Source organism: Tiliqua scincoides, chromosome 2, assembly GCF_035046505.1.
Source record: "Tiliqua scincoides isolate rTilSci1 chromosome 2, rTilSci1.hap2, whole genome shotgun sequence".
Classification (NCBI taxonomy): Eukaryota; Metazoa; Chordata; class Lepidosauria; order Squamata; family Scincidae; genus Tiliqua; species Tiliqua scincoides.
Genome location: NC_089822.1, coordinates 67539698 through 67804354, shown reverse-complemented (window position 1 = coordinate 67804354; position 264657 = coordinate 67539698). Strand labels below are relative to the sequence as shown.

The 264657-nt window shown below is 42.0% G+C and overlaps 2 protein-coding genes and 1 pseudogene across 6 annotated transcripts; 2 read left to right on the top strand and 1 right to left on the bottom strand.

Moving 5' to 3' along the window:
* Window positions 1-21755: 21755 nt before the first annotated feature.
* Window positions 21756-217022, top strand: VPS13A (vacuolar protein sorting 13 homolog A). 3 transcript variants are annotated; one of them, XM_066617808.1, is made up of 72 exons: window positions 21756-21967; window positions 39223-39266; window positions 41727-41769; window positions 46157-46252; window positions 47411-47512; window positions 51962-52068; window positions 53260-53319; window positions 54210-54269; window positions 55891-55971; window positions 60615-60672; window positions 63403-63530; window positions 69136-69242; window positions 70497-70668; window positions 72608-72670; window positions 73247-73376; window positions 76748-76842; window positions 79379-79521; window positions 88106-88307; window positions 88390-88504; window positions 89784-89920; window positions 91048-91180; window positions 95521-95638; window positions 98891-99023; window positions 100538-100622; window positions 107545-107717; window positions 108730-108886; window positions 112087-112166; window positions 114108-114167; window positions 114248-114401; window positions 115853-115969; window positions 116062-116165; window positions 117856-118023; window positions 122969-123276; window positions 124486-124633; window positions 126500-126650; window positions 129137-129264; window positions 131209-131378; window positions 136949-137172; window positions 139198-139430; window positions 140497-140589; window positions 140939-141295; window positions 143276-143377; window positions 146491-146631; window positions 146737-146998; window positions 148254-148414; window positions 149754-149857; window positions 151505-151802; window positions 157069-157464; window positions 157823-157927; window positions 158383-158529; window positions 163680-163808; window positions 164023-164156; window positions 167541-167670; window positions 171106-171338; window positions 173204-173357; window positions 176543-176689; window positions 177717-177798; window positions 180048-180117; window positions 183506-183614; window positions 184955-185068; window positions 187250-187392; window positions 187482-187563; window positions 191117-191230; window positions 194900-194975; window positions 195066-195229; window positions 195550-195595; window positions 195798-195921; window positions 196883-196997; window positions 209586-209671; window positions 211104-211227; window positions 213892-213966; window positions 215297-217022. In XM_066617808.1, the coding sequence occupies exons 1-72, from the start codon at window positions 21868-21870 to the stop codon at window positions 215342-215344; spliced, it is 9552 nt and encodes a 3183-aa protein (XP_066473905.1). In that variant the 5' UTR covers window positions 21756-21867; the 3' UTR covers window positions 215345-217022. The 3 variants fall into 3 exon arrangements, with proteins under 3 accessions (XP_066473905.1, XP_066473904.1, XP_066473906.1); XM_066617807.1 differs by having other exon boundaries at window positions 146479-146631; XM_066617809.1 differs by lacking the exons at window positions 21756-21967; window positions 39223-39266; window positions 41727-41769; ... (3 more) ...; window positions 53260-53319; window positions 54210-54269 and adding an exon at window positions 56683-56703 and having other exon boundaries at window positions 55948-55971; window positions 146479-146631.
* On the top strand, window positions 96601-96717 carry LOC136643448 (5S ribosomal RNA; annotated as a pseudogene).
* Window positions 217023-218879: 1857 nt separating the features above from the next.
* Window positions 218880-254792, bottom strand: LOC136641978 (guanine nucleotide-binding protein subunit alpha-14). Of its 3 annotated transcripts, none has more exons than XM_066618124.1 (7): window positions 254684-254792; window positions 232491-232675; window positions 226540-226694; window positions 224486-224614; window positions 220630-220759; window positions 219401-219554; window positions 218880-219070 (listed from the first exon to the last, which is right to left on the bottom strand). In XM_066618124.1, exons 2-7 carry the CDS (start codon window positions 232635-232637, stop codon window positions 218880-218882), a joined length of 906 nt encoding a protein of 301 aa, XP_066474221.1. In that variant the 5' UTR covers window positions 232638-232675; window positions 254684-254792. The 3 variants fall into 3 exon arrangements, with proteins under 3 accessions (XP_066474221.1, XP_066474223.1, XP_066474224.1); XM_066618126.1 differs by lacking the exon at window positions 254684-254792 and adding an exon at window positions 236830-236863; XM_066618127.1 differs by lacking the exon at window positions 254684-254792 and adding an exon at window positions 233643-233667 and having other exon boundaries at window positions 232491-232684.
* Between the last annotated feature and the right edge of the window lie 9865 nt (window positions 254793-264657).

Genomic DNA, 264657 nt, shown 5'->3' with positions numbered 1-264657 from the left:
AGGCCCCATCTGTAATTAATTTCCTAAAAAAAGATGCTTTTGTAAAAAAAGATACAGAATATTTTGTAAACCAATAGTTTATTTAGAACAAATATTTAGTCAAAAAGTTTAGTTTCAAAACTAAAATGAAACAGATTTTTGGACCAGCACACATTACAGACCCCAAATCTAAGCAAAATTTCTTGGTGTTATCCAGTGCTGCATTGTGAACAAAAGGTGAAGTGTTTGTTCATATGCAGTGGCTGTCCATGTAGATGCAGACCTTTTCTCCTCTAACCCTGTGCAGTGAGCCATTGTATACAAATAAAAATCCATCAAGTGTAGTAAATTAAAGTTGCCTCCATCTACTTTTCTGTGGACTTCTACTGGGAAGGAATAACTAATCAATCATAATTACAAATTTACAATGTGTATCTGTGGCCTTATATTATTCAGAATTATGTCATGCAACAGTACATTATTTACTTGATTTATCAACCATGTCAATATCTTCTGTCAGTTTTTTTACATGGATGAATATGCTTAACTTTGATTAGCCTTCCACTTTGCCATGTAAGTAAGACAGTTTTAGTGCAAAACAGAAACTTCTCTCTCTCTCTCTCTTTAATCGCTTGCAATATTCAAACAAATACTTGCATTACAAAAGTGTAGTCATTTGCTCTGACAATGTGAAATATTGCTCAATAGTTACTGCCATCTCCTGGCCTTTAAAAACATTAACATGCTTCCCTTCCCCCCTTTAAGGCCTAGTGAGAGGAAAAAGAGGTTTTGCTCGAAATATATTATAAAACCACCTGCTTAACTAATAAAAACCCCACTGCAAGCTCACATAGAGCAGAAAAGTTCAAACTTTCTTCAGTTAATTTAATTGAATGGCAGATCATATTAATGCAACTAACAGGACTTTTAAAAAACTACAATTTCTAGTAGTATTGTGACACTTTTTGGAGCAGGCAGTAACAGGAAATACATGGTAATCACAGGAATTGCTACAATGCATAATAGTATTACAATACATAACAGTATTGCATAATAGTATTCAAGAGTATTACCTTCCATTTGGTTTTAGATTTATGCTTATAAGTGCAACATCTCCACTTGTTTCCTTTATTTCTGGGTCAAATTCAAAGTTTTAGTCCTTAAAACTGTGCACAATCAGTCCAGGCTGTTGGAAGAAAAGAAAGGAGTAACAACCATGCCCAAACATCCTGTACCTAAAAGGGGGCAATACTCCGCAGATACTCGCCTATAAGTTGATCTCACAGATAAGCCGAGGGCAGGTTTTGAGGCAAGAATCATAGAATTTTCTATGACCCTCAGATATATCGGGGTCATAAACTTGGGGGGGGGGGTGCCTGATTATAGTTTTGTCTGATTTTACCCTAGGCCAGATCCTGAAAAATAACCTACCAGTAATTGTTACCTGAGAACTGACAGTCTCTAATTTATTAAAAATATAGTAAAATATCATAAAATTCATTTTTATTCATAAACTTTTAAATTCTGGTCTTCACCATCTTTTTGTAAACACTATCAAAGAGTAACTGCACTGTAAACAACATACTAATAGAACAGTGGTTCCCACCCTGGGGTTCATGTACCCCCAGAGGCACTCAACAGGACCTTTAGGGGTACTTGAAAAAGAATGGAATAATGGCAGAAAAAGGCAGGTCATGCTCCAGAATGCCTTGCAGGGCCAGTAAGGTAGGAAAGGATGTAGCTAGTTGACTGTGAAAGCCCCACCAATAGCTAATTTTTGGTGATCAATTCATATACGAACCAGTGATTGAAGACCAGCACAGGAAAAAAAACTAAAACATAAAAAAGTGATCTATCACTCAGAATTTCTCAGGACATTTCTGGTGCAAAACAGTGCAAAGGCAGAGTCTTCTGCTCTTAAGCCAGAAGCTCTACATATAACATACAACTTAGAACACAACTGGGAGTGTGCAATTCAATTCACAGAAGAGACAAGCAACAGCGAATGGCTGTGACCAAGTGCAGCTGCACATAGCTGAAACCTTATTTACTCAGAATCAGACCCATTGTTTTCCCTGGGTGTTATTCCTAAGTAATGGTGCTCTGAACTGTAGTTTGTGGGACATTTGATGGGAGTGTTTCCACTTTCAGGGAAGGTGCATCCTGCAGCTGCAACAAGCCCACCCTCACCTGGCCTGAGGGCTATTTCCTTCTCCTGATTTACAGCAGGATCAGGGCTGTCAGGGGTGTTTCACTCTGAAAGAGGTGGGGTGATTCTGGGGAGCGGTTCAGCTCTGCTCTCTGTCTTGGGGGGATGTGCCAATGGAAACTGCTGTCTGCTGCTCTAATCAGTTTCCTGGTCAGTTTCCCTGATTGCATAGCTTGTAAACAGGGGGCAGAGAAAGAGGGACAGTGGGGAAGGGAGAAGAGAGGCACAGCAAATGAGGAGATGGGGGAGAAAACAGTACAACAGAGTGAAGGCTGGTGGAGGGAAGAGAAGGGCTGGGATTAAAGGGCAGAGAGAAGCAGGCAGTACAGGGGTGGGTGAGTGGGAGGCTGTGTGTGTGTTCCCCTCCCCCTCCCCCAGAAGAAGCAGATGCAGAGTTGTAGACTCTGCATGAAGAAGCAGCCCTGCCATCTCTCTCCCCATTTTCAAGCTAAGATCTTTTCCTGGGAGTAAGCCCCATTGACAATGGAATTTACTTTGGAGTAGGCATGCACAGGCTTGGGCTCAAAGGCTGCCGTCCTAGGCGCACTTTCCTGGGAGTAAGCCCCATTGACAACATGCATGGGATGCGCTCCAGGCTTCTGCTCCCCTTTCCTGTCCTTTTGAGGACTAGCAGGGGCGGAGAAGGAGGAGGAAGTCAGAGCCGAGAAGACAATGCCCAGGAGCAGCGAGGAGGAGGGAGCAGCAGGCGAGCAGAGCAGCTCCCTGCTCCAGGTGGGAAGCATGAGGTGGGGGAGCGGGTGTCGCCTCACCTCCCCAGCAGCACCACTGCTGCTCCGCAGTGTGCCTGAAACAGCCCTGGCCCCCTAGCGGCCCCGCAGATAAGGCAAAGGGTTGATTCAGGAGCGATCTGTTGGGACAAATTTATTGCCCTATAGTATCTACGGTAGTTAGTTGGAGGGACCATGAGGGGTTTCCTATATTGTTCTTTTCTTTCCAGTAAGATAGCTATTCTCAGGCTGACTTCCTTTTACATCTCTCGTTCTCTCTGCCTCTGCTCAAGGTAGATTTTCTGCCTCTCATTCCTGGAATTATTCTCCTATCCAGTTATGTAGTTCCCTCAATACTTCTTTATAACTGCAAGCCTGGCAATGATCTTCTTAACAGAGGTCTCCTAAAATATATTGTGTAAACCAGATTATGACAACACCCACAACATTTAAAGTGCAAAAAGACACTTGAAAATGTGTCTTTACTGCCAGTAATCCACTGTTTCTCCCCCTTCTAGCCCCTTTGATATAAGCACCTTTATTTGCAATTCTCTCATAGATTCAGTAGAGCGAATTAACAAGTAAATCAATTTAAAATTGCATCCTGAACACCTTCATATGTTTAAATATCCTATGAACATTGACAAAAGATATTTTAGAAATCTCTTTATAGTGATTTGTGCAAGTCACACCAAAAGCTTAGCATCATGTTCAGATTCAGAGATTAATAATCAAACAGATCATGCATGAGCTTGTAGGAATTGAAATAAGTCAAACATTAAATCCTTTTATTCCACTGAGAGAAATTAGTTCATTGTTAAGAATAATTATTGTAGCTGGACTAGTATAACTATTACTGTGTTTGCAGGGCGCTGGTGGTTTTAAAAATAAAATTCAGTGACAAAGGATAATGATCAAACAAACAGTACATCTAATCCTTCCACCTTGTAAGTGGGTGAACCTCTGTTATTCCATTTTTCTTCACTATTTTCCCCTTATGGTTCTTATATCTTATTATTATATCCTTTTATCTTATTGAGAACCAGGGTGGTGGTATAGTGGTTTGGGAATTGGACTTAGATCTGGAAGATTCAGGTTCAAATCTCCACCAAGCCATGGAGTTTCCTTGGGGGCCTTGGGCCTGTCACTCTATCTCAACCTAACCTAACTCACAGGGTTGTTGTGAGGACAAAAGGAGGGAAGAAACTGCGTATTTATTTCATCTCAGCATCAAGCCCCTCTGGTATTTAAAGCTACTCTCCTCCATTTCCTTTCTAAAAACAAAACCCCTCTCTTTGCTGCTGTCCTCAGAGAGAATGAGTTTGTAAGATTACCTGGAAAAATCATTTTAAGACAAGGTGAGTGCTTTGCCATGTGGGTTTTAATTACAGAGATCTATCACTTTATTGTATGAGGAAGAGAAACAATTGCCCATCTGCTCCACTCCTGTGAAAGATTGGCCAGGGAAATAAATTAATGCAAAGACTCCATTATAATTGCACATAATAATCCTCAAACCACTTATCCCAAAGTTGTTCCAATGACCTCTAGAGTAATTGATTTGAGAAGTAATGATCAAAGCCATAGAATCCATAAGATCAGATATTTTTTATACTGGAATGCGGAAATACGTTACTATAAATAGTAGCATAGCTGGGTCATTTGACACCCGGAGCCAATAAATGTTTGACACACACCATACATCAAAATTACAGTATTTATTTGATTAATGAATTTATATTGTTCACATTTTTATATCACCCTTCCTCTAAGGCGCTCAGGGTGGTGTGCGTGGTTCCTCCCCTATTTTTGTCCTCACAACAACCCTATGAGGTAGGTGAGGCTGAGACATAGTAATAGATTTGATGTGACATGAATAATAATAATAATGGCCAGAAAATAAATGCAATGATATTTCTCCACAAGCAATGGATGAATGTCAGTGTCCTCCCCAACTATTGCTCCCCTGCACATAATACTCAGTTACATACTGCCCGTGTATCTGGAGGTTCAATGTAGCCATTGTGGTTAATAACCACTGAGAGAATACAGTCCACCATGAATGTTTACAATCCACTTTAGAACTCATCTAAGGGTACAATCCTAACCCCTTATGTCAGTGCTTTCTAGCACCGGCATAGCGGTGCCAATGGGAAATGTGCTGCATCCTGCAATTGCGTGTCACTCAGGGAGGCCTCCTCAAAGTAAGGGAATGTTTGTTCCCTTACCTCAGAGCTGCATTGCCCTTATGTCAGTGCTGGAAAGCACTAAGGGGTTAGGATTGCACCTTAAACCAGTGACCAACCACACCCAACCTTTCCACCAGGGGCATCACTAGGGTTGGTGTCATTCGGTTTATTTACAGAGATGGCACTTGCTGTTTGTTGTAGTTTTTTTGACTTTTGCTTTTATTGCATTTGTTCTTAATGTCTGTTCTTGTGCAGCCGTTATTAGACCCTCTGTTTCTTTCTTCAGCTTGCCTTTTTTGAGCCACTGCCAGGTCTGGTGATGTTTGCTTTTCCAATTATAGCTTGCAAATATTGTCCACGCAGTGGCTTATTTTCCCACTTTTCTTCTTGGATCTTTACTTGTTCTTTCCTGTAAGCCTTTTTTGTTTCAGTGCTATTGTTGCTGTTGTTAATATTATTATTATGAATATTTATATACTGCTTTTCACACACACAGCCACCCACCCACCAGCAACACTCACAGGAAAAGATGCCATGCTGGGGTGAAGAAGGACCGTTGCTCTCCCCCTGTTATATATAAGAAGGCACTAACACAATATTAATTCTTTCTTAATAGATAAAAACATACAAATGTTCTTAAAGCATAATTTTGTTCCTCCAGGACTGACCTGAATGTCTTCAGGAATCAGCATTAATCACCAAGAGATTATTCTATGTGCTATATGTTCTTATATTCATTTTGCAGGAAAGATCATCTATGAGAATTATAGAAATTGCTATTGATTATATAGAATAATAGCATTTATATAATGTTTCTGTGTGCTTGAAGTTTTTTACTCACTGATATGTATAATATTATTATGATTATTATGCTCAGCCTGCCAGATATTAGTGGCTGGATTGGCATGCTGAATATCACTGCTTCAGTTCTTGCATGGGGTAGAGGTTTCAACTACCTGACTTCCACCCTAGCATGTGGCATAGCCAGCAGACAGCTGGGGGAGCCAGGAGGTGACCCTGGGTTCAGAGCCAGGGTGGTTTGCCAAAGGGCAGGCTCCGACAGGCTGCCTCCTCCCAAGTAGAGACCAGAACTATGGAGAGGTGGAATTTGTATAACAGAGGCGTAACTAGGTCATTTGACACCCAGGGCCCAGAAATTTTTGTCACCCCATACAACATAATTATTAATTATATTATTGATTTAATTATTTATTAGTTAATTAATTGATTAATTCAGATTTTTATACCAGCCTTCCTCTAAGCAGCTCAGGGCAGTGTACATGGTTCCTCCCTTATTTTGTCCTCACAACAACCCTGTGAGGTAGGTGAGACTGAAAGATAGTAATAGATATGACATGAAATTAATAATAATAATGGCCAGAAAATAAATACAGTGAATATTTCCCCACAAGCAATGGATCAAATTCTGCATCAAATGGTATATAACATGATGGTATTACTCCTAAAACCCACGATTTCCAGAATTTGGTCACTAGGGTGTCTCCCCCCCCCCCACCAGGATGTCTCATTGACCTGTTTTGAGTTAAGGCAGTGGTTCTCAAACTTTTAACACTAGGACCCACTTTTTAGAATGACAATCTCTCCAGGAGCCACCAGAAGTGATGTCATGGCTGGAAGTGACATCGTCAAGCAAAATAAAATAATTATAATTAAATTAAAGAAAAATAGATAATTAAATAAGAGAAGCTAACCCTGTTTCACCAAGTGAATTTTCTCTGCAACCTGCCTGCAATAACACCCCCCTCCAAAAAAAAAAAATCAATGAGATTTTCAGTCCTCTCCAGTGACCACCTCACCAGCTCAAGCCTCTGTTTTATTCTTGGGGGGAGGGGGTGAGGTGGGTGCTGACTTCTGGAGCAGTTGTTGAGCTCCACTTTCATCAGATTGGGACCATGCAGCCAGCTTTGCATTCCCCTTTGCCTGACTTGACCAGCAGCCAAGGCACGTTTGCTTCCTCGTGACTTGACCATGTGGCTTACTCTCGCTTTCCATAGGACTTAATACATTTGCCTGCTGGAGGGAGGGACTTCCTTCTTGGGTGTTTTTGGGGGGCAGCTTTCATTGGATAGGAACCATTCTGGTGTAATTAGATTCCTCTCAGCCTGCCCTTTCCAATGGACTAAGGTGTGTTCGCCTTCTCATGAGTAAAAGTGCGATATGGCTCGGTTTCACTTTCCATAGGGTTCCATGCATTTTTTTGTTTCAATATGAAAATTGCACAAAATTTTCACTCGTTTTCAATAACTTGTTCAGCTTTGTGGCCACAACAATTTTTAGACACTGGAATATTATACTTTTGCAGAGGCTCCAATACACCATTACTGCAATGTTATGTCTTTTCCAATAAGTCTATTTGCGAGATCATCTTATAGTCACATATCAGGTGCTCCACTGTTTCCTATGCTTCTTTGCACAATTGACAATCTTTGTCAATCTTTGACAATCATTCTTTGATTTTTCAAGTCAGGTCTTGACTGCATTTATACGAAGTGCCTGTTCTTGCACTGCGAAAACCAGGTCTTCCATTTCTTTCCTCAGTATTCCTTTCTTTAACCACTGCTTGATTGCACCTTTAATTTTTTTAGGTATTGACCACAATACTGCTGCTGCTAGTGCTACTACTACTACCACCCACTTTTTTCTCCCTATGTTAAGGTGCTCAAAGCAGCTTACAACATATTAAAATATATATCAAACAACTAGAACAAGCAATAAGCAGAGAATGTCTCCCCTGCCCCACCCCACTGCTGTCTAAATAGCCTGACTGGTACAGGTGCAATAATAAAGCGTGGTTGCATATCCCAACAATATTAACCTAGGGAAACTACATATCCTTGTCTACTACTGTATCCCAGTCTACTAACAGACCTGGTATTATAAAACTGGTTGTACTTCGATCAAGTGAAAAATTAAAATTGATTTTCAGCAACTTTGCAGCTGCAGCAACTTCTGTGATCCCCCATCTCTAAATTCTATCATGAAAGTTTCAGCAACTGAAATTTTGACCCACTGTCTCCTAGCCCTATCCTGAGCTGCCTGATGCACAGGGCTGCAGTGGTTTGCAGGTTGAAAATGGCTGCTGCTGCATCCAGCACGACCCAGGCAGCCGGCACCACCATGAAAGTCCCCTTCCCCCAGGTAAGACGAGTAGCCCCGCAATGGGGGTACTCAATTCTACGACAACCCAAAGGTCGGCATAGAAGAGCCTTCATGTTGGGCGGTTGGCCCAACACAGAGGCTCAGGATTCGGTGGAGTAAAGCTCCACTGGTCCTGCCTCCCTCCCGCCCCTGGCACGCCTCCTCCCCTCCCTCTCCCCATCCTCCCCCTGCCTCCCCCTGCCTCGGAACACCTCCTTCCCTCCTTCCTCCACACCCCCACCTACCTCTCCACTGCCTGGTGGTCCGTGCAACCCATCAGCTCTAGCCCAGCACCAGCCAATGCTGGGCTAGCACCGGTGCTCCACCAGCACTAGAAGCTGCAAACATGCCTTATGGCATGTTTGTGACAGTGCACGCCGCACACCTTGAGAATTATGTCCTCAAACATTACATTGCTCTTATAAAAAATACATACTCATGAATAAAAATAATGCAGAAATTGTTTTGTTCTGTTGAAATCATGACATTTGCACACTAGATGGTGCTGTTTCAAACTAACACAAAAGTTTTTCACCTCAGATAAAATTGATTCAGTTGATTCCAAAGAATCTCTGAAAACACACTGGCATCTGTTTACCAAGCTTGTAGTTGAAAGGGAAAAAATTCACTTCCATATGTCAAATTCTGGAATAAAATATGTGTTTTACTGTGTATGTTTATCTGAAAAGTAGCATGCAGAAAGTACTGAAGATGTGTTTTGTGGGTACAGATTTCCTGTTTTTCAGGAGTCTTTACTCCAGAACCAACAGCCTGGTAAATAAAACAGAGCAAGATGAGTGGGAAAGTAACACGAGCAGGTGATTAAAGGGAATAAATAAGATGAGCACAATTGTTTCTCCTTGTTCCTATGTCAAGCATAAAAGTAACTTGCAGACAGCACAAGAAATTGACTTAAGAACATAAGAACAGCCCTGCTGTTCCATGCTGGTCCATGTGGACTCAGGTCACAAAGTGGCCACTACTCTTCTCTCCTCAACACTTTCACTCCATTCCCTTATTCTTTTTAGAATCCAGGGAGTACAAACGGGCAGCATTTGGCACAGAAAAGTGCCACAACGGGGTAAGCAATTGGCAGTGTCTCAGGCACTGGGAGATTATATTTCTCAGTGTTACATCTTACTGCTGTATTACCACCTGTGCTGGGTCTACAAGTTTTCTAGTGACAATTAAATGGGGGAGGAGAAGAATAACAATCAGCTATTTGTAAGTGCTCTGTGGCTTACTGTTATGGGAGGAAAAGGTTTATAAAAAATAGAGATATTCTATACCTATTATTCAATAGATCATTAATTGCAAACATTCAAGCCATGTTATAGTTTACTATACTTACCTGTTTTTAATAATGCAAAATTTTGCTTTGAATAGAATGTTTCAGCTGCATTGCATCTAGGTTTCCTAAAAGTGTGCAGCACTGTAGAACAAAAAACAAAAATAAAATAATATTCCTTCTGCTCCTTTGGAAAGGCTAGAAATGTTAGATAATTTCTACAGAACGTTACTGTAGGGGAGGAATGAAACCATCCTGTAGAACAGTGGTTACCAACATATTTTCACATATGTACCATATGTATTTTCACATATGTATTTTCACATATTTTTTAATTCACAGGAATTAAAAAGCAATTTAATAACTTTTATAAAACAGTCAACAAATTTTCATTGGGATCCTTGAGCTTGTTTTGAGGCACATATTCTTTTTGAAATAAAGTTCAACTGTTGTAAGATACAGTCTTAAATCTGGAACTGCATTCTACATATTTTGGCATTTATTTTTTATGAAGTCAAAAGAAGAGAAAGCCCTCTCCACCAACTCCATAGCCTTTTTGGATAGCTAGTATGTTTTGTCTGAAAATGCCACAAGAGTAAAGAAGGTTTCATGCTACAACACACACCACACACTGTGGCTTTGGACAGTCCTCATCTCCTATATATGAAAACTCATATTTCATGTATTAATTACGGTATTTTCTCTTTTTACCTGTTTGAAGAACTGAAGACTATGCCTTTTCACTGTTTTGCACCAAAGTGTTAACATATGTCCTGAGAAATTCTTAGTCATTGATCATTTTCCACATTATGCTTCAGCTTTTAAAGGTTCCAGTTTTCAACTACCAATCCATGTCTGATAACACATGATTTAGAACAAAAATTAGCAGTTGGTAGGGCTTTCACAGGTCCCAACCCTATCCAGTTTTCCAACGCCAGTGCTGCTGTGCCAATGGGGTATACACTGCTTCCTGTGTTGGGGAGGCTTCCTCAAGGTATGGGAACATTTGTTCCTTTACATTGGGGCTTCATTGCAGCTGCACAAGTACTGGAAAATTGGATAGGACTGGGCCCACAGTCAGTTAATTGACTTTCTTCCTGCCTTGCCAGTCCTGCAAGGCATTCTAAGAACATAAGAAGAACCCTGCTGGATCAGGCCAAAGGCCCATCTAGTCTAGCTTCCTGTATCTCACAGTGGCCCACCAAATGCCCCAGGGAGCACATAAGACAATAGACACCTTCTGCGTCCTGATGCCCTCCCCGGCATCTGGCAATCAGAGGCAGCCTGCCTCTAAAACCAAGAGCTTGAACATACCTACTATGACTTATAACCGTAATGAACTTTTTCTCCAGAAATTTGTCCAATCCTCTCTTAAAGGCATCCAGGCAAGATGCCATCTCTACTTCCTGTGGCAAAGAGTTCCACAAACTAATTACACCCTGGGTAAAGAAATATTTTCTTCTGTCTGTCCTAACTCTCCCAACACTCAACTTTTGTGGATGTCCCCTGGTTCTGGTGTTATGTGAGAGGGAAAAGAGCATCTCTCTATCCACTGTCCATCCCCTGCATGATTTTGTATGTCTCTATCATGTGCCCCCTCAGGCGCCTCTTTTCTAGACTGAAGACGCCCATACGCTGTAGCCTTTCCTCATAGGGAAGGTGCCCCAGCCCAGTAATCATTTTGGTTGGTCTCTTTTGCACCTTTTCCATTTCCACTATATCCATTTTTAGATATGGTGACCAGAACTGGACACAATACTACAGGTGTGGCCCTACCATCGATTTGTACAATGGCATTATAATATTAGCTTTCTTATTCTCAATACCTTTCCTAATGATCCCAAGCATGGAATTAGCCCTCTTCACTGCCACTGCACATTGGGTTGACACTTTCATCGCGCTGTCCACAAGGACCCCAAGATCTCTCTCCTGATCTGTCTCAGACAGCTCAGAACCCATTAGCTAATATGTAAAGTTTTGATTCTTTGCCCCAATGTGCATGACTTTACACTTTTCACTTTCTAATACAGACCAGGCTTTTCCTGCCATAGAAGATTATTGGGAACCTTTTCTGTAGAACAGGGGTCTCCAAACCCCGTCCCAGGGGCCAGATGCGGCCCACAGCAAGCCTCTTTCCAGCCCATGGCCAACCTCTTGTCCCCTTAAAGCCTCTGGCCCACTAAACTGAATATGACCAGAACTGTGCTCTGATTGTGTCTGGAAGATGTCCTGAGGGCCAGAGAGGTTGAATGAATGAGCCCATTCATTCATTTATTCACTCATCTAAGTTACATCTCTAATTTATTTACTTAAATTTTATATTTAAAGTTTTTTTCCGGCCCTCCACACCACACCAGATATTTAATGCGGCCCTCTGGCCAAAAAGTTTGGAGACCCTTGCTGTAGAAGAATATTGCAATATTTCAAAAAAATAAAAATCTAAGAAAGTAATTTACAAAACTATGGCTGAAATCCTATATGCACTTACCTGAAAGTAAGTCCCACTGAACACAGGAGGACTTAATTCTGAGTAAACATGCAGAGGATTGTGCTGTAGGTTATCCTGAATGTCCGTTTATTACATGTATGTTTGCCCCCTAAATTCTGAACTCTGCATATATCTTTATTTATATTTAACCCCTGCTAATTGGGTATAACCCCTGCTAATTGGGTAAGAGGCACTTTTTCAAGTGGGTGCTCCTTTTTTTTTTTTTTTAGCAGGGGGAGAGTAATTGGTCCACCTCACCCCAGCACTGTCTGTTCTAGTGGCTGTCTGCTAGTATTCCTTGGCATCTTTTTAGATTGTGAGCCCTTTTGGGACAGGGAGCCATTTAGTTATTTGATTTTTCTCTGTAAACCGCTTTGTGAACTTTTAGTTGAAAAGCGGTATATAAATACTGTTAATAATAATAATAATAATAATAATAATAATAATAATAATAATAATAATATCTTAACTGAAGTCCTGCGCCAAGGGCTGGCCCAAGGTCTCCTGACACCTAAGGCAGCATGCCAAGTGCTACCCCATCATTACTTGACCTTGTGCTAGCCTCTGCTTCTTCATCTTTTACTTTCAACATATTACAATATGTAATGTACAATATGTAATTACAGCTTAGCCCTTCCTTAATGATTGTGACAGAACTCCTTTCTTTATGCACAGCATGGAAACTTCAGTATACAGTAGGCTCTGCTTATCCGTGGGTTTGGCACCCATGTTGATTTGACTCTATGTGGGTGCAAAGCCCACATCTGGAGGGCCTCAATGTCCTCCTGGATGTTACAGGAAGGCACTTTTAAGGCACGGGGAGGTTGCATGCTGCCGCCCTGTGCCTCAGAAAGCCTCACAGAAGCTTTGGAGAGGCACTTTCGGTTCCCTGTGTGGTTCTCCCCAGGCAGATTTAATAATCTGTGAAATTTGGTATCTGCAGGGGTCTGAGAACAAATCCCCAGCAGATACTCCACTGTACTCTCATTCTAAATACCTAGCTTACTCCATTGTCAAAGTGGAATGTGATTTAAAACTGTAACCAATTGTTACAGGAGACTCAGGCAATACATGTTAAAATTCTAAAACCTGAAATGCTCATCTGGAACCAAAAATTAGGGGTTGTTTTTAGATAATATTAAAGTTCAGAGTCAGGTGCCAGGAGTGATATTGTGACAGCTGTGGTATAATCACCACAGGGATTGCCCAACTGGGACCGCTGCCTGATGCTGCCCTTGACTTGCTGCTGCTGTCTGCCTGGGTGCACATGCTTGTGTATGAACCCTCTCCAAAAAAAGCCCCTTACCTCCTCACTGTGCTCCTTTTGTAAAAACAGGACCACGTGAGAAAGAAGTACTGTACTTCACTACCTCCTCCTCCCCTCATTCTATCGTCATGTGGGGTTTAAAGTTTAACGGGTATGCATCCCTCTATACCAGCCATTTTCAACCACTGTGCCATGGTACACTGGTGTGACACAAATGGTCTGCAGGTGTGCCAAAGAGTTTGGGGGAGGGTCGTTTAATAGTAGGGCCATTGAGGGATGTGAGTCACACACCATGTGAGTCCCCCCATGGTGTGTCTTGTCAATTGTCAAAACACTGATGGTGTGCCTTGGTCATTTTAGTACCGTCAGTGTGCTGTGAGACAAAAAAGATTGAAAATTACTGCTCTACACTTTAAATGCTGTGCACTGAATGGATGCTAGCTCTATCCTGGGTAAAGGGACGCATTCTCTTTAAACTTTAAACCCTGCATGAGGAAGGATTAAAGTAGGGATGAACCAAAGTGGATTATTGTGGCCTGCATCCATGGCAGGCTGGGTGGAGGTGGCAGCAGACTTAGGGTGAAGGGCTGCTTCTGCCTGAATCTGCCATTCACTTTCACCTGTACTTTATCTGAACCACATTATATGCTTCATGGTTTTCCTGGGCTCTTAACTATTTGCTCTTCAACAGCCATCTTGGTCTCCAAACTTAGCCCATGAATGGAACAAAGGCCAGTATAGCATAAGATGAGACACTAGATGCACAGAACTGCTGCATATTGCTTGTATACTTTATAGTTAAATAACATTTAAATAATATAGTTAAACAACATTTAAATAAAATATAGTTAAATAACATTTTATAGCACCAATGTTATGCTGAAACCACACAAATATTTTCTTTTAATTAAAACCTGGGATTCTTTTCTTAGATTAGTTAATGCACATCATCATTCACAAGTTATGCTTTTCCTGATGTACCGTAAGTGCATTTAAAACTGCAATTGTCTTTTATGTGTGCAAACCAACAGTAAAAGAAAGTCTAATTGTGCAATCCAATACCCAAGTAGAACTGGCATCCCCATTATGGCAGCAGAGCATCCAAACAACATTCATCATATCCTAAGCCTGCATCACAAAAGAAGAGAGGGAAACAAGAGCCTGAACAACTCCACAAAGGCACAACCTTCCAATGACTCTGTCAGTGTCCATGGTAACCCCAACATCAGCAGGGCAGCTGCCTGACAGCCCAGGTCAGTCAGATGTTCAAGGACTCAATCACTGCAATCCATCTAGCACTACGGACAGCAACCAGGGAAGTGCCTCCAGGCTAAGCCAATCAGAAAGTAGTGGTAAATGCAGGACCAATGAGTGGCCACCTCCAGGCCAACACTTTCCAGGCAGCCCTTTCCTAGATTAGAAAAGTCAGCAGAAGCAACCACCAATGAGCATCCACTGGTAAACCATCACTCCTCAATGACTCCTGAGAAAGATTAACACCGAGGCAGACACTACAGCCAACTATGAAGAACCACCCCCATACTAGCAGTGGATTCCATACAAAGGATGCCACTATGTGTTCCATTGCAGGTTCTACTATGGCACAGGTAGCAGAGGGACAAAAGAACAGGTTGCTTAGTTGTAATTATAGTTCTTTGAGTGGTCTTTGTGCAGACACATCACAGTGGAGTTCTGCATATATGCAGAACTGTCCTCAAAAGTTCCCTTGGGGAGAAAGGCAGGATAGAAATACAATAAATAAAATAAAAGCTTCCAAAGATTTTTTTTAAGTAGTTGGCATTGTGGCTAGTGGTAAACAGGACAACAAAAGAATGAGTTGTTTACTAGAAAGCTTTGTTGTCTAGGCTTGTCTCCCACTCTGCTAAGGATCATCTGTCAAGTTGTTAGACATCCTGGCTAGACAGATAGCCATAGTAGTGATATGATGCCATAGACAATTGTGCTGCCTACTAGAGTTTGTATTATTTAGTCCTTCGGGAATGATAGGAAGGATTTTAGTGTTTTGAAGATGGCCAGCAGCATTTGCATTGGAAATGCACCAAAGGCCTGAACACTGACAGATACCATTTCTGTAAGCATCTTATGTGTAAATGTGCCAATGCAACAACTGCTGTGGTGGATGCTATGTGGCCTAGGAGCCATTGGATCCAATTTACAGGTTGAGTTGGTGATGTATGTAATTCTATGATGAGGGATATTATGGTCTGAACACTAAAGTCTGGAAAGTGGGCATGACAGTACACAGAATTCAGCAGAACTCTTTTAAACTGGAGCCACTAAGTTGGTTCAAGTTGAGAGTTCTGGTTGACATCATATAGGCCCAGGGATATTAGCAAGGCCAGAATGAAGTCCTGGTACTAACCTGAGTTGTTGTGTGAAATCTGTCACTATAATCCAGTCATCCAGGTTAGGGAAAACCTTTATTCCTCAAGATCGAAGGAGTTGGTAACTCCATTCATACACTTTGTGAAGACCTTTGTTGCTGTACACCAAGCATAGTTACTTTTAATGTTGTGGATGTATCACAGCATGGAATGAGGCATCCTTAAAGTCTATGGCTATGAATCTGACACTTTTAAAAAGAAGTGTCATTATGGAGTTAATATTATGTGGAATTTCTTGGTCCAGATGAAAACATTGACATCTCATAGATCCAGAAAAGGTCACAGGCAATTGTAGGTCTTTGGTACTATGAGGTACCTCAGTAACCTGAGATGTTTTGGGTGAAAATCTCTGAGGTGAACAGTAATATTGAGATGGAGTAAAATGCTCCATTTTCAGAAACAAATTCCTGTGGTGCCAGACTTTTTATTCTTTTTAAAATTGCATTAAATCCATGATTGTCCCAGACTACAAAGTTTTGACACTGTTCATATGCTGAGCAGTAATTCAGGTATGAATAGGCAAAAATGAAATTTTAAAAATTCTGAACATAGGATTCTAAACTGCTACTGGATTAGATGTCATTCCTGATTCTGCTACATCCCTGAAGTATTCGCCTTTACAGCATTTTTTAGTACAAGAACAGCTGCCTAATAATGCCAATATATCATTTAATTTAAGTCCATTATCAAAAGATGTTGGAGAGTATTATAGTAGTATGTTCACTTTTCAGCAAGATACTTACAGTGGAATGTAAACCACATAGCTGGCATCTATACAAACGAATACTTCAAGGAACAAAGTAGTATAAAATAATTGCATTGCTCCTGCCATTAGTAAAATAAATAATATATTCTGCTGATAAAAAGATGGGAAAGAACACAGCTACTCAGAGACATTGAACTTGTATTCATGCCCAAGTAATATCAATAAGACCTTGACTCCATGAGGACATCATTGTCAAAAGCCATTGAGAGGTCCTGTAAGACCAACAGGAATGCATCCCCCCCCAACCAGTCCACAGCACAGGTCATCCACCAAAGCAACCAAGGCTGTTTCTATACCAAAACCCAGCCTGAAACCAAAGTAAAAGAAGTCCAGATAATCTGCTTCATTCAAGACCCTTTGGTGCTGAGATGCAAACACTTGCTTCATCACCTTGTCCAGAAAGTGGAGGTTTGAGACTGGCAGTATCCAACATCCACAACTTTTTCAGGAATCCAGGCATAGTTTTTTCAGGAGGGGGCAAACCATCACACACTTTAATGTAAGTGGTAGCAACCCTCCTGCAGAGATGAATTAACAACTCTCCCAGCACCTCCTGGGCAGACCCAATAAACCATGCTGGGCAAGGGTCAAACAGGCAGGAAACAAGCTCACACTCCAAAGGATCCAGATGGGCTGGTGGCAGTGAATATATTCTATCAAGGCATTAACTCATTCAGCTGCATGTTCAAAAAGGGGGGGAGGGGAGCAGGAAGGGAGTAACCATACAAACTATTAGATACTACTGCCCTGGATCAGCCCACAGTTGCTGACAGCCCCCTGTCTCCACCTTGACAGCCCTCAGGATCCATTAGCTTCTGAGGCTGGACTATACAATGCAGTTCCCTGTCTCTGCAGAGGTAAGAAGTCATGACAAGCCTAAATCTTACCAGGAAATGATCAGACCATAACAGAGTAAATTCAATCTCCTTCACATCCAGATCACCATGTAGTTGCCCAGCTGTATACACCAGGTCCAACACATGTCCTGCCTCATGTGTCAGGCCCGAAATCCTCTGAGGCCCATGGTTGCCATGGCAGCCATGAAATCCTGAGCCACTCCTACACTAGGGGCTGTTGCAAGGTGCAAAAACCAAGATGTTACAAGAGATCCTAGATGTTGCACGGTAATCCCAGGTTCCAAAGCAAACTAGTAGACAGTGGTGATCAAATCCAGGCCTTTATTGTAAATCCATCAGCAAAGGTGGTAAATCCATCCACGTCTCCAAAGGAGACTGCGAGCATCAGAAGCGTGAAGAAGAGAAACGTGTACCTTTCTCTGACAAACCCTGACGTGTACTTTTCTCTGACAAACATGTACAAACCCTTCAGGTGACTTTTATTACAATGTGGGGTTCCCTCCTCGGAACACATACATGCAGACAATTCATTGGTCCGTAACACAACACCAGTTGTTCACTTCGTACATCTCATTCATACATCATACAGATTTGAGCAGGCCGTAGGTGGTACTGCGACCTCTTAGTTCAAAAGCTGACCTCACCCATAACTATCATATGACTTACTTCTGGCCTTCGTTTGTAGCCCGTGAAATGCAACATACTTGCTATTGACATCACGGTGTGTGTGTTCATCTAAAAACTGCTGCAAAATTATTTTCTCTGGGAATCTGACCTGTGAGCCTGGAAATGACTTTGCTGTGTTATCTTAAACCTTTTACTGCTGTTAGACTACTACAACTTATTTAGGCTAACGTTAGTTACATGTGTTAATGCACCAAAACTGGTTTTAAAATGAAAAACTAAATATAAGCTTAAAACTTTAATCCTCTATAATATATCTGGGGGATCTGGTGTTCCAGCGTGTGTGTGTGCAGCCTGTGGCTCCGAAAGTCTTCAAACTGGACGTTTCTGAACTTAAAGCAATGTTAAAACTTCAAACCGAATTTCAAACTGCAGAAATATATTTTTTTCCCTGTGGTTTGAAAACAAAGGACTTATTCATTGTGCTTGCATCTTATCTGTTGTGCCGGGAACATCTGCGGCACACAGCCAAATCCAGCCACCGGCATGACTTTCGTTCCACTCCAAACACTCAGAGAGAGAGACCAAAAACCATGCCGTCCACATCTCAGGCAAGCATCCCCCACCCTGTTACCAGGCCTACCCTCCAACAGGGGCCTTGGCATGGACACTAAAGTCACCAAACATCAACAAGTGGGTTGACTCCAGTGGTACATGCAAAACCAATATAGTCAGCTCTGACAGGGAGCTTTGAAAAGCAGGCTTTGAAACGTGTTGAAAATATGGACTCCTCTTCATCAACTCAGTAGATCAGACCAATGAGTCTGAGTATTCTGAGAGCTACGAGGTGTTGTTATGACACAGCATGAAACCAATAAGATGTTATGAGTCAGTTCCCTTTTCCATGTATCAGAGCTAATACTTGATCAGTTGTGTGTTATCAAGTTGGCCACATTTTTTGTTGGTTGCGTAACCTGTACTGTTCTATACAGGTTCTGTACTTCTCAGAGCGGGTGGCACCAACCCTAGTGATACCACTGGTGGGAAGGTTGGGTGTTGTTGGTCACTGGCTTAGATGAGTGGATTCTAAACATTTGTGGTAGGCTATAGTCTATCAGTGGTAATTAAGCATGATGGTTACATTGAACTGCCAGATGTAGGGGCAGTATGTCACTGAGTACTATATGCAGGAGAGCAATAGTGGGGGGAGGGGCACTGACATTCATCCAGTGCTTGTGCGGAAATATTCATTGCATTTATTTTCTGGCTTTATTATTATTCATTTCATGTCATGACTATCTCTCAGCATCACCTACCTCACAACTGGTTGTTGTGAGAACAAAAGAAGGGGAGGAACCATGTATACCACCCTGAGCTCCTTAGAGGAAGGGTGGTATGAAAATGTGAAAAATATAAATTAATTAATTTTGTTTTATGGTGGGTGTCAAAAATTCATGAGCCTTGGGTGTCAAATGACCTAGCTAAACCACTGCCACCATGCATAGTGGTGTGCATGCTATGATAGTGCATGCCATTGGTAAACCACATTCACTACAAAAAGTTTAAAAAAATCGGTTGCGTGCTGGAATCTCAGGACATTTTGCATTCCACTTATATGGGAAGCCTCAGGCAAAACAGATAGGATTTAAGTAGTTTATGGATCTTATCATATTCAGTGGAGTGGAGCATCTCATAACTTTATCTTGTCAGTAATGCAGCAGCTACAATACAGGTGCAACTTTGTTATTCACGGATTTGATTCAACATGAATGGCCACTGCAAATGAGAAGGAATGTGCTCATCCCTGGAGAAGGGGAAAAATGCAACCCTTTAAAATCAGTTTTAAAAACTGCTTTTCTTACTGTTGTAGAGAGAGTCATGCAAAGGATTGCAGGTATAACCTAATTATCCAGATTCTTCTATTTCAACTTGATGAGATGGACTCTTTAAATTAAAGGAAAATAGTCATTTAACAATAGCCTTGATAATGTGAAACAGGGCAGCTGGCTGATTCTCTCTCCAAGGCAAATCGAACTCTCCCTTCCCCCCAACATGTGAAAGAAAGATCACTTTGCTCTGGGTGAAGGGAAGGGGTCCCTGGCTCTCCTGTAGAGAGACAGATTGATGGATTGTCTGCCTACTGACACTGTCTTAACACCAAAAAGGTCAGCAAAGCTGTTTTAAAATCACCTGAGCAAAGGGGGGGGGGAAGCAAAGCAAAATAAATAAATAAATAAAAACTTCACATATAGGCTGATGGGTTCTGAGCTGTCTGTGACAGATCAGGAGTGAGATCTTGGCGTGGTGGCGGACAGGTCAATGAAAGTGTCGACCCAATGTGCGACGGCAGTGAAGAAGGCCAATTCTATGCTTGGGATCATTAGGAAAGGTATTGAGAACAAAACAGCTAATATTATAATACCGTTGTACAAATAAATGGTAAGGCCACACCTGAAGTATTGTGTCCAGTTCTGGTCGCTGCATCTCAAAAAGGACATAGTGGAAATGGAAAAGGTGCAAAAGAGAGCGACCAAGATGATTACTGGGCTGCGGCACCTTCCTTATAAGGAAAGGCTAAGGTGTTTGGGCCTCTTCAGCCTAGAAAAGAGGCGCCTGAGGGGACATGATTGAGACATGCAGGGGAAGGATAAAGTGGATAGAGAGATAGTCTTTACACTCTCACATAACACCAGAACCAGGGGACATCCACTAAAATTGAGTGTTGGGAGAGTTAGGACAGACAAAAGAAAATATTTCTTTACTCAGCGTGTGGTCGGTCTGTGGAACTCCTTGCCACAGGATGTGGTGACGGCATCTGGCCTAGATTCCTTTAAAAGGGGATTGGACAAGTTTCTGGAGGAAAAATCCATTATGGGTTACAAGCTATGATGTGTGTGTGCAGCGTCCTCATTTTAGAAATGGGCTATGTCAGATGCAGGGAAGGCCACCAGGATGCAGGTCTCTTGTTATCTGGTATGCTACCTGGGGCATTTGGTGGGGCCGCTGTGAGATACAGGAAGCTGGACTAGATGGGCCTATGGCCTGATCCAGTGGGGCTGTTCTTATGACTTGGTTTTTAAAATTGATTTGCTTTAGGATTTTTGCCATCCACACGAGTTCTGGGCATGGAACTCAACCTGTACAACAGGAAAAACTGCACTAACATTGTTTGGGATGCCTGCTTCATACTGTTTTTGAAGACAATGTGCTGGCATGACTGAAAGTGCAATCCTATCCACACTTTCCTGGGAGTAAGCCCCATTGACTGTAATGGGACTTACTTCTGAGTAGACATGCACAGGACTGGGCTATGAGTCTCTCCTCAGGCCTTTGCTGCTACCCTGGAGCATCACTGCCATTCATTGACCTTTGGGGACTGACAGCCCAATCCTAAGCATGTCTACTCAGAAGTAAGTCCCATTACAGTCAATGGGGCTTACTCCCAGGAAAGTGTGGATAGGATTGAGCTGTGAGGCGACAACCTTCTCCACACTTTCCTGGGAGTAAGCCCCATTGACTGTAATGGGACTTACTTCTGAGTAGACGCGCCTAGGCTCGGGCTCAGTGCTGACAGGGACGGTGAAGGGTGGCAGGAAGGACGACGGTTTAACCGACGCGCCAGTCTCGCGCGACGAAGGCGGCCCCCTCAGAGAGCAAGCGCGCGCCCCGCTTAGCGAGTCACCTACTTAGTATAGCGACGGAGGCGGCGTGACGTAGCCGCAGCTTGACAGGGGAGATCAGCTCGCCGCTGGGAAGCCGAGCGGCTGTTGAGCGCATGCGCAGTTCGCAGGGCGAGTCTGGGCGGTCCACGCTGAGGTGGCCGGTCGCCACCCTGTTTGGCGCGGCGGGCTCTCCTCCCTGAGCCGCGGCCAGGGCGAAGCGACGCTCGAAGGAGCGCGGGGGCGAGGATGGTGTTCGAGTCGGTGGTCGTGGACGTCCTGAACCGCTTCCTGGGCGACTACGTGGTGAACCTGGACAGCTCCCAGCTCTCGCTTGGCATCTGGGGAGGTAGGCGCGCCGCCCGCTCGGCCCCGGCCTCTGAGGGGCTCCGCCTCCCGCATGTGTCCCTGTCCCTCCGCGTCTGGCTGCGAGCCGGAGCGGGGAGGGGGAGTGTGAACTGAGGGAGCGGCCCTGTCCGCAGTTTCCTGGGAGGAAGCCCCGTGGACTCTAATGGGACGCACTTCTGAGTGGACCCGCCCAGGCTCGGGTTCTCCATGGACCTGCCTGGCTGCCAGGGGCCCCTCGCGGAGAGGGAGAGACCTCTGGTGACTCCCTGGCAGTGGCGCGTCCTGGTCACATGGACCGCGTTTGGCGTGCCCTGTCTCGGCCTCTCATCTGCTCCAGCTGCGCCCTCTTCGCGAGCGCGTTCTAGAGGCTCGCTGCTGGTGCCTGGGGAAGACGCGGGGAATGGGCTTGTTCCTGAAGGGGGGCAAAGAGCAGAGAGACAGAGAGTTTTAGGGATTTAAAATGTCCTTTTCCTCTCTCCCTTGTTGCATTTGGGCAGAGTTCATGGGTGTGGCAGAAACGGAGTGTGTTTGTGTGTGAGAGACAGAATGTGAGTGTGTGTGACAGAGAGTGTGTTTGTGAGAGAGTGCATGGGTGTGTGAGTGAAAAAGAGAGTGTTCCCCCCTTGCTTCTCAATGAAACTAAAAGAAACTGGCATTTGTATTTCACCATTCCTGTATAATATATACCAGGGGTGTCAAACATTAGGCCCGGGGGCCAGATGCAGTCCCTGGAAGCTTTTTATCCGGCCCTCAGGTTCTCAGCTGCTGGGGTGTTACTACTATAAGGGCAGCCCACATGAAAATTGGGCTTTCCCAAATCTTGAAATATGATCCAGATTTGCGTACTTTCTCTTCTGTCATTTGCAGTTAATGAGTTTCTGTATGAGAACAGGGTCTGATTTCTGGCCATTAGTTGCCTAATGATGTCACTTTCTGCTTATTGACATCACTTCTGGCCCTCAACTGGAGCCCTGAATACTAACTTCGGCCCTCTGTAGGAAACGAGTTTGACACCCCTGTTACATACTATTCCATTTGTTTTGTGGCACTCAACTATAATGTTTTGGGGGAGATGTTTGCTGTGCTGGTTCTCATATGTTTAAAAAGTAGGAGACATTCAGTATTTAAAGTTTATGTGATTGGTCATGCTGTAAATGAGTGCCTTTTTTTAAAGAAAACGCTTTTAATTGGCTCATTGCTGTGCTCCAGTTATGCTTATCTGAAACTGCAGTCTTGCGTGTAGTTTTCTGAGAGTAAGCCCCACTGCATGCAGTGGGACTTGTTTCTGTGTAGGTATGCATGGGATTGCACTGTTAGTGTTCAGTTATTTACCAAAGAAAGCACTTGTTATTATGAGTATAGGATCCAAAAATGACCAAGGCCACTTCACAGATTGAAATTGTAATCTGTGAACTTGTGGCTTTGCTTAAAAAAAAAAAATTAGATGTTCATTACATACAGCAAGCATTTGGCTTTCTACTCCATGTATTCATTGTATACATCATTTAAAGAAATCCACATGGCTGCTGTAGATGTTTCAGTTTTGTTTGACGTGTGCTACAGCTTTGTAATATGCTCTTTCATAAAATGCTGTGTGTAGTATAAAGAATCCCTGTAATGAAAGTAGTCAAACAGGTTTCCCCTGCTGACTATTTATTGCATAGTTTCTTTCTTTGTACTGTATTTAGATTGCTTTGCTTCTATATTTCAGAAAGACTTGTTTTTAAGCAGACAAAAACAGGTGAACCACCACCTGCTTCAATTCCAGCAGTAGAATTGAATTGAATTCACCACCCTCCCTGTCCACTCCATCAGCCCCTCCCAAGCAGATCTAATCAGCTGTGGTGGCCAAGGGTTGAACAGACAAGCATATGGTTTCATACTCGAAGAAATGCCCTTCACTCATGGACAGTTGTCTAAGTGGGGCTGGTGCAGTGCTGGGCTCCGCTTTATCTGGCTCATGTGGTGTGTATTAGGGTTCTCAGATACAGTTGGGGGAAGGTATTTGTGCACCCTCAGTCTTCTTCCCTGGCCTTGGCTCTTTAGCAAGTCACTGGCAGCTGCCCTGCTCAAACTAGTGCGTCCCCGAGTCTCCTCATCGACCTGCATAAGGTGTAAGGCCCCCTTACAGGTCGTGCCTTGTCCTCCCCCCTTCTAAGCCCAAATTGTGTCCTATACCAACCACCTGATTCTCCCCTCCCCCCCCCCATTTTCCCATCCTTGCCATTGGCTCCTGTCTCACTCAGCCCAAGCGAGAGGTCTCTGGTATTCCACTGCCTCAGCTGCCCCCTGGCACAGCACAGCAGCAGGGTTGGAAGCGTCTTTTGGTGGCCCACCCAGATCCATCTGAGGCCGAATGTTGCATCCCAGCAGGCACTGTGTCAGCTGAGCCAGTGGCTAGCCTGGCCTGCTGTGGTTGGGCAGTGGTGTGGCCTGGGCATGCATTCCAGCCTTTGGGTGGAGAGGGAGGCCAGAGAAGGACACCAAGGGATGGTCTTGTGGCACACAACTGAGGTAGGGCCGTCGTTTCCTGGACAACAGCAGTAGTAGAGAAGAAAGCCATCTTGGCAGCCAACATCACTACAGAGTAGGCTCTAAGATGAACTCTAAACCATGTATGGTCAGTCTTGGCATAAGTTTTCCACCACTATCACTCTAGCTGTTTGCCATGCCACTTCACCATCCACAGCTTTTGAGTAAACCAAGGAACTGCTCCCACTCTGTGACTAGGCAGAGAACACTAAGGAGCAATCTGATCCAAATCTCTGGTCATCTCCTCACTCCAGAGGTCAGCCAGGGCACAGGTTGAGTCACAAACTCTGGTAATGGGAAAATCCCCCAGAGCCCTTAGGAATCCCTGCAGATTCATCAGTCTCTGGGGTTGGACTATACCAGGGCTGTCCAAAGTTTTTGGTAGGAGGGCCACATTGTCTCTCTGTGTTGGGGACACTGTGTTGGGGGCCGGGGCTGGGGGGGGAAAGAGTTAATTTACAGTTAAAATTTGAATAAATTTACATAAGTTTACATAAATGAATATATTAAAGATGAACTTATATGAATGAATGAAGGTCTTGCAATAGCTCAACGCCTCTAAAAGGCCTTGCACAAAGCAAGGCTGGCCTTTCCTTTGCTGCTGCTACTGCATCACAGACGTGAAACAACTAGCAGTGGAGGGAGCCTTCATCCCACAGCTAATGTGAGAGGTCAAACAGTTGCCCTCACTCTGAGAGCAGTTGCGTCAGGCCAGTGTGGGCTCCAACGAAGCTCCAGAGGCCCAGAGGCTCATTGGAGACTGGGGGCTCCCTGAGGGCTGCATTGAGAGGCCTTGAGGGCTGCAAGTGGCCCCAGGGCCGTGGTTTGGGCACCCTTGGACTATACAGTGTGGTCCCCCACCACTGCAGAGTGGAAGGACTGCAATAAGCTTATATCCCATCAGAAAGTGATCTGTCTCACAAAGGAGTGATCTTGATCTCCACATCCAGATCAACATCCATCTGCCCAGCAGTAAATAGCAGGTCCAGTGTGTGTTCCACATTACGTATTGGAGCAGATTTATTCTGAGACAGACTGATCATTGGCACGGCAGCCATGAAATCCTGAGCTGCAACTGTCTCCATGGTCGTTAAAGTCCCCCAGCACAGAAGTTCAGTATAGGGCTATAGGCAAGTTCAGTATAGGACTATAGGCAGTCCTATAGTATAAGACTGCAGAGACAGTCCTTAACAATTTCTTCTGTAGTGTGAAGGGCTGAGGAACTGTGCCTTCTCTGAAACTCCACCATGGGACTGAGTAGGAGGCTTGTTTATGATAATCATCTAATTAGCTAGGGATCTTCTCCCTAGAGCAGCTACTTGTTCTTTTGGAGTGTAGATTCTGCAGCTGTTTTATTTGTAGTTCTCAGTGATGTCATGAATTCTTGAAAGTATTCTGGAATCTGAATTTTTCCATAGGAAACTGGGAGAGTTTGTTTCATGACTCTTGGTGATTCTCTGATGGTGCAGTATGTTATGACTGAATATAATAGAGGAAAGCATATTGTGATAGCAAAAATGCTCCTGGTGCCAATGCTAAGGCCTACACTGGCCTACTAGTGCAAAATTCTAGTGGAACACCCAATTAAGCAAGTAAGCTCCTGCCAGGTGGCAGGAGAGTGAGGGGAAGGTGGAATGGAGACAGGGAGGGACTGTAATGGAGTGGGGGTGGAGATGGGTAGGTTGGGCCTGGGAGGGGGTAGGAACAGTGTCTGTATCCTGTACACTTTCCTGGACCCGATTCCTAAGAAAGGGCTGCTCTGACTTGGGGCATTCCATGGATTCAGATGTGGGGTTGAGTGATTTTGCTGGCACATGCCCATGTAGTCCCAGAATCCAGATCAGGAGATGTGAATTATTGAATTCACATTACAGTTCAATTCTAGACTAGTCAGGTCTCATATAGAATATTCTAGTTGTGGGCACCATGTTTTAAGAAGGACAGTGATAAGCTGCAGTGGGTTCAAAGGAGTGCAGCAATTGTTGTGAGGGGGCTGGAAACCAGGTTTTATGAGGAACAGTTCAAAGCATTTGGTATGGTTAGCCTGAAGAAGACTTAGGGGAGATATAACAATTGTTTTCAAGTATTTAAAAGGGAAGGGGAAGGGGAAGTGGTGTTCCTTAGTGGAAGGGGAAGATTAGTCCATTTGGCTTTTGAGAGTAAACCAGAACAAATGGGTTGAAATTAAAGGGAAATTTAGGCTATCATTGAAAGGAAACCTATCTGGAAGTGGAAGTCTTCCTCATGCAGAAGTGGGGTCTCTCCCTCATTGGGAGTGTCAGTGTTTCTCTAGCAGTTGCCTGCACTGAGTTGTCCCTTCCAACTTGAACGTTCTGTGATTACAGTCGACCCAGTGAACCCCCACTTTACAGTAGTAATCAGTTCCATGTATTATGAAAGTATTTAATGTGGACCCAATATTGCATTGTGTTTTTTTTGTAATTTGTTCCAACACCTTAGAACTTGAAATTTTTACCTCAGAACTAACCTATTTTCCTTTCCAAAGGGTGCCTACTCTGGTCTCTAGAGGCCATGGTCATCAATTTACACAGTGTAGTAGTTACAAAACAAAAATTGTAGGGCTATATTGTTCGCTCCATTCACACAGTCACAATTATAAAAATTCAGCTACCGGCTGAGACACTACTTAATAGGCTTGTGTTTATATCTGCGTTCACATCTGCTGTATCCTTTCCTCCATACACACAGCAGTGTTAAAAATGCCACTATTGTCAGATGCTACCAAACGCTTGCATTTGCATTGCTGATTTGCTTATCTGTCATCCATGAGGACCTGTTGACAGCAGTTGTGAGCCCATTGTACATTGAATAACATTGAATAGTGAACCTTTTTTTACTATGGCAAGGCCATTCTGAAGTGATTTGATTGTAAAGTGAACCCGTTGTATTGTGAAAATCCACTGTATAAGAAATTGGTAAGATACCAGTAAAAAAAGAGACCTGGTTGGACATGGCAGGAGGAGTTAGTCTCTCTGAACTCTGTCCTCCAGGTTTTCAGGTGTTGCAGCAGCCAAGATTGCAGGGACGGGGAGGGGGAGTTGCAATGGTCTATCGTGAGTCCATCTCCCTTGCCAGGTGCCCTGTCCAGCAGTTTGCTGGGTTCGAGTGCCTGCATGTTGTGTTGAGAGGACCGGACAGGATTGGGATTCTGTTGGTGTACCGTCCGCCCTGCTGCCCAACAGTCTCCCTGCCTGAGCTGACTGGGGTGATCTCGGGGGTGGCATTGGAGGCCCCCCGCCTATTAGTGCTGGGGGACTTCAATGTGCATGCCGAGGCACCTGCGTCAGGTGCAGCTCAGGATTTCATGGCCGCCATGACAACCATGGGCCTGTCCCAGAAGATCTTGGCCCCAACACATACTGCAGGACACGTGCTGGACCTGGTGTTTACAGCTGGGCATGGGGGCAGTGATCTGGACGTAGAGGAGATCAAGATCACTCCGTTGTCATGGACAGATCACTTCCTGGTAAGGTTTAGGCTTGTTGCGACTTCCTACCTCCGCAGAGGCGGGGGACCGTTTTCTATGGTCCGCCCCCGGAGGCTAATGGATCCTGAAGGTTTCCTGAGGGCTCTGGGGGATTTCCCCACTGCCAAGACTGGCGTCTCATCTGAGGCCCTGGTTGACCTCTGGAATGGGGAAATGACCAGGGCAGTGGATGAGATTGCTCCGGAGCGACCTCTGCCACGTCGCAGACTCGGAGCGGCTCCTTGGTTCACTGAGGAGCTGCGAAGGATGAAGCGGCAGGGCAGGCGTCTAGAGCGACGGTGGCAGAAAACTCGGGATGAATCCGACCGGACACGGAGTAGAGCCCATTACAGAGCCTATTCCGTGGCGGTGGTAGCAGCGAAGAGATCGTTCTTCTCTGCTACCATTGCGTCTGCTGACAACCGTCCGGCAGAGCTGTTCCGTGTGGTGCGGGGCCTCCTCCATCAGGCCCCCCCAGTAGACCAGGAGGAATACACGGTCAGCCGCTGTGACGTGTTTGCGCAACATTTTGCAGATAAAATCGATCGTATTCGTCACAACTTGGATGCCACATTGACAGTGTCTGACGATGTCCCCTTGGCAACTGCTTGTCCTGTGTTGTGGGATTCTTTTCAGCTTGTACAGCCTGAGGATGTGGACAGACTCCTTTGGAGTGTGAGGCCATCTGCCTGCCTGCTCGACCCTTGCCCAGCTTGGTTGATAAGAGCTGCCCGGGGTGGGCTGGCTGAGTGGACAGGGAGGGTGGTCAACTCTTCCTTGATGGAGGGGACGTTACCACTCGCTTTGAAACGGGCGGTGGTTCGCCCCCTCCTGAAGAAGCCCTCCCTGGATTCCACTGTGTTGGATAACTACCGGCCAGTCTCCAACATCCCGTTTCTGGGCAAGGTAATTGAGCGGGTGGTGGCATCCCAACTCCAGAGGGTCTTGGATGAAGCGGATTATCTGGATCCTTTTCAATCTGGCTTCAGGCCGGGCTTTGGGACGGAAACCGCCTTGGTCGCCTTGGTGGATGACCTACGCCGGGGACTGGACAGGGGGAGTGCGTCCCTGTTGGTCCTGCTGGACCTCTCAGCGGCTTTCGATACCATCGACCATGGTATCCTTCTGGGCCGATTGGCCGAGTTGGGAGCTGGAGGCACTGTTTTGCGGTGGTTCCGCTCCTACTTGGAGGGTCGATCCCAGATGGTGGTGCTGGGGGATGCCTGTTCGACACCCTGGCCCTTGAGATGCGGGGTGCCACAGGGCTCAATTCTGTCCCCCATGCTATTTAACATCTACATGAAACCGCTGGGAGAGGTCATCCGGGGGTTTGGAGTGGGGTGCCATCAATATGCTGATGACACCCAACTCTATCTCTCCTTTCCTCCAGACTCCAGGGTGGCGGTTGAGGACCTGGAGCGCTGTCTGGAGGCAGTGAGGATCTGGATGGGGGCTAACAAGCTGAAATTAAATCCGGATAAGACAGAGGCTCTCCTGGTTAGGAAATCCTCGATGCAGGTGCTGGACTATCGGCTTGCCCTGAATGGGGTTGCACTCCCTCTGAAGGAGCAGGTCCGCAGCTTGGGGGTCCACCTGGACTCGCAGCTGCTCCTGGATTCCCAGGTGGCGGCTGTGGCTAGGGGGGCCTTCGCTCAGCTTCGGCTGGTGCGCCAGCTGCGGCCGTACTTGGATCGTGCAGACCTGGCCACGGTGATCCATGCCTCAGTGACATCGAGATTAGATTACTGTAACGCACTCTATGTGGGGCTGCCCTTGAAGACGGTTCGGAAATTGCAACTAGTGCAGAATGCGGCGGCCCGTGTGGTTACTGGAGGTAGGCGGTTCGACCCTGTCAGTCCGCTTCTCCAGCGGCTGCACTGGCTGCCCATTTGTTTCCGGGCCCAATTCAAGGTGCTGGTATTGACCTTTAAAGTCCTATACTGCTCTGGACCAGGGTATCTTAGAGATCGCCTGCTCCCGTACAATCCGGCTCGCCCTCTCAGGTCATCAGAGAAGGCCTTTTTACAAGTGCCGCCGCCTAGGGAGGTACGTGGGGCGGCTGCAAGAAATAGGGCCTTCTCAGTAGTGGCACCAACGCTATGGAACTCCCTTCCCCTTGACTTAAGAATGGCTCCCTCTCTTGAGACCTTTCGGCAAGGCCTGAAGACCCTTCTGTTTAAACAGGCCTTCTGAGTTCTTGGCCTTTTAACATCTTTTTAACATCTTTTAATATTTTTTTACAGGCCTGATTCTTTTATGACTTGCTGCTGCTCTATGCTCTTTTTACCTATTTTTACTCTGACTGCTGTTTTTAGTATGTGTTAATATGTTTTTATTTGCTTTTAAATTGTTTTTAATATGTTGTAAGCCGCCTTGAGTCCCTTCGGGGAGAAAGGCGGGGTAGAAATAAAGTTATTATTATTATTATTAAAAGATGTCATTGGAGCTTTTTAACTGGAGAGGAGAACAAATACATTAAACATTTTAAGATACGAGTAGTTTGCTTGTCAAGCACACTAAGAAATTCTCTGTCTTGCCGTTACTGGTTCAGAGTGAGTTATAGAATGGCTTTAATGGACAGCCTCTCTTCTAGTACACCCTCCATGCTATCATAATGACTGCTATTTCTTTTTTCTCTTAACTGAAAAACAAAACTAGGCTCTTAAACATGAAGTACTATTCTCCATAAATGTATTTTGTACCATGCACAATGGAAGGAAACAATTGTGTTTGTACAGAACCTTGAGTCTGTTGCTTTTTGATCAAAAAGAAAAACAAAGATTTGCAAGCTTATAATGTCACTGCACAGGAGCCCTGGGTAAATAAATAAAAGGGAGGAAATTTTAAGACTTTTTATGGAGCTACTGGTACCAAAATAGGTTGAATCATGTGCATGACTACACTGCTCAAACAATAAAGGGAACACTTAAACAACACATCCGAGATCTGAATGAACGAAATATTCCTATTAAATACTTTGTTCCTGACATAGTTGAATGTGCTGACAACAAAATCACACAACAGTCATCAATGGAAATCACATTTATCAACGCATGGAGGTCTGGGTTTGGTGTCATACTCAAAATTGAAGTGGAAAAACACACTAAAGGCTGATCCAACTTCGATGTAATGTCCATAAAGCAAGTCAAATGAGGCTCAGTAGTGTGTGTGGCCTCTACGTGCCTGTATGACCTCCCTACAACGCCTGGGCATGCTCCTGATGAGGTGGCGGATAGTCTCCTGAGGGATCGCCTCCCAGACCTGGACTAAAGCATTCGCCAACTCCTGGACAGTCTGTGGTGCAACGTGGCGCTGGTAGATGGAGCGAGGCATGATGTCCCAGATGTGCTCAATTGGATTCAGGTCTGGGGAACGGGTGGGCCAGTCTATAGCATCAATGCGTTCATCTTGCAGGAACTGCTGACACACTCCAGCCACATGAGGAATTGTCCTGCATTGGAGGAACCCAGGGCCAACCGCGCCAGCATATGGTCTCACAAGGGGTCTGAGGATCTCATCTCGGTACCTAATGGCAGTCAGGCTACCTCTGGCGAGCACATGGAGGGCTGTGCGGCCCCCCAAAGAAATGCTACCCCACACCATTACTGACCCACTGCCAAACCGGTCATGCTGGAGGATGTTGCAGGCAGCAGAACGTTCTCCCTGCCGTCTCCAGACTCTGTCACGTCTGTCACATGTGCTCAGTGTGAACCTGCTTTCATCTGTGAAGAGCGCAGGGCTCCAGTGGTGAGGTTGCCAATCTTGGTGTTCTCTGGCAAATGCCAAATGTCCTGCATAGTGTCGGGCTGTCAGCACAACCCCCACCTGTGGATGTCGGGCCCTCATACCGCCCTCATGGAGTCTGTTTCTGACTGTTTGAGCAGACACATGCACATTTGTGTACTGCTGGAGGTCATTTTGCAGGGCTCTGGCAATGCTCCTCCTGTTCCTCCTGGCACGAAGGCGGAGGTAGCGGTCCTGATGCTGGGTTGTTGCCCACCTACGGCCTCCTCCACGTCTCCTGGTGTACTGGCCTGTCTCCTGGTAGCACCTCCATGCTCTGGACACTACACTGACAGACACAGCAAACCTTCTTGCCACAGCTTGCATTGATGTGCCATCCTGGATGAGCTGCACTATCTGAGCCACTTGTGTGGGTTGCAGACTCCGCCTCATGCTGCCACTAGAGTGACAGTACCGCCAGCATTCAAAGGTCACCCAAACATCACCCAGAAAGCATAGGGACTGTGAAGTGGTCTGTGGTCACCACCTGCAGAACCACTCCTTTATTGGGGGTGTCTTGTTACTTGCCTATGATTTCCACCTGTTGTTTACTCCATTTGTGCAACAGCATGTGAACTTGATTGTCAATTGGTGTGGCTTCCTAGGTGGACAGTTTGATTTCACAGAAGTGTGATTGACTTGGAGTGACATTGTGTTGTTTAAGTGTTCCCTTTATTGTTTTGAGCAGTGTATTTCAGCAGGTTGTCCTTTCTTATATCTTTGTCTTACCTATGTGGGGATTAATGATCTGTTGTGAGTGTTTGATTCCTATGAAATATTTTTTGGTTATAGTGTGCTCTGTGGAGCTGTTAATTAGAAAAAAAATGCAATATGTGTTTCCCATGAAGTTGTGTCTGGACTAGTTGTGATTTTCTACCAAAGTGAATGTTTTTAGCCCATTCCTATCTTTCTGTCTTGCCATAGAATTCAGCTGTGCCAAAACAGTGTGTGCTGTATGCAGCACAGGGGGCTATTGGGAGGTTTAGGAAAGGTGAGCAAAAACATTTCTCCTTACCCTTCCATAAGCCGCATAATAGTGAGTAACATCAGAACTGTGCTAGCTCTTTAACTGGTGGAGATAAAGGGGTTGTCGACTGGCTTCAGAGGGGATAGCATCTGGCACAGTCACTTGTTCTGGGTACCACCACCTCCAACATGCCCCCAGCCCTCCCCGATCCACTTCAGCCCATCCACCTTACTGACTTATCAATGTAGGCAGGGTTCCTCTTCATCACTACTGTGTGCAGGGTCCTCCCTGTTGTCAGTGGCCTGGAAGTGCACAGGTATGTGCACTTCTGGATTAGAGTTGATGATGCTGTAAAGTACATTCTGTTGCTGATACATTAATTCTGGCAACAGTAGCATCTCATAGGATTGGGCCTTTTATAAGATAAATCTGCAAGCTATGTCCCTGGATTTAAATTTGAGCCTTTCAACATGTAAACAAACCTTTGAGTGGAATGTGCTTACTATATCTTTTTTAAAAATAGGCATTATATAATACTTGTTATAGTGGTAAATAGGCAATACAGATGTTCTCCACAAAAGAAGATAGAAGTGCTGATATGTCTAATGATTCTGCCAGGACATGGGAATTTATTCTTAATTGAAGCTGCACATTATCCAAATACAGGTATATCTGTTCAATCAGAGTTTTAAACATGGTGACAATAGGGTTGTGTTAGATTGCAGAGGTGTCAAATTCATTTCATGCCATGGGTTGAATAGCATTCATGATGCCTGCTGAGGGTTGAAAGTGAAGTAGTTAAGCCATTTCTCCTTAACGTTGCATATATGCAACAGGGACCAAATGTGTGCACCAGTGGGCCAGGCAAAAATTGTTCAAGCCGAAAGTGGTTTTATTAAGGAGGTCGTGATCAGAAATCACTTTTTTCTCACTAGGAACTAATTAGCTGCAAATGACAGAAAAGCAAGTATGCAGATCTTAATAATATTTTCAAGATAGAGGAGAACCCAGTTACCATGCGGACTGCCCTTTCAGCAGTGAAACCTCAGCACAGCTCAGCAGCTGATTATGGTACTGGGAGAGCCCAAGGGCCGGATGAAACTGTTCTGTGTATGAGCTGCATCCTGTCCACTGGCCTTTTGTCACATAATTGGAGAGGTGGTAATAACGTTTTCCTCCCAAGAACCTTAAGAATTGTATTTGGTGTGGATACTGAGGTTCATACCACACATGCAATTATTCTAATGCAGGGGTGCCCAAACCCCGGCCCTGGGGCCCCTTATGGCCCTTGAGGCCTCTCAATGCAGCCCTAAGGGAGCCCCCAGTCTCCAATGAACCTCTGGCCCTCCGGAGATTTGTTGGAGCCTACACTGGCCCGATGCAACTGCTTTCAGTGTGAGGGCGACTGTTTGACCTCTCGCGTGAGCTGTGGGATGAGGGCTCTCTCCACTGCTTGTTGTTTCATGTCTGTGATACAGTAGCAGTAGCAAAGGAAAGGCCAGCCTTGCTTTATGCAAGGCCTTTTATAGGCCTTGAGCTATTATAAGACCTTCATTCATTCATATAAATTCATCTTTAATATATTCATTTATGTAAACTTATGTAAATTTATTCAAATTTTAAATGTAAATTAATTCTTTTTTCCCCTCCCCCCCCCGACAGTGTCAGAGAGAGGATGTGGCTCTCCTGCCAAAAATTTTGGACACCCCTGTTCTAATGCAAAATGCATCTGTCCATGGGAGTCGCCCCATGTAGAATGCTCATTGCAACCTGGGGGTATCTTCATGGCAAAAGCTACTCTAGTCCCTTCTCCTGTGCTGCCAGTCATCTGTCAAACTTCCTGTGTCTGCAGGTATCCCAGCAGCACTTGCTCACTGAAAGGGGTGGGAGTTCCTCCCTGAGGGCTTGCCTCTCTGAGGCAGAAAACCTCCTAGTCCAGATGCTTCACATGGCACACCAGTCCCAACTTTCACAGGGAAGTTTTCCCCCCTCATTCTTAAGTTCTGTCTTTACCCAGGAAGACAGGGTCCCTCAAGCTGGGAACTTCTCTTCAAAAATTGTCTCTCTCCTCCCTGGCTTTGACAGGAGCCTCACCCAACAACAATAACAGTAGTATTTATATACCGATTTTCAACAAAAAGTTCACAAAGCAGTTTACAGAAAAACCGTACAGAGAAATTCACCCCTGAATTTATTGACAGTGCCACTAATTGATTGTGGTCATCAAGGGCTACCAACCAACCCTGGCCAAAGCCAGAAAGGGGAGCCATTTAGTTACATTAAATGAAATCAATCTGAACAACTCATTGAATGGCAGTCAGTCAAGTGCATCACTATGTTTTTAACCCACACTTCAATTTATGGGAACCACAACAAGACCATTTGCAGTAAAGAATGGGAGAGACATGGGCAAAAGAAGGAAAGTGGGGTAGTGGTGAAATGCACACATTGTACATTTGGCAAGTTGTAAAAACACTGCCAAAGGAGAAGGAGTTGTGGGTCACCCTGGCTAGAAACAAGGAAAGGAAGTGGTGGGCTGCTGGATTCATGCGATTTCTGTCCAAAGATCAGGGATGCTCTCTGCAGGTAAAGGAGCCGTGAGAAGCAGGTTCAATCAGCAGCTCAAATGAGGTTCTCTCATGGCCAAGGCTTTCTTTTTAAATAAGTTCACAGCTTTGTTACCTGTTTATAAGCAATTATAAATATGAAATAAAGATTTGGGACTCGTGGACTAAAAAAAAGCTACTTGGATATTCTGTGACAAAAAACTCATGGATGTCTCATGAGTAAGGAAAACACTAAGTAGCTACTCTTGCAAACTGTCTTGCAGCTGTCTTGCAAACTGCAGGAGTTCAGCCCTTTGCAGGGCAGTTAGCAGTATCTGATTTTTGAATAGCCTCAGGGCTTGAGGCAATTTGTTATCTGATCTTTCCCTTCCCTGTAATTTCATTGGAGGCTCTTCAGTACCCACCAGAAATTGGGTCATGACCCACCAAGTGGGTCCTAACCCACAGTTTGATCAATGCTGTCCTAATGTATAGCAAACAGCAAAATGTATGTACTAATGTATAGAAGAAAGTAACTGTGTTGATACATTGCTTAAGAAGCTGAAAAAAGTATGTTCTTTTCTTTTGTGTATTTTACCACATATAGCTTGCTTAAAATTGATCCATAGTGTTCACTGCAGCTTGAACCTCAATTTAGCCCTGTATTCATATATGCTCCTTCCTTGAACAGATCCAAGTCTCTGCCCACATTAATCAACTCTAAGTAGCTGGATTAGAATTATCTGGTAATCTCAATATGTTTATTAACAACCCAATCCTATTGGACTGTCCTGCTGGCAGAACTAGCATTCTAGTTCTGGCATTCTGGCATTCTGCCAGTACTAAGAGGCACTTGAACAACTCAACAACTTGTTGCAATTGGAACCAGGGCTGTGGGGTTGGAAGCAATTTTAGGTGGAGTCAGAGGCGGAGTTGAAGGTTTTGTGTACCATTTCCTCAGATCTGCTAGTTATAATCGTAGGTATACCATTACTGACCATATGATAACCAGAACAGCTGTGAGGTGACTTCACCACACTCAAAGAAGCATAGGTCAACATGAGTTGATGCTGTACCCTAACTGAGACCCTGTCGCCATCCTATCACTTTCTTTACACCAAACAGTAGTTACTGATGATTTGAAATAATCCCAGAGTAAAGCTAATAGATTTCTATTCCTTTTGAGCACTTTTTTTCTTTAGGGCTTGCTTTGCTAGCTACCAGAGTTCATGCGTATTACCAGCGCCACTCCTTCCCCAAGTATGAGGCAGAATGTCGCTATGATCACTTCTGAACTTGGCATGGTTGGGGTTATGCTCAGTCTTAAAACTGTCAGCGTTGGCAATATTTCTGGTCTCTACTTCAAGTAGCAAACGCAGCAGTCTAGTCATGACTAGACTACACTCTAGTCATTACTATCAGTATTGGTTAGTATTGGTTGGTTGAGGCTTGGAGTTGACAAGAATTTAGAAAAGTTCAATATTTAGAGGATGATAATAATCTTGGAAGGAAACATAAAATTGACAACAGGAATTAAATGTTGGGGGCAAAAATATCCTACGTTTTTTTGTAGAGTCCAGAATTTATCTAAATCCTTTTAGAATGCAAAAATAGTTATTTTTGCCAGTTGTGTCAACAAAGTAGTCTCAACAGCTTGCCTGTCTGGAAATGTGGTTTAATCAACATGTCACAATAACCTGATGATGTCAAGTCAAACAGAACCCTTATTAATAAAATACAGATTGAAAGTACAGATTGTACTGTACAGATCTGTACAGAATGTACAGATTGAAAGTACATGCACATGTTGTGTGCATGTGTGTGATTTTTTTATTTTTTTTGGCCACACCTGATTTGAGCCAAGAATTGTTCCTTGTAATGCCTCAGACTCGAGTCAAAAGTGATTTTACAGCAGATCGGAAAGAGTCGCAATGGCTGCTCATTATGAGTTGCAAGTTGACTCAGGTCAGGGGGTTGGAGACTCACGAATCTACTCGGGACTCCGGCACTTTGCTGGTAGATAGTTGTACATTTTTATAATTAGAGTAGCAACTCTGAATTATTATTATTATTAACAGTATTTATATATCGCTTTTCAACGGAAAGTTCACAAAGCGGTTTACAGAGAAAATCAAACAAACAACTAATGGCTCCCTGTCCCAAAAGGGCTCACAATCTAAAAAGATGCAAAAGAACAGCAGCACCAAGACAGCCACGAGAAACGACAGTGCTGGACTGAGGAGGGCCACTTACTCTCCCCCCCCCCCCGCTAAATAAAAGAAGAGCACCCAACTTAAAAAGTGCCTCTTACCCATTTAGCAGGGGTTACTGATTACTTGCAATCAGGTAATTAGGCACTAAATGGGAGTAGAAGATCACCAAGTTGGATCTGCAGATGGTATCTGTACTGGTTTATCAGACTCTGGCCTTTGGTATTAAGCCATAATATTAAAAGAAAATCTAGCAATCAGGGGCTTGGATGGTGTTGGGTTATCAGGAGTATCAGACTATCAGGCGGTACTGTCCTGCCCTTGATGGTCCCCAGATCAACTATCCCAGTTATTACAGTGACGAGGTTCCTGCACACTTTACATTACTATCAAGCTTCTTGGGTTGTTCCTGAGTGGCTTCTGCAACATGTCTTGGTGACTCCATTTGCAAACTAGATGTGACTGTTCCTGAGCAAGGGCTGATGAGGTTGGGAGTGCAGTTGTGAACTGGAAGCACTCCTGGACAGTTTTGATGCCACACTATCCAGTGTGGCTGGTGTACTGAATTCTGGACTATTGAATATTACTGGACATTAACTTTTGTCTGATGACTTGTGAAGACTTTCTTTCCCGCCTTTCTTCTTAAAGAGAACAGCTTTTTGGTAGTTTGTAAGAAGATGATACGTTTATAGTATTTAAGGGATTTTATGTTTTTATCAAGTCAGATTGAATGTAAAACCAGATTATTTTTAAAAAGAGAAACATAGTTAACTAAAACAGTAAACTAAAATCTGGTTTTTAATTTCTTAAAAAATCAACTTTTATCCACTTTGGGTGATACACATTCATTGTCTCAGATTCCCTAAAATGGGTAAATTAATGAGACAGGCAGCCCAATTCTAAGCAGTGCCTGAGCAGCGGGGCTGCTTGGCCCATGCTGTATCCAGCATTGGAAAGGAGCAGGCTGGAGGTCTCCTCAATGTAAGTGGGCATTTGCCCATTACCTCGGATAAAGCCCAAGCCTGTGTAGTGGAGCTTCATGTATCCATGCCAACACAATTACTCATGCAAGTCCTAGAAACCACATGTTGGGTTTTCAAGCTGGGTTGGGGTAACGGGATATGGCATGCACTGCTGCAACTGATTCTGCCCCTCCCAGGCCTGATCCATCTCCTCCCCTCCCTGTTACACTCATCCTTGTCCTGTTCTACCCTCCCACCATCCCTGTGCTGCCCAGTGGGCACTTACCTGCTCTGTTGGGCGCTCCATTTGAGTCTAACACCAGTGGGGCAGTGCAGGCCTTCCTGCTGACACTCATTACTCACAGGGTGTTGTAGAGCATTTTACGTGCTTTTGTGAAACCATAGGCATGTAGCTGCACTGACGTAAATGTTGGTTAGAATTGTGCCGTGAGTCAAGGAAAGGAAATAACATTTTTAAAATCCCATAAGCATACTTTGCCAACTCTGCAAACAACAGTGTTTATTTGGAAAGGTAAAATTATCACATTCCAGAGGGATTGATAAGGAGAAGATGTAACATGTTTCTAGCTCCTAATAACAAAGGTAAGGTTAGTCTGGAAGGTTGTTAGGTTGACCTTTAGGCATACTTATATTCATTATAGCTATATACCCTAATAGACAGTACAGAGAGATTATTCCTGTTTTCAGTGAACTTTGTAAAGCAAGATAGTTTTTTTTAAATTACAATTTTATGTTTTTTTCATAATAGGAGCAGTAGCACTTAAGAATCTTGAAATAAAAGAAAATGCACTGGTAAGTTCAAAAATACAATATTAGCAAAAATGCAGTATAATTTACTATTGTGAAAGTTGATTTTGGATTATTGAAATGAAAATTGTCATCAAGCAAGTAATTATGCACATTGCTCAGCGTTTCTCAAATGTTTTGAGCTTTGCCCCCCCAGGCTTTTTCTACCATCTGTCCCTACTGTCTCAGCAATGACCATCTTTTCCAAAGCAGGAAATAAGTAAACAACACAGTACGTGTGAATAAAATTTTTCCTTGGAGAAAGCCTTTCACAAATTGTGAAAACCTTTCACAATTTTAAAAGCTGAGAAAAAACTCATTTAATATTGGGATCATGGGTTCCCTCCCCCCACACTGCAAGGTTCAGTTGTGTGCTTAAAGTAACATCTAGTTTGGTTTTTAGAACTGCTGTTTCATTGTATGTACATTCTGACCCAGTTCAGCCAACAGGGATATGTTTTGGGCTTGCGCTTTTATTTCTCTTTCCCCTTTCATGATTCAATTTTCTCAGTTTTCTCCCTGATGTTCAGGTTCATGGCAATTCATGGTTTGCCATTTCAGCCAAACTGAGCAAACTATGGATTTTCTGCAAATGAGAAAGTCAAGGAGGAGAGATGAAGTGGAGGAGGCATTGTGCAAGCCTAAGCCTGTTGATGACGGCCAAACCATTTATTATACATATGAGATTTATACAGGCATTCTGGGCAAAAACACCCAATGTGTTTGTTTTTGCCTAAAATACCCTGCATCCCAAAACATTTTGGGATTGGGTTTTACCCTTTGAAGGTAGCCACTAGAATTGAAAAATTCTTTGAGTGAATCAAAATCACTGCTCTTAAGATATTTAAATTTTATTTTTTAAAGACTTGGATCTGGGTTGATTTTGGAACCCTTCTCTTTGACATACAATCCCATTTGGCAAATGGTTTGCAGGTTCCCCAGATGGTAGATTGCTATTCTGCTCAGGCATTTGTGTCAAAGATTTCTGGTAGTAAGCCTTAGCTCTTTCTAACACAATGTGATATGATGTGTGTATGACATTACAACTGTGCATGGTGAATGCTCATAAAGAGCAAAGGAAGAAGTTCCAACATTTTTTATCACGGCGTCTTGGGGTGCCACAGCGCACTTATAGGAGCATTGTGGGATGTCCCTGGTGGCCCCGACTGGCTCCCCTGGGTGCTGCCATTTTGAATTATGCAAAATCTTGCATGATTCAAGATGGCGGTGCCCAAATCATGTAAAATTTGGGTGTCGCCATCTTGGATCAGGCAAGATCTCATGAGATTTGGGCATCACCATCTTGGCTTGCAAGAGATTTTGTACAATCCAAGATGATAGCACCTGGCTAAGCCAGGAAGAAGAGGCTGTGGGGCAGCATGAGCCTGGTAAATTTGGGAACCACTGGGCAAAGGCTCTGTATTCACTGACCCTCGCCCCACACTATCCCCTTCCCCCTCAGCATGATATCTGCACAGAATCTGTTAATCTATGACAGATGTGGGATGCTTGTCAGTTTGTTGCCCCCTCAACTTGCCAATCAGTGCAGGCCAGTTCATCAGCTTTTGGGATGACACTGCTATCCAGTGCACTGTAGATATACAAATATATGTTTATATTTATATACATATATATTTTTGTGTGTGCACACATGCGCACACACACACAAACAAGCACACACAAATATAAATACAGTTCCAGCCTTGTTATACACTGATTTTTTTATACACGAATTTGTCTCAACACAAATGGCCCCCTGCAAACGAGAAGGAATGTGCTGATCCCTGGAGAAGGGAAAAAATGCACCCCTTTAAGATCACAGTTTTAAAAAACTGGTTTTTACTGTTGCAGAGAGACAGTCATGCAAGTGATTACAGGTATAATCTAAGTATCCACAGATTTTTCTATCTCAAAGCTGATGAGAAGGGCCCTTTAAAGGAAAACAGTTGTTTAATAATGCCAGAGAGGGCAACCTGCTGACAATCCACCAATCATTCTCTCTGCAGGCTTCACTCCTCCCTTCCCCCTGAGCAGGTAAAAGAAGGCTAAATGGCAGCAATTATCACCTTCTCCGGTCTTTCCCCCTTGCTGGGGCTCCTGGTGAAGGGAGGGATTGCTGTCTCCTAGTGAAGCCTAAGTTCCTGGAGAAAGACTGATTCTGTGTGCATTACAAAGGTCAGCAAGGCTGTTTTTAAGTCACCAGAACAAAGAGACTTTGTTTTTTAAATTGATTTGCTATAGTGCATTTTTCTGCTATCCACTGAGTTCTTGGAATGGAACCCTCGCAAATAATGAGACTCAACCTGTGTGTGTGTGTACACAAATATTTTTATTTATGCAATATTACAGACTTTGTATTGAGATGCTGAAATTAACAGAAAATGCAGTGAGTGCATGTAAGGTCTTGGGCTGTTAAAATCATTATTCTATTACTGAAATAACATGTGTTTAAACATTTTATTACAGTATCAGTTTGATGTACCATTTAAAGTTAAAGCAGGCCACATTGGTAAGTTTGGATTTTGCTGTCTTATGCTATGATAAACAATTATTATATTTTAAAACTATATTTCTAAAGGCTTGACATTGAATTATTTCTGGTTTGCTCTTGTTTTACTATTACATACATACAAAATAATTCAATGTATTTGTTTACTTTTCTTGGCTGGAATAGGTAGATAATAGTTATAATGTAATACCTAAAGGACTGTCATATGGAAGAAGGGAATAATTTATTCTCAGCTGTCTCTGAAAGTAGAACTAGAACAAATGGGTACAACTGCAAGAGAGGAGATTTCGATTAGACATCAGGAAAAAATTCCTGACCATCAGGGCAGTTCGGCAGTGGAACAGATTGCAGTGAGAGATGTGGTGGACTCTTCCTCACTAGAGATATTCACGCAGAGGCTCGACAAGCACCTGTTGGAGATGTTCTAAGAGGATTTCCTGCCTAAGGCAGGGGTTGTACTAAATGACCTATTAGGCCCCTTCCAACTCTATGATTCTATGTATGCAATACAATTGTAAACATGTTTATTCAAGAATAAATTGGAACTGAAGATTGTAATATGTGTTTAATACAAGCCTGTCATTTTCAATATGGAGTTGATTATTTTCTTACATGATATTAAATTGAAATAAATGATAGCTGACTTCAGGTCAGTGAAAGCCAGCTACTTTATCAAACTCTGGAGTCTCAGAATTTGTTGTCGGCTGTGCTTGAATAGTTGCTAACTTGCCTAATGGACTTTTTTTCTGTGGGTTTTGGTATCTGCAGGTGTCTGAGAACAGATGCATGTGGATACCGAGGTCCAACTGTATGGCTAATAATTACGTCATTTTCATACTGATTTTCTGAACAAAGCTTCTAAACTTTATTTAGAATATTTTTAATCTGTCAGTGTGCTTTTCTGAATATTTGTGCTTCTGGCTATATTTCTACCACTATGAGTCTCTAGACTATGAGAATGTGTGTTTGTTTCAGACAAGGGTTACACCTCAAATGTTAACATCACACATTTATGGCCTGAACAATCTGGGCCTTATGCTGCTGGACCAAGTGTTCCGGTAGTGTAAGGCGCTTTCCACCTGTCACAAAATGTGACCCAGCAGTGCATGCAGCCTGGCCGCCACACAACAAACAGCAAGTTGCCTTCTTTTTGCATCAGCAGACATTGGATACCTGCTAGCACTGGTAGGTTGCTGCAGGTGAGGGGATGGGCAGAACTGGGCAGCAGGGAGGGCAGATTGGGATGGGGGAAGGGGTGGTTTTGGTGCACACTGAAACCTTCCTGACCTCAGTGCCCCAACCCTGGTTCATATAGACTTGAACCAGAGTAGACCTGGTAATTGGCATGGGCTTACCCTGGAACAAGAACAAATGTTCTCCATGTCCCAAGGAGGCCTCTAGAGGCTGAAACTCCCTCTGTGGGGTGCAGTGAGTGCTACGTTGGGGCTGCTGCATTGCCACGTGTGCACTTATGTAGTATTGGACTGTTGCAGATTTATATGAAAAAACAAAGAAAAGTGACTTAGTAGACATCCGTCTTGCCAAGGTTGGTCAGTTCTTTCAGGAGATTTTAAACTCTGAATAAGAGAGCAGAGCAGAGGCTGAAATGAGTTCAGGATATCCAATCATGTCAGAAGTTCCATAAGAATAGTAGGCTGTTAATTTTTCATGCAACACAATCCTATGCATGTCTGCTTGGAAGTAAGCCCCATTGTGTTCAGTGGGATTTACTATCAGAAAAGTGTGTATAGGATTGCTATTTTAGTTAATTAAATATACATTTTAGAAACTTAGCCCTGCAAACTAAACTATCATGAGAGTAATAATAATTTTAAACAAAAATGCTTTAACATTTAATAGTTACACACATGTAAAAATGTCATAAGAAGGCAGAAGAGTGTAGGCTGCCAAGAATGAATAACTGCTTGGCTGATTTGTAGCTGCTCCTGCTGGAAGCTCAGAAAGTATAACAGCAAAATGAATGATAACCTAACATAGTAGCTCAGTCAGTAGAGAAATGGATTGTATCGCCTAACATTTAAGGAATCATTATTATTCTTCAAGCCTGCGAATTGATTATGTATGTGTGTGTCATGTCAATAAAGGTTCTGAAACTGAATAGGAAGATAACCAAACTGTGATGAGATACATCTGGAAATGAACGGTTCTATGAGCTTCTCATACAACAATAATTGTAAAAACTCCATTTGTAAAAAATGAGTTTGGTGATAACCTGTCTATGTGAACCTCCTTGAGTCTGTAAGACTCTCACTCATTATGAGAATCAGTGAGAAAGGCAATATATAAATACTGAAATAATAATAATAGAAATAACAGGCATCAGTAAATGTCAATTTGTGCAAAGATCAATGGAAAAATGGAAGAAGCATTTGATGCTGCTCAGTGGGGATAGGTTGGGTGTTAACATCAGGAGAGGGATTTTTCAAGGTGACTCACTGTTACCACTGTTATTTGTCATCTTGTTAATTCCTCTATCAGCACTGCTAAACAAAACAGATTTGGGTTATTCAACATCTAAAACATCTCCCAAAAGCTTTCCTGCTTTTCCTATGATGATCTAAAGCTATATGGAAAATCACCATCTGAATTAGAATCACTGTTAAACAGTGTCTGAATATATAGCCAAGATATAGCAATGGAGTTTGGATTAGACAAATGCTCAACCCTAACTATCAACAGGGGAACAGTGGTGATAACCGATGTAATTGAAATGCCATATACAAACAACGTCAAGTGTTTGGAAAAAGATCACTACAAGTATTTAGGCATTCTTCAGGCGAAAACAATTAAACATGCAGAAATTAAAAGGAAGATTAGTAATGAATATATCACAAGGGTGAAGAAGATCTTAAAATCCCAACTTAGTGCAGGAAATGCCATCAGAGCAATAAACACATGGGCAATTCCAGTCATAAGATACACAACTGGCATAGTAGACTGGATTCAGGCTGAGTTAGAAGTGTCAGACAGGAAGACAATGAATTATGTCATACATTCATGCAGGGACGTTGATAGACTTTATTTACCCAGAAGCAGAGGTGAGCTTGGGTTGTTACAAATGCACCAAATTTTAAGAGAAAAGGGCATGCAAGAATATGTAAAGGATAGTGGAAAAAAATACATTGAAGCTGATTTGTCAAGAAAACACACTAAATACTAGGGACAGTGATACAGTAACAACAAAACTGGCTTATAAAAAAGATCAAATAAAGATCAGGAAAGAGAAATGGCAGTGCAGAGCCCTCCATGTCCAGTACACAGAAGAAATTTCAGGAAAGTCTGACAACAACAGAGCCTGTAGCTGGCTAAGAACAGATAGATTGAAGCCTACAGAGGAATTAATTTTGGCTGCCCAAGATCAGGCGCTAAGAATGAATGTATATAGAGCCAAAATTGAGAAAACATCTACAGATAGCAAATGCTGCTTGTGTAAAGATGCTGATGAAACTGTGGACCACCTGGTCAGCTGCTTCAAGATTAGGCAGACTGACTACAAAGAAGGACACAACAAAGTTGCAACAATGTGCATGGGATTAGCATAAAAATTATGCACAGGAAGAATAGAGTGGATAGAGAGATGCCATTTTAAAACCTATTTTAAATTCATTATGGGTTACAAGCCATGATGTGTATGTGCAACCTCCTGATTTTAGAAATGGGCTATGTCAGATGCTAGGGAGGGCACCAAGATGCAGGTCTCTTGTTATCTGGTGTGCTCCCTGGGGCATTTGGTGGGCCTCTGTGAGATACAGGAAGCTGGACTAGATGGGCCTATGGCCTGATCTAGTGGGGCTGTTCTTATGTTCTTAATAATTTACTGGAACACGTGTGAAAAGTATAAACTTCCTGCAAGTAACAACTGATGGAACCAGAAAATTGATAAAGAAGTAGAGAATGAAGAAGTCAAAGTGCTCTGAAATTGTAGAATACAAACTGACAAGCATCTGTCACACAGCACGCCAGACATAACCATCATTGACAAGAAGGATAAGAAAGTGGATAGTAGACACTGCAATACCTGATGACAGTAGAATAGGAAATAAAGAAGTGGAGAAAATAGCCAAGTATAAAGACCTGCAAAAAGAGATTGAAAGACTGTGGCACAGGAAAGCAAGAGTAATACCAATTATCATAGGGGCCTTGGATGCTTTCCTGGATCACCTGGGAAAGTGCGTGAACACCACCAGCTTGAGCACATTTATTTCAGTCAATTGCAAAAGGCTGCCTTACTAGTATGTACAGTGTACATACTACAGTGATATTTGTGGTGTCACAACAAAAAAACAACTGCCTATCCTAGGTCCTTGGAAAGAACTTGATAGGTGAATAGGCAAAATAATTCTTTTTTATCCTTTTGTATTTGTAGGCAACCTGAACTTGCAAATTCCATGGAAAAACCTTTATACTCAACCAGTTGAAGCTGTTCTAGATGGTGTTTACTTGCTTATAGTGCCTACAGCCAGTAAGTGTATTAAGAGAGAAGACTGATAAAATTATTTATTGTAATGTTACTCTGCAAAACAAAATCAAATTGTATTTGGTATAATTGCAACAGTTCTGCCCTGCAGTGTGTCAGTATGTTCTATAACAAATATTTAAAGGTTTTGCCTTAATGAGTCTCCCTGGGCCAAGATGACACTATAAGCATATTTTAAAGCGAGTAATGTTCACTGTTGTCCAGAGTTTAGGGTTTTGTGCAGACAACCTTGGGTCATATAGCCACAGAGTTGTCTGCTACTGCCTTCTATCCATGAACCAGGTTTTGTTGTTGCATCTGAGCATTGTTAAGTGCAGTTACAATGAACCTGGGGTTGCTCCTAAGTTCTGTTTAATAATTTGCTTCTGTTTAGTTAACCCAGGATTGTGTTGTATCTACACTGAACTTAGGAAATGAATTACAGAAAAAGATTTAGAACAGGTCTGTTGGGGCTGACAGTGGAAGGCCAGGGAGAGATTCCGAAGTAGCTATATAACTGGTATTTTTCTTCACTGATATCTCACATCGTTGTGAGTACTAGTGGAAGAGGCATGACTCACAGAACAATTCTTTTTTGGGTTGGTATGAAGAATAGCTCAGCATATTACTTCATAACTAAATGCATGCATCATGAATGCATCATGAATGGGAAGAACATGCACTTCTTTGACAGCTTATCTGGAAGTCTTGATTATAGTGTGATTCTGTGAGAATGATTTTATTATTCTTATTATACTCTGCTTTTCCAGGCAGTTCCTCAGGTAATCCAGCCCTAAGCCATAAATCGCCTTTATAAAGCCATCATTCCTAATCATAAATTAATGTCATAATAAATGGGGAAGAAGTTGAAAAGAATAGTTCATTCTTGAAGAATGAGAACAGTAATTTTTCACGTACTACAAGAATGCATGCCCTAAAGCACAAATGTGAAGTAGTATAAAGTGTAGCTACTTGTTCTTATTCTGTAGTTCAGAAGCCATGTCATGTCAGGCTTCTTACTAATACGTGACCATATCTTAGCTCTCATTGCTTTTATAGGATATAAGTCTTTTGGCTTAATTAAGAAATAATTTGTGTATTTCTTCAGTTTGTCTTTACTGTGGTCTTCAAGATGTAATGCATTAAATATATCAATTTTGTCAGGTATTAAATATGATGCTGAGAAAGAAGAAAAACAACAGTTGGAAGCAAAGCAAAAGGAACTGCAAAGAATAGAAGATGCAAAGCAGAAGATTGCTGACAAAGGTATAGTGAAATCTAATATCTCATTTTTATGTATGGGAATGGAAGTCTAAATCTCTGGGTGATAAATATGCAGTGTAAACCTATGTAGATGTATTCGGAATTGTTCCACTGAGTTAGATGGAATTTACTCCCAGATAGAATTGCAGGCTTACAGTGCAGTCCTGTGCATGTCTACTCTGAAATAAGAGCCTAATCTTAAGCCCCAGGGCTGCCACTAGGAGCAGTGACACCGAAATGGTCACTGCCGCATCCTGTGGGCCTGGGGCAGCCACTGGAGTCTCATCAGGGTAAGCAAAATCACTTTTCCTTATCTCTAGTTGAAATCTGTGACTTGCAATGGGTCTGTTCGGATCTGTGTCTGCTATTTAGTAGGTGCAGAACCAGGGAGGCTCGTGTCAGGCTTTCTGGTTCAGGAGGGGGCACAAGATTTGGTGACAGTCTGCCTCTGTCCCCCTCCCCCTCCTGGAACAATCTTTTCTCCGGCCTGCCCTCTGGGGCATACTAGTGGACAGCTTGATGAAAGTGTTGAAATGTGCAGTGGCTGTGAAGAAGGCCAATTCCATGCTCAGGATCATTAAAAAGGGATTGAGAATAAAACAGCCAATATTGTTATGCCATTGTGCAAATCAGTGTTAAAACCACATCTGGAGTATTGTGTACAGTTCTGGTCACTGCATCTCAGAAAGGTTATTGTGCAGGGATATGGGAAGGCAGAGTCTCTCCAGACCAGTAAAAACGTACCTTGCCTTTCCACCTGTGCTTTCTTCTCTAGCACAGTCAGTAAATTAAGCAGTGTGTGAATGTGCACATACACACACAGGGAGGCAGCTAGCAGCCAATTTGCTACAATCATGACTGGCTTCCAATGAAAAATGGTGCCCCTGTGAATGTGCCAAGATGCCCTAAGGCATGCACACTTTTAGAACCCCTGGAATGGGGAGGTGTCTAGGGCTGTACATGAGATTGCTCCTGAATGGCTTCTGCCTTGCTGTAGACAAAAATGGGTCCTTAGTTTCCTGGGGAGTTTTCTGTTTTCTGTGCGAGGAAACAATTGGTTTTCTGTGCGAGGAAACAATTGGGTAGATGCCTAGAATGATGGTAGTGGAAAACTAATAGTGAATTCTACTGATCATAGAGAAGAACCAATTTTAGAGCCTATTCCATGGTGATGATGGAGGTTTCTCTGTCACCATTGCATTGGTGGAGAGCCATCTAGCTGAGCTGTTCCAGGTTGTGTGGACTTGCTTTGTCTTGCTAGACACTTCACTGATAAAATAACTCGCATCTGTCACAACTTGGATGCTGTGTTAGCAGTTCTGTTCAATATTCCCTCAGTATCAGTTAGATTTTTGTCTCCTTGTTCTGTCTGAGAATGTTGAAAGGATTCTGAGGGTTGCATTGCCAGTTACATGTCTGCCTGACCCTTGCCCATTAAGGCTTATTCAATCAGGCTTGGGGGGGGGGGGGAGAACGACGACTGGTTGAGTGAAGTTGGATGGTTCTAAATTCATCATTGTGGGAGGGGGTGGTACCAGTGGCTTTAAAACTGGTTGTTCTCTCCCTATTGAAAATCTTTTCCTGGTTTCTACTGTACTGGAAAATTATCAGCCAATCTCTAAACTCTTGATTTTGGACAAGGTAATTGTGCAGGTAGCTGTGTCCTAACTCCACAGTTTCTGGATGAAACTGATTTCTGCCTCCATTTTAAATGAAGTTCTGGTTTTGGGACAGAGCCAGCTTTGGTTGCCTAGGTGGATGAGTTATGTTGGTGACTAGGCAAGGGGAATCCTTCCCCATCTTGCTGGCCCTGTCAGTGGCCGTTGTCACCATCAACCATGGTATCCTTCTGGGGTGGTTGGCCATGTTGAACCTTGGAGGCGCTGTTCTGTGGTGGTTCCATTTTTTTTGTGGCTGTCAGACCTCAGAAGGTGGTATTGGGGGAATTCATGCTTGGAGCCATGGCCTTTGACCTCTGGAAACTTCAGGGATTGTTCTTGTTCCTTATGTTGTTCAACATCTACATGAATCCTCTGTGGCAGTGGTTCTCAAACCTTGAGGGAGCTTTACTGCTATACTGCTCTGGGCCAGGGTATCTCAGAGATCGCCTACTTCCGTACAATCTGGCTCGTCCTCTTAGGTCATCGGAGAAGGCCTTTTTACAAGTGCCACCGCCTAAGGAGGTACGTGGGGCGGCAGCAAGAAATAGGGCCTTCTCAGTAGTGGCACCAACATTATGGAACTCCCTTCCCCTTGATTTGAGAATGGCTCCCTCTCTTGAGACTTTTCGGCGAGGCCCGAAGACCTTTTTGTTTAAAGAAGCCTTCTGAGTTCATGGCCTTTTTAAACATCTTTTCTATATCTTTTAGTATTTTTACAGGCCTGATTCCTCTATGATTTACTGCGTTTTGCTCTTTTTATCTGACTTTTTATCTGACTACGTTTTTAAAGGGTATTTGTTAATGTGTTTTTAATATGTTTTTATTTGCGGTTAAATTATGTTTTTAATATGTTGTAAGCCGCCCTGGGTCCCTTCGGGGAGAAGGGCGGGATATAAATAAAGTTTATTATTATTATTATTACTCCCTCAGTAAGTCTTTGTGACACTGTGTTATTGGTAATGGGGTTTTATATTTTACTGTATTTTGTATTATTGCGCTGGGCCTTGTTCACTTTGTTTGCAAGGGGAGAGCCAGGATCTGTTTTTTTTTTAAATAAATGAATGTGTGCTCCATATTGTATCTGATGCAGCATAGGGCCAAAACACATTAACAACCCAGTCCTATTAGGCTCATATGCTAGTGCAGTGGTTCTCACACATTTAGCACTGAGACCCACTTTTTAGAATGAGAATCTTGTCAGGACCCACCGGAAGTGATGTCATGACCGGAAGTGACATAATCAAGCAGGAAAATTTTTACCAATCCTAGGCTGCAATCATAACTACACTTACCCAGAAGTAAGCCCCATTAACTATCATGTTAAAGGCATATACATAGTAGCCTGTCAGAAGTACAGATCTCTCCAAATGCAGTCACATCCCATGGTGGCATCAAGTCTAATATATTAAAAATAAAATATTGAAATGAATGGGGACCCAGCTGAAATTGGCTCACGACCCACCTAGTGTGTCCCAACCCACAGTTTGAAAAACAATGCGCTAGTGGAATAAACATTCCGCCAGTGTAGATTGCCTTGTAGCAGTCACAAAAACCTCTCGAACAGTGCACAGAGACATTGACAAAGAGACCAGAGCCTTCCCCCCCCTTCATGGCAACAGATCTGCAAAGACTCGCTGACAGGCCGGGTGGCGAGGAGTGGTGGATCAGAGCAGCAGACTGCAGAACAAAGGTGGGCCATGATGGGGGCAGGAGGAGGGTGGCAGCAGTAGCAGCAAATCCCTTTCTCAGACCCAGTTCTGCAGTGCGGGTCCATGTGGGTAAAACCATTCGTGCCATGGAGGTACAAATATTCCTGCCTGCATCACAGAGGCTTACCCCCAGGTGAAGGAACAAATGTTCCCTTGCTCAGAGGAAACCTTTGAGAGTGCCCCCCCGGTAGCCATTTTGGCATCTTTGCAGTTGTGGGGTGGTGATAGATAGGTTTGGATTGTAAAAGTGTTTGACCCTTAGAGCTGCTTTTAACTCAGTATGTTTCTAAACTTAGATATGTGGATTGTACTGTATAAAGATTCAAAAAAGACCAAATCATGTGTGTGAAGTATTGTCTTCATATTGCTCAGACTTGGCAGCATAGCAAAGAGGTGGGGGGGGGTCCATCCTTAACGTCAGCCATAGGGATTGCCAGCATCATCTCCCTCACCCCTACCAGTGTGTGGCCACGTTGGGTGACAGCAAGTAGTGGTGGTCCTGGAGCCGCCATGGTGGCAGGTGTGACCTGCAAGGCCTCCAGAACACCCAAAGTTGTACTAGAAAGTGTGCTAGAGCCTGGCAATGCTGGAAGCTATGCCAGCACCCCAGAAAAGACATGGCTGGTGGATGTGGTTACTGGCTTCAAAACAAGCCAGCCGGCCACAGAAAAGAGAGGACATGAGTGACTGTGTTTGCAGGCATGGCTGGTGAGTCCTCTGGAGTGCCTGAAGTCATGCTAAAACTGAGTAATCCTGGAAGCTGTGCTGGTAGCCTAGAAGACATGGGACCGGTGGACATGGGTGTCAGGTTCAAAACAAGCCAGGCTGCCTTGGAAGAAAGAGGTAGCAAGTGAGCTGCCATAGAGAGGAGATTGGCAGTTGCAAGTAGGGTGTGTGTTTTATAAATAGAGAAGGGTTTTTTTAAAATATCATCTGCCCTGTGTGTCAACTGCAGTAGCTATGCTACTATGGGTACCACTGCTCAGATTTAGTCAATATATAGCATTAAAGTGCTATACTTCATTGGTTGTTTTTCATCCATTTAGTGTCTGTATGCTGACATTATTTGTACTTTTATTTAGATAAAGCACAAGAGAAGCAAGATACTTTCATAGAAAAGCTAATTACTCAGGTTATCAAAAATCTTCAATTGAAAATTTCCAACATCCATATTCGATATGAAGATGATGTAAGTATTTGTGTTTGAAATAGCTGAGTAAATAGTTATAAGCATAACTGATGTCTTTTCTCAAATTTTTCACTCTACAAGGAAACTGTAAACATTGCTGCTGTAATGATAAGATTGCACATACCTGTTTCTCTTGCTTAAAATTTTTATTAACACTTCTTCCGCTTTGTAACATTTTGGGCAAAAGAAACATGTGTTTGCTCTTTTCCCTATGTTAATTCCAGGGCCAGTGGGATAAGAGCCTTAATAGTATGCATTTGGAGATCATTAAGTTGACATTGTATAAAAATCAGACTAGTTTCAGGCCCTGCCATCAGGCTTGCAATCCAAAAGACTTACAGAGGAAGGGAAGTGAAGGCAAAGTTTAGGAGGGAAATCAGCTCGACAGTGTCTGAATGCAGTGTCATTTGGATCTGGTTTCAGAAAGGCTGATCATCCTTTGCTGGTACGGAGATGGTGAGGTTGTCAAGCAGTGTTTCGTTCTGTGTCTGTGACAAGGATTGGAGTGGTGTTGTCCTTGGCTCTGCAGCGTCAAATTTATTTGCTCAATTTGTAACCCGTTTTTCTCCCCGAAGGGCACCCAATTTGACTTATAAAAACCTCGTGTAAAACAGTAATTTACATTATATACAGTAATTTAGATTAAGAAAAAATTCTCAAACATTAAAACAGCCTTAAAGATGTTACAATAAAGCCAGTAGCAATCAAGAAATGGTAAGCCTATAAAATCTAACCAACCTGGAGAAATTGAAGCAAAGTTCTTTCTCCAAGGGAAAGGAAACCAAGAGGTTTGCAGCTGGTAGTCTTCCAGATGAGACAAGATTGATCTTCCAGTCTTTGCTCATTTGTTTCCTGGAAATAGCTTTTTAAAATGTAAAATTCAGTAGTTTTTTCTCTTGCACTTAATAAGAACTTCACAAATGCCAAACTATTGTGATCAATTTCCTCAAAATAAATACAACGGACCTAGGAAACATCAAATTCAGCCCTCTTAACATTAGGATGTAGTCACATTATTTTCCCTCTTTTTAGAAGGCTAGTCTGCATGCTAATCTATTTTGCAATACAGTTATGTGTCTATAAGTTGCTGTAAGGTGGCTATTATGGGGCTAGCTATAAGTTATTGCAATATGTTGCAAATTGTTGTCTTGTTTATAGTGACCATCTCTACCTTATTTTTTCTGTTTCCAGGTCACAAACAAAAATATTCCATTGTCATTTGGTGTCTCGCTTCAGAATCTTAGTTTACAGGTACTTGAGTTTTAAGTGCCATTACAGTACCCCTGTTTTTAAAGAAAATCATGTTCTGTAAAATGTGGATTTTGCTAGCTGCTGTTTTTTTTTTAAACTTACGTTGGTTGTTTTCAAACAGTGACCCCCATGTTTTCGCTGAGTATATGAGGGGTGTAGGTGGGTGCATTTCAGATACAGACCTCAATGCTAGCACACTTGCTGGTCATATAGGGCTTGTCTGAAAAAGGTAGTGCTCCATATTATGAGAGGGACCCTCTGCCCATGTGTTGAGCACTGCTCTTTTCAAACATACAATCAAAGGGGGAGTGTGGCCAGCAGGTGTATTGACATTGGAGAGTGTTTTATTAGCTGGAGTGTTTCTTTTCTTCCCTTGCTGTCTGAAAATATAGCCTACCCAATCTGATAGATTTAGGCATAGGTAGCAATCATTTGGAAGCCACTGAGGCTGCAATCTTGTATAGTCTTATCTGGGAATAAGTCCTGCAGTTGAATGATGCATAGTGTTGTGCTGTAAAATAGTCAGAAAATAAGCTGTTCCCCCATCCCCCAAAGCTCTTAAAATGTTGGGGATATTGGGGGAGGAGAAGTGTGTTGCTTGCCAGTAGTTTCACCAAAGTAGAATCCAATGGCAACCTGTGACAGTTGTGCAATCATAGTACATGGGATGTTCTAATTATAGAGAATCTGCTTGTTGAAAGGTGGTGTGGAGCAAGGAATCACCTTTCCCAAGAGACACAATGTGGGTTGTTGCTGAGAGGTATCCCAGGCTCAGAGGTGCTTTTGTACAATAAAAATTTATTTTCCTTTATGATGCATTTGAACTAAATGTAAACTCATTGTATAATTCTGTAGTGCTTATTTAGAATAACTTGCTTTTTGTCTTTTAGACTTCAGATCAAAGCTGGAATCCATGTATATATGATGCACCCACTAAATTGTTCTATAAGGTAAAGTTCAATGCTGTCAGTATATGTTCATTGTATAGTGTAAGTTGCAACAAGGACATTAAAACTTTTCAAAAGAAAAATTAGGTGCTTTTGTAATCCACCTCCCCAAATTGCTCAGATGCCACTTCCAACATTGCACCATACCAAAAGGATGGTAAAGTTGAGTTTTGGTTTATCCCAATGATGCTTGCTGTTTTCTTGTCCTTTTAAATTGTGTTGGGTTTATGATTATTAATATTTTTAAATGATAATTGTGAGCCTCTTTGAGGATTGTATTGTAGAAGAAAAAAGGATATAAATTTTTTTAATATGTGCTTTATTTTGGAAGCAGTAAGATTAAGTTTGACGTACTATGAATTGGTGTCATAAAATTTTCTGAATTACTGAGACTAAATGTCTTTCTAAACCCCAGATGTTCCCCATCCCTTTAGCTGAAGTCATATGCTAAGTGACCTTCCTTGGACACTTTCAAGCTCTAAAGTATCTGCTTTGGTCACATCCAGATTCTACCTCTACTATTCTGCACCTGTAAAAATTACTGTCTGACTTCCAAAGGCATCCTTTCACTTTAATGACCCAGTAGTCCTTCTGAACTCCTAGCCTTTGACCAAACCCAGATACTTATGCTACCTCAGTTGTCACATCTGTCACCTTAGATACTGAACCCTGGCATCTAAAAGACACACATGCCCATGTGACCTCCAAAATAGATTAGGGCCCCAAGATTATTAAGGCCTTGCGCTGCTGGAATTAGTGTTCCTACAGTGCAAGATCCTTTACTCCGACACAAAAGCAAAGCTGCTGTTGTGTGCTGCCGGGCTGCTACTGCAAGCAGCAAGAGGCATAGCATGTGTACATGTGGTTCTGGGAGGCTCCACAGGAACTGGTACAGTGGCGCTGGGGTATAGAATTGGGCAGTCGAATTCATGTTTCTGATCTGTGGGAAAGTAGAATTGTTCCTTTTTTTCCTCCTTCTATAATTTGTTATATTTTATTGCAATTAATTTTCTAAGCTTCTGAATAGAAATGTTTAAAAATGGGGCTTAAAAATGGAATGAATCTACTTACATAAATTAGATGTAAGGGATTAGAAATCATAATTTTCAATTTATGTGGCAAGTCACTGAACCACTGTTTTAGACTAGCAGATGATTCCATTGAATTCTCTCTCTAACAGCTGTTTGAGAGGTATTGGTAGTGTTGAATGAGACTGTGCATTCGCCACTAAACTTTTTGGGGTGAAGGAAATTGTACCTTTTCTGCAGATTTCTTAGTTATTTACTTTAGATCAATATTAATATAATGAAGATAATTGTAGTTTTCAGCTTCTTTTTATCCTGTATAGCTAGTGTTGTATGGAATATATGGCCACCAGTGTTGTCATGAGTGCAGGAATATGTACAATTTCCCTATGTGGATGAGACTTTTAACTGCATACTCTTCCCTTCCTCTGCATTTTCCTGTCTTGGGAATATCTCATTCCTCCAACTCAGCTTCCTCAGGCCCAGTAAACCCATTTTAAATGTTAAGTACTAATAGTGCTTGCACATTTAACAGCTAAAGCTACACAGTACTGAAAGATGACAATTCAGTTGATTCTGCTTAAATGTTTTGATTACAGCTTGTTCGACTGGACAACTTTTTTGCATATTGGAATGTGAAGTCAAAAATGTTTCAATATGGTGGTTCTGATGAATCGTTGGTGAGTAACATATTTCGCATTAATATTATAAATTGTTTCAACTTCTGAAGTGTTAGTCATGCTAGTTTCTGAAAAGCAGCAGAGTCCTGTGAATCATAAAGTCTTCCAAAATTGGGTTTATTAAAATAGGATTACATTTCTGCATATTGCATGTGTCACTGAGGGAACTGGATTCAATTTATATGTTGAATGTATTGGTTATACTCAGGGCAAAAAGCATATATTTATTACTTCTGGATTAAGGCTCTAGTTCTGTGCTCACTTGCATGGGAGAAGGCCCCATAAATCTTAATAGAACTGGGGAACTTATTTCCATGTAAACATTTATAGTAAGGTCAGCAACCTACAACCTGTGGGCTGGATCTGGCCTGCCACCCGAAGTCATCCAGTCCATATAGAGTTTGGCTTGGTAGGCATCCTCCCACGCAATTTGCCATGTACCAAATAGGGAACGTAAGAGTCTCCTACCTAGGCTTGTAGAGTTCCTGAACTGCTGGGGCTCAGCCATTCTCTGTCCAGTGTGCAGCAAATTGGGCGGGAGGTTTGCCCCCCAGCCAAGCACTGCACAGCCACTACCAGGACCTTAACAACCCAGAAGTTAAGCAATGAGGTGATGACATAATCACTAAACATCCAGCCCCTGTGCTGAAAAGGTTGCTAATCCCTGATGTACAGGATGCAATAAATATCTCCCTGCTTCTTATGTTCTAGGATAACCAGATTTAGAGCAAGGTAGGGTTCCTGTGCCTTTAACAGGTATATAGACAGTATAATGTTGGTAGATGTAGTTTCTGCCAAGAGAGAGGGAGGGACTTCCCTTTCAGCCTGCCAAGAGAGGGGGAGAGGAAGGTTGAGTGAGCCTATAGCTGCTGAAATCCTTCTACATCACATATTTAAGGTATAGAAGACATATCCTCAAAGGCATTTAATTTAAAACATTACCATTTTATAGATCTTGTTCCAGAGAAATGTCTGAATTCCATGTACAAATCCATTTACTATCTTTTAAAATGACTCTTCTGTCAGCAAGCTGTCTATAGCCTACATCAATAGGAAATCAAGATGGGGAACACAGTTGAACTAAACAGTCAGGCATGTTCTTCAAGGTGTAAGGCAGGAAAGTACAGCTTAATCAGAAGTGAAATTATCCCAATGGTTTATGGCCTGGTTTGGACAGTTTTCTACCACCTGTAGTTGAGGAGCAAGACTGCATCTCTTTCCCCACCACCACTGCAGGGCGGCACTACCTGTCTCACCTCCACAGTCTCTGTATATCCTGTGGTAGATTTAACACTTGAATGTGCTGGCAGTTATACCTTGAAGTTCTGTGTGTCCGTTCCTCCCAAATACCTGCATAGTACTTCCAATTCTACCTTAAATTCCTCCATAATTTCCACCTTTTCAGTGAAACCTTTGCCACCATTCCCAGTTGAAAATAACACCCTATTGAAAAGAATGGCGCAATCCTACTGAGTGACAGGACAAGGGATGCAGGGCTGCTGATGCGCTGGTTGCCGCATCCAGTGGGGAATAGGCCGGGTGGGAAGGGGAAGAACTTTCAGTGTAGTCCTCTGCATGATCGCTGCTGCATGCCAGCTAGTGTAGGTCTGAAAATCCTACTAGAGGCATGTCCAGCCCAGGATGGAGGTTTGGGATTTGATGGCTGCCAGTTCTACTACATCCCACCCCATTCCAACCTCATGCGTCCCAAACACCCCTTGTCAGGAAGAATCCTGTCAGTGACCATTCTGTGCCACACTGTTGGCAGTGTATGACTTTATGGCTGCACTGGTGACCATGCAGGGGCGCCTGTGGAGGGCCTGACACAACAGAGGGGCCCTTGGTGCTCTGGCAGTATGCCATTGCAGTCAGCCCACAAAATCAGACTGTAAGCCTGTGTACTTGAAATAATTGTATACATATTTTTTTTCTGTTTGTTCTGTCTCCCTCTTTTTGTGTCCCCTTTATCTTTGTAGATTGTGGATGGGCACGGACCTGTCCTCTCATGTTATAGCACTACATGCATGGCTGATGCTATATAAATAATACCACTGGAAAAAAATGTACATGTGTAAAATGCAACTTTTGTGGGCTTGAGTAGCATAATCAATGAATCTTATTATTAAACTTGTAGTGTGAGTAGAGGTATACAGTCAGTTTTAGTTATCTGCTAGGGCAGGGGTGCCCAAACCCCGGCCCTGGGGCCACATGCGGCCCTTGAGGCTTCTCAATGCGGCCCTCAGGAAGCCCCCAGTCCCCAGTGAGTCTCTGGCCCTCCAGAGATTTGTTGGAGCCCGTGCTGGCCCGACACAACTGCTCTCAGCGTGAGGGCGACTGTTTGACCTCTCACGTGAGCTGTGGAATGAGGGCTTCCTCCACTGCTTGCTGTTTCATGTCTGTGATGCAGCAGAGGCAGCAAAGGAAAGGCCAGCCTTGCTTTGTGCAAGGCCTTTTGTAGGCCTTGAGCTATTGCAAGACCTTCATTCATTCATATAAGTTCATCTTTAATATATTCATTAATGCAAGCCTATGCAAATTTATTCAAATTTTAAATGTAAATTAATTCTTTTTTCCCTGGCCCCGACACAGTGTCAGGGAGATGATGTGGCCCTCCAGCCAAAAACTGTGGGCACCCCTGTGCTAGGGTTAGGTTCCTGGAAAACCTAGTAGCTACTGAATTAACAGATACTGAATCTTTGAGCCCATGGGGAAAATTGGTTTAGGTTCCAGGGGATCTTCTTCACCATACACTCTGTGAAATGTATGAACCTGAATCTTTATGAACCTGAATCTTATCTTGAAGTTTGTGGGCCTGGGTAATAGTGAGAGCTTGTCAGCATCTCCCATCACCTGTCTTTTCCTCCTCTGTGCTGGCTATCCCTTGACTTGTTGAAGGTTGTGGCAATGGTGATTTCTCCATACTGACTCATTGAAGGTTGCTGGCCCAACAGTGAGGCCTCACAGTTCAGCAGTTCAGCAACCTTTTTTAACCCTTCTTCTTCCACCTGTCTCTTGGCTCCTACCCTAGGCTTGCCCCAGCCCCAGAGCAGCACTCAGGTAGCTCTCCAGAGCCTTCACTCTCATCATCACCAGGGTTGTAAAAGTTCAGCTGGAGTCCCTGAGATGGTGGGGCAAGTCTGGAAGCAGACACAAATGTGTCTGATTCTCCACAGGCCAATGCTTTTTTGATTCGGAAAATTGACCCAATCCAAACAGTTCTCTAAAAAATGAGGTGTATAATTGACTGGACATAATTAGCACAACCCCTTCTCCCGGTGGGCTTATAGAGGTTGAGTCTCATTATTCACGAGGGTTCCGTTCCGTGAACTCACGTGGATGGCAAAAAACGCACTATAGCAAATCAATTTTAAAAACGAATTCTTTTTCCTCCTGTGATTTAAAAACAGCCTTACTGACCTTTATAATGCACACAGAGTCAATCAGGGCGCAATCCTAAGCCCTTATGTCAGTGCTTTCCAGCACTGGCATAGCAGTGCCAGTGGGACATGTGCTGCATCCTGCAGTTGGTTGGCACTCACGGAAGCCTCCTCAAAGTAAGGGAATGTTTGTCCCCTTACCTCAGAGCTGCATTGCTGGAAAGCACTGACATAAGGGGTTAGGATTGCACCCTCAGTCTCTCTCCAGGAGCTTAAGCTTCACTAGGAGTCAGCAATCCCTCCCTTCTTTTTAAATAAAAATCTATATTCCCCCCCCCCCCCCCAAAATCTCTTATTTCCCAGTAAGGGGGAAAGAATGGAGAAGGTGATAATCGCTGTCATTTAGCCTTCTTTCACATGCTCAGGGGGAAGGGAGGAATGAAGCCTGCAAAGAATGATTGGTGGATTGTCAACTGGCTGCCCCCTCTGGCATTATTAAACAACTGTTTTCCTTTAATTTGAAGGGCCCTTCTCATCATCTTTGAGATAGAAAAATCTGTCGATACTTAGGTTATACCTGTAATCACAGAGTATTTCTCTGCAAAAGTAAAAAGCAGTTTTTTAAACTGTGATTTTAAAGGGGTGCATTTTTTCCCTTTTCCAGGAATCAGCACATTCCTTCTCATTTGCAATGGCCATTTGTGTTGAGTCAAATTCGTGTATAAAAAATCCGTGTATAACAAGGCTGAACCTGTACTGTATAGGCATCTCTTCCCCCAGTGCATGGTGCTGGCACTGCCTTCTGCGCATGAGGAGGCCACTGTCTCCTCCTCTCCTCCTACCTCCTACTGCAACCTGCCTGCCTGCTTACAGCTGTGTGAAGCCCCCCTCCCAAGTGCACTGGCACAGTATTAGTAGATAACGAGAATGGAGTAACAGATAATGAGAGGTAGGTGGCAATTCTGCCTCTGGCAGATAAGTGAATTCGCAGATAGTGAATTCACATATAAAGAGAACTGACTGCATTAGATTTTTTAAATATGAACACCCTATTGAAATACTGCACCCACAGTGTATGTCATTTGGCCCACCTCTTCACAACATATGCACATACATAAACTAAGCTTTTTGTAGCTGTTTCTGCATGATCATTTAATTGCAAAACTATCAAAGAAGTATTTTTAAACAATATCTTCTTTTTATATTGTAAATTTTCTGGAAGCAACATATCGTTTTTAAGCTTTTTTTTCTTTTTTTGTTTTAAAGAAAAACTTAAAGCATGGGGTTGCAAGCAATAATGTGATTCCTGAAGGCTACAGTTTTGGTAAGTTCTTGTTGTTCTGCATGAATCTGTGCCTGTGCAGATCTAGTTTTGGGAATATTGAAGAGCTCTTCTCTGGAAGCTGGTGACACTCACCTCTCCCCTTTCTTAAGAAACTTTCTTTTGCTATCTGCACATATTTTGAGAGATTACATTCTTGCTCAGTTCTGACTGCTTCAATAGCAAGTGAATTTTAGCCTTTCTTTCTTTGATAGGGATTTGTTGTGGCTCTTTTAATTTTTATAACAGGATAATGTCTGTGGGGTGTGTTTTAAATGTTTTCTCTTTTCACCTCTTCTGTGTACACCTCTGGCACAACAGGGATTATTAAAAAGTTGTAGTAGCAAGTTTCAATATGCCCAGTAATTGCCTCTTGCTTTAAAAAGCTATCTTTATTCCTGGTTTGTTTATGCATTTAAAAATTAGAATCTAGAAATGTGTGACTCGAAATTAAGACAGATACAGTTTGTCTGAGGAAATGCTAACATAGTTTTATTCTTAAAATTTGGTTACGAATAGTAGAGTATATTCAGCATTTGCTGAATACATGCAGAATTTATTGATCCGGTATGTTCGAATGTTCTGGATTTGTTGCAGAAATAAAATTTGTAGTGCTGATACTCATTCTTGAGAGCAAGCCCCATTGAACAAATAGGATCCACTTCTGAGTAGACCTGGCTAGGACTGTGCTTTATGTGTTATGTATGATAGTATAATGCCGCCCTGGGTCCCTTTGGAGCTGCCCTGGGTCCCTTTGGGGAGAAGGGCGGCATATAAATAAAGTTTAATAATAATAATAATGTTATGTATGATAGTAGTAGATAAATTGAAGGTAGATATATAAAACAACATAAAGTATAACAACATAAAGTAAAAAAATGTAAAAAGTAAAGTAAAAACGTAGATAGCAATTGATGTAAGTGGAGACAAGGTTTTTGAACTGATCCTTACCAAATGATGTGCCAGCAAAACACAGGACTAGGTAAAGTCCAGTGTGAGGGAGGAAGGCAGGGGGAGGGATGGAATGGGGAAAGTGATGGATGGATTGGACCCAGGTGAGGGGGTGAGTTTGGCAGTGCCAGCACACATGATATCCAAACCCCTTTCCCAGTCCTGATCTTCCTCCATGCATCAATGCAGACTTGCTTCAGTGATATTGCTGGTGCAGGTCCAAGTTAACCCATTGCAGCTTCTGGGGCTTATCCTGGGGCAAAGGGACAATGTCCCTTTACCTTGAAGATACCTCCAGCAGCCAAAAATTCGCACAGGTAGCAGTGGAAGCTGCACCGGCACCACTGCATCACCATGCAGGGATTTAAGTTAGGATTGCATTGTTTTCTGTCTGAAACTGAACACTATAGCTTTATTTTAAATCATATAAAATTGTTTTGTTGTGTCTTAACTTTTTGCTGCTCTGATATGCATATCAGTATAATATGCATCCTAGAAAAGCAAAAGGTTAGTGAAAACATCTGATTATTCAATAGCAGTGCAATGAATAACTTATGCTGCAAACCAAAACTTATCTACTAGATTGGTGGTTCTCAAACTGGTGGGTCCCAACCCACCAATTCATGTAAAGGAGGAGGAGGTAGTGACATGATGCCCAGGATCACATTGCTTAGGGGGTGCTTTTACTTACTGTGGGCTTCTGCAAACAGCAGGAGGTGTAGGGAACCATGCGTAGCCCTCCGCAGGGCTCTCCCAAGTGCTAGAATGTTGATAAACATTGCGTGTAAAGCACTTCTGGTTTGCATGAGGTGCTCTGCGTGCTCTGTGTCTCAACATTCAGGGAGCCCTGTGGAGGCTTGCAGAAGTCCACAGCAAGTAAAAGCTCCCCTTAGCAACATGATCCTGGCGATTACGTCCTGGGCATCATGTTGCTGTCCTCACCTCACCCTGCAAAGATTTACTTAGGGAGTAACACTCTCTGAGAACTACTATACTAGACAACAAATCCCATTTAATGCATTGGGACTTACTTCTGAGCCCACATGATTAGAATTGTGCTGTTAATATTTTACAGTCAGAAAATGAGTGTGTCTTAAAATGTGCTTTGCCGTTTTCTTCTGAAAAGAAGACAAGGGCGAATGAGTTTCGCTATCTATTGGCCAGATCAATTAGTATTATCTTGCACATTTTATTTCACTTCTTTCACAGAAAGCAGTGTGGCTTGGGGTTATCCCATTTTATTTTGATATTTCTTGGCAAAGCAGCATCTTTAACTGAAAGATGTTGACTGGCTTGAGACTGCTCAGTGAATTTCTTTGCTGAGAGGAGTTGAATCTACATTTCCCCAGGGTCCATAATCTTACCTGCTGTATTACACTTGCTCTCTCCAATAACAATGAAAGAGGCACCAACACTGCACTAGACCTAAACAACCACACACCCATCTCCATGGTGGAGGGGGCTGTAATAGAATGATTTACTCTTCTACTTGCTAGTCTTCAGCATGTAAGTTATGTTGGCAGGCACATTAAATTGGGCAACTGATCATGGAAACGGAGCTTACTTGTGAGTGGCAAGGGATTCTACCCTTTACTTGCATGGTTGTCAAGAAAGAGAAGATATGTCCACACTGCACCAAAGGAATCATAGCCATGTTTGAAAACCAGACAACTGCAAGATAGTTAGCTAAAGAGTTATTTCTGCTTTTCATCTGTTTCTCATGAAATATTTCCATGTTCTGCTTGTCTCTTGAATAACTTAATCTAAACTTCTGTTTTTTAGTATTACGTCCAATTTCAGCTAAAGCCAAGCTCCTTATGAATCCACGATCTGATGTTGATTTTTCTGCACCGAAATTAGACCTAGATGTAAATCTTCAGGATATAGCCATAGAACTTAATAAGGCACAGGTAACGATTCATATCTATAACTTACAAATATTCTGAAACCTTGCTGCTATAAGGCCTATAAATTTATCTCATTAAAGGTTGGCCGTCCAGTTCTTTTCTTTTGGAGGAGATGCAGCAGCTCACATCTTCCTATGCCTGCATGCTCACATCTGAGTTTCTGCTTTTTTTGCTTCCAAATGGCAACATTTTTCTTCTTCTTGCACCCAATTGTTTTGTTTTTGGTGCAGCACAGAAAAGATAACAACCTACTGCTCTTGTTCTACCCATGGGAGCAACCAACTTTTTTCTCATCTCAACTTGGAGATCACAGTTTGATGGTCTCCAAGCATTTCTGCAGCATTTGACAGTGGGAAACTTATTGAGGGCTTTATTTGTGGATACTCCTGTGGCAGTCCTCCCTTCAAGAGTCCTTAAGAATGTAACAAGCAGACTGATAGCCGATCCTTCATGATGCTACATGGACTTCTCTGCTTTGGCCGTCAGACCACTATATAGTCATAGAGGTGATCTACCAAGACATGTAGCTTAACAAATTGGCAAGGGTTGTTTCATTACCATTGTTTCTTTAGTGCTCTCAGAGCACTGCTTCTGGGATATAAACTAAGTTCCTCAGATTCTATTACCAAGACATTTGCTTTTCCTGAATTCAAATTTCAGAAAAATTTCAAATTTCCTGAATTCAGTACTTCATTATTAGTGATCCCATTTGGGGATACCAAATGTTTATGTTTTATTGTTTGAAAGAGTAAGAATGACATGCCCTTAATCTTAGCCTGTTAACTTTTTATTGTTTGAAAGAGTGTCATGCCCCTAGAAGAACCTAACCACTGAGTTTCTGCATGCATCATGGGTTGGACTTCTTGATTAGCGACTCATTCACAGATGTGTTGGGCTATTGAGAGATGTAGTATCTCTGGAAACGTAGAAGCCACAGGAGGAAAAATGATTTTCTTCTGTATTTTTTTTCTTTTCTAGAAAAAATACAAATTTGGGGAAATTGAAATATGTGCAGTTGTTCTTTTCATATCAAGCATAAACTTATTTTACTGCTTTACGGCCCAATTCTATTTGAACAGCGTGCCAGATGTTGCTGGTGCAACATTCATAATATCCTTCCAGCATGAACGGGGAGAGAGAACAAGAGCCAAGACAATTTCATGTCAGTGCAACTCTCCTAGTAAGGCTACCAGTGTCCATAGAAAACATGAAACTATGATGTCATCAGTCATCAGGTGGCAGTCTGATGTCCTTCTAATGTTGCCCCAACATCAGCTTGACATTCAAGAAGCCAATCACTGCATCTACCCATCCTTAATGCTGTGGTGTTGAGATAAACCCTGCATGGTGAACCAGTCAGGGAGCTCTGCAGGCATAAGTCCAGTGAACAGCCACTTCTGGGATGTGCCAACCTCCAGCCAACAGCCCTTAGGAATGAGTACCACAATGACAGTCACTGCCACCAACCACAGTAAGATTCCACAATGACATGGTACAAACATAAATGATACAAGGATGCCATAGTATCTCCAGCCCCAACAAGAGCTGTGGCACAGAGAGCAAGGAGGCAAAAACAGAGAACTGCTTGGAATCCCAGCACCCAATGAATTTGAGCACTCAGGGCTCAAGTCCGCTTAGACCAGGGGTCGGCAACCTTAAACACTCAAAGAACCATTTGGACCTGTTTTCCGGAGGGAAAAAACCTCAGGAACCACAAAACCCTTTTGACATCTAAAATGAAGATAACACTGCATATATAGGTGTTTTTTTTTTACCTTTATGCTCTTATAGTTCTCATTTTTATAATGTAGCCGTATCTTGTAGCTTTTAGTTAGTTTTGTCATACATTCTTGTCCTGTGGTTTCAGATGCCTGGTCCTCTGTGGTGTTTTGCCTGATTCCAAGGCCATTCTCTGCCTGGAGAATTAAACCCACTTTAAGCAAATTAGCTCCTTTTCTTTCCCCCAACAAATGACCCTGGTTCTGCCCTGCAGTCCTGCTGGACCCCACCTCCAGGGTAGCTCGCCTGTTCAACCTGCAGAGGTCCACTCTCCTGCCAGCAGCCTCCCGCCACTATAGCAGACCCTTGGTCCTCAGCAGGTCTTGGGCACAGCAGCCACACACCAAACTCCAGTGTCTCCAGCAGTCCATTAGACACAAAGTCAGTCAGAATATCCAGGGCAAGTCCAAAGTCAATAAGCTAAGTCACAGTCCAAGGTCAGATTCCAAAGTAAGTCAGTCAAATCAGTCAGAGTATCCAAGTCAAAGTCAATAAGCCAAGTCAGTCTCCTCTCCAACCTGCACTCCTTCTACAACCCACACCCCCCCTTCCTTCCTCAGGTGCTTGTTATATCCCTGAGGGCCCTATTGCCTTCAAGTGGCTGCAGCTGTGCAGCACACTCTGCTGGATGCCCAGGCCTTACCCTTAAAGGGGCCACTGCTGACACCACATCTACCTCCTCACCAGATCTTCCAGGATTCCAATACATATGGCAGTTATGACGTCTGCTTATCTTACATGAATACTAAAGAACTCCCCCCACCTTCCAGAGGCACCCTGCTGGAAGGAAAAAAGGACACAGACTCCAGAGGTGGGGAAGAGAAGAAGCCAGAGGTGGGGGGGGGGAAGCCACAGGCCAGCTTCTGCCCTGCCTGCCTGCCCTCCCTCACTTAGGCTGCAACCCTCTCCACACTATCCTGGGAGTAAGCCCCATTGACTACAGTGGGACTTCTGAGCAGACAAGTTGGTTGGAGCTCTCAGGTTGCAGTCCTCTCCACACTTTCCTGGGAGGAAGCCTCACTGACTACTTGTGAGTAGTCCTGCATAGGAGGGGGCTGAGGCTGCAGCCCTCCACACCTTCCTGGGAGGAAGCCCTACTGACTACAGCGGGGCTTACTTGTGAGTAGACCTGCACAGGAGGAGGCTGAGGTTACAGCCCTCCACACCTTCCTGGGAGGAAGCCCCACTGACTACAGCTTACTTGTGAGTAGACCTGCACAGGAGGGGGCTGAGGCTACAGCCCTCCACACCTTCCTGGGAGTAGCCCAGGGACTACATCGGGGCTTGCTCTCGAACAGACCTGCACAGGCTCCCACTCACCCGTCCTTGCGCTTGGTCTTGAGCAGGCTCCAAGGCTGCCATCCCAGGCACCCTTTCCTGGGAGTAAGCTTCATCCGCTGTAATGGGGCTTACTACTGAGTAGACACACAGGATGTCTCCTCAGCTGTAGAGGAAAAGCCTCTCCTTGCTCTGACTGGGGACCTGCTCAGGGAAAGGCGGGCTGCAAGGGCTCGCAATGCCTGACGAGGAGGGAGTCCTGCTGGAGAGTTGGGGAAGGGAAAAACAGGGAGCTTAAGCCTGCAGAGCGGGCAAAATTGAAAAGGGAAACCAATGCGGGGCAGGTGGGGGTGAAGGGAGAGGAGGGCAGTGAGCTCAGGGGGCAGAGGGAAGCAGCCTGCCCTCCCAACACAGGTGCCTCCTGTCACCCCCTTTGCCACTTTCATTGGGAGGAGCCGCAGCAGACAGCTGAAAGAGCCGCATGCGGTTCTAGAGCCACAGGTTGCCGACCCCTGCCTTAGACCATGCCCACATACACACATGTCTAAGAAGCATCTTTTTGATTACAACAGAGCAAAACATGGAAAATAGCTCCCTTGGGGGTCAGGTGAAAGAAACACACAGAGTGCTTAATGGCAAGGGTTTGAAACTCTGTGGGTTCATTCACTAGCTACAAAAAACCATTTTGACTGAATGGAGTGGAATAAATCACAAGGGGATCCTAAATAGCTCTTGGGTAAAGCAAAGTGTTGATAGCTCAGTGTACAAAGATTTAAACTTGGAACCATGCAAGATTGGTTAAAGGTCAGCCAAGGGGCTGGCTTCATCCAGCAAGGCACTCATCTTTTGCATCACTGGCTAGTAACACCAATGGCAAGGACAAAAGATGGAAGATTCAGGTCCAGAACCCACACTGACTGCAGCCAGAGACAGTTGAAGAGCATCTTGTCTAGCATTTAACATCCTGCATTATTGTAAACAGCCACATGTGGCAGGGACGCTGTAGCATAGGGATCTATTAAAGAGAGCACTACATGGGCCAGTCATTGGGCTAGTATGTAAGCAGGGTCTCTATTGCAATGGCTTGCCCAGCTAGTGGCACCCCCACAAACCCTGTTCCTTTTGCCTATTTGATGGACCTGCTGGCTTGGTGTTGGTTTGGTGCCTTTTCTGTCTTTCTGTAACTGCCTGCCTCATTGACCATGGGAGCAGTAAACAAGGTCCTCATGACCACATTGTGTTGCCCTGTTGGAACCCAAGAAGTCACAAGTGAGAATGCCCCAGTCTCTAAGAGCAGAGAGACCCCTCCTCCAGAGACTCCCACCCTGAGGCCAGCTAAGGAACAACTGAGGTGGGAGGAAAGGACCCCTATATACTAACAAAGTAACAATAAGTGTGATACAGTAGAAGTTTTTATTGAACAATGATAGAGCAGCATCTGAAAGAGAAACATGCAAGTAGGATTGCTAATCACCTCCTCCTGGCAGAGTTGTTGCACCATTTCAAGTGATCCAACAGATAGCCAAGTAACAGGTGCCAGTGAAGTATGACTGTACCAGATACTTCACTGTCTGCCATGGAGTTTCCAAAGCCGCAGGTGCCTGGCTGAAGGAGTAAGTCAACAACCTCATCAAGCAGCGGCTGGGCTGACCCTGGCCACTACAAGCAGGCTAGAGACTTCCCTTGGTGTCTGTACATCAATCTTCACTGATTGGACAAGTGCCTATAGGGAGCAGAGAAAGAAAGAATGATTTGACAAAAGCATTATTCACACTTGTTCACTAGAACGTGTATTTGTCATTTGAAAGGAACAGTAGTGCCACCAGAGTATACAAGCAGTGGTTCCCTGTTAGGAGACAAGAACATTGTGGCCCTGAACATTACCTTTCCCTCTTTTGGGGAGGTGCTACAGTGAACTCTCTGGAACATGATTGTGCAGCCCCCTGTGGCGATGGTGCAGTCCTGGAAAACAAAAGGGAATCTGATGAGTGTTAAGACAACAGTTCCAATAGTTGATGGCATTCGCCAAGGGAGAGCAAATACTTCCTGCTCTTACCTTTTGCAAAACTTTGTTACAGTTTGTAACAAAGACACATTTGAAAATCCTGAATTCCACCTTATTTGGGTTCCACCCTCTCCCCCAGTCGTCACCACTGGGATACTGCTGCGTCTTGTTCTGAGGAGGGGGAGAAGCCAGAAGAGCTTAACAGTGCCCAACATCAGGTCCCATTGTTGCAGCCAAAGTGGCTTCTCCCCCCATTGCTCACATTGCTCCTGGGGGGAGGGGGAGAATCAGATTGAAAAATGCATCATGAAAAGATTTTAAAAGTTTTTATTTTGGTTGTCTTCAATGCTTAATTGTATAATTTTAATTAATGGTTACTGTTTTAATATGTTGTAAATTACTTTGTGTAGTTTGCTTGAAAAGCAGTGTATAAACACCCTTACTAATAAAAATACAAATAGCATGTTAAAAATGTATTTTTTGTAATCATTTGTACTGAATTCCTGTGTTAAGTGGTAAGAAATCTATTGCACTTTTTTGTTTTAGTATTTTAGTATCATGGAACTCCTTGAATCGGTTGATATGATGACCCGAAATTTACCATACAGGAAGTATAGGCCTGAAGTTCCTGTGTACAGCAATGCTAAGATTTGGTAATATATTTAATTGTTGTTTTTAAAAAATCTTGTTCTAAAAATCATCTGTGTGACTGTTTTGTTTAAAAAGCACTGTATTGTTCCTATGGAAAGATTTAAATGAAAGAATTCTGTTACCACAGCAGTTCTCAGACTGTGCATCTGGGACCCACCAGTGAGTTGTGAACCACTTTTTGTTGGTTTGCAAAACTGACAGAGCGGGTTAGGCTATGTCCATCAAGGTTTAAGCAAGCTGTTACTTGGGGAAGCACTGCTGCCCAGTCACCATTATAGCCACTCTGCTTGGCATTTATAAATCAGGCATCCACTTCTAGGGCCTGTAAAAGGTTTGAGAACCACTGCCTTATCAAATTACCTGGTGCACTTCTGGCCTCCTTCTTGATAGATACATGTGCATTTCTTTAAACTGTGTGTTGAAACGTACATGACACAGTTGGAACAGATTTCATGCTACAGTCCCATACACACATGAGAGTACTTGCCTTTGAACTTGGACTTATTTCTGAGTAGACGTGTGTAAGATTGTACTGTAAGTTTTAATGTTAAAACAGGATGAATTCGGAATGAGTGGAAGTCTTCAATTCTCCTCTGTTTTTACATTGTTCTCTTTCATCTTTGACCCTAGAATTTTGCGTTCTTGACTGTAGATTTTGCACATGGGAGGGGAAAAAAATCACTTCATAATAATTTTTCTACTTTTTAAAGTTTTATTGATATTATTGTGTATATTTATATATCACTTTTCAACAAAAAAGTTCACAAACCAATTTACAGAGAAAATCAAGTAACTAAATGGGTCTCTGTCGCAAAAGGGCTGTCAGTCTAAAAAAAATGCCAAAGAACACCAGCAGACAGCCACTAGAAAAGACACTGTTCTGGGGTGAACTCTGCCATGCAGTTACTCTCCCCTGCTAATTGTAAGAGGAGAACCAATTGAAAAAGTGTCTCTTTGCTCACTTATATGTTGCCTTTGGGTAGGAAAAACAGTACCGCTCTAGCAGGAAGTAAATAAAGAACAATGTTAAAGGGAAGATAAAAACTCAGATGTCTTACAAGAAACCTATTTTTATTCATTTGAACTTTTCTTGCCCTTCTGAAAGTGCGCAAATTACGGAAATAATAAACTCAAATCACAGTGAATTCTGACATTCCATACCACTCCAATAAAAACTTCTGGTTACTCAGAGCAGCAGAATCAAGGGAGAAGTGTGTTTACATTGAAGTAACACAAATATTTTATGTTTTTATTAGGTGGAAATACCTTATATATGGTATTCTTGAAGTAAATGTTCAACCCAAGCTAAATATGTGGTCTTGGGAACATATTCGCTACCACAGGAATCAAGTGAAGAAGTATAAAGATCTATATAAAACAAAAATAACAACAAAGAAACCTTCTGAGGAGATTGTGAAAGCTTTGGAGGTTGGTACTTTTATTTACTATTTAACATTTACCACAAGCACTAAAAAGACTACTTCTGGTAGTTTGTATATTTACCCTGTACATGTACTATTGTACATTTATACAAATTTACTGCTTTATTTGGAGTTATGTATTCAGGTACTCTGTTCCCACATCTTAAGTCAGCTATTTTCAATCAGTATGATACGGCATATAGGTGTGCTGAAAATGGTCCACAGGTGTGCCACAGGGGTTTGAGGGTGGGTCATTTATTAATAGAATCTCTAGGTGATGGGAGCCCCTAGCCAACATTGTTATGTGTCTTGTCAGTTGTCAAAAACTGATGGTGTGCCTTGACAATTTTAGCACCTAGTCAGTATGCCGGGAAATGAAAAAGGTTGAAAATTGCTGTCTTACAGCCCAATCCTGAGCTGCCCAGAGCTCCGGAACCCGGTGGCTCCAGGGAGGGCTCCCGCTGCATCCAGCACTACCGTGGGAGGGGACATTTGTCCCCTTCCCCCAGTAAGGGAAGCAGCCCCACGCCCCCAGCCATGCCTCCCCCCTCCCTGGAACGCCTCCTCCACGCCCCTGACCATGCCCCCATCTCCTGTTCTGCAGCCTGGCGGTCAGGGAGACAGCCGAGCTGTGGAACGCGGGTGCCCGCTGCACGCTGGCTCAGCGCTTTCCGGATCTGGGCTAGCTGCGGTGGGAGCCCGGCGTTAAGCCCCGCAAACGTGCTACATTTGCGACTGTGGTCCGCGCCATGGAGGCGCGGTGCAGACCACAGGATCAGGCTCTCTAGTAGTACCAATTTGAGCTAAACAGCTAAACTTGAAGAAGTTAATTAACAGCCACACCCACCCACCTCTCTGCAGCCATCTAAAGATCGGACAAAATCTGCAGGATAGGGATGGGGGGAACCTCTTATGCAAGCAGAAGTGAGCTGAAGTACTTTGTACTCTATGGAAGTACCCTGCCTTCTGCATTCCATATTAAAATAAACTGTATTTCTCTACCTTGTCTTGAAGTTCTTCTTTCAGCTGTTTCTCTTAATAGAATTGGTTGGTTGAATTGGTTGGTTTTGAGTTTCCATCTGCCTCCTCTCCACAGTGGTGCTTCAGGATTTTGTTCTTGATCTTTGCCTGCAAGTTTCTTTCCACATACCATGACTGGATGACTGTTAAATCTTGTGGCTTTCAGTTCTACCTATATCTCTCCATTCCAGCTAGTTGTAACAATTGATAAATGTTTAGCCTTACCTAGCAGATGAGTTGCAGAACAGAGCCACTCACAGATAAGATACTTGTTTCTGCATGCTATGCAGAAAAAGATTAGTTCTAAACTGAAAGAATTGTGAAAAAGAATCCCCAGTGCTGCCTAATGAGGCCTGAGCATGCTGATTGGCCATCAGGAACTATGGAATTTTAGTTGAGTACCAGTTAAAAGAAAGGGAAAGGAAAATGACAGAGTGGATTAGGGAATTGGCCTTGTCAAGTCCGTAATGACTTATGGTTCACCCCGCACAGCGCACCATAAGTCATTATGGAGATATTTGATTAGTGCCAGAGAGATGTTCATCATGAAATTAAAAACCTCCTCTCTCATTCTATTCAGGGAAGTTTCAGGAGGATGGAAATTATCATCACTACTCCCATGATTAGGGAACCAACCCCAAATCTCTCACCTTTTAGCTCTATACAAAAGAGAGGTTTCAAAAGGATGAAAAAGAAAAGAAGTGACCTTTCTTTCATCCCAAACTGCTCCACACTTCAAACAGCACAAATCCTGAACACCACTACAAAGTTTCTTTTCCAGGAAGCTGGTCCTCTGACCAAGAGCACTTCTTTTAGGAGTTAGGTACACACCACAACATTTTATTGTGCGTCTTCCTTGTAAATTACTGGTGTGAAAACCTTTTGTCATAACCTTGTGTATATTATGCTATTTTTTCCCTTCATAGGAACTAGAGAAGACCTTGGATATATTCAACATCACTCTGGCAAGACAACAAGCAGAAGTTGAGGTAAATGTTTTATGACAATAATGGATGGTCATGGATTCTTTTTTATGGAAACCATGAATTGCTTTAGATCGCTGGAATTAAAAAAAAGAAGAAGCTTTGATTCTGTTTTAGATAAAACAAATACCCCTTTAATTCTCTCTCCCCCCTTTCAATGTAATGTATAAACAAACAAACAAAATTCAAATTCAAACATCCATGCTGTGGTTTCTGTATATGCATTTTAAATATTTAGTTTCAGTATACAGTTATCGTCTGTTCTGCCATCTGCTCTGAGGATGTTCATAGATTATGCATTTAAACATGCAAAACAACAATTACTTTTTAATATATCCTATTTTTGTTTTACACCTACAAGTCTGTAACCAGAGTCCAGAATTAGGATTGCAGTTCATTAATATACTGCAGTCTGTCCCCCAACGCTTCATGTTGTGCTACAATTCTTCACAATCTTGCCTGATTTCTTTTTGCTTCTGGTTCTTTTATAGCTAAAGGCTTGCCCTGTAGAATAATATATTTAATGTTACATATTAAATAAGGTAACGTTCGTGCCTCCCTTTTTGTTTGTGTGTGCAATAGGCAACGAAGGCTAGATTAAAGATTTTCAGACCGGGGTCTAAACAAGATGATGAAGGTTCTGGTGGCTGGTTTGGTTGGATGTGGGGATGGACTGGAGGAAGCAACAGTGAAAAGATACAAGAACCTAAAGGTACAAATATTTCCTTTTGGATTTAGGAGTACTCATAATGTTAGTTACAAGCTCAAAACTAGTACTGTGGTCAGGGGCCACGGTACCCAGGGTGATAACACCATGACGTTATGATGTCATTTCCAAGTTCTTTTGGAGGAGGAGGCCTCCTTTGTGCTCGCCAGGCCGAGCACGAAGAGGAAAGAGGTTGCGGTGATGTCTGTCCAGCCGCCCCTCCTCTCACTCAATGGGAGCTTCTGGGAGAGGAGGAGTGGGCGCAGCAGCCAGTTTGCAAAGCCACCGAACATGGAAAACATAGTGGTGACCATGACTGGTGCCACTGCTGCTTCTCCTGGTCTGGTCCCCGTGTACAGGGAGCTCCACCCCTCCTTTCTTGGCCTGCCTGCCTACATTGAGCAATGAGGGACAGTCCCATCAGTCAGGAATGCTCCCTGTCTCCACCAGGAACACGACTTACTTATTTTGGTAAGTCCTATTCCTGGTGGAGGCAGGGAGCTTTCCTGATAGATGGGAATGTCCCTCAACTCAGCTTAGGCAGCCAGCCCAGAAAGGACGGGTGGAGCTCCCTGTGCTCAGGACCAGGAGAGGCAACAGTGACAGCAGTCATGGTCACCACTATTTTTTCCTCTTCTTGTTCAAAGATAAGTCAAAACTCCTCATTTACAGCACAACTGTAAATCCAGCATAACTGCCAGATCCTGGCCCCGCCTCCCGCTCCCCGCCAGCCCCCCACCTTCCCTACCCTCTCCCTTCCCTCTCCCTTTTATACTTAATCCCTTCACTACCGCTTTCAGTGTCCCGCATAATATTCTCCATCTTCATTAACCTTCCATATCTCTTCCATTTGTTTCTGCATCCTCTCCCCTATATGATTATAATAAAATAAATTATCTATTTTCCATCTTCTAGCTTCTTTATAATTACTTTGAATGCTAACTTCCATATTAACTATTGTGTGGTCTCACACTTGTATAATATCTATTTCTGTATTGTTTGTTTTTGGTAGGAAGTGGCTTAACAGTATTATATAATCTATTCTAGAAAATGTTTTATGTGCAGAGAAGAAAGTAAATCTTCTTTCCTCTCCTCTTATTTCCCTCTATAAATCCTTCAAATCCATTTTTTAAATTAATGCGTGTAATGCCGTAAACTACCTTTACCATCCTGTTTGAGTTTCAGTACAGTCTAATCCATTATCCATCACCATGTTAAAACCACCTACCGTTAATAAATTTTCCTTTTTTATATTTTCTAACTTCTATAAGACTTTATAAAATCCTTCTTGCTTCTCGTTTGGCGCATATACATTGATTAATGCACATTTGTCCCCTCTGAGTTTCCCTTGAATCATTAAATATCTACCAGCAACCTCCTTTCTTATCATATTAACCTTAAATTCACATTCTTTAGAAATCAAAATCGCTACACCTTTAGATTTAGAAGTACCAAGTGCTTTCTCATAAATATCAATCCATCTAAATTTTAATTCATTTACCCCCTCTTTTTCCTGATGAGTCTCTTGTAAAAAAAAATATCAAATTTTCTTTTATTTATCCGATTCTGTTCTCTAATGACTCTTCATTACAGGACTTCTAACATTCCGTGTCATTATCTTCAGGTTTCTAACCATTTTTATTATCTATCAATCTCAGCTTCTGTATTCCCAGAATGTGAATAACAAAGACCCACCTCCCAATCATTACATAAACTCTAGTCAAATCCCAAAGTACCCTAACATACAAAACCTTAACCTCCACCATAATACAATTCCCTGCACCCAAAATTTACCTTCTCACCCCCCTTCTTGTTACCGTCTTTCAAAGCAGTGTGGGGGCTGTTAAAAATGATATAGGGTGTGTTAAAGCTGATCTGCAGAAGGTTGATCAGGCAGTAACTATACTACAACAAGATACTAAAAAAAAATTGGATCCCTTGGAGAACAGGTTAAAAGTTTGGAACACAAATTGCAGGAAATTGAAGGTCAAGTAAAAATGAATTCCAAGAGAGTATTTGACCAAGAAAATGCAACCAGAGATTTGGCAGTTCAGGCAGTAATGTTTAAAGGTAACTTCAGAAGACAGAATGTGAGAATTCGAGGAGTGAAGGAGAAGACTTCAATTGAAGAAAGAAAAATGATTAATGTGGTAATGGAATGGATTAGAAGACTGCCCCGAAATTGAATTAACAAAGTGGGATATTGAAAGGTGGCACTGTATAAAGAGGGGCTCAGGAACATTTCCTAGAGATTTTTTAATAAGATTTTCTAACTACTCCGAAGAAGCAGGAATTAATGCAGGTTATTAGGGCTAACCCTGAAGCATTAAAAATAGAGATTCAATAATGGTTTTTAATGATTTGTGTTCTGAAACGCTTGTCTGGAGAAGAATGAGGGTTCCAGTGGTCAGTATATTAAAGGACAAGGGTAAGATATAGTTGAGGGCACCTGGTATTCTTGAGAATGTATTATAATGATAGATGGAATAGTATTTATTCATGTGAACTGGGATGGATACAAATAAGGGATTCAGGTATTTTCACAGATCATGAGCTTAAAATTAAATTGTTAAAATAAAACAGTAAGAAATGGAGGTGAGACCCATTGGGATGAATGGTGATTATTAATGAGGTAACTCAGTAGCATATAAAGAAAAGATGGTATAAACAAGAGAATGACATATGGGAATAATATTGAAGTATTGGTAAAATCTTACGATAATGTTAAAAAAAGTGGAATCCAGTGTAGTATGTGAGGTATAAATACATACATGCATGTGAACTTTTTGTTGAAATGTGGTTTATCAATATGGTTAGTAATAATAAATAATGTATAAGGAATAGAAGAATAATGTACCTATAAGAGTTAAGCAAATAATTGGTAAAAGCAACTATATTTATGTATGTATAAGTAGGTGTATGTACATATTTGTGTGTGTGTGTGTCTGCGAGTGCGTGTGCGCTCCTACATACACAGAAACATAAGTAGTAGAAGGGATGTTAGATCCGGTATATAATGCAATATATAATAGATATAGGGAGAAAGAGGTGAAGGAGTCTTTCTTTATAGGTTGTTATATTAGTTATATATTAAAATTTCTTTTCCGTAATGATATTGAAGAAGTTATATAGATATAAGATGGGTAGAAGATAGGTAAATAGATGGATATGAATATAGATATGTAATAAGTAGTAAAGTTAGTATAGGATAGTTGGAATAGAATAATACTGGGTATATGAGATATGAGTATAACTTAGAAGGACTGGGAGGAAAGGGGAGGCCCGACAAATTGTGGAGGCTCATTCCCCCCCCCCAGTTGAAAAACCCGAAGTGTTTTCTTTCTGAATATATTAAAAGTGATTGTTTAATATGGCAGGTTTCGAACAGCTGATGACTCTGGAGGAAAAGTACAAACTTTATGCTGCAATTGGTTATAGCGAAACAGCTGTTGATCCAACACTGCCGATAACGGTGGGTCCAATCTAGTTTATAGTATGGCTCAACAAGCAGTTGATCATATCCAAAGTACTGATATCTTGCAATAGGAGATGATACTTCAGTGCTCTCACCTCTCAGTGTTTCAAATTTTGATGATTGGTTATACCAATATGATGTGGTTTTGGGTGCCCAAATACGTGCATACCTAGAAGAAACAAAATTGGTAGTAATCCATGAGCCAGGGAGGTTGGTTGAAACACATGGAAATGAAAGCTTTTTATATTTATTTTACAAACTCTGGGTTCCTAGAGATAGAAAGTAAGTTACAGCCTTGCATTTCCCTTGAAACTTTCAGAGCTATCACCATGTTTTCAACTACACACCTGGATTTGCCAGAAGCAAACATTCTACAATTGTGCATGGGGAGCCCTATATCAATTTCTTATAAAACCTTTATAGGCTAGCACCTTTTCTATCTCTTGAGATGAAGACGTAGCAAAATACCATAGTTGAGTCTTTGTCCCACTGAATGATATCAGTTGCCAAAATCTGAAATTTAGGCTTACGAACTACAGTGCATACACACAGTGTAGAAACACCTCAGATGTTCTGCATATAGTTCTAATCAGGTTGGATGTCATAGTCATCTTATGCTTTTTGGGGGACCATTGAGTGAATGATAGAGAATGTGTGATAACTTCATAACCCACTGGTTGAAAATTGCTTATAAAGACTATGCAGGTCAAACCTACAGGAAAGACCTTGGTATCTGCGTGGGATCTGTTCCCAGATTCCCATGGATACCAAACTATGTGGATAATTAAATCCATAGTTTTATCTTAATACGACCTGCTGAGGCAGCCGGAAGTGCCTTCTGGTCACTCTCGAGAGATACTCTGAGACGCGAGGAAGCCACGCGTGACCTCTTCGCATCTCAGAAGGTCTGCCAGAGAACATAAGAACAGCCCCACTGGATCAGACCATAGGCCCATCTAGTCCAGCTTCCTGTGTCTCACAGCGGCCCACCAAATGCCCCAGGGAGCACACCAGTTAACAAGAGACCTGCATCCTGGTGCCCTCCTTTGCATTGGCATTCTGACATAGCCCATTTCTAAAATCAGGAGGTTGCACATACACATCATAGCTTGTAAGCCATAATGGATTTTTCCTCCAGAAACTTGTCCAATCCCCTTTTAAAGGCATCCAGGCCAGACGCCGTCACCACATCCTGCGGCAAGGAGTTCCACAGACCGACCACATGCTGAGTAAAGAAATATTTTCTTTTATCTGTCCTAACCCTCCCAACACTCAATTTTAGTGGATGTCCCCTGGTTCTGGTGTTATGTGAGAGTGTAAAGAGCATCCACTTTATCCTTCCCCTGCATAATTTTGTATGTCTTAATCATGTCCCCCCTCAGGCATCTCTTTTCTAGGCTGAAGAGGCCCAAACGCCTTAGCCTTTCCTCATAAGGAAGGTGCCCCAGCTCAGTAATCATCTTAGTCGCTCTCTTTTGCACCTTTTCCATTTCCACTATGTCCAAATTGAGATATGGCGACCAGAATACTCCAGGTGTGGCCTTACCATTGATTTGTACAACGGCATTATAATATTAACTGTTTTGTTCTCAGTACCTTTTCTAATGATCCCAAGCATAGAATTGGCCTTCTTTACTGCCGCCGCACATTGGATCGACACTTTCATTGACCTGTCGTCCACCACCCCAAGATCTCTCTCCTGATCTGTCACAGGCAGCTCAGAACCATTAGCCTATATGTGGTTTTGATTTTTTTTTGCCCCAATGTGCATGACTTTACACTTACTTACATTGAAAGAAATGTAAGTAAAGAAAAGTCAAATGACCATCATAAAAGCAGACAGATGGTGCTTCAGTATCCGTGAATTTTCTTTCACAGATCTGGCGCAATGTGGGTCCTCTGAAGCTGCATTCAGCCAGACTTGGCCCAATCTGAACCCTGCAAAGGAGTGTGTTCTGTAGCCCACAGAGGCAGCATGCATCTGTCCACTGCCTCTGTAGGCTTCAGAATGGCAGTTTTAGGCTGAAAAATGTCACTTCCGATTTCCCAAGGGAAACTAGAAGTGATGTTTTTATGCCATTTAGGGCATTCTGAAGCTCTTGGAGGGCTTCCCCGAGCCTAGAATACTTTGGAAAAAAAAAAAAAAGCTTGGGAAACAGGAAGTGATGTTTTTCTGCCTGAAACTGCCATTCTGCACTGCCCACGGGGCTGTGCACAGACATGTGCAAACTGCAGGCTTTAAGGGGCCAAAACTGCGAATTTGCTTTCCTGCGGTTTTTGGTATCTGTGGGGGGACGGGGACGGGACAGATATCATGCACGCAGATGTTGACTCCCCACCTATATCTGCAATCTTGTATGTCTTGCTCCTTCTCTATTAATTACTATTTGCTTATGTACGTATGAGAGAGAGTGCAGTTTTATGTATTTCAAATTATTCTGAATTTCGCATCATGAAATCTTGTGGTTATGTTTACATTTTATTAAAAAAAATTTTGTTGCTGGTCATAATACGTTTTTGTCCATTTGAACAGTATGAAGCTGTCAAGCTTTATGTAAAGCTGTTAAGCATGACTATATCAATAAAGGAAAATAAGGAGAAGCCTGAGCTGATGAAACTTTCGTTAATTGATTTGAGTACAACAGTAACACAGCGACCTGGTGCTGAAGCAATAAGGTAGATCTTTATTGTATTTATGCTTATTCTTTTGAATATGTAAATAGCAGTATGAAAAATTTCGTAGATATTTGAGTAAAGAAGATGGTTATGTAATGGTATGCGACTCAATTAAAAATAGTATGATTTTTATAATAAGTAACAGTAATCGTTGGTACTATCATGCTAATAAGGCTGAGTTTCTCATATGTGGGATAAATTCAGTAAAGCCAAGCATTCTGGCAGATTTTTATGTAACTGTTTTTTAGCAATAGCATTCAATACTGAATGTTAAAAGGTGGTTGTTTTTGTTTTTTTAAGTTACTGCATGACTGGTATTTGGCAAACATTGGAAACTTGACCTTTTCCATTAAGCATGAATAGTTGAGAAACTTTTTCTGATTAATGACACAATCCAGTTTGAAGGTTTATGCCAGTGGAGTGAGTGCTCTGCGATGTGCACTGTTGAAAATGTGTAGTACAGCTTACAGCACACAGTCTAGGCCCACTGGTGGGAAGGCCAAAATCTTCCTGTCAGTGCCAGCACAAGGAGGCGTGCCACCAGACCAGGTAAGCTCCACATTGAGCAGCACAGGGGCAGGGAAAGGGCAGGAAGGGGCATAACAGGGCAGGGGGAAGGTAGTGACTGGTGGAGGAGGGTGGGTGGATTGAGCCTGGGAGGGGGCAGGATTGGCAGTGCCAGTGTTCCCTGCATCCTAGCTCCCTTCTCTGGTTTGCTCTGCCGACAATGGACAATGTGGACCTGCATCAGCAGTCTCACTGGTGCAAGCCCAAGTAGCTCCATTTCAGCTGCTGGGACTTATTTTGCAGCAAGGGAACAAATGTCTCCTGACCCCACGGTAACCTCCAGCAGCCGAAATTTCCCCACAGGATGTAACAGAAACTGCTTGGGCGCCGCTGCATCAGTGCAGGAGATCAATGCAGAATCCAGTGTAGGATTGGGCTGCAAATTAATAGCATATTGGAAATCTTCAAAGGCAGTTTTTAAAACAAATAAAATATTGGATTATGTTGTGCTGTATGTTAGAATTGAACCCCTGTTTGTTTCTCACAATGATAATTTTGCCTGGCTGTGTAATTCTGTGTAATATTTTTAATAATGTCTTTATTTTTAATATTTCACAAATCTTGTTTCTTTTTTATCTTGTATTTATATTTTTATCTTGCATCTTTTTTCTAAAATTTAAATATTCTTTAATTTTAAAAGTGAATCTCAACATTGTCAGCATTCCAAGCACAGCAGACACTCGCCTATAAGTCGACCCCACAGATAAGTCGAGGGCAGGTTTTGAGGCAACAATCATGGAATTTTCTATGACCCTCGGATAAGTCGGGGGTTAAACTTGGGGGGGGGGTCTGACTATAGTTTTATCTGATTTCACCCCAGGCCAGATCCTGAAAAATAACCTACCACTAATTGTTTCCTAAGAACTGTAGTCTCTAATTTATTAAAAACATTGTAAAAGATCATAAGATTCATTTTTATTCTTTTTAAATTCTGGTCTTCATCACCTTTTTGTAAATACTATCAGAGTAAGTGTGATAGAGGCTAGTGAAAGCCACATGTCATAATGTCATGTAAGCCACTTATGCTAAATGTTTACTCATGTTTACTTATGCTGAAATTAATCATTTATGCAAATGTTTGTTCATGCAATGTTATGGGTAAATTAGTCAGGTTTATATATGTTCCCATAGACCAGGGGTGCCCAAACCCCGGCCCGGGGGCCACTTGCAGCCCTCAAGGCCTCTCTATGTGGCTCTCAGGGAGCCCCTAGCCTCCAATGAGCCTCTGGCCCTCCAGAGATTTGTTGGAGCCCACACTGGCCCAATGCAACTGCTATCAGCGTGAGGGCAACTCTTTGACCTCTCGAGTGAGCTGTGGAATGAGGGCTTCCTCCACTGCTTGTTGTTTCACGTCTGTGATGCAGTAGCAGCAGGAAAGGAAAGGCCAGCCTTGCTTTGTGCAAGGCCTTTTATAGGCCTTGAACTACTGCAAGACCTTCATTCATTCATATAAGTTCATCTTTAATATATTCATTTATGTAAATTTATTCAAATTTGAAATGTGAATTAATTTGGCCCCTGACACGGTGTCAGAGAGAAGATGTGGCCCTCCTGCCAAAAACTTTGGACACCCCTGCCATAGACAAACTTGCAAGGATTCATTTCTGCCCTCTCTCAGTTTGAAACAGTCTGATGCAGGCCAAAGGTACAGCCAATCGTAAATCAGGGAATATTTTTAATGAGCTGTCAGAAAGCCCCTTTGAAGCCAGTGCCTAGTTAGGGAGTGAACGCGCACTTCTGTCAGTTTCTGTAGAAGCAAATTAATGGTCTCTAAATAGAGAAACAAAACTCCACGTTTAAATAAAATTCATTTAGGCTTCTCTAGGATTAAAATACACCAATGGATTAGTTATTAGTAATATGATAGAACCTGAATGATAAAAAAAAATCAAATGCTAGATCCCAGCTTCAAGCAGGCACTGAATGAGCCTAAGGAATGTCTAGTTTTAAGGAATATCCGGGCAAACTGCCAAAGGAACTGATGTCAAAATGATTAGCTAATTAGCAAAATTTTATTTGGTACAATTTTAAAAGGCTTTTCTTTTTAAAAGGATGCAATAGGAAAAGCTACGAGTTGAATGTTAGAATGTGATTCAACAAGTTTTCCCCTTTTTAGCCAAATAAACAAATAAAGTTTACAGTTATGCTTAGAACATTTCAAATGCTAGAAGCCTGAGTAATAAGAATACACAGAAGTGAGAACTGACTTAAAAGCCACAAGTAGCAGCCAGAAGCAACCTTGAAAAGGCTAAAGTTAGTTAGTTGGAGTACATTCCAATTCTGTAAGATTCAAAGTCTTGTTTGATGTTTTAATTAAAACATAACTCATAGGGAGATTTGAAAATAATAAGAAGTCAAAGATGCACCTGCAAGAGACTAGAGAGTGCCAGGAAATGAGATAATTAAAAGGAACTTATCTCTTAGCACCAAGAAGCGTAAAATAAAGAGACATAACTTAAATCATTTTAAGAAAGCCTGAGCTAAGCAGCCATTAATCTTGTCTAACAAGAAGAGTTCATGTACATTAACACTTTAATGAGGACACTTGTAAATCAAGTTCAGCTAACTATCATTGAGTCCCTAAGATAAAGAAACACCTGCATAAGAACAAAATAATGAGGTAATAAATTGTCTATGAGATTGTCTAATTGGCCAACATTCTTAAAAGTCCACTGATCAGCAAAACATTAATAAATAAATAAATAAATAAATAAGTAAGTAAAATAAAGAGACATAACTTAAATCATTTTAAGAAAGCCTGAGCTAAGCAGCCATTAATCTTGTCTAACAAGAAGAGTTCATGTACATAAACACTTTAATGAGGACACTTGTAAATCAAGTTCAGCTAACTAACATTGAGTCCCTAAGATAAAGAAACACCTGCATAAGAACAAAATAATGAGGTAATAAATTGTCTATGAGATTGTCTAATTGGCCAACATTCTTAAAAGTCCACTGATCAGCAAAACATTAATGAAGCCTCTAAAAAGCTAACAGAAAAGGTTAAATTTAATTAAAATAAATAGGAAAAGAGTTCTAAAAAGAAAATCTTTATTTAAAAGTTAGTTTCCCTGTACAGAATAAATATGTGTTTACTACTATGCCTTACTAACATCTCCTAAAGTACACATATAAGAGAAAACTTAGTTTAAACAATGCTGGCACACAGCCCCATGAAGCCTGGTACAAAGAATGTTAAAGAGATGAAGTCAAGGTCAGGCCAATAAAAGAATAGGCAGAGATAAGCAAAGACAGTAATAATTGAGTGAACAGTGCCACCTATGGACATGTTTCAATGAAAATTTCTGTTTTCTTATTGGTCAGTTAAACCTAGCCAACCAGATGTCTGTAAAATGATCTATCTCTGATGTCATAATTTCAGCAAATGAGAGTTTGAGATTTTCAGACAAAGAGGTCAAAATACTATTTAAACAATGGACACCTATTGAAAGGCTGCTATTCTCTGGAGGCACTGAGAGTTACCACAGCTCTCTGTGTTTCCCATTTTGAACACCAAGAGAAGCCCATTGCTGGCAATGAATAAAGACTTTGAAATCACCACAATTTCAGTCTGCTGAGTTTGTTCTTGAACCCTGAAGACACCGTGCAACAAGTGCACTGTAAACTACATACCAGTAAAACAGTGGTTCCTAACCTGGTATTCATGTATATATTATATTCATGTACTCCTAGGGACACTCAACAGGACCTTTAGGGGTACTTGAAAAAGAATTAGATAATGGCAGAAAAAGGCAGGTCGTGCTCCAGAATGCCTTGCAAGGACCAGCAAGGCAGGAAGGGAGGTAGCTAGTTGACAGTGAAAGCCCCACCAATAGCTAGTTTTTGGTCATCAACTCATGTATGAACCAGTAATTGAAAACTAGCGCAGTAAAAAAGCTGAAACATAATATGGAAAGTGATCAATCACCCAGAATTTCTCAGCACACTTCTGGTGCAAAACAGGGCAAAGACAGAGTCTTCTGTTCTTCAAACAGATGAAAAGAGAAAATATGTGATGAATACATGAAGTCTGGGTTTTCATAGAGAGGAGATGAGGGCTTGTATTATAACAAACATTTTGCTAATATGAAGGGTACAATTTATGGAAATGGGCTGCCAAGGGATATGCAAGTGAAAAGGTTTGGGAACCACTGCAGTCAAAACATGAATCAGTTCCACCTTTAAGGTGTCTGGCATGTTAAGCCAGAAGCTCTACATACAACATACAACCCATAACTGAGAGTGTGCAATTCAGTTCACAGCAGCGAGATGAGCTGCATATAGTTGCAACCCTTTTTACTCAGAAGTAGACCCACTGCTTTCCATGGGTGTTATTCTTAAGAAATGGTGCACTGAACTGTAGCCTGGGAAGGAGGATCCCATCCTGGTGTTTCAAAAAACAGACCTGCTTTGCAAGCATTTGCAAAGCAGGAGCAGGCTGCAGCAGAACTTCGGCTGGAATGTCCCAGGAAAATTACTATAGCAACTAATGAGGTGCCTGCCTGAGTTGAGCAGAAAAAGGAAACTTTTCAGAGTTGAAAGGCTCTGCCCTCTGATTGACCAGGAGATAAGGTGAAGTGATAATTGGAGCTTGACTACTTGGCAAAAATTTCACGTACTATACCTGAGTATCTATGGTAGGTTCATTTCTAATAACACATAAGAGTGCATCTACCTTCCAGAGCAGTCTATAGACTAACTTCCATAAAAATTATCTTGCAATGTTACTTTGCTGCTGTCAGAGCCTTTGTACCCTTTAAAGACAAAGAACTGACCTTCCTATTTTCTGTTCAGTTTTAATTTCTCTTTATAGTGTTGATATATGTTGATTTTTCAACCATCAGAACAATGAAAAACAACAATAAAAAACAGAAGTTACTTACCTGAGAAATTCCAATCCTGGGAAGAGGGAGCATTTCTGACCATTTAGGAGATGCCTTCCCACTACTAGAATACGGGGCCAATCCAAAGCATTGTCTACTCCTGCAGTAGGGGGCATCCTGCTCCCAGACCATCCTGGAGTGCTTGGAACATCCCTCTAACTCCCAGCAAAACTACTTGGAAGATAGGAAACAGGTCATGCAAGGGCAACAACCATGTACATATGAAGGGAACAAAATATAAAGACCCAATCAATGGGTGCATCTCATCTTCTAAAATACCCAGATCTTTCTCACATGTACTGATGCTTAGGCAAAAATTCCCAGTTTTATATACAGGTGTGCCCATATCTGCAATCTGTGGATAGGGGAGGGGACACCACCCTCTATATCAGGGGTGCCCAAACCCTGGCCCTGGGGCCACTTGCAGCCCTCGAGGCCTCTCAGTGTGGCGCTCGGGGAGACCCCAGTCTCCAATGAGCCTCTGGCCCTCTGGAGATTTGTTGGAGCCCACACTGGCCTGACACAACTGCTCTCAGCATGAGGGCGACTGTTTGACCTCTCGCGTGAGCTATGGGATGAGGGCTCCCTCCACTGCTTGTTGTTTCATGTCTGTGATGCAGTAGCAGCAGCAAAGGAAAGGCCAGCCTTGCTTTGTGCAACGCCTTTTATAGGCCTTGAACCTATAAGACCTTCATTCATTCATATAAGTTCATCTTTAATGTATTCATTTATGTAAACTTATGTAAATTTATTCAAATTTTAAATGTAAATTAATTCTCCCCCCCCCCGGCCTTGGACACAGTGTCAGAGAGAGGATGTGGCCCTCCTGCCAAAAACTTTGTGCACCCCTGCTCTAGATGCAAGGGGAGCAGAACTCTGCTTATGCAGGGAAAGAGTTTACTGTTCCTCCAGGGAGTCTCCTCTCTGTGCCTCCTGTTGCCCCCAAATATTGTGCTGGCCAGTCACATCTGCTCAGGAACCCAGGCACAAAGCCTGCTGGGGCAACGGAACATGGAAGTGACTGGCCAGCATGATGCTAGAGCAGGGGTGTCCAAAGTTTTTGGCAGGAGGGCCACATCATTTCTCTGATACCGTGTCAGGGGCCGAATTAATTTACATTTCAAAACTGAATAAATTTACATAAATGAATATATTAAAGATGAACTTATATGAATGAATGAAGGTCTTGCAATGGCTCAAGGCCTATAAAAGGCCTTGCACAAAGCAAGGCTGGCCTTTCCTTTGCTGCTGCTACTGCATCACAGACATGAAACAACAAGCAGTGGAGGGAGCCCTCATCCCACAGCTCACTTGAGAGGCCAAACAGTTGGCCTCACGCTGAGAGCAGTTGCATCAGGCCAGTGTAGGCTCCAACAAATCTTTGGAGGGCCAGAGGCTCATTGGAGACTAGGGGCTCCCTGAGGGCCGCATAGAGAGGCCCTGAGGGCCGCAAGTGGCCCCAGGGCCAGGGTTTGGTCACCCCTGTGCTAGAGGGTGATAGGAGGCACAGAGAAGAGCAGTAGGAGGCATGGAGAGGAGGCTTCCTGGTGGAACAGTAAACTGTTAATATGGGGTAGGGACTGTTTCAGTCTGGAAGCAGTTAGGGCCTGAGCAAGGGCTAATAAACTGAGATTAAATCAAGAGAAGACAGAGGTCCTACTGATCTGGAATGCCATGATGTGAGTTTTAGATCTACAGCGTGCTCTAGAGGGGCTGGCACTTCCTCTGAAAGGGCAGTTTTGCAGCTTGGGAGTTCTCCTGAAGCTATAACCTTCCCTGGATGTTCAGATGGTATCTGTGCCTGGGGAGCCTTTGCTCAGCTTCAGCTGGTGTGTCAGCTAAGATTGTATCTAAGTCAGTCAGTTATGTTTATGATTGTCCATGCCCTCTCACTTAGAAAGCTATAATGCACTCTACATGGACCCTTGAAAACAATTTGGAAGCTATAGCTAGTGCAGAATGTGGTGGCCCAGTTGTTTGCTGGTTCTTAGCAGGCTGAGCCTGCCATGCCATTGCTCCTGCCCCTGCACTGGCTACCCATTTCATTCTGACCCCAGTTAAGATGTTGGTGATGACTTTTAAAGCATGGTCCATAAAGACTATGGCATAGGTCCAGGATACCTCAAAGACCATCTTCTCCCATATCCTACATGCCCTCTATGATAATCAGATAGGGCCCTCTTAGGATACCACCACCATCTGAAGCCAAGGGGATGGTGGTTAGGGTCTCGGTGCCCAGACCCACAGACTTCATTATCCTATGAATGCCTATGGATACTGAGGCACTACTATCAACGCCTATCAACACTGAGGCACTACTGTAATAGAATGTGTTCTCAGTAGATCTGTGTAATGTAGCAGAAATGTATCAAAATAATTTCTGTGTAGTTGCTAGTGCCAGAGCTTCATTTGGTTGGCCCACTGTTGACTTTGCTAAGTTTGAGAGGGATTGTCTATCAGGAGAGCAAATGGATAGTGATAGATGCAAAAGATAAACTTAAGCACATGTTATTGCTCTCTTCCTACAACCCCTGTCTAACTTCTCCTTGGGCAATGACCATAGCTACAAGCAGTCATTTCACAACCTAACTTATTCATATTCTTCCGTTTTTCCACCTCTGCATCCCTCTGAAGAAACCTTTTATGTCTGACCCTAATATGATTTATGTTAAAAATGTTAGGTTAAATGTGCACAATTAAAATTACAGCTACACAATGATTTTCAGAATATAATAATTGCTGTCATGTTACTTAATATTTGTATGCTGCTTTCTGAGTGTGCAAACCAGTTCAGGTGTACAGCATTATCTCAGTGTTGCCCTTGCAATAACCTTGTAAGGTTTGTTATTCCCATATAGCAACTGGGGAGTTGAGAGGGAATGTGGCTAGTGCAAGTTCATGGCAAAGGCAAGACTCAAATGACAAATGTCCTCCTAGCCACTACACTGCACCACCTCTCGTTTTCTGTGCTGGAAGAATTTCTGTGCATTAGGATTAAAAAAGAGTGAAGTGCAATTTATGGTACATGATTCCAACTACTCATTAAGTAATAGAGTAAATTTAAAAAAAAACTTGAGTTCTAGAATTGCGTGGTTGTGTATGCTAAATTAATTTTTGTGTTCTCTTTTATACAGGTTTGAATCAAGTGTAAGTGCACTTGAAGTGCAGGGTATGACTCAAGGAAAAATAGTACCATGCTTGTTGTCCTCTCGAACAGTCAATTCAGCAAATGATGCGTCACTCTTCACCATAATGTTTGAGACCAATCCCTTACATGAGAGTGCCAATCAGAAGTTAAGGATAGAGTCACAACCTTTGGAAATAATATACGATGCTGTAAGTAGAAACCTTTTCTTGAAGAGTTTTTTTAGATACTACATTGACTACATGCATCACTGTACTTTATTAACTGTTTCAGATGACTGTGAACAGTTTAATAAATTTCTTCAGACCCCCAAGTGATGTTCATTTAGAGCAACTAACCTCAGCAACTTTGATGAAGTTGGAAGAATTTCGTGAGAAGACAGCAACAGGTAAATGTCAAACATTATGTAAATAATTCATTGAGGGTCTGAATTCTGTGTATTCACTACACAAGAATTACTTGTGCTAACTTTGTACATCATAGAGATAATCTAGGTTCAATATAGTGGTGCTATGAAACTTATCCAACTTTCCAGCATCGATGCAGCCCTGAGATAAGAAAATAAATATTCTTTATCTTGAGGAGGCCTCCACTGACTACCCCCCTGCCCCTCCTGTTCCCCTACAACTAAATGCTACGTATGCCCTGTTGGTATAGCTTTATCAGCTTTGGAAAGTTGGATAGGATTGGGCTCTTAAAGTACTTTTTCCTATTGAAACACAAACGAATGTAATGGAATGTATTTGAGTTGTACACAGTCATTTTGTTGTACTGCAATATGCATGGATGGGAAAATCCAGTGGGGCTTGACTTGAATTGAATCTAAACTCACCGCCCCCTGCGACTTGACTTGAAAAAGAGTCATAATAGGGGTACTTTCTGAGTCACCCCACCTTTAAAAAGCTTGCTGCGGAAAAAAAACAGGGCTGCTTCCGGGCTCTGTGTGTGTAGGAGGGGAAAGTTCACTTTAAAGACTCCCCTGCTGCCCCATCCCATCTGTAAGCAGGGCAGGGCAGGAGGGGGTGGGAGGGACTGGAGAGAGCTGGGACAGAAGTGGCAAGAGGAAGGAGGGTCATGTGCAGCAGCTGCAAGGATTACCAGAATGACCCAATCCTTTGCAGCTCTATGCAGAAATAGTACCATTTGCGCCGGCTTTTCAGTGAGGGTTCCTCCCCCCAAGTAACAGCCATACAGAGGAAGGCATGATTGCTACAAACCGCCTCCCTCCCCCCCAACTTCTCTGCCTCCTTTCTCTCCTTCCCTAGGGTTCTGCAGCCAATTGTAGGGCAAGAACCCCCTTTGGGCTCGTCCTCCTGCATCCAGTGATCATCCATTCCTTTCTTCCTATCACAGACGGGCATAAAGCCTGCTCCCCCACCATTCACTGCAAGAAGAAAAAATTAGCCCATCCCTTCCTTGTGGCCTGCATGAGGTTTTTCATGCTGCAAAAACAGTAAGCAGGCACACCCAGACGCAGACAGACTTGAATCAGCAGTGGGGATGAGTCAGGGGACTCTTGATGTGAATGTTTTTCTTAGTCTTCCATGCAACTCACGAGTCACCGAAAAATGCTCATTTTTGTGACTCGAGTTCCCACCCCTGGCCTTATAGATACAGTGCTGTTTTTCATGGTCCATAACATAAATCTTTTCATTTTAACTTTCTAGGATTAGTGTATATTATAGAAACACAGAAGGTTTTAGATTTAAAAATAAATCTTATGGCTTCCTATGTCATTGTTCCAAAAAAAGGGTTCTATGAACCAACATCAGACAAATTACTTTTGGATCTTGGTCACTTAAAGGTAAGTGCCTCAAACATAAACATCAATGGTTTCATATTTATTGCTGTTTCTATCTGTTCATAATGTTTTGCTGTACTTGAAGTATATATAGTTACTTTTTCTCATTCAGTTTAAATCTTGTTGAATTTTTTTATACAAACAATTTATGTTTTATTCTACTACTGTTTCCAAACATTTCTTTATATAATATATTCATATTAAATATATATTTATATATACTGGAAACTTATGTATTTGGACACCAAAAGGTCTTGAAGATAATGCAACAACAAAGAATCTTGTGGCACCATTTTTCTGCTAAGTGTGCCAGTGACCACAAAACTTTATGCTACAATAATTTGGTCAGCTTCGTGCTTGATTGTAAAACATACTTGTTTCAGCTGAATATGCAGAATAATAGGAACCTGTGGTATACCTCCAGAGGGACAAACACCCTGGGTGCCAGGCTTGGGAGTGGTGGTGCTTTGCTACCACCTACACCCTGCGATGCCCCCCATGGCACTCAATCAGCCAGCACGTCACTCTGAGGGCTGCTCCCCTGGCAGCCTTTTGCCCAGAAGCATTCTGAGGGCCAAAGAAACAGCACACGTTTTCTTTGACACTCCGAAGGTCTTCTGCAGGGCTGAAAAACCTCACTGGGGAGGCTTCCCCTGCCCTCAGAATGCCTTCTAAGGGCATAAAAATGTCACTTTTGGTTTCCTCTGTGAAGCTGAAAGTGATTTTTTTTGCCTTCTGAGTTTTTTACAAGGCCTTCAAAAGGTCAGGGAGGGTGCATGCAGCCTCCTTGGGACTCTGGAAACGAGGCAGGTGGGGGGGGTGGCAGCAGCTTGGCCGTTGGGGGGAGGGGCAGCAGCTGCGGTCATGGCCCTGGGCATTACCCGGGCCAGGATTGCCACTGGAGCTAAATATAACCTTGTCTTGTTTTTTAAGCAGAATTGGAATAAACCAGATCATGAAATTATGAACTGGTCAGGGTGTCTCACTAGATCAACAAGCACTCTGAAGAAGGCTTGTGGTTTTATTTTCTTGGCTGATATTTTTAGAAAATGGTTTACTTTTAAAAAATGCTCGATATATTTAAGAAATCCTTTGAGACTAATTCTAATTATTATTTTGTGCTTTTTAAGATGACTAGTAAAAGTCGGTCTACCTTGTCAGATATAAAAGTTGGAGAAAGTGCTCTTGAAGATATTATGTCAAGAGCATATGATAAATTTGACATTCAGCTCAGCAGCATACAGCTTCTTTATAGCAGATATCGTAAGTATTCATATTAATAGATTTATTTTTTTTAAGTATAGCAGTTTTTGCAGAAGTTACCACAAATCTATTTTCAGTAGCCTGTCAAGTATCTCACAGGACATGTGTATTATACACTTTGTGAGGTTTGTTATCTTTTTTTAAACACAATATTTAATCATCCCACTTTTGAAACACACAGCACAATATTGGCATGTGCATACTAGAGAGAAACTTGCTTAAGACTTGCTGTCTCTTACATACTGATTAGAAAGTGCAGTAGACGTGATCAGGGAACCCCAAGCCTGATCAGCAGCTAACATTTAACAGAGACCATATTTTCATATGGCGAAAGGCTGAAGGACAGCAACCTTGGGTCCATTGTAAGTCAGTACACACAGAAGACTCTTTAACCCTCTAAACCAGTGGTTCTCAAACTTTTTAGCATTGGGACCCACTTTTTAGAATGACAATCCATCAGGACCCAACGGAAGTTATGTCATTAACCTGGAAGTGATCTGATGGCTGGAAGTGACATCAATTTAGGCTTAAAACCTAAGTCTTAATCAACCGAAGGTCCCATTACACAGCGTGCTTGTGCTGTTATTTTAATGGTATATTTATTTTATTTATAAAAAGAAAAACAAATAACTTTAATACATAAAAATACATTAAAAACAAGAGAAAAGAAAAAAATTATATGAAATATCTCTAACAGTGTAGCAAGAGCGAAACCAAAAATTCTAATTACTTACTGCATTTATATTAATGATCTAAGTTTGTATCACACTACAAAAGCTATATTCCCCTCTTATGACTAATCTTTGAATCCAGAACTCATTAAACCATTACTTTCTCTTGCAAGAAGTTGCTCATAAAGGTTTTTGTTGATTTCTCTTTAACTAAAGTTTATCAATTTCTGCTAAGTCCATGAATTTTGTCCACCATTCTTCTATCATTCTTCCTTTCTGAAGACACCGCTGCATTACAGTCTCCCATCAAACAGTAACTTGCATATGAGTAATTTAAAAGTACATCCAGTAGTTGCCTAATTTGGAGCATATGAACCCCCCTCTCAATTTAAAGCATACAAACCCAAAAGTAAAGTTCTTACTCCCAATATTGTAATTTCCACAGCCAATCACCTACCTTTTTCATCTGAAAACACTAGTTTTGGTTTTAAATTTTCCTTAACATACACAACCGCCCCATTTTTCTTCTTTGAGTTTGTTGAAAAAAGTCCTTGTCCTAAAGGTTTCTGAATTAAATATTTTGTATCACCTGTTTCTAAATGAGTTTTGGAGGCAGATCACATCTTTTTTTAACTTTCAAATAATGAAATAGTTTTTCTCTTATTTGGAGCATTTACTCCATTAGTATTCCAAGATAAAAACTCCTTCAGCATGATGATCTGTACTCCTAATGTAAACCTTGTCATTGCAAGTTGCTGTAAAACCATATCTCTGGTTTTTTTCTTTACAAAATGCACTAGTATGTCCCTCGAAAGGTTTCTCAATCTCGCAATCCTTGTATTTACTCTATGAACTCTATCAAGATACAGATCAAGATCATCAGAATCTATTTGAAGAAAATTTTCTAGAATATCATTTTGGTTCTTATCTCTTCTCCTTTCTTCTCTGGCATTGCTTTCAATCTTAAATTTTTTCACTTTGTGCTTGTTCCATCAGTGCAAGCATGTCTTGATTCTTGTTCTCCCTGGCTTCCAAATCCTCAAATTTTGTCTCATGAACTTTCATTCTGTCGTTTATCCCTTTTGTCTCTGTCTTTGTTTCTTTCCATGTTGTATCCAAACATGACATGTCTGTTTGCATCTGCAATTTCATCCCTTGAAGTTCTTGATATAATGCTTCAAATTTCCTATCTACTTTTCCAATCTATTCTCCAATAATTCATGAATACTTTCCAAATTCAGTTCTCTCCCTGGAGATTTAGGGAAGATTTCCCTTTTGTAACTGTTTCAATGTATTGAGTCTCTTTCTTGTAGCCATTATTTCTTTCTTTATAATTTTTTTTCTTAAATCTTCAATTCTTAAGTTTTTTTCTTAAGTTTCCACTAGGTGTCAGTATAAACCCTTTAAATATCTTGACAGGAAAAACTGTTGTGGTGTTTGACTTGAAACCAAGAAACTTACATCCCAGTCCTGTGCTCCCAGAGCTGCAAAGGTGCCAAAAATGGCAGCCGTCACAGCCTGCATGTTCCGCAGGTAGCACCAGCGGCACCTTGAGAGAGGGGAACTTTTGTCCCCGTCTCCTGGTTAAGCCCTGCAATGTAGCCCTGCAATGTAGCTACTCAATTCTAATGTCGACCTGAAGGTCGGCATATAATTGAGCCTCCATGTCAGGCTGGTGGCCCAAAACAGATACTCGGGATCTGGTGGAGCAAAGTTCCACCCATCCCACCTCCCTCCCCGTCTCCCCCATGCACCATCTACCTCTCCACTGCCTGGCGGTCCATGTGTCCACCAAGCCACAATGCTCTGGCGCTAGCCCAGTGCCAGCCAGCTCCACCAGTGCTCCACCGGTGTTAGGGTCCGCAAATGTGTCTTACGGCACGTTTGCAACTGTGTGTGCCAGTGGTGAGCTGGTCCCTACTGTTTAGGATTGGGCCCTTAGTCTCTCTGGTAGCTCATATAACCAAAACAATCTTGCCAGAATGTTAAAGTGTTCAGAAGAATGATAAACAAGACAAACAAGGCAATCTCTCTTCTGTTTTACAAACTGCAGACAACAACTTCTAAAAATCTTTTTAAAAGTCTCTTTCCATCTTACTTCCAATCTTTACAATCCTCTCAACTGAATACTTACACTTTACTAATACTTTAGTTATTAATTCTTTAATCTTTAATTATTTGTTGTTCGGACAGTTGGTATCCCTCGTATCTCTTAAATCCACTTGTTTCTCTTTCTCTCTTAAGTCTAGAAAAGTCCAGTCAATTAAGTCCATTGCTTCAGAAAAGCAATACTGTGGGAGGGAGTTGGGCTTACATTCTGTTCAAGTCTGAACTTGATGTTTTCCATCTCCTTCGCTCTAACTGTAATACGTCCCCAGAGCCTTCGCCCAGGGGGAGGGGGTAAGAACAGCAGTGTCTGGAGTTTTTATGATTTATCTCTCCATACACCCTTTCAATCCAGGGGCATCTTGATTAGATCCATCAGACATACCTTGCTGATAAGCAGAACCCCCAGCAAGATTTTCAGCCTGCCATGCCTCCCTGACTGCAGTTAACTCCTTGTGCTATTATTTTGCATAGCTTGGAATTCAAACATCCCAGCTCAGAAGTCAAAGCAGAACACAGACTTTGATTCTTCTCCAACCACACAGCCCTCTTCTCTTTCCAGTGCTCCATCTTCCCACCTATTCAGGGCAAAGCACCATGCTTCTCTCCCACCGGGAGCCCACTGAGCAGCTCTGTACCCTGTATTTTCAGCTTTGTATTTTCAGTGGCAGCTGAGCTAGGTGCTAAGCAACTCACCTGAAACTGACTTGCAACCCACCTAGTGGGTCCCAATCCACCGTTTGAGAAACCCTGCTCTAGACCAATGAGTGAACAGCAATGTAATGGGTTCCAGGTGGCATAGTTGTATAGAATTTTTAGACTGTGAGAGCATAGTTTAAAATTGGACTAAAAACTCTGTGTATATTGCTTCATATGAATGTCTGCATAGCTTGATTCCCAGAGCTACCATGCCCACAGCATGAAGTATAAGGTGGGCCTTCAGCTCTTAGAGGTAGTATAGTCTTTAGTGTGTTCAAGAACTTGGTAAAAACTAAGCATGAAAGGTGTAGATAGGTGAGTCTCTATTGAGCTTTATACTAGTTCAATAGAGGTCTTTATATTATATACTACTTTATACTAGTTCAATAGAGGGCAGGAGGTCTGGTCTAGAGAGCCTCTGTTAGCCTGAAGATAACATCCAAAGGTCACCAGTTCAAGACCACTGGCAGATCCGTGAATGACGAGACCTTGAAGCAGCTGACAAGCCGAGCCGAGTTATTCCACCTGCTCTTTGGTGTGAGCGAAGAAGCGTCTTGGCCGCTCTTCAAGTGAGAGGTGAAGGAGCTGCATGTCAGCCTGCGTGGGAGGCAACTGGAGGCCAAAAGTGAAACCAGACCAGAAAAGATCCATCTGAAATGTTGTGCGGTTCTTGAAAGACAGAACCTTTCTTTGATTGTAAAAATCCCTACAGGGGTTTAGAACAACCTGCCCATGTAAACCGCCTTGAATTAAAGTCTGAGAAGAAATCTGATGACCAAGAAAGGCAGTATATAAATACTTGTATTATTATTATTACTATCAATAGCTTTTAAGGTATCTTGTAACAACTGTCTTTGTCTTTAGATGAAAACTGGGAGGAAGCTCGTAATTTACAATCTTCGTCTCAACATATCCTGCAGCCATTGGATGTGAAAATGGAACTGAGCAGAGCTATGGTTGTAACAGATGCAAGAATGCCCAAGTATGACTTTATTACTATTTATGTGAATTCTTACATTGCTGGTTCACGTGGTATGAGGAGTGTGATCATAGATTCCTGCCCCGCTCACTCACTGTGCTCCACTTCAGAAATCTTTGGTCATACATTCATAGACCTAATAGTTGAATGGATATATATGCATAAAATCAAACAGACCCATATTACATTAATGTTTTCAGTGACCAACTATATACAGAATATTTATTGCACTGTTCAGGCCTTCATGTATTGGATTTTATGCTTGTATTGCTGTACTATTCAGGTAATGTCCAGCAAGAAAGGCATACCTTGTGAATGAGGCAAGAAACACTTACTACACATGCAGGCCAATCCTATTTCCTGCCATGCTATTACATGTAGTGTGCCTTGCATACTGTGGTGGGTTTGATCAAAAAAGATTTTTAACTTACTTTTGGGTAGGCCTTCTGACTGCCTATTGGTCTTCTTGGACTCATGACAGATATTTTACTAGTGTATGTCCGAGGAGAGAAAGGGAATGGTTCTGTTGGCATCCTTTGGCCTCGGAAGACTATGGTATCGTGCTCTGAATGGTGGTTCTGGAACAGTGTCCTCTCCAGTGCGCTAAGCCTGGGTAAAGTAGATAGGGAAGATAGACTGCTTCCCATGCAGCAAATCCTCCCTTTCCATGTCGCTGAAATGGTTCAATGGAAAGGCAGAGGCCAATACGGTTGGTTCCAGCGGCGTCGCAGGAGTTGCCAGAACGTGACTGTGTTCAGCCATGAAGTGCCTCAGGGACTCCGGCTCCGGATTTTGCCTTGAGGTTGACTCCTGAAGCCTTTTCCATAACTGGATGTAGCCACAAGGCAGTGGAGGTTTGGGATCAGAGTTTTCCTTCTCTCAGATGAGCTGCCTTCCCAGGCTAACGAATCCCATCTACCCAGTGGCTGTTTAGTCGCCTCTTATGAGGCAACATGTTGCTCATGTGCAGCAGCTGTTGCCCTGCACATGCCTGATCTCGTCTGATCTCGGAAGCTAAGCAGGGTCAGGCCTGGTTAGTACTTGAATGGGAGACCGCCCGGGAATACCGGGTGCTGTAGGCTTATACCATAGTTTTTCGAGCCTGAAGGTTGCCAACCAGACAAGGGAATGGTATGAACTGAAAAATGGCGAATAGGCTCAGTTGTGTGACTTTGCCGTCGAGATCCAGCCTGCTCCCCACCACCTCCCCTCCCCCTGCCCTCACTGCCAACTTACTGATACCGTTAGAGCCTTTGGAAATCTGCCCTTTGCCCCACTGCCAACTTAGCGACACCGGTGGAGACTCTAGGACTCGCTGGTCATTTGTCCAGCAGCCTGGGAAGGTGTCCCAGTTTTCGTTCCACTGCAAAGGGCTTTGCACTGCCAGAGCACAGGTTCCGGCAGACCCAGATATTATTCATCTGTTGGTTGGTGACATGTGCAAATGGTCTTACACATACACCGAAACATGCATGCTTGAGGAACCTTTGACAGTTTACTTGTGGTGCACCCCAATGAAAGTAGACATTTGCAGAAGATGAAAGATATAGATGCAAACACCGTATTTGTTACCGGAAGGGATATACTTACTGTTAGAGGAACAGGAAATAAAGAACAAAAATGAAATGGATAAACAATTTAGGCCCAAATCCTGACCAACTTTCCAGCGCTGGCATAGCTTTGTCAATGGGATGTGTGCCGCATCCTGCAGTTGGGTGGCACTCATGGAGGCTTTCTCAAAGTAAGGGAATGTTTGTTCCCTTACCTCAGAGCTGCATTGTCCTTATGTCAGTGGTGGAAAGTGGGTTAGGATTGTGCTCTTAGGTGGTTATATTTTCAGTATTGTTGCCTATATAAATGGTACTAGATCTAACAAGCCTTGGTTCTGGGGTCAGTGATGAAGAAAGCGGTTCAGAGATTGTTTAGTTTCCTAAAAGCAAAAGGAAAAGTACATTCTGTGGAGATTAACAATGAGGTTTGGAAACTCAGTTGTTGTGTGACTTGCAATAATAAAGGAGTAAATTGAAAATATAGCACTGGTTTTCTAACAGGAACTAAAGGCAGTTTTACCTTCCTAGCTGCACAGAGATTTCTTTGAAGCGCATGAGGTGTTCATGAGGTAACACCGACCACTAGGTTTTCTTGAGCAAGAATTGACAAGAGTTCTAAATTTGAGGATCTCTGGCCAGGCCTGAATAGAGCAGGCATGATCCTCTGAAGCAAAACTAGTAATAGTTCGTGCCTTTCTGTTGTCCCACAATGGTTAGGTTGCTGTTTGCCATTGCCTAAGGATTAGGCTAGTTCAGTTTCTTTAAAACAATTAAATTGGGATTGGGTCCTTGAACTGTTTTGGGTCCAGACAAGTTAATTGAGTCAAAAATTGGGGCTAAGATCTCCTTTCAAAGGGAAGCACCCTTTTTGATAGCAAGAAAGTTGAATTAGCATAAGTTTGAGCAGTTCTGGAGGTTTGAGCTCATTGTTCTTTTGTTGGCCTTGTTTTTCTCTGTAGGAGGATGTTCCACTAGTGACACCATGCACTGCATGAAATACAATTATGCAAGTGCAATCCCTAATTATAGTGTCCTTTGAATCCTGCATGTGCACAATACATTTCTAGCATTGCCCTTGGGCAAAAAGAACATGAGTTTGGCTCAGGATATGTGCATTCATAGGAAAAAACTTTAACTAGGTACATATGTCAGAAGCATCTTAACAGAACTTGTGCTGTGTAACAAAAGTGTGTTCCTTTCCCAACTTCTGGTGGGAATAAGATCATCTAATACTACTTACAGTATATGCTTTTAAGAGAATAGCACTTTTAAGATCTTAACCATGCTTTTTCTCAAAATCAAGGTCTCCAATAATAATATTGTTTGTTGAAACATTTACCTTTTATGGCATCTATTACTAAATATTTGCTCTTTGGTTGCCTGCGTGATTGCACTGGATGTACTGAGTTAACCAATTAGCCAATATGCCCATCTAAGTTGTTGTTCCATGTTTTAATGTATGAAGGATTTTTATTAAATGATGTAAAATGATGTAAAATTGTAAAATTTTTATTAAATGATGTAAAATGTAAAAATTCTTCTTTTAAATATTTGAAATATATTGCAGACTATACCCATTATCTTCCTTTCAATCAGTTTACTGTTGGAACATATTCCTTAATTTGCACTTCTACCCAACTGTTACTTTAATCCCCTACTCTAGCTGTACTTTTTCTTCCAATGGCTATTTCTCTCTTTTTAATAGGTACAAAATGTTTGGCGAGCTACCGTTACTCTCTTTCAGCATCTCAGATGAGAAACTGAAATGCATTCTGGAGCTAATTGATAGCATTCCTAAACCAAAACCACCTGAATCTCTTGCTCAACAACCTTCCCAGGCAAGTGCAACAGAATTGTTGAAAAAAATAGTTACTAAAAGAAATTTAGTATTTTCAGTTTCAACAACACTGATTCTGGTGCAATCCCATCAGAATGATCTTTTGGTCAATGTTGTAATTCTATGCCTGGTAGAATATAAAAACGGGCAGCCCAATCCTAAGGTGCTCTTTTGCCACCAGAACTAGCATTCCTGCAATGTAAGGCATTTTACAGCAGTTGCAAATGCAACACACTGGCAGGAGTAGCCTGGCTGCTGTAGCAAACAGTGGTGTTGGTAGCCTGCCAGTAGGCTCTCTGTGCCCCCAAGCTGGATAGTCAAAACGGAGAGCATGAGGAAGGCCAGAATGAGGCGGGAAGGGGGAGGAGGGAGGGATGGGGTGGAGCAAGGGCTAGCATATCCCCTTTCCCCGTCTCAGTTCGCCTTCCCGGTCCACTTGGATTATTCCACGTAAACCATTGGCATGGGTCCAATTCCAGCACCAGACTCATTCCAGTACCAGAGACTTACCCCAAAGGAACAAATGTTCCCTTAGCTGGAAGAGATTTCCATGATTTCCGCCCCTCCCAGCAGGATGCAGCAAGCATTCCAGTGGTGCAGTTGCATTGGTGGGGGAGGGAAAGGATCGGATTGGGCTCTAAGTGTCTTCGTAGAAGATTTTGCATCGATTAGATGTGCATGCTACACAGTACTAGTGTTCAGTGCATGCAGTCCTATGCCTGTCCTGGCTGAAGACAGAGAAATTGGGGTCAGCAAGAACCTCACACATAAATGCCAGCAGGGAAATTTCAGATCATATTGTACATTTGCCTGTGCACTCTCCAATAACCATACAATACATTATATGGGTGAAAGGATCATTCAAGGGAAGCTTGAGACCTGCAAAAGACAGATTGTGGTGCATAGGCAAATGCTGGAGAGGCATCAGACGATTGCCTGATCCCCAGGGTGGGCATTCCCTGTCTCACCCTGTGAGCTTATCATCGGCAACCCCGCAAGGGCAGAGGCAGCTGAAACTTAGAAGCCCATCCAAGGCTGAAGAGCAGTTGAGACAGGCCAAGTGATTCAGGCCAGGACTATTCTGCCTGACTCTCATGCTGGGAAGCAAGTGAGAAGTGGAAGTGGGTCCTGACTGGCCTTTGCTGACTTCCAGGTGCACATCAAGAGCCTTTGTGCCTTCGCTAACATGCAAAACAAAAGTGCCTGTATTCATGCACAGTATAAGAAAAATCCCAGCCCTACCCAGTCTGAAGTAGGTGAAAAAACTGCTTGCCATAGAATGTGGTTTTATTTATTTAATGAATTTAATGAATTTTTATCCTGCCATTCTGTCATCAAATGAAGACTTCTGGATCACTAGAATTCCCTAAGCTTGTAGAAATCCAGAAACAAATTATCCACGTAGGTAACTGTATATAATAAAGTTTCAGATGGAAATGGATATATTAGCCCAAATAGAATATTTAAATATTTTTAAACTTAAGAAATGTTTATGTATTTTTGCTTCTATTTCAGATTCAACCATCTTCTCTCTTAACCCCGCAACTGTCAACCATTGTTGTTCCATTTCTAGAGCCTAATTCAATAGCTGGTTCAAGTGGTAAAAAACTTTCTTCATGTTTTTGTTTAATGTGCTAAAGCTAGTTCATAATATATTTATAATCTCTCAATATTTATTACTTATACACGTGCTGTTATTTAGATATGGATCAGTTCTTTCTCTAGAATTTATGGCAGTTTGCAGCTTTATCTTTTAAAAAATTAAAAGCCTCTAAAATGTTAACAGAAGAAAACCATCTATTAGACTATGGATTAAAATATTTCCCCTATATTAGCAAACTCATATCTTGAGTGGGAGATTGTGGCCCAAAGATGACCATCAACAAATATGAAAGTTTCTTACTGAACTCCAGAAGCTTGCAGACATTTGGAACTTTCAAACCCCCAAAAAAGAATCCTCAAAACTCTTTGCTTCTTGGCAATTCTGAGAGTTAAAGATAATATGGATTCCTAGAGAGGCTGCACAGTGCTTGGAACACTCATGTTTTTGCCCGGATGTGGGTGGGTCCAGGCAGGAAAAAGATTTAGGGTGCAATCCTGACTGTGGCTTAGGCCGGAACAAGTCCCTTGCACTGTCCTCCCAATGTCATAAAAGTTCCATAAGGAGGCTGCACCAGTGGAAGGACATGCACTGGCCTGCTCCTGCCAGATCCAGCCCAGAACCTGGAAGGTGAAAACCGGCATGGGAAGGCCAGTGTGAGGGTTTGGGGAGAGGGAAGGAGGCGTTTTGAGGCAGGTGGAGGAAGGGTGGTGGATGGGGGGTGGGGCCAAGATCCAGCACTTGTGCCAGATCTTAAGTCCCAGTCCTGGGTGACCTAGAGCAGCCCCTGCTCCTGCATGAATCCGGAGTAGTCCCTGTGCAGATCCGAGTAACCCCATTGGGATTGCTGCGGCATTACCCAAGGTAAGGGGAATGCATTCGCCTTGTCCCAGGCGGAGCCATAGGCCGCCCAAACCCTGCTCTGGATACAGGACAGTTCATTCAGACTCCACGTTCCAGTCTAGGTTAGGATTGGGCTGTTAATTGCTGTGAGAAGTTTGGTGTATTTGAAGTTACATGGAAAGCTGATCATGTGAAAAAGGGGGGAAGGACCCTGGAGAGAGAAAAAGAGCAAAGACAAGAGCCAATAAGATTATAAGCACAGTAAGTGAGTAATGAACCTGACAGTCTTATCCAGAGCATGTTTGAAATAAGCCCCATGGAGCCTAGTGGGACTTACCCAAAATTCAGTTTTCTTTCCTAGCTTACAAAATGTATAGTATAGTAGGAATACAGTATATGCTGAAGGAAGGTCTCCTTCGGTATAGGTGAACCATTCCTGCCTAGGTTCACAGGTAAATCTATACTCCTTCATTGTCATTTTACCAGCCACAATTCAAACCACATCATAATGACAGCGCTGAAAAAAAAAAGAATACTACTGTGTATTCCTTTGTTTCCTAGATTTAGTATATACAGATATAGAATACCTAGATATAGAACACCTAGGCTACCTTAAGAAGGGCATTTCTTAAGAAGGGCATTCCTAGACTACCTTAAGAAGGGCATTTTCAGTGTGACAGGATTGTAGGAGATAGCAGTTGTAGTTACAAATAGTTAGAGACTTTATGGGTCAAGCGCCCTACAGGTAGACCACAGCTGCAATACAAGGATATCTGCAAGAGGGATCTGAAGGCCTTGGGATTGGACCTCAACAGATGGGAAACCTTGGCCTCTGAGCGTCCCACTTGGAGACAGGCTGTGCAGCATGGCCTCTCACAGTTTGAAGAGACACTTGGCCAACAGACTGAGGCAAAGAAGGAAGGCCCACAGCCAGGGAGACAGACCAGGGACAGACTGCACTTGCTCCCAGTGTGGAAGGGATTGTCACTCCCGAATTGGCCTTTTCAGCCACAGTTCCAGAACCACCATTCAAACTGCGATACCATAGTCTTCTGAGACTGAAGGTGCCAACAACGGTTATGGGTCAAAACTACGGACATTAAGAAGTAGCCAACAAGTTTTGTAGTTTCCTAACAGCTGTTAAGTGCAGCCACATGTGTAACTTACTGCAGTATTCCTACAAACACAAATTATGGTGGTGAGCTCTGAATGGAGAAGCTATGGATTTTAGCCTTCTTATCCAATGAATGTTGTGAAAAATCTTGGAAAATTATGGAAAGCTATCCCCATCTATATATTCAGTAGCATCTCCGGACTGAAATCCTTAGGGCCCAGTCCTATCCAACTTTCCAATGCTGATGCAGCTGCAATGCAGTTCTGAAGTAAGGGAACAATTATCTTGAGGATCTTATCTTGAGGATACCTCCATGACTGCGCCCCCACTGCAGGATACAGTGCATGCCCTGCTGGCATGACTGCATCAGTGATAGAAAGTTGGATAGGATTGGGATCTGAGTGAGTGGAGAGTTTGGACTATCTTTTCAGTTCCAAAATATGCTGGCTATTGTTACTCTGTCTAGCCTAGATTCTTACAAGTTGTTTGCCTGCTTCTAAATGCCAGTTAAGGCTGTGATTCTGTACATATGAGAGCACCTGATATGAATGAGTGAACAAGTTCCCCTGATACGAATGAGTGAAGATACCCTGCTTAACTGGGCAAAGAGGTACTGTCTCAAACAGTGCTTGCCTTATATTTAGGAGGGGGAGAATAACTATCCCTCTTCAGTGAAGTGTCTTTTCTAGTGGTGGTTGTTGGTGTTCATCATCTTTTTAGATTGTGAACCCTTTGGGAAAAGGAGCAATTTATTTATTTGAATTTCTTTGTAAACTGCTGTATGAACTTTTTTTCTTGAAGCAGTATATAAATATTTTTAATAATAATAACAATATTATTAAAGTAACTATTGAAATAGAACTATTTAAGTAATTATTATTTAATAGCTATTAAAGTAATCCTATTTAAGTAATAACTATTAAATAACTATCGAAGTAATCCTTTGCATATGAATCAGATTCTGACTTTTCATCGTTGAGTAGTAAAGATCTTAGAAATCTCAAACAGTTGAGAGGTCATGTGGGGGAGTCAACATGGCAGGCTGAACTTTCCAGCTTGGGAAAGCACCAAGAGACTTAAATTTGGCTGCTGTTGCCAGCTTGCAGTTGACAACTTCCCTGGATTAAAGGGATAACAAAAGATTACCTACAATCCTTTGGAGGTTGCTCCTTTTGGGGGGGTATTTCTGGTGAAGGCTGAGGAAACCCTTCTTTAGTTTGAGTGACAGGAGAGACACCCAGCTTGGGTCTTCAGTGGTGAGAAAAAGCCTGACTGTTCCTCAAAATTTATTACTTTCGCTTTTGGCAAGTTGTGGAGAAGTATTGGAAGATTTATAAAGTTTGGACTTTCAAGATAAGACTGCCAATTAAAGGAATTTTAATTTTAATGAGAACTAGATGAAAATTTTACTTATGAGTCAGAAGGAATGGAATCTGGGGGGTGTGCACAGCAAGCGTAGTGACAAAGATGTTTTTCAATATGTTTTAATGGCCGAATGGTCTCCAAGTGCTTTATTAGAATGTTTTTCTACTGATTAATGACTTTTTATTGACTTTAATAATTACGATATCTGGGATGTTTATATTTTACTTCTATATGATAAGTCATACAGTAGTGTAGCTAGGTCACTTGACACCCGCGGCCCATAGATTTTTGTCACCCCCATATTAATTAATTAATTGTAACCATTTTTATACCACCAGTCCTCTAAGGAGATCAGGGTGGTGTGCATAGTTCCTTCCCTTATTTTGTCCTCCCAACAACCATGTGAGGTAGGTGAAACTGAGAGATAATAATAGTCATGACATGAAGTTAATAATAATAATGGCCAGAAAATAAATACAGTGATTATTTCCCCACAAGCAATGGATGAAATTCTGCATCAACTGGTATAGAACATGATGGTGTTATTACTAAAAGCCACAATTTCCATAATTTTTGTCACTCGGTTGTTCTCCCCCCCCCCTCGAGAACGACTCATTGGTTTGTTTTGAGTTAAGGCAGTGGTTCTCAAACTTTTAGCACCAGGATCCACTTTTTAGGATGACAATCTGTCTGGGACCCATCAGAAGCGTTGTCATGGCTGGAAGTCAAATCATCAAGCAAATTAAATTAAAGAAAAACAAATAATTAAATAATGGAAAGCCAACCCTGCTCCACCAAGTGAATTGTCTCTGTAGCCTACCTGCAATAACACCCTCCCCATAAATAAATCAGTGAGATTTTCAGCCATCCCCAGTGCTCACCATACCAGCTCAAGCCTCTGTTTTATTCTTTGGGGGGGGGGGTGCTGCCTTCTGGAGGATTTGTTGAGCTCCACTGCTATGAGATCGGGACCATGCTGCTAGCCTTGCATTTCCCTGTGCCCAACTTAACCAGGAGACAATGCACATTTACTTACTCATTTGTAAACGCTGTCATGTGACTTAGTTTCACTTTCCAAAGGACTCAATATATTTGTCGGCCTTAACTTTTGATAGAAAGGAGATATTTCACTCGAGTTTGTTTCATTGCATTGAACTGTAAATTCCGCATCCGACGGTATATAATAATAATAATAATACAGGTATTTCTGTACCGCCTTTCTTGGTCCTCAGATTTCTCCTCGGACTTTATTCAAGACAGTTTACATAGGCAGGCTTATTAAATCCCCGTAGGGATTTTTTACAATTTGAAAGAAGGTTCTATCTTTCAAGAAACCACAACATTCAGATGTTTCTTTCTGATCTGGTCACAACATTCTGGCCTCCATCCTCCCACGCTCAGAGCAGATGGAATAACTTGGCTTAGCTTGTCAGCTGCTTCAAGGTCACACGGTGCCGGTGGCCTTGAACTGGCGACCTGCGGATGTTATCTTCAGGCAAATGGAGGCTCTACCCTCTAGACCAGACCTCCTGCCCTATATAGCATGATAGAGTTATTCCTAACCACCTATATAGCATGATGGAGTTATTCCTAACCACCGTGATGTTAGTGATTTTGGTCTCTTGTGGTGTCGTCCCCCCCAAGGCTGGTACCTGGGGCGGACTGCCAGTCTGTTCTTCACTAGCTACGCCATTGACGTCGTAGCTTATAAATTCCAAGCAAATGAACTTTAGAACGGAAGAAATCCATTTCAAAGTCATAGAGTTTTTGAACTGTTCAAATTGGACTGAAAATGATATCTGCTGGTGAAAACTGGAACTATATTTGGAATTTTTTTTCTTTTGAGAGATATACAGAACTCCACTCATATTTCAATGTTGTAAGCTCTTATAACTGGGAGAATATCAATATGATAACATGCAGAAGAGCCAATAATATGGAGCAAGCAAAAGAACAACCAAAACAGCCAAGTTTACCAACACAGACTCTGAAGAGAGAACTTAATGTGGAATTTTTAGAACACCTGTTTCTACAGTTTCAGGTTAAAATTGAATCAAAGACTCAGTTGAACAAGAGCTTAAAGACCTGAAATTGGAATTGAAAGAAGATATGGCTCAGCTGAAAGAATCCGTCAAACATCTCAAACAAGAGACACAGGAGATGCAGAACAGAGTCAATGTCATTGATTGTAGAATGGAAGTCCTGAGTTCAGAACATGAGAAAACATTGGATATGATATCTCTGATGGAACAAGCAAATAAAGAAAAATTATTGGGATTCAGAGCCGTACCAGAGAATTTCAGAGAAGCTGGAGAAGATTTGAGACAGTGAATGGTACAGGTTCTAGCTTAGTATTTGTGAACAGATGAACAAATCATTGACTCAGAAGTTGACCAGGTTTCTAGAGTTAACACAAGATTTGCTACATTACATAAAGCTGCTAGAGATATTCTGATCCATTTTACTAAGAAGAAACAGAGATATAGTGTTACAGCAACATGCAAAAACAAGTCTGCAGATTGAAGAAATACGTATTATAATTTTAAAGGAGATTCCTCTTAGAATCTTACAAAAGAGGAAGGATTATGTATTTCTGGCAAAAGAGCTGAAAAAGGGGAAGATTATGTTTAGATGGGGAAAGTTAGCAGGTATTTTCAGATTTCAACAAAGAATCTAATCAAAAAATTAATTTTTTGTATGATTTTGTAGTAGAACAAAGAAATGTAGTTTGAGATCTCAGCACTTGACACACGATTTGCAATGTCTTTACTTTTTAATTTTCTGTATTTGTCTTTAATAAAACAAAAAAGTATAATAAAAGATACTGGGAAAGAAAAAAAAATCTCAGTTGATCCTATTGGTCTGTAGTTACAGATTATAAACGCATGTCATGAGTGCAATCTCTGTACCATATTTGAGTTGAAAGCCAGATTGGCAGACATTCTGAGACATACTGTGTAGTTGTGGATAATTGCACAATGTTTCCGAGAAAAATGAGTTTGGAAACAGAATTGGAACTGTTCAGGAAAATCGCCAAGATTTGGTTATCACGACAATATAACAAATAATCAAGAGAGAACAAAATTCTCTAGTTTCAGTGAGCTCATCAGCAGCTTCTGAACCAGCTTGATTCTTTGGTTGATTTTTTTCTGCTTCTTACATATTTACAAGCCGGGGGTACAAAGAACAGCACAGGAATTGCTTGCGTGTAGATTCCTTAGCCTATTGTTTTGGTCCGTACAAGAGTCTGTTTTCTGTAAGTGGATACTCGAGCTTGTTAACTAAGAAACTAGTGTCAGTTAACTGAGGGACAAAATTGTTTAAGAACTAGAAACAGGAAGACAGCATGTAAGTTAGTATCTCTTTAGCAAAGTACTGACTTGCATCAAAACCTGGAGTTGATTATGATAGGGATACCTAAAACGATATGTTGAACATATTAGCTGTTCCTAGTGTATTCTGGGACTTATCTGTGGGGGGAGGGGAACATGGCATAGAACTACACAGATGTAATCACCAGACATCTTACATAAAATTGAATTAGGTGAAAAAGTATTTTATTTATAACATTATCATTATTTGACCTTTTATCATCTTTAGAATCAGAAGAAGAATATTATGATGCCCCAAGCAGTCCTGTGGAAGATTTGCAATATTTTGAAGCGTCTTTGGGTAGCTTGAAAAGACCTGACACCATCCAAAAAAACACAATGAAACGAGAAACTTTAAAGAAGAACATGACTGATTTTCAACTTAGATTTGAAATATCTGAGGTGATGCCTTCTTCCAAAGAAATTTTGCATACATTTTATGACTTAACTATTCCCATGTATTAAACTTTTTTCTTCACATACATTGAAATCTTTATTGTTGTAGCTGTTGCTTTAAATATTTCAATTTAATAGAGTTAGTTAAATGTAGCATGGCTGTGTTGTAGAAGAAAAATGCACAATCCAAAATAAGATAAAAATGTAACAAGGCAGCCAAGCAGCATACTGTGAGTGCTGTAGATTCTTCATCAGTCAAGATCATAGGTAGGAATGTAGAGCCCAAAGGCCAGATCTGACCTGCTACCAGAATTCATCTAGCCCAAATTCAGTTTTCCACCACAGTGTAAAATGTCTCAGTGCTACCTGCTAAGCCTGAAATGTGAACCCTGAGGAGGCCCCAGGCAAGAGGTGCTGTGGCTGAGACAGAAAAGGTGAATGAGAACTGGTTCATCAGATGCAGCAGAGAGACACGCCTCAATGCGTCCAACTTTCCTATGGGCTCCTTCTTTACTCTTAATTGTGCCAGTCTTTGTTTCCCCACCCCCTGCTGGCTGGAACCTTTCTTTTAAAAACTAACTGCTATGCAATTTATGTAGGAGTTGCCTGTTCTACTTTAATTTTGGTTTGATTAATAAAATATGAATACTAACCAAATTAATTGCTTTGCATATAAATATTGCAGGGCTATATGGAATGCAGTGACAGACTTAGTACTAATAATACAACTAAAGCTCATTTAAATATCGACATTGATTCCTATATTAACACTGAATGAAATTATGTGTACTCATTTTGATTTTTCTATAAAGAAATAGACCATAAGAGGTGGCCAAGGGTCATAACCCAGAAAAGTGCTATAGACATATATGAAATTTAGCAGAATTTCTGACTTTTTTGAAACAACCTTCCCTATTTTATTAAAAAATGCTATTATACCTTTTTTTGTCGGTAGCTGCTCATTTTCTGCATATTTATAGATTTGGTTGACCATATCGTGGTTTTTTTTAATGTACAGGTGTTCCTACAGATATGTCGTCTTGCTAAAGGAGATGAAAGGCCAATTCTTCGCTTGGAAATTTTAAAATTAGGCACAGAACTTAAACTAAGAACTTATGATATGACTGCTACTGCTTTTCTTAGAGAGATTTGCTTAATATGTCCAGAATATATGGGTAAGTATCAATATATGTTTTTAAAATATCAGTGTTCCTAAGGATTTATACATGTGATCTAAACCTGTTGGGAGTACTTTCCCTGATTCCCTTCTATAAGTCTCACTACTGTGAGTGACAAAGATATTTTACAAAACTGAGTTTTGTGGTGTATTTTGACTCTTTGATAGCATAATTTTAAAGAACTTATTGGGAAATAACTGGTTTAAGTGTGAAGAATTGTTAGAAATTAATTACACATAAATTGTAATTAGAGAAGAGAGAGAGAGCAGTGCAAACATTTATTAATTTTGAATGCACTTTGGGGAAGTGATAGTCCCCATCCATTTAGCTAGGTTGGTTCTGCTTGTCACTGTTGCAGTGTGGCCAGGCAATTCACATCAAGTGAATACTCCTTGCATCTCACCAAGGAGCATCTTGTAGCTCATTGTTGCCCAGCTGCCCACCCATTGTACCAAGTCTATTACTCGCAGCTGTTGTGGTAGTTTAGAAGGGACAGATTATACAAAGTCTCAACCCATACAGGCTGCAGTGTGCAGGGACCTCTTGTACAAAGGGAACTCTCCTTTCATAAATGAAAGGTACTTCTGCTGATGGGCATTTCTGCACCATAGCTCTGGATGCTACCTATTAAGGTTAACACAGAAGTATTAGTTGGAATTGGAAGCTAAGGCAAAACCAACCTCCAACTGCAAATACAAATTGAGTCTCCACATAAAGTGTATATACTAGCACAATTCTTAATTTTGTAAATTCCTGTTTTCCAGTCCTTGCTTTGTTTGTTTTTGTGCAGTAATGGTTACAGTATAAATAGAGGCAGCTCTCAACTAACCTGGTCTTAATTTGCATGTTTTTTTGAAATAATGTGATTTACAAATTAATATCTTAATTATTTTTCCCCAACCCATATTTTCATGTGACCCATTGTTTCATGTGAGAAAAGAAGTTTGATTGATGCATTTTTTATATACCAGCGATTTTCCAGGAATGTAACTCGTACATAAATTGAGAGCTGCCTGTAAAGTTTGACTGGTTTGGAATGTGAACTGCTTGGAGAGTGTAATTAATTCAGCCTTCCTAGTAAAATTACAGGGACTGATGTTAAGAGGTTCAAATGATGATTAGCGCATTTCTATTTTGACAGCCTGTTTTGGTTCAGTTTATGCTCTTATGTCTTGTACTTTTAACTGACAGTTTGCCCAGTTCAGGTCTAATGGAAACCATGATTTTGCCTAACTGCCATCAATTTATTTATCCAAACTGGTGTCCATTAACAGCCCTGGTTTGTTTGGGGTCAGCAAAATAGAATTTGATACTATAGTTTGAACTTGGTTTGTTAACCACACTTTAGTCTTACTCATGGTTTACCATTATATACAAACCCTAAGTCCTTATTTGTAACACTTGCAATTCTGACTTGTTTGGTTGCTCCATCTTTGCAGCGCACCCAGCTATAGAGGTGCCAGCCTAGAATGATTTCTTGCCTGTAGCTATTTTGCGCTGGTCATATTGGAGGTCATTGCCCTCTATAAGCTGACCTTAAATGTGAATTTTGTCACTTTAAGCAGGTTTTTTACACTTGATGCAGATGAGAAGGGCAGACGGTGCAGAAGAAAGTGATCAATATGATTAGTGAGCTGGAATACCTTCCTTATGAGGAAAGGCTACAGCGGTTTGGGGCTCTTAGAAAAAGAGGCACCAGGGGGCATGATCAAGATGTATAAAATTATGCATAGGATGGGCAGAGTGGATAGATGGAAGTTCTTTTCTCTATCATTCAATACCTGAACCAAGGGACATCCACTAAAATTCAGTGTTGGGAGAGTTAGAACAGACAAAAGAAAATATTTCTTTACCCAGCATGTAATTAATCTGTGGAACACCTTGCCACATGATGTGGTGATGACATCTGGCCTAGATGCCTTTAAAAAGGAATTTCACAGGTTTCTGGAGGAAAAGTCAATCACAGGCTACAAGCTATGATGCTTGTGTGCAACCTCCTGCTTTTAGAAGAAGTAGACTACCTCAGAATGCCAGATAAAAGGAAGTGGCACCAGATGCAGGTCTCTTGTATGCTCCCTGAGGCATCTGGTGGGCTACTGTGAGATATAGGAAGCTGGACTAGATGGGTCTTTGTCCTGGTCCAGCGGGGCTCTTCCTGTGTTCTTGATGTTTCCAGTCTCTGTAACTGTAACGTTCAGAGATGTGATTCTTATTTTCTGGGCATTTTTTGTGGTTGATGTCATCAAGGTGAGCAGTGAGGAAGAAATAGCAAAGGATCTCTGAGAGATAAAGCTTCCAGCATGGATGGAGCCATTGTCCCACATCAATTCTAGCTCTTCTTCCATGGGAAACAAGTAGGGCACATACCTTAAATAGTTCTAGTCTTCTGGGTGGTGGGAGGATGATAGAAGGCTTTACCTCAATGGAGAGAGCACATGCTTTCATTGTAGACAATCCTGTGTTCAGTCCCTGGTATCTTCAGGTAAGTCTGGGAAAGAACCCACCTAAAACTTTGGAAAGCCACTAGTCAATGTTTGTAAACACTATTAAGCTAGATGGACCAATGGCCTGACTCAGGATTAGGCAGTTTCCTATGTAAATATTATAATAGAAACAATATTACAGCATGGTTTGGATACTGTGGACTTACTCGTGCGCGTCTCTTTGGTTTAATCCAGGAGTGCCCATGACCTGTGTTTCCTGTAAAAATTACAGGGATGGCACAGAGCTATAACAGAGCTGCACAGGGGTAGTTCTGGAGCACCAGGCTCTGGAACACAGTGAAGTTAGTTATGCTGGGCTCCAAATCTACCAAGCATCTGTGGTCTTTGCTATCCTGCCAAGAGTGGTCAAAGATGACAAGAGAGACTAGCATTGTGCTTTCACCTACTTTCTTCTCTCCACTCTAAGAGTAGCTAATTAAGCAATGCTTTACCGGGAGTCAGACAGAACTGAACAGATTGGGATAGTTAGCAGAATTTCCTGAGAAGAAAGAAGGTTGAGTGATGATAACTAAACTAACTGCTATTAGAGGAAACAAACAGAGATATGTTGATCATCTGTGATTCTAATATTGATTGGTTAACCAATTGTGTTTCAATTAAACCATGGTTTCATTTTGAATCTGAACCAGGCTAATGACTTTAAGTGAAAAATATCTGTGTTAGGTTTTAATATTATTAAGTTTCTTTAATTAGATGAAAAAGACAAACCAGTTTACATTATCTCAACACTGGATAATTCAGTAGATGACCTTCTAGCAATTGAGTATATGAAGGTAAGGAGAAAAAAGAGGCTTTAAAACCTTATATCTTAGCAATTGTGCTGATCGGTTTCTTGTGTGTGTGTGTAACCTAATTATTTAATGGGGAACATGATAGACAATTTTATAAGTTATAAGTAGCGTAGAGATAATGGTTTCTGCTTTTCTCATTATAGTAGGATTTGGTGATTTCCTAGTGAATTCATAGGCAGAAGAAAGTACGTCTTCACATACCACAAAATTAATTTATGAAATTCACTGCCAAAAGATATGAGCACCATGAACTTTGGTAGCTTTACAATAGGATTATCAGAGAGTGTCTTCCAGTGTCTATTGGTCACAATGGCTGGATCATCATCAAAGAATCAAAATTTTACATATAGTCTAATGGGTTCTGAGCTGTCTGAGACAGATCAGGAAAGAGATCTTGAGATCCTTGTGGACAGTTCGATGAAGGTGTCGACCCAATGTGCGGCGGCAGTGAAGAGGGCTAATTCCATGCTTGGGATAATTAGGAAAGGCATTGTAATGCCGTTGTACAAATCAATGGTAAGGCCACACCTGGAGCCACATCTCCAAAAGGTTATAGGGGAAATGGGAAAGGTGCAAAAGAGACCAACCAAAATGATTACTGGGCTGGGGCACCTTCCCTATGAGGAAAGGCTACAGTGTTTCAGCCTCTTCAGTTTAGAAAAGAGGCGCCTGAGGGGGGACATGATTGAGACATACAAAATCATGCAGGGGATGGACAGAGTAGATAGAGAGACACTCTATTCCCTCTCACGTAACACCAGAACCAGGGGACATCCATGAAAGTTGAGTGTTGGGAGAGTTAGAACAGACAGAAGAAAATATTTCTTTACCCATCGTGTAATTAGTTTGTGGAACTCTTTGCCACAGGAAGTAGTGATGGCATCTTGCCTGGATGCCTTTAAGAGGGGATTGGACAAATTTCTGGAGGAAAAGTTCATTATGGGATACAAGTCATAGTGGGTATGTGCAAGCTCTTGGTTTTAGAGGCAGGCTGCCTCTGATTGCCAGAAGCAGGGAAGGGCACCAGGACGCAGATTGTATCTGTTGTCTTATGTGCTCCCTGGGGCATTTGGTGGGCCACTGTGAGTTACAGGAAGCTGGACTAGATGGGCCTTTGGCCTGATCCAGCAGGCTCTTCATATGTTCTTATGATGGAATCTCCATGTTCAGATGCAATAATACTAATGGGGGGCAAATTATAGCCTTTTTGCCCTGCTGTGGACTTCATAGTGGCTAGCCACTTTTGGAGATAGGATATACGAATAGATGATCTGGGCCAACAGAGCTTTCTGTATATTTTTAATATCTAAGATAACATTCAGGAACAAAATGTAGAACAGCTCTCTGTAGATCTTGTTAAAACATCTGTGCTATATAGTATATAGAAGTGTTTCTCAAACTCTGAGGGAGTTTTACTCCCTCAGTAAGTTTGTGGGGGAGGGGCTAGGGCAGCAATGTGATCCCCAGGATCGCATTCATATGGGGGCTGAGGGGGGTGCTTTTCACTTACGTTATGAAGGTAGGGCTTCAGGAGGTGTGGATAGCCCTGCGCAGCCTCTGTAGCGCTTCCGGAGGCTTGGAATGTTTGGTAATACCAGGCGAAGAGCACCTCCTGCAAAACGGAAGTGCTTTGTGCCTCCTTTTTCTGAACATTCCAAGCCTTGGGGAGCATTGTGCAGAGCTCCCTGCACCTCCTGCAGCCTGCTGCAGCCCCACCTTCATAACGTAAGTGAAAAGTACCCCCTCATCCCCCCATGTGGATGTGATCCTGGGAATCACTTCCCTGTTTCTCCCCTTCCCCACCCCTTAAAAGGATGGGGAAACCTTTATACGAACTGGTGGGTTGCGACCCACCAGTTTGAGAACCAATGGTATATAGTATTTTCATATTTTGACTCATTTTTTTCTACATTTTGAGTACAGGCAAATATTAATGCCCCAGAACTGAGAACTACTTATAAGAATGTTCTGCAGCTGATAAAGGTAATAAACAACGTCTTTCTATAAAATGTCCACGATGTTGCATTTGAAACACCTTTTTACTGAGATTATTTTATTGCCAGGTGAATTTTTCTTCTATAGATGTCCATTTACATACAGAAGCGCTTTTGAATACCATGAATTTCCTAAATAATCTGCTTCCAAAACAAGCGGCACATTTAACGGCATCAGAGATTGTCCTGGAAAAAGAGAAGAAGGAAGTTCTTAAGAAATTCAGTAAGTTCTTTCTATCTGAAAAACTTGCACTGTTAACTTCATTCCAGGCTTATTTTACATTCTGGATTTTTAAAAGATACATGAAGAGCTTCAGTTTTAATAGCTGGTTTTTCCACATTGTTCTGGGTAGCTATGCAAATATTCTTATTTTAAAATAGTGAACTGTTGAAGGTTTTGGAATGTTGGGTGCAAAGTAGATATTGAAGCACTGAATGACATATTCTCTGATTGAGTGTATCAGCATTGCTGAACACTTCAGGATATGTTCTTTGCATCCTCATCCTTTGTTATATGGCGGTCTTTAAGGCAATTCCTCAGGGTCAACTAGATGTGATATTAAATATATCACTGTCCAATTGGGAGGTTATTTTTATTCTAATGTAACAGATTAGGCTGGAGATTGAGCCATGCTGTGACTGAAGTGCTGAAGTAGGGATTGTTTAACCCTTTACCACCATTCCATTTTATGTCAAAAATTAACAGACACACCATATGCTACAGTGGTAGTTTTGGGTGTGCACAGTAGCTTCAGCTAAAGGGTTGAACTACCTCCATAGAACAGTCCCAATCTGGATCATGCTCCTGGTTGACTGCTGCTGTAGAGTAAAAGAAGCCCCTAAATCAGGGCTTCCCAAACTTTTGAGCATCAGGACCTACTTCTTAAAAAGACAGTCTGTTGTGACCCACATAACTTTACTATACGAAAAAGTGATATAGAAATGTATTTATTTATTAATAATAAATTGTTAATAACAGGGGTCCTGTGCTCCTGAGGCGACTAGAGACATTACTTATAGTATATGTGTGTATACATTTGCTAGATTCTCCCTAGAACTGGAGTTCAAGGACTGTTCCCCCAAACCTTTACAGTTATTCCAGGGTACCCAGAAGGCTGAACTGGAGAGCAAGATGTGCAGTTAAGGACTTCCAGGCCAGACAAAAGGCTGAAACTGGGTTCACATGTGATCTACGACTTGCCAATTACCAGAGAAAATTAAAAAGTGTGGCATTTTAATTTGGGGCTGTTACCTAGTATCACATGTTAGCATTCCAGCTACAAGAACAATATCTCAGTCCAGATTGCCTATTGCTGCAATTTTCTTCCACAAACTGGGCAAAGCTGCTTGTAGAGCTTTTTTAAAAAAAAATTTCAGAAACTTTTCATGACCCATCAAAAATCAACTTGTGACCCACTGGTGGGTCTTGACCCACAGTTTGGGAAACACTGCCCTAAATAGATGACACATTAAAATCCTGGCCAGTTTTACACTTAGCTGTTCCTATTATTAAGAGTACATCCATGTAAATTGAGTTGGATGAAAAAAGTAAGATGACAAAATCTTGCAGCAGAATAAACTTGTGGGTAATTTGTCTCATTGTTTGGTTTTCTCATTTGTATTTATATCATTAGTTAGAAGCATTATCTTTTTTTTGCTTTAACTTTCCCATAGCTTCAAAAAAATCAAAATATGAAGATGTTTGTGATCTCCGTGTTTGTGCTGACATGTCCTGTTTACGCATTTTTTTAAGAGGACAGAAATGCAGGATAGCTGACATTTGTATTGAAGGTAGGAATAAAACATAAATATATCATTGAATACTGAAGTTATAAGAAGTGCTCTGAAGATTTTGTGTTATTGATTAAAACTCTTGTGTTTAGGTCTTGATAGCGAAGTGATGATGAAGAAAGGAACAACTGAAATATCAGCAAAGTTAAAGAATATTATCATTGTGGATTGTGATAAGGCAGCACTGTATAAAAAGGTACGAGTGTTGATTTTAAAGTACCAATATCTCATAGGACCCAATTCTATTCAACTTTCTAGCACTGATGCAGCTGTGCCAGCAGGGTATGTGCTACATCCTGCTCTGGAAGGGCAATCACAGAAGCCTCCTCAAGTTATGGAAATGTTTGTTCCCTTACCTCAAGGCTGTGCTGGAAAAGTTGGATAGGTTTGAGCCCTTAGTTGGCAGTATCACCTGTGTGCTAGGCTGTATACAGAAAAGATTGAGTTGGATCTTGAAGTACCTTTTTTTGAGCAGAATGTTCTTTGATTTGCACCAGGCCCTGTCTCCTTCACACACACATAACCCATTTCTGCTGATCACCCTTCATGCTGTGCTGTGTGATTCACACCACACTCTTCTGTTTAGTCTGGTGGTTTCTTGGCAGAGCGGAAGTTGTGCAGTAGAGATGAGGATTTAGGTAAGGTCCACAGAACTAGCAAAACTCTGCTCAAATCTCTAGATCCAATCTAGTTCTCTTGCAGTCTAAATGTAGAGCCTGGGCTTGATGTAATACCTGGTCTCTAATAATTATATCCTTTTTCTCTTGCTCAGTGCAAGTTCCAGATGTATTATTCAATTTAGTAGTTTTAATTTCAACCTTTGCATGCAGTATTTATATATATTGAATTCTATGTTATGGACAAATAACAGTACAGTTGCTCCTCATCTTATATAAGGGTTACATTCTGAGGTTGGAGCATAAAGCCAAAATCACATAAAATTACCTTGAAAATCCCTTAAATCTGAAAAATATGTACTGTCCCACAGGCGGGACTGACTGAGAGAGATGCAGTTTCATTGTTTGATTTCAGGCTTTCTCCAAGACATGTATTTTCTAAGTGGAACGGTAGGCGAAATCACCTGCATTATTTAAATTGTAGTTTTGTCAGTTTTTGTTTGCAGTGGGTATGTAGTTGAATTTGCACAGTCCAACTGTGCATAAGGCAAGAGGCAGCTGAACAAAGATACAGGGCTGTATACTAAGAAACTTGGCCACGACTAAACACTATTGAAATTAATGACTACTTAGGACCCAATTGTATCATTAATTGACCCAGAGCATTCAGTGTCATTGATGCAGTGTCTGCTGCATGCTGTGAACTGGCTGGGGACCAGACAGCCCAGGAGAGATTTACTTCCCTATAGGACACATTGTCTCCAATGGTTTGGTCTTCTCAGACCTTTGCCAGCTCTTCGGCTGGCATAAGTCTAAAGAGCCTCTTGGAACCAGATGAGATAGGATCTGTTGTGCCAGCTGCCTCTGAGATCCACCCCCTTCCCTCCCTGGCTCAGCCTGATTCCCACCCCAGTGAATCCCAAACTGCCGCCGCCACCAACATACCTGCTCCAGCAGAGGTTCTGCTACTGTAGCTGCTGATGCAGGGCTTTCTGGCTCCTGTAACATTGGAGCCAGATGGAGTGAACTGCAGAACAGCCGAGTGGGTGCTACACCGGTGGTCTTGGCTATACGCTGGCAGATTGTGAAATCCATCAGCGTAAGGCCCGAATTGGATTTGTCTGTCATGACTAATTGAAGTCCCATTAATTTAAATGTTATATAGAGATTGTAACTTTGTTAGGATACAGCACATAGCCTTTATTTTTATACAGATCTATGTAAAACTATATCTTCTTTGTGAATATGATTTTTTTTTCTTGTTTCAAGGCTCTCTACATTACTGGAAAAGAAGTCTTCAGTTTCAAAATGGTGACATACATAGATGCTACAGATGGTATAGCTTACACAAACATGAACGTTGTTGACAGCCGGATTTACTTAACTGTTGGCTGCATTCAGATTGTTTTTGTCAACAAATTTGTTTCTGCTATTTTGGTAAGTGAAAACCTCCTTTCCTCTTTGTGTTAGAAAACATAACAATTTATATCTAGGATAATTTAAAAGTAAAATTGTATCCTATTTAGTCTGTTAGAGGACAATGAAAAGCTTTCAGTTACTTATTTTAACTCCCTTTATTTCTTCATTCCTTTTCTTTCTTTTAACGCACCTTCTGAAATTTATTATAAAACAGCAATCATAATGCAATAACTTAAGAGGATAAGAAGAGCCCTGCTGGATCAGGCCAAAGGTCCATCTAATCCAGCTTCCTGTATCTTACAGTGGCCCAACAAATGCTTCAGGAAGCACACAAGACAAGAAGAGACCTACATCCTGGTGCCACTTGCATCTGGCATTCAGAGATAGCCTACTTCTAGAACCAGGAGGTTGCATATACCCATCATGGCTTATAACCTGTGATGGAACTTTCCTCCATAAATCTGCACAATCCTCTTTTAAAAGCCAGGTGCAGTCATCATATCCTGTGGCAAGGTGTTCCACAGATTAATTACATGCTGGGAAAGAAATGTTTACTTTTGTCTGTTTGAACTCTCTTGGCATTCAGTTTTAGTAGATGTCCCCTGGTTCTGGTGTTGTGTGAGAGGGAAGAAATTCCTTCTGCTTGCGATATCTGCCCAAGGTCTTTTGCTGTGAAGACAGATGCAAATAACTCATTTAATTTCTCTGTAATCTGCAAGTCCCCTTTTATTGCCCCTTCCCCTCCTTCCCTCACTCATTTAATTCCTCTGCAATCTCGAAGTTCCCTTTTATTGCCCTTTTCCTTCCTCACCAACCAGTGGGCCAACTGCTTCTCTGGCAGATTTCCTACTTCTAATATATTTGAAGAAGCTTTTATTATTCCCTTTAATGTCACTGGCCATGTGCTCCTCAAAATCTTTCTTGGCCTCCCATATCATCTTTTTACTTTCCTTTTGCCAGAGGTTGTGTTCGTTTTTATTCTCATTAGGGCAAGATTTCCATTTATAGAAGAAAGCTTCACTGCCCTTTATAGCCTCTCTAACTCTGCTTGTTCGCCATTCTGGCATCCTGTTGGACTTCGCTGAGCCCTTCCTCTTTTGCAGTTTACACTTCAGCTGGACCTCTATTACTGTTGTTTTAAAAAGCCTCCATGTGCTCTTGAAAGATTGGACTCTTTACCTTTCCTTTTCATCTTCTTTTTAACTAGTCTCCTCATGTAAGGGAAGTCCAGAGTTTTTGTGTCAGGTTTGCTTGGCACTCTTCCCCTGACGTGCACGGTGAAACAGATCACAGCATAATCACTGTTCCCCAATGGTTTGGTAACATTTACATCCCTAACCAGGTACTGAACATTACACAGTATCAAATCCTGAGTCACCTGTCCTCTGGTGGACTCCATGACTAGTTGCTCTAAGGTACAGTTTTTTTAGCATGTCAAGAGATCCAGTCTCTCTTTTATGATCAGAGCCTGTGTTGACCTAGTCGATATGAGGATAATTGAAGTCCCCCAAGAGGCCAGTTCTATGCTTGGGATCATTAGAAAAGGTATTGAGAACAAAACAGCTAATATTATAATCCCGTTGTACAAATCTATGGTAAGGCCACACCTGGAGTATTGTGTCCAGTTCTGGTCGCCACATCTCAAAAAGGACATAGTGGAAATGGAAAAGGTGCAAAAGAGAGCGACTAAGATGATTACTGGGCTGAGGCACCTTCCTTATGAGGAAAGGCTTCAACGTTTGGGCCTCTTCAGCCTAGAAAAGAGGCACCTGAGGGGGGACATGATTGAGACATACAAAATTAGGCAGGGGATGGACAGAGTGGATAGAGAGATGCTCTTTACACGCTCATATAACACCAGAACCAGGGGACATCCACTAAAATTGAGTTTTGGGAGAGTTAGGACAGACAAAAGAAAATATTTCTTTATTCAGCGTGTGGTTGGTCTGTGGAACTCCTTGCCACAGGATGTGGTGATGGCATCTGGCCTGGACGCCTTTAAAAGGGGATTGGACAAGTTTCTGGAGGAAAAATCCATTATGGGTTACAAGCCATGATGTATATGTGCAACCTCCTGATTTTAGAAATGGGCTATATCAGAATGCCAGATGCAAGGGAGGGCACCAGGATGAGGTCTCTTGTTATCTGGTGTGCTCCCTGGGGCATTTGGTAGGCTGCTGTGAGATACAGGAAGCTGGACTAGATGGGCCTATGGCCTGATCCAGTGGGGCAGAGAGACAACCCTGTCTCTCATTGTCGCCTCCCTGATTTGTTTCCTCATCTCAAGGTTCCCTTTAGGTTTTTGATCAGGAGGATGATAACCCTTGGGGATAACTTAGGGGGTTTCTGAGTCTGACTAATTTTGCCTAATTTTACCCCAGGCCAGATCCTGAAAAATAACCTACCAGTAATTATTACCTAAGAACTGTATAGTCTCGAATATATTAAAAACATAGTATGTAAGTATCAAAAACACAGTATGCATACATAGCATGTATACATATTAGTATACATACAAGTATGTGTATGTACATACATGTACATGTATACAAACATAGTATGTAAGAATTAAAAACCTAGTTACATCTATATGTATACATAGCATAGCAAAAACACTATTAAAAACAGTCTCTAATTTATTAAAAACTATTATCTATATAGTTTTTTATCTATACATAGCACTATAGTTAGTTATAGCACTATATGTATATATCTATACATATACATATAGTTTTTTATGTATACATAGCATAGCAAAAACACTATTAAAACAGTCTCTAATTTGTTAAAAACTATTATCTGTCTCATAGATAATAAGATATATTTTTATTCATTGGCTTTTGAAATTGTATTCTTCACAACCTTTTTGTAAACACTATCAGAGTAAGGTCACAATCCCATCCAACTTTCCTGGGAGTAAGCACCATTGACTTTAATGGGACTTACTTCTGAGTAGACAAGCCTATGATTGGACTCTAAGTGCACTGTAAACAGCATACCAGTAGAACCATTAACCAGATTCTCCTTTAAGGTGCCTGGTGTGCTAAGTTAGAGACTCTATACATAGAACATATAACACTTAACTGGGTGGGTGCAACTCAGTTCAGAGAGACAAGTAACGAGAAGTGACTGAGCAAGTGCAGCTGTATATAGCTGCACCCAATTTACTCTGAAGTAGACCCTGTGCTGAGGACTGGCAGCGGCGCCTCTTTCGGGCCTGGGGGTTCCCAGCAGCTGTGCCGCCCGCCTGCGTCCGGCCGGACCCCCCATCACATCTGGAGCTGAAGAAGCCCTGGAGGAGGCAGGGCGTGTGAGAATAGCCTGCCAGCCAGTGCTCCTGGAGCCTGCCGCACACGCTCATGGCAGTCCTGCTGCCTGTGGGAGCAAAGAGCCGAGCAGGGGCTTCCTGGCTGCTGCCACCACTGCCTCTGACGCCACAGGGGGCAAGGAGCACGCGGGGAGCGTCACCTCCCTCCCTGCCCATCACAGCCATATGCTTTGGAGTGGGCAGCTCAGGATGCTCCCTGTGCATTCCCTGCCCTCTGTTGGTCTGGCAGCGGCAAGTAGGATGCCGCCGTTCCATTCCCTGCCCTCGCAGGTGGCAGGACTGCGGTGGGGAGTGCACGCGGTGAGTTCTGAGAGAGTGTGGGGGAGCGCCAGCTGGCAGGCTGCCACCACACGCCCTGCCTCCGCCAAACCTCCTCTAGCTCCAGGCACAGTGGGGGGACCAGACGGACACAGGTGAGCAGAAGACGTGGCTGCTGGGAACGCTGCCTGTCCTCTTGCAGAGTCCCTCCCTACCCAGGTGTAGATGGCCCTCTCGCTCCCTCCGTCTGCTTGGTGACTGCGGGAATAAGGCAAGGGCGTGATTCACCCGGGATTTGGGGGCACAGATTTCTCACTGTACAGGCAAGTATCTACGGTAATCTCAAACTCATTGTTGGATGTTTAATCTCAAACTTTTTGCTTCACATCAAATCATGCACATCAAGATCATTGTTAAGTATACCTTCCTGGCAGCTTTGTCGTATTTAACTATGATATAGCACATCGCAAGAAAATACATACGTGTTTTATAGTGTCAGATTTATTATGCTATAATTCACTCATATACTGTGATACTATAATTCACACACATCCTTCATATGGTGTCACAGAAGCAGGTTCTTGACCCAGTTAAACTGTTTGATTAGATAATGAATTAGATTAGACCAAGTACTTGTAATGTTCCCCACTGTAGTCTATATACCTCTATCATAATTGATGAAGTTATTTACAAACATTCACCAACGTGCGATGGTATGGTTCCACGCATCTCTTTAATTGCTTCCCATAGATCAGTGTTTCTCAAACTGTGCGTCGGGACCCACTAGGTGGGTCATGAGCCCATTTCAGGTGGGTTGTCATTCATTTCAATATTTTATTTTTAATATATTAGACTTGATGCTGCCATGGTATGTGATTGCATTTGGGGAAATGTTACAGACCTGTACTTTTAACAAGCTATTATGTATATTTTTTTTAACAATGATAGTGAATGGGACTTACTCCTGGGTAAGTACGGGTAGGATTGCAGCCTAGGATTGTTAAAAATTTTCCTCCTTGATGATGTAACTTCCGTTCATGACATAACTTCCAGTGGGTCCTGACAGATTCTCATTCTAAAAAGTGGGTCCCAGTGCTAAATGTGTGAGAACCACTGCCTTTGATGTTTATAATGTTGTAGGTTTTCTACAGTGAAGCATATATGAATTAGAATTCATTAAAATGTGTATACAATTTTTTAAAGACACCCTGTATATTTTGACAAGTGCATGGAAGGGGAATGGAAGTCGGGTAAACAGAAGAAAGCTGTGCAACTGAAAACTTGGAATATGTTATAAATTACCATTGGTATAGTAATAAAATATTCTGATGAATGCCATCCTAATCTGTTGTTATAGTACTCCTATCACTTTTCTAGGCTTTTGTAAACAATTTTCAGACAGCAAAGGAAGCAATTACTGAAGCAACTGTTCAGGCTGCAGGGAAAGCAGCTTCTGGTGTAATGGAATTTGCTCAGCAGAGTTCCCGAACGGCACTGGACATCAATATTAAAGCACCTGTTGTCATAATACCACAGTCAGCAACATCTACAGATGTTCTGGTTGCTGATTTTGGTTTGATCACTGTAAAGAATGAATTTTTGCTTGTTAAAACTAAGGTTCGATATAATCTTCCACCTGTTCTTGACGGAATACATGTGAAACTGAGTGAATTAAAGCTGTACAGGTAATTTTAAGATGTTTTTAATAGATCCCCTAAACTGAATTGTCAAAATGAGTGTTATTACATTGTTGTCAAAATGGACATTGTTTTGCAGTGTCTCTGGTATTAAGTCTGGTTTTCTCATTTTCCTCAAGGTAGAGGTATAGGGAACAAGCTTGTCTCCTATGCTGCTTAATATCTATATGAAATCACTGCAGGGGAAGTAATCTGTTGGTTGAGGCTTTATTTGTTCATTGGTGTTTAATTTGTAGTAGGGCCTTCTTTTGGCCTTAATCTTTAATTTGTAGTTGGGCCTTCGTTTAATTCTTTTGGGCCTTCTGTGCTGGGGGAAAAAGATAAATATTTCAGTTAAAACAGATAAATAAACGTTGTTGAAAGGATCTTATAGAAAATAGTCAGTATCCACTATATTTATTTCTTTTCATTAACCTTTATTAAGCATAAATATAAATACAAATAAAGAACAAAAATGTCCTACCTCTAACATGGAGCTTCCCACAAATGCACTGCGCTTCTATATACACTAAGGGTGCAATCCCAACCTCTACTTGGGCTGGCGCAAGTCCCTTGCACCGGCCCAGGAGTGTTGCAAAAGTGCCTTCAAGGGGAGCCGGCCTCTCAATGCTGATGTGGGTCCCAGAGGGAAGGTGTGTTGCATTGGCCAAACTCAGCCGACACAGGGATCTGGGGAGGGTGGGAAGGAGGCAGGAGGGAGGTGTTTCAGGGCAGGCGACAGGTTGCAGGAGGCAAGACCAGGATGGCGGTTTTGCCAGATCCTGACCCTGTTCTCAGGCAGCACGGCTCAGCTCCAGGCTGCTCCAATCTGCGCCACCTCTTCAGGTGGTACAGATCCGAGTAGACCCATGGGGACTGCTGCAGTACACCATGGGATAAGGGAAAACGATTCCCCTTGCGTTGGGCTGCATTGCTTTCGGCCCCAGCCTTGCGCATAATACAGCACAGGCCCGTTTGCCTGTCTGTTCCAGTGCTAGTTAGGATTGGGCTGTAAATTAATTAAGTCTGCAATCCTAATCACACTTTCCTGAGAGAAAGCCCTATTGAACAAAATAGGACTTACTTCTGGGTAGACTTGGTTAGGATTGTGCCCTAAGGCTATTATCCTGTTTCTAGTTATATATGCCCTGAAATTAACTGAAATTATTAATTGCAGCCTTATGAACTGCTATTATTAATGTTTTTTTAAATTTACAGATCAAGTATGGTGAATGATTCATTGCAAAAAGAGGTACAGCTGCTACAACCATTAAATCTTGAAGTTACTATTGAACGCAATTTAGCCTCTATCTGGTATCATGAAATTCCTGATATTAAAATAATTGGACGCCTCAAACCTATGAATGTAAGTTTTTAGCTTAGAAGATCTGTTAGTGATTTTATGTAGAACTTTAACATAAATTACCTTAACCTTACCTTAACATAAGGTAAACTCTAACATAAGTTTAGCCTAACCTTAAGTTTAACATAAGTCTAGCTACTTCAAACTAATGGTGGCTGTTACTGCAGTTACTGTAACAGAAAAGAATAAAATGAAGGATTTGTCCTTGGTATTTCACATATCCATTGTCATATCTTGCAAATTATCAGCAATCCATGTAATTATTGATCTGTGGAACAAAATATTTGTTAATTTAGATAAGGCTTTCATATGTAATGCAGATTAAAGATTTACAGTTGTAAACCACTTACAATTGATTTGCAATATAAGCCTATTAAAGCCTACTCAGCACTATTGATGGCCCAGTCCTATTGTCCCCCTGTGCTGATGGAACATGCATTCCACTGGCATGCAGTATTGCAAAAGCACTATAAAGCACTTTGCAAAAGTGCTTCTAGCTGGCATGCTGACAAGAAGACCAAAGCCTTCCCACTCATTCCGGCACTTACAGGGACACCTGCTAGACCAGGTAAGTCGGGCGCAGGGGCAGTAAGGGAGGGAGTGGAATTCCCCCAAGGGATGCAGGATAATTTTAGTCTATATCACTCAAAATAGAGTCAGTATACAGGCAGTGCCTCGGTATCCACAGGGATTTGTTCTTGGACCCCTCTCGGCTTATCCCAAAATCTACAGATAATCAAATCCGCGGATTGCAGCACCTAGATCCTCCAATTGTGACCAGATTCTTGGCCTTCTAGAGACTTCAGAAGGTCTCCCAAGGCACATGGGCTCCCCAGTCCTCAAAAGGGCCTCCAAATGCGACCAGAGCACAGCTCCAGTTGTGATTGGAGGATAACAGGTAGGCAGATCCATGAGTTCGAGACCAGTGGTGAGGTAAAACCACAGATAAAGAGGCCTCACCTGCAATTCAACACAACACAAACAATTCTTTGTTTCTATCTAACTACCATGGGGAGTGTTCAGGCAGTACTTGCACCTCAATTCTAAGGGGGGGGGGTAGGGTTGGGTGAAGATTGAGAGTGAAGTTTAGATGTACATGCTGCTTCTCCCATTGTTTATATTTCAGGGCAGGGCTTTCCAAACCCCAGCCTGGTGGCTGAGTTTGAGGAAAGCCCTCCATTCTATGAATGGTGCATACCATTCCACCTCCGCACCACATGACTGCAATAGAGATCTGGGCAGTCGCATCTGCTTGGACGTCCTGTTGCTTGTCTTCTGGGGTGCTGGGCAACAGATGCAACTACACAGAGCATCCCTGTGCCCAGATCCACATGACAGTCTCGTGGCGTGGAGGTAGAATGGTAAGCTCCAATCCAAACGGGAATCGGTTTTGAGGTGCTGTGTGGTCACGAGTTTGGCGACCGCTGTTTTAGGGAAAAGTGAACATCACTATTCTTGCTCAGGGAGGATTGCATGGTCGCATAAGCATTGGTATTTTCCTGTTTCAGACATTTCACTTTTCCTCATTGGATTTTTGTAGTTTATCTCCTGCATGCCACCTGACTAGAATTAAAGTGGTACAGTATTGAGGAGAGGCAGAAATGTCATTATTGGTTGGAATTTTCTCATGGTTACATAGATGTATTTCTAAACCCCCCCCCCCAAGTTTTCCTAAAGGAAACAATTGGGTATCCACATTGTAAAAGCAATGGTACTTGAAATTTCCTATTTCTTAACATTTCTCTTTAAAACAAAAGCGTGTGTGTGTGTTTTAGAGGAATTTTACAGACAACGAATATGCTATGTGTTGGGTTTTAATGTTTAAAACTCAAGGTCAAATCAAGCTGAGCGAATAACTTTGTTTTAAAGCTAATTCTCAGTCAGGACGACATAACTACTATCTTGAGGACACTGAATGAAAATTTAGGAGACAGTTCTGGCACGTCACAGCCTGTATCAGAACAAAAAGATCAATGCGGCAATCACTCTGAATTACGCTCTTCTTCTCGGTTTACTGGACGTATGTATTTTTAAAACATAAGCTACACTCTAATTATTCCTTTCAACTAGAAAAATTAATCGCATAGCTGTATAAACTGTTAGGAAAAAGCACATGGATAAATAAAATAGTAAACACTTTGTGTGAGGTAAAATATGTTAAATTACAATATTTGATATAGTATGATATATGCAATGGAAGTTGTACATAGGATATTGGTATATACTTTCAAAATGTTGTACTGATGGTCAGTTCTATTGTAGACTACAAGATTGTATAAAGGTATGTATTAGCAAACAATGTCACCTTGAATTAGTAGATCATGGTAAGTTACATTTGTTTATTATATGTATGCTTACTACAAAGCTGTGATGACAAAAATAACTATGAGAACTGTACTTCAGCCTTGTACATTAATGCAGCTCCCTGTGTGCACATACCCCCGCCCAAACTTAGTAGGCATTTTAAGCAATTTTTCCACATATTTTTACAGTTGTGGTTATGGCAAGCTAAATTCTCTGATGAAGCAAGGCTGCTTTATTTAGGAACAAACAATATATTGGGTTAAATGCATGGTTTGACCCTAATGTGTGTGGATTTTATTTTTATTTATTTATTTCTAAATAATAAATGGGAATCATTGGAGGAGTGAGAGTAGAGAGTAAAGGAAAAGTTAATCTGTTGTTACACTGTTAATCTGATCCAGATTGTTCATCCCACTCACCACCCTGGGTGGCTGCTGTTTTTTGAAAAATCCCACCCAGGTATGCAAGCCCAAAGGACCCATTTCACATATTTCAAGTGGTTCCCAAACATTTTAATAATGCAACCCACCTCATCCTTTGCAGTGAGTCTTGATGTGATGCTCCTTGTAACACTGTAATGCCTTCTTGAGAGCCCCTTGAAACCTCTTCTGGTTTGTGCCAGTCCCGCAACTCACTCCATTGGTCTCTGTGGGCCCCAGAATGCCCTGTAGAAGCGACTTCCAGTCAAACTGGAAGTTGTATTTGCAAACGTAAGTTGCTTCCACAGGACATTCTGTGGCCCACAGAGGCCATGGAGTGGGTCATGGGCCTGGAAGTGGCCACAAGGGGCTCCCAAGAAGGCATTGAAGCTCTGCAGGGAGCATCATGTCATGGCCCAGCATGTGGGTTCCCAAACCATCAGTGGGTTGCGACCACAGTTTGAGAAACACTGACAAAATGTATAGCTTAGCCTTTAAATTTATCTTGCTAGTTTCTTCAAAAGCAGCAGTAGATTAGAAACTACCATACCATAAACCTTTATTGGCATTAAAAACAATGAACAATAAATAACAGTACAGTAGCCATCACAGAATCTGTGTTGCCGAAAGGGAAAATTACAACAAGAGACTAATAAGAATGGAAAGTATAAGAAGTAAGGGGGGGAAATGGGCTCAAGGTGGGGGTTTCAGTTTAATAACTGCAGAAAGAAATTCTGCTACTGCTTTGGTGATGACCGCAGAGTTGTCGCTCAGGAGGACAAATAAAGGGTCAGTAAAAGTGTCAGAAAAGGAAGTCAGCAAGGGTTCCAAATGAATATCTCAAAGAGATTGGTGGGCCGGACAACAGAGTAGTGTATGTTCCACTGTGTCCGGTTCTAAAAATCAAAAAGGACATAATCTGCGGTCTCATGGGATATTGGAGAATCTGCCAGAATGAACAGCTGAGGGGAAGATATTAAATCTTGCGAGCATAAACACTCTCCTCTTAATAGGGTTAATCAGATTACTAAAAGAATTGAAGGGGTGACCGAGAGAGGGAAGGAGGCCAAAATATTGGGGAGAACAGGTAGGGTTAAGATTGGAAGAAAGATATTTAAATTCAATTCACAGAGTTTGGATTTAATAATTGCATGGGCCCTATGAAGGTTAATATCTGCAAGGGATTCGGGGGACAGAATTAACGAAAAAAAGCTTGGAATCAATAAGTTTGAACCACCTAGAAAGATAAGAGTCCCTTAATAGATCTTTTAAAAGAGACTCGGAGTGAATACTTAAGTGTAGGCGGAGCCAAAACTTAAAGGTGAGGGACCACGCGATTGTAGAAGGAAGATGGATCCCTAATTCAAGCAAAAGGGAAGATAATCTAATTAAATTAGGAACTCCTAGAATCTGTCTGAGGAAGGAGGCTGCCACTTGGTCCAGGTCTTGGTTTGCAGCCTCTATCCAAATAGGGGCACCGTACAGCAATTGAGAGAGAATTTTAGTTTTGAAAATGTGAAGGGCGGCGGGGACATACTGGTTGCCGCTAGAGTAATGGAAACGGGCAACTGCATTTAGGTGAAGTGAAGATAAAGAAATGGCAGATTTCCTGTGAGGGAGCTAGCTATGGTGGAAGTGAAAGGTAATCCCCAGATATTTAAAAGTTGGGACTTGCTGAAAGGAGAGATTACCTATCTTCCGGGGGAGATTAGAAACTGTATAGTTGTTTTATTATAATATTATAGTAATTAGTGTCTAATATTCATTAATCTGATTTTTAAAGCTGGAGTAACCATGACAACATCTACTGTGGTGGAGATGCATTCTTTTGATAAAGCTAAAACAACACTAACATTGGACTTTCAGTTTGATTCTCTCACTCTAGTTTTGTACAGTCCGAATTCCAGCCAGGTAAGGAAAATGCTAAAAATCGATCTTATTCTTCTGTTTTACTTTGTTATTAGTCCTCACAGAAAAGTACGATAACACCTATGCTTCAAAATGAGTTGGAAACTTTAAAAATCCTTCCTACATCTTCTGTACTGCAGAGATGACTAGCAGAGCAATAGATGAGCAAGTATGAACACATATTGTATGAGGAGCTATTCTCTTCAATTTTGCTTTTTGAAAAGAGCTAAATTCCTATGGCATTCTTATGAGATAGTATAGGATGTTTCTCCATTTTTTGCCTAATTCTTCTCTATTGCTAAGGTGTTAAGGGTACATCACTTTTCAGTGTGAATGTCCTAATCTGCCATTTTGCACACTGTTCTGGGAGTAAGTCCCATTGAACACAATAAGACTTACATCTGAATAGCCATATGTAGGACTGTACCTTAGATGCACTTAATATAGGTTGTCTGCTCATTCAACCTTGTGGCAGCAAGTAGAAATTTTAAAGGGAACCTGCTTCTTACAGTCTGTTCATACATACCGAGGCAATAGATCAAGCAAACCTCAATTAGCTTAAAGATGGGGGCATCTTGATCAGTACTTAGGTTTCAGCAGTTTGTTAAACACGAACATTCCGTCAACTAAATATAAAAGTAGGGTTAATTCTTACGAAAAGGGCAAGACACAAATTGATCCTTGCTTAGGTATTGTCTTATTACAGTTATCAGTAAAGTCTGTGTTTTTGCTACTAGAAATGTTAGAATAATATGCTGAAATGGTTAGCCATTAGAGAAGGCAGTAAGAAGAATGTCAGCCCAATTCTAACCCATGCTGGTGTAGTGAGGTACATGACCTGTGTAGTATCCACAGCAGGTTAGGGAGGCAGCTGGAGGTCTCCTTAGGGTAAGGGAATATTTTCCCTCCTTATCCCGAGTAATGCCCCAGCTTGCCCTATGGGGCTACTTGAATCACCACCAGCTATTTAGCTGGCTGAAGTCTGAGTGTCCCCATGTAAGCCTGCCTGACCTGGAAGGGGGATGGGAGAGGGGACAGATTAGGAAGATGGTTGCCCTCTAGCAGGATTCCGGCTACTGGAGCTCTTATCAATTTTACCCTTAGTGGCAATGCAGGAGATTTTCCCTTCTCCCAAGATATTTTAACTTGTTGAAGATTTTGCTGGCAGCATTGATACTGGTTATTTCACTGCTCTGGAGTGTCACTGGAAGGGAGATATGGCAGAGGAGGCCCAATCTGCCCCCTCTTCTACCCTCCCCTCGCCCAAAAATTCCCCCTCCCAGGCTCTGAAATGCCTTCCTGTTACCCTCTCCCAGTGTATGTGCCTTAGGCACAAAAGTCACCTCTGCCAGCATCCAAGGGCTCAGATCTCGTGCTGGTGGGCTGGCGCAGGTCGTCTTGCCAGTGCTGCTTGCTCACAAGTTGCCATTTAGTGCTTTATGGAACTTTTATGATGGCTCACACTGGTGTAGTGACTGCTGCGCCAGTGCTTTGGTATATAGGATTGCGTTGTGTGTTGAGCTGTTGTCATATTGATTTTTAATTTGCTGAATTATAGACATAAAAACACTCTATCTCTGCTCTCAGGTAGGAGGAAGGGGGGACAAACTCATCTTCTTTCCCCAACTATTCTAGCCTATATCTGGAAAAAGAGAACACCAATTTTTCTTGAATAATTGCGTCCATTTACTTCAAATTAATGAAGCTTTGTTCTACTTTAATTGGCAGTAGAAATGTTCTGTAATATTTAATTTGATTGATTAACACAGTCTGACTCAAATTAATTACCAGTTCTTTGTGACTTTATGTGGCTTTTTAGTCAAGTTTGGAAATTTAACCACAACAGTAAAATTTGTATATTTTAGAAACATTTTTTCTAAATTACTTACCTTGGCAATAGAAATTCCCCAACTTCAGACTAATTTAAACTTTCTTTTTTCAAAACAGCCTCCAGTTATGGATCAACGAGATGCTCTTCTGAAACTCGCAGAATTTAAATTGTTGTTAATATCAGCTGCCGTAAAAATGTTGTCAGATGGGTCAATAAATGCTTCCGTCAAGTTAACAAACTGCACTTTAGATGATAAACGACAGACCGTTGAAAAGGCTACACCAAGGTGGTTTATTTTTCTTTTTTAAAAAAAACACACACACAATAAAAATTAATAGCTGATCAGGTTGAGCAGTGCCGGTGCCAGTTTGCATGTCCCCGTGTCTTCAAAAGTGAAAGTGGAGTGATCACACTCCACCTCCGCAAAACTGGAAGTGGAGCACAATCGCTCCACTTTCACTTTTAGAAGCTTGGGGAGTCCTGCAGACACTCATGCAGGGTTCCCTGCACCCCGGGAAGGCTGCTGCACGGACTGGTGAGTACATCCCAGTCCCTGCAGCCCCCCAAGTAACAGGATCCTGGGGATCGCGTTGCTGCCCCCCCCCCGCCCCGCTGCCTCTCTCCTCTCTCTCCTGGAGAGTTTGCAAACCGCAGCCTTAGGGACTAAAGTAGCATATTGCTATCTTTAACACTGGTACTGGTACTGAGGGTTCACTGTTCAGCCTGGCCAGATGGACATTTAGATGGATGTGATGCCTTGGCTAGTGCCTGACCTTGCTAGCCTAGGATGCCTCCCTGAGGTTGAGTTTTAGCGCTATTGGCAGCATCACCAAGTTTTCTTGTAAATATTGAGTGTGGTCCAAAGTTGCTTTATGAGCACATGTTAAATTAACCTTTTGCATATTCACACTCTTCTTTGTAGTTTTTACAGCTACTGAATTGGGAAACTGCTGTGCAAGTTAAAAAGTAGTTTGGCTAATTGGTAGCAGTGAAAACCGCAAAGAAAGCTCTGACCATGCACTTGGTTCTTAATATAGACATAACTTTGTTGTATTTGTTTTTGTTTATAATGTAATTTGTTGTGTGTACATACAAACCGAGGTCAAATTATGCAAAATTACATATCTTTTAGAAGTGCTGTTGAGTTTTTTAATGGTTATGGATATGATGGAAAATATGTATTAGAATAGAATATGTATTAGTCCCATGCTTATCTAAGGCTGCAGTTCTAAACACACTTACATGAGAATCCCATTCAACTCAGCAGAGCTTACTTCTGAGTTGACATGCATAGGATTGAATTGCATCAGTTGATCGAGATTTGAGTTCTTCAGTGCACGTGGAATTTGGTTGTATGTTTTAAAAAGACTGAACAACAGTAAAAGTGTACTTCTTTCTTCTTATGCAGTCTTAGTCTTTGTTTCAAAATTTTGAAATTGCATTTAGGATCTAAATAATCATTATATTGTACTTCAATATATATTTCTCCTCCTCATCCTTCCCAGTCCCCTCTTTACCATTCATGATCCTCTTTTTTGCCCCATATTTCCATCAGTCTTTTCCAGAAACTTTCAGAATCCACAGTGAGGTAATATGATTTTGACCAATATTATAAAAATTATTTAATATATTTTAATAGCAGTTTCTTTAACAAATTTTTGCCTTTTGCTTATAAGTCAGTGCAGCTTATAAGTCAGTCAGTGTTCCATTCATATAATTGTCAGTAAATAATATAGCCATGCAATTGGATGAGGAGGCTAAATAGTTTGTATTGCTGCATCTTAACTCATTAGCACCATCTTAATACTATTTGGTTGTTTAGCAAGTATAAGGTTTAAGATGCATATAATATGAATGATTTATTATAAAGTTAATGTTTACTGAACTTAAGCAGTGCTAAAGTGGGTATAAGAAACTATGCCAGGGGTGTCCAAAGTTTTTGGCAGGAGGGCCACATCAGCTCTGTGACATTATGTCGGGGGCCAGGGAAAAAAGAATTAATTTACATTTAAAATTTGAATAAATTTACATATGTTTGCATAAATGAATATATTAAAGATGAACTTATATGAATGAATGAAGGTCTTGCAATAACTCAAGGCCTACAAGGCCTTGCACAAAGCAAGGCTGGCCTTTTCTTTGCTGCCGCTACTGCATCACAGACATGAAAAAGCAAGCAGTGGAGGGAGCCCTCATCCCACAGCTCACGCGAGAGGTCAAACAGTCGCCCTCACTCTGAGAGCAGTTGCGTCGGGCCAGTGCAGGCTCCAACAAATCTCCAGAGGGCCAGAGGCTCATTGGAGACTGGGGGTTCCCTGAGGGTCACATTGAGAGGCCTCGAGGGCTGCAAGTGGCCCCAGGGCCGGGGTTTGGGCACCCCTGAACTATGCAAACCAAGTATGTAGACAGTTGAAGTAAACACAACCTCTTTTTCGAATCTTATTTTTTGATACTTGCTTATCTGGGAATAAATTCATCATATTCAGTGGAATTTACTGCTGAATACTTATGCATGGGATTATGCTCTAAGACTGCAATTCTAGGCACACTTACCCAACACACTTGCCTGCCTCATTTGCACAGTGGGAGTTCTGAGTAACCATACTTATAATTGTGCTATAAAGCTGCAATACTAAATATAGTCAGGAGTAAGCTCCTTTGAAAATGGTGACTTGCAAGTAAACATGAATAAGATTGTTTGCATAGGATTGCAAAGTTTAGTTTTTCCATCCCTAAAAGCTGGTTCAGACATGTCCCGTCACTGAATTTTGATACTTGGGAGAGCTCAGCAATGATATTTATATGTCACTCCATACCTCACTATATGTTGTGTTCCACAACAAATAGACCCTTCATACCAGGGAACATGTATGAAACTACTACTTTTCCTTAACGGGCAGCCCAATCATAACCTGTGCTGGTGCAGCCAGGCTGCTTGTCCTGTGCTGTTTCCAGCTCAGATTAGGAGGTGGCTAGAAGTCTCCTAGGGAAAAGGGAATATTTTTCCCTTTATTCCAAATAACGCCTCAGCCTGCACTATGGGGCTACTTGGATCTCTGTCAGCTATTTAGCTGGTGGAAGTCCGAGTGGCCCCATGCAAGGCTGCCTATCCTGGGAAGGGGGTTAGGAATACAGCGGACAAGGCATCTGCTGATCTGCCTCTACTCTGCCCTCCTCATACCCAAAGGTACCCCCTCCCTGTCACTCTCCCTACGTCCCTGCTCCACTTGACGCCTTACCTGTCTGCTCTGGTGGCCAACAGCTCAGAATGCAGCATTGGTGGGCCACCGCAGGCCTCCCTGCTGGCACATCTTTCTCTGTGGGTGCCGCAAACATGCTTTAAGGCACGTTCACTACACCCTTGGCTGGAACCGCGGCTGCTGCATTGGCCAAGTGAGCACTTAGGATTGTGCTTGGAGTCATATAATGGCTTTATCATATTTTACTTGTTCACATATTGAATTACATTATGGCTTTTTCTAGGAAGACTGATCCCACTACTTAGTTCACTGAATTTTGTTTGGTATCATTGCTTAAAATCATTGCTATTTATATAATTTGCAGCCAATCATAACCGAATACCTGCATAACGTTGTAGTGGGGCCAGTGCATCGTCTTCCACATCCAGCATGGAATTTGTGGCTGCTGGAGATCTTGAGGTAAGGGGACCTTTGGGAGAGCTCAGCAGTGAGTTTCTTTTGTCCCCTTACCCCAGGTAAAACTCCATCAGCTTCTGTGAGGCTGCTTGGATGTGTTCCAGATCTATAGCTGGTGCAAATCCAGGCCACCCTGTTTTTGGGCTTTCACGCTCGGAAGGGGGGATAGGATAAGGCGGAATTATCCTCTGCCATTCCTGCCCCACCTGGGCCTGATCCTTCCCACCCAGAAGATCCCCTCCCCCTGTCCTGTGGAGTGCCTACATACCTTGTTCCCATACCTTGAGGAGGCCTCTGTGAATGCCTCCCCACCGCAGGATGCAGTGCACACCCCATTGGCATGGCTGCACTGGCATTGGAAAATTGGATAGAATTGGGCCCTTAGGGTACAATCCTATCCAACTTTACAGCACCAGTGCAGTCACAATGCAACCCCGAGGTAAGGGAACTTACATTCCCTTATCTTGAGGAGGCCTCTGTGACTGCCTCCCCACCAAAGGTGCAGAACACCCCATTGGCACTGCTGCACCAGCACTGGAAAAGTGGATAGGATTGGGCCCTAATGCTACAATATTGGGCATGGTTTCTCTTGAAGATGTTCCCCCCCTCTGATTCCTAATTCACATGTTGCCATGCCCACAAGTACTGCAAGGTGGGCAGAATAAGAATATTCAAAATGGCCACAAGTTTGTTCAAAAAAATGGCAGTAGCTCCTTTATCAATATAAAGCAACCATTCATGACTCCAGTTGACTGTAATTTTATGCTCTATAACTCGTATTGATGGGCATTTTCTGCCCACAGTTCACACAAATCTTTCCAATTGCTCCCTTGGCATGCCTGTGATATATGAACAACTTGAAGCTCTCCCAGTCTTCTTTAAGGGAAGAAACGAGGTCATCATTACAAAAGAAGCTTAATCAGTTCTTCATGCCACAGATGATATGACAGCAGAATTTCATCCAACATTTGTAGTGTCAGGAAGGTTCATTTGGAATAATGTGTTCCCTAATACTCAGTGAATCTAAGTAAGCCTCAAAATACTTTAAATGTGACTGTGAGCACCTTTACATTGTGTTCAGAAACACACAGGAAGTCAATGCAGTTGATGGAAAATGGGTTTTGTATGTTTCCAGTTATCCATCTCTGAAGGGAATAGGCCAGTGGTTCCCAAACAAGCTATGGTTACGGCACTCCTTTTTTGCAGCAACCTCTTCTTCCCAGCTCTCTTTTGTGCCACCTTCTTGGATTGTGCTATGCAATCCAAGATGGTGGTGTCTAGGAGAGCCGGGAAGAAGAGGTCTCTGGGAGCATCCTGTGGTACCCCTGTGAGACTGCCGTAGTACACTATTTTTGAACCACTGAAGTAGGTTATAGCATTCTTTGCCGAACAAGAACTTTGAACAGTCTTCAAGGACTGTCCCATGTACAGTGTGTTATAGTAATTAATCCTAGTGATTACTAGAACATGAATTTTATTCCTTGTGGCTAACCCCCTTCCCCAATGTATACAAATTGCACAACAGCTTTGGGCCAATGTTCTTTAACTGAGTTTTAAAAAGCAGTGTATAATATTGGATGGGAGTCTACTGTTTCATGGAAAATATATCAAATCTAATAGACACCTCCAAGCTCTCAGGCATGTCTACGTAGCTCTGAATCTTCACCAAAGTTCTTGAAATGTTTTTTCTTTACTAACAAATGTAAATATAAGCAATTTGCTGTATCTGTTTTACATTCTTGCTACTAATGTGTGGGAACACGTGGAGCACAGAGAAATGTGCTCTGCTTGACCCCACACAGTGTGGAAGATGATTGGTGGGTGTTCCTGTAACAGAATAGTGTATACAAAATTTTTCTTCTATAAATGAAACACCTAGTTTTGCAAGAAAATGAGATGAGTTTTGAGTTTATAAATAATGCTCATAAGCTAAATTTAAAGGGAGGCTTGGAATGATTAAAGGGCATTTCAGTCTTGGTTATTGAGGCAAAAAATAGTACTTGTTTTAAATAGTTTTTACAGAATTAGAGGACTGTACATGATAAAATGTTCCTACCAAATTTTAATGATTTATATGTGCTTTGATATCTAAAAGTAAGCATCTTGAAGGCAACAAACACACAAAGAACCCTTAAGGACAATTTTGGATAATGTATTGCTTTTCATGCTATGATATTTATTCTTCTGACTTGTCTTTCAGAATGGTAGAAATGAAACATGGATCAGAAAATAAAGTCATGGTGAATATAAGTTATAAGCAGGGAAGAGATGGCACCACTGTACTTGACACAGTTGTTCAAGAGACATATGTCTGTGCAAGCATAGAGTTTCTCCTTACTGTTGCAGATGTCTTTCTAAAGGCCACTTCTGAAAGTGCTGCTGCACAGAGAAATTTCAAGCAAACTTTGGCTGTAAAAGAACAAGGTCAGTAATTTTGTAACAATACATTGTGGGTACAGGCTGAATTTATTCAGCTATATATTAACTTCAGTATACAGGTGGAGCCTATTTATCCACGTTAGTTCCATTTGTGACTCGGCGTGATTAACAAAAAACGTGATGTGCTAAATTCCATAGAGTTATGCAAATACACTGCAGCCTGACACTTCCTGATGGAAGGAAACTAAGGCAACTGTTATCAATCCCCTCCCCTCCGTACTCAGCCCTCCCTGTCAGCCCTCCCTGTCAACCCCTCCGTACTCAGCCCTTGCCAGCTGTCCCGCTGAGCTTTTAAGAGTCTAGCCCTATGTGTTTCTACTCAGAAGTAAGCCCCATTGTAGTCAATGGGGCTTACCCCCAGGAAAGTGTGGAGAGGATTGTAGGCTAAATCACATGCTTTGCTTACTGGGAAGGCTTGCTTGTGTGCTTGATTGCCTGCACCATGGGTGGGGGGTGGAATTCGTCAAACACTCCCTGGGTTTTTTAAAGCAATCCCCTCTGTTGCCACCACACCTGCCCCAGTGTGTGTGTGAGTGAGAGCGAGAGAGCAAGAGCGGGAGAGCGAGCTCCACCTTGCTGTACGTGTTCTGGCTACAGAGATTTTCGGCCCCCCCTTCCCCTCTTCAGCCTCTTTGCTGGCTCAGGGGCTCCAGGAATGTTACTGTTCCTTGCAAAGGGAACCTCTTCCAGGGCTCCAGGGCTATTTCCCTGCCTGGGTGAGGCGGAGCCTTTTTGCAGTGTTTTGGGCTACCTGGAAACGGATCGAGATGCCAGCGCAGGGCAAAGGAGGCAAAGGTGTGTGTGACTTTCAGTACCCCCACCCCATTTTCGTTGAGACAAATCTGCAGATAAAAAAATCTGTGGATACATAGGCTGCACCTGTATAACTGTACAGTAATTGGATCTAGCAGTTATGCTGGATCCTAGCCCCATTCCTGGGCAGCATGGAATGGCCCCTGGCCACTCAGTTCTGCTGAAATCTGTACCACCTCGTCAGATGGCACCAATGGAAGCCTCCTTCCTGGGGAAGCCATAGGATGGAGGCCACTGGATTAAGACTGTGGTGGAGGTAATGTTGCAACATCCACATCACCCCCATTGTAGCTGCTATATATGGAGGAAACAAACAGCATACTAGGGCCAGTCATATGCTTGTAAAATGTGACTGGCACAGAGTCTGAAACAGTCTATAAATCAGCAATTGGGCATATAGTCCTCAAGGCAAATGGTGAATCAAGTTTTCACTAATCTTACAAATGCTCTGGCAAAAATGGGCTAATGGTGAAGGCCCATGCTTACTGTGACTATTAAACTTGCCTCAGTGGCATACCTGGCTCTTGATGCACCTGGGGCCCATCCCTTCAGATGCCACCCCATGACCCAGAAGTAATTGCTGTCAGTAATCAACTGACCCATAATGACATCACCGCAATTACTTCCGACTGTGCACCACTCTGAGTGGCTGCTCACCTTTTTTTACTTTACGCTTTTATCATTTATGAGTTTCGGTGTCCATAGGGGTTCCTGGAATATTATAATGTATGTTATTGGCATAAATATGTGAAGTGAAATGTGTGAAAAGAAATGACCCTGCCTCCTGCTACCCGCTCACCCACCCCCAGGAACGCCCGCCGCCCGCCCTCCCCTGTCCCGAAACACCTCCTCCCTGCCCCCCACATTCTCCCCGAGACCCCTGCATTGACCAAGCTCGGCTGATGCAATTCACCTTCTCCCCAGGGCCCGCATCACCGTGGGAGGCCGGTGCACATCCATGCGCTGGCATATTTCCCTTCAGAGTGGCGCAAAAGCGCTTTATGGCACCTTTGCAACACTCCCAGGTTGGCTCAAGGGACTTGCGTTGGCCCAACTGTCTCTTAGGATTCAACCATTATTGTAATGAAATGTATTAACGTTTTATCTAAAAAGCAAATGCTGGAGGGATGTTCAATGTTTGTAAAGGGAAATGGAATTATGAAAACATTGTAGTGAATATGAACATTGCATTTTTAGCTCCAGTACAGCCAGCATCCACGATGGAAATTAATGTTGTCATTAAAAATCCTGAGATTGTGTTTGTGGCTGATTTAACAAGAAGCGATGCTCCTGCACTGGTGGTTACAGCTCAATGTGAAGTCTCCATGAAAAATGGCCCTGAAATGTCTAAAATAACTGCTGCTGTTAAAGGTATACAAATGACATGCTGCCCATTTCTTCCAGATACAAGAAAAGGCAATGTTACTACGGTAAGATTTTAAGATACTAATCTAGAACTGTAATCTTATGTAGTAGTAAATGAAAACTGTGGAACTTGCAATGTGTAAGAGGTTTCAAGTAAGTAAATGATACTGGAGAAACTAAAAGGGTGGTCATTTGTGCACAGTGACTCTAAATGGGGATGTGCAAGCCTGTCTTATTACAAGTGGATCAAATAATAAGTTCTCTTCTGCACTGGCAGTGCTGATGGGGAAAAAGCCTCCAGTCACACATGCAGGGGAAGAATAATTTGCCAACTTCCCCCCCTCACATGACGGATGCTAAGTACTAGGCTACCCCCCCCCCATGGCAGGACAGTGTGGGATTGGGAGAAGTAGGAAACCAGTGTCTATCCTCAGGTAAGCAACAGATTGGGTTAAGGCCTCTGCTGGTTCCCTGAGACTACCTGGATCGGGGCCGGCCTGGCTTGACCCCAGAATGGAATTCAGATGCGCACCTTCGGGGTTACCCTTTCAGAGTGGACAGAACAATTCAGCTACCTTGACCCTGTTTCCAGGGGTTGGTGATGAAGAACCTGGGGGAGCCTTTTGGCGCGGTCAAGTTCTGAGCCAGGGTGGTTTGCCCAAGGGAGGATTCAGACAGGCAACTGTCTTCTCCTAGTTAGGTGCTCACACTGAAGGAGGTGTACTTTAGTCAGGACCTGCTGCATTTATACCAATTGCTGCTCAGCTTTGTAATTCAATAAATCATGGCCCTGTTTTCAACTAAGTCTTTGTGTCACGTGTGTTTAGGAGCTGTGTATATAGCCCTGACTTTTGTTAAATGCAGTCATTACTAAGCCAGGGAATCTACATATACAGTACCCTGGCGCATGCATGGATCTTCATTGCTTTCAAGCAGATATTAATAGATAAATCAAAGATGTCTGTTAAACATTTTACTAAGAAGGATGGCAGCATTAGTTTTTTGACTTTATCTAGATTTATAAAATGCTTTCATTTTTCAGAGGGTAATTTTGAGTGCTTTTCACTACATTTGGAAGGTTTTCCTAACAGGCATGTTTATATTTATATTCAGTTGATTATTTGTATCTAGATATTGCAGCCCTGTGACTTCCTCTTTGATATGATGCAGTCAGGTACAGATCCTCAGAAAGGTGATCTATCAATTAAATCCTTAATAATTAAGGTAAGTTGAAAGCTTGAGTGTTTGCCTTAGTATCAGTAGATGTGACATTTTTAGTAGTATAGGCTATTTTAAGCATGTTATGCTGATGTTTATTTTTTTACAATTGTTATGTCCTTCTTAAGATTAAGGAGTTGAAATTGAATAAATAAAACTAAATTGTGTTTAAATTTGATATTTAGTGAATAGGATTAAAATTGTGTTTTTAAAAATACTTTTACTAATCTCATGCATATAATTCATACCTTGTATGCCTCTTTTTCTGTATGCAATAACTTATTGATTCACTGAATCAAGATAGAAATGTATAATTTTGAATTCAGAATAATCAGTGTGTTTTTTTTTAACTCAGGTGTCACCTGTTATCTTAAATACAGTCATAACCATAACTTCAGCACTTTCTGCAACTAAAGAAACTGCAGAGAAAGCTATTAGCCCTGTATCTCCAGATCTTTGGGATAAGAAGGATATTAAAGATCTGAACATGTGGTTTCTTGAAGAGCCCTGCGACAATAAAGATCCTGCCTCTGTAACTGAGTTGGTTCCTACAGGAGAGATGATGCAAATCAGAATTGAAACTGTTGTTATAACTCTTGAAGCTGGAGTTGGTCATAAAACAGTGCCAATGCTTTCAGCAAAGTCCTCATTTTCTGGAGAAGTCAAAAACTGGAGTAGTCTGATCAATCTCTCTTCTCACCTTGAACTAGAGGTAAGAGTCATCTGTTCACAGTAGTCTGTGAAGGCATACACAAAAATTTACAGCCACTTTTCAAAGTATGGTCATTACGTTGAAGCAGTCTGAAATATTGTTCGTGTAGTAGGTGTAATTGCTATCTGAAAGTACCGATTTTCCCCAGGCATTTCAAATTTGGTGAAGTATTTTGTTGCTAGCAGATGTCTACTGAATAATCTATATTAGGAAAGCACTGTGTTCAATATACTTCTCTTCAGAGGAGCCTGAAGGAGCCTGAATGCCAAATACATACATTGTAACATAACTAGCGTCTTTTCCTCTCTGCTGCCTTCTGCATTTAAGCAGAAGTGTAATTTTAACACATAGGGCTATGTCATTAAAATACATGGCGTCTCAAGAAAATGAATATACACTTTACAGTGTTAAATTAATTAAGCTGTAATTCACACATATGATGTAATTCAAAGATATACTTCATATTGAGTACACAGAAGCATTTCCTTAACCCAATAAGTTAATTAGACCAGTGGTTCCCAAACTTCTACAAGGAAGTTGGGAACCTTATAAGTCTTTGTGGGGGTCAGCACCGCTGTGAAGAAGGAACTTTTTAACATACCAGGGGGTAATGCTGGCCATCTGGAGGGTGCAGGGAGCTCGCAGCCCCCTGTATGGGTCTCCTTGCTGCTCAGAAATGCTTTCCTTTCCAATCGCGACCCACTTCCAGTTAGTGATTATGGTCCCAGAAGTGGTTCATGATCAGAGCCTTTCTGAGCAGTGGGGAGGTCTGCAGGGTGGGCTGCAAGTACCCACACCCTCCGAATGGCTTGCACTACCCCCAGGTATGTTTAAAAGTCTCTTCTTTGTGGCAGCAGTGCAATCGCTGCAGTGCCAGCACTACAGACATTTCGTGACCAGTCCCCTTAAGAGGGAACAGTCTTCTTCCAGTTATCCTGGTTGGGTTGCAGCTCACCAGTTTGGGAATCACTGAATTAGACCAAGTGCTTGAAATGTTTCCCATTGACAAATGTATACTGCTGACATCCTTGACCTAAAGTATCTGCAGACATCCAGCATGTGTGTTGGAATGGTTCCACATCTCTTCAGTTGCTTCTCTTAGATGTTCAAATGTTGCAGATTTTCTAGCATGAATTGTAGCTCATTAAAACATGGCTACACTTTTTCGAGACACCCTGTATATACCAAGTTGCATTGTGTTATTCCAGTGCTCAAAGAAGATTTTGCATTATGGGCTAATTCAGACAATGATTTTTATCTACCTGGCTCCACATATTAAGACATATGTTTTCATGGCCCCTGCACATCCTGTCACTTCGTTCAGTTCCCTGATAATCCATCCTAATCATGTTGGAGAAGGCAATGAAAGTATACCTGAACTGGCCTGTAGTGTAGGTTACATAATTCTTAACACTGTGTAGCACTTCTTGAGTTTTCAGAGTGTTCTACAGTTATTGTCTGGGTGTAGTCCTTACAACAGCACTGTAAGCTGAATAGATATTATCACCATATTGAAGGGGGGAATGGAGGCTAAGGCCACTTAGTAAGTTTATGGCAGAAGTATGATTCAGATTAGGAAATTCCTGAACCACAGCTCAGACTCATAGCTGATATGCTTCATGAGCTCTCTCTTACATCTTTCCTTACTTGAAAACAAATATGGATCAAAACTAGGGTTAGACCCTGAATCATAAACTGTTTCCTTGAATGTGTACACCAATTTTCACCGATAGGGTTTAACTGGGAAATTTTCATAGGTCCTTGACATAGAATTGAATCCCAAAGCAAAAGTGAGTTGTTTGGTACACCACTCACTTAGTCCCTGCATTTCTCTATTTTCCAATCTCAGGTGTAGATTGTGCTCATCTTATATTTGATATTGCACAATCACTAAATAATTTCCATGACTAAAGTTACAGCATTGGTGGAACAATTCATTAATCACTGATTGTGCACTGGAACATTGTTTTGTATTTGTAGGTACATTATTACAATGAGATGTTTGGTGTTTGGGAACCATTGCTTGAACCACTAGAAATTGAAAACAATGATGAATTCAGACCCTGGGTCCTAGGAATGAAGGTATAATTTAAGAAATCATTCAAGATAGATGTACTTAGTGGTCATAATATGTGTTTTTCAACATTAAAATATTGCAATTGAGATATATAATGAAATGTGGTGTTATCTCAAATTCCTAAGAGGAGTGTCAGTTTTGAGAGCATCAGCTAATCTGGAAAAAGAGTGCTCTTGAGGCTTTGCAATTGGAGGGTAGTGTTAGGAAGGGGGAAGAGGGAAAGGACACTTTTCCTTTTCTTTTGCAACCTTCACTTGATATGCTAAAGGTCCAGTGTGGGCCTGAATACCAGTGGGAAGTTCTGGAATATGGAAAAGGAAAAACATGTCCTTTTTTCCTGTTATTCCTTTTGAAAAAATCCTTATGTAATGAATGGTAAGGGTTTTAATCCCCTCTCCCTCCAAAGTGCAACCTCTGGGATACATACTGTAACAGTGAACTGACTAATTCCATCTCCTGAAGAGCACATAAAACTTCTGCCCAGGGTTAGCTGTGTCTTTGACTGAAAAGGGTAATATTGAAAAACTGCTACTCCTGCCTAGTCCATCACTGATGCCCAACTGTGATTAGGGAAGTATCTAGCAGAGTGGTGTCCCTGGCAAGCAACTTCTATGCACATTCTCACACTGTGCTGCTTGTGAAGGTTTACCTCTAGTTTCAGTTAGACTTATGATCAATGTCTTATCTTGGAGATAAAGTACATATGTTCCATGGGTGCCCTGGTCTTTGCCTCTGTTTTTTTACAAATAGTGCTGTGGGTCAGTCAGATTGGCTCAAAACCACTTAAGAGGATAGGTATGCTTTAACATTTTATACCCACCATATTTCCAATCCCCATCATGCCCCTTCTCTGTATGCTATTTTAATGGGAAAATTGTTCCCATTTGTTTCCACAGCCGTTGCCACATGATGCAATTGGTAATGAGGCTCATTCTGTCACAGTGCACATTTAAAAAATCAACTGCTATGTGGCAGGGGACTAGTTGGACTGTCATCACTCCCATCACTATGCACTCAGGCTTTCATGGTTAGAATTCAGTTGTTTGTGATTACAAGCTTCCAGGTTCTAGACCGTGTTCCATACAACTTTGATCTTCCTGATGTTTTGCCCTCACCTGTGAAGGGCATTATCAAAGATAATATCTTTTTATCAAAGATAAAAAGAAAAGAAAATTAAACTGATAAACACTAAACCTAAAGATCCCACAGGACATAAAGTAGAAGGCTAAAACCTACTAAATAAAGCTTTAAAGCATACTGCCCCTAAAATAGAAGACTTAAAGTCTACAAAAATTGAAGGTTAAAAGCATACTCCTACATCAGAGAGGCAAACTACCAACCTGAGCTTACAAGAAGGAGGAAATAATATAGGTCTTCCACTGGCAGGCCCATGCAGACCTTTCTGCCAGTGCCAGGATTCTCTGCACTACCGCTACATGCCTTATGGCACATTTGCGTCTGAGTGAGCATTTGTCCTGCCGAAGGTAGCTGGCTTAGGATTGGACCATTAATCGTATAAGGCAGTGGTTCTCACACATTTAGCTCTGGGACCCACTTTTTAGAATGAGAATCTGTCAGGACCCACCGGAAGTGATGTCATGACAGGAAGTGTCATAATCAAGCAGGAACATTTTAACAATCCTAGGATGCAATCCTACCCACACTTACCCAGGAGTAAGTCCCATTTACTATCATTGTTAACAGAATATACATAGTAGCCATACAGACCATATACAAAGGTCTGTAACATTTCCCCAAATGCAGTCACATACTAGGTAAGTACCCCTGCTAACTGGGTAAGAGGTACTTTTTAAGTGGGTGCTCTTCTTTTATTTAGCGGGGGAGAGTAACTGGCCCTCCTCACCCCAACACTATTTTTTCTAGTGGCTGTCTGCTGGTGTTCTTTTGCATCCTTTTAGATTGTGAGCCCTTTTGGGACAGGGAGCTGTTGTTTGTTTGATTTTTCTCTGTAAACTGCTTTGTGAACTTTCAGTTGAAAAGCGGTATATCAATACTGTTAATAATAATAATAATAATAATAATAATAATAATAATAATAATAATAATAATAATAATAATAATAATAATAATAATAATACCATGGTAGCATCAAGTCTAGTATATTAAAAATAAAATATTGAAATGAATGGGGTTCCACCTGAAATTGGCTCACAACCAACCTAGTGGGTCCTGACCCACAGTCTGAGAAACACTGGTATAAGGAAAAGTTGTGTTGTCCTCTTGTAGATGGTGTTAAGACCAAATTTCTCTCTCTCTTCAAATGCTGGCTGAGTTGCAAATTGCAGTAGACGTAGAACAGGTTTGTCATAGATTCCAGGCTTTCTGGATCTACTTGATTTTTAACCAGAACACCAGCATCCATATTCACAAATACTGAATATGGTGTTGGTGAAATGATGTATGCTTTGAATTAAGTATCAGGAAGCCCTCAAGCGTATGCACCACTCCGCTCTCTCTCTCTCTCTCTCTCTCACACACACACACACGTATATATAGATATAGGTGTCCGTGCCTATGTGTATATATGCTTCATGCACTAACACCTCATTTCTCAAACTATGGATCACGAGCCAATTTCAGGTGGGTCCCATTGCACCTGTCTCAGCTGCTATTGAAAATACAGGTACAGAGCTGCTGGGGAGGGTGAACTCCCGGTGGAATAGAGACATGGTGCTTTGTTCTGAATAGATGGGAAGATGGGAAGCTAGAAAAGGGGGGGGGGCTGTGTGGTTGGAGAAAGATCCAAGTCTGCTTTCTGCTTTGACTTCTGAATTGGAATGTTTGAATTTTGAGCTGTGCAAAATAATAGCACAAGCATGCTGTGCAGTGGGACCTCTAGTTGATTGCAACTTAGGTTGGAAGCCTAAATTGATGATGTCACTGCCAGTTAATGCCATTGCTTCCAGTGGGCCCTGGCAGATTGTCATCCTAAAAAGTGGCTCCTGGTGCTAAAACGTTTGAGAACTACTGCATTAACCGTTTTACTTATATTTTTATACATGTATTTTATATTTGTACATGAATAGGTAGATAATGTACCATCTTTTCTACTGTTTATGTTTATTTCTCCCCCCCTTTTTTTAAGATGAAAAAGAAGGCAAAAAAGGCCTTAGAAGTTGTTGAAGAAGAAACCCTCAAGGTACCAGAGTATAAAACAGTGATAAATATTTATTCTCAGGATCAATTGAACATTACATTGTCCAAATGTGGGCTACAGATGTTGAGTAACCTAGGCACGGTAAGAAACTTGAGAGTTTAATTTGTGTCTGTATCCTATATGAAGGAAGTCATATTAGACTCAGGAAAATCAGAAAAACCATGGTTTATTTTTTGTTTTTGTTAGGCTTTTGCTGAAGCCGCTACACAAACTTCAGAAATCTTCAAAAATGATCGGGCACCCTTTGTATTAATGAATTCCTTAGGAGTTCCTACCACTGTCTTGCCTAGCGATTCCTTCAGTGTCCTTAACGTTGACTCAATGACAAAACCCTATGATCTAGATGATGGGCAAAGCTTAAGCATGGAGTATATCAAAACTCAAAGTGAGCAACAACAGTTTACAGCAATGACAACTCTGAGCAGCAAAGTATTCTACATTTGGCTCAGTAAGTAGGAATGAAATGCTTGTTTCTCTGTAAATATCAAAATGTTCCTTAGCAGTAAGTTATAGCATTAATAGCCAATCTTTTATCTTTAAATTATTTTTAACTTTTTTTTTTTACTTTAGGAATTAAAACTTTTTGGTTATGTTCATCTATATCATAGGTATTAGCCTAGTACTCCACTTCAGCTACCTCTATAAAATAAAAAACTTGTATAATTAATCAAGCTGCCAGTCCCAGTGTACGCAAAATTGTTGAACACTTTAAAATAAAGGCTTGGGCATAACTACAGAGAAATAGTTCCAGTACTCACAATGTAGATTACATGCTTTTTCTTCAAAAAAAATTTAAGAAGTCGCAGTATTAAAACTGATACATGCTCTCTAGTTGTTTTCCAGCAGCCAGTATCTTGAGTTCATATTTGTAGTTCAAGGCTGAATGAAGAAAGCAACCAAAATGTTTAATGAGCTGGAGCATCTCCCTTATGAGGAGAGTCTGCAGCGTTTGGGGCTCTTTAATTCTAGAAAGAAAGCATCTGAGGGGGGACATGATGTATGGAATACTTTGCCACAAAACATTGTGATGGCTCTTGGCTTAGATGCCTGTAAAAGAGAATTAGACAGATTTATGGAGGAAAAGTCCATCATGGGTCATGTCATGATCTATATGCAGCTTCTGCATTTTAGAGGTAGCCTATCTCTGAATGCCATGTATGAGAGTGGCAACAGTATACAGGTATTTTGTTGTCTGTGTGCTCCCAGAGGCATCTGGTTGGCCACTGTGAGATATAGGAAACTAGACTAGATGGACCTTTTGTCATGATCCAGCAAGTCTCTTCTTATATTCTTAATACACTACTTTTCAAATGCAGAAGTGTTCCAGTAGCTCTTAGAAATGAGTTAGTGAATGTGCACATTCGCTATCTCTTTTCTGCCACACACATAACAATGAGATACTTTTTGACGCTTTCTAATTTAGCTGTTTGAAAGCAGTGCATTCTTCTCCCCCATGCAAGTGTGCATATGTCTCTAATTTGATTTTAGAAAGCAAACAGGTGAATAGGAATACAGCAACATTGCTCTTTTCATTGTATGGACAGAATATTGCTCTACTTATTTGGATCAGCTCCGATAGTTCTAAGGGGAGGGGAAAGGCAGTTTTTATTAAATTTGGTGAATTCCATGATCTTCTATCAGTATAACTTGTCTGTTATATACAATTTCACTTCCTGTAACGGGGTCTTTTCTTTGATAACTAGCTCCTCAGAATCACTCCACTACTGACAAGATTCCATTAACAAAAGTAGGTCGCGCCCTTTACAGAGTAAGACACAACGACTCCGGTGTTGTAAGATCTATTGTTTGTCAAATTGATACTATTGAAGGGAGCAAGATGATAACAGTACACTCACCTATTCAGGTAATTCAACTTCCTAAAAATGTTGTTGATTTTTATACCTTAAAAAATGTAATGTATAACATTAAATGTAATCTAAAATTTAATTTCATAATATAAAATATATTTTTATTTCTTCATTTTAATGATTTATATCTTGCCTTTTCCTCAAAGTGTGTAGCATTATATTACAGTAAGATTATGCATTATCTTAACTATCTTAGTATTTTGAGGAATATTAGTAAGGTTAGTTGCTTCACTTTTTTCTTTACAAGATAGATTTAAAAAATGTTTTTGTAAGAGTTTATAAACTTGTCTCTTTCATACATTATCAGGAGTTCTGTTTTCATCCCATTATCAGGGGTATCTTTGTCTGTGTGTAGGAAAATTTTGAAATGTTGAGCACAAAATTGTGAGTGTCAGATAAGTCAGCACAGGCCTCCTGTGCAGGCTCAGGAGTGAACATGCCGTAAAGCACATCTTCGGGTATTCAAAAACTGGCTAGGCCAGTGCAGAGGCCTGTGCTGGCTCCAAGACACTCCCTGGAGGGGGCACATTTGTGCCAGCTCAAGCAGGCAGGGAGTGGGTGGTGGGAGAACATAATGGGGCAAGGATGCGGCATTTTGGGTGAGGGAGGGCGGTTGAGAAGGCAGATCGGGCCCGGGAAGAGGGTGGGATTGGCTGCAGCAGTCTGCACCAAATCCTAACCCCTGTACCTGGCCCATGCAGCCTTACACAGGCTGCTCAGATTTGCACCAGCAATTTCACTGGGGTGGCTGGGGCATTACTTGAGATAAGGGGGAAGATATCCCTTTACCCCGAGTTGCCCTTCAGCTGGCATTTAACCTTGTGATGGATACAGTGCAGGCCACTCGGCCTAGCTGCTCCAGCGCAACTTAGGATTGGTCGTCAGTGTCATATAACCATATTTTATGTACATGCATATGCTAATCCATTTGCTTTTCTTCTAAAAAGAATTAGCACTGGGAGGCACCCAAGACAGAATGAAACAATGGCAGCAACAACTTTAATAATTTTATTAAAGTAATTTAATAATTAATAAGTTTCCTCTGCCATAATTCTGACCCTGTTCATGCACCCTCATGATGTGTCAGTTAGAAAGATGGTTCCTTTAACTTTCAGTGGAAGCATTTAAAAAAAATAAAATGGTGTGTTGGGGAGACAATGATCATGCTAACCACTAGCTGGGATTGGATTGGCAGGCATGGTGCCTTCCACATAGTCACTGAAAGTCTGAATACCTTTATAGTCTAGTTCTTTGTAAGTAATAATACTTTAGATATTTCGGTTTTGCTTCAATTATTTATGTGGACCTTCTCTTTTGTTTTGTTTTTAAATATAGATAAAGAATCATTTTTCAATTCCCTTGAGTTTATTTGAAGATGGAAAATGTTTGGGAACTGCTTCACCAGAGAATGAATTTAACATACCATTGACCTCTTACAGGTAGTTCTGCTCTTCTTTTTACCAGTTTTATATGCATTTATAAATGCTGAGCTGCTTTAGGTAAATATTAAATGCTTTTCAACATTAACCATTTTGTATAAGTAGAACAAAAGCCCAATCCTTTGGGCTTGTAGTGCTGACATACAAGAGTTCCACCAATGCGACCTGCCTTATGGCAGTTGTAAAAGCACTTCCAGGAGCACATGAAGTAGTGCACTGCTGGAGCACCAGCAAGAAGGGTAGAACCTTTCCGTGCACATTAGGGGATCATCAGCCACCTGCCAATGCAGGTACGACAGCAGGGGAAGCTAGATAGGGAGAGGGCAGAATGAGGCAGCAGTGGGGGCAGAAAGGCAGATCAGGTCCAGGAAGAGGGCAAGTTCAGTGGCAGCTGCTGATCCTGTGACATGGTCCACACAGACCTGCACCAGCAAATTTGTTAGTTCAGGTGTAAGTAGACCCCTCTGCACTATGGAGGCTTACCCACAAGTAAGAGAACCAATTTTCCCTTATCCAGAGGAGACCTCTTCAGCTGCCACCCCCCCGCCCCATTGGATGCAGCAGTAACCATTTTGGTGTTGCTGCATCAGTGGAGGTGGTAAATAGAAAGGATTGGTCTTTAAATGTATGTTATACTGTGTTGCATATGGTTACGTCAGAATTGTTAGTTCTTTCAAATGATACCATGGTTGAACTGCCTGATATCCCTTAATTTGATTCTGATTTAATTTTTCCCACTTGGGTATTGACTTTCTAAAATGATCTCACAAGTACATATAAATGAAAATGATTCGTGCTTGTTCATATAATTTTTTTTCTGGAATATGGGGAATCTTTACTTGGACTCACAGAAAAGGAACCTAAAAAAATAATGTATTTGAACCACTTGATCTACTTATTGGTATCTGTTCTGAGGAGCAAACAGGACATCAGAAACATATCATGTGAGCTGATCTTTCATCGTTGGTGGTTCACTGATTATCACCTTTATGGCTTTACATTAGTTTCTGAGAATGTTTAGTCAATTTTGATTGCTAGCCTATTGACACTAAGTCACAATTTTAAGGTATCTACGCATACTGGCATGCTGTTTTCACTAATGCAACTGTTGCATACCTTTTCTTTCTTTCCATTTCTTCTTCAGTGATACTGTCACAACATCCCCCAGTATGTGAGCATATTTTAACACACACAGTCTAAATAAAACATTGGAGGATTCAAGAACAATTGTTGCTATATGAGCTTACTGTAATCCTACCATAAAATCACAATTCCCTTTATTTCCTATATTAATAAATGAAGTTTTTTTTTTTGGGGGGGGGGGGCAATTGGCTGAACCCTGTGCCACAGTTTCTTTATTAAAGGTGGTCCTAATGTACAACTGTATACAAAGAACAACTACATTGGGTTCCTGAGTTACAGATCGCCATGTTGCTGATTACACGCAGGTGCAGTCTGTCCATTGTGGTGTTTTTGCATCACAATGTGTGATAGTACTAGGCCAGCAAGATCCAGCTGTTTCGACTTATGTATGCTTCAATTTCCAGGCAAAACTCAGGAATGGAACCAGTACATATCTTGAGGACTTGGTATAATTTCAAAGATTCCTGTTTTTCCCAAAACCTACATTTGTGTGCTTATTTACAGATCACTACTATTTTTTCGTCCAGTTACTGATGAAAGTGGAACATCTGGAGAATATGAATCGAGTGAATGCATTAGCTTTGATGAAATGGTGAAGAATTTTGACAAATTGTTGCAGAAGAAATGTCGGTCTATAAACTCACCTAACCACCCTTTTATCATCAATATTGTTCCAGTGCAAGATACTTTTATATCTTCAGTCTGCACAGATGATCAATGGGATTTACCATATGTCGTTCATTTATGGCCTTCTGTTGTTCTTCGCAATCTTCTTCCCTATCAGATCGCCTATTCCTTAGAGGTAGACTCCTATACTTTTCATTTTCCATTTGGTCTTCTCTACTAAACATTTAGAAAAATGCACCTGTCACAATTGAGCCCAGAGGGTCAGGGACAGTTTGAGGAATCTTAAGACCTGGCATGATACAAACCATGCCACGTCTTGCCAACCTCAGTTCCACTTAACCCTCTGAGCCAACACTTACAAACTTATGGTCTGCTTACAAAACCATAAACGCCCGGGTTCCTTAGAGATAATATCTTCCTTGGTCAGTGAAGAAACAACTGCACTTAAACTTCAAAGTAATAGAGTTTCATTTTAAGAAAAAGATTATCTCTTAGGGGAGACTTCTAATTCTCCTAACGACTCCACACAGGAGGTGAGAGAAGAATCACAGCATGCAGAAGTTCCATAAAACATTAGTACTATGCATTTACAGCAGCACAAAGTAAAACAATTAAACTAGCTTATCTAACTAGATACCAAGATACTAAATTACCCAGTCTGAAGAAAAATCAAACATCATAGAACTCCATAATGCTGCCTTCTAGCATGATAGACTCAAACATAATGAGCTCTGGTTTCTAGTCTCCTGTTTGTAAACACACTCAGGTTTTTATAATCTCAATCCCACCTGTAGGACAGCAGTGGATCATGCAACATTGCTGAGTCAGCACTTAACCAACCCATAAACTAGCATAAGAACATAAGAACAGCCCCACTGGATCAGGCCATAGGCCCATCTAGTCCAGCTTCCTGTATCTCACAGCGGCCCACCAAATGCCCCAGGGAGCACACCAGATAACAAGAGACCTCATCCTGGTGCTCTCCCCTACATCTGGCATTCTGACTTAACCCATTCCTAAAATCAGGAGGTTGCGCATACACATCATGGCTTGTACCCCATAATGGATTTTTCCTCCAGAAACTCGTCCAATCCCCTTTTAAAGGCGTCTAGGCTAGACGCCAGCACCACATCCTGTGGCAAGGAGTTCCACAGACCGACCACGCGCTGAGTAAAAAAATATTTTCTTTTGTCTGTCCTAACCCGCCCAACACTCAATTTTAGTGGATGTCCCCTGGTTCTGGTATTATGTGAGAGTGTAAAGAGCATCTCCCTATCCACTCTGTCCATCCCCTGCATAATTTTGTATGTCTCAATCATGTCCCCCCTCAAGCGTCTCTTTTCTAGGCTGAAGAGGCCCAAACGCCGTAGCCTTTCCTCATAAGGAAGGTGCCCCAGCCCCGTAATCATCTTAGTCGCTCTCTTTTGCACCTTTTCCATTTCCACTATGTCTTTTTTGAGATGCGGCGACCAGAACTGGACACAATACTCCAGGTGTGGCCTTACCATCGATTTGTACAACGGCATTATAATACTAACCGTTTTGTTCTCAATACCCTTCCTAATGATCCCAAGCATAGAATTGGCCTTCTTCACTGCCACCGCACATTGGGTCGACACTTTCATCGACCTGTCCACCACCACCCCAAGATCTCTCTCCTGATCTGTCACAGACAGCTCAGAACCCATCAGCCTATATCTAAAGTTTTGATTTTTTGCCCCAATGTGCATGACTTTACACTTACTGACATTGAAGCGCATCTGCCATTTTGCTGCCCATTCTGCCAGTCTGGAGAGATCCTTCTGGAGCTCCTCACAATCACTTCTGGTCTTTACCACTCGGAAAAGTTTGGTGTCGTCTGCAAACTTAGCCACTTCACTGCTCAACCCTGTCTCCAGGTCATTTATGAAGAGGTTGAAAAGCACCGGTCCCAGGACAGATCCTTGGGGCACACCGCTTTTCACCTCTCTCCATTGTGAAAATTGCCCATTGACACCCACTCTCTGCTTCCTGGCCTCCAACCAGTTCTCAATCCACGAGAGGACCTGTCCTCTAATTCCCTGACTGTGGAGTTTTTTCAGTAGCCTTTGGTGAGGGACCGTGTCAAACGCCTTCTGAAAGTCCAGATATATAATGTCCACGGGTTCTCCCGCATCCACATGCCTGTTGACCTTTTCAAAGAATTCTATAAGGTTTGTGAGGCAAGACTTACCCTTACAGAAGCCATGCTGACTCTCCCTCAGCAAGGCCTGTTCGTCTATGTGTTTTGAGATCCTATCTTTGATGAGGCATTCCACCATCTTACCCGGTATGGATGTTAGGCTGACCGGTCTATAGTTTCCCGGGTACCCCCTCTTTCCCTTTTTAAAAATAGGCGTGACATTTGCTATCCTCCAATCTTCTGGCACTGTGGCCGTTTTGAGGGACAAGTTGCATACCTTAGTCAAGAGATCTGCAACTTCATTCTTCAATTCCTTAATAACCCTTGGGTGTATGCCATCAGGGCCCGGTGACTTATTGATCTTTAATTTATCAATGAGGTCTGAAACATCTTCTCTTTTAACCTCTATCTGACTTAACTCCTCGGTTAGGAGGGGCCGTTCGGGCAGCGGTATCTGCCCGAGGTCTTCTGCCGTGAAGACAGATGCAAAGAACTCATTTAATTTCTCTGCCATCTCTAAGTCTCCTTTTATCTCCCCTTTCCCTCCCTCACCATCCAGAGGGCCAACCGCTTCTCTGGCAGGTTTCCTGCTTCTAACATATTTGAAGAAGCTTTTATTATTCCCCTTAATGTTGCTGGCCATGCGTTCCTCATAGTCTCGCTTGGCCTCCCCTATCACCTTCTTACATTTCTTTTGCCACAGTTTATGTTCCTTTTTATTCTCTTCATTAGGGCAAGACTTCCATTTACGGAAGGAAGCTTCCTTGCCCTTCACAGCCTCTCTAACTTGGCTGGTTAGCCATGCGGGCACTCTCCTGGATTTAGTGGAACCCTTCTTTCTTTGCGGTATACACCTCTGCTGGGCCTCTATTACTGTTGTTTTAAGCAGCCTCCATGCACTCTGGAGAGACTGGACTCTTTTTACCCTCCCTTTCAACCTCCTTCTAACCAGCCTCCTCATTTGAGGGAAGTCCGCCCGTCGGAAGTCAAGGGTTTTTGTTAGAGATTTGCCTGGTATTCTTCCCCCAACGTGCACGTCAAAACGGATCGCAGCATGATCACTGTTCCCCAGTGGCTCAGTAACGTTTACATCTCTAACCAGGTCCTGCGTACCGCACAAAATTAAATCCAGAGTCACCTGTCGTCTGGTGGGCTCCATGACTAGCTGATCTAAGCCACAGTCATTTAGCACGTCAAGAAATCCGGTTTCCTTATCGTGTCCAGAACACAAATTGACCCATACACTAGATTACTAATTAAATACACTAGATTACTAATTAAATACACCTGGATGATCTCATACCCTTTTTAGGTTTAACAACCAGCCTGTGTTCTTCTTAAAGGGAAAGGCAATTTACCCAACCCGATGACAACCCTCGTTGTCTGAAATGTGTCCACAGTTCCCCAGTCACAACTATCTACATGCTGTTTACATTCAATACATATGAAGCAATCTGGTGGTATCTACAAAATGTTCTTGTTTGCATCCAGAACTCAATTGTTGTCAATCCATGAGCACTAAATGCACATGATCCATAATGGACCTTTGAGTTCCTAGTCCTTTATTATAGCACTAATAATATTATTAAGCACTTTTAGTACCGTGTTTTGCTATCCAACCTGTTCTCTAGTTTGTAGTTGTGCTAAAAATTTGTTTTTAATCTGTGTTGATAAGTACATACAGTCTTGAAGTTTACATAAATTAATTAGAACTAAGCTTTATTGAATTCATAGAATTGAAGATCAGGAAGTCTAATAGATCCCCTTGTTCAGCGGTTTTCAAACTCTCAGGGAGAGTTTGAACCGCAGTAAGTTCATGTGGGGCAGGGGGAGGCAGCGATGCAATCCCCAGGATCACGTTGCTCAGAGGGCTGCAGGGACTGGGATGCACTCACCAATCCCTGCAGCAGCCTGTCAGGGGTGCGGGGAGCCCTGCACGAGTCTGCAGGGCTCCCCACAGCTTAAAAAGTGAGAGTGGAGCATGATCGCTTTCACTTTTTAAGAACTGGGGAGCCCTGCAGGGCTCCCCGCAGGCCTAACAGGCTGCTGCAGGGACTGGTGAGTGCATCCCAATCCCTGCAGCCCTCTGAGCGATACGATCCTGGGGATCCCATCGCTACATCCCCCTGCCCAGAAAGTGGCCAGGGCACTCTGGCCCTGCCCTATTTAGATCTCCTGTCTGTAGAAAGAGTATTCTGTACCTGCCTAGCCACATGTGCTAGGCTTGTATTTCAAAACCCTCAATGACATTCCAGAACTTTCCTAAGCTTGTTTATTTCTTAACTTCTTATTTCCAGGTGCTCATTCATAGACTGAGGACCCAATCCTATCCAACTTTCCAGCACAGATGCAACCACAATGCATCGCTGAGGTAAGGGAACAAACATTCCCTTACCTTGAGGAGACCTCAGTGACTGCCCTCCATCACAGGATGCAGCACACACAGCTGCTTCAGTTCTGGACAGTTGGATAGAATTGGTTCCTAATTATCTAAGAAGAGGCTAGAGAGTAACAGCAAGCGATATATGCATTATGTAGTGTTCTGTTAAAGGGAAACATTTTAATATTAACATACCCACATGAGATGTGTATCAGGTGTCCATTTTTGTCATATCATTTAGACATTGTTGCTAGCAAACAAACTGTGGGTTAGATCTAGAGCAGGGGTGTCAAACATAAGGCCCAGAAGCCAGCTGCGGCCTGTGGAAACTTTTTATCAGGCCCTCAGCTGCTGAGCAGTGCTAAGGTGTTACTGCTAAAAGGCAGCCCACATGAAAATTTGGGCTCTCTCATATCTTGAAATATTATCTAGCTTTGCGTATTTTCTCTTCTGTCATTTGCAGCTAATGAGTTCCTAAGTGAGAAAAAGTGCTTATTTTTTGTTATAGCCTGTTTAATGACATCACTTCCGGTGCCCAGCAGGAGTCATGAGTGCTATTCAGCCCACTGTATGAAATAAGTTTGACACCCCTGATCTAGAGGGTGGGACTTTCCCACCTTTCCTTGACACTGCAGTCTCCATGGTCTCCAGGAATCCACTCTTGAGGATCAGAGGAGAGCATGGGATTAGTGTGGAGGCTTATCACAGGACAGCGGCTTTGGCAAAAGTAGGGGGAGGGCTTTGTATGAGCAGAAGTGAAGTGACTTTCCTACTCACACAACACAACTTTGGGTGAAACCCTTTAATATTCTCTTATTTTTTCATATTTTACTTGAAATTGTTACCTAGTTAACAAATGATAACATATGTTTTCATCCTGCTGGAATTTCTATTTTAAAGGGATACAGTACAACATGCAACACTATAGAAGATGGATGCTCAGCTCAGATTCATAATGCAGTACTGGATCAGAGCAGACTGGAATTGCATTTACTTAATTACCTTGATAAAATCTGGATCAGCAAGTACCACATTCGATCTAATCAGCAAGAAATTGATTTCCTCACATTCACATGTATTACCGACTTGGATAAGGAAGATTTGGACATTGCTGTGCACATAACTTACGCTACAGGACAAGTAATTATAGAAATTCACAGTCCATATTGGATGGTAAATAAGACTGGTCGATTGCTGCAATATAAAGCTGATGGCATTCACCGCAAACATCCGCCTGACTACAAGATGCCACTTCTTTTTTCTTTCCAGCCTAAACATTTTTACCAAAATAACAAGGTACCATGTTCCCACTCAAAAAGTAAAACAACTTGGAATTCAGAATTAGTTTTATAGTCTATTAAAGTCTAACCTTATTAATAGTTTTATTATGGAAAATATGAAAACCTGAGTATTCTCAGATACCTTTTTGTATTTGTTAAATAATAAAGTAATGATCAAATATGTTAGTGCGCTTTGAATAATATCCTTTGTTTACTGTTTAGTATTAATAATTGGTGTTAATAGTTTTTTATACTTGCATTATTTGGAGCACTTTTCCAAGATGCTAAATATCTTAGATAATAATGACTTTAGTAACTATAAATTTGGAAAATAAGAATATTTGCAGTTATATTAAATCATTGTTTCCTTACAGGTTCAACTTATGGTGACAGACAGTGAGCTTTCTGATCACTTTTCGCTGGATACTGTTGGCACCCATGGTTTCGTTAGATGTAAGGGCCACGTAAAGGACTACCAAGTAAGTTGATTTATTTAATGTGCTTGCAGCCACAATCCCATATATGTCCCATCTCCACCCATCCTGTTACAACCCCTCCCTGCCTTCCCCCAGTTCCTGCACTGCCAAGTGGAAGCTTACCTGCTCTGTTGGGTGCTTCTTTGGATCTAACACTGGTGGGATGGTGCAAGACTTCCCACTGATGCTGTTTACTCTCTGGGTATCGCAGAGTGCTTTACAGCACTTTTGCGGCACCCTAGGCCGGCCTAGCGGTTACGGTGCCAACTTTAGTCTACAATAGGATTGTGCCATTAGAGTGCATCCTAGCCAGCAGATTCACCACTTAGTGGGATACCTTCTTACCTTTTTCCTTGTGAAATTGTCAGTAAATTATGAAAAAAAAAATTGAAAATCTGACAGTCTGGAGATACCTTTCAAACCAATAAGATTGACTGAACAATTTCTGTCTTCCCCAGGTTGGTGTCACTATACATAACAGCAGCTTTAACATCACCAGAATAGTGACTTTCACGCCATTTTTTATGGTCACAAACAGAAGTTCACATACCTTAGAAATTACTGAAGAAGGCAGTGAAGCATGGATGCCAGTCATTTTACAGCAGGTAACCTCTTCTTTTTAGAAATTTATAAATTGCTAAAATTTCGTCTAGAAGCCAGAAAACTTTTAGAGCAGAGGTTTTCAAATGGTGGGTCATGACCCACCAAATGGGTCGCGATTGGATTGGAAATGGTGGGTCGCAAGAAGCTGGCGGCTGCCATCTTGGAAAAGGGCAAAAAGACCTGGGCGCCGCCATTTTAGACTTCCCCCAGGCGCAGAGTAAGAGGAAAAAGCGGCTTGCACAGGCACAGAGCAGCCAGTGTGCCACTTTTCCTGTGTGAGCGTGTTGCTGCTGAACCATGGAGAGGAGAGTGCGCATGCAGGTTTTCAGGTGCATGCTCCCTCATCGTTGGGGTGTGCAGGGCCCCTCTATTTGGCTTGCTTTTTACCTCACAGGCAGCCTGGAGGTGCAGAGAGGTGGCGGCGGCGACAGCATCCGTCCTTCTCCCTGTCACACATCCCAATCCCATCCACACTTTCCTGGGAGTAAGCCTCATTGACTCTAATGGGACTTACTTCTGAATAGACCTGATTGGGCTGGCAGGCAGGTGAAAGGGAGCCTGAGGTGGGGGTCAGCTTGGCAGAGGAGGGAGGGAGAGGGCTGCGAGGACCACCAGCAGCAGCAGCAGGCGAGGGACACCCTGGCACCTGGTGATGGAGCGGGGGAGCGCCCCTCCAGCCTCCTCGCCTGCCTGTGCCAGGGAGAGCCTATGGGAGGCGAGAGGAAGTCTGGAGGAGGCGGCAGCAGCAGCAGCAGCGCTCGCACCTCTCCCTGGCACAGGCAGATGAGAGGGAGCCTGGAGGAGCGCCCTGTGCAGGGGAAAGGTGCCAACGTTGCTGCTGCTGCCGCCACCTTCCACAGGCTCTACTCCACAGTGCCCCTCCCAGGCTCCCTCTCCCATGGGCTCCAAGGGCAATGGCAGCGTGTTTTTAACAACAAAAAAACCATCTCATATTGCATGCTATATTTGTCCATGTAAGCACATGATTATGGAATGTTATGAGTTGCTGTTGTGCAAAATTGTATATAGAATTAATCTGCCCAAGGAGGAAAAAACTTTTTTGATTTTTTTCTGAAGTAAAAGAAAGTATATCTCTCAAACAGACAGAAATATTAGAGAACACTTAAAACATAACAAAGGCAATTTGTTTTAATGTATGCAATAAAGCAATTACACAAATAGGGGTGTAATCCTGAGTTGGGAAGCCCTGCGCAGCCCTCCGGAGGGCTCCCCAAGCATCAGAAATTGAAAGTGGAGCAGTCGTGCCCCACTTCCAGTTTGTGATTCTCCCGGCACGCTATTTTAAATGGAAGAAAGGTGGCATGATTGGAAACATAAATGTGGTGGGGGCATCTAGGTTGTTCAGCAGATTTGCCCCTTCTGGGGCTATTTTGGTTACTGGGAGAAGATGAGTGCAATCAGGTGTAGAAGGTATCTGCACCAATTGGCTAGATTGAATATCCTCTGATGAGAGCTGTGGTAATTGTGCTGTAGCTTCCTCTAGAATAGCAAATACTGTCTGTTGTTTAGTTGGTGGAAGTGAATTACATGTCTCAGCTGCTGCTTTCTCCAACACTACCATTGATTGGCAAGGGCCACTGACAATGGACTCTGTAGATGGTGAGTTCAGATTATTCAAAGGCAGTTCCATAGGCTCAGAGATCTGAGCCACATTGACAGATGATAAACCTTGAGAGGAGGACAAACTACCTCCAGCTGGAGGCTCCTGATGAATCTCTGCCTGAAGGGATCGCCTCTGAGGCGGGGCCGCATCTGGAACAGAAGTTGTATGGCCTCTTAAGGGAGGTAAGTTCTTAGATGATGCAGATCTATAGAAAGGCAAGAGATTCTAGGTGCAGCACAGAAAAATTGTTCCCCTCTGAATTTTCAACTTAAAATTACAAGTGGTCAACAACCAAAATATCTGTCCCTCCTAATGCACCCCTTGGAGAGAAGGGCCTTTACCTTGGCACGTTGTAATGTGGCCCCCTCTAATGACTTACATGGCAGATTTAGAAACGCCTCCTGGGAAGATCGTTTATGTAGTTGCAATTTAGACGAAGTAGAATCATCCACACACATTATGCTGCACTGTCCCAGATATCAAGAGCTAAGACAGCAGTTTCTCTCTCCCTTGCTCCATGCTAAAACAGGGCATTCTGAGAAAGCTATAATTCAATTCCTTCTAGCAGGTGATGTAGAGCATACAACCCTCTCAGGTGACTCTGGATTTAATATTGTGCGGTACACAGGACCTGGTTAGAGATGTAAATGTTACTGAGCCATTGGGGAACAGTGATCATGCTGCGATCCGTTTTGACATGCACGTTGGGGGAAGAATACCAGGCAAATCTCTAACAAGAACCCTTGACTTCCGACGGGCAGACTTCCCTCAACTGAGGAGGCTGGTTAGAAGGAGGTTGAAAGGGAGGGTAAAAAGAGTCCAATCTCTCCAGAGTGCATGGAGGCTGCTTAAAACAACAGTAATAGAGGCCCAGCAGAGGTGTATACCGCAAAGAAAGAAGGGTTCCACTAAATCCAGGAGGGTGCCCGCATGGCTAATGAGCCAAGTTAGAGAGGCTGTGAAGGGCAAGGAAGCTTCCTTCCGTAAATGGAAGTCTTGCCCTAATAAGGAGAATAAAAAGGAACATAAACTGTGGCAAAAGAAATGTAAGAAGGTGATATGGGAGGCCAAGCGAGACTATGAGGAACGCATGGCCAGCAACATTAAGGGAAATAATAAAAGCTTCTTCAAATATGTTAGAGGCAGGAAACCCGCCAGAGAAGCGGTTGGCCCTCTGGATGGTGAGGGAGGGGAAGGGGAGATAAAAGGAGACTTAGAGATGGCAGAGAAATTAAATGAGTTCTTTGCATCTGTCTTCACGGCAGAAGACCTTGAGCAGATACTGCTGCCCGAATGGCCCCTCCTGACCGAGGAGTTAAGTCAGATAGAGGTTAAAAGAGAAGATGTTTCAGACCTCATTGATATTAAAGATCAATAAGTCACTGGGCCCTGATGGCATCCACCCAAGAGTTATTAAGGAATTGAAGAATGAAGTTGCAGATCTCTTGACTAAGATATGCAACTTGTCCCTCAAAATGGCCACGGTGCCAGAAGATTGGAGGATAGCAAATGTCACGCCTATCTTTAAAAAGGGAAAGAGGGGGGACCTGGGAAACTATAGGCCGGTCAGCCTAACATCTATACCAGGTAAGATGGTGGAATGCCTCATCAAAGATAGGATCTCAAAACACATAGATGAGCAGGCCTTGCTGAGGGAGAATCAGCATGGCTTCTGTAAGGGTAAGTCTTGCCTCACGAACCTTATAGAGTTCTTTGAAAAGGTCAACAGGCATGTGGATGTGGGAGAAACCGTGGACATTATATATCTGGACTTTCAGAAGGCGTTCGACACGGTCCCTCACCAAAGGCTACTGAAAAAACACCACTCAGTCAGGAAATTAGAGGACAGGTCCTCTCGTGGATTGAGAACTGGTTGAAGGCCAGGAAACAGAGAGTAGGTGTCAATGGGCAATTTTCACAATGGAGAGAAGTGGAAAGCGGTGTGCCCCAAGGATCTGTCCTTGGACCGGTGCTTTTCAACCTCTTCATAAATGACCTGGAGACAGGGTTGAGCAGTGAGGTGGCAAAGTTTGCAGATGACACCAAACTTTTCCGAGTGGTGAAGACCAGAAGTGATTGTGAGGAGCTCCAGAAGGATCTGTCGAAACTGTCAGAATGGGCAGCAAAATGGCAGATGCGCTTCAATGTCAGTAAGTGTAAAGTCATGCACATTGGGGCAAAAAAATCAAAACTTTAGATATAGGCTGATGGGTTCTGAGCTGTCTGCGACAGATCAGGAGAGAGATCTTGGGGTGGTGGTGGACAGGTCGATGAAAGTGTCAACCCAATGTGCGGTGGCAGTGAAGAAGGCCAGTTCTATGCTTGGGATCATTAGGAAGGGTATTGAGAACAAAACGGCTAATATTATAATGCCATTGTACAAAACTATGGTAAGGCCACACCTGGAGTATTGTGTCCAGTTCTGGTCGCCGCATCTCAAAAAAGACATAGTGGAAATGGAAAAGGTGCAAAAGAGAGCGACTAAGATGTTTACGGGGCTGGGGCACCTTATGAGGAAAGGCTACCGCGTTTGGGCCTCTTCAGCCTAGAAAAGAGACACCTGAGGGGGGACATGATTGAGACATACAAAATTATGCAGGGGATGGACAGAGTGGATAGGGAGATGCTCTTTACACTCTCACATAACACCAGAACCAGGGAACATCTACAAAAATTGAGTGTTGGGAGAGTTAGAACAGACAAAGAAAATATTTCTTTACTCAGCGTGTGGTTGGTCTGTGGAACTTCTTGCCACAGGATGTGGTGATGGCGTCTAGCCTGGATGCCTTTAAAAGGGGATTGGACAAGTTTCTGGAGGAAAATCCATTACGGGGTAGAAGCCATGATGTGTATGCGCAACCTCCTGATTTTAGAAATGGGTTATGTCAGAATGCCAGGTGCAAGGGAGGGCACCAGGATGAGGTCTCTTGTTATCTGGAGTGCTCCCTGGGGCATTTGTTGGGCCGCTGTGAGATACAGGAAGCTGAACTAGATGGGTCTATGGCCTGATCCAGTGGGGCTGTTCTTATGTTCTCTCAGTCGCACAGTTCCTAAATTTGAGTAATCAGAATCGAGCCAAGCTTTCTGTACCAAGTAATCACTGAGTAGATTACATCTTGGCAATATCTGCAGAGTAACTGATTGTTTTCTGTCTTTTAAATAATTTATGTTTGTATGTAAAATGTAATGTATGTTCCTATCTGTGTGTACACGTAGGTGCGCACATACACATATATTTGTGTACTACTTAGGTTTATATTCTCTCTACGGTTTTTGTACAGAGTCTTCACCTATCAAAAGTTTATGCCTAATAAAGGTTTTGTTGACTGTTGACTGACTAGATTTTTGTTTCATCTCTTCTGTTCTAAGCAGAGGTCTTTTAAAAGTTCAAGTGGTATTTTAGTAACTGGATGACCACATTTTTACAACTTCGTATTCAATTTAAAAGGGTGGTTTTATTATTGAAAGCTGGAGTTCAGTTCTCCATTATATATTTTCTTTAAAAATGCACATTTTGTTTAATTCCAGTGTACTCCTTTTTGGCCTGAAAATAATGAAAAAAAGTTACGTGTTAGAGTCGAAAATTCTGATATTCCACCAAAAAGTATACAGCTTAATAAGCAAGAAAATTGTTTGCTGCTGCACTTGGACAACAAGGTGAGTTATATTGCTTAACTTTTTGTTGAGCAAAACTTGAAATGTATTCTTGTCTTTCCCCAAAATTCAGAGATTGAAGGGGGTTTAAAATAGAAAGAATTTCTTGAGAATATTTTTAAATGTTGTTTACACTTTCAGAATTAATGTAATAGTAATGGTGATCAGTTAGTGTGTGAAAGATAGTCAGATGTAATTCTGTTTTTATATCTGATAGCTTGGAGGCATTATAGTGGATGTTACACTGTCTGAACACTCAACAGTAATAACATTCACTGATTACCATGATGGAGCGGCACCATTCCTGATTATTAACAATACCAAGGCAGAAATTATTGAATATGGGCAGAGGTATGTGTACAAAGATTTTTTTCTAATTCTGGAGCATACATAATAATTCAGAATCATACAAGTATATGTTAATTTTGTAAATATATGTGCTATCCTATAACATGTTTCATTATATGTTCCCTTAAGTAGTGAGCTTAGGGAAGAGCACTAAGTGATGTAGTCAAGAAAATAGCACATGATGTTGCAGGTGAGATCTCCACCCTTCTGATTCTAGAGTTTGTAATCCTGTCCACCTCAAATTCTTGATGCTTGTTTAAGCACTGGATAAGTGAAAATTGGATTTTTGAGAGAACTTTAATAAACTAGATAAAGGAAATGTTTTCAATACAGGTTGTTTAAATTCAGTAATACAGGCATCTTCCCATATCTGAATTCAGTAACCGTGGTTTCAATTATCCACTGTTCAAAAATTCCCCCATCGTGCAAATGACTTATCTGCTTGTGATTCCAGCCTTCCTATTGCTGTTCCTGGTTCTCACTGGCTCTTTGCTGACTGCTATATGGAAGCAGGAAGCACTCGCAGGAAGTGAGGAAGAGGGCTGAAAAGAATATGGTGCTTATCATAGAGTTCAAAGAGCTCTTTTCAGAGGAGAAGCAAGAGGATAGTGCAGAGATAATTAGAAGGCTATTAGTTTCCATGGCAACCGCTCTAGGGCAAGCTGCAGCCAAAGTTAACCTTATATTCTAGTGGTTCTCAAACTTTTAGCAACAGGACACAATTTTTAGAATGAGAATCTGTCAGGACTCACCAGAAGTGATGTCATGACCAGAAGTGACATCATCAAGCAGGAGCATTTTTAACAATCCTAGGCTACAATCCTATCCACGCTTAATCAGGAGTAAGTTCCATTTACTATCATTGTTAAAAGCATATACAGAGTAACCTGTTAAAAGTATAGATCTGTAACGTTTCCCCAAATGCAGTCACATACCATGGTAGGATCAAGTCTAATATATTGAAAATAAAATATTTAACTGAATGGGGACCCACCTGAAATTGGCTCATGACCCACCTAGTGGGTCCCAACCCACAGTTTGAGAAACACTGTTTTATTCTCCTTCTGAGAAAATCAAGCAAGCCACATTCTCTTTAGCAGACCCTTTTGCACCCTTGTTCCATTTTGCAAATGTTTGGCAGAGGTCTGGTTTTTTAGACACCAGGATGTAATCCTCATTTCAATATGAAACTAAGTCTAAGGCTACAATTCAGTGCACCATTACTTAAGAATAACACCCATAGAAAGCAATGTGGTCTATCTCTGAGTAAATAGGGTTACAACTATATGTAGCTGCGCTTGCTCACGCTCATTTCTTTTTGCTTGTCTCTCTGCTGTGAATTGAATTTCATGCTCCCAATTATGTGTTATATATTGTATGTTATGTGTAGAGCAGGGGTGCTCACACGTTTTTGCCTTGAGAGCTACTTTGAAACCCAGCAAGGCCCGGAGATCTACCAGAGTTTTTTTACAATGTTTGCGCCATCATAACATATAACATTTATGTGTACAATGTATGTTGGCAGTTTACATAGTGAAATAAATCAATAAAGATAAAAAATCGGGCATTGGCAGTTTCCCTGGTTCAGGGCTAAGCAATACACAGTGCCGCCAGTGAATTCTTTTGCTTCATACTAGTATATTTGCTGGCATTTCAACATAATAGCATTTGCCATAACAGAATTATCCTAGGGGAAATCAGTTTCTCTCCCCCCCCCCCCAATCCTATAGGAAAACAAGTGAGCAAATTGAAAGAATGGGGGCTTTGCTTTTGGATCTCCAGGGAAAATATTTGTTAAGGGGTGGGGAAAAGAACATTACTCTTTAGTTCTGTATGTGCGCAGGCATGTATGAGGAGGAAACTGGGGGCCCAATCCTATCCACGTTTTCCTGGGAGTAAGTCCCATTGACTCTAATGGGACTTACTTCTGAGTAGGCATGCTTAGGATTAGGCTGCCAATTGAAATATTTTTTAAATGTAAAAAAAAACCTACCTTGTTAGGTTTGCAAGCCGCCTTTTCCAGAAGTCACACAGCAATCCAAAGCCCCTCCAGCAAGTGGCTGTCTGGATCAGAGCCTCTACACAACTTTGATGTACAAGCCTTGGACTTTGGAGAAAGCAGCACTGGCTCTCCCCCCGCAGCAGAGAAAGGCAGCAGTCTGTTCACCCTGCTGCTTGCTGAAAGGGCAGCAGGCAGAGAAGGGGAGAGACCAGCCTGGAGAGCTGAGCTGAGAGGCAGCCCTCTTTCTCGGGAGGGGAGGGGAGGGGCTTCTCCCTGCTCAGCCAGTGATGAGCACCTGCCTGTGCCTTTGAAGTACGGCGCTGTAAGTGCGCTATAAATAAAGTTAGCAGGCAAGAGGCGGGTGGGCAGGCACTGAGCTGGGCAGGCAGGCAGGGATGAGGCTTGCCCTGCAGCGGAAACATGGCATGCGTGGAGCGGTGCCGCTGCTGCGCGGATGCCCGCAGGCAAGGCAGCATCCTCAGTCTATAGACTAGACTAGAGTCTAGCTAGCGGCTCGTATGACTCATTGTCATCCGAGCATATTGACAGTTTGGAGAGACAGGGCTCCGCGATCGACTCATTTTGCCTCGTGATCGACCGGTTGATTGCGATCGACGTATTGAGCACCCCTGGTGTAGAGCCTCTGGCTTAACACATTAGGCACCTTAAAGAAGAATTTGATTAATGGTTCTACTGGTATGTTTACAAGTGCACTTACTCTGATAGTGTTTACAAAAAGGTTGTGAAGACCAGAATTTAAAAAGTTAATGAATAAAAATGTATATTACGATCTTTCACATTTTTAATAAATCAAAGCAGCCATTTTCAACCACTGTGCCATGGCATACTGGTGTGCTGTGAATGGTCTGCAAGTGTGCTGTGGGAGTTTGGGAGGAGGCTCATTTACTAGTAGGGTCTTTGGGGAATGTGAACCCCACCAACAGCATGGTGTGCCTTGTCAATTGTCAGGAAACTGATGGTGTGCCTTGACAATTTTAGTATCTTGTTGGTGTTCCGTGAGATGAAAAAGGTTGAAAATCACTGAAAGAGACTGTACAGTTCTTAGGTAACAGTTACTGGTAGGTTATTTTTCAGGATCTGGTCTCACGTAAAATCTGACAAAACTATAGTCAGCCTACTAAGTTTCATCCCCCCCCCCCAACTTACCTGATGGTCATAGAAAATTCCGTGAATTTTGACTCAGAGTCTGCCCTTGACTTATCTACAAGATTGACTTGTGCTTGAGTATTTATGGTGACTTGAGTAGGGTTATCTTGTGAAAGACTAATAAACATTACAGTTATGTTGGGGAATTTTTTTCAGATGTTGAATTTTACTGCATTTAGCATGTGAGTACTAATTGTTTTCCTGATTTTTGTTTGCAGTTCTCTTTCTCTAATGGAAGATTCTTTACAGCCAAATAAAGCAGTGCTCTATACATGGAATGATCCAGTAGGCTCTAAAACATTGAAATGGAATTTGGGAAAGAACAGTGGGGAAGTTACTCAGAGAGATGTACGTATAATACTTTTATAAAAACTCAAACCATGCTGTATGGTATCTAATACTATTTAACCTGTTAAATGACTGTTAAAGTATTATTGGAATTAGTTTCTTGATATGCAGTCAACAACATAGAGACTGAGGGCCTGATCCTGAGCCCTGCACACCAGCTTACCACTGTCGCAAGGAACACTGTCACATGCCCTAAGGCATGTTTGTGAGCCCTTATTGCGGGCCCAGTGCTGGAGCTAGCCCAGCACAAGCCCACGCTGGGTCACTTCCGGCTTGAGGCCCATGTTCCGCCACCTGGCGGTTGCCCAGACCATTGGGCAATGGAGAGGTGAGTGGGGGTGGACGGCGTTCCAGGACAGGGGGAGGTGGGGGAAAGGCAGGCAGAGGACAGGGAGTAGGGGTGGCAGGGGAAGAGGCGGAAGGGGGTAGGACTAGCAGAGTTCAGCTCCACCGGATCCTGAGTCCTGTGTTGGGCCACATGGCTTGACATGGGACTCTTCGATTCTGAACCAGCTCCAGAGCTGCTGCAGAATTGAGTAGCCCCATTGCGGGGTTATTCCCTTACTTGGGGGAAGGGGACAAAAGTCCCCTTCTCCTGAGAAGGCGGTGGCAGCTGCTTGGGGCGCCCAGGATACCCTGTCAGCCGTTTTTGTCGCCGCGGCAGCCCCATGCTCCAGGCAACACAGGATTGGGCTGTGAAGCAGCAGAACAGACCTGATTAAAATTCAAGACAAAAAAAAATTTAAATAAATTAGACTTGGGCCAAAGGGAGCAAAAAAGGGGGGGCTTAGGTTACTGTAACAGAGCGCTTTTTAAAGATAGAGTGGATTGCTGCCACCTTAACAACGTATTCATGACCCTCTCAACCAACTCAGCCAGGCCTCCCAGGGCAGATTGTATAAACCAAGCTGGGCAAAGATCAACAGGGCAGTCAGCTGATCTCACACTTGAAAGAATCCTGTCCATATACTCAGGCCATATAAACTGAAAAGAATCCCCAATTATTGGACAAGCAGTTGCCCAGGGTATCTCCACAGACTCTGTCAATGTGACATCAAGTTGAGGCAGATGCAAGCATTTGTTATCCACAAAATGTCTAGCAAACCTGTCACAGCAGTTTGCAGAGCAATCCTCTGGGTCACCCTGTGAGCACTCTTTGCTTTCATCACTGCCACTGAGTAGTGTGCAGTGATGTAACCTGTAGTCTATAATGTGATCTAACCTGTGTTCAGTTGGATTCAAAGGCATAGCTAAGTCATTTGACACCAGGGCCTATAAATACTCTTTCCATCTCGCTCATACACCCACACACACCCCATATATGACAAAATTATTTTCAATAATAGTCATGACATGAAATAAATAGTCATGACATTAAGTAATGGCCAGAAGATAAACATAGTGAACATTTCCCCACAAGCAGGGGTTGAGAGTCAGGGCCCTCCCCTGCTGATGCTCCCCTGCATGTAATACTTATTGACATACCACCCATGCTATGATTATCGACTTAACATAGTTAGATTTTTACAGAGTTATTATAATTCCGTTATATCCCCTGGGGGCTGGGCATAAGAATAGGCCCTCAGTTTGGCTGTACTTGTCGTAAGAGGCGACTAAACAGCCACCAGGTAGATGGGACTCGTCAGCCTGGGAAGGTAGCTCATCTGAGAGAAGGAAAACTCTGATCCCAAACCTCCACTGCCTTGTGGCTACATCCCGTTATGGAAAAGGCTTCAGGAGTCAACCTCAAGGCAAAATCCGGAGTCCCTGAGGCAGTTCATGGCTGAACACAGTCACGTTCTGGCAACTCCTGCGATGCCGCTGGAACCAACCATATTGGCCTCTGCCTTTCCATTGGACCATTTCAGCGACGTGGAGAGGGGGGATTTGCTGCATGGGTAACAGCCTATCCTCCATACCTGCTTTACCCAGGCTTCACGCACTGGAGAGGACACTCTGTTCCAGAACCACCATTCAGAGCGTGACACCATAGTCTTCCAAGACTGAAGGATGCCATCATTATCATATAATTCCGTCCTTCTATTTCCAGTCCCCATTCCCACCAGAATTCACAATTCACTTAACAATCCTTATATTTAGCTTTCCACCCATTGCCCCCCACTCATCTTCTTCCTTCCAATATAAGAAACTTTCCACCACCACCTCAATATTAGTCCTCCCCACATTTCCCCACTCCATGATCCCGCTCCCCACCAGGTTCTTGGGTCCACTTTAAAAGCCATCTTAAGCTAGTGACCATCAACACCCTGACTTCCCCCCAGTGCCATCACTATGGTTGGTATCATCCATTGTGGTAACTTATGGTGTCATCCCCATTACTTTATTCATTTATCTATTTATTTTACTATACAGTGGGCCCTTGGTATCCATGGGGAATCTGTTCCAGGACCCCCCACAGATCCCAGATTCTGCAGATAATTGAATTGTAGGGGGCCTGGTGCAATGCTGCAATAACTTACCTAGGGGGGCACCTGACCCTCTGGAGGTGGCACACAAGTTCTTGAACTCCTCAGAAGGCCTTCTGGAAGTAAGAACATAAGAACAGCCCCACTGGATCAGGCCGTAGGCCCATCTAGTCCAGCTTCCTGTATCTCACAGCGGCCCACCAAATGCCCCAGGGAGCACACCAGATAACAAGAGACCTCATCCTGGTGCCCTCCCCTACATCTGGCATTCTGACTTAACCCATTTCTAAAATCAGGAGGTTGCGCATACACATCATGGCTTGTACCCCATAATGGATTTTTCCTCCAGAAACTTGTCCAATCCCCTTTTAAAGGCGTCTAGGCTAGACGCCAGCACCACATCCTGTGGCAAGGAGTTCCACAGACTGACCACACGCTGAGTAAAGAAATATTTTCTTTTGTCTGTCCTAACCCGCCCAACACTCAATTTTAGTGGATGTCCCCTGGTTCTGGTATTATGTGAGAGTGTAAAGAGCATCTCCCTATCCACTCTGTCCAGTCCCAAGGCAGTTCCAGTTCACATTGGCAAACCAGAAGTTGCTTCCAATTGTGCCCAGGAAGCTTTCTGACACACAGGGAGGCTGCGCATGAACTCCCTGCTCCTCAGAAGGCCTCCCAGACATGTCTGAAAGGCACTTCCAGTTTGCCTTCAGTGTCGCTCAAGATGTCTGCCATGTCATTCACTTGTCATAAATTTGAATCTATGTGGCTGCTGGTATTTGATGTTATTAACGAACAAATGCGGTAATCCAACCCAAAGTTACTTATGAAGGAGTTAAATTGCTTAACGGTCCAATGATTTGTACCCAAGACTGCAGTCCTAAGCATATTTACTTGGAAGTAAGTCCCATTATAATCAATTGGATTTATTCAAAATGCACCTAGTTAATATTTGACTGCAGATATGTTTGTTTTGCTATCCTGAAAATACACTTGCCTTCTGTTCTAGGATTTGATGACACCGATCCAAGTGGGAAACAAGAAAATTTTTTTAGTTTCATTTTTTGAAGGCTTGCAGCGTATTATCCTGTTCACTGAAGATGAAAAAGTTTTCAAGGCAACATATGATAGTGAAAAAGTTGAATTAGCAGAACAAGAAATCATTATATCATTACAAGATGTTGGTCTTTCTTTAGTAAATAACTATTCAAAGCAGGAAATAGTTTACATTGGAATCACCAGGTAATACTGATTTGATAACAGATTACTAATTTATTTTTAATACTTTTTAGCAAAATCCCCCAAAGCAGCACACAGTCACCATACAATATTTTCAGTTCTATTATATATGTTTGAAATGGCTGAATACAAGCCAGTTTTTGGGTAATTTGATTATTGTAGTGTTATAGAAAATTCTTCATAATATAGGGCTGTCTTAAAATTTCCCATTATCCCCCAACCTCAGTTTTGCTGTCCCATTTAAAGGTGGCAAAAATAGGCATGGGTGTTTCAAACAGTTTTTGTGGGGATAGTTAAGATTGTTGAAAAGTGGTATATAAATTGTTAATAATAATTGTGGAGCTGGTGGGGTACCTGTGACAGTAACAGCAGCTATCCTGATAGCCACAGTTTGCCCCAAAAATGCACTGTGAGTGATACTACGTAATCATGTAATTTCATTCATTAGCGCTTTTGGAGGAAAAACCTGATGGCTGCCAGAAAGCAGCCACTGTTGTCCTCTACCAAATTGTCAGTGGAACCAAGCAATTTTTGTACCCGACCACCACCACTATAAAAAATTAATGGAGACAGAAGTTCTCCCCAGGCAAATTTCAGTTCAGCTGTAGCTTAAATTAGACTCCCCCCCCCTCCCATCATTCTGTTTCTTTGAGTGTCTGCACAATGGGTACCATCCATCCCAAGTTAAGCACTTAGATGTGCTTACAATATAGATTGGGGTGTCAAACATAAGGTCCACGAGTTGAATACAGCTCACAGAAGCTCTTTATCCAGCCTCCATGATAATAGGGTTCTCCCAGTGCCATTCTTTCAGCAGGGTAGCTTCTGCTGCAGTGTCACGTGACAGACCACCTCTTAACTGCTGAACTGTGAAATGATTCCTCAGAAGAAGTGCCACTGTTGAAAGCATGGCCTGTGTGATAATTGGGCTCTCCCATATCCTGAAAATATGGTCAAGATTTGGACATTTGCAGCTAATGACTTTCTATGTGAGAACAAAGTGCTTATTTCTGACCATAATCTGCTTAATGACATGATTTCCTGCTTAATGATGTCACTTTCAGCCCTTAGCAAGCTCCATAAACGCTATTTGATATGCTATATGAAATGAGTAACACTCCTGATATTGGCTGTATTATAACTTATAATATTAGATTGTGACAAGGGACAAGGAACAATTCATTTATTTAATAACTTAAGCTTCATAATGTGCTTTTCATTAAGGCTGTCTGGAAGAACAGTAAATTGTTCTACAACATTTAACCTACTAAAATTAAATAAATTTACAAACACACACAGGAAGTGTGGTCTGGAGATTAAGCTTCTGCCTTGCCTGAAAAACCTAAGCAAGATCAGTTTGGGTTTTGCCTTGGATGGGAGACTGGAAGCTGCCAGCTTGATTAGATGGATGATTCTATGAGTTAATTTTTTAGAATAATACTTGTAAAAACCCCATTTGAAAAAAAAAGTGGTTCATGATCAGCATGGCTATATAAATTGTCTTCTTTCTATGTGACTCAAGTCTTTGAGTCTTCAAGGAAGGTGATATATAAATACTGTAAAAAATAACATAAATATATAAAACCACAAGTGAGGCTTTGTATGTATGATCCAACCAGTGTTAAGATCTTTTATATGCAATTTATTTCAACAAGTTAGTTAAGCATGTGCCTCACTTCCCTATTTAAATTAAGGGGACTTTTAATATAATTAAGAATATTTATACCCTGCATTAAAAAAAATTACAGAGAAAATTAATTTGTTCATACCAACAAGTTTACAAAATCCATTTTAATTTGATGAATGCTGCATAAAGTGAAACTTTCCCTTGGTCTCTTTTTTGTTAACTCATTATTTTTGTTTGCCAGTTCTGATATAATTTGGGAGACAAAGCCCAAGAAGAAGTCAAGATGGAGGCCTCTGAGTGTGAAGCAAACTGAATTTCTCGAGAAAGAATTTAAAGAATACTGTGATCTATCACCCACAGAAAATAAAGTAGTCTCATTGGATACTAACATTCCGGTAATTCTGAGAAACTCTTCCATATCAATTTAAAAACAAAATTGTAACCTAAAGCTTAGTCAACCATTTTTTCTCTCACCCCTCTTTTTCTGCCATATCTTGTGTCTCTAATTTGTTTTGCCACTGAGCTGTTAAAGTCCAAGTTTATGAGTGTTTAGAAGAAAGTCCTACTAACCATGCACATAGTAGGGTCCTTTATTTGCCTCATATCTGAGGAAAAGAACTAGAACCCTTATCCTCAGTAGTTAATAATAATTAGTTAATAATAATAGTTAATAATAGTTAATACTTAACTCAATAGTTAATAATAATAGTTGTAGCTATCTTAGAAATATGTCATTTTTTTCTTGCATCAACAAATGGCTTCTTGTAAAAATAGATTACTATTTTTGAGAGCTAGATGGGAGAACAGCAGGTGGTAGGATAACTTTTCCCTCCTGGTGAGAGTGCAAGATAAGTGAAGGTCCTTTGCACAAGTACACAAAAGTAAGCCCCATTGAGCCTGATAGGACTTATTTCTAAGTAAATGTGCACAGTGTAAATGCCTGAGTCTCATGCACCTTCCCATCTCTAGTTCTCTTCTTCTCCAGTCTCAGTCATTCTTTGTGGGATGTGAGGTTTTGCTGCAGTATAGCACAGGATGAGATTTATGTTAAAAATTTATAGAAATAAACTTGCCTAACAGAACATTCATTATTGTAAACTGTACTGGTTGCATCAAATTCCTTGGAATTTTTCACTGGTATGGTGAAATTTTGGAACAAGTAACTGCATTACTTATATTTTTCAGAACTAAATCTGATTTGCTACTTAAATAGAATATGTGAAAACAGATAACTTTGTCGGGAATTTTCAGCGCTTATGGACCATGGGGAACCAGGTTAACTAGATCTGTTTTTTAGAGGAACATAAGAGGCTTGTATTTTACCTTCTAGGTGATTCTAAACAGACTTGTAAACATGGGTGGAGTTTGCAGTTCCTCTGGAAACTGTCAGTTATGTTTATCTCAACAGGGAATTTAAGCATGTTATTCAGTTCTTAAATGCCTTCCGTGCATGTGCTGTATTCACTGTTCTTTTTGATGTTTATGCCAGTGGTAAAAATCCACGTTTCATTCTCTTCTACCATAATTAATGGGTTGTATCCAACCCCCACCTTTTGGTCATGCTATTTCGTGCTTGAGTGGAGTATCATTTTCACTGAATTCTTTGACCCCCTAAATCCCTTGTAAATTGTCTCCTTTGGCTCCTCCAAATCCCCAAGAGGGATTTGACCAAAATTACATTTCTCCTCCCACTTTGCAGAAGCACTAGATAGCACAAGCAGAAGCGGTGCTCTCAGTTGGATGCTACCCACTTGGCCCCCTTCTGGCTACAGATCTGTGCCCATGGGCAGCCCAATCCTGAGCTGCCTGGGACGCCCTGCCTCGGCTGCACTGAGAATGGCTGCTGCCGGATCCTGCGAGCCCCGGGCTACCACGGGTGACACCTCGAGAGAAGGAGATTTTTGTCCCCTTCTCCCGGGTAAGGTAAGCAGCCCCGCAATGAGGCTACTCACTTTACCGCCGACCAGAAGGTTGGCGGTAAAGTAAAGGCACTCGTGTAGGGTGCCTAGCCCTCCACGAGTGCCTTGGATTTGGTAGAGCCGAACTCCATGGACTCACCCCCGCCCCGTCCCCCACCTCCCTGTCACGCCTCCCCTGCCCTCTCTTTGCCCCCTGCCGGCCTCTCCCCTCCCCGGTCCCCCCTGCCCCACTCCCCGCCCCACTTACGGTGCTGTGGCTCAGTAGTCCGGGAGACCGCCGAGCCACAGAGGCTGGGCGCTTGCCCCATGCTAGCCCGGTGCTAGCCCAGCACCAACCAGCGCTGGGCTAGCAGGGGCAGTAGCTCAGTGGTGAGACTTGCAAATGTGCCTTATGGCACATTTATGACAGTGCGCGGTGACACAAAGCTGTGGCACTGAGCCCAGGATTGGGCTCCAACTCTGAGTTGCACCCTAAATGCACCGATGGTTAAGAATTTGATCTCTACTTTGAAACACTAGTTGTTTATAATATTAAGATTTGCAGAGTTTTGAAGTTTGCTTTAAAGTGTTGAATTCCTGAAGTTCAATTTCAGAAATCGGAAGTCTTCTCAGACAACAAACTCGTGTTACTATTAGTAACAAAATTTATTTTTTAAACTGAAATTTACTCAGCTAAATGTAAGTACTTTTAAGTTATACTTATTTCAACATGAAATCTAAGCATATTTTTAAATGCCTCCAGTTGAAATAAGTAGAACTTCAGAGTGCTTAAATTTGGCTCGATGGTGTCCTGTGTTTTTGGTTGGAGGCAGGGCTGTATGATTCATAAAGCTGACTGGGCTGAAGCCTAGGGACCATGAAGGGACTAGAGGCCCATCATTTTTTTTCTGTGAGGCACTGTTACCTGCGCCCTAGAGCTCCAATGGTTAAAGGCACTTTGTGTTGCAGCAATATGTATACATACATGTTTATCCATTATACAGGTATCCCCTGCTTTCTGATGGTTCATTTTTCAGCAATCTGCTCTTTTAACACATTTCAATTATACCCAGAGGTCAAAAATTCAACTAATGGTCCACTCTTTCAACTTCACTCTGCTGTTCTAAAGGCTAAAATTGCCCTCTCCCATGTTTATTTGCATATGACATGTGATTCAAACTGTTTCTTTGTGTGTGTGTGTGTGTGTGAGAGAGAGAGAGAGAGAGAAAGAGAGAGAGAGAGAGAACGAACTCCGGGCTTATTCCCATTCCTGAAGGCGTTAATGAGAGTTCATTTGCAGAAATCTTTGTGTGATGGCAGGAATTTGTAAGATAAAGAAGGCATTTACAGTTTGCTAGCTACGTAAATAAGTATTGGAAGCCACATTTGTAAACTAAAAAAAGACAGTGTTTTGCTTTTAAACTGTTTCTGTTTTTCACCACTGTTCCAGTCTCTATCCTGTAAAATTAGCAGGGGACACCTATATAAACTCTATATATGTATGTACTGCAGTCTAGTACTTACCATACCAGGATCAGGCTGTCAGCTGTAGTGGGATGAAAGACTGAAGTGCTGGAGGGGGCCCAAAATACCTGAAAGCCCAGGGGCCCAGCCATGGGTTAATACTGCCCTGTTTGGAGGGCAATAAGATATGGCATTAAGATTTCTTTATTATACAACAGGTTTGCTTAACTCCTACTGGTAATGACATGAAAATACTGGAGCCAAATGAAATCCCTGTGAGAAGAAGCTTTTTGCCAGCTTTAAAAGTACAGTATAGTACATCTGAACATCAGGCATCATTCAGAGTCCAGATCTACAGAATACAGGTATGTGTTAGGGTTGCCAACAATGAATATTCAAAAACTTTTCTTAACCTGTTTAAGACAAGAGATATCGATAAAGAACAAGGTGCTTTCTTCCTGAGCATTCACTTTAATACTTCTAACTAGGATTTAAACATTTTCTCTTATTGTTTTTTAATAACTGACTTTATTGAAACTTTTTAAAATTAAAACATCCTATAATTTAGCATTTTCAAATAAAAATCTGTGCTTAAAAATAAATTTTTGTGCAAAGTCTGTTAAGTAATTATTCTGTACAAATTTATGAACATCTGAATTAGGCCTGCAAAGCAAGTTAATTCACAGCCCAATCCTAAACTGCATGCACAGCCGGTCCACATGTCCTGTGCTGCATCTAAAGCAACTTAAGAGGTGGCTGGAGGGTAACCTTGGGGTGAGGGGATATTTTTCTCCTTACCCTGAGTGAAGCCCTAGCCACCCCATGGGGCTTGTCGAATCTGTGCCAGCTATTTGGCTGGTGCAAATCTGAGAAGTCCATGTAGAGCTGCCCAGGCCAGGGATGGGGTTAGGATGTAGTGTGCATCACACCGCCAGTCCTGCCTGCTCCTGGACTCTTTCTGCTTCCTTTTCCATCCTCCCCCTACCCAGAAGTGCTGCCTAGTGCAAACCTACCTCTGCCAGTCTGCCTGCACTGCCTTCGGGTGTGGCACCAGCAGGCTGGCGTGCACCTTTATGCTGGTTCTGCCAGATTGCTAGTCATTGCAGATGTGCCTTACAGCTCATTTGCAACACTCAAACGCTTTTGATTGTGCTGTCTGGAAAAATACTGAAATTTTAACTTCATGGTACAACCTGTATTCAGTGTAGAACCTAGTCAACTATTGACTTCAATGGATCAAAATTCTCTATTTTTTCTGTTGAAAACTAGAGTGAATAAACAGTATAATTGTAAACTGTAAATTAGGACATTTATTAAAATCACAGCTAAACAAAACCATTTGCAAAGAAATATCTAACATGTATCATATTGTCTTGTCATTGCCTTTATCAGATACAAAACCAGATTACTGGAGCCATATTTCCCTTTGTATTTTATCCTATTAAACCTCCTAAGTCCATCACCTTGGATTCAGGTTTGTTAATACTTTTAACATATTATTATATTTTCTCAGCATTAGTACTGTAGATACTTGCCTATAGGGCAAGAAATTTCTGCCAATAAATCAAGCTTAAATCATCACCTCGCCTTATCTGCAAGATCACTCAGGGGACAAGGCTTTTCAAGCATGTCACTGCACTTGGGAGAAGCTATGCAGAGATAATTAGAGGGCTGTTCACCCCAGCACTGTCTGTTCTACTGGCTGTCTGCTGGTATTCCTTTGCATCTTTTTAGATTGTGAGCCCTTTTGGGACAGGGAGCCATTAGATATTTGATTTTCTCTGTAAACCGCTTTGTGAACTTTTTGTTGAAAAGCGGTATATAAATACTGTTGTTGTTGTTGGCTGTTAATCTTCCTGGCAACCCCTCCACCAGCAAGCCGCAGCCAAAGTTAGCCTTTTATTCTCCTCCTGAGAAAAAACAGCAAGGCTTCCATTGAAATCAAGCAAGCCTCATTCTCTTTAGCGAACCCTGCTGTAGCCTCGTTCCATTTTACAAATGCTTGGCAGAAGTCTGTTTTTTAAAAACACTAGAATGTAATCCTCGCTTCCATTTAAGACAAAGTCCCAGGCTACAATTCAGTGCACCATTATTTAAGAATAACATCCATGGAAAGCAATGAGTCTACTTCTGAGTAAATAGGGTTGCAACTATGTGCAGCTTGTTGCTTGTCTTTTCACTGTGAATTGAATTGTATGCTCCTAGTTATGTGTTATAAAGTTTTATATCATATGTAGAGTCTCTGGCTTAACACATCAGGCATCTTAAAGAAGGATTTGATTAATGGTTCTCCTGCAGTGGTTCTCAACCTTTTTTTCACTTGCAAACCCCTTGGCAGCCCATTTCCGTAAATTGTTCCCTCATATTAGCAAAATGTTTGTAATTAATATGAATAATATGAACCCTAATCTCCTCGATATGAAAACCCCTACTTCATGTACTCATCTCAATATTTTCTCTTTTTATCTGTTTGAAGAACTGAAGACTATACCTTTTAACTATTTTGCACCAGAAATGTCTTGAGAAATTCTTGGTGATTGATCACTTTCTATATTATGTTTCAGCTTTTTTACTGTGCTGGTTTTCAATCACTGATTCATACATGAATTGATCACCAAAAATTAGCTATTGGTGAGACTTTCATAGCCAACTAGCTACCTCCTTTCCTACTTTGTTGGCCCTGCAAGGCATTCTGGAGCAGCACTTGCCATTATTCAATTCTTTTTCAAGCACCCCTAAAGGTTCTGCCAAAATCATGTACATGTACCCCAGGTTGGGAACCACTATGGAAGTCCATGGAAGTAAATCATTCGTAGCAAGGTCAGAAAATGACTAACCAATAGGCGCAATAGAACAATTTCTCTCTAGTGTTATTCTTTGACAAGTTCTCCACTAAAGTGAAAATAAAAATGCAGCTGTTTCCATAGCATGTGTTGCTGTCAAGTTAAAATTGTTCCAGATTCCTCCAAATTCAGGAAGGAATATGCAAAATATGCAAGTATTAATCAAGTCCAGTTTATTTGCTATCCAAACAGGAAGTAATCTGTGGCAGTACATCTTCTGCCATGTGTATTTTCCCCAGAGATCGGTTTCTGACTTAAGACAATGGAAGAGGCACAAGTTTCCCTTGAAACTATTACCTACAGATCACATCTGCAGATGATGCAAGATTGTCAAGTAAGAGTGATGTACCCCATGAATTGGGAGCAGCAAGGAACTTGAGCTGCAGTCTTACACACAACTACCTGGGAATAAGTCCCTTTAAGTCAATGAGACTTATGGCACAATCCTCAGAAGTAAGTCCTATTTTGTTCAATGGGGCTTACTCCCAGGAAAGTGTGGTTAGGGTTGCAGCCTTACTTCTGAAGAGACATGCCTAGCTAGGACTGTACTGTCAGTGCCCTGAGAGAAGCCTGAGAATAGGAAAATAATGAAAATACCATTAAAATAATGGGCAACTGAAGTTAACTTATCTGCTGGTCAGACAGCATCTGCAACTTCACTGATCTACCCATTCAGTGTATATCTGTTGTACTGAACACAGTGAAAATATATTGGGATAGTGCACTTGGTTATTGGTTTCATTTCTTGTATTCTACCACCTTGGAACATTGGTTTGTCCTATTCTTCCATTATATCCTTTGCCTTACATTTCAAAATAAATGAATTCCTACATGAGTTTGTGTCAGCCCTGTACTCATGTTTTCTCTGGAATTTTCATAGAACCAAAACCATTTACTGATGTCAGTCTTGTCATGAGAACAGCAGGACATTCGCAGATATCCCGTATAAAGTAAGTGCATTTTCCTTTTCCATTCCTAAATTAGCATTAACATTTAGGAACATTCTGCAACCCTAAGCATGCTTATTCTGTTTGGATTCAGTGGGACTTACTTCTGCATAAGCATGTCTAAAATTGGGTGGCATCTTTCTAAGGATGCCTTTCTAGTATTAGTTGTAAGTATGTGGTGTTGAAATCAGTAAGACTTGTGTAAACATGATTGAGATTTGGCTAACAAGAATATCAGTGGCGTAGCTAATGAACGTGTAGCCCAGTGCGGAGCTCAAAATGATGCCCCAGAAGTGATGTCACAACCAGAAGTGACATCATACCCGGGCTTTTTAAAATTGCAAATTGGGGGGAAACCTGCCTCCTCCCCCCAGCAGTTCACCACACACTTGATCCAGCACCTCTCCCCAGCCAGTAACATAGCTAAGGTATCTATCTGCTACCTAGGATTAAAGAAGATGTTGTAGCCTCCCCATGACAAAATCAAACTTAATTAAGTAAATAAATAAAAAATGTGCCCCTTATTGGTTAGAGACACTGTGCTGGGGTGAAGAGGGATGGTTATTTTCTCCATGCTAAATATAAGAGGAGCACCACTTGAAAAAGTGCCTCATTAGCAGGAGTAGCTGTATTATGATACATAGAAATAAGAGCTGACTCATATTAACACCTTATTTGTTCCATGCAGTATCATAATAACATCTCATTGGTTCTCAGAAAAATCAGTCTCAAAGGTCTGTTTTGAGTTAAAGAAATCCACTTTTTGTTCCATAAGACAGTTGTGTTTTTGTTTTCTGGTTAATTGGCCATAACATTTGATAGAATATAGATATCCTAATGTGGATTGTTTCATTGCATTCAGCATTAAATTTCCTTTCCAATGATATATAACATGATGCTATTATTCATACATACAAAGATTTTCACAATTTTGGTCACTAGTGTAAAGCTCAACTTGTTACCCCCTAAAGCTTGTTGCCCAGTGCGACTGCTACCCCCTGCGCACCCTTAGCTACGCCACTGAATCATATAGGCATTTCTAACATTTGTTTATTTTATTGTTTATTTTTTATTTATATCCCACTCTTACACTCAAAGAGCTCAAGGTGACATATGATTCCTTCCCTTTCATCCTCTCAATAACTTTGTGAGGTAGGCTGAGACGGATGGACAGCCCAGTCCTACACTGCACTGCTACATGGTCTCCGCTTTATCCAGTGCAGCTTAGGAGCAGACTGAAGGTCCTCTCAGGGTAAGGGGATATTTTTCCCCTTACCCCAAGTAATTCTCCAGCTTACCCAATGGTGCTACTCGAGTCTGCACAAGCTATTTAGCTGGCACAAATCGAAACAGCCCCTTCCTTTCAGGCCTGAGAAGGAGAAGAAGATAGTGTGGAGACCTGCTCCTATCCAGCCCCATTCTACTCTCCCCTGCCCAGAAACTCCCCCTCCCTGCCTCCATTCCACCCTCCTACTGCCCTCCGCCTCCTGGTGTCTCTTACCTCTGCCGGTGGTCAGTCCTCAGGATACAGTGTCAGCAGGGGGACACAGGCCTCCCTGCTGGCGCTGCTTACTCTCTAAGTACTGCAAACGTGCATTATTTTTTATTTTATTTTTTTATTTACAAATATATACCCCACTTTATATCCCTCATGGGCATTCAAAGCAGCTTTATGGCAAACACCCTCAGCCAGCGCAGGTATCATTGTGCTGGTAGAGGGGTACCTTTCAGTGAGCCTCATTTTTATGGGCGCTAAAGATAGATATATGCAGACATCACGGACATATGCAGATTGAGTATACGTGCATGTATTCCAAATTGTATATGTGTTAATCACCCTCCACCCCAGGCTTTTCTGAATGCATGTCTTCATTGTGAATCAAATGTGGATCTAATAATAAAGCAACAGTTCTACACAAGTTTTGTCCAATACAAAGTATCTGAATTATATTAAGTCTTGTGCTAAAGAATTAATCCAGAGTTGACAAATGCATTTAAAGGCAAAAAATTGCAGAAAATAAAAATTTGAAGAGTATTGTGAAGATTAAAATAAATATTATTTCACTATCCCTGCAATGGGAAGAAGACAGTATCTGTTAGGGCAACTGAGCAGCTCTTCCCTTTCTGGTGTCTTAGACATTTTGGGTGAAGCAAAGTTCTTAATTCCTACAAAAGCCCTCACAGCAAGAACAGATTCTCCATTCTGGATGAGAAATTTAGAGACACATATCCTCTCTAAAGCAGATGGTGCATCTGTCTCAAGATGCCTTGATTCCTTTAACATGTCCTGTTTTGATAGTGCATTCTAATAATCTTGAGACTATGTCTCTAATTTTCAAGCAGTGCTTGGTGTTTACCAGCAGAGGAGAATAACATCCAGGAGCAGGAGTGACTACTGTCCTTGCCTGTTTTTAAGGCATGCTGAAGACCCTGGAGGGTGAGAGCCGGGTCCGCACTGCTCAGCAGTGGCAGCAGGAATAAAGGCTAATGGCAGAGCCCTGATCTAGTGGCATTCACCATGAGGACTAGGTCAGGCAGTGCTTGGTTGGTGGACACTGAGAGGTCCTGATTCTGTCCAATAGCAAGAATTTTTCTCCTGGACAGTGCTGTCCTAAGGAGAAATCTGGTGTCTCGTCTGATCAACAACTGAAGGCACAAGTGCACTTACTTAACAAGGTGCTGTGCATTGGAATGTTAAGAGTAAAGGTTGTACAAGACCTCCTGTTGCAACGTTGGTAGCAAAGACGGTTGGTTGGGTTGTAGAACATTAGAATTAACAGCCAACAGTTTCTTAACTGAAAACTAATCCCTAAATGAAATTCTCAACTGAAACTGGGAAAATCTTAACTGACAAATTTCCTTATGGCGTCCAACAATTCTGACCTGTCTGAAGGGGCAGGAACATCTTAGACCCTCAGATTATAGAAGGATATCCTTCCCTTCTCAATCATGATTTGAGGAACAGTTCAAAGCTCAGATGCAGCAATGGATACAAGGAACAATTGAGAAGTCTGTTGCTGTACGAATGCAAAATGCTGGCATTCCTCAGCTGCAAATTAAGTCTTATCTAGGACACAAAGGACAAGGCAGAGTGGTAGCTAAACACCCACTGGTCCTAGTCCTGAATCGACACAGTCTTCTTAATTCAGGGGTTTTTCAGCCTCAGAACATAACATGTCACCACACAATCGCAAAAAAGAGGAAAGTTGTAAATGTCTTAGCCATATTCATAAGGGACAAGGGCAAAGGGCTCCAATCAAGTTTAAAAAGTACAACCTTCTTCCTGGTCTATATCTAATTCCTAAGATGAGTAAAGTTCAAAGGAAAAGGGCGAGTTGTCAGGTGATGAGGCTGTGATGTTGAGGTGTTTGACAGCTTTCTACTCTTGCAGGTATTTTAAGGTCCTAATTCAAGAGATGGATCTCAGATTAGATCTTGGATTCCTTTATGCATTGGCTGATTTCTTTACACTTGCGGATGAAGTGCCCAAAGACCAAGAGGTATGAATTCCTGAAAGCCCGTATGGCAGGTCCTCACTTAAAGTTGTTTCTTTATAAATTGTTTCATTTTAAAGTTGTTGAGGGGGGGGGATCATTAATATTAGAAGTGTTTTTGGTCTTTACAATATTTAGAAGTTTTATGTTCTTCTAACCAGAAATATGCTGTAGAAACTGAACTCTTGTTTGCATATATCAATTAGCCTACAGTAAAATTAGTTTCATTGTAAGTCATTTTGCTTAAAGTTGCCATTTCCAAGAACCTATCAACAACTTTAAGTGAGGACTTCTGTATTTCTGTCATGTATTGCATATTGTGTGATAAGGTGGAGTATAGTTGTCCTAGAATGCGTTTAAACGCAGTCAAAAACTGAAAATATATTCAGTTTCTTCCAATAAGAAATAGGACGAGATATTCCTACACCTTGATATCAGTATAGAATGTTTCCAAAAAATCCAAGTATAGAACATATAATGTGTGACTGTATATTATTTATCTGCCATAAAACTATTAATGTACATTCCAGCTTTTATAGTTACTTGTCAAGGTGTTTGCGCTTCAGCCTAGTCCTTCAAACAGTCAGCCCAGCCAGCTTTTACTTCAGCTGCTCGACTGCAAACACATGGTTCACTTGCCCTCTACTACAAGCACTTTGATTCTTATCTCTTCCAACTATCACAAATCGGCCACTCTGCTGCTTACAACTTAGGGCATCCTTGCAGATAGCTCCGCAGTGTTCTAACAAGTTCGTTGAGGCAATTCTCCCCCCATATCAACACAATTTATCAACATAGTTTCTTGAACTTAAAGGAATTTTAATATAAAAACAAGCAAGTAAAGCAGTACCTTACAGAAGTCCCTTTACCTTCAAAGGAGGCAATCACAAGATGGCTTTCAGCAGAAGTTATGTAATAGCAAAGGCAGCAAAGAAAATAAACATCATCTAAATATCTACAGCTATATGCTTACTGAACTCTTAAGTTCAGTTGGTACTCCAATGACCAGCAAGGCTCCTGGTTGCAAGGCTAGGTGGCTGCAAATGCTCACTCTGACTTAAATACAGTGTGTTGCTTAAATACGCTTGTCATTTCCAAATTAGCGAATGCCACAGAAGACTCAACTTAACCCTTGCAAATCTTTCTCTACTCTCCTAAGGTCCCTAATCCTTTGTATCCTTTACAGTATCCTTTACCTAGGCACTTTATACAGACACTTCTTCCATTACCCAGCTTATCATGTCTATTTCAGCATCCCCTCTCTTCTTTTCCAAATATTACACAAAATTAAGGAGATTAAACAATCTCTGTGACGTTACTAATATTGTCTTAATATGTATTCACAGATAGAACTGTTCAAAAAAGATATAGAAGCTGTACAGGATGAATTGAAGGATATATCATCAACTGATACATCACAAATCAGCTTATATGAATATTTTCATATTTCTCCAATCAAGGTATATGCAAAAATGTATGGGTTTTTGAACATGCAGTCAGGGAACAAGAGTTAGGCTCAAAATATTAGGTGGGTAGAGCACCTTAATTTCCAAATTATCTGACTTCAAGTTGCGTATTTCTGCAGAAATTCTAGCTATTTGGGCAGAGTCCATTACCCAGGGCAGAAAAGAGGGATTAGTTTCCAAATGCACCAGTACCTAAAGACTTCTGTACTACAGATTGTATTCTGTAGAGATCACTGTGCAGACACAGTATGGTTGCTGCCTGCACAAAAAGCAAGTGTTGACAGATTCACTCACCAGGTGTAAGTAACCTTGACTCTCTAGTAAGAAGGATGCCCAGCAGCATACATTCTGTTCCTTACCCTGTCACCTCTGGCTTGGAGAAGTAAGAAACAGCAGCAGCTTCTTCTGTTTCTGACCTTCTACATTCCTCAATGCAAATGACAAAAATGTAGGAGGAGAGGTTGTTATCAAGCACTGGCAATTATTCATTCATACATTCTTCTAAAGAGAGACTGACTAGTATGTCAAATCAATACAGTCAGTCCACATCTTACACAAGTGTTACACATCTCAACTGCACCTAAAGATAAAATTGTGTACACTCAAAATTACCTTGAAAATCCTTTACATCCAAAAATAGTACTGGCTTTTTAAATACTGAGGGGATAAACAAGAACTGAAACCCACTGAAGGAACAGCAGCTTCATTCTTGAATATCATACTCACTCTGGGCATGTATTTAGTAAGTGGAATGGTGGGCAGAATCACCTGCACTGTTTTAACTGCTGTTTGTTTGCTAAGCACATGTAGTTGAATTCGTGTAAGTAAGATTCAGGCAAACTGTTTTTCTGGAACCCAGCTGCAAATATTTCACCCTCTGTGGCTATTGCTGCCAAACTGGTAGTGACTGGCATGTAGCAAGAAGAGCAGGCACTCTTGCAGAACAGACCATTGCAACTTCAATCTTGCAGAAAGATCTTTGGGCAGAGGTGATTATTTCATTAGCAGAACTGGCTGTAGTTCCAATTTTTCACTTTTCACCATTTTTTAGTAATTTGTCCAGCTGTTTCAGGACTTTACCCCAATTTATGTGAATGAGGGTTTAACTAGGAGGCCTGGCCAATCCATCCATGGGGTCAGCTGACGACCCAGTCATAAAGGCAGCAGCACCACCTGGTGCAGTGGTCCCAAAGCAGTTACTGCTGCATCTTGCAGCACTGCAGCAGTCACCAGAGGTCTCCTTGGAGGAAGGGGACTTTCGTCTCCTTCCTCCAGGGAAAACCCCAAGCTGCACAGTGGGGTTTCTCAAGTATGAACTGGCTATTTTGTGCCAGCGCAAAGTTGAGACACATGTTGAGCTGGAGTGCCCAACATGGAGTTCAGGATCAGGTGGACCAGAGCTCCGCCATTTCTGCCCCGGTTCTTCTCCTTCCCCAAAATGTCTGCCTCCAAAGCCCTCACCACCCCCCAGAGCTCTTACCTAGCTCATGGTGGCATCCGACCAGCACTGGGCTGAGCACCAAGTGGTGCTGGGCCAGCATTGGCGCTGGGTGTTGCAGGCGTGCCTTATGACACATTTGTGACACCCAGTGCCAGCCCAGTTTAGAATTGGGCCTTAAGGCAGTTGCCTTAGGCAGCAGGAGTTTCCCACTTCTGTCCATCTGCTAATCCTCCTCCCACTTCTTAAATTGGAAGTGGAAGCTGGGAACAGAGTGGAAGTTTGGAGGAAAGGAGGGTGGTGGACAAAGCTGAAGAGAGAGGAGGAGGAGGACAGGAGACTGATGAGCAGGAGTGTCTCCTTCACCCTTTTCCACTCCGTTCTCCTTTTCTTTTCCAGTCCAAGGAATGGGAGGAATAGAGACCTGTCATATCACCAGGGAAGGGGGGCAGCATTTGACAGCCTGCTTCAAATCTCAGGACTTCTCTGACCAGCCTTGATTTCAACACAAATTCCACTTATATCGGAATTCAGAAGCAGTTCTAGTTTATACGTATGTGTGCCCCAAATCAGTCTAGAAGAAAATGTTTACAAATCCATGTTACCATTGGATGTGAGAGCAGATCCTCGTGAAATGTTATGGAAAAATTATGGGGATAACTAATAATGGGGAGATCGTAATAACTAATGGAGAAAATAACAGAAATATTGTATCTTCTGATTTCTTTTTCTTTTAGTTACATTTAAGTTTTTCACTCAGCACTGGTCATGAAGAGAGCAACAAAGAGAAAGGCAAAGAACTGATTCCAGTTCAGTCCCTAAACCTCTTGTTAAAGAGTATCGGGGCCACACTCGCAGATGTTCAGGATGTTGTTCTTAAGTATGTAGAATATATTCACTTGCTTGATTGTAATTAGAATATTGAAAAGAATTTGTTTTACCCTAATTTATGAGATTTGCTTGTCCTAGGTTGGGATTCTTTGAGCTCAACTATCACTTCTGCACCACACAGCAACTGCAATGGGCTGTTATTATGCATTATTCAAAGCAGGTTAGTGTAAGCTAATATAAACAAATCATTTCATTGTTTTTTCTATGTTGTTAGAACACTATTTTTTTCTGTATACGTATTGTTTATTGTTTGATTGGAATTCTTAGCACAATGAATTGCATGGTTGAAGCAGAGTTTTTGGTGTTTCAGATGAATCAGCCAGAAATGTTACACTATCCCTTTAAAATGAATTGCAATACTTTACATTTCTAGTTATTTGGATACTCAGAACTATTCCTTTTTGTTTTACAAGGATGATTTCTATATAGAAAGGCAACACAATCCCTTCTTATCAACAAGTACAGGTTGTCCCTTGTTATCCACTGGAGTTCCGTTCTGGAACCCCTAGTGGATTAAAAAGAACAGTGGAAAAAGACCCACTTCCAGGTTTCTTGCCCCTCCATTGCTCCTAATGGAATAAGGTTGTGCCTCAACATCCGCAGGGGTTTGATTCTGGGACTCCCTGCTGATACCATAAAATGTGTTAAATAAAAGCAGTTTAATAAATTAAAGTGCATCTCTTTACAACTGTGGTTTAAAAACTGCTTTTCTTACTGTCGTAGAGAGGCAGTCAGCAATTAGAAATGCAAAGTACCCCCTGACTTTGCCTGGCTCAGCTGAAGAATGGAATGATAGCTTGCATGACTGTCTCTCTACAACAGTGAGAAAAGCAGTTTTTAAAAACTGATTTTAAAGGAATGTGTTTTTTCCCCTTCTCCAGGGATCAGCACATTCCTTCTCATTTGCAGTGGCCATTCGTGTTGAGTCAAATCTGTGTATAAAAAATCCTTGTATAACAAGGTTGGACTTGTACAAACAAAGCTTCATTTAAAGTTACTTTTGCTCAGCATGCCAATTTCAAACTGATTATTAAATACAGTTTTTATTTGGTGATGAAATCCTAAGTGATGAAAAAAAAATTAAATGCCTCCCTTTTTAGTAATGAATTAAGCTTTCAAGTAAGCTGTTAAAATTATTGTGATCTGTGTCACCCTGTTTTTGTAGTCGGAGTGATAGCATGTTGCACTGATTGGCGAGGCAAAAACCCAGAATTAACAAGCATCTCTACAAGAAACCTACCCAGTATCTGAACCCTTCCTTTTACCTTTTTGGGGGGTGCTGTTTGCAGTTATTCCTTCCCCTTGCTGTTGCTCATCACTATTTTTTTACCTCCACTTTCAGCTAATTAGGGATCATATAGTGAATGTGATATCATGCAGGCCACATGAAGCCATTATAGTGAAGGCAGTGCTTCTTGGACAGGTCAGATTGTTAATCCTAATCAGTCAGAAAGATGTTACACTCCTTTAAGAAGGAGAAAGAAGATGAACCACAACCACTTATTACAGTGTATAAGCTATGCTTTGCCTCCCTGCACTTTGTTGATTACCTCCTTTCCCTAAAAGGGTCATGCAAGAGAAATGGAGCTTTTTCTCTGAGGGCAGCATCACCACTCTCTGATCTGTCTGTTTCTAGGCAAACCCTTTTACCTGCTTCTTCTGTAGCAAAATTTAATTCATTGAAGATGTATGTGTATTTTTTTTTCTTTTGCATCTAGCAAAAATGTTTGAGCAATCAATTGCCATTCAACTCATCTTTGCTTAAGAGTAGACCTGTAAAGTATACCAAGGACCATATTTCATGTTTACTTTGTGTAGATCTGTGTATGTACATATTGTTCCAGCATCTGAATTAACTGAAAGTATGCAAAAGTAGCTCATTTAAATCAGCCATGGTAGCTTCTATGATTTTTTTATTGGAATCTGGGAGATCGGCTGCAGGTGACATCTGTAACTCTTTAGCCATATTTTGCATTGTTCTCACAACCCAGAAATATATGCAAAATATAATTCACCAAAAATTAGAAACCACCTTTCTGTTGACTTTCATCTTTAAAGATTGTGTGAGTTTCTTGTTTATATTATTGGTTTGTGTACTTGCTCCTGTGAGATCATATACTCCTGTGAGTGGTGTGCACCACTTAACAACTGTTTGCTTAACGGTGATCCGCATATACAAAGTGGTCAAAACACAACAAAGAGGCTCTTAATGAGGCGGTCAGGTCTCCCATTGCCTGTAGCAGTGTGTGTGTTTACACAACAAAGAGGGTCTTAATGCAAAGAAGAGACAATCTTTCTCTAGTAGCCTATGCAGCCAGCTAGTGTCTGGCAGGGAGTGTCTGTTTACACAACAAAGGAACAAGATAGGGTTAAATGTTTGCTTATTTATTTTATTTTATTTTTATTTTAAGAAATTTATACCCAGCCTTTCCCATGCCAAAGCAAATGTCTAAGGTGGCTTATTGACCTAATTACATAACAACGGGGATTGGAGAACATATCCCCATTATTAAGTGGAGCACACCTGTAGTTTGAAAATATATATATATTGTTTGTTTTTAAGTTATACCCTTCTTGTTTGCATCAGCCACACAAATAAAAACCATAAAATCAACAGTAAGCTAAAATATCCACACATCCAATATAAACAAAACTAATTTCAGGACCAGCAAAAGTTACCTCATCCCGTAAACTTTACAAAAGACCCAAGTGTTAACTTGGCCACCTCAAGGAGCATAAAGTAGGGCTCAAAAAGGCCTTCCAAGGGAGAGAATTCCATCAGGGCTTCTGAAAGAAATTTTATCAAGGGGATACAAAGTTTCTTTTGGGCTCCTTCCCAAAGGGGAGGACATGAAACAAGGCCAGGGAAGGCTGGCAACAACCAGAATAGTTTTTGGAGCCCAGGTCAACTGGGCTTCCCACTGGGGAGCCCAGCTCTACCTGTCCATGCAGCATCGGCAGCTAGATACAGTAATATGGAAAACCAAACACACTCCTAAGTCTCTCTAAAATCTTTTAAATATAGAAAATCATTGCAGAAAATTAGCATCATTATAGTTAGGCTTGCCCTAGGTGGAAAGTATCCTGTCTGCACCAAAACATACTTCTGCAGCAGCTATAGTCCCGAAGCTGGGACCTTGATGTCTATACATTCTTTCATGGATAAGTGGATCCTCAAGCCAAAGAGCTACTTTAGCAGACCAATTTCCTTCCAGATTTGACACTGTGTTAAGGACTGTCATTTTCCGTAATGCCAGGTCCTGAAAATGTCCTGTTTCTAATAGATACTTGCTTTATCTTTGAAGACAAAGTCATCTGGAACAGAGCCTCAGATGTAAATTGGAGCTTGTGGGCAGGCATATACAGTCAGACAACCTTTCACTACCTAAGTCCCGGGTCATTTGGATAATTAAGGGTTGTTCCTTTATTTCACTTTTTCTCTCAGTCAGGAACCTTATGGATTTCATGCTTACAGTCAATTAAAATGCTGACTTTTAGTGCCAGGTCAGTTAAAAGAAGCCCCAACTCTGTAGGTGTGGGGAATATATTTGAATGGTCTTCCTTCAGAGGCTAATGTAACTTAATTATTTTCTGATCACTATATAGACACCCAGAAATATGCATATGTGGATTCATCCTGAGAAAATTATCTTGTATGCTGTTCCTATGCCAAACATAACTTCTATTTTTCTTTGAAATTGCTTTCATTTTAGGCTATTAAACAAATGTATGTTCTTATTCTTGGCCTTGATGTTTTGGGCAATCCATTTGGGTTTATAAGAGATTTATCTGAAGGAGTTGAAGCATTCTTCTATGAACCTTACCAGGTGAGCTCATAGTGTAATGTTCAGTCAGCACAATCCTATGTCTTGTTGTATTATCAAATCAAGAAGAATTTCAGTCATTCTTCAATCCAGTCTGAGGCAACTAAGTAAATGAGCTATTCCCTGGTGGAGGCGGGGGCATTCCTCACCAATGGGATTGTCCTTCGCTGCTGCTGGAGGCAGGGCCAACAAAAAGGCGGACGGAGCTCCACAAGCACAGGGATCCAGTCCCCAGACCGTCCCTGCCTCGCTGGAGTTCGGTCACCTCCTTTGGAGTTCCTCCTCAGTGATTTCAAAGCGAAAGGAAAGTGGTTTTCTTCAGCCTGTGTCAACTCCCGTCCACAGCGAGGTCGGGTCGGTGGAGTTTTGGAGAGAAAGGAGCGTTTTTGCCTGACAGATATGGCTCAGATTCCAGCTCTCTTCACCGCAGAAACACACCAGTCCATCCTTTACTTACTGGTATCATTTGCTGCAAGATGACAGGAGAAGCATTGCACCATACAATGAAATTTCAGTAACCCTTGGGAAGATTGCAAATTCCATGGGACATCATGCCCTTGCTCAGTGTGCTGAACAACAAGGTGACGGGGTGTAGGAAAAACGCTCTTTGACCCCCACGCAGTAGCACCTTTGGTACTTTTACTGTGTATTAGAGCACAGAAGGGTAGAAAAAGCCTTTTCCTTCTTCCTCACACAGTGCCACCATAGCTGCTTCTCCCATTGTCCTGCCACCAGCAAGACCACTGCAGAAAGAAGACGTTCTTAAACTTTTGTTTCTCTTGCACCCCACCAAACTGCTCATGCACCACATCCAAAGATATATTTTTATTTTATTTCAATTAGTTTTATTTGCTATTTTTCTGAAATTTCAGTGAACATTGATGGCAAACAGTAGAACTTTAAAAATCATTAAATTTTGATAATAGAAGAAAAAATATATTGGCTTCACAGAATTTGAATAAAAGGAAGCATACATACTCATACTACTAGACTCATACTACTGGAGGACACAACCGTGAGGATGGTAATAGGAAGTAGACAGCAGAAAAAGCAGATAAATAGCAAAATCTCTAGATTCCACTTCCTGTTAGCGTTCTCACCTTTATCTCCTTTTTCATTCCTCTAGCAGCATGATACTTGGTTCTTGCTGTTTACTTTCATTTCCAAATCAAAAGGAAGAAGCTGCCTTTTGCGCAAAGTATTTGCAAACAGTCACGAGCTCTTCTGCAGCTTCTCCCTTTATCACCCCTCTTGGTCTGCCTCTTTCGCCTTAATGTTCCTCACCTTCTGAGGCCTCCTTCAATTCTGCCTCTCAAAAACTACACTGTTAAAAGGGCGATATTGGGAGAGTCCAATTATAACATGGGCTGACCACACAATAATTGGGCTCTCCCAGTGCCTCCTTTACAGTTGTGTCACTGTGCAGCTTAGCAACTGATGGTAGTGCTACACAAGCCCAGCTATCATGTGAGCCAGAAAAAGAACTCGCACAGGCCACATCCAACCCATGGGCCTTACGTTTAACACCCCAGTCTAGATCAGGGGTGTTCAAACTTTTTGGCAGGAAGACTACATCATCTGACACTGTATCGGGGACCAGGGGGGAAAAAAGAATTAATTCACATTTCAAATTTGAATTTACATAAATTTACATAAATTTTCATAAATGAATACATTAGAGACAGAACTTATATGAATGAATGAATTTTACTTAGCTTATTTATAATACAGATGAGAACTATAATACAGATACTCTCCTCCCCCCTCCAGAACATGAAGCACAGATTGAGACATAACTTTATCAAAGATAAGAAAAAGTATGGAATACTTAGGAATTTGATTTCAGCAGAATTGGCAAACCTGGCCCATGGATCTGATGGCCACATTCCCCCCCCCCCCCCAACATAAAGAAGACTGTATCAGAGGCAAGGAAAAACACAGAAAAAATTAAAAATAAAAGCAGATGTATGTGAGGGATGAAATGGGAAGACACCAGGGATTTTTAATATTTTCCAAACAGAAAAGAGACCCAAAGAGAAACCATGCTGCCCAAACTCCCATCACACCAGAGTGAGCAGAATTTAAAAAGAAAAAAAAAAGCAGTTATATCTGGGATGAAAGGATTATCACAGGTGACGGAAGGGGAGGCACCAGACACTTCCAAGTTTTTTTAAAATGGAAGCAGAACTAAGCCAGGAAGGGAGGGTAATAACAGCAGGAAAAGGCAGTGATGCACATGGGAGAAAAACAGCAGAAATCAGCACCTGGTGAAGGAGGTTGCAGGCAGCAAAGAAACCAACAAAAGCACAGACTCAAGTCCAGGGCAGGTGTGTAAGGGGTGGAAAAAACGCCCAGGAAGAGGCACCAAATGCAGCTGCTGGGCGCTTGGTTCCTTTGCTTGGTCCCTTTTTGGGGGGGATGGTTGAAGCAAACTTGGTGAAGGCACATCCCTATGTCTCCATGTGTTTGGTGCCTTTTTCTGGGCTTTTTTTTTCTACAGAGCTCACCCAGCAGCTTCCTCCTCCCTCCAGCTGCACTTCGGGCACAACCAGAGCCCCACTTGGCTTCCCCTCCCCTCCTCTGCTCTCACCTCTCTCTCTCTCTCTCTCTCTCTCTCTCTCTCACACACACACACACACACACACACACACACCCTCCAAGTGCCTTCATTTGCTGAGTGCCCATTTGCCAAGTGCCTTCGTGGACAGGGTGCCCATTGGAGATGGGGGGGCTCCCTGGGGGGCTGGATTGGGGGCCCTGAGGGCCGCAAATGGCCCACGGGCTGGGGTTTGGGCACCCCGATCTAGATCAATGAAGCCTAAGAGTTTTCTCATCAATAAATATGTCTCTTCTTTGGATGTCTCTTTTTTGACTGTTTTCGACTGTTTTCTTAAGTAATAGCCGAGAGCAGCAGTTTCAAGTTATAACTTACTACTATAAGTGCTTGCGGTGGAGGGGCGAAGGCAGGCACACGATTTCCATGATCATGCTGCTGCCAGGGACAAAAGGGGTTTTGTTGTACTTACCCATCCAGAGGATGTGGGGAGCCTGCAGACACCTCAAGCCTCAGGAAAGCTAAAAAATAGCAATTGAAACCATTTCCATCACAAAACCTGACTTGGATTGTGATAGCTATTTTTAGCTTTTCTCAGGCTTGTGGAGCCCTGCAAAGGGGTCCAGAGGATCCCCACACCCAGTAGAGAGCCAGTGCTTCCAGGGGTAAGTACAAAAAAAACAGGGCAGCAACATGATCGTGGCAGTTGGATCACTGCCTTCTCTATAGCCCTGCCCCTTAAAGGAACAGAGACAGCGCTTCCCTGGCTGCTGTGTTGCAATGCCCCAGTTTAGGGATCTCTGGCCTAGAGAGATCTTAACACAGAACATACTTGTTTGTCCTCTCAAAAAATGGGAAGTGTATTTTATCTGATTAGCTCTTCAGTAAGTAATGATCCACTCCCAAAACTTTTCCAGCTATTGGAGCTTACTCTGTGGGGAATCACCTTTTCCAATTTCATTTGGTATAGTTTCCTAGATAGGTTTCTTTCTCTTTGATCTGTTCTTTTATCCATGTTCTAAACCTTTGCTGTTGTAGACTAAGGGTAGGAAACCAAGAAAGATAATACCATTCCCTTGTAAGAAAAAACATTTCCTTTTTGCTTTTTTTTTTTTCAGGGGGCTATCCAGGGTCCTGAAGAGTTTGTGGAGGGAATGGCACTAGGACTTAAGGCCCTACTTGGTGGTGCTGTTGGTAAGGAATGACCTGAGTCAACATTGCAAAGTGATTTTAATGAGATTCTTGTTTGTATTTAAATCTTTTCTATGATTTCTCTTACGGCAGGTGGATTAGCTGGTGCTGCATCAAGAATAACTGGTGCTATGGCTAAAGGGGTAGCAGCAATAACTATGGATGACGACTATCAGCAGAAGCGAAGGGAAGCCATGAATAGGCAACCTACTGGCTTCAAAGAGGGTATCACACGTGGAGGAAAAGGCTTGGTGTCTGTAAGAAATATTGCATAATACGATTAAGATATTGAGTGGTTCCACTAGGCTTGGGAGATGCATTGAAGATGCACACACAAGTTGCAATAACTTTTATTGTATTTTTTTCTTACATTCACGTGCTCATGCAGTAACCTAGGTGTTGATTAGGACTTAGAGTGAAATTTTATATAAGAGACCACAGAAATAAAATGAATTTTAATTTAATCCATTACTTTCTTTGACGTTTAAATTATTAGATTTTAGTCTTAAAATTAATAAAAACGTGTATGAAATACATTTAGGAGCAACATGAGATTTCTTTCTGTTTTATCCCACAGGGTTTTGTTAGTGGAATAACAGGAGTAGTAACAAAACCAATAAGAGGTATGTTTGTTCTCTGCTGCATTCTTACTGTTTATCTGAACATGAAATGCTTTGGTTGAGAGATGCTTTATGTAATAAATAAATCAACCTTTCCTGTATGCATGCTATTTAATTATATATAAACTGTGCTTCATCTATTACTCTACATTTTAAACACTGTTTCAAGATGTTTGATTAGCTTTTTTTACTCCTCCCCTTCCAGGAGCCCAGAAAGAAGGAGCTGCAGGTTTCTTCAAAGGTGTTGGAAAAGGCTTAGTAGGAGTAGTGGCAAGACCGACTGGAGGAATAATAGACATGGCCAGCAGCACTTTTCAGGGAATTAAAAGGCAAGAATAGACTGATTGCAAAGACCAGTCTTTTCATATTGCAGCTGCAAAATCTTTTTATATACCTTTTGGTAACACTATTGCAAATTATTCTAAATAATTGTGCCCATTTTATCTTTTTTATATTATTGAGTGCTCCTCCTATTAGTGTGATAACTAAATCCATGTCTAAAAGCAGTTGTGCCATCCTGTCCACATACTTCTGTCAGTGAGGTGTGTGTGTGTGTGTGTTTAATTGTGAAATACATATCTATGGCAATGTGGAACATAATACAGGTAATAGTAATAGTAGGTATCATTTCAACTTATGCACCTCATCCAGAAATGTTCAGGTTTTTAATATACACTTTAGGGCTCTTCTTCATAAGTGGATTTTGCTTTTGTGACAAGTGGTATCTAGTTGGTTGCTGTACATAAACATGAAGGGGAGCTCTAAATGTACACATGTGAATTGCATTCTATTGAATTGAATGGTATATTTCCTGTGCATTTGGAGAACCATCTCTGCACTGAAAATCTCAAAGGAGCAAAGATACGTTGAACTGAGGCATCTAAGTATAATATCCATAAAATAATTTAATGCTTCTATGGAGGATTGGCAGCCCAATCCTATGCATGTCTACACAGAAGTAAGTCCCATTAGAGTCAATGGGGCTTACTCCCAGGAAAGTGTGGATAGGATTAGGCTGTGAGTCTAGTAGGTACTGTTAGTTACTTCCAGTAGGTCTATTTGACCAATACTTGAGGAATAGTCAGTCTGTGTTTAAAATGCCCTTATATTGATTGCTGGAAGCTAGAGAAAATAAATTCTCTCAAACTGAAAATTCTGTGGAAAATTTACCCATATCTGATTTTGTTTTGCATGAAAGCTTAGAATGTATTTACATCTTTCAAAGTATTCATAAAAATTGTAATCCTATCCTTATGCAATACAAAAAGTCTTAATTGTTTTTTGTTTTAGAGCCACAAATACTTCTGAAGATGTCACAAGTCTACGTCCTCCCCGCTTCTTTAATGAGGATGGAGTTATCCGACCATACAGATTAAGAGATGGTGCTGGAAGTCAAATGTTACAGGTAACAAAATATGAGTAGATCATTTGTTTTCTAGAATTATAAAGAATTACTTCTATTCTGTAGTGTTTTGATATTTGGTAAAGGAGAACCACTTTTTGAATTTGCTTCTCAGGTGTATAGAGTTGTTCACTCTAGAGAGTAAAAACAGTTTCTTTAGACTTGATAACTTGAAGGACCTGTTTAACTTTGTTTTTTAAAAATTATCAGTGATGATTTATTATCTGAAACTAGATTAACAGCCCAATCCTAACTTAAACCCCCCACTCCCACCAATAAAGCCTCTCCAATGGAGCATACATTGCATTCTGCAATTGATCAGTTGCAGAGGTCTCTTTCAAGCAAGAGAACATTTGTCCCCCTTGCCCAGGGGCAAGCCTCCACTGCCCCATGGGTCTCCTTGGATCTGTGTGTTCTGGCCTGTGGTTCTAGAAGCAAGTGAGGTTGTCATAAAAGAGCTTTATTTGTCTAAAATCTAAGAGCATCAACTTACAGGAGCACCTCCAGGCATACAGAGGCATCTCCAGGGATAAAACGTGCAGCGTCACCAGGCATTACATGGGCATTTCTGGGCATAAGACTCATAGTGTTTTCAGGCAATTCAGTGGGCAATGCAGCCTTCTAGCATCCATCAGCAAGGCCAGGGAGCCAAGCAATGGCTGAATACAGGTGTCTATATAGACTTAGGTGTTTAGTTTGACTAACTAAATCTCATAAAATCAGTACTTAGCAAAAACTGGACTAATTTGACAGCAGAGCAATATATGTTACTGTAAATATAAACTATGTATGACTATTCTCTATCAGTGGTTCCCAAACGGGTGGGTCGCAACTCACCAGCCAGGAAAAGCACTGTTGCTAGCCCCTTAAGGGTCAGGAAGGTGAAAATGCAGTGTTTTGATTACTAGGATCACTCCACTGCCTGAGATGAAAGGCGATTCTTAAACTTTAAACCTCAGATGTCTCCATAAGGCTCCCCAAGCCTCTAAATGTCTCAAAATAGAGATTACGAGTGCACTTCTTATGAATCGGGTGTAACTAATAATTGACTGGGCTGGTACAACAAGTCATGTTCCCATCATTTGAGAGAAGGGCTATCAAGCAGGTGCAGCTAAGTTGATACATGTGAAGAACATAACCTTGGGGTAAACACACAGGAATGCATCTTATCCCATTCTCATAACTCCAGGCAGGTGCAGCTGCATTTCAGGTCATTGTTTTGGGTCCAGCTTCTCATGGGAACAGCTTAGTGGGAAAACAGATAGTTCCCAGGGGCTGGAAGTCACTCAGAAGATGGCTGACAGGAACAGAAGATGGTTGCCGGGCTTTATACCAGCTGTTACACTTTGCCAGCTATTTTGGGAGAGAAGGGGAGAGGGAACTGGGAAAGGATCCTTATGCATGCTGGTGTCATTGAGACTCACTTTCCCTTTCCCTTCCCCCTTCCTTCCCTTCCATGTGCACTGGTGGCCTTGTTGCACGGACCGGTGGTGAGTCACACTGTCGGGCCAACACTTCCACCAATGGAATGCTTAGTTAGAATTGAGCCCTTTACCTTCTGCCGTCTTGGTAGATGTTCACCACTACATTGTTCCATTAACCTGCAGATGCTGTTCCCTTTCACAAATGCGAAAATCTTTGTTGGGGGATGATGGGGACAGTCAAGGTAGTCTCCCCCATTTTTATGTTGGTAAAATGCTGAAGTAAATGTTGAAAGTTATTTTAGTCAGAGAAAAATACAAGTCTTACATAGTAAGAAATTAGTTAAAATAAATTAGCAATGGGACGTAATTTAAGTGTATCTATCTGATTTTTTTTACTAAATTCAGTTGTTTTTTAAAAAAAATTGAGAACTTGTGACAGTGAGGAGATATAAGTAGGAAAGCAGATATAAGATTTTCTAATGGCAGTAAAAAGTAACAACATTGTTACAATATTGTTACATTGAAACAACATGTTTCCTAACTTTAACTGGCTATCTGACAAAGGGTGCAGTCCTAACCCCTTACATCAGTGTTTTCCAGCACTGGCATAGCGGTGCCAGTGGAACGTGTGCTGCATCCTACAGTTGGGTGGCACTCACGGAGGCCTCCTCAAAGTAAGGGAATGTTTGTTCCCTTACCTCAGAGCTGCATTGCCCTTTTGTCAGTGCTGGAAACACTGACATAAGGGGTTAGGATTGCGCCCAAAGAAGCCTGAATAAAAAGAGCCAGATTATCCTAAGGATGAAAAGGAGTGCTCTTAAAATACCTTCAAAAAAATTTTGTTGGTAAGAATTTTTATTTAAAGTTTAATATAGGATTTTTGTTCAAATATACTGTGAAAGTTTTTCTGCATTGAGTGTTTTGGGTCCAAACATGTCATTGCACAAGCTGGTTTTCACTGATCCTTGTTCCTATTGCTGCTGCTGCTGCCTACACTGTGTCAGGCTGTTCGGGACAGTCTCCCTACACTCATGAGCAGCTCTTCTGGAGATGACAGGCACAGTAAGCTATAGCAGGAAAATCCTATTCAGTGAGTCAAAGTCTATTTAATAGAAGTTAGGATCCTAGCTAGTATTGGGTGTTGCTTGGTGCCATTTCTCCACTACTATCTGATAGTTGTCTGGAACAATTAAAAGGGAAAATGCTTAAAGATACTTAATTTTTCTCTGAATTGTCACTTGAGGATGGTTAATTGTTGTGTGGTATTAATCCATCCTTTCCTCAAGGACTCTAGTTTTTCTTGTGTACTTTGTCATGTCTAACAATTTGTTTTTCCTGACAAACGTTTCGTCATATACGGTGTGTAGTGTTAATTAACATGAGTGTATATGTACAGGTTTCTTTCATTACGTGATAAACCAGAATAAGTATTTGAACTGAGAGCAATTCAACATTCTTTCAGTAATAGTAAATCTATTTATAGTGCCACATCAAAGTTTTGGAAAGTTAGTAGAACAGATGCTCAGTAATTATGGCTTCATAATGAAAAATTGGGCTTTGGATACATGCCTAAGTGCAAATAAATAAATACTCAGTTTGCATTCTGCTAAAACCAGTTGAGCAAATCAAATTAACACATTTGTTGCATTAATGTCAGTTTTCACAGAAATATTGGGCCCTCCTTTTCCAGGGACCGGCATCTGTAGATGCCCAAGTCCTTGCCTCAGTGGGCCTCCTGGATGCTACCGGAAGCCACTTCCAGTTCACCTTGTGACTTCTGGCTGCATCCATGAGGCCTTCTGAGGAGGCTGGGAGGTGACTGCCAGATGGCTCGGTGCAGCCTCCAGGTAAGCTTTTGCAGCACTGGCTCCCTGGCCTCCCAGATTTCAGCATCCGCAAATCTCATTATTTGTGGGGCTATGGAAGTGATCCCTTGTAAATACCAAGGGCCCAATGTATTTACAAATGTACATTTAAAAGAAATTGTTATTCTTAAGTATATTGTTGAATAATTGGAAACTTGAGACATTGATTAAAATAGAAAACATTTAGACAGACAGGAAGAGACATTGAAGTTTAATAATAAGGATATATTCCCCCATTCTAGGGATTAAAGATATATATTTTAAACTATTTGTTATATGCTTGCATCATTTTCTAGGGAATAACAGATTTCTTAAATTTTTCACATTTTTATCACTTACAGAGTTGAAAAGAAATTGTCCTGCACTTCAAATTTATGTTGAGATTTATTTACAAATTTCAGTTCTAGCATTGGATAATGTCCAGCAGGTACCATGATCCAGCAGTTTACAATAGTTCAGGAACTTTGATGTGCAGAGTTTCTCTGCCCCGTGACTTCCTCATGCATTCCAAGAAAGGAAGTACATCACTGTAAAGATGTATGTTTCAAAAACATTGTTCTCTTTCTCACAAGTGTCAGTAGTGCAGCAGTTTATGAAATCTAAGTTCAGTTTTAAAGTCATTCTAACAACCAGAAAATTAAACTACAAGTAGATTTTACAATAGCTTTGGTTCTGTACTTTTTAAGTTGTATTAAAATTACAGCCCAATCCTAACTAACTCCCCAGGCAGCAATGTAGTGGCACCAACATGACGCCCGCTAAATCGTTCAGGGAAGTTTTGGCATCCAGAGGCTTCCATGGGGCAAAGGATTATTTATTCCCTTGCCTCCGGGTAAGCCCATGGCAGCCCTCTGGGTCTACACCGACCTGTACCAGCTCCATAGCTGACACAAATCCACATGGACCTGTGAAGGTAAATTGAGCCTGGGAAAGAAGTTTGGATATGGTGGACACCACTGCCACTGAACCCATTCCCTTCCTGGTCCCAATCTGTCCCCCCACCTCCCTCCCTCCCTCCTTACCTACTGGGGCCAGTGGGTACCATATGCGTCATATTTTGCAACTGCCAGAAAGTGCTGTATGCCGCTGGAGCACTCATTCCTATGGTGTACAGCTCCAAAAGGATTGGGTCTCCAGAGAATCTTTATGAGAGCTTTTTGAGGAAGACGTTGCAGGATTCACATAAATTTATAGAACAAATAAGCTGGAATTTATTTTAATGTGTGGTGGAATACAGGATTGCAGCTTCACTAACTGGAGTTCTTATGCATCCCAAACATATCTTTCATCTCTATTTTTTGTTTGCAGTTTTTTTGTTTTTTTTAAAAAAGACTAATCTTATTGGCTTCAACTAACCCTTCTGCTTCTTTCTTCTCTTACCATGCTTGCAGAAAAGACAGGCCTACAGAAAATGGAAAATGTGTCATATTAGTGGTAGTGATGACGATGATGATAGTTAGAGTAAATTGTATTTTGTGCTGTGATATTAACAGCTGGATGTTGCTGCTACTTGTGTGTCTAAGTGTGACTCAGTAAAAATTACAGTAACTTATAAAATTGTGTCTTCATTGTAGATTTCAAAGTATGCACCAATGACGTCTAAGCACAAATACAAAGAAAATGTTATTTAAATTGTTTTTATTTGATAGCACTACATTGAAGCATTGTTTGACATTGACTGTAATTTTGTGACAGTTACTTTTTAGTCAAAACTCTATATATTTTTCTTAAACAGCATATTTTTCCATTTACATTATTATTTTACTTCATGCTTTAAATTTAAAATCATTTGTGCATTATTTTTTACAATGTGAAGAAGTGTTCAGTGTTATTGTATGGGCTGTGTTTTTTGATGTTAAATTTTACATTCTTTTTAGCTATTGAAATATTGTCTGAATATTCTGTAATAACAATAAATGAGTCTATATCAGCAAAGATTGATCTGTTCTGTTTAAACAACCCCATAATTTCTTACAACTTTACAATTATTGCCTCTCAGGTTGTCTGGGAAACCTTCTTGTACTGTCTTGGAAAAACTTCTAGTATCAAAATTTACCTTAAGTCACATTTATATTTTTACATACTTTCATGCTCAGCAACTTAGAACCTTTTTTTCAAAATAGAACCATTTTTTCTTTTGCTTTTACATTTCCATTTAGTTGAAGCATCCTGTGAAATGTTATGTGAAATATGGACCTTTATATTTTAATCCTGTATTTTAGATGGAAACTCCAGTGCTTTGTATTATGTTATGTGGCTGACGTGCCCAGGCAACCCCCCCAGGCCAATGCAGCGATGCCAAAACAGACACACCATATCCAGTGGGGGAGGGCTTCCGGTGGCTTTGTAGGAGAAAGGGGAATTATTTCCCCTTACTCTATAAGTTTCCCACTCTGCAATGGGTTACTTTGGACCTGCACCAACTATGTAGCTAGCGAGGGACTAGGAGGCTGTGAAATGAAGGAATAGGACTGGCATAAACCATCACTAGATCTACCCCATGCACATCCTCCCTGCCCCATTCCTTCCTCAACCTCCCATCCTCTGCCACTGCTGTTCCTTACCTGCTCTGGCGGATGCAGTGGGAATTGGCACGGAGTGCTGCCACCTCCTGCAGCAGTGCTCCCAAAGTGGTCACCAGTGGCGCACTCTGCATGCTGTTGGTAGTCGTTTTGTAGCAGTGGAAGTGTGTTCTGTTGAAAGCGTATAGTTTTAAGGGAAGGGCATGCAACCACTGAAATTCCTGCATGCTGGAGAAGACTTGTCAAAGACCATATAGCTGGAGAAATACAAAATTGGGTGGAATTGTTTGATTGTGTGTCAATATCAACCAATTCACTGAAGAGAGGAAAATAATGTTCAGAGTTCACTGCAGGAAACATAGATTGGGAGAAGTAGTTGCCCTTCCTGATCCCTTAACAATTGGAAAATTCATAGAAGTACCATAGAAACTTGTCTTATTAATCAAGAAGTTTTTGTTTTAACGTTAATCTAACGTTAGGGATCAGCAATCTTTTTGTTAAAATTTACCTTAAAAACCCTGGTTGACAGATCAATGGAGGCTGGCCTGCCTCTGAGTGGAAGCAAGTGAGCCACTGTGGCACGAGGCCTGCTGGGGCACTCCCTGGCTAATGGTCAAGCACCCGCAAAGCCTGCTGAGGCACTCCCCAGTTGGTGCAGTGGAATCAACTAAATTAGAGCCAGAGGTCCTGCGTGACCTCCGGAATGGAGAGAAGAGTTACTGTACTTCCCGCGCTCACTGCCTGGCATCAGGGATTGTAGCGGTGTGGTGTGGTTGGCCTCCTTGACAGCTGCACTAGCTGGGGAGCACCCCAGCAGGCCTTGTGCTCCAGCTGACATAGCTACCAAGAGGGCCAGGCACACCATACCTTGGTAACCCCTAAGGACAGCAAGCCTTCTTTTTACTCAGAAGGGCAATGAGGGACCTCCAACTCTAATTCAGCAGCTGCTACCACACCAGCATGCTTTGCTGTTCTTTCTGGCCGGTGGGGTGAATGGAACGTTGTTCTAGGCAGTGTAAAGTTGACCCAGGAGGTGTGTGCCACTGGCTGCAGCAGAATCAAGCAGCAACACCAGCCTGGGTAAGTTAAAGGGATGGAAACCTTATGGAATGGAACATTGAGAGCCCAAGGAATTCTGAGCTTGTGCTGGGAAAAGAGGCAGGTGGACATACAGATATGGCATGAACCTAGCTGAGTGCAAAAAAGGCAGTGGCCAAAGGGCAGAATTGAGCCTCACTATTGCACCTCAGTAAGGTGTATCAGGAGCAAAGGAGGAAGCAGGGGAGAAAACCAAGAAGTGAGCAATGCAAAGGATAGTCATGCCTTCTCCCTTAACTTCCTCATAACTAGAGCACCTCCCTCCCACAGAGAGGGCAAGGCATCTCTGAGGAGGTGTATCTGTTACTCCTGTGGCAACTGCATTGTTGTTGCCTACTACAGGTGACATCTTGTCATGTATTCCTTCTGGAATTGTCTACACAGGGGCGATAACGCCAAATGTCATTATTTTTTGCTCCAAACGTACCCTTGACTTATCTATGAGATCGACTAGTAGACAAGTATGTAAAGTAGGTAGCCAAAGACATCATGACTGATACCTAACGTTAGGGGTCAGCAATCTTGTTGTTAAAAGGGCCTGGACATTTGGTGATGTTGTCATTACTGAATTTCCAGGTTGTTGAACACCCAGAAGTGGTTACGTAAATCTCTCGCCCAGTTTGCTGCACATCAGACAGAGAATGGTGGAGCCAGTCCCCCTCGGGCTTGCAGAATCCTTGTGTCACTGTGTACAGGGACTGTACAGCACAGTGATTTCATGAGCGATTCTAATTATATATTTGTTGGATGGTTATTCCATGAGATGTGTGTTATTTTGCACAAAAGTTTGTGTGAGTTTAGTGAGTGTAAGAACTTGCTTTTCAAAGGATTCAGAGATTTGAAACATTACAGAGTTGTCCATCTTAGGTCTGTAGAGAGAAAAGTTTGGACATATAAATGTTGTTTCAATTTCAATTTTCAGAGGTAGATTAATGGTTTATTATCTGAATATGGGTTTCCAGGAATAAGTCAAAATGTTTCCATTGTTATAATTGTACCCAATGTTTACTTTTTCTCCTTGAATTCAAAGAGGTATTCATACTGGGTATTATGGAGATGAGTTGGGAAGCTTCATTAATATTTCAAAGTATTATTTGACTGGATCAGTAATTTTCAACCAGTGTGTCGTGGCACATTAGTGTGCCATGAATGGTCCACAGGTGTGCCATGGGAGTTTGGGGGATGTCATTTATTAATAGGGCAATTGGGGGATGTGATCCCTATGCCAGCAACATTGTGTGCCTTGTCAATTGTCAAAAAACTGAAGGTTGTGCCTTGACAATTTTTGCATCTTGTCAGTGTGCTATGAGATGAAAAAGGTTGAAAATTGCTGGTCTAGTTAGACACAGCCTCTACATTTAGGACTGTCTGTTTCAAAGATAAGATCTTATCTGCTGATCAAGAGGAAGGGCATTACCCCATTTATCTGGTGAGAGAAATGAATGAAAACGGTAAGTCTAGAAGGTTGTTTGGGCTTACAATATAGGGTTTTCCTTATAGTAAAGAGAAACAAATGGAACTGCTTCTAGTAAAGAGGGACAAATGGGAACCTGTTTCTTTTTTCTAATGTACATAAAATGCTTATCCTTCTCAGGAAACAGGACACCAACATTAATGAAACAGCAGTCTTTTCTTAATGGAAACAAGGGTGTTCTATCTGTAGTGAGGCAGTTAACCCTAAGTCATGGTCAGAGACAGGGCAACTGCAATTGTTTTTCTCCTTATGTTCATAGACTAGGAAAGTAGTCAACTAGAAAAGACAAGTGGACTTGTAAAATGGGGTGGATGCCTGCTTCTCTTTTTTCCTTTGGCCTCACTACCAAAGGATTGTCTGCTGCTCCAGGCTATTAGAATGTTTAAAAAGGAATAATTAGGAATTTTTCTTTTTAAGATCAGGTATGAAGAAAGAAAATGCAGTCATTTGCATATAAGAAAATAATAAGACAAGTGCAACTATCACTGGAGTGAGAAAGCTGGATATCTATTCATATAAGTATTATACAGTACACCAAGGGCATGGTATTGTTAGCAGTCCTAAAACATCAAGAATCAGGCATGATTGCAAGTAGCAAATAGCCTTTAGACAACTTAGGGAATAATAGGATTCCAAATTACAACTGAGTTATCAGTTCTGAACTGGAGTTTTTCAGTGCTGTGTAACTAATATGGGGATGTAATTACTAGACTGCATTGATAATTGCTTTTGTCCTGGAATAGGCATAATTTACTCATGCATTTGGTTTGACAGGAGGAAATTGAAAGTAGGGGAGTAATTCGACTGGAGCTGGGGCTCTACATAGTGATCAGCCACTTTGTGCCAAAAACTATGGAAAATATCAGAAGACTGCTAGTCTTATAATTGTCTTGGAAGAACAAAAATTAGAATTTCACAGTAGTAGCTAACTGGTTATCAGCAATTTTCTTTGCTCATTTACACTGATAAAGAACTAATGGCACAGGTTCGGTATTTTGACAGTCATGCTGGTAGGCTCTTGCAATGGGATTTGCAACTCTAAGACCAACAGCCCAGTCCTACCTGAACTGGGTGATGGTGGCATAACTCTATTGGTTTTTAAATATCCTAAATTGGCTTGAAGCCTGCTGAGATGCAGAAAAGTGGGATATAAATCTTCAATAAATCAATATTTTTAAAATACAATTTTTAAGCTGTTATTCCATGTGTTTCCACTCCTTTTTGTTATACAGTAATTCAAAATCTTACAGCATGTTGTATGCATCTTACTCAGAAGTAAGCTCTGTTGAGTCCAATGGGAGTTACTCCCAGATAAATGTGCATAGGATTGTAGCCTAACAACCCAATCCTACCCCTCACTGTTGATGCAGCTGCCCTGATGGAGCATGCACTGCATCCAGTGGGGTGGTGATCAGGAGGCCTGTCAGAGGTAAGTAAAAATATTATCTGCTTATCTCTGCATAGGCATGCTAGCCTATGTGACTTCTTGGACTTATGCCAGTTATATAGCTCCTTTTCTTCCAAGGAGAGAAAATGGGCAAAACGGGTTCAAAAAGAGGGGATAGGGTCCTAGTCCATACCAGTGCTGCTGGGATCAAAACCCAGCATGCCCTGCCCTCCCTATGATGTGCTTTGCCACCAACTTAACTGAGAGCAGCAGAACCTCCGTCTGTGGTAGCAGTTCGGAAGTATGCAATGGTAGCCGGGCTTGTGTGTCACCACAAAGGGCCTTGTGCTGCCAGAATATGAGTTCTAGCAGCACAAGGCCCAGATACGATTGAGGCATAAATCACTTAAGCTTTCCTTTTCAAGTTCAAGAAAATATATTGTCTTAAAACATCAGTTTTTGTAATTATTATAATTATATTAATTTTGAATAGTAATAATAATAGTAATAATAATAATAATAATAATAATAATAATAATAATAATAATAAACAGTATTTATATACCGTTTTTCAACGGAAAGTTCACAAAGCAGTTTACAGAGAAAATCAAGCAAACAGCTAATGGCTCCCTGTCCCAAAAGGGCTCACAATCTAAAAGGATGCAAAAACACCAGCAGACAGCCAAGAGAAAAGACAGTGCTGGGGAGAGGAGGGCCAGTTACTCCCCCCGCTAAGTAAAAGAAGAGCACCCACTTAAAAATGCCTCTTACCCAGTTAGCAGGGATTTGTATATATAGTTTTATGTTTGGAACCTTTTATTGGGCTTCATGCAAGAGGTGGAAATGCATACAGCCTAAAGGGCCCTGGTGGCTGCAGCATTTTTTTCCTCCTAATTAAATTTTTGCTCTTAATTAAAATATCAATAATGTGGTGGGCAAGTTCTGTCTTATCGGCTGTATAACTGCCAATCTTTATTGCATTTTTCAGGTGTCCAAAGACCTACTGTAGTTTTGTCCATAAAAATTGTTAGAGGTTGGAAAGTATGACATCTAACAGCCTAGTAGCACCTCATTGGTTATTTGTCTTCTGGTTAGAAAGCCATAGTAATAAAGGATTTCTGTGGAAATTCCAATTGAATTGGAAATTATGTTCATATTCATTTGAAATATGGATAATTTGGAAATGCTACATACTTCCAAAACTGTAAATGCTGCTAAGTAGTCCACTGGTGTAGATTCAACAAAGTAGATATAAGGTCTCTTCATGCAATACTTTTCGAGAAAAAGTTTCATCCTGGTATGACTGTTACACTCCCTTGCACCCCTTCCCTTCAATGTGTGGAGAAAGTAACAAACTGGGCGATAGTAGTGGTGTCAGTACAAGGGTACAGCTGGTGTGGGCCTCAGCAGGGGGCATAGCCCACATATAGCCCAAGTCTCTATTTGGCTATCATTGGCCCTCTCCAGGCCCAACAGCCTTGTACTCTCACCAACAATCATGTTTTTGTCGCTCAATGGTGAGAACATGAAGCAACTTCTTCCAGAGAGGGCCAAAATCACTGAACAGAGGCATTAAAAGCAATGCAATAGGGTGGAAGGTCAGAGGTGATGTGATTACATCATTGCGACACCTCCAAACTTTTGGAACGCCAAGCTCCACAAAGTAAGTGCTGCACTGGATGTGATACACCCTCAGGACACCTCTGGGCTACAGCACATTTGTTTGAATATATCTCCCCAACCCATCAGCTTAAAATCTCTGTTCTCGATTGCTGCCAGATCCATCCTCTCCTGCTGCCATCTCACTTCATTACATCCCCTCTTCACCCCTCCACAACCTAACCTGCTTTGGTTGCCACTGACAGATCTGATGATCCATTTTGTGACAGCAGAAGTGTCTTCCATTGTCACAAAGTGCTGTTTAGTACAGCCCAATCATGCATTGAATTGAGCTGTATGACTGTCCACCATTTGTTATAAGTTCAGAATCTGTCTTGATTCTCCACTGTAAACCTAGATAGTCTTTTGGTCTTATAGTTTAACCAATTTATCAGACATGTTACAAATAAAAAATACAGTTGGTAGTTAATATCAAATTAATTGTGGGACGGATAAAATATGGCAGTGATGCAAAAGTTAAGGCAGTTAAAATGGCATCTAAGGCAAGTGGAGTAGGATCATATAACTTGCCACTGGATTTCTAATAATCTGTGCTTCTACTTAGTATTTTCTCATGGGCAAATAGCATTGCACTCTACTGTCCATGAAGATGTAGTACCAGAAACACTAAGTAGCCTCATTCTCCTCTTTTATGCAGAGTAACGGTTTCACAGGAATGCAGGGCTGGAATGAAACCAAGGGCTGTTTCAATGAAGCAGTTGGAGCTGGATCCCAGGAATGATGAAGGAGATGCTGTCTCATTATTTGGGCTTTGGACATCTAGAAAATTAGAATTCAGAATATCCACATTAGCTTTAAATGGCTTACCATTTTCTGCTTCTTAAAATGCAGAAAATGGTGGGCTTCCCACATATGTTAATACGTTATTATGTTCAGAACAAATAATCATTAGTTCAATAGAAGTGTATTGCTTATGTTGGGCTAAGAGATATATGGCATATATATTAAAGCTTAGCAATCTCATATTAATATAGTATAAAGCTATCTGAGAGAGATGCTCATTGGAAATACCAATTACCTTAGTCCATAAGAGATATATACATTTTTTTAAAAAATGTCTTGGAATAGGCTGGTGAATATTTTTCTCAGAAATCAGTTTCTACTCTCTTGGGAATTCTATACAACTTTCTTTTTCTTTTAGAATATTGAAAATGGAAGATTTGCAAAATTGAGGTACTTTACACATGCAATGGTTAATAATACAGATTTACTAATGGTCACAAAGAGGTAAGATTTTTCATTTGTCTGGTAAATCCTTATAGACTGCATGCTGCTTCACTGTTTACTGGTTGAGCAAAAGACCACTCTGGAGTGATCTTTTACATTGCTCAGTAACTACTATGAAGGAATACAACCTTCCTTGAAGTACAGTTTCTGAAAACTGTATTTTAAAAGCATTAAGCAAAGTTTTAGGAAATTATCTGCTCTTAAGTTTGTTCGAGACACTTGGTCGGCAGCTTCAGTATGATTATGAAAGGAATATATAGTAAAATTGAATGCAGAAATTTGGAATTAAATAAATGGGAGTTGGAATACCATCAAACGCCACTATTTTGCTTGAATTGAACTCAAAATTGTTGCTTCTGTCAAATAAGAATAATTTAGAATTATCCTTCCATACGTGTACTCCATGTCTCACTAGAGAGCTGATGTAGTGGCTGCAAATCAAAACTTCACACGTTCAAATCCACTTCTTCCCTGAACTCTGCTGCTGCTATTAATCCTATTGGGCTGCCACATTGCCAAAATGTGCATTCTAGTGACCAGTGCAGTTTATGGCGGTTGCAAAAGGCAACACACCATAGAGCGCAGCCTGGCTGCTGCCACAAGTACTGAGTGGCTTTACCCATGTGATGGTAGCCACTGTGGCAGCCTCAGCCCTGGTAAGTCAGTGAGGGGGAGGGTGGTATGAGACGGAGGCTGGAGCAGGGAGAGGGATGCATCAAGGCAGGGGGCAGTATTGGTGGCTGTAGCACTGCACATATCTTATTCCCCTTCTCAGCCTCAGTCCACCTTCCCAAATGCACTCAGACTTGTGGCAGCAAAGTCACTGGCAGAGATCTGAGTAGACTCCTCAGGGTAGGAGAGCCTTGCCGCAGGCAAGAGAACAAATATTCCCTTTGAACCCAAAACCCACCCACCCCCCACAGTGTGCAGTGCATATCCTGTTGGCATGGCTGCATCCTGATGGCATGGCTACATCAGTGCTGGGGGAGGTATGTGGCTGTAAGTGGCCATAAGCAAAGCCACTCTCAGCTCCATAACTGCAATATAGAAATAATAATACTTGCTTACTTTATGGAGTTATTGTAAGGATTAAAATCAGATAATTCATGGGAAGTGCTTGGACATTTGACAGTGATATACAAATGTGAAGTAATAAGCATTACTATTTTGCATATTGATTTTTTTGAATTCAGTAGAGAGATATTGCTGCTTTCTTGACCCATTCAAAAAACCCAACTATGATTAGATTCTGCAAGGTTGTTGTGTTTGTTTGTTTTTGGCAAACTGTCCTCTCAGTGTTCACTGGGGAATTATGAGAATTTCAGACTGGTGAATAGTGAAGTTTGAAACTACTTCATTATTAGCCACAAATTAATAAATTACCCTGTGTTTGTATTTCTGTACTAATGGTTTCTTCTGCATTGTTATTTAGTGGCATATTGTTTGTGACAAGAGGTACTTTTGGACAGTTGACATGCGAATGGCAATACACATATGAAGAATTTACCAAAGAACCATTCATTGTGGAAGGTCGGAGGTTGCGCATTGAAGCAAAGGTATGATCATGAATGCGTAGTAAAACATGGCATTAGTATATTAGTTCAGAGAATAGTTTCTTAAATAAATATACTATTTTAAAAGGAAAGCCATTTCCGCACATATGTACACACACAGAAAGTTTGTAATTTTGAATTAAGCAAAATCATTTTCTTCAGTTAAGGGCTTGTCATAGCATTGTACAATCAAATTTACCATGCAAATGGAACGCTGAAAATTTTAAATGGACTCCTGGAATTATTAATTTAAAGCAAAAACTAGATAAGCAGCTGTGAAATGTTACTGGTATACCTTGTCCCTGTTTTCTGTCTTCCTTGATCATTCTTGTCAGTACTACCTCTTTATTCTGTGCTTTCCCCCAAAAAGAGGATATTTCAATATGGCACAACTTTCTACATGGATTTTTGCAAGGGGAGGGGAGAAAGGGCGGGCACTACAGTCTTATATTGACAATGGAACAGTATAATGTGGAAGCCATTCCATTTCTTCTTTGGGCTTAGAGGATTCCTCAGTTCTCTGTCACTCTGACCCTAGCCTGATAAAAGAACTGGAAATCCTGGTGTGTAATGGGGGGAATCGGCCCATTCACTCCCGAATCGGCCTTTTCAGCCACACTAGATGCTGTTCCAGAACCACCATTCAGAGCACGATACCATAGTCTTTTGAAACTGAAGGTTGCCAACTCTCTAATGGGGGGAACTGTGAGTGAGATTCCTTTCTAGCAAAATTGCTGTCATTATGCTAGAGTGTGCCTGTGTGCTGGGAGGCCTTGCATAAAGTGAGCAAAATCTCTATGAGAGAGGACCTGGAAAATGGTCCTTTGAGCTAGGTCTCTATGAAAGAGACCCTTCTTCAAAATCTCTATGAGATAGAACTGGTTTTACCAAGTTTTACCTTCACTGCAGCAGTGTCCTAACATGCAGCTCCTTCTCCATAGTAGTAAAAGGCAGCCATCTGTATTGTACTGCACTTTAGGTGCTACCTCTGGCACCAATTGGCTGAGTAGGTGTGATGGTTTGAAATGTTCAGCCACTCAAGGAACAAAGCCATTTGCAGTCCATCTCTTATGATGACATGGAAAACAGTGAACACACAGGGAATGTTTGAGGGCTGAAAAATGAACCTAGGAAATGGGTTAGGGATAGGATAGGGTGTCATGGCAAGGATGCTGAAGAAAGGGAATAAGGTAAGCAATGGGTTAAGAAAGATGACCACAGGACAGAGCATGCAAAAGGAGAGAGCTTGCAAGTTATTTCTTCGAGAACAAACTAATATAAGATGGGAGCATTTAAGATAAGAAGATGCTGTATGCTCTGGAAAGATGAGTGCTTAGCAAAGTAACTTTTAAAAAGTGGGGGAAAGTAGACAGAGCCTTAAAAAGGGATTGAGGAAACAATTAGTCTTTGTTAATGAAAGGTAGCCATGAGTCGTTTGATGGGATAGTGTCTGAAACACTGAACCTGAAAATGGTGATGCCTGGTTACCTAGGTTGAAGGCCTTTTTACGAATAGCAGAAAAGTGGATTGATTTGCATTTTTACCCTGCCTTTCTCCCCAAGGTGGGACAAGGCGACTTACAAAAGGACAGGTACAAAAAAATAAAAACAAAGTTAAAACAATTGTATTGTACTCTGCCCTAAAACTCCATAAAACTTTAAAAACATTAAAACAAACATTAAAACCACCATGAAACATAATTTGCATCCACAGAGCAACAGCAGCACCTAAAAAGGACAAGTTTGTAAAAGCCAGATATTAATTCTAAAGGCCAAGACTCAGAAGGCTTGCCTGAGTAAAAAAGTCTTCAGGCCATGTTAGAAGTTCTGCAAGGAGGAAGCAGTTCACAGCTCAAGAGAGAAGGAATTCCAAAGAGTTGGTGCCGCTACTGAGAAGGCCCTAATTCTTGCCGCCACCCCCTTCACCTCCCTAGGCAGTGGCTCTTGTAATAAGGCCTTCACCTGAGATGAACTGAATTGTACAGGAATAGTTGGTCCCTCAAATATCCTGGCCCCAAGCCATATAGGGCTTTAAAGGTCAAACCAGCACCTTGAATTGGGTCCAGAAATGAATGGGCAACCAGTGCAGCTGCTGGAGAAGCAGCCTGACAGAATCGAACCACCTGTCTTCAGTGACCACACAGGCTGTCGCATTCTGCACTAATTGCAGTTTCCGAATCTTCTTCAAGGGCAGCCCCGTGTAGAGTGCATTACAGTAGTCTAGACTTGGTCACTGTGGCATGGTTCACCATGGCCAGATCTGTCCAAAAGTATAGGACAAAGATATCAATATCACATGGTCGTTTTATAGAAGGTTGACCATAAAAACTTCAGTCAATAAGCTGAAGAGATATTTGCATTTAAAGTAATTTGGGATTGATTGAAATGAAGAATGAACAAAAATGTTGCATAGTGTTGTGAGCTGTGTGCCTTATGGTCATATATTGAATTCCTCTCTGCACATATTGGCTTGCTTTTGATACCAAGTAGTGAAAAAAAGATTTACCATTTGTATTAATTATGAACATATAAAATTATATATTATAAAGCTATGAACCTTGCACTTAATCGTTTTGCATAAGGAGGTAAAAGATCAGCACTCCTTACATACTACTTTATTTTGAAAAGTTAATGTCATGTTTTAATTGGCAACACCTTTATTTTGTAGGAACGAGTCAAATCTGTTTTCCATGCCAAAGAATTTGGAAAAATAATTAATTTTAAAACTTCTGAAGATGCCAAGGTGAGTACAGAATAAAACTTAATGTTCATTGTTGTTCTCATCGGGAGAGATTTTACTTGTAAGTAATGTACCTTATAAACACTATGTTTGAACATTCAATTTGCCTCTGAAATGAAAATAGCTAATCTTTACTAATTTTGATATACCGAACACAAAAATGACATTGAATTCTGTCCATTGGCTCTAGTTTAGGAGAAACCTAAATATATTTTGTATCTAGGTAGTGCGAAGGAGGCATTTACCAGTACACATCTATGGAACCGTTTATTGCAGATCTTTCACAGATTAGCCAGTTTTGCATTTTCATTGTTCATATTTCTGTTCAGACCCTCAAAATCTATAAGAAATGATTAATTTAAACTTGGAGGCATGACCTTTGTAAAAATTTATTGTCCAATATTACTAGTGGAATACTGGTACAAGCTGAATTCCCCATCCATTCAGTGTTAGTATCCATTCTGTTTTAGGGAAGTCCAAGCTTGCATGGGTCATTTCTCCTGAGCTGAAAAGTCATTGTGCAGTGTTTTCAAATGCCCAAGAAATTGCTGGTTAGGATAACTCATTGCTAGTTTATATGTAATCTCTATACGATAGTCCTTGGGAATTTATGCCAAACTTCTAAATAGCTGTGTTCACTTCTAAACTGTGCATGCAATATAACAAACATTTCCATGGTAGGAAATTAGGTGAATTACAGTTCTCACAGATGTCACTTTTTGTGTCAGTGAGACTCCGCTGAGAGTGCAGCAGTAGGCTTGAGCATGAGATTTGCTAATGGCCTACCCTGTATCCAATGCAAGGTTGGGGCCAAAATTGGCTCAGCCCGGGGCAAAGGGAATCGCTGCCCCAGGGTAAAGCCATAGCAACCTCAATGGGATTACTTGGATCTGCATCACCTCTTTAGGTGCGCCAGCTCTTTAGGACTGCCCTGGGCTGCCTGGAAACGTGGATAGTATCCGCCTTAAATGCCAGATCCTTGCCCCGCCCTGTGCTTACCCGCAGCCCACCCTCCCCTGCCCTGAAACGCCTCCTCCACATGCCCCCCCGACCCCTGTGCCAGCATAGCTCACCCAACATGGGCTCACTTTTTGTGCTGGCCCAACGGGGCTTGGGCTGGTCTCCCGCCTCTTCTGGTGGCGCAAAAGTGCTTTACAGCACTTTCGCAACACCAGTTGGCTGGTACAAGCCCATTGCCTTCTCAGGATTGTGCCTTAAGTAGATAAATTGTCTATCTAATGATATATGTGTACTTACACATTTAAATGAAGAGTTTGTTGATTTATTACTGATTTATTACTGAATTTTAAAAAATTACCTTGAATTTTCACAGTGGATCCTCTCTAAACTAGAAGAAGTGAGAGAGAGCCGCACAACATGATTACCAGAAGTGCAAGATTTCAAGATGACAGAAAGTGGGCTGCACCATTGAAGCTATTTACATTTTGATTGCTGCTTGGGGTGTGACAATGTTATGAATATGAAGGGGTCAATACTTCAATTGTTTAGCTAAATTGACCAATTCTTGGACACAGGTAGAGTGAAAAAGCTGCCTTAGCCAGTGTCTTGCAAGTTGTTCATGGTGAGAACCTCTGCCAAATTGTGACTTCTAAATACACAATTATTTAAACCTAGAGTATAAAAATGAAGGTTTTTTTCTATTTCATGTCACATAATCTACAGAGACAAACTCCTGAAGTTGTCTTGTGATTTGTGGTAATCAGGTCTCCCCTTCCCCCCCCAATAACTATGGTTCTGTCACAGGGATTTCACAGGGATTTCAGCTGAGATACTATAATTGCCACATCATATTTATATTCATGAAAATCCAATTACGTTATTCAGGGAAAAACTTATATAACCAGCAATGCTGTTATATTATGAATGACCTTGCTGACTAGTTTATTCAAAAAAGCCTTTTTATTTACTAAAATATATATCACGAGGTTATTTAGTTTTTTATACAAACAGTTTGTGGTAATGTAGTATCATTTTTAGCATTCACTTTTTTATATGATGCAAAAACTTAGCAAAGTATTCTGGTGCCTCATTCTTGGTAGATGTGTTGGTAGAGGTACATCCAAACAAATCTGTGAATTTATTAAAAAAATAACTTGGATAAGGATGTACCTTTGCAGTAATGCATTGAACAGCATGGTCTTTAATATGTCAAATTATCATTGGAATCACAAAACTCATGTAAGCAGCATGTTTTGAAATAGTATTTCATGCAAGTGTATCTGTTGGGTTTATATAATATTGTGAGCAAATAATCTCCAGGACAACATCACATAATCTTTTATTTCTGAATTTTTTATTATTCACGTTTGCTTTTTCAGCACTTAAACTTGAAACAATTCATATTTTTCATGCAGAACCGCAAAAATCTAAACAATAAAAAGGCTTCAAGGGAAAGATTGCATTAAAACAGTGTTTTTAAATTTGATTGTCAGGCTTTACAATAATGTCTATAAGTGTATATGTATCACGATGAGTCACTTTATAAAAGGGAAAGTGAATGCAAAAGTAAGTTAGTGTAATGTCCAATCCAGATTTGAAGTCTGAATGGTTTAATGCATGTGGTAAGTATCTTCTGCCAAAATATTCTTTCCAAACTTCTGTTTGGAGGATTGTGGTTAGGGGGATTAATCCTCCTGCTATTGCTGGTGGTGCTTGAGCTACCCGAAATGTAGCTTTGTTGTAAAAGCTGAAGTAAAGTGAATGGCATGCCAAACTGTTACTGTATGTATGTATTTATATAAACTCTTGCTTGCTCCATGAAGTAATCATCAAAGCTGGTTACAGTACATTGCGGTCTTCCCCATAACATTGTATTCTTTGCTATACCAAATGTAAATGAAAGATTATCAGAAATGCCAAAGTACAACTTCCATTGTTTGACTTAAGAATGTGAAATCTGTCCAGGTTCATTTATTTAACTATAGTCATATCAAAATTGGGCATTTATACTTTCTGCCAAGGCCTTCACTGCCAATCAATCTACTCACTACTTATAAACATACACAATAAATAATCTAGAGGCTCTTGGATTGCTTTAACTGACCTTTTTTTCATTTTCTATGTAGTGCTTAAGTTCTATCACCTGCTTTCCTAACTAGCCAGAAGGGTGGGGAGTTGTGGGGAGAAGAGTGGTGATTGCAAAAAAAAAAAAAAGAGGTTGCTGCCACCTCTGCTCCCCACCACCCAGTTGCTTAGGAAAGCTGTTTGGTGGGCAGGAAGTGGGACACAACAGCCTGCATCCTTCATGGGTTCCAAGCTGGGGCAGCACTCTATGGACTTTGAAGCATAAGACAGCTCCAATGGCTCATGGCCACATTATGTGAGGTTTAGAATGAGACTGTACCTTTGATAATCTCAGATGCAGTCAAGTTTATTTATTTAATAGATTTAAATTCTCTTTTTCAGGCTGCTACTAGAACAAGATGCTGTCTATGGCTTCAAATTCAAGACAGTTTCTAAAACTAATCAGGCACTCCTATCATGGTGTCAGGAAAAATCATTAATATAGCCCACTTTTTTCTTAACGTGTTAAAAATCAGGAATAAAGAAAATACAGGCATAGACCACACCACCACCACCACCGGATACGAATCCAAATCAGGCTGCCAGCAGCCCGAACACTTGATTAACTAGCTCTAATACTAAACAGGAAGCAAAAGTTAACCACTTCTTGTTTAGTATTAGATCTAGTTTAATCAAGTATTCAGGCTGCTGGCAGCCTGACTTCATCACACTGTAAGCTTAAATACTTAAAGCAACCTGTTAAAGCAAGATACGCTTCACAGCAGGCAAGTCTAAGCAATTTTCAACCTTTCATCTCACTGCACTGACAAAGGGCTAAAATTGTCAAGACATGCCGTCAGTTTTTTGACAGTTGACAAGGCACACCAATTGACAGAAGGGGTCCACATCCCGTGGTGGCTCTTCTAACAAATGACCCTTCCCCAAACTCGCAAGGTGCACCTGCAGACCATCTGCAGCACACCAGTGTCTCATGGCACAGTTGTTGAAAATGGCTGATTTAAACTGTTAATTCTTGGGGGTGGGCAATCAGTGGATAGCTGAATTGGCAGATATGGCATCTGCAGATGGGGGACACCTGTAATTGAAACCTCAAACCTCCTATGCAACTGGCTGCCATAGGTACTTTACTACACAGAATATTTGATTCATAACAAGCCACATTGTTTTTAATAAAACATTTAATATAGCTTTTTCTTTCAAACTCCACACATTCATATCTTACTCAAATAACAATATAGAATATAGAATTTAACCTTTTAAAATGTCTAAGGCGGTGGGTGCCACACTCCACCCCATGGGTCAGATCCAGCACCCATGAAAACCCAAAACCCCTCCCACCTGAACAGAGCTTACTGTTCTTTAGCACAACCTGATATCTTCATTGCTGATCTCCCATAAACCTTGCGCTGGCCAGCTGCTTCCACATTTTGTCACCCCCCAGCAGGCTCTACACCCTGATTTCTGAGCAGACGTGATTGGCAAATAAATATCCGGTTGCCCTATGGAACAGCAAGCTCTGTTCGCGCCAGGGAGAGGTTTTTCAGCATGTAGTGGTCCTGAGTTTGGAGACTGCGGATCTAAGGTATCTATATATAACTGATTATCAAATGCAAATCGGATGAGACAGAAAGTATATTATACAATATATTTTTCTTAAATAATCATAACACCAGATTCTCACATCTCAGAACTAAAATTTAAAAGAAATATAGCACAGTATTCAACATGTACAGTTAAAAAAACTTAAAAACAATCTCTGTAAATGTAAATATTCACTAGTCAGCAAAAGCAAAGTTGTTGCAAAGATATACACAGAGCTATCTACTGTGTGTTTTTAACTACAATGCAGCTTGGTCACTAAACCCTTATGTTTACACCAGGTTGAACTCTTTTAGATTCAACTGAAGTACAGTGTCCTTGACAGCTGCAAAGACAAATCTAATGTTCTCTGTATCCGTGGCACACGTGAAGTGGGAATAGATTACTTTCTCTTTGTTGGGATTCTGATCCTGGTATAACTTCAGAATGAACTCTCTGGCAGCTTTGACATCTTGCTTAGGTCCTGTTCAACAGCAAGAACAATACTGTGTAAAACACACAATCCTGGCAATCTTCAAAGAAATTTCTCTTTTCATCAGGATGTGCAGAAAGACAATTCAGATACTCTATTAGTAACAGATTATAATTTCTTTATGAGCATCAGTGTCCATCTGCTAAACTCAAATTATAACATTAACTATTCTTGTAAGCAAGAGTATTGAAATATGTAGCTGGAACTGTCAATATAATTAAGTCATGTAGACAAACATTTTGGCACCAATCAGTTAAGTGAATGGCTTACAGCCTAAGGCCATTGCTAACCTGAAAACATGTCTCTCGAATGATCTTTTACCTGTGAACTCTGGAAAATAGGTAATTAAATGGGAATACGTGATCTTCTCTTCTAAAAGGTCTTTTTTATTTAAGAACAAGATGACTGAAGAGTTCAGAAACCAAGGGTATGTGATGATAGTTTTAAATAAGGACTTGCTTTCTTCCATTCGATTCTGAAAAAAACCATATTTTAATGAAGTGTTTTTAAAGACAGATCCATGCTCAAATGGAAGTCTGGTTCTTTTATGAACATATGAAGCTGACTTCTACTGCATCATTGGTTCACTAGCGCTATGTTGTCTACTTTCACTGGCAGTAGCTCTCCGGTATTACAGGCAGGGATCTCTCATTGGCAGGAATCAAACTCTACCTGGATGGTTTGATGCCAGAGATTGAATAAAGAACCTTTGGTATGTTGAGCAGATGCTTTTCCACTTAGCTATGGTCTCTCCTCAATTTATATCTTAATCCACCTATCTCATACTTGAGATACATATGTGGGTAGGAAATCCAAAATACAAGAGTACAATAGCAGATGCATTTTCTCTCCTTAAATGCTGCTAATGATGTATTATACAGAAACTTGAAATTCACAAATATGCCTGGCCATGTGTCCATACATGCCATTAGCATCTTCCCAAACATTCTCCATTGGCTTCCACCCATCTCAGCAAGCCCTGTTGAGCCCGCTTTTCCAAGATTACACAATATAGAGTACTGTACTATACATGTACTGTAAAAACACTTTTCATACTTCACAATATGTTCACTACCAGTAATAGTTATGTTAGACTTCAGAACAAAATAACTTTTAGACAGACCTCTAGAACTTAACCTTTTAGAGAGGAGCTTCTGTACGTGCAAAGTAATGCAGTTCTGGTAGAATGAAACCTACTGTAGCTTCAGATGAATTATTTCTAGGTATATCTGCAGAAACTTGTCAAAAGGCATTCTACATGTACTTCTAACCTAGCCCTGTGTTTTGCCTCTTACACAACTGCACATCAAATCAAAGTAAAGAGTCACTATATCTGTTGGACTCTCTAAACTGGGCTTCTCCTACACTACACTCAGCCACCTTTTTCAGGGGATTGACTGCATCTCTCTCAATTGACACTAACACCTTGAGAACGAGATGGAAAAGCTTCCATGCAGATATGTCCTCAGGGTACATCCAGACAGATTATAAAATCATTTACTCAGAAGAGCAATTTTAATTACTGTAACCTTGAGCACATCTTTCTTTACCTCATTGTCACATTCTGCCAGGACTTGATCGTATTCACTCAGAGCAACTAAGAATATTATTGAGGTAACGCTTTCAAAACAGTGAATCCACTTTCTTCGTTCTGATCTCTGTCCACCAACATCCACCATTCTGTTAAATAAAAACGTAAGTACAGTACTACAAACTGTCAGGCCTACCAACACCAGAAATCAGACTCATCTTCATACTAATTTGTGTTCAAATATTGTGACTGCTTCATAACAAAGTAGAGGTAAATGGCAGTGGCGGACTTACCCCTCCTCACTCCCAGGGCAAAGGTCCACAAAGCCACACCCCCCCCCCGCATGCAAACCCACTCCCCTACCTTCAGAGCATGATGGAGCCTCACACAATAATAGGACCAACCGGGGAAGCCTTCTGAGGCTTTCCTACGGTATTAAACTACGGTCCAATTGTGTCAGTAGCTTCAGTGAGGCTTCCCCAAGCAGTGCTAGAGTCATGCAAACTCAACCCCTGGGGCATTTGCCCAGTGCTGGTGAATGGTCTTCCATCACCTGTTTACCTGTAACAGAAGTTAATCATATCCAATTAAGAGGACAGTTTCACCATGGATTAAAATTCACTTTTTCATGTACGAAAGTGTGGCATTGAGTGTAAAGATGTACAGGGAATACTGAAATAAGGTAATAAGAACATAAGAACAGCCCCACTGGATCAGGCCATAGGCCCATCTAGTCCAGCTTCCTGTATCTCACAGCGGCCCACCAAATGCCCCAGGGAGCACACCAGATAACAAGAGACCTCGTCCTGGTGCTCTCCCCTACATCTGGCATTCTGACTTAACCCATTCCTAAAATCAGGAGGTTGCGCATACACATCATGGCTTGTACCCCATAATGGATTTTTCCTCCAGAAACTCGTCCAATCCCCTTTTAAAGGCGTCTAGGCTAGACGCCAGCACCACATCCTGTGGCAAGGAGTTCCACAGACTGACCACGCGCTGAGTAAAGAAATATTTTCTTTTGTCTGTCCTAACCCGCCCAACACTCAATTTTAGTGGATGTCCCCTGGTTCTGGTATTATGTGAGAGTGTAAAGAGCATCTCCCTATCCACTCTGTCCATCCCCTGCATAATTTTGTATGTCTCAATCATGTCCCCCCTCAAGCGTCTCTTTTCTAGGCTGAAGAGGCCCAAACGCCGTAGCCTTTCCTCATAAGGAAGGTGCCCCAGCCTCGTAATCAGCTTAGTCGCTCTCTTTTGCACCTTTTCCATTTCCACTATGTCTTTTTTGAGATGCGGCGACCAGAACTGGACACAATACTCCAGGTGTGGCCTTACCATCGATTTGTACAACGGCATTATAATATTAGCCGTTTTGTTCTCAATACCCTTCCTAATGATCCCAAGCATAAAATTGGCCTTCTTCACTGCCGCCGCACATTGGGTCGACACTTTCATCGACCTGTCCACCACCACCCCAAGATCTCTCTCCTGATCTGTCACAGACAGCTCAGAACCCATCAGCCTATATCGAAAGTTTTGATTTTTTGCCCCAATGTGCATGACTTTACACTTACTGACATTGAAGCGCATCTGCCATTTTGCTGCCCATTCTGCCAGTCTGGAGAGATCCTTCTGGAGCTCCTCACAATCACTTCTGGTCTTTACCACTCGGAAAAGTTTGGTGTCGTCTGCAAACTTAGCCACTTCACTGCTCAACCCTGTCTCCAGGTCATTTATGAAGAGGTTGAAAAGCACCGGTCCCAGGACAGATCCTTGGGGCACACCACTTTTCACCTCTCTCCATTGTGAAAATTGCCCATTGACACCCACTCTCTGCTTCCTGGCCTCCAACCAGTTCTCAATCCACAAGAGGACCTGTCCTCTAATTCCCTGACTGTGGAGTAATGATTTTGCAGGGAGCATTATATAGAGTGGATCAAGCTGAATGGCTGCTGTCTGAATGCTTTCATTAGTACTTCTGTATCCATCCAGTGGATGATCATACGTAATGAGTTTGCATGCTAGTATTACTCTCCCTGAAGATCAGCAGTGTTGGTGTGTTAAATAACATGGATTCTTGTGGAAAATGGATATTCAAACATTCCTGCAACTATTAAGAGGCCCAGTTTTCAGTGGGAGCCTCAGTAATGCCTGAATGTGTGAATCAGTCCTAAAAGAATTACTTTAAAATGTGTCAGTCATAAACCAACAAAACCTTTACCTTTTGCTGGATGCATATGGCTGTATATCAACTTGTCAGTATGTAGGAATCATGATCATAAGCAGACAATTTTAAGTATCTTGAAGTGTGTGTGGCTTATTAAATAAGGCTGGGTTACATCCACTGCATTGCATGTTTGAAAACATGTTTACTGTGAGAAACATGGGGTAAATTTCCCTGAAGCCCAAATGATTGGTGGTGTGTATGAAGAATCCTAAGCACCTTGAGTAGAAAAGTGACTGATACTTTAAGGACTAACAAGTGTGCAGCTGGAGCAGGCCAAAGACTCATCTAGTCCTGCATCTTGTTTCCTACAGTGGCCACTTGGATGCCATTGGGAACTCCACAAGCAGGAAATGCAGGCAGTTTTTCACTGTTGCTTCCCAGGAATCCTATTCAGAGACATACTGCTTCTACAACTAGAGGAAGTATACAACCATCATTACTAGTAGCCATCAAGAGACTTTTAGAGCCATCTAAGCTCATGGCCCTTACACATCCTGTGGCAGTGAATTCCATAAATTTGTTACGCACTGTGTGAAGTGGTGCTTCCTTTTGTCCATCCGCATCTCTCCCAATTAGTTTCATGGGATGACTCTGAAATCATCTCTCTTGCCACTTTTCCCACAGCATGAATAATTTTCTCTCTCCCCATCATATCATGACCCCTGTTACATCTATGAGACTTCAAGTCCCTGATCATTTTGGTTTACCTTTGGTCGAGGCCTTTTTCAGCTCTTCTTTATGAGATGTGACCAGAACTATATACAATATTCCAAGTGAAGCCACACCACAGAAGAGAATTACAACATTAGCATATTTGATCCCTTTCCTAACAATCCTGAGCATCTACTTCACCTTTCTTTTGCAGCTGCCACACACTGGGTCAATGTTTTAACTGAGCTATCCACCACCACCGGGAAGTTTCTCTCCGAGTTAATCACCACCAGCTCAGACTCATGAGCATATGTGCAACTGGGATTTTTTTATCTCAATATGCACCATCTTACACTTACATACTCTGAAAAATCACACTTGCAATTTTGTTCCCAAACTAGGTAAATTGGTGAAATCCACCTGGACCTCTTCACAATCTGTTCTGGTTTTCACCATTCTGCCTAATTTGGTGTCATCTGTAAGCTTGGCCACCCAACTGTTTATTCCTAACTCTAGAAGAAGGCGTTAAAAAGCCCTGGTCCCAAGACAGATCCTTGGGGACCCTACTTCTCTCCAAATTCTAGACTAATTCTATAAACCATTGTACTTATTAGAGGTTGCATAAAAGGCAAGGGAAGAATTTGTGGTACAGTTCAGCAGCACACCTGCACCAGGACACAATTACCCATGCATAATGCAGTATAAGGCCAGTATACGAAAAGTATTGTGCAGGATAGAAATGAAGAAGGTGCATACTATAAAAACAGAGATCTATAGGCCACCACAGAGTTGATACCTAACCCTGTGGATAAATCACACAAAGAGGTAGTTTTGAAGGATGGACTTTGCCCCATTGGACTCCTGTTACATGCTGCCAATCTTTTTGGCAACCTGAGCACTTTACTTGCTGTCACAGGTGGACAAGTTTATAGACCTGAACTGGTTATTCAGTACTACCTTCCACTATTTATTACATTTCCATAACCAAACCTACCTAAACATAATATTTTCTAAATCAAAAGGATATTCGATAATTCCAGTGGTTGGTACTCTCACTCTGAGAATGTCTTGCTCAGTTGGTACAAATGATGACATGGCAATACGATCTATGTCCGAAAGGTAACTGCAAAGCCAAAAAGCAGACACATGATTAGCACATGCTAGTGGGAAGTATTGCATGTCAAAGATTCACAAATACAGAAGAGATAATATCGCAGAGTAACTAGGAGATTAAGCTATGAATCAGGAAGCCACTGGTTAGAAATTCACATGTGCCATGAGGTCACTAGGAGAGCCTTCCCAGCTCCCCAACTGCAATATGGAGAGGATAATACTGACCTCTCTTCTACAGAAGCTGTTTGGACATTAGAAGTGTTCTAAATGCATTAGATATTATCAAATTGTCACCACTGAATCTCCATGCAAGCAATATATGACATTCAACATATCTTGTAATTTATGTTCCTTTAAAATACCAGAGGCCAGAGGACAATCTAGGTCAGCCATTTTCAACCTTTTTCAGCTCATGGCACATTGACAACGCACTAAGTGTCACGGCACACTACCAGTTTTTTTACTTACGTTAAATTACTACATTACAATTAATCTTGAATTAATAAAATTAATACAATTAAATCATTACATTACAAAAAAATTGACAAGAAGCATAGAGAGGGAAGTATATGTGGTTTCTGAAAAGGAGGTAAAATCCTATGTTCAAATTCTTATCAAAAGTGCCAGAAAGTGTTGGTAAAGAGAGGGCAGATTGATCAGATAGTGGAGAAATGAGGGACAGTGAGGAGACATGATTGAAACAAGTGCAGGATTAAACTGGGGGTGGGAGGGAGAGAGAGAGGGGCAGTGATTCTGTATCTTTGGAAGGTGCTGACAAGTGCAGGGAGGGACAGTAAGAGAGTTGCTAACTGATTGTGAGATTTTTGGGGGGGGGGAATATTCCTGGGGAAGGGGGTGGGGTGGGGGAGAAGAGGAGAGAGAAGTGCCAGTTGCCTGCTTGTGTATTTGAGGAAAAAGAGTACAACCAAAAGCCCAATCCTATGCATGCCTACTCAGAAGCCCCATTATAGTCAATGCGGCTTACTCCTAGGAAAGTGTGGATGGGATTGCAGTCCCAGAGCACAATCCTATGCATGCCTGCTCAGAAGTAAGCCCCATTATAGTCAGTGTGGTTAGGATTGTGGCCCAGCGCCTTCCTCTAAAAGCCCCAAAGTGCGGGGAGGGTCGCTTTGGGGAGTTGCAGGCAAACTGGCAAGGAAAAGGGATTTTCAGGGAGCCTTTTCAGCCAGTCAGTCCTTCGTTTGGGAGCCTCAGCAGATTCGCTCGCTATGCACCTGCTTGTCCGCTTCTGGCTCCTCTTCTCACTCACTCCCTCCTAGACAAGACTCCCTGCTAGACAAGCAGCTCCCACCTCCTGGCTTCTCTGGTTACCTAATCAGTATGCAGGCTGGCAACAACTGCCTTCGTGCCCAACCCTACTCAGAAGTAAGCCCCATAATAGCCAGTGGGGTTTACTCCCAGGAAAGTGAGGATCAGGTTGCAGCCTGAGTCGTGCTCAGTAGCAGGAGCAAGCTCCAAGTGGACTCTTCAGCTGCTGTGTGGGATGCAAAGCAGCCGCGACCAGCCCCTTCCCTGGCTGCTCCCTTGCTTGTGCTGCCTGCCGCGGGAGGCTCAAAGCAGCCACTTCTCCTGCACGCGGGAGATCTAGGTCAAGATCATTGCATAGGGAGATAATACATAAGAAGCACTTCACACACTCAGAAAATGATATACGCATTAACTATTATTGTCCTTCAGCAGGAAAGAGAAGAGTAGGTTAATTTCTTCTTATGGGCACTGAAATTGCTATGAATCTATGATAAATTATATGAAATTATCTATGAATAGCATTAAAATAATGTTGGTATTTAAAAAAATCAGTTGCATGATGAGACAGATGTGATTTTAAGCCAAACATGAGGTGCAATTAATAAAACATCACTGAGCTCAAAACTTTTGATATTCATGTGGAGTCTGGTAAAGGTGGATACGTACTATTTAGCGGAGTCTGTCAACTGGTATTCTCTCCGCCTGCTGTAGCATTCTTGGATTCCTGGGTCCTCCCACAGCTTCTTAATTGCTTCCACATGTTCTCTTTCCAGTGTTCTTACTTTATCTACTTCCACTTTTGCAATCATCTGGCTAGTCTCCTGGAATGAAGAAAATGGTCAAGGATTTATAACCAGTTTAGAAACCCTGAAGATCACTGCTAAGCAAAGCCCAGGTTTCACAGACCACCTGCAAAGCAGGAAAGTGTGAAAGTCAACAAGAAATGTGTGACTCTCATGTGCCATAAGACACTTTTTCACTTAAAGGAGATACTTGTAAAGATCAATGAGCTAAAACTGGTTCTCAAACTTTTTAGCACCAGGGCCCACTTTTCAGAATGACAATCTGTTGGGACCCACCGAAAGTGATGTCACTAACCTGGAAGTTATGTCATGGCAGGAAGTGACATCATCAAACAGGAAAAATTTTAACACCCCTATATGACAAAAATCAATTTAATGAAGTAAGCAAATTTACAGTAAGTAAATTTACAATAAGTTTAAGTTTAAAAATTTAAAATGAAGAACCCTCCTAACCCTCTGGAGTAGTATATCCTCAAATATCCCAAAGACTGAAATCCTATCCACACTTACCCAGGAGAAAGCCCCATTGCCAATCATTGTTAAAAGCATGTTAAAAGTACAGATCTGTAACATTTCCCCAAAAGCTGTCATATACCATCATAACATCAAGTCCAATATATTAAAAATAAAATACTCATTGAAATGAATGGGGACTCACCTGAAAATGGCTTGCAACCCACCTAGAGGGTCCCAATCCATAATTTGAGAAATGCTGAGCTAAAAGATTGTAACACACCCAGTAGCCAAGCCAGAGGGGGGCGGATCTGTAAGTCCTGCACAGCTCTGAATCTCACTTGTAAACTACCCATCTCTCTCAGTCTCAGGGCCATTCCAAGGAGTGAAAACAATGAAGAGGCATCTCCTCTGCGTTGCTTTTGCCCCCAACAGGCTCCGAGAGAAGGGGGAAGGGCAGCTTTGGAGTTTTGGAGCCATGCAGCAGTTACAGCTCTTCCCCCCGGCTCCGCTACTGAATACACCCTATACACACAAAATATATGCTAAAATTAACAGAAAACAGTTAACTGTTGCATCATTTCTAGAACCCCACTACCATTTGTATTAACTATGTAAGGACAAAACAAATCCCACATAGGTTAGAATACGTCCTAAGAACCCTAGTTTCATATTGTGGCTTGCTCCACCTGAACCAGGATTAGAAAGGGTAGGACTTGTCTGATTCAGTCATCATGGTGAATCCCAGTTTGTTCTAAACACAATCAAAAGCTGAAAATGTCCTCCCCTTGCATGTGTAGGGAGGGGCAAAGGGCAGAGATTTAGGAATGTAATGCAGAACCAGAATTAATGGGAGATGTTTAAATCTGACCAATGAGTGAAAGAAGGCTGTCTGAAACAAATCAGACTTTGTCTGAATCTTCATGGCCACAGACGTTTCCCTACATGCTGCTTCATTTGAAAGTGTTTCTTCTGTGGCAAGGGAGGGCTGTGCTTAAGGGGCAGTTCCTAAGCATCCATTTGGATTGGGCACATGCAACTTATATTTAACAGCCTTTGATTGGTTCTCATTATGCTAGTCAGCTTCTCCATGTAAGGTTTAAGGGTTTCAGTGTACTGCCTGAAGCCAGACACACCAGTCACTAAGAAGAAAGCCAGAAGTGCTTAAAAAGAGGGCCCCAAAAATCTAAAATGTGAACATATTTCCATCTTATTCTTTTCCAATAGAAAGAGCATGAGAAGTGATTGCTTTTGCAAGCATTTCAATCCCCAAGCCACCCAATCTGCAGACGTACTAGAATACTGACCTAATTATATGGAAAAATACTGGCAGAACATAATCCACTCAGAAGTCTAGCCTTTCAAACAAAACAAACCACAATCAACCACTGCAGGGGATTCAAACTTAGCCATTATTCAAGTTGCCTCAGAAGTCTTTTTTCCAAACTCAGTTAATTTTTTTGAATACATATCAAGTATGTATGTGGGGGGGGGGCAGGAAATCAAACAATTATAAGTCAAACAATTTTTAGTCAACCCATTCCCTGGTCCAAAGCGTCACTCTGAAATCAAACTGGATCAACTGGACATGTTTCCAGCTAAATGTATTAGAAGCAGGTAATTTGATTTCCTTTTCCAATACACATCATATAAATACACACAATTCTATGTCTTATTTAAATAAAATAAAATTCCCCATTTAAAATATACAGAAGACTTGAACAAAACAAATTCTTAAATATGTTTGCCGAAACACAGGAATGTCACCATTTATTTACCAAACCCCTCCAAAAAGTGCTTCATAAAAGAGGCAATCTTCATAACCAAACAGACAGACAATCAGCCTCGTGCCACTTAGGTGAGCTGTAGATCAAAGGCTAGCTATAAAACTGGCAAAGTTTAAATCTTTACAACCCACAGAAATGGGTGACTCTGGGTGTCATCCAAACCCTAATGGGAAAGTTTCTACCTCCTGCAGTGAAAACCGAGCCTCTCTCTTTTGCACAAATTACATTCTAAAAATATTTGCCCAGTGGTACGCACAACAGGAACTAGTATTTACTTACATGGGTTTCTTCCATCCTTATGTTCCTCATGCAAAATTTATTTCAATGCCTTCAACTTTTTTCCTGCCACCTTTAGGTCTTCTTTAGATGCTCTCTTTCTAGACAACAGCTTCCATTCCAACTTCTTTATCCTCCACTGAGAACCTCTATGTAACCATGCTGCTCCCCCATTTCCAAGTTCCAGTCCCACATATGTGGACTGTATATCCACATATACACAACCACATATGTGGTTCACAACATATATTGCTGTGTATATACACATATCACCATGTGTGCATCTAAAACTCTTGTTTATGCACTGCAGTTCTGATCCTTGGGAACTTGGATATACACATATCTGATATATGTGTACTGATATACACATATATGTATATGTGTATATGTATATGTGTATATCCATATATGTATATACGTATATATGTATATCCATATACATATTGGATATATGTGTATATGTGCATATGTGATAGATAGATAGATAGATAGATAGATAGATAGATAGATAGATAGATAGATAGATAGATAGATAGATATCCATATATGTATATATGACAATACAGTTGTGTGTGTCCCCACCCTGTACGGTGGACTCAGTTCCTGCAGTTTCAGGTACCTGTGGTTCACAAATTTCCTCCATCACATTCATCTGTTTGTGTTTTGTTTGCCCATTTTGCCCTCAAACTGCTTCCTCTTCACAACTGTGTGTCAGCGCTTGCCCTCCAAACTTCTTCTATGCTTGGAGAGCAAGAGTTAACAAGCAAGTGCAAAGAGGAAACAGTTTGGAGGGCAAGTGCTAACAAGCAGGTGCAAAGTGGTTGTTCCATGCAAGCCCCCCAAACCACTTCCTCTTTGCACCTGCTTGCTAGCACTTGCTCTACAAGCTTGAAGCAGTTTGGAGGGCTTGCATGGAGCAGCAGTAAGTATAGCGTTCACTGCTATCTGCAGGTCTGGGTATCTGAGATCACAACAGGAACATATCCCCCATGGACATAAGGGAGGGTGGGGAAGTCTGTAAAAGGGATTAACATGTGATGCATTCTACATCTGAGAAAGAAAATTTTGATGGTTGCAGTCAGGAGTCTGAATGGTTTGCTTTCCCTGAGACAGAAACCCCCAAGACTGGGGCTAATGTGTTGCAAGGCATATTAAGACACCTTTAGGTAAGATGCAATCACTAGTATACATTTCCAAAGAGCAAACAATGGGGGAGGACTGGAAAGAAGAAGAAAAAAGCTGTCCCTCTGAATCCTGATTGAAGTCTGCTAACCTGATATCACTGTTACAGGTCACTGTTATGGCTGCTGGGACTTAACTGGGGCAAGAGCACAAATGTCCCCTTACCTTGAGGAGACCTCCAGAGGAAGCTATGCTGGAACAGCAGCATCGCCATGCAGGGATTTAGGTAGAATTGTGCTGTATTTGTATGTCAGGTTATTAGAAAGTCACTTATTTTTCAGTCTCAGTTCTTCATTGTAAAATGGGAACAGCGATACTTTTCCTTGTCTCATTTGTTCTTGCAGCATATTGCTGATGCTTCAAAAGCTGATTAACTATAAATAAATCAGCTCTGGTTGGGCACCTTTCCATTTTCCAGTATTCCTATTATATTGGGGGGGGATAGGAGAGAGAGAGAGAGCACACAGGTGCCCAGAACCTTCCCCTTAGGCCCACTACGCCATAACCATATTTAACTATCAATTTCCAACACTAACTTGCTTGCTCACTCACATCCACACTAAACTAAAACATCCTTCTTGGTATCATGCAATAGTATATAATGCATCACTTTGCCACAAACCGAGAGTAAAATCAGGGGAGTAAAATTAAAAATTATGGTTAGGGTTGTTTATTCTCTACTACTTTCCACATGCAAAAGGCCAACAAAACTGAAAGGCTAAAATTACTGTAGAGGGATCCACTCACCGACTGTAAGTTTAACAGTAGACAGTACTGTCAGGTCAACCAACGCACCACCCTAGCAATTCCTTGTCCCACATCAGTTTCCAAATATAATTTTAGGTTTAATTAAATTCTGAAGGAATCTTTGTCTCTATTGCTAGACCTTGACTTATCATATCTTTCTTTAGTGCACTGTGTTTAAATAACTCCTCTTAAGTTGCTCCGAAGCTTCCAGAAGATGAGGATTGACTCTGCTTTTGATGGGTCTTATTTCCACATCAGAGTTCTATACCCGTAAGAATGACCTTAGAGGGTCTGAAAGCATTTCTGAAGCTGGCTAACATGTGAGTTAGCTGGCTAACAGACTGAGCATTCAGACAACACTGCTCTGAGCAACTTGACAGAAAGACAGGATACACATATAACAAATAGAAGAACCAACCATTTTGTTGTCACTGTTGTTTAAGCAGCCCAGTTGGGAAGAGAAAGTCCTGCCCTCCTACTGAAGTTTATTGGATGGTGGAAGCAATAGCCACCTAGCCACAAAATAAAAGGGAAATAGGGAAAATTTGGCACCCGATGAAAGAAGCAAGGTGAGAAATTTGCAGTTTTAATGCAATTGTGTACATGCAGAATGTGGGTGTCTCAGAATATCTCAGTCATCTAGGAAGTGGAGATGGATTCCCTTCTATCGATGCGGATTGCATGAGATTTAAGTATAAAACCACACAACTGGAATTGAAAGGTTTGAGGAACCATCAGTAAAAGGGTGCAACAACTTCAGCTCACTGACAAACATTATCTGTGGGTCGAAGGCTTAAGGACCAGGCTACATAACCTGAGGAAGATGAAAAGACTTTTCACCCAAACAGAAATGGCTCACGTAGGCCTAAAGTCAAAATATGAATTCATATGATGGGCATAACAATTCCAAAAGAAGGGAAAATTTTTGAAAGTGTCCTGAAACTCTGTAAGCATCATAAACTTGCCAGAATAAACAGGAGGGACAGGATATGCATGCATCATGAGTGCTCATGTCTGTTATTGCATAAGGCAGTCAGGTAATAAAAATGTCATCTGAACTAGCCCTAGAAGGGTGTATTTTAATTAGGGTTAACAACAGTCAGATGGGTCACCCTGGGGGAAAAAGAAGGCTGGAATCATTCATGCAAGAGATGTGAAAAGCTGGGAAAGGAAACACAGGATCACACTGCAGCTTTTGATCACTTAATCCAGGGTATCATCAGTGGGCATAGAGTCTTAGTCAACAGCTTTTCAATTAGTTATCTTTGAAGCTTTAATACTAGAGTTTGTTTTCCAGTTACTTGTTCTGATTTAGAGTATCAACAAAAAATGAGACAAAGAGTTGTGCATGTACTGTGGAGATTCCTACCTTGTTTTGCTCAGATGAGTACTGAATATGTAACGCATCCATAGCTCTGACGAGAGATTGCATAGCAGTAAATATGTTTTGATAAACTAATACCGTGAAGCCTTTCCGGTCTTCTTCTGTATAGCCCGACCCATGAATAATCCTCATCTGTTTAACAAATGTACTCTTTCCACTTTCTCCTGTACCTGCAAGAAAACACACCAAGAAAGCAGAGTCAGCTTTTTGTAACCAACCACAAAGCACCATAGGGGTTAATTGAACAGTGTCTTCAAAACTGGTCAGAAGGTGGTGAGTGTGCAGGAAGTTCAAGGACTAATATTTACTGAGCTGGTAAATCTCACCCCAGCAGTGTCTTTTCTAGTGGTTGTCTGCTGGTATTCTTTTGCATCTTTTTAGATTGCGAGTCCTTTTGGGACAGGGAACCATTAGTAATTTGATTTTCTCTGTAAACCGCTTTGTGAACTTTTCGTTGAAAAGCGGTATATCAATACTATTATTAACAACAACAACATCATTTGGGCTATATGACTTCAGGAGGTTGTACTATGCATTCTCTCGTCTGCAGTGTGAAGTAGTAAACCAAAGACAAGTTTACCACCACAGTGAGAACTAGATTTAAGTGATGGTTTTCACAAACCGATGCTTCTTTTAAGCACCTAATTTCAAAGGACAGCAGAAGGCAGGATGAAAGTTGCATTGCATCAAGAGCCTGAATGTTTAGAAGAGATAAGAATAATGAGCAGCAAGTTGGCCAGTACAGACTTGGAATTTCAGAGGGAAGCCCTGCACTGTAGACCCAGAAGCACTGCCCATCATAGCCCTCCAGCTGCTAATGCAGGTGTCGGGAAACTTGTCCGGTTCCCCGCCTGCATGACGGTGAGCAGCTATTGATCCGGGGAGGGGGCAAGCTGGGGCGTGTAGTTTAAAGGCTGGTGCCCATACTTGCCCAGCCTCTTTGCCCCTCAACAGCAGTGGATCCAGCCACCTTGGAATCAGGACCAGTGCAACTTCTGAAGAGGCCTCTCCTGTGCTGGATCCCACGTGCAGCATATTTGATCTGTAAGATGGGGGTGGGGGTTTGGACAAGCTCTGCCCAAGGAAAGGATCAGGTGCAGTCCGGGCACACTTTCCTGGGAGTAAGCCCCATGGAGAGCAGGGGGACTTGCTTTTCAGCAGAGTGCTTGGAGTGTGCACTCAGTCCCTGGCCTGGTGAGCAGAGGGGGCAGGCTGCCGCATTCCAGCTTGGAGCCAGGTCTCCCTACTGGCCTCGCCAGGGCTCCGTGATCGGGCCACAGGCGCCTGGCCACGCGCTGCCCTGGGAACTGCGGCCGACCACGGCGAGCTGCAGGACTGCTGCAGCTCCCTGCGCTCGGCTGGCAGGCAAGCCCGGGGCTCCAGGAGCCGACAACCTCAGGATCCCTGCAGCGTTGTGCACATGGCAAGCCACCCAACCCCCGCCATGGGAGGCGGGCGCCAGCTCAGCGCCTCCGCCATCACCCACTTTCATGGGAGTAAGCCCCAGGGACTGGAATGGGGCCTACATCTGAGTTGCCAGACAGAGGCTTGAGCTCTAGGGCTGCGGCCCCAACCACGCTCTCCTGGGAGTAAGCCCCATGGACCATAGTGGGACTTGCTTCTGAGTAGGCATGGGAGTAGGCATGCAGAGCCTTGCTTTCAGGTGGGCATGCAGAGCCTTGGGCTTTAGGGCTGCAATCCAGGTCACACTTTCCTGGGATTAAGCCCCATGACCTATAATGGGACTTGCTTCCAGGTAGGTATGCAGAGGCTTGGACCGTAGGGCTGCAGTCCTTTCCCCACTTTCCGGGGAGTAAGCCTCTAGGACCTTAAGGGGGCTTGCTTATGAGTAGGCATGCAGGATGTGCCATGGGTGCAAATGTATTTTGTTAATTGTAAGCGCCAAATTGCTACCAGCATTGTGACTCTGCAAGCATCTGGGGAGAGCTTCTCTATGCATTTTGAAATGAACATGCAGACACTTTTGCCTGGCATGTCTCTGGAATAAATAATAACAGAGCTGAGGTCCTTCCCCCTTTTAGGAAGAGCATCCAGGCAGCTGGCTCAGGAGGCATGCCTGGACTCCGAGCACAGCCCTCTGAGACCTTGGCTCAACATTGACCAGTATGCCACCTGGGCATGGTTGGCATAACCTTGCAGATCCAGCTGCCTGATTAAGACAAGCAGGTTCAGCAGATTTTGCAGGTCAGCTCCCTTCCCAAGGAAGGTCCCCCCTTTCTCTCATGCCCTCACTACTGGTGCTAGAGAAAGAGGCCTTTCACTTAGGCCCAGGAATGTTTGCATAGCTGTCATTTCTGTTTAAGTCAGGAGCATTAAGACGGTTGGATTACACTAGAGACTTGCAAAATATAAAAATGCTGGTGGGTTTTAGCAGAGTCGCCTTTGTAGTTGTGGATTGGCACAAGCCAACTACCCCCAGCATCATGCATGGCAATTAACATGGACTTTGATTACATTGCCTTTGGCTTGTGAGGCTTTGCTGTGCAGGCCAGTATCTCGGTATCTCTACAGGGACGCATTTCCCCAGTGCAGTGCTTGCCAAATTCAGGTTTGCTTCCCCCCTACCAAGCATTGTGGCATGATGGTTGCAGGTCTAGTTCTAACACACCATACTTACACCTGCAGATGTATAAGACTGACCAGAAGGGGAATGGACAATGGTGCGGTGGTGGCTCCTCAAACTCACATGTGCCCAGCTTGCACCATGTCCAACCACCTGCAACTATCTCCTCCTCTTCTGTTTTTTTTTTTTATGCAGGCACCTGCACTCCTCCCTGTTAATACTTCATCAGTTTCAGATGATATTTAGGAGCATATTGGGAGGCCCTGGCCATCTCTGATTGCTTACAGCTGCGCTCCATCTATATAAGAGCCGCTTCGAAAGCTGCCAGGCCAGGCTTCAGCACCCATGGAATTGAGAGAAGTGGATGGGGCACTCTGGCACATTTAAAACTATGTTCTCCCTGTGCATCAGCAGATACAATTAACAACTCCGACCACCCCGCTTAACGAGTGCGCCACCCCTATTCCTTTGAGACAGGAGTGGTGTTCCATTACCAACCTGCTTAACAGGCATGCTACCTCTTCTCCTTAGGAGGGGGTGTTGATCTGTTACCAGCTTGCCTACCACGTGCGCTTCACCTCCTGTAGGAGAGGTGGTGCTATGTCAACAACATGCTTATCAGGAGTACTGCCCCTACTCCTTTCAGAGACGGGGGGTGTTTCTTTGCCATTCCACTTAGTGGGCATAATGCCCCTATGCCTTTGGAAGAGGGGAGAAGGTTCTGTTAACAACCCGCCTAGTGGGATTGCGGCCCCTTCTTAGAGAGGGGTTCTGTTAGCAGCCCACTTAATGGGTCCACTGAGGAAGTGTTTGGATGGCCTTGGCCAGGACTCAGCCAAGTTTGGCCCTCATTCATTTAGGATAGGGGCAGCAACGGCTGCTGCTGGCATGGGTTGTGATAGTGGGGAGATCAAAAGAACAGGTAGGTGGAGATCTTGGGCATTTAAGAGCTACGTGTGCCCCAAGGCAGATGGGTCGTCTTAGTTATCACCTGATTATTTGTGCTTACTTACATTGTTTTGTTTTACCTTCTTTAATTGTTAGGTTTGGGCCTTTCCCTGCCAGTGAGAGCACTGATTTGTGGCCACTCCATTGTCTTCTGGGCTCACAAGCAAGCGATCAAGAGTGAATTCGGATCTCAGCTGGGCCTGGGAGCACAGCTTTCAGTGCAGCGGGCCACCAGAAGAGGGGTGAAGTGGGGGCAGTTACTGCCCATGGTATATGAGTGTATACAGGGAGCTACTCCTCCCCAGGTGCTTCTCATACACCTTGGTGGTAATCTTTGTCTGAGGACAGGGCTGTCGAGGCGGCAGAAGACCTTGCCACACTGAGAAGCTGGATGCCTGGCCTGATCATTTCCAGGGGTTTCCAGGGGTTGGTGATAAAGAACCTGGGGTAGCTCAGGTTCTGAGTTAAGGTGGTTCGCCCAAAGGAGGGCTCAGACAGGAACTGTCTCCTCCTAGTTAGGTGCCCACACTAAAGGGGGGTGGAGTATAGTCAGGACCTGTTGCATTGCACCAATCGCTACGCAGCCTTGTAATGGAATAAATCATGGCCCTGTTTGAACCAAGTCTTTTGTGTCACGCATGTTTGTGGGGGGATACCTGGGCAATAACCAAAGGTAACTTAGCATTTTTCTTAAGATCAGAGAACTCATACTTCCCTGTATCTGCCGTTTGTACTGTCATGTTAAAGATGAAGTTTACTACCATATTTGGCCGTACTGTAAAGGAAGCTTACTTAGAAGAACTATTTCCTACTGCAGCTCTTTTTAGGCATCCATGAACATTACCCTCAATCATCCTGATTTTGAATAAAGTACACAGGCCAAAAGAAAGGTTTTGCTCTTTGCAATGCAATCTTAAGGAGAATTCACAATCTGTACATCCTAGAAATGGTTCCTCTGTACTCAGAAACTTGGCCACTTTCCTCCAACATATTCCATACTAAAGTAACAATAAAGATTCTTAGTTTATCCACTCAGTGGGGTTCATCAGCTTACAATGAAATAAGGCTTTCATGGCACTTTTCCTTGATGCAGAATTGTTTTAATGCCTTTTAATGGGTAGTAACACTTCTGGAAGAAACCTCAAGACATGCAAGCTGAACACTGGAAAACTAAGTCCTACTGAGACAGGGAACTTCGCAACTGCACTCCTCATGAGAACAGACAGGATTTGTTTCATAAATATAGCTTGGAAGGTGTTTTGCACTTATTAATTGCATTTATTTACCAACCCAATAGTTAGTGTCTCAGTTCTATACACAATCACCCTATACCCATTTGTTAACCCTCACTAGGAGGGAGATAGCCTGCCATCTCTCTAAGTTTGCCAGAGAATATTGTGGAGGCCAACTGCCCCTTGGGATCCCCATATCTCCCCCACATCGCTTGTAGCAAGCACACATGTATAAGCCAACTGTTGTTGGCACGTTGCTAGCAAGGCAAGATGCAACACATAGGTACTAGTCACAACTATTCAGAGAGCTGATGACTCCATGGTGTTGTGGGTCCTCATAAGCTTGTGCATTATTTCAATCAGGAAAACTCCCAGATTTTGGTTATTCCCAAAAAAAAACACACTACAGGGCCCCCACAAAGCCCACCACTCTCTGGGTGATTCCATCTCCTACTCTCCCTTTCCTCAAGGCTTCTGGCTCCAGTCTGGCAAGTTCAATAGGTGGCAGCAGTTTAGTTTTAACTATGCCCTGCAGGTAAGTAGTACAGCATAGATATCATCCATAAACATTCTTTTGGCTAGGAAGGTGGCTATTTTGAAAATGAATTACAGAAATGCAACTGGAAAAAAAATTGTGGAATATTCTCTACATTACTTACTTGACTGAGGAGACCATCTCTGTATCATGTCATTTCCTCCTGAAATCTGATTTAAGAAGTCAGGAATGTGGCTTGAAGGGGAAAAAAAAGAGGGAGAAGTTTGCAAGCTTTTGAAAAGAAAAAAAATGAAACTGAAAGAGAACAACGTACTGCAGAAACAGAAGAACAAAAAAAGTGGCACTGAAAGACAAGGGCAGCAATAACAGGATTTGAACCACCACCACAGAATAAGAAACATCAATTGTATGGAGTAAAACTGAATGGACACAGCATCACCACTAATGCAGAAATTGCCTGGAACATGCATGACTAAAAAGAAAGTCACTGATATTCTCACTGTCCTAGAAGAACACGCTTAGCTAGTTCTATTTTCTTATACTGTTTATTTATGCTGTGGCTTTCCACTGCCATCAAGGCAGCTCACAAATACAGCTGAAAACAATAAAGGTCAAATTATACAAAATATCTGAAACCAGTATTCATCTGCCCCTCCCATCCTTTTTCTCCAGATATATATATCCAGTGTGAAAATGGCTGTTCAGTCCCCCTCACCTATTTCATGAATAAAAACAACAGTGTCAGTAATTGACAATTTTTTCCACTGAATAATAGGGTTCTTTAAACAAAGTCACACCTAAATATTGTATCAAATGCTATATTCAATAGAAATTAAATTCAGTTGACTTCCTTGTTTCCAGGGAAACACACTATAGCTCTCTCTTCATCCCCATACGTGGCTTTCATATCTCAGAGCAGGCACTGGTAACATTTGTTCTTCTAACAAGAGTGTAACAGCTACAGCAGGAACAGTTTATGCCATTAACAAATGCTCTTCTTCTTCCTGCATTACTAAAGACTTGAAGGAAAAAAGCATACCACCTGAATGACCTGAAATCTATTGTGTGACATCATCAAGAACTCCTTATTTCAAAGGATCTGTGAATTAATCCAGAGCATCACACAAAATCCCTTGTTTTATATTTATTTTTTTGAGAAATTTATATCCCACTTTTCCCAAGTCAAAGCAAATGCCCAAGGCAGCTTACAAAGCTCCATAGTAGAGTGCAAATGAGATTTTACAGCAATTGTTCTATGGGCAGCTCGGAGAACCCCTCTCTTTCAGATGCGTGGCATGGTTGTCACGTCTTGCATCTGGGTATGCCTTCCGAGCTTCCTGCAGGAGCAGTTTCAGGTCACCCAAGGTGTAAACAGTGACTCCTCCTGATCTGTTGTCTCATGACAGCTTTATCGGCTTTCAGTCTCCCATCCAAAATTCAAACCAGGACCACTTCTGTGCAGCATTCTTCAGTCAGCCTTTCGCTCGACTACCAGGCCACACCTGCTGCCTTAAATACCATCTTTTTTATTCTACCTAAAAATACCATGAATTTTCAAGCATTTTAATAATCATACAAAGCTGGTTTTTACTGAGTCAGACCATTGGATTCATCTAGCTCAGTACATTACCGGCTCTGGTTCTCCTGGGTTACAGGGAAAATCTTTCCCAGCCCTATACAGATATGCTGAGTACTGAACTCAGGACCTTCTGCATGCAAAGCATGTGCTCCACCATATTACAGCCCTTCCCCAAATTACTCAGGAATCTTCAATTGATTCCCACTGTTCACATGTTATATTTTGTTCTTTTAAAAGTCACCATACCCCTCTAGAAGTGCAGGAAAAGATACTCCCTAACTTGCCTACCCAGCTAGTGGCCAATACTGCTCTGATATATGATGATGATATAGCACATGATAGTCCAACAGAGCATGATCTGCCCATCCACCACCATTATTTCCTTCAATACCCCTCTGGTCTCCTATGGAACAATACAGTGAGACTTTCCCTTTTCTTTCTTCAAAAGAGCTTATACATATGAAAGGTGCTGGTGCTGACTGAGGGCAAGAATGGTTGGCTTAAGGAACACCAGAAGGCAAGAGGAGCAAGACTCATGCTAGTCCTGCCTCCTTCATCCAACTCCATATAGACAACAGCTCTCCAGGAAGCAAGGTCCCCAGAAAGCCAATGTGAGTACCTGGGGAGATGAGAAGAAGCAGGAGAACCAATAGGAGTTTTGTACTAGTCCTGTCTCTTTCTTCCATCTTCATGCTACTTTCCTGAGTTAGCCTCTCTTTGATGGACAATCTGAGCTTGCAAAAGTACAATATAGAATTTGGTGGCAATACAGATTCAAGGAAGGGACAGGATGATTGAAAGTAGTAATAAAACTTCCATAAGAATGCTATTTTGGGGGGACAACAGAAGTCCCCAAGAAGAATGGAGAAGAGCGTAACACATGACAGGGAAGATGGTGACCCCCTGCCCACTCCTCTATCTGATTCACAATTCCCATATACTTGGAACAGCAGGCCTTACTATTTTACATTCCCAACACCTCTTTCAATGTTATTTTTCTTATTATTTTCATACAGGTAAGACAATATAAGTGTCTTTATCCCCTGCACCAATGAAGCAGAATTAGATGTATAAAATTTACATCTGCATCAAGCACATGTAATGACACTTTATTTGCATAAAGGAGAAATTGAACATTGTTGGTATAGTAGGCTTGGTTTGAAAACATCCCCTTTACAAAGCATTCAGAATCAGTAAAAGGGCAAGTAAACAAAAACAAAGTGCTACTCTACCTGCCAGCTGTCTATCAAGAGTTTCCTAACGGCTATGCACGTATACTCAGAAGTCCTATTATAGTCAATGAGGCTTACTCCCAGGTGAGTGTGGATAAGATTGAAGCCCATTTCTCCCAGTATAAAGAGTGTATGTATTGCTTAGATACATGCATACATCTGGAGAGAGATATGCATACACAAATAATACAAACTGGCAACAGTACTGCTTGTGAGATACCTAGGAGGGATCTTCTCATTGAATCATCATTTTGAGAAACTTGCCATGGATTTATCACCCACCTGTTCCTGCCCCTCCTGCCAAGTGACCTTGGATCAGTCCAGATGCAGTGTCACCCTGAAACACACTGCCACCTACCACAGTGGTTGAGGATGCACAGGCCATGCATGGTACCTCATCTGAATGCACATCACAATGGAGATGCACAGTACCCACATCCAATCTGCATGTATGCTTTCCAATGTGCAGAATCTTCCTCCAAGTGTGGACCCCCTATTCATAGAGCAAGATGATGCTTTTTTTGCGACAAAAGTCTGTAAACCACCTCATCCCGCTGCAAGCGATTATTAGCATACAACCAGGACACACATCACCACATAAATGTAGTACTTAAGAATAAAAGGCAGGATTCATTTTCTTTTTTAATAATATGATTACATCATATCTGAATGTTATTACATTATCCCTTGAATGTGGTCCAAGGGAAGAAGAGCCAGAGCAGAAGGAAATGGGAACATGCATTAATTTTCAGTGAAATATCCATTTCATTTTATCATGCCATTCCTCCAAGAAGCTCAGGGCTAACATTCATTTTTCCTCACAATATGTTTGTGAAGTAGATTAGGTTAGGAGTTAGTAGCTGGCCAATGGTAATCAAGTGTGCTTCACAACTAAACAGGGTCTTCCTGGTCCTGGTCCTACACCTATCACCTGTACTACAATGCTCACAAGAGGAACCCTCAACACCTAGTGCAAAGGCAGAACCTTATAAAGCCAAAACAATAAAGTGCACTACAGTATATAGCAGCAGTTCTCAAAGTTCTACTTGGACTTTGGGACGACACTAAGTGTTTGTGTGGGTGGGGACAGGGGCAGGGGGTGCCCCATGACGCTGCAGCAATTGTGATGCCCCTGGGACCCAGGGGCATATATCCTTACCTGGGAGGTTGCGCTGGCTTTGGGGAGAGTCCTGGAGGCTTGCAGAGGGTCCCCTCTGAAAGCCTCCACGCTGTTTGTAATCACTCAGATCAGCATTCGGAGCCCATTTCTGGTTTTCACATGGAAGCCGGAAGTGCACCCCAACCGCTGATCGGAGCAATTACAAGGAGCAGGGAGGTGCACAAGGGGACTACGACTCTCCTGAACCCCGCCCCCCCCAAAGCCAGTGTGATTCCCCCATGTAAGGATACAAGCCCCTGGGTCCCCGCAGTGCTGTGACTTCTACAGGCAACCATTTCTGGGCCGTTCCAGTTCCCATGGTGGGTCTCAACCTACCACTTTGGAAACTGCTGGTATATAGTCACCAGAAATTTGAAACAAATATAAATTAAAACAAACTTTTAATGCAATGCATGACTAGGTAAGGGCAATACAGCTTTACAATCGGAAAACTCAAATGCAAATTTAGAGAGTGACAAGATGTTGCAGAGAACATGGGGCAGCCACTGACAACAGCCCTGCAGATAGTTATTGCCCCATCCCCTACAACAGGGGTGCTCAATACGTCGATCGCGATCCACCGGTCGATCGCGAGGCACAATGAGTCGATCGCAGGCTTCTCTCCCGTCCACGCATCCCTGGGAGTGAGCCCCGTTGACTCTACTGGGGCTGACTTACCTTTCCCCTGTTTTTGCACTGGTATGTATGGAGATCTGCCCCCCCCCAACTTCCATCTGTTGGTTCTGTGTGCAAGGGGTTTTGCACTGGTCTTGCTGTGATGTCTATATAGAAATCTTCCCTCCCCCACACCTTTCCCCTGTTTTTGCACTGGTCTGTATAGAGATCTGCTCCCCCCCCCCACTTGTTTTGGAATCGAGGAAGATCTGGTGAGGAGGTAGATGTGGTGTCAGCAGTGGCCCCTTTAAGGGTAAGGCCTGGGCATCCAGCAGAGTGTGCTGCACAGCTGCAGCCACTTGAAGGCAATAGGGCCCTCAGGGATATAAGAGCACCTGAGGCAGGAAGGGCTCCACTTATTTATGCGAGCCAGCCTTTTCCTACATGAAGATCATTAAGTCCAAGTACATTCCACCATGACTGAATGAACATTTGGAAGTGTGCTTGAGGCTGGCTGTCAGCAGCTACTGTCCAGCCTATGCATCCTTGGCTGATTCACTTCAGTGCAAGTCATCAAAGTAAACTCAAGTAATTACAAAAAATGTTTATAGTTAATTATGTTGTGTTGTGCAATATTGGCTCATGTGGTTATGCAAGGTACACCAACTTACATTGTACACATAAATGTTATATGTTATGATGGCGCGAACATTGTAAAAAAACTCTGGTAGATCTCCGGGCCTTGCTGGGTTTCAAAGTAGCTCTTGAGCCAAAAAAGTGTGAGCACCCCTGCCCTACAACATTTAGACACTCTCTGGTAGCTACCAATGATTATCGTCATTTATAAAGCACCATCAATGTACATAGTGCTTTACGAAGAGTAGAAGCATAAGCCCCTGCCCTGACAGGCTTACAATCTACAACAAAAGGAAGACAGGAGAAGAAGGGAAAGAACACTGTAGCAGGAGACACATATGAGACCATTTCAGTTACATGAATGGTAGAAAACACCAAATCAATTGCTGTTTTATTAAGATTCTAGAATAATGCTACAATCTTTCTTCTGTCTGCGATGCTTATATATCAGCATTTAACAGCAGATCCCATAATTCCTTTCTGCATTCTTCTGCTTGCCCATCAACTGAAGTCAGATGAAGTGCACAAACCCAACATTTCTCACATTCTCCAAATCCCTAAAATCTGTTATTTGTTCACATTTGACTTCTATAACACATAAGTAAATCAAGAGTGCTAACAGGATGGCTCATTTTGTTTAGGGAAATTGGATTTCTTTCCCTCTGCCAGCAACAAGTATGAAATAGCATGAGATTTGAAAGACAAAAATTATATCAACACTGAACAAGGAATAGAACATATAATTTACCAAAGACTTCCTCAATCTCTATTGACAATCTTTTCCAGAAACAGGATATTACACATAGAACTTCAGTTTGCTTATTTAAATGGCACTACTTGAATTTGTTACCTACAAATATTTTCATGTTCCATATCTAATTCCTATAAAAAGGGTAGAACAACAGATTAATGCCTTTTGAATATTAGGTTATACAGATCAGCAAATATGTCATTCATCTCATGATTCCTCCTTTGAAGTTTGTGGTTTAGAGCCTTTTCCCCTAAGTATGAAATTGAGTCTCAAGACAATTTCATAGAATGAACAGTTGCAATGGCTGCAGATTGAAATACTGTACAACTGTTAAGATAAACGGATTTCATGTGTGGCACGTTCCTCCAAAGATGATCTGTAAAAAGGTTCTAGGTCAATTACTTTTTTTACTTGCATATTTCTCTTTTCTCATGCACTGCCAGTCCTTAAAAGGAAGGGCACTTCCAGACAGAGTGTTTTATTCAGGGTTGTCATACATTGTTCACTGTTTTGACAGAGTCATGCAATGTCCTTGTCCACCTGCGTTCTCTCCATGGTTAAACCATCACATTCTTTAACAGGGAATATGTGGTGCTAAATGCAACATGTTTAACTGAACTGAAAATTCAGGTGGACAATGAATGAATAATGACATCGTACCAAACCCTCCACATAGGCACACTTTATGTTTCCTCCAGAGAGAATGGGGGCAATCCTGGATTAAACACCCTATCGGGAAGTCCCCTAAAAAAGAATGAAGACCAAAAATGAAGGATCTCTCATATTTCAAACCTAGTTCACAAGAGCTCTTTTTTATAGAGAAGGTAACAAGTTAAAGGGAAGTACATGTTCTTTCCATTCATTCGAATTCTGAATAAAAACATATAGGATCAGGCATCAGAAACAAACTAACAAGCAAGCAAGCACATTCTCCTAAGTGTAGCTTTTTCATGACTCACAGCTGAGGAGAGAGAGAGGTGAAACTTGTGAAACTGCTGATGTTAAAGCAAAAATTCTACAGAATGGCTTGTACAAGAATATCTGGGTATATTACATGGATCGGATATATTTTAAATGAGCAGGACGTACGGTTTAAAACATAGAATATGAAACAAGTAAATGAGGACATAAAGAAGTGACAAAGGGAATGTATAGACAATGGCTTCTTAGAAACCTGAAAGATAAGTTTAAAGAGTTACCATTTAATACAATATACGGTAAGAATACTTGTTTCCATTATAATGATGCTGGCTGTGATGTCAAGAGTGTAAAACATATTTAGATAACTTGAGAGGAGATAACAGGAAGTTATATTTGGCAAGTATTTAGCAGTTTCACAAGTTCATTAAATTAAATGAAATTAAATTAAAGCAGTTTATTATTTAAAAATCATTAAACCACTTTTAAAACTTTTAATGTGAAATTTGTCTGCCACCTAGAATTTTTATAACAAAAATGGAGAATACATGCATGAAATTTTAAAAAATAAACTTGTGAAACTGAAGGGAAGGGCTGAGTGAAGTAGAGGACTGACTGATGGATTGTCTTCTTAATGACTCTTATCTTATATCACAAAGGTCAGCAAGGCTGTTTTTTAATCACTGCAGCAAAGAAACTTCGTTTTTTTAAATTGATTTGCTATAGTACGTTTTTTGCCATCCAAGTGAGTGCTTGGAATGGAACCCATGCGAATAATGAGGCTCAACCTGTATAAAGCATCTTTTCTTTTATTAAAAGGAAGTTAAAAGATTAGAGAAGGTAAGCAAAAAGAAGCTAGTATAAACACTGTGTATCCTATATGTAAACAGAAAACAGCCCACATCCAGGCCCACTGAAAAGCAGACTGCAGATTACCAACCATGTATTGCATAGTTTTCTGTAAATTAAACTGATGGGTTTTGGTGAACATTCATTTTACAGAAATAAAATTAATAGCTATAAACTCCAGTCCCAACTCTGAAAGTTAGCTAGTGCCAATGGGAACTTTTCCCCCCTCATTAAATAGAATTTGTTGGGAGAGGGTGTGTGCATAACCTAAATTGGTATCATGGTGGGGAGTAAGAATTAAAGCCCTGACTCCCACATATTACTTATTCCTTTATTATTTAACAGACCTCTAGCCTGCCTTCCCACTGTTCCAAGGCATCTTACATAAAAAGAAAAGCACTCAACACGAACACAAACAAACACAGTTCATTAGAAATAGACTTTATTTCATTATTTATTTAGCACCATCTATGTACAAGGTGTTTTTCAACAGATGAGATGAATCCGTGCTCCCAAAGGACTCAAAATTTAGAAACAGGCACAACGAAAGATGGTGAGGGGAGTGGTGTCATGTACATGTCCTTTGGATGAGTTTCAGTATATGAAATTTGGGAGTTGTGCCAATTGTTAAGTCCCCCCAAAACCAACATTCTTAATACTTATTTTATTAGGAATCCTTCCAGCAGGAACCAGAATCCTGGATTGCCTCTCCCCACATGAGCCCCAGGCACCTGAGTCCCTGGAAGCCCTGGAGACGGCAGTGGGGATTCCCCATCCTTCAGTCACACTGAAAGAAGTTATTAAAATAAAGCAAATATATGCAGGGTTGCACGATTTATTCTGGTCTCAAAGTACAACTATTCTTACAGTTAGGATTATATCTTGGCAATTTTTTTCCCTTAGGAGTATACCAAAAACCAAAAGCAAGAGCAAGGCAGAAATGCTACACCAGCAAGGCCTGCATTCCTGCTTCAAATGGCAAAGCAAACTGTAGTTTCCTGAATGAGTCACCACAACAAATGATCAGAAATATGAGTCTTCCGACACCTCTTCAAGAAGGAGACATGGCACTCAGGAGCAATATAAACAATGCATTGAATCTTTTTAAGCCGTTCTGAAACATCACGTTCTACTCTGACACACTGTGCCAGTGTTTTTAAATCACAGCTGTTGAGGAAATGAAGCAAGGAAAAGAATTTTATCTTCCTTTTTTATTTTGGGTGGGGGAATAATGAAGACTAAGAGCCCAATCCTGAGCTCGCACTGCCAGTGCTCTGCCAGCAGTGAGTACTGCAAACGTGCCATAAAGCTCATTCGCGGCCCTCAGTACCAGTCCAGTGTCAATGCTAGCTCAACATTGGCTGGCTCTGGGTTAGTGCCAGTGGATCACCAGTGCTCCGCAGCTTGGAAGTTGCATGGAGAGCTGGGCGCAGAGAGGTGAGTGGAAGCGTGGGGGGAAGTGGAAGGGAGACGTTCCAGGGTGGGGGGAGGCAGAGGGAGGGCAAAGAGAGCATGGGGAGTGGCTACTCCCCATTGCCGGACTACTTCCTTACCTGGGCAAGGGAACGATCGTCCCCTTCCCCCAAGGAGTCACCAGCAGCTGCCTGGTTATGCCTGGTTCAGCGCCACAGCAGCCCCACGCCCTGGACAGCTCAGGATTGGGCTGTAATGCAATTGTTACTTTCTCTTAAACAGGAGTCAGGTGGTCTGGTCTAGAGATCTGAACAAGAGGTCTGATCTAGAGGGTAGAGCCACCGTTAGCCTGAAGAGAACATCTAAAGGTTGCCAGATCGAGGCCACTGGTAACTCCATGAACGATGAGATCTTGAGAAGCAGCTGACAAGCTCAGCTGAGTTTTTCCACCTGCTCTTTGGTGTGAGCAAGGAAGTGTCTTGGCTGCCCTTCAAGTGAGAGATGAAGGACCTACTTGTCAGCCAGCGTGGAAAGCAACCGGGGGACCAGAAGTGATACCAGACCATTTTAAAGATCCATCTGGAATGTTTTCTGGTTCTTGAAAGACAGAACCTCTCTGTCATTGTAAAAATCCACTCAGGGGTTTAGAGAAGCCTGCCTATGTGAACCACCTTGAATAAAGTCAGAGGAGTAATCCAATGACCAGAAAGGCAGTATATAAACGCCATTATTATTATTATTATTATTATTAATTATTATTATTATTATTAATCAACGCATTTACATTGAGCTCTCACAGAAAGAATCATAACACTGACTCCGTCGAGCCCTTTCAAGTGCAATGATGCACAAAGGGTTCAACCCAAGGACCAACACAAAAAGCGAACTGTAGTTATCCAGCAAAAATGTTTATGTATTTACTTAAATGGCAGTGCTAACAAGTTTCAAATATCCCGAACTCCACATACTATTTTCAAGAAAAATTAAAATATATGTAACCAAATTACACATTTGGCATACTGTGTACTATTTTGGTCACCACACAAATACAGCAGAGCTGGAAAAGACACGAAGGAGAAAACTAAAATGATCAGAAGGCTGAAAAAGCTTCCTTATGAGGAAAGTTTTTTATCCCCCCATGGCTTTTTTCCATAGAACAAAGGCAAATAAGATGGGATATGATTTGAGACTTATTAAGTATTGCATGAAGAGAACAGGCAGATGCTAGTTTTCTTCCACTTTCACCATGCTAGAATTAGGGGTGATCCAATTATCTAGGAAGGACAAAAAGAGGCATGTCACATCATTAGTCTATGGCAGTGTTTCTCAAACTGTGGGTCAGGGCCCAGTAGGTGGGTCGCAAGCCAGTTTCAGGTGGGTCCCCATTCATTTCAATATTTTATTTTTAATACATTAGACTTGATGCTACCATGGTATGTGACTGCATTTGGGGAAATGTTACAGACCTGTACTTTGAACAAGTTACTATGTATATTCTTTTAACAATGACAGTCAATGGGACTTACTCCTGGGTAAGTGTGGGTAGGATTGCAGCTTAGAATTGTCAAAAAAAATTTCCTGCCTGATGACATCACTTCCGGTCATGACATCACTTCCAGTGGGTCCTGACAGATTCTCATTCTAAAGAGTGGGTCCTGGTGCTAAATGTGTGAGAACCACTGGTCTATGGAGTTTGCTGCCACAAGATGTGGTAATGACCACTAGCCTGAATGGCTTTTTAAAAAAAAACTGGACAAATTCCTGGAAGATAGGTATAATACTCTGCAGGACCTGGGGGGGGGGGTTTGCAAGTGGACTGTACAAGGTTGATCTTAATGTTTCTGTTATCTATTATTTTGGTTCAGTATACTCCTGCTATTTTTATTGTGCTACTTCTGTGTTTTCACTGTTGGGTCTCAATTTTCAGTATTTCTCTTAATGTTGTGGACAATTTGGGAGCATTTATGGGGCAGAAAAGAAGGCTAGAAATGTAAAAAGAATAAATGCCACTTCCTCTACTTTTCTTTGCAGAGTGGCCATTTCAGTTGGAGCAGGGATAAAGAGAAAAATAGGAGAACAGAGTACAGACATTTTGGTTTGATGGAGCTAAAACTGGGTCTATGCTGTTGCTGGGGGGGGCCTTAGGGTCAACATGTATACAGTACTGCATATTTTAAGAGACTTACATCACCAGCACTCTATTCGTGCATGCACAAAGAAATGGCTATGACATGGACACAATATACTGCTATCTCTGGTATTCCCCCCACCTAATTATGCTTTTCCCATTTGTGTAACAGGCACATGCCCCACAACCAGGTGCTCAACAAAGAAAGAGATATGGGCTGGTGAGCAGCATCTATCTTAGTCAGAAAGAGAGGGAAGTGAAGGTGAAGAGAAGTCACCAGTTCACATGGTCCTTTGTCTCATCTTTGCAGTATTATTGACCTATTCCATAATAAACTAGAGCAACATGTTCTGCAAGATATACTGCAGGAAGACAAAGGCTACAGGAGGGAAGTAAGTGGCAGCCAATGTCCCCTTTTGCTACACTCACCGAGAGCCACTACCCCATAGTGTCAACCTTAGACCCATCGTTTTCCTTGTATATGTGGGAGATATGACATCATAGAAGCATTATGCCTGTCATATTTTGATCCTTTCTGTGTTTTGGTTCTCTCTCATTTCTATGTATCAGAGCGAATGCTAGAACTTTTATTCAGTTGTGTGAGTGTCAAGTTGGCCACTGGTTTATTATTATTATTAATAACAGTATTTATATACCGCTTTTCAACAACAGTTCACAAAGTGGTTTACAAAGAAAAATCAAACTAATGGCTCCCTGTCCCAAAAGGGCTCACAATCTAAAAAGATGCAACACCAGCAGACAGCCACTAGAAAAGACAGTGCTGGGGTGAGGAGGGCCAGTTACTCTCCCACTGCTAAATAAAAGAGGAGCACCCACTTGAAAAAGTGCCTCTTAACCAGTTACGAGAAAGAATGCTCGTAGAAAGGAGCATGATATTGGTTACTGATTTGTAGGGTGACCTCTACTGTTGTATATTTAAATAAATAAACTTAAACTTTAAAGTCTGTTAAGTTTAACAGTAAGTTAAACCTTACTGTTTAACTTACTGTTAAACATCTTACTGGCCTTTTAACATCTTTTTAACATCTTTTAATATTTTTTTACAGGCCTGATTCTTTTATGACTTGCTGCTGCTCTGTGCTCTTTTTACCTATTTTTACTCTGACTGCTGTTTTTAGTATGTGTTAATATGTTTTTATTTGTTTTTTAAATTGTTTTTAATATGTTGTAAGCCGCCTTGAGTCCCTTCGGGGAGAAAGGCGGGGTAGAAATAAAGTTGTTATTATTATTATCATTATTATTATTATTATTATTAAGTTAAGTAACTTAAGTTTAACAGTAAAGTTTAACAGACTTTAAAGTTAACAGAGAAGCGGTTGGCCCTCTGGATGGTGAGGGAGGGAAAGGGGAGATAAAAGGAGACTTAGAGATGGCAGAGAAATTAAATGAGTTCTTTGCATCTGTCTTCACGGCAGAAGACCTCGGGCAAATACCGCTGCCCGAACGACTCCTCCTGACCAAGGAATTAAGTCAGATAGAGGTTGGAAGAGCAGATGTTTCAGACCACATTGATAAATTAAAGATCAATAACTCACCGGGCCATCCAAGAGTTATTGAGGAATTAAAGAAAGAAGTTGCTGATCTCTCATTATCTGGTGTGCTCCCTGGGGCATTTGGTGGGCCGCTGTGAGATACAGGAAGCTGAACTAGATGGGCCTATGGCCTGATCCAGTGGGGCTGTTCTTATGACTTTACACCAACCCTAGTGATGCCACCATTGCATTAAGTGGCATGTGTATGCATGTATGAAACTGTAATTTATTCTGTATGGTCTGCTATAGGAGGAAGTCCATCATGGGGGTTATGCAGGGAAATCTTGCATTGGGTGTTGCAAACCTCAGTGACGCCTTTGAGTCTATCAATGGCTACTAGTCATGATGACTGTGTGCTACCTCAGGGTTCAGCAAAAGTACAACTCTGCATTCTAGCTGCCGGGGAGCAATGGCGGGAGAGAAGTATGCTTTCTCTCCTGCTTGTGGTCAGCTGCTGGGCTACTGTGGGTAACAGGATGCTTTTTCCCTATCCAGTACAGGTTTCTCTATGTTCTTAAATTCCAAGAAGTGTAGGGAAAGCAGCAATTACATGATGTTTTTCCACAAATGAAAGTCTTCTCCACTAGCTACATCCAAGCACATAATGTTTACGTTCCTTGGCATGCCCATCAGGTGTACATCCTCAAAAGGTTTCTCAGCCTCACCCAAAGCCCTATGCGTGCCAGAGCATAGAATTTCCACACAAGGGTTTCCCATTCACACTAATGTCAAAGACAGCTCCACCCATGACAGGGATGAAAGTACAAAGCTATCTCTATCACTGAAGTGAACTCCCAATCTAGAACAAACAAAAGTAGGTGAAAAACTCCTCATTTTTATTTCATTATCACATGAAATAAACATGGCATAAAGTGGAGCAAAGCTTCTTACACACATGGCCAGGAAGCTTTCTTTTCCCTACTGGAAGGGCTATCCCTAAATGCAACATTTTGAAAAAGATATCTTATTTACAAGTTGCAGTAGGTTAGATTATATTTATCATGCAAGTTACAAGCCAGAAAAATCAGCACCACTACTTCTCACAAGGAGGCACAGAAAAGGTGTGCCCATAGAGACAAAAGTCTTAGAATGCACGCACTACGAGCTTGGAGTTTCACTATCAAGCTACACTAACTGTCCATCCCCATCTGGTTCACACAACATCATAGAACATTAGCATTAGAAGGGAACTTGGAGGTCATCTAGTTCAACACCCCGCTCAGTGCAAGCAACTGCTACAGCATCCCTGATACAGGTAATTATTGCTATAGCATACATACAACATGACCCATGCACAGTCCGCAAGTCCTCACATCTGCATCAGGGGATCGCCACGTATGAAGCACAAGTGCTTTATGGTCTGCCTGGATTCACTGTACCTGAAAAGCTCAACTGGGACCCATAACCACAGCTGGTTGCTCTCAGAGGTAAAAAAAAACCTTCCAAAACATGTTGGTGATAATAAACTTACAAAAGTTACGTGTGGAAGCCATGATATTTACAAAAAGCTTCTTCCTCCACCTAAGATCACCACTTTATTGATAACATTGTTAATTATTCTATTTTATCATACCACAAAGACTATTTCCTTATTATGGCATCAAGCATTTAGGGAGATTTTTGGAACAAGATAGAATTTTTCCAATTTAAATTGATGTAATAATTGTATTTGTTATCCAGAGTTTTGCTATAAGGGCTGTTTTCAGGAATAAATTAAGTACAGCATAGATAAAGAGGAGGGATAACTTACAAGTGTAAGAGCAAGGCTGTCGTACGCTGCAGGCCTTCATTCACTTGCCTCAGGAGTAAAGGCCAATTCATACAACCTTGATACACATTTCCACAAGTCTGCACTTGTGAATGGATGACCAGAAGGTTCATTGCATGTTAAATTGCAGTTCATGCTGGCAAAATGCAAAGCTTCAGTGTGTACTTCTCAGGGCCTCTGAGAGGAATTTTATCAGGGGCTACAAAGTTTCTTTTGGGCCCCTTCCCAAAGGGGGGGGGGCAATGGGAGCAGGCAGAACAGGGGACAAAATAGGGCAGGAAGAAGGTTCTGACACCATAACAGTCTTTGGAGCCCAGGTCTATCAGGCTTCTTGATGCGGAGTCCAGGTCTACCCAACCATGAGGCTTTGGCCGCCAGATAAAGTAATATGGAAACCTGGACACGGACTCCTAAGTCTCATTAAAATCTTTGAAATATAGAAAATCCATTGCAGAAAATCAGCATCATCATAGTTAGGCTCACACTAGAATGGACAATGGGTTATGTGCACCAAAATGAACTTCTTCAGCAGCTGTAGCCCCGTAACTGTGTCCCTGAACCCCTATACACTCCTTCATGGTTAAGGGATCCACAAGCCAAAAAGCTACTGTAGCCGGCCAGTTTCCTCCCAGCTTAGACACTGGTTAGGGAGGGTCCCTGATGCATTCCCGGGCGTGTGTGGTTTGCTACAGCAGCTGCCACTTCATGCCTGCGGTTGTATCCCAAGCATCATGTGCAGGCAGTGAGTTTGGGTGAGACTGGAAAACATAAGGTCCCCAAGAACTTTCTGGGGCCCTCCTTTGGTTCCTGGGCCCCCTTTCTGACCCTGGGTCCAGGTACAAATTACCCCCTTTATCCCCCTTTCCTAGGCCCAGGTGTTTCTCACAAATGATTCAAATGCGACTCCACAGAGGGAAGGGACTTACTGGTTCTACTAAAAGCGCATTCAGGGTGCTTTCACCCTCTACTCAAAGACATTCAGCATGGGACTGTCACACTTCCCTTTTCCCCTCACTCTTAACTGGGACACAGGAATGTAGCTCAACATTGTCACCCATCTATTATCTGTTTGTATTTTTCCCATATTAGAATAACCACATTTCTTAATACAGCTACATTTGAATCAGTTGCTTACAGAAAATAATTTTGTATGGACAAATGTTTGAAAATTTGAAAGCCTTTAAAAAATATTTTATCAGTATATTCTGGCTACTTGTACTTGTTTTACAAAAGGATATTTGTATTTTCTGTTTTTTTTTACTTATATTTTTTCTTTATCTTTCTACCTTTTTTATTGTTATATTGCAGATATAATATTTCATTTTAAGATTTCACCATTGCATTATTTCATTCACTAATAAAAGTTTTTGTTTTTTTAATTCTTAATACAGCTGGGAAATCCTAACCAGATGTGATTCCCCCAGCTTTCTGGGATTTTCCAGGATTGGGGTTGATAGATTATTTGGAGATGTGGTTAAGGATGTTCTTTGTGTGTTCAGGTGCCCAAACCTATGGTAATCAATATCTCCGATAATGTTGGTCTGGCAGACCAGATGGCATCACCATCTTGAACTCACGAGTTGGTGCTTTAGAGCCTTATCTTCTTCCACTGGATGTATGACTAGCAAGGTAGTGGTGGAAATCAGGGGCCTTGAAGGCATGGCATTGGGTCTCAGAGCGCTCTACTAATTCATAAATACCGTAGTCTAGAATGCATTGCAACATAGACTTAAGCCATTTCTGCCCAACATTGCACATATGCAACAGGGATCAAATGTGTACACCTGTGGGCTGGGCAGAAATGGGTTAAACAGGCACGCTTGACTTGAATGGTGCTACCTGTCGAAGACCCTGATGACAGATACAGCTGATGGTTATTGAAAAGAATCATGGAAAACAATTCAAGAGACAACCTCTAGGAACAGTGCCAGTCCTCCAACCACACAGTGCAGCGAGTGGCACAATCGGACCCAAGTGCAGAACAACTGCTGTGACTCCAGATGTGGCTGCCAGCACCCAGGGTGACCAGGTGTCCTCCTTTTCCAGGACACGTCCTCTTTTTAGTCTTGCGTCCTGGAGAAGAACTTAAGTGTCCTCCTTTTCCCTGTGAGAAGGGAGCGCAGAGCCTCCTTGGAACTCTTAGATATAGTTTTACATTGAACCAGAAGCACCCTCGTGGTTCAGTTCAGCCCCTGCCTGTTTCCAGCTTTCCTTGTGGGCTGCCCGGCCCTCTGGGGCGCTCCTGACCCTGGCCACCCTGCCAGCGCCCAGTGGGGGGAGCCCTGGGCGGGGAGGGGGGCAGCCGGGCGCGACTCACCCAGTAGCAGCAGCTTCAGCTCCTTGCGCGAGTCCCGCTTGTCTCTGCGCAGCTGCCGCTCGATCTCCAGGCTCAGGCGCTGGTTCTCCCGCTCCTCCGTGGACAGGCAGCAGCAGCAGCAGCAGCAGCGACCGCCCATGCTCAGCCTTCCTCCTGGCTTGGCGCTCTCTGGCCCTTTGCAGCGCCTGCAGCTGCCCCGCTGGCGTCGCCCCGTCCTCTTTCGGGGCCAGCGCCTTGCAGAGCCCCCGTTGGCCTGGGAGGAAAGGAGCGGCTGGCGCGCGGAGGCCTGGGCACGTGCGTTTTGTTGTGGGGACTTTGCGCCTCCACCAACCAAAGGCGAGCGAAGCGCTCAAGGGCGGGGCCGCCTGCAGGAAGAAACCCCCTCCCCCCGCGCCCGGGAGCCGCAGAAGTTCTCCTGAGCAAGGCGGGAAGCAAGAGGCGGTGGCGTAGCTGGAGGGGGCGGCTCCGTTTTGCTCCCCCCCCGGCCGGGAACGGCTCCGAAGGGAGGGGCCGCTCGCCCTGCTCCCTGCCAGGCTGAGTGCACCGCCCCCCTCCAGCTACGCCACCGGCAAGAGGCGCGAGGATGGGGGGGCGCAGCAGGGCGCCTCCCAGGAAGCCCAGCAGCAACAGCATGCACAGTTCCTCGGACTGGTCCGCCGGGTAGGGTCGAAGCTGGATGAACAAAGGCCAGTGCTGATCAGTGGTGTTGCACACATGCCGGGAGAGCTGTGGAGTCGTGGGCTACTGCCCCCCCCCGTGCAGGCCAGCATTTGGATGCATGACCTGGAGGAGAGTGCAGAGGAGATACTTATCAAACGTGTATATGGCACAAAAGGTGGGGGGGGGGGGTCGTTTGCCAGCAGAGTGGAAGGCTGAATTAGGACTCCAAATCATCTGATCGTGGACCCAAATCAACAAGATAAGTTGGCTGGAGACGAATACTAAAGGGTGCTTGAAGGGACAGAAAATCAGAGACACAAGTACAGGATGGGGGAGTCCTGGCTTGGCAGCCAAAAGGAGCCAAGCATTCAGTGCAAGCCTGTGCCCACTTCCTGGGCATAAATCTCACTGAGCACAATCAGACTTACTTGTGAGTAGCCATGCATAGGATTGTACTGTTAGTGGGCCACAAGCTGAGCAGGAACCAGCACTGCAAGTGCAAGGGCCCAATCCTATCCAACTTCCCAGTGCTTATACGGCCATAATGCAGCTGCAAGGTAAGGGAACACATTCCCTTACCTTGAAGCAGTCTCCATGACGTCCCCCCACCAGATTGCAGCATATGCCCCATTAGCACGCCTGCATCACCGCTGGAAAGTTGGATAGAATTGGGCCCTGATGCCGTTACCACAAAAAAAAAAAAAAAAAAAAAAAGCCTAATGCACTGCTGGTCTGCCTTACCTGAAGCACAGAGTACAGTCACAAAACGTAGGAGTTCCACTGTGTTCTGCACTACTCAGATCTCATTTGGAATACTATTGTCCAGTTCTAAGCACCATATTTTAAGGAGGACATTGGTAATCTGGAACAGGTTCAGGGGAGGACAATAAAGATTATGACGGATCTGGAAACCAAGTCCTGTTTCGACCATCACTACCAGCCTTTCATTTTTCAGTTGCTCTCTAGAGCAGTGATTTTCAACCTTTTTCATCTCAAAAATGCTCAAGGCACACCATCAGTTTGACAATTGCCAAGGCACAATTGTCAGTGGGGAGCTCATATCCCCCAATGGCCCTGCTAATAAAAGTTCCTCTCCCAATTTCCCACAGCATACCTGTGGACCATTCCTGGCACACCAATGTGCCACGGCACATTTGTTAAAAATGGCTGCTCTAGAGGCTGGAGACAATTGGGAAGTAAGAAACTGCAATATTGTGCTGCTGACTTGTTTCAGAGGTGTCTGTCTTTTTTTATCTGATCAGATCTTCTCCTTTGATCCCCTCACTCATGTCTGTTGTTGCTTCATTTCTGCTTATCTCCATCCTATCCTGTTCCTCTCCCATTTATCTTCTCCTTTCTCCACCTTTTTCCTTTCCTCTCAAGGCCAGCCTGGCCAGGAGGCAAACTGAGGTAGGCACCTCAGGAGGCTAATTGCACTCACCCACCTCTATACTCCTCCCCCCCCATTAGGAGGTCTTAAGTTGGCCTTAGATACTCCACACCACTTTTTAATCACTCTGTTGTATGCACAGTAAGGATTGATTCAAAAGTGGATTTTTTCCCCTCATGTCTTTGAAGTGGTATAAATGTTTAGTTTTAAACATTTTTTACTCCATCTTTCTGGCCTGTGACAACCTGAGAAAGTTTACAGTATAAAAAAGTCAACTGATATAATCTCCCTTAAAAAGCAAAGCAAAACAATGTAATTAAAAGGCAGAAAAAAAGCACACCAAAATCCTCAACGGAAAACTGCAACAATATCGCCCTGCAAAGCAAAATGGAAACGCCAGGTTTTTACCCAGTCCTGAAGGAGTGCAAAGTAGGGATTAACTGAGCCTCTGTAGGGAAGACTTACCATAAGGTCAATGCCACCAATGCTGAAAATGCCCTTCTTCTTGTGGACACCTGCCATATTTCAGAAGGCAAGGGTACCCAGAGGCAGGGCCTTAATTGACAAATGGGGTGCATGAGAATGGCACTTATAGGAGAAGACAGTGCTGGTCCCATCTTGTTTAGGGTTTTAAAAGATCATAACCAGTACTGTATCTTGAAGTGAGAATGAAAACAAATAGGTAATCAATGCAGTTCATGTCAAGTCAGAGCAATGTGATTCTACCTACCAGGTCTGGTTTGAAGCCTGGGTGGTAGGACTTTGCACGAATAATTATTATTAACCTGTGTTGAAGTTCTGAGTTCAGTTCACAGGCAGCTCCATGGCAAGTTACCAGTTATTTAGCAATAAATAAATAATTTTTTTGACCTCTTTCTGGGCCAGTTGCCTAAAATGTTTTGCTGTAAAAATCTGAATATGAAGCTGGTCAAATGTGTGTGGGGGGGAGGCAAAGTTGACAGCATAATTTTCTCTTAGCATGCATGCTTTAATTCCATAGGCAGCATACACAGGAACCAAAGTGTTCATCTCAATCTCAGCACATCATTCTGGGGAGGCACTCCTGCATATACCATCATTAGGAGATGCATGGTGGACAGAGAGGCACAGGAGGAGGGCTCAGGGGGGGGGAGGCAGACAGCCACCTTATGGAATGAATCCTCTGGCAGAGGATAACTTGACAGACTCCACTCTGACAGTCTACAGCAAGAACTTTTCTTTCTCCCCTTATGTTTTCTTCAATTTCATGTTTTGCTCTAGTCCTTTCTTTTTGCCTTTATGTTTATACTGTGCTCATGCCACCATGCGTCTCTGTTGAACAGGGCAAACAACCAATTGTAATATAGATGAGGTCTCTTTACTTTAGAAAATACCAATCCTTACAGCAAAAGGCTTGCTTCTGCACTATCCAGTTCATTTTAAAATAAATGGTAATGCTTTAAAATTTGAACATGACTTGTGTTTATTTCAGACACTGAAATCCCCCCTTTATGTTAAAATATTCAAGGTGACAAAACCACTACCACACAATCTCTAAACCACCAAGCTTTGAATACAGTAGTACAGTGTCCTCCTTGAAAATGTGATTTAGTGCTTTACATATCCCTTCATATAGGACATTTGACATTAGAAAGTTCACTATTTGGCTCACCAGAAGATCTGCCACTTCCATCAAGTGTATTTTTGCCACTAGCAACAAAAATATCTGCAAAACATGGTGGATTTCTTATCTGGGGCAGGTAGGGCAGTGTTTTGCAATTTCCAACACAGAGACCACAGCAGAACCAGTCTCCAAATCAATTTCACATTTAAAGCTGACTACTTTGTTGGGCTTTGAAAACAGATATGTTTTGCTTCAGGATGGGTGTTGGCTTCTGATAGTATTCTTATTTTACACAATGATGAAATTTCACTCTGATTTGTTTTCATTGGCAATCCATGTTGCTTTTAACCATTCTGTAACTCATGACAACCAAGCTTATTAAAGGAATAGACACTGAGAAACCTTCACGCTGGTCAATTTGGCAGGTTCAACAATCTACAAAAAAACCTAGAGTAAGTGATGTTTAAGTACATACCACTATCACCAGTTTGCCAGAAAAAAATGCAAAAGGAACAGCATCAGCAGTGCATCTTTGCACAGAATCAAATGTCACATTGCTGGCATTCAATGCAAGGTCAATAATAATAAATGTATCTTCAGATTTGTTTGATCCTGATCAACTAAGTGGTTATTGCAACAAAATTCAATAAAACTATTTAATGCAGGGATGTCAAACTAATTTAACACAGAGAGCAAAATAGCATTCATGAGGTCTGCTGAGGGCTGGAAATGATGTCATTAAGCAGGTCATGATAAAAAAACAAGCCCTTTTTGCACACTCATCGAACTCATTAGCTACAAATGACAGAAGATAAAAGTGCACAAATCTTGATCACATCTTCAAGATATTCACCCTTTCAGCAGTGACACTTCAGCACAGCTCAGCAGCTGAGAGCAGCTTATAGTGGTGCTTGGAAAGCCCGAGGACTGGATACAGAGCTTCCAAAGGCTGCATCCAGCCCATAGGCCTTGTTTGACACTCCTGGTTTAATGCATTGTAGTTGTAGTTGGAAATGATTAAATAAGTATCCCCTCTTATCCACAGATTCAGATATATGCAGGAGGTTCCAGAACAGAAGTGTTTGTTTCCGGTAAGATAGGATTACAGCCTAATTCTTATTGAATACAATGAGCTTACTTCTGAGTAACGTAGATACCATCATTTTCACACACCTCTACCTATATAGTGTTACTCCTAGGGTTCACCATCACATGCCAGACTGCTGCACGTGGACCTTATCCTGCATCTTCCTTCTGGCTTCACAGAGGCTGTTACATGGCAAGCCTCAGGGACTCTGAGAAGCTAGAAGAAGAAAGCACCAGGAGACATGCAGTGGACATGCTCAGGGACTAGTTACCTATCCACAGACCATGCTTTGAGAAACACTGGTTTCTGGTTTCCACTAAGAATGGTCTCAGCAACTGTTTTTGGTCCTTGTTGGGTGATTACAACATTATTGGAAACATGGTTCTTTTTGTATGTAAACAGCTTAACACTATTCTTGCCCAACTGGACTCACTCCATAAGGCTATTCAACCACCCTTATCTTCCCTCTCTGCTCAAGTTCTGGGTTTGAACTCTAACAAACCAGCTGTAGCTGAACAGCTGGGGCTTCGTGAGAATCTGGATTGTGGTAAATCTGCCTACTGCTTGTTGAAAAACCAAATACTGCTGGAATTCCAGGACTCCCCCATCCATAAGGGGTGCTGGTCCAACAAATTGAGGGCAAAAGACTCTCTATGCAGATTGTTATACCTTGATCTATCCCAGGCTGACTGTGTTGATCTGCAGGAAATCATAAAACTACCCTGGATTCCCCAGTCTCCAAACTGGACCCGGCTTCTTTTGAAGATTAGCACCTCTTGGATCCTGGGCCAGCTGCATGGGAAGAGTTGGTTTCTTCGATCCTTTGGCATCTTCTTGCGGAGAGTCTTTGCTGACATGATTGTTAAACCTTTGCTCCCAAGGCATAGAATGCAGCCTCCTCCTCCTCTCCTTCCATCAGCCTTGAAGCTGGCTCAGGCTGGCTCTGTGCTCAGTCACCGGAGGAGAGATTACCATCCCCAGAGCGTGGAGTTGCCAATTGCTTTTCTCCTGATTCAAGTCCTTTGGCACTGCCTAATGTCAATGAGTTAAAGGCTGCCACTGATTCTTTAGGAAATGCTTTGCTTCAGTTAAAATCTTCACTGCATAACCCACAAGCTCCAGCTTTCTCTCAGCCAGCTAATTTAACAACTGGCTGTTCAACTAGTGCAGCTTCTAACAGTGAATGGCAAGCTCAGCATTTTGGCAGTAGCACCAAACCACATACACCAGACCAGGTACATTCATCAATGATATCTGAGATGGTGGGAGCTCAGTCACCTTCTGTTTGCATACTCCCCCTAACTGGAGCAGTGGAGCCTATGGATAGCTCTTCTTCTGAAGCTTTTAAGCCTGTGGTGATGAATAAATCAGCTAAAGAGTTGGACTGTCTCAATGGGGTGGGTTTGCTGTACCACGTGACTAAACCTGAAGAGAACTTGCATCATAGCTTATGAACCAAACCTCATACACCAGACCAGGTACATTCGTCAATGATATCTGAGATGGTGGGAGCTCAGTCACCTTCCGTTTGCATACTCCCCCTAACTGGAGCAGTGGAGCCTATGGATAGCTCTTCTTTCTGAAGCCTTTAAGCCTGTGGTGATGAATAAATCAGCTAAAGAGTTGGACTATCAACTTGCATCATGTTGCGGCTAACCAACAATTGCCTAGTGACTCAGCCCACGTCTTGTCATCTTCCCCAAGACCAACACAGTCTAATATGAGCCCCTTATCTAAAGCCCTGGATGGGATGCCATCAGAGGCAGTGCCTGTCATTCCAAGTGTTGAGGAGTTGGAATCAGCTCTTGAGTCCTGTAAGGCTTTGCCAGAGACTGCTGGCTCTCACTCACCCTCCAGATCCCTTGTGGACACAGAAGTAGATGGCCAAAACACAGGATCAATTTACTCAATAACTACTGACCTCCCAATGCATCTATCTACTGATGACCATACACTCATTGCAAGGGTGCTCCCACCCCCCCCAAAGACCCCTTGTCAGCAGAACAAGGTTTTAGGGCAGAGCCTCCTGCATTGGTGGCTAAAGATCTGATAATGGAATTACAGCTGGAGGGGGATGACATTGTGGAGGGTGCCATCAGTGCCTTTAAGGAACTCACAAGACCAGAACAACTAAGTATTATCAGATCCCTGGACAGAGTTAAAGCAGAACTTCTCAATCACAATGCAGAAACTTTGACCTATGAAATCCTTCCAGTGCAAGCATCTGCTCATCAATCTGTTCCAGAAGCAACCATGGAGGTAACTGCCGCCCCTCATTCCAGGGATTTTACACCATCTCCTGTGGCCAATTTAGCCCTGAGTAGCTGTGTGTCTCACAATCCTTCTGGTGCTGAGTGTCTATCAGGAAGCGAAGATTGACTAATTAATACTTCTCCAGCTCCAACTACCCATCTAAGAATTCTTTCCTGGAACATTGCAGGGTGGAAGAACAAGAAAAATGACAGCGGCTTCTTAAGCTATCTTAGAACCTTTGACATTATTCTGTTTCAGGAGAGGTGGGTTTTGGACCATCTGTATATTCCTGGCTACAGGGCTTTTGTAGTACCTGCAACTAAACCCACCTCTAATGGCCGTCCTTTAGTGGGTTTAGCCAACCTTATACGGAAGCGGTTTAAGTCACGCCCTTCAGACATCATTCCAGGGTGTTGTAAGATACAAGCACTGAAGGTGTCTTTTGTGGGCATTGACTTAATCTGCATCAACACTTATATTCCTCCTTCATTTAACAGCTTACAAAGGACCCAGCTCTGGAATGATCTATTGACATGTGCAGTGCTTTTTTTGTAAATAAAAAGGTGCAGGAACTCACAACTTGTTAATCTTTTATTTATTTATTTAATTTATTTATTTTTACACCATTTTTTATTGGAGAAATAAAATATTTTTTATGTGCTTCCCCCCTAAAGATGAACTTACTTCTGAGTAGACATGCATAGGATTGGGCTGTCAATCTCTACATCCCCTTCCCCCTAGCTATTTTTTCTACACATGGGGAAAAATACTGTACAGGTGCACTTGTAGCGTGTAGTATGTAGTGTGGCACTACTTCGAAGAGAGGAAGCAGTGAATGGATTCTATTTATTGGTTACATTTTTAAGGTCCTGAGTTCCAGGCCCAAGTTGATTCAAACATGCGGCGCATTTGACAAAAAGGATTGGTTTGATAGTGAGTGCAGGGATCTTAAGGTGTGTATCAGAGCTTCTTACTTAGATTTTAGAAAGTACAATGACCCCAATTGTCTAGTTAAATACTCTACTCTTAAAAAACAACTAAGAGTTTTATTGACAGAGAAGAAGAAAAAGTTTGTTTTAACTCAATGGAATAAGCTGTACCAATTCAATAGAAAAATAACAATTTTGGGCAGGTTGTAGCGTATTCGTGTAGATCAGAAACATATGACCCTGCTGTTATTCCATCGTCTACATGGGTTCAACACTTCACAGACCTTTTTTATGATAAGAGCAAATCCCCGGACACCTACCCTGACTTCACCTCCATGGATCTGCCTATTTGGCTTCCTGTGACCCCTGAGGAAATTAAAGAGCTAATCATGCAATTGAAGCCAGGGAAGGCCGCAGGCCCAGATGAAATACCACCCAAGCTTCTAAAAGGTGATCCAGAATGGTGGGCCCAGTTACTTGCCCACATCTTTACAATGATTGACAGATTGGGCCCATTGCCCAATGCCTGGCTTACAGCACAGTTAACCCTATCCATAAAAAGGGTGACCCTAATATACCAGGAAATTTTTGGCCCGTTAGTTTGCTTTCTGTAATAGGTAAGATCTATGCTAAATACCTCTGCAATAAACTTATTCTTTGGGTTACTTCACAAGGCATCTTAGGCCCCGAGCAAACTAGCTTCTGTTGAGGCAAATCAACTTTAGACAACTGCCTGATCCTGGCTCACTTGGCCCATAAACAGGTTAGGATATGTAAGGCTCACCTTTATGTAGCCTTCCTTGATTCGAAAGGTGCCTTTGATTCTGTGGATAGGGAGCTTCTTTGGTCCAAGTTGGAAAATATGGGGATTGATAAAAGATTACTGCTGCCGATTAGGTTCCTCCATCTAAATACTTCATGCAGGGTTAGATGCTCCTGGAGTGGGAGTCTAACTCATTCCATCACTACTAACAAAGGGGTCAAACAGGGCTGTGTGTCTTGGCCCCCATGCTTTTCAATCTGTTTCTGAATGCTCTTGCCCCATCCCTGAAGGAAGTGGATAGCCACTGCCCGAAACTTGGCGCAAGCCAAGTGCCGCTACTTCTGTATGCGGATGACGCAGTACTGCTATCTCATACTAGGATTGGCTTAAAATGCCTGCTCAGCTGCGCTGCAGAGTATTTCTTGTCCAAAAAAATTGCAGATCAATTACACTAAATTACAGATCAATTACACTAAATCTATCCGAATCATGATATTCGGCAACAGATGGAAAGCTTTTAAATGGTCTTGTAATGGCAACAAATAAACAGGTCAAGCATTTCAAGTACCTGGGAATCAACTTCCATTACAGGCTCACATGGGCAGTGCAGAACACATCCAAACTAGCATCCTCAGCTATTTCCCATTTCTTTTTCACCTGCAACAAAGGCTATGTTCTGGCCGCTCTGGAGGTGTTTAAGGGGAAGGTTCTTTCCCAGGTTCTCTAAGGCTCTCCTGTCTGGTATAAGGCTACTAACCAATCATCAGAACGCATTCAAGCCTCTTTTTTGCGGAAGATTTTGGGTTTACCCAGGTGTGTTCCGTACCCAGTTCTGTGTCTCAAGGTGGGGTTAATTGGTTAAAGACCACTGCATGGCTAAGATTATTGAAATTTTGGTTACGGATTTTATTTAACCCTACCTCTACTGATCTAATGCACCAACTACTGTCAGATTCAGTCATGCCTTTGGAGATCACTGATCTCTTAACTAAACTTAAGTCAGTAGGGCTGGACACTGCAGAGCTAGGCATGATGGGCCGTGATGTAGCTTACAGACTTGTCAAAGAATTCTTGACATTGAACAAGAGCTGTTTAGTGCTGCCAAACCACATGCTCTCCACTCTATCTCCATGTTCTGGTTAGTTTTGGGAAACCAGCCTCCTTCTTTTATCACCTGGAGTGCCCACAGGCTCGGAGAGCTTTCAAACTTGCAAAGATGTAACGCTCTTCCATCGGCCTTGTTAACGGGTAGGTTTAGTGGTATCCCCTACTTGGAGAGGAAGTGTGGT

Coding starts and splice junctions, on each gene's coding strand:
- VPS13A (XM_066617807.1), top strand. CDS start 21,868: ATGGTGTTCGAGTCGGTGGTCGTGGACGTCCTGAACCGCTTCCTGGGC. Junction 63,531..69,135: donor TAGAACTTAATAAGGCACAG/GTAACGATTCAT, acceptor TTTTTGTTTTAG/TATTTTAGTATCATGGAACT. Junction 88,505..89,783: donor TCGTGAGAAGACAGCAACAG/GTAAATGTCAAA, acceptor TTAACTTTCTAG/GATTAGTGTATATTATAGAA.
- LOC136641978 (XM_066618124.1), bottom strand. CDS start 232,637: ATGAGGATTATTCATGGGTCGGGCTATACAGAAGAAGACCGGAAAGGC. Junction 219,555..220,629: donor TGGCAGAATGTGACAATGAG/GTAAAGAAAGAT, acceptor GGTTTTTTTCAG/AATCGAATGGAAGAAAGCAA. Junction 219,071..219,400: donor CTATTTTCCAGAGTTCACAG/GTAAAAGATCAT, acceptor GCTGTTGAACAG/GACCTAAGCAAGATGTCAAA.